This window comes from Amblyraja radiata, chromosome 6 (assembly GCF_010909765.2).
Source record: "Amblyraja radiata isolate CabotCenter1 chromosome 6, sAmbRad1.1.pri, whole genome shotgun sequence".
In the NCBI taxonomy this organism is placed as follows: Eukaryota; Metazoa; Chordata; class Chondrichthyes; order Rajiformes; family Rajidae; genus Amblyraja; species Amblyraja radiata.
Window position 1 is genome coordinate 18955872 of NC_045961.1, and position 245081 is coordinate 19200952.

General features: G+C 44.0%; 1 protein-coding gene across 3 annotated transcripts; it reads left to right on the forward strand.

Annotated features, from left to right (window-relative positions):
• The first annotated feature begins 61390 nt into the window (after positions 1-61390).
• On the forward strand, positions 61391-226523 carry atp11a (ATPase phospholipid transporting 11A). Of its 3 annotated transcripts, none has more exons than XM_033022290.1 (30): positions 61391-61601; positions 85919-86041; positions 87361-87450; positions 94585-94665; positions 95603-95710; positions 96550-96675; positions 99713-99816; positions 101547-101597; positions 102690-102754; positions 105757-105838; positions 108897-109047; positions 110879-111076; positions 121057-121230; positions 125771-125934; positions 136859-136930; positions 140504-140577; positions 140799-140902; positions 142825-143006; positions 146508-146759; positions 148845-149022; positions 155084-155186; positions 156929-157074; positions 161007-161066; positions 165730-165857; positions 166688-166823; positions 175193-175258; positions 187812-187915; positions 192055-192220; positions 211321-211428; positions 225641-225775. In XM_033022290.1, the coding sequence occupies exons 1-29, from the start codon at positions 61563-61565 to the stop codon at positions 211393-211395; spliced, it is 3402 nt and encodes a 1133-aa protein (XP_032878181.1). In that variant the 5' UTR covers positions 61391-61562; the 3' UTR covers positions 211396-211428; positions 225641-225775. The 3 variants fall into 3 exon arrangements, with proteins under 3 accessions (XP_032878181.1, XP_032878180.1, XP_032878178.1); XM_033022289.1 differs by lacking the exon at positions 211321-211428 and adding an exon at positions 199824-199910 and having other exon boundaries at positions 225641-225716; XM_033022287.1 differs by lacking the exon at positions 211321-211428 and having other exon boundaries at positions 61392-61601; positions 225641-226523.
• Positions 226524-245081: the final 18558 nt, after the last annotated feature.

The window sequence follows — 245081 nt, forward strand, 5'->3', positions numbered from 1 at the left end:
CCAGAATGTCACTCCAGCACCTCTGTAAAAATAAAAGCCAAAATAAACAGCGGGGAATTTTAACTAGCGGGTGTGTGGTCGGGGTTACCTGGTTAAAAGAGGGGGAAGGGGAAGACCCATCACTACTGAGGTTCCCTGTGGGAGGAGAGGAGCACCAGGCCCCAGCAGAGTCAGATCACGTGCTGTCTGCATCATGGAGGTTGTGGGCTTGGTGCTCAGCCTGGAACTCTGGTGAGGTGACGGCTCTGGCCCACTGATGGCCGGTGGAGAGGCGAGGGTCGGCAGAGTCACTGGTGGAGGCTCGTGGGGGGGCTGGAGTAGAGAAATGGGTCAGCGGCAGCAGCATCGGTGGCCCCGGGAAGACAGTAAAGGTCAGCGACAGCGGCCTGTGAGTGGGTGAGTGAGAGTGAGAGTGAGGGGGTGAGTGGGTGAGTGGGTGAGTGAGTGAGTGAGAGTGAGGGGGTGAGTGGGTGGGTGAGTGGGTCAGTGAGTGGGAGAGTGGGCGAGTGGGTGAGTGAGTGAGTGAGTGAGTGAGTGAGTGAGTGAGTGAGTGAGTGAGTGAGTGAGTGAGTGAGTGAGTGAGTGAGTGAGTGAGTGAGAGTGAGGGGGTGAGTGGGTGGGTGAGTGGGTCAGTGAGTGGGTGGGTGAGTGGGTGGGTGAGTGGGTCAGTGAGTGAGTGAGTGAGTGAGTGAGTGAGTGAGTGAGTGAGTGAGTGAGTGAGTGAGTGAGTGAGTGAGTGAGTGAGTGAGTGAGTGAGTGAGTGAGAGTGAGGGGGTGAGTGGGTCAGTGAGTGGGTGAGTGGGCGAGTGAGTGAGTGAGTGAGTGAGTGAGTGAGTGAGTGAGTGAGTGAGAGTGAGGGGGTGAGTGGGTGGGTGAGTGGGTCAGTGAGTGGGTGGGTGAGTGGGTGGGTGAGTGGGTCAGTGAGTGAGTGAGTGAGTGAGTGAGTGAGTGAGTGAGTGAGTGAGTGAGTGAGAGTGAGGGGGTGAGTGGGTCAGTGAGTGGGTGAGTGGGCGAGTGAGTGAGTGAGTGAGTGAGTGAGTGAGTGAGTGAGTGAGTGAGTGAGTGAGTGAGTGAGTGAGTGAGAGTGAGGGGGTGAGTGGGTGGGTGAGTGGGTCAGTGAGTGGGTGGGTGAGTGGGTCAGTGAGTGGGTGGGTGAGTGGGTCAGTGAGTGAGTGAGTGATTGAGTGAGTGAGTGAGTGAGTGAGTGAGTGAGTGAGTGAGTGAGTGAGTGAGTGAGTGAGTGAGTGAGTGAGTGAGTGAGTGAGTGAGTGAGTGAGTGAGTGAGTGAGTGGGTGAGTGGGTGGGTGAGTGAGTCAGTGAGTGGGTGAATGAGTGTACTTGTGTGTGCGCGTACGTGTGCCCAGAGCTGCGGGAGAGTCAGGGCGAGTTGGTGCCGGGCCGCCACCTCGATAAAAATACATGATTTGAAATTCTTCATTTTACTTAAGTTCTTTTTTGAGTTCATTAAATTTATAAAACTGACAACTCCGCCTAATGGCGGACCTGGCGGTCTCCAACCTGCGACCGACCTCGAGGCTCCGGAGGCAGAGCCAGCCAGGACTTACCAACGCGAGGCTGGCCGTCTTCGGGGCCGAGGCAGCGGTGGCCCGACTCGCTGATGTAGCGTTCCAGCTTTCGGCAGTGGCCCGGAGTTGAGACTGCAGGACTCGGAGCTGATGCAGTGGGACTCGGAGCTGAGGCTGCGGGACTCGGAGCTGTTGCAGCGGGACTCGGAGCTGATGCAGCGGCCCGGGGCTGGGGCTGCGGGACTCGGAGCTGTTGCAGCGGGACTCGGAGCTGGGGCTGCGGGACTCGGAGCTGAGGCTGCGGGACTCGGAGCTGAGGCTGCTGGACTCGGAGCTGAGGCTGCGGGACTCGGAGCTGATGCAGCGGGACTCGGAGCTGTTGCAGCGGGACTCGGATCTGAGGCAGCGGGACTCGGAGCTGTGGCTGCTGGACTCGGAGCTGATGCAGCGGGACTCGGAGCTGTGGCTGCTGGACTCGGAGCTGAGGCAGCTGGACTCGGAGCTGAGGCTGCAGGACTCGGAGCTGAGGCAGCAGGACTCGGAGCTGAGGCTGCAGGACTCGGAGCTGTGGCTGCTGGACTCGGAGCTGAGGCAGCTGGACTCGGAGCTGAGGCTGCAGGACTCGGAGCTGAGGCAGCAGGACTCGGAACTGAGGCTGCAGGACTCGGAGCTGTGGCTGCTGGACTCGGAGCTGAGGCAGCTGGACTCGGAGCTGAGGCTGCTGGACTCGGAGCTGAGGCTGCGGGACTCGGAGCTGAGGCTGCGGGACTCGGAGCTGATGCAGTGGGACTCGGAGCTGAGGCTGTGGCGGGCCGACTCGGAGCGGAGCGGAGACGGCGTTCCGGCTTTCGTCAGCGGCGACATCACCACGGAGGTCCGCTGGACTGGAGGGCGGCATCTTCGGCCTGGATCGATCGCCTCAGCGTAGATGGAGAACAAGGAGGGAAGAGACAGAGACTAAGACTTTTGCCTCCATCACAGTGAGGAGGTGCTTGGTGAACTCACTGTGGTGGATGTTAATTTGTGTTTATTGTATGTTTTGTTATTTATTGTTACTGTGTATGACTGCAGGCAACGTAATTTCGTTCAGACTGAAAGGTCTGAATGACAATAAAGGAATCAAATCAAATCAAATCAAATTTATTTATTTTTTCCTACGGCCTGCAAAAATGTGCCAAATATATAATGTGGCCCTCATGCTGAAAAGTTTGGAGGCCCCTGCCCTAGGATGAAGAACTGATGTTGGTGCAACAGTGGAGTAAACCAAGCCTGGCGGTCAGGCTGCCCTCTGGGCAAGCAACAAACGAATGAGAATTAGATGTCCTACAACATCTTCCCAAGATAGCTGAATCCACCAGAAGAGATGGCTGTGGCATTAAGCAGGCCATGTTCACATATACTAAGATTTTAATAGATTTACTTGAGGTATTGAACGTGAAGAGATGTTGAGAGAGGCTACACAGGAAGAATCAATTTCAGATGGATTCATAACCGATGACCTTGTACGCCCGGTAATTGGCAAAAAGGATTAGAGATTAACCGAGAACAATAGTAGTCTGGAACTCACTTCTTGAATGGGTGAAGCAGGCAGGAACCATCACCACATTAATCAGGTATCTGAATTAATATTGTCACGTCCAACACCACTGACCAAGAGCTGCTGTCAAGCTCGAAAGGGTGCAGAGAAGATTTATGAGGATGTTGCCAGGATTCGAGGACCTGAGCTATAGGGAGAGGTTGAGTGCAGAAGGATGAGGGGTGATCTTAGAGAGGTGTACAAAATCATGAGAAGAATAGATCGGGTAAACGCTCAGCCTTTTGCCCAGAGTAGGGGAATCGAGAACCAGAGGACATAGGTTCAAGGTGAGGGGGGGAAAGATTTAATAGGAAACTGAGGGGAACTTATTTACACAGAGAATGGTGGGTGTATGGAACAAGCTACTGAAGGAGGTGGTTGAGGCAGGTACTGTTGCAATGTTTAAGGTAATATTTAGATAGGTACATGGATAGGATAGGTGTAGAGGTATATGGGGCAAATGCAGGCAGGTAGAACGTGTAGATAGGGCATATTGATCGGCGTGGGCAAGTTGGGCTAAAGGACCTGTTTCTACACTGCATGACTCTAGGTGCTGACAAGTTTCTTCAACCTGAATGGCTCCTCTTTAACTGTCAGGGCCAAACATTGTTTGGATCGTGAAAGAACCCTGCTTCCTGCAAGGACTCTTTTCCATCCTCCCATTTCCTCTATCTTTGCTGCATCTGTTCTAATAATGAGAGTTTCCCACAGATATATTTTACCATCTCTTCCCCTCTACTACATTTGACATAGCCCTCAACCACGTCTGCCCTCTAGAGGACATCCTGCATTTCTCCTGGACCTCAGCTCTCAGCTCCTGTCCTCCCAGTCAGAGCAAAGATATGTCTGTTTTATCCTCACCATCCTCACGGGCCTGTCCCATTTAGGCGATATTTCAGCGAACTGCCGGCGACTGTCATTTCGCCGGCCATCGCCTGAAAAACCGGGAACTGGAACAGCGACTGTCAGAGTGGAAAACACACACGAACAAACACAAACAGATTGCAAAGGCGGGGGCCAGGGCAAGCGGGGGGAGCGCTGTCTGAAATTCGCACAGTGTAAAACCAAGGTGATACAGACACACACCGCGATGAACAGGAAAGTTAAGACGGCTAGCACAGTGTACGGGAAGTCCTTTAAAAGAGGGGGAGGGGAGGGAGGTAAGGGGGAGAAGGGGGAGAAGGGGGGGAGAAGGAGTGGAGACACTTTTAAGAAGCCAGACAACTGTTAATGCCAGAGATACACAGCTGGATTGGCGCGGCCTTTCCTGCCGGAGATCGACGATAGCTTCAGCAGCGGCGCAGCACTGGATTCACCTCAGAGCGGGCGATGCCTTACCTGGATCGCCATTTGAAGCTCCGGAGTGCTGGGGCTGCTGCTTCAACATCGTGGAGCTGTGGTTTGCGGAGCTTCCAGCCGCGGGCGGCGCTGACTTCAACATCGCGGAGTCCTGGGATCCCTTTGCCGAGGGCCGCCAGTGTGAATCTCCGCCCAGCTCGGCCCGTGGACTTTGGGAGCCGTAGTCTCCGGTAAGAAGTGGCCGATTTGGAAGACCAAGCCGCTAAGGGTGTTCTTCCGTTCCGATATCGGAGTTCCATCATCCCGGCGAGTATGCCTGAACATAGCAGCGACTGTGGGGGTCTCTGGAGGCCTCAACCACGGGTGAACATCAAAGAACATCAAAGAGGAGGATGACAACTTTGGTCCTTCCCTCAGAGTGGGACTGCTGTGTGGGGATGTTTATGTTAAAGACTATCCTGTTCTGAGTTATTTTTTATTCGTATGGCTGTATGGTGACCCCAAATTTCACTGTACCAATTGGTACAGGTGACAATAAATGTCTCTTGAAATGTCTTGAAATATTGTTTGAAAGAAGTCCAATAAAAACTTTTGGTCAGGCCCTCAGTGGCCGTCTCATTATGTTGCAGCCTGAATTAAACACATTCACAACATGCTTGGTCAGAGTACACCAGAATAGGCCAGTTCAGCAGACAGGTTTGCCACCTTGATATGTTTTTCCCTCACTCCACAATAACTTTCTGGTCTTTTCAAGGCCCTCTCCTCTACTCCCTCTTCACCCATGACTGCATCCCTAAGTATGGCTCCAACGCCATCATAAAATTTGCCGATGACACCACGGTGGTAGGACTGATCAGGAACAACAACGATTCAGCCTATAGGGAGGAGGTCCAGAACCTGGCAGCCTGGTGTACCAATAATAACCTCGTCCTCAACTCTAAGAAGACGAAGGAAATCATCGTTGACTTCAGGAAGACCAGAGGTGGCAGACATACCCCCATCCACATAAACGGTACTGAGGTGGCGCGCGTCTCCAACTACAAATTCCTTGGGGTACACATCTCAGAGGATCTGTCCTGGTCCCTCAATACCACCAAACTGATCAAAAAGGCACAGCAGCGCCTTTACTTTCTGAGGAGGCTTAAGAAAGCTCACCTGTCCCCCCAGATCCTGTCCAACATCTACCGCTGTACCATCGAAAGCATCCTGACCACCTGCTTCACGGTATGGTACAGCAGCTGCACCACAGCTGACAGGAAGGCACTGCAACGGGTGGTGAAAACCGCTCAGCACATCATCGGTGCCCCGCTCCCTGCCATGGATGCCCTCCACCGCAAACGGTGTCTGAGACAGGCCGGGAAAATCATCAAGGACCCCTCTCACCCTAACCATGGACTGTTTGCCCTCCTCCCATCAGGGAGGCGGTACAGGAGCCTCAGGTCTCGCACAAGCAGGCTGAGGAACAGCTTTTTCAATAACACCATTACACTGCTGAACTCACAGTCCCGTCGCTAGCCATCCTTAGACTCTCCCACTTGTATACATTTATTTGCCTATGTACCAGTTTAATTCATCCACAGTCCACACATTGTTAACCAGTATTTTTATTTCTACTATCTTGCACTACGACCAGACGCTAAACTGCATTTCGTTGTACCTGTACTCGTATTTGTGCAATGACAATAAAGTTGAATTGAATTGAATTGAATTGAATTACAAATTTCAGCATTAGCACTGGCCTGCTTTACAGTTTTATGGAGTCTTCCCTCTTTTCCACACTGTTTACTTGAAGCATTCATCAACAACCCCAGCAGCCGAGCATCACCCGCTTTAAGAGGTTCATCCACACAAACTCACTTACTGGGATCCTTCCAAACTGATTCCTGGTTAATGAATGCATACAAGGAAGAAGTTGCAAATCATGCAACTCAGACTCATGGAGGCTTCAATGTCGTCAGTCAATGACAATCATTCACAACAGGGACAGGTTCCCTGTGCAATGATATATTATTACATGTTTTTACCTCTGCATATATGTTTCCACTCTATCTTTCCCAACCCCCCCCCCCAACTCACACCCCCCCCCCCCCCCCCCCCCTACACACACACCTCCCCCTCCCCCCCTCCGCAACCTTTCTCTGGCACAGAATAATCTTCAGGGCCAGCTACTTTATTGCAATTGTTTTTACATATTTTTATTTTATTTTTTTTATTTTTTAAATATTTTTATTAGAAGTGATGTACAATAATATAAGACATAAATAACATATTACATTTCATGTATAACTTCTTATTATTAATTTAATAGTAGAAAAGAAAAGAGTAAGAAAAGCAAGAAATATAGAGATAGAGAATATTATATAGCTCGAAAAAGGAAAGAAGAAGGTGATGTGAAATAAGCAGAAAGAAAAAGAATAGAGGAAAGGGAAAGAGAAAGAGAAAAGGGAAAAAAAGAGAGAAATTGAAAGAGATATGCCTCCTTCGTATCTTTACCCACCCTTCAGCCGGTTATGACACAATTCATTTCTAAGGTTGTGTTGCACCATATGCTTGTAATGTCGATAAATGGAGACCAAATCTTTAAGAATTGGTCTGATTTGCCTGATAGGAGGAATCTCATATCTTCAAGGTGTAACATTTCCGACATGTTTGAAGTCCACATTTTGAGCGTCGGTTTGGGTGCATTTTTCCAGAATTTAAGTATGTTTTTTTACCGTTATTAAGCCATTTTTTGAAATAAAGTCAGCTTACATCCGTCTTCCATTGATCCGAAGATACTCAGTTCTGGATTGGGATTCAATTTTATTTTAAATAATTTTGTAAAAATTCCAAAAATTTAATTCCAGAATTTTTGAAGTTTTATGCAAGATTGTTTTTCCAAATTATTTTATTTAAAAAAAAAGTTTTTACAAATTTAAAAACATATTTTGCCATTACTTTCAGATTCTGTTCTCTCCATGTTATTACAGAAAACCTGTTGAAATAATCCAGTCCAGAATTTTGCAAATGCTTTTAAGGGTAGACTAAAATAGCAAACAGAAGCACTTAAAACTGCTTCTGTCTGGGGATCTTGAGGCAATCTGGAATGAGTCAGTTTATCGAAAAACATTTGCATCAGGGCAGAGCAATGGCTGGAATACAAAGCTTGAAAATCATCCTTCATCTGTGCTTGAAACAAAAGCATTCTATGTAAGGATGGGTGGAGGCAGATATAATAACCCTGGTAATATTTTACACATTTTCTGACTAATATCTGTCCCTCAATTACTGACAACCTGTTCATGGTTTTATTGCAAGTCTGATTCGGCATTAGGTATGCATACTGCCTCTATGTCCCACTTTACAGAGTAGAGTGATCTATTGGACCTCATTGTTTCTGATGTGAGTGGGGCTGACGTGAAGTAATTACAAATACAATAGAAATTTTAAGACGTTAAATACATTGGTCACCATGGCTGATTGGGTTATATTTTAATTCTAGATTCTATTCCTCTGTTGTCCTGAGGGATTTGATTTATCTTGTTGCATCAATCATGGCGCAGGCTGGGGGTTCAGCTTTGGAGTCAACCAATGGTAGCAATGAGGAGTGGCCAGCCAGTGGAATCAAAGTCAAAGACTCACATAAAGGAATCAGCCTCCGAGGCTTTGGCTGACAATGACGGCACTAAAAAGCACCTGATCTGGTGGAATAAGCAGTTCCCTGTTCCACTTCACTGCCTGGTTTTCCCCAGAGGGGAAACACACGACAAAGATTTTCTCACTGTAGTACACTTCAATAGCTAAAAATAAATGGACAACCAGTTGGATTCAAAATGTTCCATTATACCATGCAGTTCTTTTTCCTTGAGAGAACACAGAAATACAGTAAACGGCCATTTTTACAGACCTATTTATAATGATTTTGGTTATAGCGGACTGGCCGACCGACCTTCACTGCCAGGCTGTGCTGTTGCTGCCACCCCAGCCCATGCTGCCGCTCCAGCCACCACTGCCGATGGCGTAGCAGCTGCCACCACGACCGCCCCAACCGCAGCAGTCGCCAACACTACCGCCGCTGCTTCCACCTCTGTCACCATCACCACAGTCGTTGCTGCCACCAACGCAGTCACTGCCAGCTCTGCCGCCACCACCGCAGTCACTGCCGTCGCTGCCGCCACCACCACCGCAGTCACTGCCGTCGCTGCTGCCACCACCACTGCAGTCGCCACCACTCTCACTGTCACCGCCTCCTCCGTCGCCGACCCTTAGCTGAACTCCGGCCGCCTGATGGCCGTCTAAATGATCGCGGGATCAATAGACAATAGACAATAGACAATAGGTGCAGGAGTAGGCCATTCGGACCTTCGAGCCAGCACTGCCATTCAATGTGATCATGGCTGATCATCCCCAATCAGTACCCCGTTCCTGCCTTCTCCCCATATCCCCTGACTCCGCTATTTTTAAGAGCCCTATCTAGCTCTCTCTTGAAAGCATCCAGAGAACCCGCCTCCACCACCCTCTGAGGCAGAGAATTCTACAGACTCACCACTCTCTGTGAGAAAAGGTGTTTCCTCATCTCCGTTCTAAATGGCTTACTCCTTATTCTTAAACTGTGGCCCCTGGTTCTGGGCTCCCCCAACATCGGGAACATGTTTCCTGCCTCTAGCATGTCCAAGCCCTGAACAATCTTATATGCTTCAATGAGATGCCCTCTCATCCTTCTAAACTCCAGAGTGTACAAGCCCAGCCGCTCCATTCTCTCAGCATATGACAGTCCCGCCATCCCTACGCTGCACTCCCTCAATATCAATATTGACGGGGATCCTCGCCCCTCCTCGGCAATCAACTCACCTGGATTTCAGGTCCAGTTCCAGACCAAGAGTCTGAAGAAGGGTCAGGACTCGATACGTCAGCTATCCATGTTCCCTAGAGATGCCGCCTGACCTGCTGAGTTATTCTAGCGTTTTGTGTCCTTTTGTGTGTTCATCAGCAACTGTAGTTTGTTTCTACTATTTACATAATGATAATCTCTTACTCAGTGATAGCAGACAATCGGCAATAACGGACACCACCTCCCTCCTTATGGTCCATTATAACGAGAGTTCACTGTATACAAATTACTGTAAACTCATTTCTAAAAGTATGATTGACCAAAGCTGCAAAAAATAGTTTCACGCATACAATGACATTCCCCTACTCGCAATTCCTTCGTCTACACCGCATCTGCACCCAGGATGAGGTGTTCCAAACCAGGGCATGGGAGATGTCCTCATTCTTTAGGGAACCGGGGTTCCCCTTATCGACTATAGATGAGGCTCTCACCAGGGTCTCCTCTATGTCCTGTAGCTTCGCTCTCACTCCCCATCTCCCCAATCGTAACAAGGACAGAGTCCCCCTTATCCTCACTGTCTACCCTACCATCCGTCGCATACAACATATAATCCTCCTACATTTTCGCTACCTCCAACGGGATCCCACCACTGACCACATCTTCCCATCTCCTCCCCTGTCGGCTTTCTGCAGAGACCGTTCCCTCCGTAACTCCCTGGCCAATTCGTCCCTTCCCACCCAAACCATCCCCCTCCCCTGGTACTTTCTCTTGCAACCGCAGGAAATGCTACACTTGTCGCTTTACGTCCCCCCTCACCTCCATCCAAGGACCCAAGCAGTCTTTCCAGGTGAGGCAGAGGTTCACTTGCACCTCCTCCAACCTCATCTATTGCATCCGCTGCTCCATGTATCAACTGCTCTACATCGATGAGACCAAGCGCAGGCTTGGCGATCGCTTCGCCCAACACCACCGCTCAGTTCGCAATAACCGACCTGATCTCCCGGTGGCTCAGCACTTCAACTCCCCCTCCCATTCCAAACCCAACCTTTCGGTCCTGGGCCTCCTCCATGGCCAGAGTGAGACCCACCGCAAATTGGAGGAGCAGCACCTCATATTTCGCTTGGGTAGTTTACACCCCAGCGGTATGAACATTGACCTCCAATTTCAGGTAGTCCTTGCTTTCTCCCTCCTTCCCCTCCCCTTCCCAGCTCTCCCACAGCCTTCTGTCTCCGCCTCTTCCTTTCTTTTTCCCGCCCCCCCCACATCAGTCTGAAGAAGGGTCTCGACCCGAAACGACGCCTATTCCTTCGCTCCATAGATGCTGCCTCACCTGCTGAGTTTCTCCAGCATTTTTGTCAACCTTCGATTTTTCCAGCATCTGCAGTTCTTTCTTAAACATGATGACATGTGCAGTCATTTTGAAGATCGTGGATGGTGAGCATTAATCACACGTAACCAAAGGACAAGACTAAAAATAGGGCAAATCATATTCATGCTGGAGGATTGTGAATATATATAAAAATGACTTAAACATAAATGTAGATAGACTGGACAGTAAATTTGCGGATGACACCAAGAATGCTGGGGTCACAGGCTATGAGAAAGGCTGTCACGGTAAACAGTGGGATATAGATCAGCGACAGAAGTAGGCGGAGAAATGACAGATGGAATTTAACCCGAGCAAGTGTGATGTCTGACACTTTGGGAGGTCAACTATAAAGGGAAATTATACAAATAAAGGTATGACCCTCAACAGCATTAGTGCACAGAGGGGTCTTTGGGTCAAAGCCCATAATTTCCTGAATGTGGCCACACATGTAGATAAGAGTGATAAAGAAGGCATATGGTATACTTGCCTTCTTAGACTGGGACGTCAGGATGTCATGATGCAGTTTTATTGGGCTCTGGTTAGGCCAGATATGGAATATTGCGTGCAGTTCTGGTCGCCTCATTATGGGAAGGATGCCATAGAGTCAGTCTTGCAGGGAGGAAACAGGGCTTTAAGCCCAACTCGCCCACGCCGACCAACATGCCCCAACTACACTAGATCCACCTTCCTGCCTTTGGTCAATATCCCTCTCAACCTATCCTATCCATATACCTGGCTCAACTACCTTCTCCAACAGCTTGTTCCACACATCCACCACAGTTTGTGTAACAAAGATAACCCTCATATTACTATTACATTTGTTCCCCCTCACCTTAAACCTATGTTAGGTATGTTACAAAACTTACCTTCAGTGGCGCTGCAGTTCTGCCACTGGCCGTGTGCGCGACTTTGGCGCCTTTGAGAGGGCGATGGGATTAAAATGCCATTTTCTCCTGCCTGTCGGAGTCGATCTTTCTCAGCCTGTTCAGCTGCTGAAGAAAAATCGATCCGACATCCGTTCTCTGAAGTTTTTTTAAAACATCGCTGGACAATCTAATGGCTGGAGTAAAATAAAAATCGACTTCTAACGCCGTCAACGCCGACAACGGGACGGATCTCCCATACGGGACAAATAAAGGTAAGCCGTTTATTTTACATATAAACTTGCTTCTTAGGATTACTTTAATCCAAATTTTACGTTGCGAAAAGGTGATTTAGGCCCCATACGACCCAGCAGTGTGTTTCCTGCTGATATGGGGTTTAAATTCACCGCAAACCGCAACGTTCCAAACGATCGCGTTCCACAAAATCCTACTCGCAAGATGATTTAAATGGCCATTAATTTACGGGAATTAAACACTAAATTCCTTCCATTTGGCCTATAAATTCATGACAATGAGATTTAAAAATCATGTTAGATTGTGAATTCTTGTGTGAATGTTATTTGGACACTTAGGCTATTTAAAAATGTTAACCTTTTCTTAAGAAATGGATAGATGTTTAGATCTAGTAATTGAATTTTGGAATTAGCTACAATTAGGTAACTAACTAATTATATGCTTTAATTTCAGGTAATCCAAGTAAGATTGTTTCATATTTGTTTCAGAATGCTTCAATCAATAATAACTGAAAATTTCATTCAGTTCTCTTAATTTTTAAGAAAGGTATGGGCTTTTGACTGTCCTCGATCACAGCTTTTGAGTTAAGTCAATGGAAAAGCAATAGGGAACAAGATGCTAATTTCCGAGTATGAAATTGGCCATAACCTTTTTAATACTGAAGATATGTAAGTGAATTAGGTGTCAAATTAAACTTCTTGTTATGCTTTATCTGATGGGATAAATTGCAGACTTGATTTTTAAAATCTCAAAATGTTGTAACATTGCTACCTATGTCCTCTGGTTCTTGATTCCCCTACTCTGGGTAAGAGACTCAGTACGTTTACCCAATCTATTCCTCTCTTGATATGTACACCTCTATTAGTTAGATCACCCCTCATCCTCCTGCACTCCAAGGAATTAAGTCCTAACCTGCTCAACCTTTCCCTGCAGGTCAGGCCCTCGAATTCTGGCAATATTCTCACAAATCTTCATTGCACCATTTCCAGCTTGACAACATCTTTCCTATAACAGGGTGACCAAAATTAAACACAACTCTCCAAATGTGGCCTCACCAATGTATTACATAACCTCCAAACCTCTATACTCAATACACTGACAGGTGAAGGCCAATGTGTTGAAAGCCATTTGACCACCCTATTTACCTGTGAACTTTCAAGGAACTATGTACCTGCACTGCTAGATCCCTCTGTTCAACAACACTACCCAGAGCTCGACCATTCATTGTGTAGGTCCTGCTCTTCTTAGACTTCACAAAATGCAACACCTCACATTTCTCTGTATTAAATTCCAACAACTACTCTACAACCCACCAGGCACAACTGATCAAGATCCTGTTACAACGTTTTGACAACCATCTTCACTATCTACAATACCACCCACTTTAGTGCCATCTGCAAATTTGCTCATCATGCCTTGAGTGTTCTCATCGAAATCATTAATATAGATGACAAACAGCAATTGGCCCAGCACTGAAACTTGAAGCACACCACTAGTCACAAACCTCTAGTCAGAAGAACAACCATCCACCATCACCCTCTGCTTCCTTCCGTTAAACAAATTTTCTATCCATTTAGCTATCTCTCTTTGTATCCCATTTGATCTAACCTTTCAAAGCAGCCTCCCATGTGGAACTTTGTTAAATGCCTAGCTGAAATCCATATATACATCTTCAGCTCTGCCCCCATCAATCTTTTTGGTCACATCTTCAAAAAACTCTTATCAAATTCATGAGATATGGCCTCTCACATACAACACTGTGCTGACTATCCCTAATCATCCCTTGCCCATCAAAATGCATGTATATCTTATTCCTCAGAATATTCTGTAGTAGTAATAACGTTCTGACCACAGATGTTAGGCTCACTGGCTTGCTGTTCCCAGGCTCTTTCCTGTAGTCCTTCCTGAATAGAGACACAACTTTTTCCTCCCACCAGTCTTCTATTACCTCACCCGTATTTAATGACGACTCAGCTAGGGTACCTGCAATTTCCTCCCTGGCTTCCCACAGTGTCCTTGGATATATCTGATCAGGCCCGGGAGATTTGCCTACCTTCATATGTACCTGGCACAGTGACCTCCTTTGGTCATCATCAGTGTCATCTCCTTCCTCCTCCACCCTGCCCCTCCCACATCTCCTTTTCCAGCGCCTCATGAGTGTAGAGGTTGGGTGGTTATGTTACAGTTGTACAAGACTGGGGCAGCACAGTGACGCAGCAAAAGAGACTGGGTTTGATCCTGACTACTGGTGCTGTCTATGTACAGTTTGTCCATTCTCCCTGTCACTATGTGGGTTTCCACCGGGTGCATCGATTTCATATCACATGACAAAAATGTACAGGTTTGTAGGTTAATTGGCTTCTGTAAATTGTAAATTGTCACTAGTATGTAGGATAGTGCTAATGTACGGGGTAATCGCCGGTTGGCGTGGACGCGCCGAGCCACTGGAAGAGATGAAAGACATCAAGTGACTATTTTATTATTTGGAGAGTGGCGATGAGTGAGTAGAAGCTAGACAGGAGAGGGAGTGGTGTGGGTGAGAGAAATGATTTGGAATGCAACGCACTCATCCATTTTAGATTGCATAGCACACAAAAGGAACCTGTCTGAGATCCAAACTCTTGGCTGTTCTGGGAAAATTCCTGCTCTCAGCTGTTGCTTGCGTTAGATGCTGGAAGGCAGCTGAACACCAAGGATATCCTCCATATCCAGGTGTGCACCACTGCCTTCAGTATATAGGGAAAAAAGGTGGAATGTGAGTCAGACACTTACAAAAGAGATTGTTACCTGATTATGTGCAGTTTTTCCAGCTTAAACCCTTTCTTGCCGTGTATAATATAAGTAGCTTTGCCACAAGGAACACATCCATTTTTAGCTGAAACATTCCAGAATCTGATACACATATGCTGTTAATAATTTATTACTTTTCTCCTCACTCTACCTTTTCGTACTACCATTGTTTTCTTCTCCTGCCCATGTGATGTGATCTCATTCTCTTAAGTTATTACAGATAGCTTTGAAAACCAAGCATCTTGAAATTGGAGCCAACATTGAAAAACACCAAAGGAATGGTGACTTCATTTTAGGTAACGTGGTTACCTAACTGCGGTTGTTTAAAGTGCTTTATAAATAAAGTTATTATTATTATAATGTTGAATTGAAAGAAACAGCATGGAAACAGGCCCTTCAGCCCACCGAGTCCACACCGACTAATGATCACCCATTCACACTAGTTCCATGTTATCATACTTTCTCATCAATTCCCTTTATATTAAGGGCATTTTAGACAGGCCAATTAACCTACAAATTCACAACTTTTTGGGATTTGGCAGGAAATTGGAGCGCCCAGAGGAAACCCATGCCGTCACAGGGAGAATGTGCAAACTTTAGACAGCACCAAGGTCAAGATTGAACACAGGTCCGTGGCACTGTGAGGTACCAGCTCTACTAGCTGTGCCACTGTGCTGCTATTCTTCTTGAACTTAAGTAATTGGTCACCATGGTAACCTCTCATCGTCACTGTGAAGGCAATCAAAATGCTAGATAGTCAAGAGTATTTAATTGTCATATATACCAACAACATATATACCAACAACAAAACAATACAATTATTTCTTACAGCAGCATTCCTGCCTGTAAACATAATACATATAAATTATATATAATAAACAACAAATCACTAAATAATCCCAATACTAGTGCAAAAGAGCCCAAAGTCCTGATTTGTGCTGTGTTCGGCTCAAGAGACAGATGGGACAGATGGCTGTTGGGAAGAAGCTACTCTTGAACTTGGTGATCACAGTTTTCAGACTCCTATACCTTTTTCCCGATGGCAGGAGTGAAATTAGAGCATGGCCAGGATGGTGCAGGTCTTTGATGATGTTGGCTGCCTATGAGGCAGCATCTCCTATAGATCCCTACTATGGTTAAGAGTTCAGTACCTGTGATGGACCAGGCAGTTTCTATCACTCTCTGTAATCTCATTAGTTAATGGATGATCAATTACATACATTCAAGAGTGTGCTGCCTGGATTGGAGGGTATCAGATACAAGGAGACATTTGACAAACTTGGATTGATTTCTCTGGAACGTCGCTGGTCGCTGAGAGACCTGATAGAGTATTAAAAAAATCCACGATGCAAAGATAGGGTGAACAGTCAGCTCCTTATTCCCAGGATGGAAACGTCAAATACTAGAGGGCATAGCTTTAAGGTAGGAGGGGTTAAGTTTAGAGGAGATGTGAGGGCAAGATTATTATTTACACAAGAGGGTGGTGGATGCCCGTGGTGAAGGCAGTCACGATAATTACATTTAAGAGGCTTTTTGATAAACACATGGATCATCAGAGAATGAACGGATATGGATCACGTGCAGGCTGGTGAGATTAGTTTATCTTGGTGTCATGTTCGGCACAGGCATTGTGGGCTGAAGGTCTATTCTCATGCTGTGCTATCCTATTATTTTTCTCTGTGCCCCCCAGTTTCTGAACATCCAAGCTAAGCGAAATCTCACTTCTACATCTACTTCATTAAATACTCCCAGGACATTACATGTTTCAATTAGATTTCTCCTCTCATTTTCCTACTCGAGACAATATAGATGCAGTTTGTTTAATCTTTATGTGGAAAAATCCCTCATTTTTGGGAATCAATCTGATAAATCTTTATTCCACTCTTTTAAACGCATCAAATTAGGTAGGGAGACCACAAATGTAAACAATATTCCAGATGCTGTCTGACCAGGGGCCCTACGCAATTTCAGGAAAACATTTTTACTCTTGTATTCAAATCCACTTGTAATGAAAGCTGACACCACTTCAAATCCACTTGTAATGAAGGCAGAGATAGACAGACTCTTGATTAGTACCGGTGTCAGAGGTTATGGGGTGATGGTAGGAGAATGGGGTTAGGAGGGAGAGATGGATCAGCCATGATTGAATGGTGGAGTAGTCTTGATGGCCTAATTCTACTCCTATTCCTTATGATCTTATGCCCTTATAACATACAGTTTGTTTTCCATATAGCTTGCAGTATCTGTACATTAATTGTACACGGTCCTAAACATTAGCAGCTTTCAATCTCTTGCCACTTAAAAAATAATGCCACTTGCTATTTGTTCCATCGAAGTGGATGACCTTGCATTCTTTCACGTTATATTCTAACTGTCAAACACCCATTCAATCAGCTTGTCCATATTCCCTTGAAGCCTCTTTGCATCCTCTTCACAAACTACAATGTAATCTTGCTTTGTACCATCAGGAAACTTTGGTACATTATACTTGTCCCGCGTTCAAATCATTGATCCAGATTGTGAACAGCTGTGGTTCTAGCACCATCCTACAATCTGAAAATTGTGTGTTAACTTCTACTCTCCTGTCTGCCCCTTAACCAATCCTCAATCTTTCCAGTATATTGCTGTCCATTCCAAATGCTCCATGGAATGACCGGAGAAAATAAGCACCAATTTCACCACTCTTTTAAAACAAATTCTTATTTCCTTCATTGTGGCTATTATTCTCCTCCATTTCAAGGAGGTTTTACCTCAAAGACAAAGGCAAAATATGTGTTTAAACTTCTCTGCCATTCTCTTCTTATTCTTCGTGCGTATGGTGTGCACAGCCTAAAGTTGTGGGACAACTTGTTCTATTTGATCTTATTTGATTGTGCACGCCAGGTTAATTGCATTCATCGAAACAGGGCGGACCACGTGAAGGTTGCAATCTCCCACCCCTGCCATTCTCTCATTTCCTAGTATAATTTCTCCTGTCCTACATCAACTTGACCTCATCTTTTATTTGCATATCCTGCTTGGTTTGTTTTTATGTTCCACGCTAGGTTAACCTCATATTTATTTCTCATATTTAGTTTCGACATTGCGTCAGAGAATGTCATCACTCCCTCTCATGTCATCACTTATAGTGCCTGCTGTCCAGTCATATCACACTATACATAAGCACGCCATCCTCTTCTGGAACAGCATGCAGAGAGTCGCCATGTTCCGGCGCCATCTTGTAACTTCCAAGTCCCTGAAAAGTCTGATCTTGCCCAAGAAAAGATGCAATTTCTTATTTTCTCACTTTGAGGCCCAGTGTCCTGGCGACACTGGATGTAAGAGTTGGCCTGCTCTGGGCGATGCTGTCGGCTCCGTCCTCTGCCGCTCCGTGCAGTTCCACAGGCTGCGTTCGATCCGCTCGCTCATCCGGCTGCTGTAGGGTCTCCCGCAGCCACCAACACCATGACCAGCAACAGCCGCAAACGCACCATGTATATTTTCCAGAGGCCGCGCCGTGTTCCACTTCTTGAATTGATCACTGGGTTTTCAGGCCCTTTCCAAGGGCACAGGAAGTGGGTTGACGGACCATTCACAACCGCTGCCTTTCCCCTTCACCTGCCACCGATGCCATCTTAGATCACAAGGAGAATGTGCAAATTTCACACTGACAATATTGGATCCTGGTTACTGGACCCGCCAGTCAACACCACTTGCTCTGCCATTGTGATGCCCAAAAGCCCTATCCTACTTTCCATTTTCTTATCAATTCTTTGCTACTCTCTTGATAATTAGGCTATTTTCCCAATCCCAATGTTCCAGCGACAGCTCATTATGGCAACATTATAGGACCTTCCCTTTTGATTTAACACAATCTTGATTTTCTATTGCTAACCAATGTCTGAACTGTGTTTCTGATTGCAAAATTCAAAGTGCTGGAGGAACCCAGCAGATTTGACAGCATCTGTGGAAGGGATTTTAATGTTTTAGCTCAGGACCCTTCCTCAGATTCCACCATTTATAGTATCTTGCGTCTCCATGCTTCTTGTTGGATTTTTGACAGTTAAAAGGAGTATATCTTTGCTGTAAACTACTTAAAGAAATATTAATAGCATAATGGTCTCTGTTGTCATTCTTTTACTAGCTTCCCAATCTACCATTTCCTACTTATGCCTTTGTATTTCACTGGTTTCAGAATAGTTAATCCTTCAAAATGTAATATCAAATTCTACCATACTGTGGCCATTCAAAATTTTCCAACATCTCCTTGATAATCAGAACATTAATCCTTTCTCGTTGCACAACACTAGATCTACAAGAGTACATTACCTCGTTGGCTGCTCAACCCACTGATTGAAACAAAACACAATTTCCCTTCCACACTATTATTGAAGTCCCCATATTATTGATCATTCTTTTATATGCACCTGTCATTTTTTTAAATTTATTCTATGGTTTATAACACCATTAATGTTTCAGATCTATACAAAACTCCAACCTCTCATGTTGTTGGTTTCAACCAAACTGATTCCCCGTTTTGATTTTCTGAGCTATGATCCTATCTCTTTATTGCATTCACCACAATAGTTATTATGACCATTACTCCTTCTTTATTTTGCCAACATGTACCAAAAGTTAAGTATCCTGGAATATTTAATTCCTAACATTGATCACTTTGCAAATCAAATTCCTGTGATGGCTGTGTTGTACTAATTTATTTATTGTGCAATTGCTTTACATTTCTTATGTTTTGACATCTGATAGTTGGATGTAAACAAATCTTACAATTCACTTTTTATTCACAATTAAGTAAAAATAAAACAAAAGTTTTCAACCCTTCAAATCACTATTTGGAGTTTCACAAAAGGGCTGTGCTATGTGTTAATGTTCTAAGTTCTTTATAGGGCCTGTTCCACTTGGGCATCATTTGCGCCTCATGCAGATGGCGCACGAAGATTTTGTACCTACCAAAATCCTGGGGCGCCATGTGCGACTGTGCATCACTGCCTAGGTCACCACGCACCATGCGCGCGTAATGCGCACCATGCGTGCTTTACTTGTGCGGTACAACGCGCGTGTCGTGCGTCGTGACGCGTAAATGATGACGCGTAAATTACACGCTAATGACGCCCAAGTGGGACAGGCCCTTAACTTCCTATCCTAATTAAGGGTCTTGTCGTGTATGCTATTTCAGCATTGTCGTACAGGACAGAAACAGGTGCCTTCAGCCCAGCCAATGCCAACCACAATGCCCCATCTACTGACATGTAGCTGACATTTGGCCCAAATACCTCTAAACCTTCCTATCCATGTATCTGTCCAAATGTATTTTAAATGTTACCTGCCTCAATAAGCTTTTCGGGTAACTCGTTCCATGTACACACCACCTTCTGCCCAACCTCTCCCTACAGCTCAGGCCCTCAAGCCCTGGTAATATCCTCGTAAATCTTTTCTGCCCACTTTCCCGCTAAACAACATCCTTCCAAAAACAGGGCGTTCTAAAATTGAACACAATACTTCAAATGTGGCCTCATATAAATTGTATACTAAATATCCTGACTGATGCTGGCCAACGTACTGAAAGCCTTCTTGACTATGTACCTGCAGTCCTAGATCCCTCTGCTCTACAACACTCCCCAAAGTCATAGAAACATAGAAACATAGAAAATAGGTGCAGGAGTAGGTCATTCGTCCCTTCGAGCCTGCACCGCCATTCAATATGATCATGGCTGATCATCCAACTCAGTATCCTGTACCTGCCTTCTCTCCATACCCCCTGATCCCTTTAGCCACAAGGGCCACATCTAAGTCCCTCTTAAATATAGCCAATGAACTGGCCTCAACTACCTTCTGTGGCAGAGAATTCCAGAGAGAGAGTCCCGCCATTAACTGTGAAAGCCCTGCCCAGGTTTGACTTTTCAAAATGCAACACCTCGCACTTTTATGCATTAAACTCCATTAACCATTCCTCGTCCACTTGCCCAACTGATCAAGATCCTACTGTAATTTTTGATAACCATATTCACTATTTCTGATACCACCCACTATAGAGTCATCTGCAAACTTAAGGACCTGTCCCACTATACGAGTTTAACCCAAAAAAATCAAACTCGTGGTAAGTACGTAGAATGTACGTAGCGGGTACGTCGGAGCGCGGGACATCTCTTAGCGACTCGTAACGCTAACGGCAGGTATTTGGGAAATGCGGTGAGCTCATGAAGTTTTTTCAACATGTTGAAAAATGTCCACGAGAGCCCCGAGTACCTTACGCTATTACCGTAATTCTCCGAGTTTGAATCAGGGGAAACTCAGGAGAACTCTTGAATTACCTCGTACAGTGGGACAGGCCGTTTACTAGTCGTTCCTTCTACATTCTATTCCAAACAGCTGATGTAAAGCACAAAACGCTATGGGCCCAGCACAGATCCCTGAAGCACACCACTAGTCACAGGCCTCCAGTTCGAATCATAATATAATTTAGGATAAGGAAGATTTAAAACACAACACCTGTGAGCTCAAACCTCCAGTAAGGTTGGATCTCGTTATTTCTCACTTTCACCTTCATGTCTTGCAGTAATGAACTTGGCATAGGCAGACGGCATTACAATATTTAAGACTAGAATCTGGACGATATGCAATGCTAAATATAGATTACTCAGAATTGTTCCAGCTAATTTTTAGTTGTATATCATGGAAACATTGTTAATCGGATAATAATTTGGTTCTTTCAGTACTCGGCTCTCAGCCTCTAATCAGCCTCTAATTGACCATTTCCTTTTTACAAGCATGGCAATGGCCCAAAACCTGGATAGTATATTTGTAACTGACTGTAATTTCATTCCATTCCCATTCTTCAAGTAAAGCATTAAATATTTATAGCTATTGTGTTATGTGGAGATATTATTCCTCTTTGTCTACTCTACAAATTGAATTCCTCATCTAAATGCTGACTTTCCAAACAGCAAATAACAACAGAACTTTTGGAAGGAACACTTGATCAACAGGAAGGTGCCTGGATGTAAGAGGCATTTAATATGACGGAACAAATTGGCAATAATGTACGGTAAGGCAAAAATGGTGAGAGTCTGAGCTTTCGCTTTGGGATACAAGAGCTGGTACAAGAACATTGTACAATGCAAGAACTGGACCTTCGGCCCACCATTTCTGCACCAACAATGATGCTAGCCTAACTAATCCAATCTGCCTGCACATGGTCAGTATCTCTATATTCCCTGTTTATTCATGTGTCCAAGCATGTATTAAATGTTGCTGTTGTATCTTGTTTCACCTCCTCCGGCAGTGTGCTCCAAGCACCTATCACTCTTTCATGCATTGAAGAGATGTGAGCATCGCAGACTGAGCCAGCATTTGATTGTCGATCCCTAATGGGCCTTGAGAAGGTGACGGTGAGCTGCTTTCTTGACCCACTTGAGTCCATGCGATGTTGATATACGTACAGTGGTTAATAGGTCATGGTAAATTGTCCATAGTGTGTATGCAAGCAGTAGAATGTGGGGGAATTGACAGGAATAAAATGTGATTAGTATGGGATAATATTGTAAGTGGTTGCTTGATGGTCAGCATGGACTCAGTAGGATGAAGGACCTATTGCCTTGCTGTATGATTATAAGGTCTAATGAGTCTTCATAGGCATCTGGATTCACTTTGTACAAGGACAGAATCAGTGAAAATTTATCTTTAAGTCAAGACAGTGGCTGAATTTAACAGGATACTTTGAAAATCCGCAGCAAATGAGAGAAAGAAGGCTCAGCAAGAAGGATGCTGTGTCCATCCCAAGAAAGCGCTGTCCCCAGGGGCTACAATGTGAGCCGCAACAATAGCCATGTCACTGGAACTTGCAGTTGGTGAAGAAGAGCTCGCTGGCGCACCTTGCGAGTTGGGAGTGGGTTCGGAAACTGGGGCTCTAAACGGCCGGGGAGATGATGGGAGCCGGGGATGGGCCGGCATGTCATTCAATTCCCATTGAGTTTACATTTTGTATTTGTTTTATTTAAGTTTCTGACACTCCATGATGCTTTAGAGACTCGGGAGTGGTGTTTTTAGCTGGCCAGGGGTGTATTGTCATTTCGTTATCACGCAACCTCTGTTGGTCCAGAAAAACAGATAATCCAGAAAGGCTCTGCAACCGAGGGTGCTGGAAAATCAGTGTTCAACCTGTAGTAAAAACTTCTTCATGAATATAAAAAGGAAAGAACAGGTAAAGTAAATGCTGCTCACTTAGGGGATGGGACTTGGAATTTAATAATGGGAGATGGAGAAATGGCAACAATTGTAAATAATTATTTTGGATTGGTCTTACTAAAGAATGCAGATGTCTAAAAAATATATCAATAATAATAATGTGATAATGAATAATAAATGGATAATGAAAGAGGAACAAAACAAGCTCTATAGATAAGGTACTGAGCAAACTAATTGGTTTTAAGCCTACATGGCAGCATTCTGGAGCCCAAAGAAAGGCGAGAAACATAGTGAATGTGTTGCATGTAATCTACCAAATCCCTAGATTCTGGAGAGATGTCAGAAGATTGTAAGAAAGGAGAGAGTCAAAAATCAAATGTCAGTCTAACATCGATTGTTGGCAAAATCGTGGAATCCATTATTTAAGTGGTATGCTGGGACATTTAAAAATCATAAGACAATCAAGCTGAGTCAACATGGCTTTCTGGATGGAAAAACATATTGACTAACTTGATGAAGTCCTTTGAGGATATAACAGGAAGGATAAAGGGGAAATCAGTAGATGCAGTTTATTTGTATTTTGAGAAAGTATTCAATAAGGTGCTATTTAAGAGGTTATTACATAAGAGCAGAAAGGGTAAGGGTGATATATTGGCATGGACAGGATAAATAGACAGCTTTCTGAAATTAGCAGTGTCAGAGGATCAGTGCAGGGATCTCAATTATATATAATTCATAATAATGACTTGGATGAAGGAATTGAGTGTAATGTATCCATATTTGTTGATACAATGAGAGGTAGGTTAGCAAGTTGTAAGGAGCCTGCAAAGAAATATAGTTTAGTTAAGTGAGTTGACGAATTAGAAAATTCGAGGTTATCCAGTTTGGAATAAAGAATAATAAAAAAGTTAATTTCAATTGTCTGTCCAAAATTCCAGTTGATCTATATTGCGATGGAACCTTAGTCAACCTTCCTTCTTATTTACTTCAACAATTTTGTATAATCTGCAAGTTTACTTATTCATACATTCCTAGTCATTAATGTACATATTCATTGAAGTAGAGATGTAATCAGAGGTGATCTTATTTAGGCATTTAACATTCAGAAGGGGATTGACAGGGTAGATGCTAACAGGTTGTTTCCCCTAGTGGAAGCATTTCGAGCCATGCATTGTCCATTTAAGATGGAAGAAGATAAGCCAGAATTTATTTTCTCATAAGGGTTCTGACACCAGAATTCTCTATCATTGAGATCAGTGGAAGTCATTGAATTAATTATTTTGTGGGGCAAACACAACCATTGGAGAATCAGTTGATGAGCATGTCAAGCCTCAGCCAGGTCTCCTATTAAATGAGTGAATAACTTTTCAATGAACCTCATTGTTCAGCTTGAGGCTATGAAAGCCAGACCTTCGTCCAGGGCCTGTCCCACTTTCACGACCTAATTCACGAACTTTTTTACTCGTGGACATTTTTCATCATGCTAGAAAAAAACGCCCCGACCTACTTGATGCCACGGGTACCTACGACTAGCATCACTGCCTGTTACGACTTACCTACGGCCTCCTACAACCTCCTATGACCTCGTGACGACCATGGTGCGAGTATGAGTCAAGGGCAAACTCGGCAGAGGTTGTGAAAGTGGGACAGGCCCTTAAGAGAACCACCAGTTGAAAGAGAGTCATATTCTACCAAGAATCTGCATAGTCCACAACAAGAGAAACAATTGAACAAATTCGACATGCTATTAGCGTGTTATTACATGGCCCAGTAACAAAGTTCAAAGCACCATCTGGCTCAAAAGAGGCTAATCTAGCAACAAATGTATGTATTCTACAAAGAACCACCTTTCTATCCAATCTAACTTGCCCCTGGTGTATTGAAGGTCTTTAAAAATAGACCAGGTATTTCCTACAGATTACTTCCAGTAAGATTCATAATTCTCTCAAGCATCAGCATCAAAGCAAAGCAGAATAAAAATGCACTCAAACAAGCTAAAAAATAATAGATAAATAGAAATAATGAAAGAGCTTGAAATGTCAATAATGGATGGGAATATGAAGATTTACTCATCAAGTATAATTGTATACAGTATCCAAACACAAGTAATGAGTTTTAGAGGTGTAAGGTAATGACTTTGAGCGACTGGTGTCAAAGAGTGACGTGGCTTACCTGGGAATGCAAAACAGAAAGGGACCTGTAACTTTCCTTCAAATCCTGCTGCAAGGAAGCACACTCTGCATGAAGAAAATTTAAAAAGAGGCTGAAATAGATAACCCACGATTTCACATACTTGTAAGTACAAAATATGTTTTAACTTAGTAATATAATTAATAATATAGAATATTGAGGTACATGGGGATCAATGGGCTTAAACACATCTGAAATTAAGATGTTTCACAAAGAATGTTAATTTCTTTAGAATTTGCTGCTCAAATAAAGGACGCCAACCAGGATTACTTAATGCAAGTAAATAGATATTTAAAAATAGACGATCAAATAAGTAGCATAAAGAAATTAAACATTTAAAACTGATGTCATAAAGAATTTACTTTAATGATGAATAATTTATCAGGCAATGTCATTGAGCTTCTAATAGCTGAGGCCAATTTGGGGGTTAAGAGGAATGGAACACAACGCCAGAATATGAAGGATGTAGAAAATAGATGAGAAGAGTTGGATACCCAATAATAAATGGTGTTTTCTTATCCTTGATCTTATCTAATGCATGGCTTACAACCCAGTGGTATGAATATTGATTTCTTTAACTTCAAGTAATCCTTGCAACCCCTCTCCCTCTGTCCCTCCTCCTCCTTGATCGTCATACCAGTTTTACTGTTATCCTGTTGAGTTCCTCTGTCTGTATATTCGTTGTCACCTATCCCACGACCAACAATGATCTATCAAGTGCCCCACATTTTCTTGATTATCGTTGCTTTTTGCATATCTTCCATTCATTTCTCCAAAGTAGTGTTTATATCTCTTGTTCCCCTTTCCCCTGACTCTCAGTCTGAAGAAGGGCCTCGACCTGAAACGTCACCTGTTCTTTTTCTGACCTGTTGAGTCACTCCAGCTTTTTGTGTCCATCCCATTTTATATCAGGTTTCTGTCCAGATATAGATGAAATAAGATGAATTCAACTTACCTGCCTCACAGCCCAAAGGCACGGCCCAAGCATCTCTGGTCTGTATATTTCTTATTTTGTCATGAAGCCATCTGAATTCTGATAATCAACACATGGTGTCTCAGAGACATTTAGATATTCCCAACTGAAAGGAGCACAAAAATAGAAAACAATCCAATTTCTGAAAAGACATCTATTTACTTCCTAGAACCCAATCTGATCTTCCAATAATTTAGCTTTTAATGCTGCCATCCATATCTTAGGGCATCAATGTTTCAGATATCAAGCATCAGACTAAATTCAGTTATGCTGTTTGCACACATTTAGATCTCTGCTTTAATCCTTCTTAACAGCCATATGTGAAAACGGAGACGCGGTTTCCACACAACTTAGTCTGTATCACAAACCTTTTAACCCGGGGAAGGGATCCCAGAGTAAAACCCCTGCAGAAAGGAGGACCAAGGATCCAGATTAATTTTGCTTTGTGCAAAATAACATGGGAGATTTCAGCAGGATTCACTTTAGATCCAGCCACGAGATCACTACTACTTCTTCTGTGCAGACAAACGCTGTTATAATGAAATGCAAAATCATCTGAATTAAAATTGGGATTAAGTAATGTTGTTGATCAGATGAGATGGATTATTAATGCTATCATGACAGACACAAATGGCTGGAGTAAATCAGCGGGTCAGGCAGCATCTCTGGGAGCATCTCACAGAGATGCCGTCTGACCCGCTGACTTACTCCTGCCTTTTGTGTCTGTCTTTGGTTTAAACCAGCATCTGCAGCTTCTCCCTACACGCTACATATCTGGGAGCATCAGATGCTAACACAGTGTCTAAGAATCCATTCTTCAGCCAATATCTGGCACCTCACAGATAGGGTATGATTACATAGAGAACTCCATGGTCATAGAGTCTTACAGCATGGAAGCAGGTCCTTCAGCCCAACTAATCCATGCTGACCAAGATGCCCCATCTCAGCTAGTCTGGCCCATATCACTCAAAATCTTTCCTTTGCATGTACCTGTCGAAATGACTTTTAAATGCAGTTATTGTAACTTTCTCAACTACCTCCTCTGGCAGCTCGTTCCATATATCCACCACCTACTGTGTAAAAAAAGTTTCCCCTCAAGTTTCTATTAAATCTTTCCCCTCTCATGTTAAAACGTTGTCCCCTGGTTCTTGCTTCCACTACCCTGGATTAAATACAATGTGCATGCAGCCTATCAATTTCCCTCATGATTTTATACACCTCTATAAGATCAGCCTCCTGCACTCTAAGGAATAAAGTTCTAGCCCTTCCAATCTCTTCCTATAGTTCAGTCTCTCGAGTCCTGGCAAAGTCCTTGTAAATCTTCTCTACATTCTTTCTAGATTGATGGCATATTTCTTAAAGCAAGGTGATTAAAACGTAACAGTACACCACGTGCGACCTCACAATCATCAGGTTATATGTTTTGAAGTGGTGGTGTTTATTTTGTACCATCTCTGAGGCTGAAAAGGAAATAGATTAAACAGCTCACATTACCATTAAGGCCTCACAATCCATTCCTTTAACACCACCCTTTTGCTCACTGGATCAATCCCTACTACTCAGGCAAAATCTCACCAGCTGGCAAACTATTGCAAAAAGAAACACAGGTTGGCACCAACATTTGCTGACACAAAAAGCAACAGATAGCCACTGGCATATAATGCAGCCGTTACAAGAGAGCAATTACCCATTCTCAATATTTGACTGACAGATTGATTGAAACAGACAGCATTGAAATAGGGCCATCGTCCCACTGAGTTGACATGACCATTATCATTGATTCTCACTAGTCGCATGTTATCCCACCTTGTGTCCACACCCTGCACACCTGTGGCAAGTTTAGGATGTGTGAGGAAACCGCAGCAACCAGAGGAGACCTATGGGAACACAGGGAGAACGTGCAAACTCCACAGAAAACCCCACAAGGATTGAACCTGGGTGCTGTGAGGCCCATCTACCAGCTGCATGATAGGGGATTTGAATGGACCTTACAATTGATTGGCATGTGTAAAAACTAAAAAGCTGCCTCACTGACTTGGAATAATTGAACCACTGTCATTACTCCACGCGCTAATAAGCAGGTATCCATGTTACTTGCTATTTCAATACTTGCAATAACCAAGACAGCAAAGACACATGAATTGAGGTACAGAAAGTCATGCAGTACTGGTCTGAGGAAACAGATGAAGATGCCACTGTTGTAACAGACTTAATCAGCAAATGTATAGAGGACTGAACCCTCAGAAAATGCCTGGACCTGATGGTATACCCGGTCGAGTTTTCAAAACATGTGCAGATCAACTGGCTGGGGTATTTGCGTACATTTTCAACCTCTCACTTCTGAGGTCTGAGGTTCCCACCTGCTTTAAGAGGGCATCAATAATACCTGTGCCCAAGAAGAGTAAGGTGATGTGCCTCAACGACTATCGACCAGTGGCACTAACGCCTGTGGTGATGAAGTGCTTTGAGCGGCTGGTTATGGTGGATATCAACTCCTACCTCAAGAAGAACCTCGACCCACCACAGTTTGTCATCCGTCACAACAGGTCAACGGATGATGCGATCTCACTGGCTCTCCACTCCGCACTGGACCGCTTGGACAATAAAAACACATACATCAGGCTGTTGTTTATAGACTACAGCTCGGCGTTCAATATTGTTGTGAGGCAAATGAAACTTTTACACTACTCGTAATTTACTTAACTTTACTTAAGCTTTAAGCAACTCATTTCTGTAATACATAAACTCAGAAACATCTGGCAAACATGGCTGATTCCGCAGGCCTTTCCCGCCCGAAAAACCCCGCACATGCGCACACTCTGGAAAACCCCGCACATGCGCACATTTCATTCTCCCCTCCTATTTATAAGTTGAGACGGTCAGAAGGTTTCGTACGTCTTGATGACCGTCGCAGCACTGGAGCTTCAGGAGATAATGATGTTTCAATAACTGGTGGTACATATATTGCTTGGTCATCAACTTCACATATTGTTATTTAGATTTACAATTTTTGAATTTCTTATAGAAGTTTCCATATGGGATGCACATGCACTATGGAAACTTCTATAAGAAATTCAAAAATTGTAAATCTAAATAACAATATGAGTGAAGTTGATGACCAAGCAATGTATGTAGCACCAGCAACAGAAACACCATTATCTCCTGAAGCTCCAGTGCTGCGATGGTCATCTAGACGTACAAAACAAGAAAGGCCCCTTGGAGAGACTGAGGATGACGTGTGCTTCATGTAGAATCTGTGCTGAATTAAAACCAAGGTTCTTCCGTCCTGAAGAAGGAAGATTGATCAAAGCTACTCAACCTATGGAACGTTTGAGTATTGACTTCAAAGGGCCTTTACCATCCTCACCTCGAAATGTTTATACACTTACCATAGTTGATGAATATTCGAAGTTTCATTTGCCTCACAACAATTTAAGCAACTCATTTTCAGAAGTTAAGCAGTGTGACATCGGGATGGAGAAACTATTGAAACTACAACGCTTGGATCTGGATCCCAACTCACCTGCTGCTGCAAAGGAATGGAAGCACTGGCTTTGTACACTAAATAACTTATTTGATGAGTGTGGCAATGATGCACCGGACAGATTCAGGACATTAATAAGCTTTGTCTCTTCTGATGTATATGATTACATAGAGGAATGTACAACTTATGATTCTGCTATTGAAGTACGAAGCAGACTCTTCGTTAAGACACCCAATGTGATATTCGCTTGACACCTCCTTGCTACTCAGAAACAAAAACCTGGTGAGTCACTTGATGAATTTTTACAAGAACTTCAAAGACTTAGTAAAGACTGTGCCTTCAAAGCAGTTACGGCTGATCAATATCGACAGGAACTTATTCGAGACTCTTTTATCAATGGTTTGGCATCGCCTTTAATACACCAGAGACTATTAGAAAACATAACCTTGGATTTCCAGTCACCTTACAATCAAGCTTACTCATTAGACTTGGCTCGGAAAAATTCAGATGCTTACGACTCATCTAATGTGTATTCTGCTGCAACTACTACAAAATAATCACACCCAAGTACTAATTTGGAGCAAACGGAAACAATTACTACTGATAAATGTGCCCTTGCTGCAGCACATAATTATTCATAAAGGAAGTGTTACTTTTGCGGGGGGGTAATATTCAAAAGAGAGAGAGACATGTCCTGCTCAAGAGGCAACTTGTAATAGTTGTGGCAAGAAGGGACATTATTCTAGAGTATGCAAGTCCAAAGCAACTACTAAGAGTGTGACTGCTCCCATGCATGAAGCCAATTGCCTTCTTTATGTGCAATTACAGCTGCATTTCCTCAGAGCTTGTCTCATGCAGCTACAACAATGTCCATCAATGGCCATACACTTAATATACTACTTGATTCTGGCAGTTCAGAAAGTTTTATAAGTGAACAAGTTGCCTCGACTAAATCTAACTATAATTCCTTCAAATAGAGAAATCTCGATGGCTCTGACAACTCTCAATACTCAAATTATTAGATCTTGTATTGTAGACTTTATTCTGAACAAAACTAGCTATAAATCTGTATGTCGGTATTTTGAAAATTTTGTGCAGCGATATAATTCTAGGTCAGGATTTTCAGAAACTGCACAGATCACTTCAAATAATGTATGAAGGAACTATGCCTGATCTTGTATTGTCAAAGCCACCAGTATTGTGTGGTCTTTCTGCTGCATCTGTTGAATGTCCTTCATTATTCACTTATTTATCCTCTAAGTGCAAGCCAATTGCTACAAACTCAAGACATTTTCGCAAAGATGATAGGAACTTTATCAACACAGAAGTAACTAATCTTTTACGAGGAGGTATCATGGAACCCAGCTTTTCCCCTTGGTGGGCACGTTGTCGTGGTTAAGGACCCCTTGGAGAGACATAGAAAGAGACTCTGCATTGATTACTCTCAAACTATAAACCAGTTCACGGAGCTTGATGCATATCCATTACCTCATATAGAAGAGATTATCAATACATTAGCTACGTATAAGATATTCTCTGCTTTTGACCTAAAAAGTGCTTACTATCAAATTCCTTTGAAAGAATCAGAGAAGAAATACACTGCGTTTGAAGCAAATGGGAAATTATATCACTACTGCAGAGTTCCTTTTGGTGTAACTAATGGCGTGGCTGTTTTTCAGAGAGAGATGGACAGACTTGTTGAACAGGAACACCTTAAAGATACTTTCCCTTATCTTGATAATATAACTATTGCAGGAAAAGACCAAGCTGAACATGATGAAGATGTACAACAGTTTTTAGATGTTGTACATTCTAAAAATCTAACATTAAATGAGGCTAAGTCAATAACATCAGTGTCATCAATTAATATTCTTGGTTATTGGGTTGGAAATGATATAATCAAGCCTGATCCAGAAAGACTCCGCCCACTCCAAGAGATACCTGTTCCAGCTACATTAAACTCACTACGAAGAGTTCTTGGGATGTTTGCATATGTATACCACATTTTTCTGACAAAATTTAACCTTTGATTAGAGCAAAATCTTTCCCCCTTGACTCTACAGCAATTGGTGCCTTTACTTCTTTAAAGAAACAATTATAATCTCGTACTCATGTCTCGTACTCTCCAAGGTAGTGAATTGCACTACCCACCCGTCGAACAGGAAGCTACAGCAATTATTGAAGCAGTGAGGAAATGGAGTCATTTCCTTGCTCGCCAGCACTTCACTTTGATAACAGATCAGCGTTCAGTAGCTTTTATGCTGGGTAATCGGAAACGAACGAAGATTAAAAACAGTAAAATTCATGAATGGAGGATTGAATTATCTGCATATAGTTATTCAATTGAGTACCGCCCTGGTAAGGATAATGTTGCTCCGGATACATTAACTCGACCATTTTGTGCCTCTGTTCATTCTTCTGCACTCACTGATCTTCACAATGGGCTGTGTCATCCTGGAGTCACTCATTTGTTACACTATGTTCGTTCCAAAAACGTACCTTTCTCTACAGAAGATGTGAACATGATGTGTGCTTCATGTACTCTTTAGATTCTGGAGTAGTTCCTGAGGATTGGCGGGTAGCAAACGTAACCCCACTTTTTAAGAAGGGAGGGAGAGAGAAAACGGGGAATTACAGACCAGTTAGTCTAACATCGGTAGTGGGGAAACTGCTAGAGTCAGTTATTAAAGATGGGATAGCAGCACATTTGGAAAGTGGTGAAATCATTGGACAAAGTCAGCATGGATTTATGAAAGGTAAATCATGTCTGACGAATCTTATAGAATTTTTCGAGGATGTAACTAGTAGCGTGGATAGGGGAGAACCAGTGGATGTGGTGTATCTGGGCTTCCAGAAGGCTTTCGACAAGGTCCCACATAAGAGATTAGTACACAACCTTAAAGCACACGGCATTGGGGGTTCAGTATTGATGTGGATAGAGAACTGGCTGGCAAACAGGAAGCAAAGAGTAGGAGTAAACGGGTCCTTTTCACAATGGCAGGCAGTGACTAGTGGGGTACCGCAAGGCTCAGTGCTGGGACCCCAGCTATTTACAATATATATTAATGATCTGGATGAGGGAATTGAAGGCAATATCTCCAAGTTTGCGGATGACACTAAGCTGGGGGGCAGTGTTAGCTGTGAGGAGGATGCTAGGAGACTGCAAGGTGACTTGGATAGGCTGGGTGAGTGGGCAAATGTTTGGCAGATGCAGTATAATGTGGATAAATGTGAGGTTATCCATTTTGGTGGCAAAAACAGGAAAGCAGACTATTATCTAAATGGTGGCCGACTAGGAAAAGAGGAGATGCAGCGAGACCTGGGTGTCATGGTACACCAGTCATTGAAAGTAGGCATGCAGGTGCAGCAGGCAGTGAAGAAAGCGAATGGTATGTTAGCTTTCATAGCAAAAGGATTTGAGTATAGGAGCAGGGAGGTTCTACTGCAGTTGTACAGGGTCTTGGTGAGACCACACCTGGAGTATTGTGTACAGTTTTGGTCTCCAAATCTGAGGAAGGACATTATTGCCATAGAGGGAGTGCAGAGAAGGTTCACCAGACTGATTCCTGGGATGTCAGGACTGTCTTATGAAGAAAGACTGGATAGACTTGGTTTAGAATTTAGGAGATTGAGAGGGGATCTTATAGAAACTTATAAAATTCTTAAGGGGTTGGATAGGCTAGATGCAGGAAGATTGCTCCCGATGTTGGGGAAGTCCAGGACAAGGGGTCACAGCTTAAGGATAAGGGGGAAATCCTTTAAAATCGAGATGAGAATAACTTTTTTTCACACAGAGAGTGGTGAATCTCTGGAACTCTCTGCCACAGAGGGTAGTCGAGGCCAGTTCATTGGCTATATTTAAGAGGGAGTTAGATGTGGCCCTTGTGGCTAAGGGGATCAGAGGGTATGGAGAGAAGGCAGGTACGGGATACTGAGTTGGATGATCAGCCATGATCATATTGAATGGCGGTGCAGGCTCGAAGGGCCGAATGGCCTACTCCTGCACCTAATTTCTATGTTTCTATGTAGAATCTGTGCTGAATTAAAACCAAGGTTCTTCCATCCTGAAGAAGGAAGATTGATCAAAGCAACTCAACCTATGGAACGTTTGGGTCTTTACCATCCACCTCTCAAAATGTTTATATACTTACCATAGGTGATGAATATTCGAAGTTTCATTTGCCTCACAACAAATACCATCATCTCCTCCAAGCTGTTTACCAGCTACGCCCTGTCCACAGGCACCCTGGGGGATTTCCGGGACCGCTGGGCACCGAGGGGGGTTGAATGTATCCTGGACAAGGGTTGCAATATAGTTGTTCAGTAGTTTACTCAGTATATTTGTTTGTCTTATATTATGGTGGTGGGTTCTGTTTTTTTTAAATTGTGTTGTAAATATTATATTAATATTTGAATAAATATTTTTGATTAAAACATTTTTTCTTTTTAAAAGCTGGTTACCAGCCGGCGAACTGGCAAGAGCAGGGGATGAAAGTCATCGCCCGGCTGGGGCACGGGTCGGGTCTCCTCAGAGTGCTTTCCTACTGGGGCAGGGTGTTGGTCATTAACTAACTCGTGGCCTCCATGCTCTGGTACAGATTAGAAACATAGAAATTAGGTGCAGGAGTAGGCCATTCGGCCCTTCGAGCCTGCACTGCCATTCAATATGATCATGGCTGATCATCCAACTCAGTATCCTGTACCTGCCTTCTCTCCATACCCCCTGATCCCTTTAGCCACAAGGGCCACATCTAACTCCCTCTTAAATATAGCCAATGAACTGGCCTCAACTACCTTCTGTGGCAGAGAATTCCACAGATTCACCACTATCTGTATAAATAATGATTTTCTCATCTCGGTCCTAAAAGACTTCCCTCTTATCCTTAAACTGTGACCCCTAGTTCTGGACTTCCCCAACATCGGGAATAATCTTCCTGCATCTAGCCTGTCCAACCCCTTAAGAATTTTGTAAGTTTCTATAAGATCCCCCCTCAATCTTCTAAATTCTAGCGTGTACAAGCCGAGTCTATCCAGTCTTTCTTCATATGAAAGTCCTGCCATCCCAGGAATCAGTCTGGTGAACCTTCTCTGCACTCCCTCTATGGCAAGAATGTCTTTCCTCAGATTAGGAGACCATAAATGTACGCAATACTCCAGGTGTGGTCTCACCAAGATCCTGTACAACTGCAGTAGAACCTCCCTGCTCTTATACTCAAATCCTTTTGCTATGAATGCTAACATACCATTTGCTTTCTTCACTGCCTGCTGCACCTGCATGCCTACTTTCAATGACTGGTGTACCATGACACCCAGGTCTCGTTGCATCTCCCCTTTTCCTAATCGGCCACATTGACCACATTGGCCCCATCAGCCACCTTTGCTGGGATCAACTAGAAGAAGATGGTAGACATCTGGGGTAACGGAAAGCATTGAGTCTCTGCAGCGGTCCTGAGTCTCCCGATCGAGGAGGGTGGTCGGTCACTGGTGTGCATTCAGACCAAGTTGGCAGCGTCAGCCTCAGGACCCTACAGAGATACCTGTATTCAGGGTGGCCTTCCTGGAGGCACGCGCTGGCAACGCACTTTTTCCAATGGAGCCGCTACAGCCTTCAAGGAGGAACGCGGATCCCGATGGTGGGCGTTAGCCGTGCGGTCCTGTTGGGGATGCCTGGCTTCTACAGGGACTCGTTGAGAGTCTGGAACCTGGTTGCCGTTGACCAGGCCCCACCTCCACCGGCGGAGGGTGACAGCCCGGGCATGAGAGCAGCCGGCCCTTGTCCCGCCCCACTGGGTGTCAGGCGGGGCTCAAACGCGTGGAGTACTTGCGGTTGAGAAAACCCCTGCTCAGCCAGGAGTATTCGTCTGACCCAGTTGCCGTAATCCTTCCCGGGAGCCGGTCCCACACAATTTGAGCTGCCTTTCCTCGACACCCTTCATCTCTCTCCGAGACACAGGGAAACATCTCCTGTACGGGCTCCTCCACCACACTCTGCATTTCCTCGCCCTGGTCTAGCGTCCAGACACTAAGTGGCAGCCAGTCTTGCCTTCTGGTCGTGAGGGGGCCTCCCGGGGGGGGGGGGTCCCTCAATGCAGGGAATCTCCCCCTCTACATCACGGACCTGGGGTGGAGGGTATTGCATTGAAGTCCCTTACAACGTGTTTCTCTCGCAGTTCATACTCGCCAGCCATCTTCCACTTTGGCGGGCTGGAAGAGTCTGAGTTCCACGTGTATATGGAGTGTGTGAGGTTGCAGCCCCAGTTCCCTTATCTAAAGGGACTGCTCCTTGCCTTCTGGTTGTACTTCTCACTCACCATCCTCATCTTCCGACACCCTGTGTGTAGGTGAGAGGCTAAGGCCAAGGATGTCCTGGTTGGGTTACTCCTGGGCCTGGCCATCCGCGAGTCACGGCACCAGGCGGAGGAGGGCTCTGTCCCAGCCGGCTGCCTGCCCCTTATCTGGGGATACATCCGTGCCCGGGTAGTGTTAGAGAGGGACTACACGCTGTTCACAGGCGCCATAGGGGATTTCCGGGACTGCTGGGCACCGCGGGAATTGAATGCATCCTTGACCAGGATTGAAAGATAGTTGTATAATAGTTTATCATTTGTCGTGCATTACACTGTGGGTTCTGTTTTGTTTTATACTATACTGTATATCTATATACTTAAAAGTCTGATCTTGGATGTGTGTTTGTGTAGTGTTTGTTTGTTTGTGTCTAATCACATCTTCTCAAAAAAACAACCCGCTAACAATAAAGTTTTTACATATTCCGGTAGAGATTTTTCTAGTGGAGTCCGAAATAGCCTTATCTGAAAATTTCATGCTTTATTTCTCGAGTTATTACTGAAAATGTTCAAAAATCTGACAAAACGTTGAATTTATAAACGACTGTCTTTCGCTGATGACGTCACAATGGATCTGCGTGCAGTCCTACTCGCGCTGCGAGTGACGTCACCCCCCACCCCTCCCTCTTCCCCCCCCACCCCTCCCTCCTCCCCTCCATTATTCAAAAGACTCAGAAAGAATGAGCAAGTCAGGCCTTGGACTGAAGACGCCAAACTCACTCCCCCATCCTCGTTCTCCTCTGTTCCAGGATTGATGCCAGCTGTCTGAGAACTTGGTTATGCCACCAAGCGTAACGCCCTTGGGCGAGGCTCGTAGTGCATCCTGTTAAAATATGCCTTAGTGATGCAGGTGCTTGGCAAAGGGAGTAAGCGGGGTCTTCACCGAACCACTGCTTCAGGTTCTGGTGTGAGGGTAGAACGTCATAAGTGGCTCTGATGTCAAAACTTAGCTGAGATCCCTCCATTTGGCAGATGTCACGCCAGCTGAGTTTCCTCTTTTCCAGGCTCTCCCAGTTAGTCCATCGGCACTGCTTGGCCATTGAGACGGCCTTGGCGTGTCACTCTGCCTCCTCCTGTCTTCTCACCTCCTCCACTACAAGCCGTCTCTTCTGCACTGATGTTGCCTTGTGCCGTTGAGGAGCTTTTGGGACGAGCCCGAGCCTGGCTCTCCCGTGTTGGACTTGGCCAACCACATCCGTGAAATGAAGAGCAGACTTAGCACTCTGAACAGCTTCAGATGGGGCCCACTTCCTCCCCGTTGCCACATGGGGAGGGGGGGCACTGTTCAAATAAAAGTATCTTCAGATTCCGTGAAATGACCAAGTGACCAACTTTGATTTAGTGCATTTGAACTCTTCCACAAGACCTGCAATGGGTAATTCCAATTTGCCACTCCCATACAGGACTTAAGCATCGTGGAAGTCCAAGCCATTGTTTCACATGTGAGCTGATCATTCTTTCCAGCTTTTCCACTTTGTTGATGGGGATTTCACATACAGTTAAAGGCCAGATGAATCTTGGTAGTATGCCAAACTGGAAGCACCACAGCTTGAGTTTTCCTGGTAGTAAGGTCTTGTTGATGCGAGCTATGTGCGTGATGGTATCCTTTTTGAGTTGTTCAAACTGCTCGGTGTCCTTGAGCTTTGCATCATACCATCGGCCCAAACTCTCCACTGGCATTTCTGAAACAATTAGAACAGGTATTCTGTCTACATGAAATCTTTGATCCTTGACTTGACCTTTGAAAATGGAGATGCTTCTGCACTTGCTGGGCTTATTCTCCATCCTTGCCCATGTGATGAAGTTTTTCCAGAAGTCTCTTGGTGCAGGGTACAGTTGTCGTTAGTGTTGTTATATCATCCATCTAGGCTCGTATTGGTGGTAACCACTGACCACACTGCAGCCGTTTTCTTCTCACAACCCATTTTGATGCTCTGATAACGAGTTGCATTGCCATAGTGAAGGCCAATGGGGAGATGGTACACCCCGCCATGATGCCTACTTCCAGTGGTTGCCAAGTGCTTCTCCACTTGCTGCTTTTAATCTTCATCCTTGCCCACGTGATGTTTGCCTACTTTCAGTGGTTGCCACGCTGTGGTAAAGTCTGATGTTGTGAGACAAAATTGCAGATCCTGGAAGTAGTTTTTTACCAGATTTGTTATTGTTCCAGGCACCTGAAATAATTCAAAAGCAGTCCACAGTAGCGAATGAGGAACTGACCCATAGGCGTTGGCCAGGTCGAGGAACAAGACATGCAGATTTGTTTTTTCCTAGCAGTCTGGTTTTGATGTCATATGACGCTGGTATGTTCAAGGCATCCCGAGAAACCTGCTATGCCAGCCTTTTGGATTGACGTATCAATGAAATGGTTTTGTTTCAGATACTTTTTGTAAGTCTTTTCACCAACACACTGAAAAATATATTGTCTTCTTTGTTAAGAAGGTTTATTTGCCGAAACTGTTCGATGGTGGACAATTTTTATTATTTTGGGACCAGCACTTCCCCCGCTCTTCGCCAGGCTTTGGGGATAACTTGCTTTTCCCATGCAACACTCATGTTCCTCCAGAGGAGTTTTGGAACATCCGGGGCATTCTTGTAGACACAATGCGGAACACCATTAGGGTCTGGTGCAGAGGCCGTCTTGCCTTCTTCACTAACTCTTTCACCTCAGCTTGGGAGGGCTGATGTCAAATTGATGTTGGGATGAGATTGGTGGGATGTCAGCGGGGACAAGTATCGGTTCATCTTTTAACTCATCAGTGTGGATGGTTCTGATGTGTCCTTCAACCTCCTTTTTTGAGGCTTTCAGGGGTCTGCTTTTTTCTTATGTGAAAATTCCTTTCACAAACTTAAAGGGATCTTTGTAGAAGTCTGTTCCTACTTTTTCCTTCTTTTTGTGTAGTTTCCTTAAATTCTCCGCTCTGCGCAGCTTCGAGACCCTTTGTTTTAGGTCCTCTTGAGGGAGGTTGATGCCCTCCCTTTCTTCTGCTGTTGCTTTTTTCCACAACTTCCTCAGGCCTCTTCTTCCTTTCACGAGTCGTTGGATTTCCTGGAGATGACGGGACTTGGGGGGAGGAGGCCTATCTTTTCTGCTGAGTTGTTCCTTCTCACAAAATTGCTCCTTTCCATAGCTGTAGACCAGATCGCCCATCTTCTCCAACTTATTTTCTGCTGATCCCTTGATTCCACTTAAGATTAAGCTCACATCTGCATTGATGGTTTCCCACTCCTTGCTGTTAGACTTTGGCCATTTCACCAACGACTTACGTCCTTGCATGTTCTCCACTTTACGAAGTGCCTGGTTGTGTCTTGGACAGTTGCCTGAAACTTCTGCCACATCCCGTAGGGTGCTGATGCTCTGTGGACTGTGGATTTCTTCCTGCCTCTGAGTTTCATCCGACTGATTCATCCTGGGTTGGAGATTTTCAAACATTTCTTCCGTACCTGATGAATTTTAAGACCACGAGTTGATGTTACTTTAGTCCAGCCATACCTACAGATCTGAAGAACGTGTCCAGCTGCTCGTTTTTCAAGAGTTTTGCCACTTACTTGATTCAATGTCGTGTCCATTCCAAGGTTTGTTACCGGGTGGTCAGTCGATGAGTCATCTTGCACCCCCGCTCTCGCAGACTCTGGGGGGATTCTTCTCTTTGAACTTTTTGTAGCCAAGTGAGGGTGGCGCAGGAGGGACACAAAATGCCCCGTTGCCCATAACAGCCCCGTTGGTGTCTATTTCCTCCTGTCAGCTGTCTCTCCAAGCTATTCACATGGTCTTTCCCTTGTCATCAGCTGCATTTTCACAGCAGTCAGTGGTTTTTCTCCCAAAAGATCAGCGGAGCTAATAGGACAATGTTTCAATCCCTGTAGTAAGTCGGCACTCTCGATATTGGCAGTGGGATTGGAGTGGTGAAAGGTAGGGTAGGTACGTCACTGGGGTCATCAGGTGGCCACCCTCCTTCTTTGACGTTTCATTGATAAGCCCACAACATCTCCAGAGGGCTCAACTGTGATATCTGGCATCCCAGGTACTCCCCCCTCAGTTCCATACCCTCCTGTCTACATCTTGCAGCCCAATTGTTGTCTTTCCTTTTAATCCAAAGCCAATTGCTGCTTTTTTCTGCTGAATTTGACAATGGCTTGATTGTTTGTTGGACCCCTCACCCCCATTTTCTGCAATAGACAGGTCGTAGATGTAGCAAAGAATCCCCATGCATCCCACTTCTACAGGGAACATTTTGATCTTCCAGCCATCCTGGGCAGCTTCAGTTGCCAGTTCAGAGTACTTGGTCTTTTACCTCTCATAGGCTTCTTCTCCTTAGTGGCGGCGCTGTGTTACAGCTGCGGCTCGCCTGCAGTCCGTCTGTCTTTTTTCCCCTTCTTTGTCTTATTGTTAATGTTCGATGTATGTTATAGTCTATTTTTAGTTGTGTATTATGTGGGGGGTGGGGGAAACTTTTAAAATCTCTTTCTTCATCGGAGATGCGACCTTTTTCCATGTCGTAACTCCGTTCATGCTGCGGCCTAACAACGAGGATCTGACGGCCTCCAACTGGAATCGACCTTGAGTGCTCCGGTCGCAGAGCCTGTGGACTTACCATCGCGGAGCTGGCTGACCGGAGGTTGTGGTGGCGCAGCGGCTGCGACCTGACTTCAGAGGCTTCGGCCGCGGACCCTGTGGACTGTGACATTGGGAGCTCGCAGGTCCCTGGTTGGCGACCGGTTTTCGGGAGCTCCAGCAACAGCAGCTTCGTCTGCCCGAAACGTGAGGCTTGGATCGGCCCGTTCGCAGGGCCTTTCATCGCTCGGTGCAGCTTAAAATCAGCCGCGGGATCTTCCATCGCCCAGCGAAGGTTTCAACGTCGGGAGCCTCGATTGCCTCGACACAGCAGTTTGACTGCCTGACCGCAGGAGAAGAAGCAAGGAAGAGATAAGACTTTTTTTACCTTCCATCACAGTGAGGAGGTGTGTGGAGGAGAGTCACTGTGATGGATGTTTGTGTTAAATTGTGTTTCATTGTGTGTTTTGTTGCTTTTCTACTGTTATGACTGCATGGCAACAAAATTTCGTTCAAACTTGTTTTTGAATGACAAATAAAGAAATTCAATTCAATTCAACATCATCTTCCCATGGTACAGTCAATTCCACAACGTATGCCAACTTGGCTGTTGTGGACCACAGGACCATGTCTGGCCGGAGTGTTGTAGTCACAATGTCTGGAGGAAACACGCTTTTTTTCAAGTCCACGCCCATTTTCCAATTCCAAGCAGGCGGCAGAATGCTTTAATCCTTTGATGTTATCTGGTGCTCTGGAGGTTGGCCTGCTGGTACAAATGTTGTGAAGGGGACATTTCCTGCCGATGTTTATGGGGAAGCATTTGTGGTCGTTCACCTCTGTTCCAGGATTGATGCCAAGTGTAATGCCCTTGGGCGAGGCTCGCAGTGCATCCTGTTAAAATGTGCCTGAGGTGCTTGGCAAAGGGAGCAAACGGGGTCTTCTCCGAACCACTGCTCCAGATTCTGGAATGAAGGTAGAACATTATTAGTGGCTCTGAATCCCTCAATTTGTCAGATGTCACGCCAGCTGAGTTTCCTCTTTTCTAGGCTCTCCCAGTTAGTCCATTGGCCCTGCTTGGCCATTGAGATGGCGTTGGCGTGTCGCTCTGCCTCCTCTTGTCTTCTCACCTCCTCCACCACGAGCCGTCTCTTCTGCACTGATGTTGCCTTGTGCTATTGAGGAGCTTTTGGGACGAGCCCGAACCCAGCTCTCCCGTGTTGGCATTGGCCAACCACATCTGTGAAATGAAGAGCAGACTTAGCACTCTGAACAGCTTCAGATGGGGTCCACCTTCTCCCCATTGCCACATGGGGGGCCGGTGTTCGAATAACAATATCTTCAGATTCAATGGGGGTCATGACCAACCTTGCTTTAGTGCATTTGAACTCTTCCACGAGACCTGCAATGGGTAACTCCAATTTGCCACTCACGTACGGTCCGACATCACTTAAGCATCGTGGAAGTCCAAGCCACTGTTTCACATGTGAGCTGATCATTCTTTCCAGCTTTTCCACTTTGTTGATTGGGATTTCACATACAGTTAAAGGCCACATGAATCTTGGTAGTATGTCAAACTGGAAGCACCACAGCTTGAGTTTTCCTGGTAGTAAGGTCTTGTTGATGCGAGCTATGTGTGTGATGGTATCCTTTTTGAGTTGTTCAAACTGCTCGGTGTCCTTGAGCTTTGCATCGTCCCATCGGCCCAAACTCTTCACTGGCATTTCTGAAACAGTTGGAACAGGTATTCTGTCTATATGAAATCTTTGATCCTTGACTTGACCTTTGACAACGGAGATGCTTCTGCATTTGTTGGGTTTATTCTTCATCCCTGCCCTTGTGATGACATTTTTCCAGAAGTCTCTTGGTGCACGGGACAGTTATCGTTAGTGTTGTTATATTTTCCATTTAGGCTCATATTGGTAGTAACTGCTGACCACACTGCAGCCGTTTTCCTCCCACAACCTGTTTTGATGCTCTGATAATGAGCTGCATTGCCATAGTGAAGGCCAATGGGGAGATGGTACACCCCGCCACGATGCCTACTTGCAGTGGTTGCCATGCTGTGGTAAAGCCTGATGTTGTGAGATACAATTGCAGATCCTGTAGTAGGGAGATAAAGAACAATGAATGAAAGATATACAAAAAAGTTACGATGATAAAGGGAACAGGCATTGTTATCAGTTGAGTGAAAACGAGAACCTGGTGCCACTTGGTTGGGGGAGGAATAGAGAGAGAGGGAATGCTGGGGTAACTTGAAGTTGGAGAAATCAATATACCACTGGGCTGTAAGCTGCCCAAGCGATATATTAGGTGCTGATCCTCCAATTTGAGTTTAGCCTCACTCAGACAATGGAGGAGACCTAGGACAGAAAGGTCAGTGTGGAAATGGGAAGGAGAATTAAAGTGTTTAGCAACCATGAGATCAGGTAGGTTTATGCGGACTGAGCGAAGATGTTGCCGGAGTCTTTCACTGTGAAGACAGATACAAAAAAGTTATTCAATTCCTCTGCCATTTCTTTATTCCCCATTATGACTTCTCCAGCATCATTTTCCAGCAGTCCAATGTCCACTCTTGCCTCTTTCGTACTCTTTATATATCTGAAGAAACTTTTGCTATCTTTTACTTACTGGTCGTAACATCCATCTTCCCATCAGTCCTTCTATTGTAATTTCGCACCCCAATGCCATTCTAGTTTAGACCCTCCCAAGTAGTGCTTGTGAACCTCCCTGCAAGGATGCAGGTCCCCCTTCCATTTCAGGTGCAACTGTACCTCATGTACAGGTCATCTGTGTCCCAGAATAGATCCTAATTGTCTAAATTTCAAATCTCTCCCTCCTGCACCAACATTCATCTGTCCTAAAGTGTTTAAGATGGAACTGCAGATGCTGGAAAATCGAAGGTAGACAAAAATGCTGGAGAAACTCAGCGGGTGCAGCAGCATCTATGGAGCGAAGGAAATAGGCAACATTTTTCTAAAATTACCTATTTCCTTCGCTCCGTAGATGCTGCTGCACCCGCTGAGTTTCTCCAGCACTTTTGTCTACATTCATCTGTCCTATCCGATTCCGACCCTCACTAGCACGTGGCACCAGGAGTAATCCAGGTCTTCGAGGACCTGCTTTTTAAACTTTTGCCTAATGCCCCTGTCCCACTTAGGAAACCTGAACGGAAACCTCTGGAGATTTTGGTTTCCTAAGTGGGACAGGGGCATAACTCCCTATATTCACTCTGCAGGACATCTCCCTGTTCTATCTCTGTCATTATTACCAAGGCGCACAACAACTTCCGGCTGCTCACACTCCCTCTTGAGAATGCTTTGCAGACACTCTGAGAAATCCCGTACCCTGGCACCAGAAGTCGTATTCACAGACACAGAATCTCCTTTCTGTCTCCTTTACTAAAGAATCTTCCATCAGCAACGTTCTGTTTGCCCTCACCTTTTCCTGTCATACCTCAGCCAAGCCCGGTGTCACAGACCTGACTAAGATTGGCTAATCCTATTCCCAAGCCTACCTCAACTGCAAAGTGCTGGAGTAACTCAGTACTTTGTTTTTTGTACTATCATGTATCACTTGGTATGGACTTGGTGGGCTGAAGGGATTGTTTCCACACTGTATCTTTAAACCAATCTCTAAACTCAAACCGTCAGTCTGAAGAAGGGTCTCAACCCGTAATATCACTTTTTCCTTTTCTCCAGAGATGCTGCCTGACTCACTGAGCTACTCCAACATTGTGTGTCTATCGCTAAACCAATGTCTGGTTTACTTTGAATAATTGATCATTTATTGCATATTTATTGTGTTGTTGCATCTCATCTGCCTGTAAAGCTACAGCAAGTGAGAATTTCATTGTTCCAGTTCATATCTGGTGTACAGTATATGACAATTAAACACTCTTGCTTCTTGATTTAATGCATCATCTTCAACAACATGCCATATTACCTCCTCCAAAAATTCAATTAAGTTATCAGTCAAATATTTCCCAAAATAAATCAATGCTGATATGATTAACGTGTTTCTCTTAATCCGGATTCCTCCTACTTCTCATTGTTTTCAATAATTTGCATGCTACCATTGTCAGCTGTGGTTACAGTCCATCATTTCTCCCTTTTTAAACCTGTATCATATCTCCTTGTTCCATAATTCCTCGCCTGTTACCAAAGAGCATTGGAAAATTACAGTAATAGCATATGCTACTTTGTCAGTTGTTTATTTTTACAACCTGGGATACATATTGTATTGGTCTGCTGAATTATTCATTGTTAAAGATGCGAAATCCTTTAATATGTCCTCTATTTATCTACTGTATTTCCTTGATAATCTACCCCTTTAATGCCAAAGCCTAAAATCGTATGGTTTTCCATAATGACGTGCAAATATTTATTGAAACTTTTTTGAATGTTTTTTCTTATTTTGATATCTCGTTGCATCACTCTATTCTTTGTGATTCATTTTCCCATCACAAACACTTGAGAGATTTCTTTGATTTTACCTCCCAAATATTGTGATGCACCCGCTCACCTGCATAATGTTAACTTCACCCCTGTTTCTTTTCATCATCGTCGATCACTTTAAATCAAGTATGATTGTCTTCCTGCGGGTCCTTTGCATGAGCTGGCAGAAGAGGCCAATCCTGAATCCATAGACTTCATTACAGTGTGGGCATGGATGGGAACTATTGGCAATGAGATGTGATTGCGCCTTCTTGGTGGAGAGTCCCTCGTTTCATTGTTGCCGCGTGTTTTGCAGCTTGTCGGGGGTGATTTTCATGGAGTACGGCACCATTTTGAACAACGATTCTCCATGTTATTGTCCTATGGTAGGTCGTAAAATTCTGTCCTATGGTAGGACACAAAAAGCTGGAGTAACTCAATGGGACAGGCAGCATCTCTGGAGAGAAGGATTGGGTGACGTTTCGGGTCGAGACCCTTCTTCAGACTGTGCTTAGTCCTTCCAGTTAATGGGGCTGATGTGAGACTTTTTTAGGTTGATTCTGATATTATCCTTCTAGTGCTTCTTCTGATTTCCATGGGGTTTCAGGCTAACCAGTTTGCTACATATAGCAAACCCAAGCCGACCACAGAGGTTGCACTGTCAAGAAGTATTCAAACATTCAAGGCTCCAAAGATCATATTTCAATTTTTCTGACCGCATTGAGGAGATCCCAGTGATCCTGTAATCCAACGATAGATGCAAAATTCTGCAGTAACTCAGAAGATCAGGCAGCATCTCTTGAGAAAATGGCACGGTGACATTTCGGGTTGGGACCCTTCTTCAGACTGATTGGAGGTGGGTGGGCGGGGTTTTCACGAGTTTTCCCGAGCTTACCTGCCATTAGCGAGTCTTCCCGAGTACCTGCCGTTAGCGTTACAAGCTGCTAAGAGACGTCCCTGAGCTCCGACGTACCCGCTACGTTCATTCTCCGTGCTTACCACGAGTTTGATTTTTTTAAAACTCAGTAGAGCTCTTGGAATGAACTTGTACCGTGGGACAGGGCCTTTAGACTGAAATCCAGTCAGGTATATTGTGAGGCAGGCTATGTTTAGGGCAGTTTTTCCAGCCCCATCCCCTTTTGGGGTGATCAAGGCTGCTCAGTCGTGCAACTGCTGAAGTGCTCTTTCCGTCTCAGTCCAAAAGATCAGTTACTATATCTAACACCCACCACCTGTGTACCAGTTCTTCCCGAGGAAACAAACACTATCCTGCTCCCATCAGCATTTGCTGGTTGATACAGGTCGTTATCAGGGATCTACGGGTAGTATATCCCTCCTAGTGGACACCTTGTGCATGGCATCTTTCAACACTGGTAGACTGGGTGCACAACATGCATGACATAACCACCACATGAAACAGACCTGGGTCGAATGGCAGGGAATCTACAATGGTTGGGAGCCTTGCATGAAACACAAATTGTTGGAATAACAAAGCTAAATAACAGGCAGCACCTCTGAAGGAGTGGATAGTGATGTTTTGGGTTGGGACCCATCTTCACACTGATTGTAGTGGGAGGGAGACAAGTGATAGTGGATGCAGGGTGAGGAAATTTTGATTTGCAAATGGGTGGAGAATGGGTAGAGATGAAAAGGAGACAAGAGACTCACAAAAGTAGACATAAGGAGACAAAAGGGTGTCAGATACGGAGAGAAGAGGAGTGAATTGTAAAGCCAAAGGGAGGGACGTAGGTGGAGGTGGGTTAGAAAAAGGGGCAGGATACTGGGAGAAATGGGTGTGCACCACTGGGGGGGAGGGGGGGCATGGGAAAGAGAGGTAAGATAAAAAAGGTAATACTTAAAATTGGAGAATTCAATGTTCATACCTTTGGGTATAAAATTACCCAAGCGGAATTTGAGGTGCTGTTCCTCCAGTTTGCATGTGGTCTCACTCTGACAATGGAGGAGGTCAGGACAGAAAGGTCAGGAAATGAAAGGGAAGGGGAGTTAAAATGATTAGCAACCATTAAATCCAGCAGCCCTAGACAGGCCATGGCAAACTAAGCGCATGTTTGGCGAAACGGTCGCATGGTCTATATTTGGCTCTTAGAATAAAGGGGAGGCCATTTAAGACTGAGGTGAGAAAAAACATTTTCACCCAGAGAGTTGTGAATTTATGGAATTCCCTGCCACAGAGGGCAGTGGAGGCCAAGTCACTGGATGGATTTAAGAGAGAGTTAGATAGAGCTCTAGGGGCTAATGGAGACAAGGGATATGGGGAGAAGGCAGGCACAGGTTATTGATAGGGAATGATCAGCCATGATCACAATGAATGGCGGTGCTGGCTTGAAGGGCCTAATGGCCTCCTCCTGCACCTATTTTCCATGTTTCTATGGTCTCGCTGATGGAAAGGAGGCCATATCAGGAGCACCAAATGCAGCAGATGAGGTTGGAGGAAGTGTATGTGAACCTCTGGAATAGATGCCGGGGTCCCTGGATACAGATAAGGGAGGAGATGTAGGGAGAAGTGTCACATGTCTTGCGGGAGAAAGTACTTGGGGAGGTGTTGGTTCCTCTGTTGTTGCCTTCTTCTGCCTTCTCAGCATTGTGTGCTCCTATTGTATGGAGTCAGTTGCCAAACCATTCCACTCCACTTTGACTGGTCTTGGGCCAGGGATACGCAGTGGGAATATTGAATTTTGTTTAAGGATGTTTTAAAACAATCGTCCTCTTCTCATTCAGCCACCCCTTCCACTCCTGGACAATTGCTGATGGAGCTTGAATTGACAGTTTTTTCATGAAAGAACACAAAGTGCTAGAGTTCTGTCCCACTTAGGAAACCTGAACGGAAACCTCTGGAGACTTTGCGCCCCACCCAAGGTTTCCGTGCGGTTCCCGGAGGTTTTTGTCAGTCTCCCTAATGGTCGAAAGTGGCTTCCGCTTCTTCTATGTTCCGGCGATTATTTCAAAAAATTAAAAACCGGCCGCGACTAAAAATAGGTTGCCGTTTTAAAAATCGGTAATTTTGTAGTCGAAGCCGGTTGCGATGCTAGTTGAAGGTGGTTGCTGGAGGTTGCAGGTGGTGGAAGGTAAGACCTGATTGATTGTAAGGTAGGAGAAGAAAGCTCGAAGAGGGGAGAGGTAGGACAGAGCGTGGCATGTAATAGGTCGACATAGATGAAGGTTTTTTTTAATCGGCAGATGGTTGGAACAAAGCCCAAAGATAAGAACAGAAAGTGAAACAGTTTTGAAGAATTGCAGATTCTGAAGCCAGAGGGAGGAATGTAGCAGGGGGTGAGGGTGGAGGGGAGAAATAGGTGGGAGTCCAGGTGGGCACGGGGGAGGAAGAGTTGGGGGAGGGGTGTGTGGGGGGAGAAAATGGAGGGATCTGGGTAGGGTTAGTTAGAGATTGCTTAAAATTAAAGAATACAGCGTTCATACCAAAATGCTGGAGTAACTCAGCGGGACAGGCAGCATCTCTGGAGAGAAGGGATGGGTGACGTTTCGGGTCGAGACACTTCAGACGTCTTGACCAGAAACAGCACCCATTCCTTCTCTCCAGAGATGCTGCCTGTCCCGCTGAGTTACTCCAGCATTTTGTGTCTACCTTCGATTTAAACCAGCATCTGCAGTTCTTTCCTGCACTCAATGTTCATACCGTTTGGTTGTAAACTACACAAATGAGGTGCTGTTCCTCCAGTTTGCATGTCCTCACCCTGGCAACGTAGGATGCCCATGACAGAAAGATCAGCGTGGGAATGGAAAGGGGAATAAAAATGGTTCGCAACTGGGTGACCCAGAAGGCTTTGTTGGACCGAGCCCAAGGTTTTACCTGTAAATGATGTGTCCAGTGCAGCAGAACCAGCTTTTTGCAATTGCATCTGCAATGTTGGAAATATTGGCTTGGGAGAGGATACTGCTGTTGGTTCACTTATCCTGCCAATGGATTTAAAGGATTTTGTGGAGACTGCATTGGTGATATCTTTCTGTTAGACCGGGGAATTTGGGGTAGGCAATAGAAATGCCTTGAGGGCAGTCAGTATCACAGTCGAGGAGGTGCTCAAGGTTCTAACGCCTATAAAGGTGTGCCTCAGGGTTCAGTGCTGGACCTGTTACTGTTTTTCATCGACATCCATGATTTGGCTGAGAACATACAGGGCAAGATTAGCAAGTTTGCTGATGATACAAAAGTGTGTGGTTTTGCAGACAGTGAAGATGGTTGTGAAAGATTGCAGCAGGATCTGCATCGATTGGCCAGGTCGGCGGAGGAATGGTTGATGGAATTTAATACAGAGAAGTGCGAGGTGCTGCATTTTGGGATGTCAAACAAGGGCAGGACCTACACTGTAAATTGTAGACCTCCAGTGAGTGTTGAAGAGCAGAGGGATCTAGGAGTGGTGCAGGTGCATGGTTCCTTGAAGGTCGAGTCGCAGGCAGATAAGGTGGTCAAAAAGGCTTTTGGTGCATTGGCTTTCATCAGTCAGAGTATTGAGTATAGACGTTGGGAGGTTATGTTGCAGTTGTATAAGACGTTGGTGAGACCGCATTTAGAATATCGTGTTTTGTACATGGGAGATCATGTCTCACAAATCTTATTGAGTTTTTTGAAGATTTGAACAATAAGGTTCTTGAAGGTAGAGCTGTATATGTTGTAAATATGAATTTCAGCAAGGCATTTGACAAGGTAAGCTGGTAGGCTGTGCTGGAAGGTTAGATCACATGGGATCGAAATTGGCCATGGAAGGAAGCAGAGTTGATGGTAGAAAGTTGATTTTCGGACTGGAGGCCTGTGACTCATGGTGTGCCTCAGGGTTCAGTCCTGGGCCCAATGCTGTTTGTCATTTACAGTACGTTTGCAGATGACACTAAAATGGATGGTATTGTAGTTAGTGAAGATAGTTGATAAAAATTGCAGCTGGATCTTGATCTGTTGAACAGGTGGACTGAGGAATGGTTAATGGAGTGTAATATAAGGTGCTGCATTTTGGGAAGTCAAACCAGGGCATGACCTACATAGTGAATGGTGGGGCTCTGGGGTGTGTCAAAGAGCAGAGGGATCTAGGAGTGCAGGTACATAGTTTCATGAAAGTGGTGTCACAGGTAGATAATAGGGTGGTCAAGAAGACTTTCGGCACATTGGCCTTCTTCAGTCAGAATATTGAATATAGAAGTTGGGAGGTCATGTTGCAGTTGTACAAGACATTGGTGAGGCCCACAGAGTATTGTGTTCGGTTTTGGTCACCCTGCTGTAGGAAAATGTCATTAAACTGGAAAGAGTGCAGAAAGGTTTTATGAGGATATTGCCAGGACTTGAGTGCCTGGGCTGCAGGGAAGTTAGGCCTTAATTCCTTGAAGCTCTGGAGGATGATGGGTGATCTTATAGATGTGTAAAAGGACTGGACAAGCTAGATGCAGGAAAAATGTTCCCTATGTTGGGTGAGTCCAGAACCAAAGGCCACAGTCTTAGAATAAAGGGGAGGTGAGAAAAAACTTTTTCACCCAGAGAGTTGTGGATTTGTGGAATTCCCTGCCACAGAGGACAGTGGAGGCCAAATCACTGGATGGATTTAAGAGAGCGTTAGATAGAGCTCTAGGGGCTGGTGGAATCAAGGGATATGGGTAGAAGGCAGGCACGGGTTATTGATTGGGGACGATCAGCCATGATCACAATGAATGGCGGTACTGGCTCGAAGGGCCGAATGGCCTCCTCCCACACCTATTTTCTATGTTTCTACAAGTTCATGGGGGGAATAGATAGGGTGAATGCAGACTCTTTTGCCATAGAGGAGGTTAAATCCACATTGTATGGCTCAATGACTCTTGCTTTGCAGTGCCCACGTTTAGTTTCAGTCAGTCTCAGTCAGTCACTTTAGTTCATTGAGGTACAGTGAAAAGCTTTTGATGCGTGCTATCCAGTCAGCAGAAAGACAATACATGATTACAATCAAGCCATTTACTTTGATTGGGTACATGATAAGGGAATAACGCTTATTGCAAGGTAAAGCCAGCAAAGTTTGATTAAGGATAGCCCGAGGGTCACCAATGAGGTAGAGAGTAGATCAGGATTGCTCTCTGGTTGTGGTAGGCTGATTCACTTGCCTGATAACAGCCGTGAAGAAACAATCCCTGAATCTGGAGGTGCGCGTTTTAACACTTCTATGCCTTTTGCCTAATGGGACAGGGGAGAAGAGGGAATGGCCAGAGTGCGACTCGTCCTTGATTATGCTACGGGCCTTGCCGAGGCAGCATGAGGTATAAATAGAGTCAATGGATGGGAAGTTGGTTTGTGTGAAGGTCTGGGCTGTGTCCACAATTCACTACAATTTCTTGTGGTCTTGGATGGAGCTGTTCCCAAACTAAGCTGTGATGCATCCTGATAAAATACTTTCTATGGTGCATCTGTAGAAGTTGGTGAGAGTTGTAGGGGACATGCCAATCTTCTAAGAGTAGAGGCGTTGGTGTGCTCTCTTGGTCGTTCCATCAATATGGGTGGTCCAGGAGAAGTTGTTGGTGATATTGAATCCTCGGAATTTTAAGTTTTCGAACAACTCTACTTCTGCACCATCAATGCAAACTGGGGTGTGTGTGCCCTTTCACTGAAGTCAATCACTATCTCCTTTGTCTTGCTGACCTTGAGAAAAAGGTTGTTGTCTCGACACTACGACACGAGGTTCTCAATCTCCTTCCTGTACTCCATCTCATAGAAACATAGAAAATAGGTGCAGGAGTAGGCCATTCGGCCCTTTGAGCCTGCACCGCCATTCAATATGATCATGGCTGATCATCCAACTCAGTATCCTGTACCTGCCTTCTCTCCATACCCCCTGATCCCTTTAGCCACAAGGGCCACATCTAACTCCCTCTTAAATATAGCCAATGAACTGGCCTCAACTACCTTCTGCGGCTGAGAATTCCCGAGATTCACCACTCTCTGTGTGAAAAAGGTTTTCCTCATCTCGGTCCTAAAAGATTTCCCCCTTATCCTTAAACTGTGACCCCTTGTTCTGGACTTCCCCAACATCGGGAACAATCTTCCTGCATCTAGCCTGTCCAACCCCTTAGAATTTTGTAAGTTTCTATAAGATCCCCCCTCAATCTTCTAAATTCTAACGAGTACAAACCGAGTCGATCCAGTCTTTCTTCATATGAAAGTCCTGACATCCCAGGAATCAGTCTGGTGAACATTCTCTGTACTCCCTCTATGGCAAGAATGTCTTTCCTCAGATTAGGAGACCAAAACTGTACGCAATACTCCAGGTGTGGTCTCACCAAGACCCTGTACAACTGCAGTAGAACCTCCCTGCTCCTATACTCAAATCCTTTTGCTATGAATGCTAACATACCATTCACCTTCTTCACTGCCTGCTGCACCTGCATGCCTACTTTTAATGACTGGTGTACCATGACACCCAGGTCTCATTGCATCTCCCCCTTTCCTAATCGGCCACCATTCAGATAATAATCTACTTTCCTGTTTTTTACACCAAAGTGGATAACCTCACAATTATCCACATTATACTGCAGTTGCCATGCATTTGCCCACTCACCCAGCCTATCCAAGTCACCTTGCAGCCTCCTAGCATCCTCCTCACAGCTAACACTGCCCCCCAGCTTCATGTCATCCGCAAACTCCCTCGTCCAAATCATTGATATATATCGTAAATAGCTGAGGTCCCAGCACTGAGCCTTGCGGTACCCCACTAGTCACTGCCTGCCATTGTGAAAAGGACCCGTTTACTCCAACTCTTTGCTTCCTGTCTGCCAGCCAGTTCTCTATCCACATCAATACTGAACCCCCAATACCGTGTGCTTTAAGTTTGTATACTAATCTCTTATGTGGGACCTTGTCGAAAGCCTTCTGAAAGTCCAGATATAACACATCCACTGGTTCTCCCTTATCCACTCTACTAGTTACATCCTCGAAAAATTCTATAAGATTCGTCAGACATGATTTACCCTTCATAAATCCATGCTGACTTTGTCCAATGATTTCACCACTTTCCAAATGTGCTGCTATCCCATCTTTAATAACTGATTCTAGCAGTTTCCCCACTACCGACGTTAGACTAACTGGTCTGTAATTCCCCGTTTTCTCTCTCCCTCCCTTTTTAAAAAGTGGTGTTACATTAACTACCCTCCAATCCTCAGGAACTACTCCAGAATCTAAAGAGTTTTGAAAAATTATCACTAATGCATCCACTATTTCTGGGGCTACTTCCTTAAGTACTCTGGGATGCAGCCTATCTGGCCCTGGGGATTTATCGGCCTTTAATCCATTCAATTTACCTAACACCACTTCCCGGCTAACCTGGATTTCACTCAGTTCCTCCATCTCATTTGACCCCCGGTCCCCTGCTATTTCCGGCAGATTATTTATGTCTTCCTTAGTGAAGACAGAACCAAAGTAGTTATTCAATTGGTCTGCCATGTCCTTGTTCCCCATGATCAATTCACCTGTTTCTGACTGCAAGGGACCTACATTTGTTTTAACTAATCTTTTTCTCTTCACATATCTATAAAAGCTTTTGCAGTCAGTTTTTATGTTCCCTGCCAGTTTTCTTTCATAATCTATTTTCCCTTTCCTAATTAAGCCCTTTGTCCTCCTCTGCTGGTCTCTGAATTTCTCCCAGTCCTCTGGTAGGCTGCTTTTTCTGGCTAATTTGTACGCTTCATCTTTTGTTTTGATACTATTCCTGATTTCCCTTGTTATCCACGGATGCACTACCTTCCCTGATTTTTTTTTTGCCAAACTGGGATGAACAATTGTTGTAGTTCATCCATGCAGTCTTTAAATGGCTTCCATTGCATATCCACCGTCAACCCATTAAGAATCAATCGCCCGTCTATCTTGGCCAATTCACGTCTCATACCCTCAAAGTTACCTTTCTTTAAGTTCAGGACCCTTGTTTCTGAATTAACGATGTCACTCTCCATCCCAATGAAGAACTCAACCATAGAAACATAGAAACATAGAAATTAGGTGCAGGAGTAGGCCATTCGGCCCTTCGAGCCTGCACCGCCATTCAATATGATCATGGCTGATCATCCAACTCAGTATCCTGTACCTGCCTTCTCTCCATACCCTCTGATCCCCTTAGCCACAAGGGCCACATCTAACTCCCTCTTAAATATAGCCAATGAACTGGCCTCGATTACCCTCTGTGGCAGAGAGTTCCAGAGATTCACCACTCTCTGTGTGAAAAAAGTTCTTCTTATCTCGGTTTTAAAGGATTTCCCCCTTATCCTTAAGCTGTGACCCCTTGTCCTGGACTTCCCCAACATCGGGAGCAATCTTCCTGCATCTAGCCTGTCCAACCCCTTAAGAATTTTGTAAGTTTCTATAAGATCCCCTCTCAATCTCCTAAATTCTAGAGAGTATAAACCAAGTCTATCCAATCTTTCTTCATAAGACAGTCCTGACATCCCAGGAATCAGTCTGGTGAACCTTCTCTGCACTCCCTCTATGGCAAGAATGTCCTTCCTCAGATTTGGAGACCAAAACTGTACGCAATACTCCAGGTGTGGTCTCACCAAGACCCTGTACAACTGCAGTAGAACCTCCCTGCTCCTATACTCAAATCCTTTTGCTATGAAAGCTAACATACCATTCGCTTTCTTCACTGCCTGCTGCACCTGCATGCCCACTTTCAATGACTGGTGTACCATGACACCCAGGTCTCGCTGCATCTCCCCTTTTCCTAGTCGGCCACCATTTAGATAATAGTCTGCTTTCCTGTTTTTGCCACCAAAATGGATAACCTCACATTTATCCACATTATACTGCATCTGCCAAACATTTGCCCACTCACCCAGCCTATCCAAGTCACCTTGCAGTCTCCTAGCATCCTCCTCACAGCTAACACTGCCCCCCAGCTTAGTGTCATCCGCAAACTTGGAGATATTGCCTTCAATTCCCTCATCCAGATCATTAATATATATTGTAAATAGCTGGGGTCCCAGCACTGAGCCTTGCGGTACCCCACTAGTCACTGCCTGCCATTGTGAAAAGGACCCGTTTACTCCTACTCTTTGCTTCCTGTTTGCCAGCCATTCTCTATCCACATCAATACTGAACCCCCAATGCCGTGTGCTTTAAGTTTGTATACTAATCTCTTAAGTGGGACCTTGTCGAAAGCCTTCTGGAAGTCCAGATACACCACATCCACTGGTTCTCCCCTATCCACGCTACTAGTTACATCCTCGAAAAATTCTATAAGATTCGTCAGACATGATTTACCTTTTGTAAATCCATGCTGACTTTGCCCAATGATTTCACCACTTTCCAAATGTGCTGCTATCCCATCTTTAATAACTGACTCTAGCAGTTTCCCCACTACCGATGTTAGACTAACTGGTCTGTAATTCCCCGTTTTCTCTCTCCCTCCCTTCTTAAAAAGTGCGGTTACGTTTGCTACCCGCCAATCCTCAGGAACTACTCCAGAATCTAAAGAGTTTTGAAAGATTATTACTAATGCATCCACTATTTCTGGAGTTACTTCCTTAAGTACTCTGGGATGCAGCCTATCTGGCCCTGGGGATTTATCGGCCTTTAATCCATTCAATTTACCCAACACCACTTCCCGGCTAACCTGGATTTCACTCAATTCCTCCAACTCCTTTGACCCGCGGTCCCCTGCTATTTCCGGCAGATTATTTATGTCTTCCTTAGTGAAGACGGAACCAAAGTAGTTATTCAATTGGTCCGCCATATCCTTGTTCCCCATGATCAACTCACCTGTTTCTGACTGCAAGGGACCTACATTTGTTTTAACTAATCTCTTTCTTTTCACATATCTATAAAAACTTTTGCAGTCAGTTTTTATGTTCCATGCCAGTTTTCTTTCATAATCTATTTTTCCTTTCCTAATTAAGCCCTTTGTCCTCCTCTGCTGGTCTCTGAATTTCTCCCAGTCCTCCGGTATGCTGCTTTTTCTGGCTAATTTGTACGCATCATCCTTCGCTTTGATACTATCCCTGATTTCCCTTGTTATCCACGGATGCACTACCTTCCCTGATTTATTCTTTTGCCAAACTGGGATGAACAATTTTTGTAGTTCATCCATGCAGTCTTTAAATGTCTTCCATTGCATATCCACCGTCAACCCTTTTAGAATTAATTGCCAGTCAATCTTGGCCAATTCACGTCTCATACCCTCAAAGTTACCTTTCTTTAAGTTCAGAACCATTGTTTCTGAATTAACAATGTCACTCTCCATCCTAATGAAGAACTCAACCATATTATGGTCACTCTTGCCCAAGGGGGCACGTACAACAAGACTGCTAACTAACCCTTCCTCATTACTCAATACCCAGTCTAAAATAGCCTGCTCTCTCGTTGGTTCCTCTACATGTTGATTTAGATAACTATCCCGCATACATTCCAAGAAATCTTCTTCCTCAGCACCCCTGCCAATTTGATTCACCCAATCTATATGTAGATTGAAGTCACCCATTATAACGGTTTTGCCTTTGTCGCACGCATTTCTAATTTCCTGTTTGATACCATCTCCAACTTCACTACTACTGTTAGGTGGCCTGTACACAACACCCACCAGCGTTTTCTGCCCCTTAGTGTTTCGCAGCTCTACCCATACCGATTCCACATCCTCCAAACTAATGTCCTTCCTTTCCATTGCGTTAATCTCCTCTCTAACCAGCAACGCTACCACACCTCCTTTTCCTTGTGGCAAGGCATCCAGGCCATCACGGACTACAGACCCTCCAACACCACCCCCACATCCAGCGACGCCTCCTTCCTTGAGGAGCTTAACCACTTCTATGGCCGCTTCGACAGGGACAATCTAGAGACAGCCATCAAGGCTGTGCTACCTGCCGATCACCAACCCCTCACACTCACCCCCTACGACGTATTCGTGGCACTGAGTAGGACTAATGCACGTAAAGCTGCTGGCCCTGACGGCATCCCCGGGCGCGTGCTCAGGGCCTGTGCTGCGCAGCTGACAGACGTCTGGACTGACATCTTCAACCTGTCACTTGCCCAAGCAGTTGTCCCCATGTGCCTTAAAACCACCTCCATCGTGCCAGTGCCAAAACACTCCACTGCGGCAAGCCTCAATGACTTCCGCCCAGTTGCACTTACCCCCATCATCACCAAGTGCTTCGATAGGCTGGTCCTGGCACACCTCAAAAGCTGCCTACCCCCCACACTGGATCCCTATCAGTTTGCCTACCGCAAGAACAGGAGTACGGAGGATGCCATCTCAACGGCACTTCACTCCGCCCTCTCCCACCTCGACAACAGAGACACACGTAAGAATGCTGTTCATCGATTACAGCTCAGCATTCAACACCATTATACCATCAAAACTGATCACCAAACTCGGTAACCTGGGCATCGACCCCTCCCTCTGCAACTGGATACTGGACTTTCTAACCAACAGACCCCAGTCTGTTAGGTTAGACAAGCACACCTCTTCAACCCTCACCCTGAACACCGGCGTTCCACAGGGCTGTGTGCTGAGCCCCCTCCTCTACTCCCTCTTCACCTATGACTGCACACCTGTACATGGTACTAACACCATCATCAAGTATGCAGATGATACAACGGTGATTGGCCTCATCAGCAACAACGATGAGTCGGCCTACAGGGAGGAGGTCCAGCACTTAGCAGCATGGTGCGCTGACAACAACCTGGCCCTTAACTCCAAGAAAACCAAGGAGCTCATTGTAGACTTCAGGAAGTCCAGGGGCGGCACGCACACCCCCATCCACATTAACGGGACGGAGGTGGAACGTGTTTCTAGCTTCAGGTTCCTGGGAGTCAACATCTCCGATGACCTCTCTTGGACCCATCATACCTCAACTCTGATCAAGAAGGCTCACCAGCGTCTCTTCTTCCTGAGGAGACTGAAGAAGGTCCATCTGTCTCCTCAGATCCTGGTTAACTTCTACCGCTGCACCATCGAGAGCATCCTTACCAACTGCATCACAGTATGGTATGGCAACTGCTCTGTCTCCGACCGGAAGGCATTGCAGAGGGTGGTGAAAATTGCCCAACGCAGCACCGGTTTTTCGCTCCCCTCCATTGAGTCTGTCCAAAGCAAGCGTTGTCTGCGGAGGGCGCTCAGCATCGCCAAGGACTGCTCTCACCCCAACCATGGACTGTTTACCCTCCTACCATCCGGGAGGCGCTACAGGTCTCTCCGTTGCCGAACCAGCAGGTCCAGGAACAGCTTCTTCCCGGCGGCTGTCACTCTACTCAACAACGTACCTCGGTGACTGCCAATCACCCCCCACCCCACTTTTACACTTATTATCACTTATTATTATTTATTCAAATCATTTGCTATGTCGCTCTTCCAGGGAGATGCTAAATGCATTTTGTTGTCTCTGTACTGTACACTGACAATGACAATTAAAATTGAATCTGAATCTGAATCTTTCTCTCTATCCCTCCTGAATATTGAATATCCCTGGATGTTCAGCTCCCAGCCTTGGTCACCCTGGAGCCATGTCTCCGTGATCCCAACTATAATCATAGTCATTAATAGCTATCTGCACATTCAACTCATCCACCTTATTACGAATGCTCCTTGCATTGAGACACAAAGCCTTCAGGCTTGTTTTTACAACACTCTTACCCCTTATACTATTATGCTGAAAAGTGGCCCTTTTTGATTTTATGCCCTGGATTTGCCGGCCTGCCACTTTTACTTTTCACCTTGCTACCTATTGCTTCTACCCTCATTTTACACCCCTCTGTCTCTACGCTCACACATTTAAGAAACCCTTTCCCTTTAACTCCATCCTCCACTATCCCATTCGACACCCCACCCCCCTTATTCAGTTTAAAACCACCCGTGTAGCAGTGGCAAACCTGCCTGCCAGAATGCTGGTCCCACACCTGTTAAGATGCAATCCGTCCCTTTTGTACAGTTCCCCCTTACCCCAAAACAGATCCCAGTGATCTAAGAATCTAAATCCCTGCCCCGTGCACCAGTTCCTCAGCCACACGTTCAGGTCCCGTATCTCCCTGTTCCTGCTCTCGCCAGCACGAGGAACTGGAAGCTCATCATTATTTGATATCCGGCCCACAATGGTGGTGTCGTCTTCAAATTTGAAAATTGAATGAGATTTGTCCCCTATTTGCACTGATTGGGGTCTGTTGGTCAGGAAGTGGAGAATCCAATTGCAGAGATGAGTGCTGACTCCAAGTCCTGTGAGTTTGGTGATAAGCTTGGATGGTATAATGATGTTAAAAAGAGCTGTAGTCTATGAATCGGTGTCTGACGTAGGTGTCTCTCTTATCAATGTGTTCCAGGGATGTATAAGACTAGGGCAATGGCATCGTCCGTGGACCTTGTGTGGCAGTAGGCCAACTGTAGTGGGTCAAGGCCACTGGGTAGACTGGATTTAATGCGTTCCATATCTAGCCTCTCAAAACAATTCATGATGGTGGCTACTGGATGGTAGACATTCAGGCATGAGGTCTTGCTTTTCTTCTTCACCGGGATGATGATAATCTTTTTGAAGCAGGTGGGTACTTCAGAACGGAGTAGGGAGAGGTTGAAGATGTCCGCACAGCTACTAAGGACATGGCCAGGAACTCCGTCTGGGCCAGTTGCTTTTCGTGGGTCTGCCCTCAGGAAGGCCGACTTACCCTCTGCGGCAGTTACTCTGGGGAGAGGCACATTTGAATCTGAAGGGCCAGGTATCACCGCCCTGTTGGCCTTCTGTTCGAAGCGAGCATAGAAAGGATTCAGTTCATCAGGCAGGGTCGTAATAACACCAATGATGTTGCTTGACGTTGCCTTGCAGCCAGTTATCTTATTCAGACCTTGCCACATTCTCTGTGTCCGAGTGATTATACTGGGATTCAAGTTTGACCCAGTATTGTCTCATGGTTTCCTTGAAAGCTTTGCGGAAATCATAGTGGGTTTTCTTGTACCTCTAGGGATCGTTTGACTTGTGTGCAGCAGACCTGGCCTTAACCTGTGAATGTACATTGTGGTTCATCCATGGTTTCCGGTTGGGGAACACTTGGATTGACTTCAACACCACACAGTCTTCCACTTGAAGTCAGTCAAGGCAGTGGTGTACTCATTCAGGTTAGCTGTGGAATCCCGGAATATGAACCGGTCAAAGCTTACTCAAAGCTGTCATCTGTGTCCGTTGACCAGCATTTCACAACTCTCTGTACCGGATGCTCCTGCTTCAGTTTTGTTTGCAGGCAGGGAGCAGAAGCACAGATAGGTGATCAGATATGTGCAGCAGTGATCAAGGGTGTTCTGGCCCCTGGTGGGACTGGACATGCTGGTAGCACTTTGGTAGTATGCCCCTGAAGTTAGCTTAGTTGATGTCTCCAGGTACAATGCCCAGGGCTTCGAGGTGCTTTGTCTCAAGGCTGTTGATAGTACAGCACAGTTAATTCAGAGCAAACTTGACGTCTGTGTGGGGTGAAGGGGGTGAGGGGGGGGGGGGGGGGGTACTGATAACAGCCCACAGTAAATAAGCAAATCTCAGAAACATATGAGAGGGCAGGGATCAATGTTGCCAGAAGACCATGAGATTTGTGGTCGGAGACCATGAGACTGAGGTCTTTAATGGGATCATTAATTTCATGATTAATGTCTGCCTTTTCTGAAAGGTTGCTTCTGAAGTATGAGAAGCAGTCCATGTTTCCTAAGGTTGTGTTGTGGACCGTAACTGTTGGTGGACGAATTGTACTTCTGCTGTTTCCCACTCAGCACTCATTGCTGGATAGCTCTTTCAGAAAGCTGACACAAGCACGGGGGACGAAGGGGCAATGAACCGAGTAAGATCGCACAAATTCCTCAAAGTATGGAAATAATTATTAATCTGTCAAGATATATTTAATTATGGCACTTGGACATTGACCTCAAAGAGACGCACATGTTTAATTATCAGTGTGTTCCAGCAGTATTGGACGCTCCAATTACGGAACAGTCAATCTCACAGGTTGAAGTGAATACTGGTTTAAACTTCAACCAGCGTGTAACAATATTCGCTGTGATTAAAGTACAACTCAAGCAACGGTGTTTAAACTGCCGGTTAAATGTGGAAATAAGGGATTTGCTCCAAGTTGCTCTGCTCCTCTGAAAGATGCACTTATTTTGTGTCCCGGCTAAACATCGGAAAAAGTATGACTTTGAGTATCATTTTAATTGTTGTTGCGGATTGAAACCAATGATTCATGTTTCGCGTTAAATCCCCTTCCTTTATTTCACTGCCTGCACTCAGACCGTGACGATGACAGACTGTAACCATGGCAGAGTCTGCACTGGTTAAATCCGTCGGGAGGAACTGCAGATGCTGGTTTAAACCGAAAATAGTCACAAAAAGCTGGAGTAACTCAGCGGGACTGGCAGCGTCTCTGGAGAGAAGGAACGGGGGACGTTTCGGGTCGAGACCCTTCTTCAGAGATGCTGCCTGTCCCGCTGAGTTCCTCCAGCTTTTTGTGTCTATCTATCTTCGGGCTAAATCAGTTGCTGGCTGACTGACTGGCGAGGACCGTTTCCTTCGGCACTGACAGTAAGATCCAGTCAACGCCACAATAACAAGGGTAAAGGGAGAGCAGCATTGGCGTGGATTGGAGGACTGAATGGCCTTTATGTAGATTTGGTGTTGCAGGAAATGTCAGCCAATGTAGCCTGGTGTTTGTATTGTAGTCTTGTATTGTAGTCTTGTATTGTAGTCTGGTGCTAGCAACGTTGCCAATAAAGTATTTAAGGCAAACCAGAGGCCTCGCCCCGCCCAACTGGATTTGCGGCTTCCCAGGGTGCGAGTCGTGCCCATTAATCGTTTTGCGTTCCTTGCTTCGTCGCTGAGTTGCTCAGGAGTGGTGGCTGGGTCTTGATTTTAGTGCCGGGGGCGGGGACGAAGTATGCGCCGCGCCTCAGCGGAATAGAGTCGGGAGCAGAGAGCGGGAGGAGGGCGATGGATTGGAGCGGGATCGGGTCGGCGATCCGCCGCTGGGTGAGTGACCGCTGGCCAACGAAGGCCCGGGCAAGCCCCGGGAGCGCGGAGCGAGTTCCGCGTCCTGGTATCGGCTCGGCTCTCCTGTTTGAGCGCGATCCTGCCGGAGTCTGTCTCGGTTCTTGGCGTCGTTTGCATCCGCTCCGATGTCGAGAGTTCCGGGAAGCGAGAGGTTGTGTGTGCAGTTTAAGTTCACGCTATTGTGATTCAACCTGTGGTTTTGCACCGAGTTGGAGTGTAGGGGACCCGAGTTCCAGCCGTCCGTGTACACCACGGTCCGGGCTCAGGCTGAACAAGTCTTGAGATGACACAATGTTGAAGTTTAGATGTGGATAGAAAATTCTGCGCTCCAGTAACTTTGATTGTTAGTTCACAATGAGGATACTGCTTTTATGTTACTTAAACCTCGCACCAATTGTCTATGCATTCAGTCTTCTTCATAAAATACATTTTGATAAAACACTTCACCAATTGTATACATGGAGGGGGGAGGGGGGGTAATGATTTGATTTTAAAGTAGAATTATCACCACTGGTTAAACAACAAAAGGAAATAGGACTATTTTATTCAGGTTTGTCTAATTATTAGTAATCAAATGGATTAGGTCTCCGTTGTTAGCAGTTTTGCATTAATGAATATTTACATCACAGGAAACAGAAAATTGTAAGGAGATAGTGGAGGTGGTATAACAGATTGATAATGGTTGGGTCATTCAACTGGGCAGAAGTTACAAAGAAGGTCCATTCACTGCAGCTCAGACAGAATGAGAAATCATCTCATTGCGTTGTACACATTTCTACAAGGGATCGGAAGGTATTTGTAAAGTGACCTTCTGGGCTGGAGAATCTTGGCTGAGGAGACAGTTTCAGGATAAGAAATCTGCCTCCTAGATCAGGAGTCACTCAATTAAGTAACTTGGTTAGCATGGACGAGTTGGGTCGAAGGGCCTGTTTCCATGCTGTCTTCTTCTTCTTTCGTGTGGCGTGCACAGCCTAAAGTTGTAGGACAACTTGTTCTATTTGATCTTCTGTTTGTGCATGTCGAGTTGATTACATTAGTCGAAACAGGGCGGACCACGTGAAGGTTGCAATCTTCCACCCCTTTCCATGCTGTACAGCACCCTGACAATATTCTGTGGATGCAGCGAGGATACATTTTGTTAACATGGAATTAAAGTCACATTTTTTTATTGAAAAGCTGCCCACCAAATTGAAAGATTGTGAGATTTTGCAACACTTCTTCAAAGCCTGGTGGAAGCAGAGACTTGGAGTATAGTTAAGGCAAAAGAACATTCTTAATAAATAAGGTAGTATGATGTTACTGTAAATTGACATGATATGTTTGCAATGATAGCAGAAATTGGTCAAATAGGCCATGTTTTGGATTGGCTATCAATAAGAAGTGGAATGTCATGTGTTGGTGCTGCGTTCTCAACTATTTAGAGTTTCGAGATACAGAAAGAAAATCTGCCCTTTGACCCACCGAGTCCATGATTACTTCGATCATCTACATGCATTAAAGTTATGGAATCATACAGCTTGGAGAGAGGCCCATTGGTTCCTATTAACCCCCCCCCCCCCCCCCCTTCCTCACCTTAAACCTATATAGTTTATAGTTTAGTTCTTGATTCTTCCACTCTGGGCAAGAGATTCTATGCGTTTAACCGATCGATCTACTCCTCTCACGATTTTGTACACTTCTATCAGAACGCCCCTCATCCTCCTGCGCTCCAAGGAATAGAGTCCTAGCCTGCTTAATTGCTCTCTACAGCTCAGGCCCTGGAGTCCTGGCAACATCCCCTCTGCACCCTCTCCAGCTTGACAACATCTTTCCTCTAATATGGTGCCCAAAACTGAACACGATACTCTAAATATGGCCTCATCAATATCTTGTATAACTGCAACATGACCTGCCCAACTTCTATACTCAATACTCTGACTGATGAAGGCCAAAGTGCCAAAGGCCTTTTTGACCACCTGCTACACCACTTTCAAGGAATTATGTACCTGCACCCCTAGATCCCTCTACTCTACAACACTGCCCAGAGCCCTACCATTCACTGTGTAGGTCCTGCCCATGTTGGACTTCCCAAAACGCAATACCTCGCATATCTCTGTAATAAATTCCATCAACCATTCCTCAGTCCACCTGCCCAACCGATCAGTATCCTAGTTCTGTATTATATCACTTTCACCATGAAGGGTCCTGACTCAAAACATTACTTCCATTTTCTCTCGAGATGCTGCCTGGCCCCTTGTGGCTATCTGTGGTATAAACCAGCATCTGCAGTTCCTTATTATTATATCACCACTATTATAAGGTTATCAAATACTATTGGTGAGACCACACCTGGAGTATTGTGTACCGTTTTGGTCTCCAAATCTGAGGAAAGACATTCTTGCCATAGAGGGAATACAGAGAAGGTTCACCAGACTGATTCCTGGGATGTCAGGACTTTCATATGAAGAAAGACTGGATAGACTCGACTTGTACTCGCTAGAATTTAGAAGATTGAGGGGGGATCTTATAGAAACTTACAAAATTCTTAAGGGGTTGGACAGGCTGGATGCAGGAAGATTTTTCCCGATGTTGGGGAAGTCCAGGACAAGGGATCACAGTTTAAGGATAAAGGGGAAATCCTTTAGGACCGAGATGAGAAAAACATTTTTCACACAGAGAGTGGTAAATCTCTGGAACTCTCTGCCACAGAAGGTAGTTGAGGCCAGTTCATTGGCTATATTTAAGAGGGAGTTAGATGTGGCCCTTGTGGCTAAAGGGATCAGGGGGTATGGAGAGAAGGCAGGTACAGGATACTGAGTTGGATGATCAGCCATGATCATATTGAATGGCGGTGCAGGCTCGAAGGGCCGAATGGCCTACTCCTGCACCTATTTTCTATGCTTCTATGTTTAAAGGGCAGAAAAGGTTTGCCATCTATGTTAATGACTTGGATGAAGGGACAGGGCGTTGTCGCCATATTTGCTGATCATATAAAAAGGGATGAACAATTTGTGATTGCGTATCGAAAAGTTAGCGAATAGGCAAGTTGTTGGCAGATGGAGCTCAATGGAAGAGCATAGGACAGTGCGGCACAGGAATGGGCCCTTTGGCCCACAATGTTTGTGCCAAACATGATGTCAAGTTAAACTGATCTCATCTCCCTGTACTCGATCCAGATCACTCTATACCTATATATAACTAAAGCTCAGGTTTTATTATCTTCCTGTTGCGCGGACATTCTATTTGCGAAAAAACTTTACGAGATAGCGCTACGAGATTTCGCCAGCTAACTCACCATTCTCCTGTGCTGCGATTGCACAGATTTGTTCCGATCGGTGGTCTAATGTAAACGTTAGCGAGGTTTCAAAATCTTCAAAACCGCGCATGCGCAGATCGATCCCCTCTCCTGCCATTCAGCGCCGCGTGGATTGGTATTTTCTCCTGTCACTCCGCGGGACGGTCCGCCCCTTCCGGCGCCATCACCTCTTTACTGGAGCTGAGGATGGCCGGCGGCAGTTTCCAACTTTCCGACACTATTCCCGGAGGGACTGGAAGCGGCCCGGCCCGGCACGGGAAATGTCGTCAAATGGAAAGCGGAGAATCTGATCCCGGCGGACGAGAATGACCAGCGGTCCAGCGACCCCAGCGGTCCAGTGACCAGCGACTGCTGTGAGTCCGCTCCAGCGCCTTCCCCTCTGGTCCCCCTCGCTGGCTCCTGCCCCCCTCCCCCGTGATTCCCACCCACAACCCCCGTTTTTTCTTTGAGCTCTCTCTCACCCTCTTCCCCCACATCCACCCCTTCCCCCACACCGCCCCCTTCCCTGACACCGCCCCCTTCCCCCACACACACCCCTTCCCCCACACACACCCCTTCCACATACACCCCCCCCCCTTCCTCCACACACAAAGGGTTGAGGGGGGATGGAGTGAGTGGGGGGGGGGGAAGGGGATGGGCAAGAGGCGTGGGGAGGGGTTGAGGGGAGGAGGGGGGATCAGGGGCGTCACAACGGAACCCCTCAGCTGCGCCTGTGCAGTTAGGGGCTATGGGTGAGTGGTGGAATATTGCATTAGGGGAACGGGTGAGTGGTGGTATATTGCGTTGAGGAATGGGTTGCGTTGGGGGTCCAGGCCTCCCATGTGACTGGGACCCAACGGGTCCCACTTGGTCTAGTGCCTATCTAAAAGCCTCCTACAGTATCTACCTTCAACACCACCCCCACCCCTGGCAATGTGCTCCAGGTCTCCACCATGCTATGTGCGGGGAAATTAGGTTCTAACCATCTAAAATGTGAAGTTCTTCACTTTAGAAGGAAGAATGTAAACGTAATTGTATTTTAAACAGTAATACTATGAAATGTTGAGATACAAAGGGATATGTGGGACTTGGTACTTGAGGCACAAAAACGTTAACTGGCAGGTACAAGAAATAATTGGAAGACCAATGGAATATTACCATTTATTGCAAGAGGTATGGAATAAAGCAACACATGTACACAGTGGGAAAGAAAGCATATGGTGTGTTTCATTGGTCAGACATTGCGTATATAAGAGTCAGGAAGTCATGATACTGCTTTATGGGACTTTGGCTAGGCCACATTTGGAGTGTTGCATGCAGTTCTGATCGCTCCAATCCAGGAAGAATTTGGAGGCTTTTGAAAGGGTGCAGAGGAGGTTAACCACACTGATGCCGGGTATAGAGGATATAGGTGAGAGGTTCAACAGACTTGGATTGTTTTCTTTGAATGCTGGTGATTGAGGGGGACTGGATAGAAGTATATAAAATTATGAGAAGCGTAGACAGTAAGAACATTTTGCCCAGGATGGAGATATCAAATACAGAAGGGCATAGTTTTAAGATGGAAAGGGGAAAGTTTAAAAGAGAAGTGCAGGGCAATTTTTTTTTTACACCCAGCCAGTGAGTGCCGGGAACACACTACCAGGGGTGGGGTTGGAGGCAGATATGATAGAGGCATTTAATAGACTTGAATGTTGAATGATGCCACAGCTTAGGCATTATCTTCAGAAAGAGAAACAGACTTTATGTATCAAGTCATAGACTTTTGTTAAAACTATGAAGGTGTGCAAGCAAGTTAAGGGCCTGTCCCACCAGCATGCGATTGCATGCGTCTAGCGCGACCAAACATGGTGGCTTGAGGCGTACGGCCACGCGGGGCCAGTCCCACTTCCGACCGCGGAGGCGTATGGAGTTGTGCGGGGCTGGTCCCGACGTCATACTCACCAATCAGTTGGGCAGGAGGCGGGCCGACTGAATTTGGACGTCGCACGGCGTTGGGCGGTTATGTCATCACGCAACGGCACGGCGGGCGGTGACATCATCGCGCAACGCCACGCGCTAGGCGTACGGCGTCAAGGCGCTGCATATGGCGTCGAGACGCTGCGCACGGCCTCAATGTGGCTGCGGGCCGGCAGGCTGTTGCCGCGCGGAATTTTTGGACAGTGTCAGTTTTTCGGAGCCCCGCGCGATGTCGGGACCAGCCCCGCACAACTCCATACGGCTCCGGCGATCGAAGTGGGACCGGCCCCGCAAGGCCCTACGGCTCAAGCGACCACGTTAGGTCGTGCTCGCCGCATGCAGTCGCATGCTCGTGGGACAGGCCCTATAGTATCAAGCTGCAGAGGAGAATCTTTTGAGCAAAAAGGATTATCTGGAAGAATGAGACTTGGGTTGCCCCTGGGATGAGCTGTAAACAAGATCATCTGGTTAATTGGGGTGGGGGGGGGGGGGGGGGGTGAGGTAAGTGGGATATGAAATTATAACATTGATAAGCAAAGGAATATGTTGCAAAGTGTAGTGCTAGGTCAGGGTGAATTAACAGAGAGATCAAAACTGAGCCAGAGTTGCTGCGATGAGATGGGGAAAGTCAGATACTGAGAATTTGATTGAGTTCAGAAGGCTGCAAAGCTGCCAGACGTAGATTTCACCTATATCCCCAGTCTCAGTATCCCAACTCCAGGCTCCCCTCATACCATATAGCTTATCTCCCATATGTGCCCATCTTCCCTCGCTCTACCTAAGTGAACCTATCGCCTTCCTGTTCCTGTCTCTCCCCTTCATGCTGCCTATCCTCCCTCTATGCTACTTGTTCTGTTTCAGGGTCACAAACCTGAAATTTCGGCTATCCCTCTGTCTCCACAGGTGCCGCCTGACCTGCTGATTTCCTCCAGCAGTTTTATTTTTAATCTAAATCTTCAGTGCCTGCTCAATTCTAAATGATTATTTAAGTGGTGTGTGCAAAATGAAGCATAAGATTTAAGTACAGAATTGGATTATAGATTGTAAAATCAGTAATCAATTGCTCGAAAAGTAATTTTGAGCATCTCAAAGTGGGTGAAATAATACTGAGTGGACAAAAATGTGAAATTGAGGCTGCAATCGGATCGACCATGATCTTATTAAACGAGGGCCAGGCTACGTCTGCTCCTAGTTTGTAAATTTGCATGCAGGCACTATTTTCATGTACAAAGTAAATGTCACGCTTGCCTGAAGGGAGGTGGAGGAAAATGACTTTGTGGATTTGAATAATTATTAGTCACAATACTGCTCGCATGCTTACCTTGACTTGTGTTGCAGGATATTTCTCATCCAGTTGAGAGGGGAGGTGGTTTTAAGTCTTAATAACTTTGTGACAGTGTAACATTGTAACATAATTGTAAATGGGTGAGTTTGGTCTTCTGTTCAACACTGTAATAACGCATGAACCCACAAATGTTGAGATCAAGTGCTTGCAATTCAATGAGGCGAACTTGCACCGATATAACAGATAATATTTGTGGATAAGGATATCCAATAATATTGGTCCTTGATTTGTGGAAAGGTATTGCCTTGACATGAGAGAGTGTAGAACATTTGTGATGTGTGCAGCTGTAGATTAAAAGCACTATATTTAAGTGTGGGATATTCTGTGCTGACTGCTGATAGGAACTGCTGCCAATCTGGCATTAATGCAGACATTTGTAAATTGTTACGGCTGGATTAGCAGAGATTAAATGAGAGGCTGACCTGGTCTCATTTCAGTCTGGGCATAAGAGTTGGCAGTTCTTGGTTCATTCGCCTCTCACGTTTTCTTTCCTTAAGTGAATAATGCTGGTCTGAAATGTCTTGCACTCTTTTTTTTTGTTTGGTCTCATTTGTGAAAATGTATCTTGTATTTTCATCAATGCAAAGTTAATGGTCTTAAAATAGATTAATGCTGTCCGAACTAAAGCTTCTTAGCTTTGTTCTCGCTGGCTAAGTCTTTTCCGACATAATTGTGTGAATTTCCACTTGTTTGTTCATATCTTTGCAGATGTTTGGAACTAGCAAAACCAGAACAACAACTTGAACATAAATCTTTAATTTTTGTTCGGCAAAGATTTGTAGCAAAATTGAGGAAGGTGTTGGCTCCATTTCTGTTGTGCTGGCTTCAACATCGACAGGGCTTTTGATGTCATGAAGCTGAGCATGACGGAGTTCTCACAATGTTTTTTTGTTGTTGAATTTCTTGGTTGCAACACATTTTAAAAACAATAAACACTCCCAAAGACCCTCACGACCCCTTAAAACTTCCTCATGTTAAAAAATGGCTCGGGATAGAGCAGGCGTATGCGGTTTGACCTCTTGTTCCAGCTCCAAGTCAGGAAGGATATGGCTGATCTTGTACCACTTCTTCATTTTCATGGAACGTGGAATAATACAACACAAAAACAGGTCCTTCAGCCCACAATGTCTGTGCCGCAAAAATAGTTACCCCGCACACCTGTTTTAAACTTTGTCCCTCTCACTTTAAAGCTATGTCCTCCAGTGTGTGAATTGTTTGACTCTGGAGGGGAAAAGGTCTATGCCTCTCATATACTTTATACTTCTATCAGGTCTCCCTGCAACCTCTGGCATCCAAAGAAAACAATCCAACTGTGTTATTAAAAAACAAGCTAATACCCCCTAATCCAGGCAACATTCTGGCACAACTTCTCTGCACCCTTTCCAAAGCCTCCACATCCTTCCTATATTAGGGTGACCAGATTGCATCCAATATTCCTAAAGTGGCCGAACTAAAGTCCTATAAAGCTGCATCATGACGTCCTAACTTGTATACTCAACGCCCCGACCTGTGAAGGCAAACATACCAAATGTCACCTTTACCGTTCTATGTACTTGATGCCACTTTCAGAGAGCTATGGACTTGGACCCCAAGATCCCTCATTGCATCAATGCAGTTGAGGGTCATGCCATTAATTGTATATTTTATGGATTAAACTCCATATGTCATTTCTCCACCCATTTCTGTATCTGATCTTTATCTTGTTCAATACCTTGACAATCTTCCTCGTATCTTGCCACTCCAGTAATCTTGGTGAATCTGCAAACTTGCTAGCCAACCCCTCTACGCTTCCATTATAATAAATAATATATTTATTATAATAATATATATAATATATATATCCCAGCACAGATCCCTGTGGAACTCTGCTAATCACTCCAACTTGAAGAGCTCCAACCTGAATATTTTCCTATATTAATAATCAAATATCCATTAGTTTGTTAATATGTATGCTGATTGAGTCTCCACAGGCCTCTTTGGTTGAGAACTCTTGGGTATGTCATAGGGTCATACAGCATGGAAACAGGCTCAGTCTCAATTGGCCCACACTGACCAAGATGCCACATTAAGTCCCACCGGCCTGCGTTTGGCCCATATCCTTCTAAACTTCTCCCATCCATGTACCTGTCTAAATGCCTTTTAAATGTTATAGCACCTGTCTGAGCTACCTCCTCTGGCAGCTCGTTCCATATACCTACCACCCTTTGTGTGAAAAAATTGCCTCTTGAATTTCTATTACATGTCCCCCCCCCCCTCACTAATGTCTTATGCAACTGTAACATGACCTCCCAACTTCTGTACTCAATTGTCTGAATGATCAACCTTTAAAAAAAAATTTAATCAAAAAATTTATTCAATTATTAAAAATAATATTTACATTACAATAAAACAAGCCAGAACCCACCACCATAATACAATACAAACATGTATCCATAATAAACTACTATACAACTATGATACAATCCTTATTGAGGATACATTCAACACCCTGCGGAGCCCAGCGGTCCCAGAACTCCCTCAGGGTGCCCGCAGACAGGGCGTATTCCCTTTCTAATCCCACCCGGGCACGGACGTAACCCCGGAAAAGGGGCAAGCAGCCGGCTCGGGTAGAGCCCTCCACCGTCTGGCGCCTTGATTCGCGGATGGCCAGCTTGGCCAGGCCCAGGAACAACCCAACCAGGACATCTTCAGCCCTAACCTCTCCCCTACGCACAGGGTGTCCAAAGATGAGGATGGTGGGTAAAAAATGCAGCCAGAAGGCAAGGAGCAGCCCCTTTAGATATTCAAACAGTGGCTGCAGCCTCACGCACTCCATGTACACGTGGTACACAGACTCTTCCAGCCCGCAAAAGTGGCAGGCGGCTGGCGAGTCTGCGAACCGCGAGAGAAACAGTTTGCAGGGAACACCTCGGTGCAATACCCTCCACCCCGGGTCCCCAATGTAGAGGGGGAGAATCCCTGCGTAGAGGGACCCCCACCGGGGGCCCCCCTCGCGACCAGAAAGGCAACACTGACCGCCACTTGGTGTCCGGACGGTGGACCAGGGCGAGGAAGTGCAGGGTGTGGAGGAGGAGCCTGTACAGGACACGCCTCCCTGCGTCTCGGAGTGAGACGAAGGGTGTCGAGGAAAGGCGGCTCAAATTGTGTGGGACCGGCTCCTGGGATGGATTACGGCACCTGGGTCCGATGAGTACTTCCGGCTGAGCGGGGGCTTGCTCAACCACAAGTACTCCACACGTTTGAGCCCCCCGGTCACCCGATGGGGCGGGACAAGGACCGGCTGCTCTCATGCCCGGGCTGCCACCCTCCGCTGGCGGAGGTGGGGCCCGGTCAATGGCAACCAGGTTCCAGACTCTCAACAAGTCCCTGTAGTGAATGATCAACTTGTCTGTTTTGAACTCAATCAACCATCCCTCCGTCCACCACCCAAGATCCTGCTGCAATTTTTGAGAACCATTTTTGTTATCTTCAATACCACCCACTTTCATGTAATTGCAAATTTACTAATCATGCCTTGTATATTCTCATCCAAATCATTGATGTAGATGTCAAACAGCAGAGCCCCAGGCACATCATCAGTCACAGGCCTCCAGTTTGGAAAAACAACCTTCACACACTGCTTCCTTATGTAAAGCCATTTATATATATCTATTCAGCTATCTCTCCTTGGATTCCATGTGATCTAATCTTCCAGAGCAGCCTACCACACAGAATTGTATCAAATGCATGGCTGAAGTTCATATAGACAACCTCTGTGGCTTTGCCTTCATCAAACTTTTTAGTTACTTCTTTAAAAAAATTCCATCACATTCATGAGACATGATCTCCCATAAACAAAACCATGCTGACTATTCCTAATCAACCCCTGTCTATCCAAATGCATTTATACCTTATCCCTCAGAATACTCTCTGGTAATTTTCCACCACAGATGTTGAGCTCACTGGCCTATAGTTCTCAGGCTTTTCCTTGCACCACATCTGAAATAGAGGCGCATCATTCGCCATCCTCCAGTCTTCCAGCACCTCACCCATATCTAATTTTGATTTGTATATCTCAGTTTGGGCATCTGTAAATTCTGGCTGCTCAGTGTCCTTGGAAATATCTGATCAGGTCAGGGAGATTTATCTATCTTCATATGCTTTAAGACGTTCAGCACCTCTACGATTGTAATCTTGTCTGTCCTCAAGACACTTCCATTAACAGTCTCATGTTCCCCTGTCTTCACATCTTTCTCCATGGTAACCACAGAAGAGAAATACTAATTAAGGACCTTGCCCACCTCCTGTGGCTCAACACAAAGTTGACTACTTTGGTTTCAAAGGGATCTTATTTTCTCTCTAGTCACCCTCATTCCCTTAAAGTACATACAATCTCTTTGGATTTCCATTAACATTAACTTTCAAGAGAGAGTTAGATAGGGCTCTTAAAAATAGCGGAGTCAGGGGATATGGGGAGAAGGCAGGAACAGGGTACTGATTGGGGATGATCAGCCATGATCACATTGAATGGCGATGCTGGCTCGAAGGGCTGAATGGCCTACTCCTGCACCTATTGTCTATTGTCTATTATCAGCCAGAGCTATCTCCTGACAACTTTTTGCCCTTCTTAAGTATGCTTGTCAGTTCCTGAAAATTCTCCAGGGATACATTTAACCCCAGTTTCCTATACCTGTCCCATGATTCCTCCTTTGTCCTGACCAGAGCCTCAATTTCTCTCATCATCCAAGTCTCCTTACTCCCACCTGCTTTGCTGTTTACTGTAACAAGAACGTACATGCCCTGAACTCTTGTCATCACACTTTTAAAAGCATTCCACTTTCCAGACATTCCTTTGCCTGCAAACAACCTACTCCAATCAACTTAATACCATCCAAATTACCCTTGCGCCAATTAATAATTTAAACTTGTGGGCGCGTCCTGTCTTTATCCATAACTATCTTAAAATGAATACAACAATGATCGCTGGTCCCAAAAGATTTGCCCATCAACACTTTAATCACTTGCCTTTCACAATTTCCTACGGGTAGATCCAATTTTGCTCACTCACATGTTGGGCCCTCTACATATTGCCCGAGGAAGCTTTCCTGAACACATATTACAAATTCCACCCTGTCCAAGCCCTCAGCACTATGACAGTCCCAGCCTATATTGGGAACGTTCAAACCCCCACTCTATGTTATTCGCCTGAAAGCTGCCTGCAAATGCTTCCTTATCCCTTTTCTTAACTGCTGATTGCTTTGGGGAAACATCATCCCTGCATCTGGCTTATCAGGTCCCATAACCAGTGCATGGTTCAATGTAAACACAATTTGTTCACCTGTGAATAGACTCTGCCCTCCAGGGGATTTGGGAAGAGACGAGAGTCATAGATTCATGCGGCGTGAAAATAGACTCATCGGCCCAACTTGCCCACAACCGACCAACGTGTCCCCACTACACTCGTCTGAGTCGGCCTATGTCCCTCTAAACCTATTCTATCCATGTACCTGTCTAAATGTTTCTCAAATGTTGCAATACCACCTTCCTCAACTACCTCCTCCGGCAGCTCATCCCATACACCCACCACCCTTGGTATAAAAAAAAGTTACCTCTGAAGTTCCTATTAAATCTTTCCTCCCCTCACCTTAAACTTATGTCCTCTGGTTCTCGATTCCCTTACACTGGGCAAGAGACTATTCCTCTCATGATTTTATACACTTCTAAAAGATCAGCCCTCATCCTCCTGCACACCAAGCAATAGTCCTATCCTGCTCAACTGCTCACTATAGCTCAGGCCCTTGAGTCCTGGCAACATCCTTGTAAATCTTCTCTGCACCCTTTCCAGCTTGACAATATCTTTCCTATAACATGGTCCCCAAAACTGAACACAATCCTCTAAATGTGGCTTCACCAATGTCTTGTATAAGTACAACTTCTATACTCAATACTCTGACTGATGAAGGCCAATGTGCCGAAAGCCTTTGTGGCCATGCTATCAACCTGCGATACCACCTTCAAAGAACTATGTTGCTGCACTCCAAGATCCTTCTGCTCTACAACACTCTCAGAGCCCTACCATTCACTATGTAGGTCTTGCCTATGTTGGACATCCCAAAATGCAACACCTCACATTTCTTCTCTATCAAATTGCATCAGCCATTCCTCAGCCCACTTGACCAACTGATCAAGATCTTGCAGCAATTTCTGACAACCACCTTCACTATCGACAATTTGTGTCATCTGTAAACTTGTTGATCATGCCAAGTATGTTCTAATCCAAATCACTGATACAGATGACAAACAGCAACGGGCCCAGCACAGAATCCTGAGGCACATCACTAGTCACAGGCCTCCAGTCTGAAAAGCAACCTTCCACCATCACCCTCTGCTTCCTTCCATGATGCCAATTCTCTATCCAAGCAGCTAGCTCTCCTAGATACCATGTGATCTAAGCTTCCAGAACAACCTACCATGCATTAGAGTTGCGGTTAACCCACTGTGGAGAAAATGATGACCTAACAGTGAGCAATAGAGGATTCATTATCCCACTGCCCACAAAATGACAACCTAATTAAGGGCTAGATCAAAGTGGCAGTGTTTAGTGAGAATCAGTCTCCAGCTGTGAGAACTGTGAGCTCTAGAGGATGATTATCACACTGCCCACAAAATGACATCCTACTAATCCCCGGCATTAGAGATTCTAAGCACCCCCTGGGTGGAAAAAAACTTCAGCTTCCCATTAAATCTCTTGCTCTTATACTTTAAACCTGTGGCCTTTGCTCAGACTCCTCTGCCGTGGACAGAGATTTCTTGGCATATACCTTATCATTTTGTACACCTTTATCAATGACCTTTCAGTCTGTTCCAGCAAACACACCCTCTTCCTATCCTGACCCTCATTGTTACTGAAAAGTTCCATCATTCCAGCCCCCATTGCAAACATGCCATTCCTATTGCGTGGAACCAGAACTACACACAATAGTATAACTGTAGTCCAATCTATGTTTTAACGTTCTTACTCTTGCATTCTAAGCCCTGGCGAATTAAGGCCATATGCCTTCTTCACCAACCTATGTACTTGTACGACCACTGTAAAGGAGTGATAGCTGACACACTGTAACCTTTACTAGGAGTTTAATATAGCACATGGCACACACGTCCCAGCACTGACTGCATCCAGCCTTCAGGCGTACTGGGACCTAGTGGGAGGAACAAAGGGAGGATACTACAGTTATACTAATATGATGGGGCGTGGTTAGTGGTGATGAGGTAGCTACATTATAGGTTGCATGCATAAACCATCTATATCCTTCCCCTTACAATTTAAACAAGTTACAGCAATGGCAGGTTGGTTATACAGTACCTGCAGAGCTAAGCAAACTCTCCGTATCGAGCCGGAGGTTTTACAATCCGACCCGAGCGAGTGCGCACAGCACCCTCACCCTCCCCACCCGAAAGAATAGGAGGAGGGACAGGAGCAGAAACAGGAGGTGGAGAGAAGGTGGGTGGAGACCCAAGCTTGGAAGGGGAACGGAGAGGCACAGGTGAGCCAGGTGAAACAGAAGGGGTAGAATGAGCAGAAGTCGGAGAGAGAGAAGACCTGACAGGGGACAACAGGGCCTGGGGAGCGAACCCAGGAAGAGCAGGGGGAGGTGCCCGAGGCAAACGGACCGACCGGGGCATGCAGGGAGCAGGGGGTACGTTAGTAGAGGAAGGCTCGACGTGCGACGGAGGGGTATACGGAATCGCAGGAGGTGGTTTGGGCTCGTTGACCGTCAACAGGTGCTGGCGGCTGCGTCGGTATACAGTCCCCTCAAAATCCACCAGGTGGGACCGTGGCGCGCTGTCGAACCCGACAACGGTGGCAAGTCGGGAATAGCCGGTAGACGTCTGCAAACGGACGACCTGTCCAGGCATCAGTGGGGATAGGGGGCGGCAGGATTTGTCGTGCGAGCGGCGCTGGATTTCGTGCTTCTGGGCAATTCGTTGCTGGACATCAGCAGGATGCAGGACTTTGGGCATCAGGGACTGCTGGGCGATCGGCATCGGAGGGCGAATAACTCGGGACATGAGTCGTTGGGCAGGGGATCGCATAGTACTGTCTCTGGAAATGTTCCGAAGGTTCAGGAGACCCTGATAGAAATCCCCGTTGGAGAGACGGGATTGTTCAAGCAAGTGCTTGGCGCTGCGGACCGCCCGTTCAGCCAGTCCATTGCTCTGCGGGTACTCCGGGCTGCTGGTGAAATGATTAAAGTTCCACTTTGCAGCAAAAGCCTGAAATTCGGCGCTAGTGAACTGGCTTTGACCGCGGCTGGGTCGTTCCGGTGCGCAATATTGATGAAGTGGGTGTAGTCCATCACAAAAGTCGACCATCGCTCCGCAATGTCAGCGTCAAAGACAAGGGGAGATGGCTTTCGGCATGAGGATGCCATATCAAGGGAAACCCAACACAGGGCACTCAGGGGACAAATAAAAGAAAACCGGTAAATGGGAGACGCAAGTTTAACTTTCTGACACCATGTAAAGGATGATAGCTGACACACTGTAACCTTTACTAGGAGTTTAATATAGCACATGGCACACACGTCCCAGCACTGACTGCATCCAGCCTTCAGGCGTACTGGGACCTAGTGGGAGGAACAAAGGGAGGATACTACAGTTATACTAATATGATGGGGCGTGGTTAGTGGTGATGAGGTAGCTACATTATAGGTTGCATGCATAAACCATCTACAACCACTTTTTAGGCTTCTTTTCACTTGCACACCAAGGTCCTTTTGTTCCTCAATACTCCCTTACGATCTTTTATTAATTGTCTATGTTCCACCATTCCCCTCACCCCTATACACTACAAATGCATCACCTCACACTTATTAGGCTTATATTTCTTCTGCCCAATTTTATATTTCCTCTGCCCAATTTTTTTATCTGATCAATATCATTCTCTAGCCCAAGATTGTCCTGATCACTAAATAATTATTTTCCAACAGATACAAATATCATGAGGTGGAAATTTCCACCGATTCCTATTGATTCAATGTTATTGATGTTCTCATGTAGTGAGATAAAATGTGTTTTCATGCTAATCCAGCAGTTCTGTGATCTTCATTCTTTTTTTAAAAAGGGTATGTTTCAGATAATTTAGCTCCTTTTATTTTCTTCATTTACTGTGTGGGATTTGAGCTCCAATCTCTGGATCCATTGTTGAAACCCCTTGGATTATTAGCCCAGGGATGTAACTATACCTACAAAAGCAAAGTACTGTAGATACTGGGGTTTGGAATTAAAAGCAGAGAATGCTGGAAATAGTCATCAGGTCAGCTACCACATCAAAGATACAGAGCAAATTAGAGGGGCAAAGCTTAGTGGAGATGTGTGGGGCAAGCTTTTTTTACACAGGGGTGTTGGTATCTCGAATGCGCTACCAGGATTGATGGTTGAGGTATATCAATCCTGGGTCAAGAACGTCAAATTCCTGGGCGTTCATATTTCCGAAGATCTTTCCTGGTCCCAGAACGCTGATGCAATTATAAAGAAAGCACATCAGCGCCTCTACTTCCTGAGAAGATTACAGAGAGTCGGTATGTCAAGGAGGACTCTCTCGAACTTCTACAGGTGCACAGTAGAGAGCATGCTGACCGGTTGCATCGTGGCTTGGTTCGGCAACCTGAGCGCCCAGCAGCAGAAAAGGCTGTAAATAGTCGAAACCACTACCCGTCCATCATCGGTTCTGATCTCCCTACCATCGAGGGGATCTATTGCAGTCGCTACCTCAAAGAGGCTGCCAGCATCATCAAGGACCTACACCATCCTGGCCTCGCACTCATCTCTCTGCTGCCATCGGGTAGAAGGTACAGGAGCCTGAAATCTGCAACATCCAGGTTCAAGAATAGCTTCTTCCCCAAAGCCATCAGACTATTAATCACAACTTCAAACAAACTGAACTATAACAACCTATTGCACTTTATCTGTTTACTGATGTGTATATATATATATATATATATATATATATATCTATTTTTGGTATTTGGACACACTGATCTGATCTGTATTTATGACCACAATATCCTGTTGTGCTGCAGCAAAGCAAGAATTTCATGGTCCTATCTGGGACACATGACAATAAACTCTCTTGTGTTTAAGAAGGAACTGCAGATGCTGGAAAATCGAAGGTACACAAAAATGCTGGAGAAACTCAGCGGGTGCAGCAGCATCAATGGAGCAAAGGAAATAGGCAACGTTTCGGGCCGAAACCCTTCTTCAGACTGATGGGGGTGGCGGGGAGAAGAAAGGAAAAAGGAGGAGGAGGAGCCCGAGGGCTGAGGAAGGGGAGGAGACAGCAAGGGCTAACAAAATTGGGAGAATTCAATGTTCATGCCCGCAGGATGCAGACTCCCCAAGCGGAATATGAGGTGCTGTTCCTCCAATTTCCGGTGTTGCTCACTCTGGCCATGGAGGAGACCCAGGACAGAGAGGTCGGACGGGGAATGGGAGGGGGAGTTGAAGTGCTGAGCCACCGGGAGGTCAGGTAGGTTCTTGCGGAACGAGCGGAGGTGTTCGGCGAAACGATCGCCCAGCCTCCGCTTAGTCTCCGCAATAAACTCTCTTGACTTGACTTGACGATAGTGGTATTTCAGAGACTTTTGTATAAGCACATAGATATGCAGGGAATTGAAGGGTATGGATTATGTGCAGGTAGATAAAAGATGGAGAAACAAAGAACTGCAGATGTTGGTTAATACACAAAAGGACACAATGTGTTGAAATAACTCGGTGGGTCAAGCAGATGATTTACTCCAGACCCACTGTTACTCCAGCACTTTGTGTCCTTTTAGATAAGAGATGGTTTGGCATCATGTTCGGTACATACATTGTGGGCCGAAGGGCCTGTTCTTGTGCTTTGCTGTTCTATGTTCTAATGTGTCAGCTTAATGTTCTTCCAATGAAGATGCTGATCACTTTAGCACTTTGTTGTCACAAATGTGACCCTTTTAAGCACTTTATAGGTGGAATAGAGTTGTGACTAGCCATTGTTTTAGCACGCAAATTTATCAGAATGCAGGTTCCAGAAAGTGGTCCAGCACACCGTGTATTTATTGAAGTTACAACTGTAATTATCTCCTGCCTAAAGGTCACTTCTATAACTCGTAGCGGAGAGACAATATTCCTTATTAGATCCATGAGTTATCCAAAGGCAATTACAGCTGCTGGTTTCAAGGGCAAAAACTGTTCTGCTGACAAAGGCATATTTTTAGGCTTTTCCATTTAGAATAATGGACAAACAGTGATTCCAGTGGCGGAACAGTGAGAATTTTATATCCACCAGCAGATGATTTGGTTCAATAAATACCTGGACAGACTAATGAAAGTGTTGTGATAATGTGCTATTCAACAGGATTTTAACAGAATAAACCATAATTGGAATCTTGAACATGCTTCACCGTGACTCATATTGTTCTTTTCAGAGTTGCCTCGCACATAGATTAATAAAACATGGAAACAGGCCCCTCGGCCCAACTTGTCCATACCAGCCAAGATCTCCCATCTAGGCTAGTCCCCCCTGCCTGTGTGTGGCCTACATCCCTCTAAATGTTTCTACTGCCAATCTACAATTTGCCTACCGCCACAATTGGTCACTGGAGGATGCGATCTCACTGGCTCTCCACTCTGCACTGCACCATTTGGACAATAAAAGCACATACGCCAGGCTGTTGTTTATAGACTACAGCTCGGCGTTCAATACCATCATCCCCTTCAAGCTGGTTACAAAGCTCACGGAACTGAATCTCTGCGCATCTCTCTGCAACTGGATCCTTGACTTCCTCGTCAACAGATCGCAGTCTGTTTGAATTGGCAAAAATACTTCTTCCTCAATAACTTGTTTAAGTAGGAACTGCAGATGCTGGAAAATCGAAGGTAGACAAAAATGCTGGAGAAACTCAGCGGGTGAGGCAGCATCTATGGAGCGAAGGAAATAGGCAACGTTTCGGGTCGAGACCCTTCTTCAGACTGATGTGAGGGTGGGGGGGGGGGGGGGCGGGAAGAAGAAAGGAAGAGGCAGAGACAGTGGGCTGAGGGAGAGCTGACAAGGGAAGGAGAAAGCAGGGACTACCTGAAATTAGAGAAGGCAATGTTCATACCGCTGGGGTGTAAACTGCCCAAGCAAAATATGAGATGCTGCTCCTCCAATTTACTGTGGCCCTCACTCTGGCCATGGAGGAGGCCCAGGACAGAAAGGTCGGATTCGGAAAGGGAGGGCGAGTTGAAGTGCTGAGCCACTGGGAGATCAGGTAGGTTAATGCGAACCGAGCGGAGGTGTTCGGCGAAACGAACGCCAAGCCTACACTTGGTCTCACCGATGTAGAGCAGCTGACACCTAGAGCAGCGGATGCAATAGATGAGGTTGGAGGAGGTGCAGGTGAACCTCTGCCGCACCTGGAAAGACTGCTTGGGTCCTTGAATGGAGTCAAGGGGGGAGGTAAAGCGACAAGTGTAGCATTTCCTGCGGTTGCAAGGGAAAGTGCCAGGAGAGCGGGTGGTTTGGGTGGGAAGGGACGAATTGACCAGGGAGTTATGGAGCGACCGGTCTCTGCGGAAAGCAGACATGGGAGGAGATGGGAAAATGTGGCCAGTGGTGGGATCCCGTTGGTGGCGAAAATGTCCGAGGATTATTTGTTGTATGTGATGCCTGGTAGGGTGGTAGGTGAGGACAAGGGGGATTCTACCCTTGTTATGAGTGGGGAGATGGGGAGTGAGAGCAGTTACGGGGTATAGAAGGGACGCTGGTGAGAGCCTCATCTATAGAGGGGAACCCCCGTTCCCTGAAGAATTAGGACATCTCCGATGCCCTGGTGTGGAACACCTCATCCTGGGTGCAGATGCGGCGTAGACGGAGGAATTGGGAGTAGGGGATGGAGTCCTTACGGGAAGCAGGTTGGGAAGAAGTTTAGTCCAGATAGCCATGGGAGTCAGTGGGTTTATAGTGGATGTCTATCACCTGCGATGGAGATAGTGTGGTCTAGAAATGGTAGGGAAATGTCGGAAATGGTCCAGGTGTATTTGAGTGCCGGATGGAAGTTAGTGGTGAAATGGATGGTCAGTGAGTTGTGCGTGGGTGCAGGAGGTGGCACCAATGCAGTCGTCGATGTAGAGAAGGTAGAGTTTGGGGATAGGGCCCTGGTACGCCTCGAACAAAGATTGTTCGACGTACCCTACAAAGTGGCAGGCATAGTTAGGGCCCATGCGCGTGCCCATAGCTACGCCTTGTATTTGGAGGAAATGGTAGGAGTCAAATGAAAAGTTGTTCAGGGTAAGGACTAGGCGGAGGAGAGTATCAGTAAATGGGGATTGGTTGGTTCTGCGGTCGAGGAAGAAACGGAGGGATTTTAAGCGCCCTCCTGGTGGGGGATGGAGGTGTAGAGTGACTGGACATCCATGGTGAAGATGAGGGAATGGAGGCCTCGAAAACGGAAGTCCTGGCGTAGACGAAGAGCGTGTGAGGTGTTTTGAAATCAGTTCGATAGGACACGAACAGGCAGAAACAATGGGTCTGTCAGGACAGTCAGGTTTGTGGATTTTGTGGAGAAGGTAAAATCTGGCCGTGTGGGGCTGGGGAACGATGAGGTTGGAGGCTTGGGAGGGTAGGGAGCTGGAAGTGATGAAGTCAGTAATAGTGCTAGATTAGTGGCCTGGTGCTTGTCTGTGGGGTCATGGTCCAAGGATAAGTAGGAGGAGGTGTCTGATAGTTGGCGCATGGCCTCAGTCCAAGGATAAGTCTTCCTCAATAGCCATCAGTACGGGAGCACCTCAAGACTGTATGCTCAACCCCCTCCCTGCTCTACTTACTCTATAGTCACGACTAGCCAGAAAAAGTATGAACTCCATCTTAAAGTTTGTCGACGACACCACCATTGTTGGACGAATTACAGATGATGATGAGTTTAGAAATGAGATCGATCGACTTACCAAATGGTGCCAGCACAACAACCTGCAGCATCAGTGAGCCACACCACCCTGGTCACACACTCATTTTACCCCTGCTATTGGGAAGAAGGTACAGGAGCCTGGAAAATGATAATGTCCAGGTTCTGGGACAGTTGCTTTCCGACAGCCTTCAGGCTATTAAACACCACAACTTCCATTACGCTCTGAACTATGTAGACTAATATTGGACTATTACTGTTTTCTGTGTGTGTGCGTGTATATGTGTGTACATTTGTGGATATATATACACACTGAACTTTTTTCTCTCATTTATTATATTGTTTACATATTCTGTTCGTAGGTACTCGGGGGCTCTTGTGGACATTTTTCATAGTGCTGAAAAAACTTCACAAGTTACCGCGTTTCCTGAGTACCTGCAGTTAGCATTACGAGCCGCTACGAGACATCCACGAAGTCCAACGTAGCCGCTACGTACATTCTATGTACTTACCACGAGTTTGATATTTTAAAAACTCAGGACAGTTCTTGAATTACCTCGCACAGTCGGACATTTCATTGTTATATCTGGAACATGTGACAATAAAACACTCTTGACTCATCCGCATATCTATCCAAGTGTTTTCTAGATGCTGTTATAGTAGCTCCCTCAACTACCACCGCTGGCAACTTATTCCTTATACTCAGCACCGTTTGAGTGGGAATTCTGCCCCTCGGGTTCATTAAATGATGCCCCACTCAACTTAAACCTCTGTCCTCTGGTTTTCAATTTCCCCTATTCATGGAAAAAGGCAATGTGCATTGACTATATCTATTCTCCTCATCATTATATATACCTCAATGAGATCACCCCTCAGCCTCCTGCACACCAAGTAGCAATGTCACTAAATTTTGAGATTTTAAAAATCAAGTCTGCAATTTATCCCATCAGATAAAGCATAAAAAGAAGTTTAATTTGACACCTAATTCACTTTCATATCTTCAGTATTAAAAAAAATGGGGAGGCTTTTATATAAGCACATAGATAATGGAGGGATTTGGGCCATGTGCGGATAGATGAAATTAGTATATAACGTGCATCATGTTCGGTATAGACATTATGAGCCGAATGGCCTGGTCCTGTGTTGTTATATTCTAAATGAGTTGGCAAAGGTGCAACAATGCATGTGGAGGAATAAAAGTCCAATAGTTCATATTGGCAGGAAAACTGAAACAAAAATGATCGAACTGGTAACTCAAAACTGTTCATCTTATTGATGAGTTTTGAGATGTAGAGAAACTAGATGTCCTGGTGCATCATTTTGAAAAGGAAGTGTGGCAAATAACGTATTCCAAACCATCAAATGCACCAACCTTGAGTTCACTATCTCCCACACTTTCTTCTTGGTGAATATAGATGAGATATTAATTTAGGATCTTGCATACATCTCCTGGTTGCACATATAGATTATGTCTTTGGTCCCTAAAGAGACCCAATAGCCCTCCCCAGCTTCCCTCTTGCTCCTATTACACTTAAAGAATGTCTTGGAAGTGCATCGAAAGTACATAAAACTGATTCCTAGCATAGTGGGACTGTCATGTGAAGAGGTGTTGGGTTGATTAGGCCTGTGTTCAAGAATTCAGAAGAGTGAGGGGTAATGGGCCTGTCCCACTTGGACGACCTAATCCACGAGTTTAGAAGACCCTAGACGAGTTGAAAAAAATGTCAAGGTCGTGTTGACTTGCCGAAGTAAAAGACCTCCTACGACCTCCTACAACTATGTCTACGACCTCCTAAGACTATGTCTACCCCCCTCGACCTGAGTCTTCCACACCTAAGACCAGCTACGACTAGCTACGAGTGGAAAATGATCACATGATAAAATGATGTCATGTTTGCTTTTATTTTTCTCGGGCCAGTTACTGACCTACGACTACGATCAACGACGCCCTTACATCCCATATCATGAAAACAATGGAGCGGCTACTCATTCGTCTCCTGAGACCACAAGTCCAGCACGCACTCGACCCACTACAGTTTGCATACCAGGAGAATATTGGGGTGGATGACGCAGTCCTCTACATGCTGCACCGGATCTACTCCTTTTTGGACAAACCCGGTGGCTATGTGAGGATTATGTTCTAATTAGGTCGTGAAAGTGGGACAGGGGCTTAAATGTACAGGTCTCAACGGGCTAGATGCAGGGAGGATGTTTTACCTGGCCAGGGCTCGGCAAGAGAAGGATCTTGAACAATTATCATGTGGTCGGACAAATGAGGAGAAATTGCTTTGATCAGTAGAGCCGTGCAACTGTGAAATTACTAGCGCATCTGCTGTGGAGGCCAATTACTGAATATATAAAAGGAGATAATTGTGTCCGAGACATACAAAGAGCATGGAGGTCGCTGATCCATGATTTTATTGAATGTTGGAACAATCTTAAAGGACTGAATGTCCCCTCATATTTTTCTGTTTCATGTCAGTTTTATTTTTTTGTGATGCATTTGGTTTCCAGTTCATCTTATCTTGCTACGTTGAACTTGAATGAGTGTTCAAATGATTCAATTAACACAAAACATCTAATTGCTAAAGATTGCCCATCAAATGATCATTTTCTGAAATTGCAGTGTGAAGATGTGTTGATCTCCATTTCCAGGGGTGCTCATTTCATGCATAACTGAAGATTGTGTTTCATTCATCCCAAGAGATTAATATTTGCAGACCTGAAAGTTGTGACAGCAATGTTTAAACCTTTTTTAAGTTGCCAAACACTTTACAATATGGCTCGGTTAGTTCAAAATATTCCTGAAAGCAAATCTGTGAAAGGTTTGTAAGCATTTTTTCACATCACCGGTAAAACTATTTTTGTGATTTGTGCTGTAAAATCTCACGTTGCTGGTCAAAGCTATCAGTACACATGGAAGCTAGAATTTGCTTTTGAAGTAACTTTTAATATAAAATACTTTGAATCTTTCAAACTTGTCCAGCTGAGAGCTTTAAGCCCCTGTCCCACAATGCGAGTTTACCCAAGAGCTCTCCCGTGTTAAAAAAAAATCAAACTCATGGACATTTTTCACACTGTTGAAAAAACTTCACGAGTTTCCGCGTTTCCCCGAGTACCTGCCGTTAGCGTTACGAGCCATTACGAGACAACCACGAGCTCCGACGTACCCGCTACGTACATTCTGCGTACTTACCAAGAGTTTTATTTTATTTTTAAACTTGGGAGAGTTCTTGGGTAAACTCGCATCGTGGGACAGGGCCTTTATAAATACATTTGTTACCAGCAGTTCCCTCAATAGCTAAAAATAATATTGCTACCCCCACAATCAAAATGTGGATTATGGAGATGTTAGAGACCTCGCATTTGGAAAAAAATAGATTTGTCTTAATTGACAAACCAGAATTATTTACTAGAATATGGTCTCCATTTATAGATTATTTGAAGGGGTAGATTGGGCCGGCATGGAAGCCGGACTGAAACTTGAATCCAGGACTAGATGAACAGTTATGTTTTCTGACCTACGGACCTAACTCCTAAGTTGTATTATTGACAGTTTATTCTATCTTTCTAATTTTCTTTTTTCTCTTTATTTTTTCTATCTATAAATATAAATAAACAATTAGAGGCAATGTTAATAAGTAACCGATACTTAGGTAGCTGGGTCCCTGGAATCCTAGAGACTGATAATATGTAATCGTTAAACAAAGTTTGTATTGGTTTGGATTACGATATGCATATGCTTCTAATAAAAAATAAAAAAAGAATAATATTGCTAAAAGTATCCAACAATAATTGCAGATTTTTTTCTATTTAGTGTGCTGGAGAAGAGAACTGGGTGGATAATCGGACGGTTTACATTGGGCACCGTGAGCCCCCTCCTGGCACTGATGCTTATATTCTACAAAAATATCCGGATAATAGGATTGTTTCTTCAAAGGTAAATTCGTGTTTTTATTTTAATTTAATTTGTCCAAAATAAATAAATCAGTCTTTGGCATTGGGATAAGCCCAGAAAGAAATCAATTATCCCATCAGCTAGACCCAAACCCAACTGTGGGAGGGCTGATCATGAGATAGAGAAGCATGTGATGATCACAAGATGAAGTTCAAAGGAAAGATTGGGAGGGAGATTTTTTTTCAGGATAGCTACTGCACAGACTTTGGCTTTAAAAAAATGTGTTTTCTGTTTTGTAAACCACCTTGTATTTCTAGCTTGAGTTGGGCTGTAAAGTGGAAACTCCCATGATTCCATGGCAATTTCAGCTCTTATGTGTACTCTGCTTTCTATCAAATAGCTTCCAAATTTCTCTTGTCCCTTCATTTAGCCATTTGACATTGTTGCTTCTATGCTTTCTGACCACTGCGACCAATATCACTTTTTTACTCAGCTGCTTTATAGTTTTTAGGCAAACAAGTCAGATTTAGGCGTGGATACATGCGCACACACTCGTCATCCATTCCTTCCATCCAAAGATACTGCCTGTCCCGCTGAGTTACTCCAGCATTTTGTGTCTATCTTTGGTTTAAACCAGCATCTGCACTTCCTTCCTGCACACCTTGGTTCCATCCCATCCCCCCTTGTCTGGTCCATTTCCACCTACATCCAAGACACCTCACATGCTCTTCAACTCTTCAATAACTTTCCATTTCTAGGTCCCCGATGCCTCATCTTCACCAATTTGGTGAGAGTGTATTTTCAGACTTGTTATCTTCTGCAATAAACATTGAATTCACACGCTCTGGTGAACTGCTCCCACCATTGTTTCCTCTTGTCATGCATGTGTCCCTTTCTCACCCGATTTTCTAAAAATGCCTGGCTAATGATTAGTAGTCGTGATCACTTGATGAGGCTGAACCGACCTCCATGCCTTTCTTTGTCTTGTACTTCATTTTTATTTGCCCTCCTCTTTCCCTCGCATCCAACTGCGGCTGGATAAATGTTTTAATTAATATTTGCCATTAGTGTGGATGCTGTTTTAATTTGATTATTGTCTTGTTTTTATTACCATCCCACCACAACTTTTGAACAGTCCTGAACTACTATCTGCCTCATAGACCCTCGGACTATTTTTGATCGGGCTTTACTGCATTAAATGTTATTCCCTTTATCATGTATCTGCACACTGTGAATGGCTCGATTGTAATCACATATTGTCTTACCGCTGACTGGTAAGCACGCAACAAAAGCTTTTCACTGTACGTTGGTACATGTGACGATAAACTAAACTAAACTACTTTCTCTTCTTACCCAAACAGTATACTTTCTGGAATTTCTTTCCCAAAAACTTGTTTGAACAATTTAGAAGAATTGCTAACTTCTATTTCCTGATCATATTTCTCGTTCAGGTATGTACAGCTCAATCATTCATTCAAAAATCAATTTATCTCTTTTTGAGAGCTTATATTATTTGACAGTGAAAGCTATATCGGAGAGGGTTTAAATTGGCTTGGCAGGGGAATGGGATGTCAATTGTCAAGGGTGTTTAATGTCGTATGTCCTGACAACAGGACTCTGAAATTCTTACTTGTAACACCATAAGGGGTTGTAAACGGATGACACGTAGATGATATATAATAACCTGCAACGATAAGGGGCATCAGTGCAGTGGTAGAGGATATGGAGAGCATTGCAAGGCCAGGCAGACCCATCCAACACTGAACCAGTGCTGCTGTCAAGCAATGGGCTGTAAGGACTAGATAATACTTTTTTTTAAACTTGAAGGGCATAATGGCCCTGTCCCACTGTACGAGTTCATTCAAGAGCTCTCCCGAGTAAAAAAAAATCGAACTCGTGGTAAGCGCGGAGAATGAACGTAGCGGGTACGTCGGAGCTCGGGGACGTCTCTTAGCGGCTCGTAACACTAACGGCAGGTACTTGGGAAGACTCGCTAATGGCAGGTAAGCTCGGGAAGACTCGTGAAGATTTTTCAACATGTTGAAAAATGTCCACGAGAGCCCCGAGTACCGACGAGTGGCCATTACCGTAAATCTCCGAGTTTGAATCCAGGCAAACTCAGGAGAACTCTTTGAATGAACTCGTACAGTGGGACAGGGCTTTAAGGTGCCATCAGAAAAGTGGTGATTCTTTATGTACTGCCTCAGTAAAGTAAACTATTCTTGAACTATAATTGTTGCACTTTTGTACCAATGTATCATTTTACGTTTAATATGATTTTACTGTGTCCAGATACATGTGACAAAAAAATTACCATTAACCCAGAAATTAAATGTTAATAACCACAATACAAGTGCAACCCCCTCCCCCCACCATCCTTAATACAACCAGACAATATATTGAAGTTCATAGCTCAGGTTCGTGTTATGCAATGTTCAAGAACCTGATAGTTGTTGAGAAGAAACTTTTCTGAATCCTGGTGGTCAGCGTTTTCAGACTCCTATACCATCTTCTCAATGGTAATCCAGCGAATCCAGGAAAGAGAAACAAAGTAAAAGAGGAAATTAGGAAGTGAAATAACGAAAAGGAGAAGCTAAGTGGCAAAGGAGGAAAATTGATACAATGACAAAATTAAACGTGCAAATATTTTGAGTTTTCAGACTATGTTTGTTAATGTCACAAATGGAAGAAAACAAGAATAATGTAATGCAAAGCACCGTGCTGCAGTTACTCAGCGGGTCTGGAGGGAATGGATGGGTGACATTTCTGGTTGGGACCCTTTTTCAGTGAATATTGTAGCTGTTGGGTAATAAAACTGGGAATAAATATTTCAGGGTATTTGACACAAAAAGAAATGGAAACGGAACTGGTGTAGCATTACATTACTGGTGTAGCAGTACTGGTGTAGCATTATTAAGAAAGGCAGAGATTTATGCAGTGCTGATCTTTGTTTGACAAAAATCCTGATGTAGAACTGGAATTTGGATTAAGCCAAGAAATGGCCAAAGCAAGGAAACATTGATGGAAGATATTTATAGGCTAACAAACAGTAGTTATAATATTGGGCGTGGCATAAATTGGGGAAATTTAGAGGTGCACGTCATGAGAGTTTTAAACTTATCAATAGACTGGGGCAAAAAAAAATGTAATAAAGTGATAGATGACTAAGGAATGAATACTGTACGAGATGCATTTTATTTGATCAATATGTTGAGGAACTAACTGGCGAAAAGGCTATTTTGGAATGTATTTTGTGCAAGAGTAAAGATTAATTGATAACCTGGCGTAGATGTTGACTGACCTAATGACTATTTTTAAAGCATCTTCTATTTTTATTTAAGAAAGAACTGCAGATGCTGGAAAAATCGAAGGCAGACAAAAATGCTGGAGAAACACAGCGGGTGACTGAAGAAGGGTCTTGACTCGAAACGTCACCTATTCCTTTGCTCCATAGATGCTGCCTCACCCGCTGAGTTTCTCCAGCATTTTTGTCTACCTTCTATTTTTATTTCATACTTCCATCATCTGCACTTTATTTCCATTTTTAATTCATCATAAAATAGACAAAACTTCTTTGTGGAAGAATGACCATATGATTGTTCCTATGATTTTTAAAGTGGTGGCATTCAATGTGAAATAGTCTTTGAATGACCTAAATCAATACAGCACAGAAACAGGCCATTCGGCCCAGAATGTTAATGGCGAAAATGATGCCGGGTAAAACTAATCTAATTTGCCTGTACATGTCTATATCCCTCTATTCCCTGTACTTCCATGTGCCCATCTAAAAGACTCTTAATCACCACTATTGTATCTGCCTCCACCAGCACCCCAGGCAATGTATACCAGGTCCCCACCATTCACTGTATTAAAATAAACTTGCCCCATTCATCTCCATTAAATTTTCCCCCTCTCACCTTGTAGCTGTGCTCACTAGTGTTGGACATTTCCATCCTGGGGAAAAAGGGTCTGACTCTATGCTCTCTACGCCTCTCATAATTTTATAAACACCTATCATCATCCCTCAACCTCTGACATTCTAGAGAAAACAATCCAAGTCTATCCAGCGTCTCCATGTAGCCGAAACCCTCTAATCCAGGCAGGATTCCGGTAAACCTCCTCTGCCTCTCCAGATCTTCCACATCTTTCCCGTAATGGTGCAACCAGAACTCTACGCAATACTCCAAATGCAGCCGAACAAAAGTATTATGGATCTGCATCATGACTTCCTGATTCTTGCACTTAGCAATGAAAACAAGCATACCATACACCATCTATACCACTCTATCTACTTGTGTTGCCACCTTTAGTGAGCTATGAAGTTATGTGGACTCCAAGATTCCTCTGCACATCATTGCTATTAAGGGTCTTGCTATTACCTGCATAGTCTCTCCTTGCATTCAACCCTCCCAAGTGCAACACCTCACACTTGCTCAGGTTAAACTCCATTTGCCATTTCACCGTCCATTTCTGCAGCTGATCTATATTTTGCTGTACCTTCTGACCGCATTTCTCGCTGTCTGCAATTCCTAAAATTTTGCTGTCATCAGCAAATGTACTCTCCAACCCGACAATTACATCTGGCTCATATTATATATATATATATATATCTCACAAACAGCAGAGGTTCCAGCACAGATCTTTGCGGAATTCCACTGGTCACAGACCTCCAGCCAAACTATTTACCTTCCACCTCAACCCTCTATCTTCTATGATTAAACCAATTTCTGATTCCATACACCAAGTCATCGTGAATCCTGTACATCATAATCTTCTGGAACGGCCTACCATGAGGGACCTTATCAAAAGCTTAACTAAAATCTATGTATGCAACATCCACTGCTCCACCTTCATCAATCTCCATTGTCACCTCAAACAAAACTCAATCAAGTTGGTAAGGCCTCACCTGCCAGTTACAAAGATGTGTTGGTTATCCCTAATTAGCCCATTCTCGTCCAGATGGGAGTAAATCCTCTTCTGAAGAATTAGCTCCAGTACTTTCCCTACCACTGACGTGAGGCTCACCGGCCTATAGTCCCATGGATTCTCTCAACTTCCTTTCTTAAACAAAGGAAACTATGAAAGAAATGTGTCTGTAGTTAAATGGGAGTTATCAGTCAACGTGTCTTTCAGTGGTGGCATTTAAAATCATGCATTTGGTGTAAAATAAATATCTTCTAATGCGCAGTGCCAAATAGAAAGAATTGATCAAAGATAAAATGGATTAATGAATGGAAAATCATGTTTGACTAATCTGCTACAGTTCCTTGAGGATGTGGAATAGATATGGGGACACACAGTGATTGTAATGCATTGGAATTTTCAGTGTTTGATAGGAAGTTGCATGTCGAGGTTAGAGCATGTGGAACTGGGTAATGTACTGACATAGATTTAGATTTGATTCAGATTGTTCACATGGCACAGATGGAGGCCATTCAACCTATCATTTCCAAGCTGATCCCTGACCAGCCCATCAATCGAAATCCGTTACTTTTTTCCAGTGACATTTTTTTTTTCATATCTGCTGATTCTCCCACCACCCATCCAATTTACAGTAATCAGGAGATAAAGTGAACGCAGATGGTGGTATCTGGGGCATAAACTTAGTCAAGCAGCATCTATGGAAGCATGTTGATGGTTGCGTTTTGGCTTGAGACCCGGCATCCGGCTCTCGCCCTGAAATGTCGACCTGAAACTTCCAACTTCTAAAGTATGCCTTTAGAATGTGAGATGAAACCAAGAGCAAATGCACACGGTCGCAGTGAGTGTAGTATTGGTTGCAAATATAGAATGGGAATAACTATTCATTCTTAGGTTGGCAGGCCGTGCAAGTGGTGGTACCACAGCGATGGGTGTTTAAGGCTCAGCATTTCATAATCTATATTAGTGATACATGGTGGCCTTGGCCAAATCATGTTTGAACATTTTCTGCTGTTGCTAAACTGAGTGGGATTGTAAGTAGGAGGAAGGTGCAAAAGAGGAGAGAGTGGCTCAACCGATCAGGGAGACGATATGTTCAGAGCTTAGAAATAAGAAAGGTGCAAGTAATAGGATTGTACAATAGGCCCCATAATAGGAAGCGTGACAGAGAGGAACAGATTACTGAAAGATGCCCAAGCCACAGGGTTGTCTTAATGGGTGACCTTAACTTCCCCAATATTGACTGGGACTTATTCAGTGCCAAAGGCTTAGATGGGGCAGAATTTGTGAGGTGTATTACTATACTTTAATTTACATTAGAGATACAGTGCAGAACCTGGCCCTTTGGCCCATTGAGACCATGGCGACTGCCGATCGTCCCATACACTAGCGCTCTCCTACACACACGGAACAATTTACAATTTTTTTTCCTGAAACCAATTTACCTACAAACCTACACTGGTTTGGAGTGTGTGAAGAAACTGGAGCATCCGGTGAAATCCCACGCGGTCACGGGGAGAACGTACAAACTCCGTACAGACAGAACCCATAGTCAGGATCGAGCCTTGGTCTCTGGCGCTGGTCTCCATTGCTGTGCCACTGTGCTGCCCTTCTGGGCCACTCTGCCACCCTAAGAGGGCTATCTGAGGGTTTCTTGAAACAGCATAAAGATAGTCCAACCCGAGAAGGGAATATACTTGACCTTGTGTTGGGAATAAACCTGGCCAGGTGACTTGCGTTTCAGTGGAAGTGCATTTTGGGGATAGTGAGATTATTACGCCATAAGTTTTATGATTGTTTAGAATTGGGAGAAGGCTGATACTTGTGGGATAGTGCTCGGGAATATACACTGGAAGCAATTGTTATCGGGTACGTACGCCAGGCCCCAGGTGGTCAAGATGGGGATACATACCTCCAACCCCCTCACCCTTAACACAGGATCCCCCCAGGGTTGCGTCATCAGCCCCCTACATGACTGTGTGGCCAGGTTCAGCTCCAACTCCATCAAGTTTGCTGATGACACTGTGGTGGTGGGCCTGATCTCCGATAACGATGAGAAGGCCTACCTGGAGGAGGTGGCTGACCTGGTACTCTGGTGTCAGAACAACAGCCTCCTCCTCTGTCTCCCTCGGATGGTCACGTCGCACAGACAATGCCTGGTTGCAGAACCATGTTCTCGGGGTATCTAAATCTAAATGTTATTAGTTATTTAAGTTATGACATCGGATGGAAGCTGCAAACCCAAATCTCGTTGCACTTATGTGCAATGACAATAAAATATTATTATTATTATTATTATTATTATTATTATTATTATTATTATTATTATTATGAATGTCACAAAAACTAATTGTGACATTCAAGAGGAGGCTGATTGTGGACTTTGTGGGCACAACAACCGAGGACGTACATGCCACTGGGGATAAATGGGACTACTGTGGATAGGGTGAGCAGCTTTAAATACCTGGGAGTCCACATCACAGAGGATCTGACATGGACAACACACACTGCCGTACTGGTGAGAAAGGCAAGGCAGCGCCTTTACCACCTCAGACAGCTGAAGAAATTCAGAGTCTATCTGAAGATCCTTCAACCCTTCTACTCTGGTGCAGTGGAAAGCATCCTGACCGTAAACATCTCTCTGGTTTGGCAACAGCTCTGCCCAGGACAGGAAGGCTCTGCAGAGAGTAGTGCGTTCGGCCGAACGCACCATGGGAACTACACTCCTCCCCCCTGCAGGACCTATACACCAGGAGGTGCAGATCCAGAGCCAGCAACATCATGAAGGACCCCTACCACCCCAGCAACGGACTGTTCCAGCTGCTACGGTCAGGCAAACGACTCCGCTGTCACGCTGTGAAAACAGAGGATGAGACGGAGTTTCTTCCCACAGGCTATCTATCAGGACTGTAAACTCTGATCTCACCAGGGACTAATTACTGTTGTGTCTTTTTTTAATGTAAATACTGCTTCCGTTCTGTTCTGTTGTTCTGTTGTTTTGCACAATCCCGCAGGCATTGCCACTTTCATTTCACTGTACATCTTGTATGTGTATGTGACAAATAAAGTTGACTTGACTTGACACATCTGACGTGAGAGCCGTTTCAAGACTAGTCCATAACTCCGAAAGTATAAACACATATTGGAACATGGAACAGTACAGGACAAAACAGGCCCTTTGGCCCACAATGTCTGTGCCAATCATAATGCCAAGACCATCTCTTATCTGCCAGTGGATAATCCATATTGTTCTATTCTCTGCATATATAAAAGATGTAAAGCGGTGTTGACAGAATATGGGCTGGCTAAATCAATGCGTGAGAACATGGCATATAATATGGGGTCATTTGCTGCATCTAACAAGGCAATTGAGCATTTATTAAATGGTGAAACATTGGGTGGTGGTAGTGCCAATATACAGGTGCAACATACAGCAAGCGACATGTTAGCCTCCATTAAGAGGTAAATTAATATAGGAGTAAGGAATAGAGATGACCTATTTCTGCATCCATTTTTTTCCTTTAAAGTTCTTTATTTTTTTTTAATGAGATTTTGAATAAATGACAATACTCAGGCAATCATCTGGCAATTTTAGATTTTCTCTAAAATTAGTAAGTAAGAAATACACCTTTTAAATTTAATTAAAACCTTGCTTTTATTTTCAGCTGATCATTGATACTCCGACCAGTCCAGTAACAAGTGGACTTCCATTATTCTTTGTCATCATAGTGACCGCAGTCAAACAGGTACGCTCTGGAAACAACATTATTTTCTTTGCAACACCCTGGCTCACCCCTACTCTTTTGCCCTTAGGCATATCAGAAGTAGAAGATAATTGATTTGAAGGATGGAATTAAAAATAACAATAGTTTAAATACGAGTAAATTGGTCGTGGCGGGTAGGGTTTTGTGTGTGTCTGTGGGGGGGGGGGGTGCCTTACCCAGAAGGCTGTCAGACTGGGCATTGATGGGGTTTTTTATACTGTGACTGACGTCAGTAGGTTAGACTGACATCAGTTAAAGTTTGTGGAATCACATCATATTGACGCAATTGAGAATCTGATTATCAAGGTCTAATTTAATAGCAGGCTGTGCTCAGTTCTGACCTGGCTCTTCCTCCTTTTGTGTAACAAACTCCTAGGTTTCAATTTCTCTTCCTGTTTCTATCTAGCAGGCAGTGAGATGAATTGACTTTTCACTAGATTGTCGAACTATAGAGAGACTTTTCTTGGTCCATTCTTTCTCTATAAATTGACAGCATCAAGCTCTTTTTAATAACATATTGCACAGAGTGCATAATTGTGTCAAGCATTGACACTTTTTTAATTTAATGTAAGTAAATGTCCCAAGGAGTTACTTCTGGTGACTAGCAGATGAATCAAAAACGTGTAAAGAAGCAGTCCCTTTGTGATTGCATTGACAATTTTGGACTTGATTGAGCCTCTTTCAGTAGGCTATTGTACAGGAGAAGGGCTCTGAGTTTTGCTGGAGATGGGGGTAGAGGGTTTCCTAAAAAAACAATCAGGACCACAGCAGCAATGGATTTATTGCCTTTTATCGCAAACATATTCTGACTTATTACTCAACTTATGGAATCTGGATTTTGCTCGGAGTAATTGGAGATTGTGAAGTTTTATTTGGGGGTATTTGCATCCAATCCAATGTATTCTTTCTCCCGTGACAGGGTTATGAAGATTGGCTTCGGCATAAAGCAGATAATGCAGTGAATAAATGCCCTGTTCACATCATCCAGGATGGCAAGTTGGTTCAAAAGCAGAGTTACAAAGTGCAAGTAAGGAAATTGCTGAAATATCTACATTGCCATGAGTGAAGAGGCTAGTTTAGAGGATGCATGGGTTGGGGTGGTGAAGTGGAAGTTATGGTTGAGTGACTGAGAGGGGACTGATGACAGCGGGATGATGGTGCTCTGGCTCTGAATGGGTCGAGATTTGGTGGGTGGTGGGCAAAGCTGAAGCACAAGACTAAAGCCCCTGTCCCACTTAGGAAACCTGAACGGAAACCTCTGGAGACTTTGCGCCCCGCCCAAGGTTTCCGTGCGGTTCCCGGAGGTTTTTGTCAGTCTCCCTAATGGTCGAAAGTGGTTTCCGCTTCTATGTTCCGGCGATTATTTCAAAAAATTAAAAACCGGCGGAGGCTAAAAATAGGTTGCCGTTTTAAAAATCGGTAATTTTTTAGTCGAAGCCGGTTGCGATGCTAGTTGAAGGTGGTTGCCGGAGGTTGCAGGTAGTGGAAGGTCTTACCTTCCACTACCTGCAACCTCCGGTAACCACCTGCAACCTCTGACAACCAACCAATTTTTGAAATAATCGCCGGAACGTAGAAGAAGCGGAAACCACTTTCGACCAATAGGGAGACTGACAAAAACCTCCGGGAACCGCACGGAATCCTTGGGCGGGGCGCAAAGTCTCCCGAGGTTTCCGTTCAGGTTTCCTAAGTGGGACAGGGGCATAAGAAGCAGCAGAGTGCCTGAGAATTGGGCTGGGGATTACAGCTGAGAACTGGGGGGAAACTGGAGCATTTGGGTTGGGATGAGGGAGAGGAGTTGAAGGTTTTTGAAAGATAGTGAGGGAGAGAAACTCACCTTTCATTAACAGGACAATCTATCTGCAGGTTGGTGACATTGTGATGACCAAAGAGAATGAAACCTTTGCTTGTGACATGGTCTTCTTATCCTCAAGTGCCAATGGAACATGTTATGTCACTACAGCAAGCCTGGATGGCGAGTCGAGCACCAAGGTATTTTCTGAGCGGACATCTAACTGTAGAACTTAGCTAGATGAATGACTTCCATTTTAATTCTATTTTTATCCATTCCAATTCCGTTTTAATTAGAAGAGGCCATACTTATAACATAATTGATTTGCCCAGCTCTGTTGTCACATTTTGTGCCAAGTAATTTAGCACATTGATATTTGCCAAATTTTCAATTTGATCTGAAGCCAATATATCGTCAGGCCATGTGACTTTCACTCCGAGGGTAGTGGGTATATGGAACAAGTTGCCAGAGGAGGTTGTTGAGGCAGGTAACATTTCAAAAGACACATGGGCAGTACACGGATAGGAAAGGTTTAAAGAGATTAAGAAGGGTTTCGGCCCGAAACGTTGCTTATTTCCTTCGCTCCATAGATGCTGCTGCATCCGCTGAGTTTCTCCAGCATTTTTGTGTACCTAAGGTTTAAAGAGATATGGGCCAAACATGGGAAATGGGGTTAGCTTAGATGGGACATCTTGGTTGGTATGGACGAGTTGGCCAAAGGGACTGTTTCCAATTTGTATGACCTGCTTCAGCAGCAATCAGGCCTGTGGCATCAAGTCTGGTTCTGAGGCACAGTGGGGAAAGGATGTCGGGCAAAGCAATGATAGGAGACACTAATTAGATGGACTAATAAGGGATTCTGTGGCGGCAATTGGGACTCCAGAATGGACTGGCGTCTCCGTGATACCAGGGTCCCTGATGTCTTGGAGTGACTGCAGAACATTCTAAGAGAGGGGGGGAGCAGCCAGAAGTTGGTACAAATGACATGGGTAGGAAAGGGGATAATGTCTTGCGGAATGAATACGGGGCATGAAACAAAAGTTTAAATTGCAGGACCTTGAGGGTAATAATTTCTGGATTGTTCCCAGTGCTATGTTGTAGTGAGTGGAAGAACACGGAGATAGGACAGGAGAATGCCTGGTTGCAGAACTAGTGTAGGGGACAGGGATTCAGATTTATGGCCCTCTGGAATCCCTTCTGGGGCAGAGATGACCTGTACAAGAGGGATGGCTTGTACCTGAACTGGAGGGGAACCAATATCCTGGTAGTCAGGTTTTCTGCTGCTACGGGATGGACTGAGAGGCTGGAAGTCGGTGTGGAAGGTGATGAAAGAAAGTTCCATGGACATGATAGGCAGGAGCACAGCAGGGAGTGAGGAAGGACTATTGGATTAAAAGCCCTGTCCCACTGTACGAGTTCATTCAAAGAGTTCTCCCGAGTTTGCCCTGATTCAAACTCGGAGATTTACGGTAATGGCCGCTCGTCGGTACTCGGGGCTCTCGTGGACATTTTTCAACATGTTGAAAAATCTTCACGTGTCTTCCCGAGCTTACCGCGTTTCCCGAGTACCTGCTGTTAGCGTTACGAGCCGCTAAGAGACGCCCCCGAGCTCTGACGTACCCGCTACGTTCATTCTATGTGCTTACCACAAGTTTGATTTTTTTTAAAACTCGGGAGAGCTCTTGAATGAACTCGTACAGTGGGACAGGGCTATTACTTGCAATTATTTCAATACAAGAAAGTACTGACTGGTAAGGTAGATGAACTCGCGTCGTGGATAGGTAGTGCTATTGGGATGTTATAGCCATTACAGAAACCTGACTAGGGAAGAGACAGAACTGGCAGCTGAAGGTTCCAGGGTACAGGTGCTGTAGGCAAGATAGAGGTGGGGTAAACGAGTAGGGGGGGGGGGGGGGTTGCCTTACCAATCAAGGAGACCAACATAGCAGTATTTGGAAATGACATTACTGATGGTTTGTCTAATGAAGTTAGTGGGTGGAACTGAAAAATAAAAAGGGGATGATCACCTAGTTGAGAGTGAACAAACATGCCAGGAGATTGCAGGCAGCTGCTAGCCTAATAGGGCTGTCATAGTTGGGTATTTTAACGTTCCCAGTATTGACTGGGACTGCCATCATGTCAAGGGTTTAGATGGGGTGGAATTTGTCAAATGTGTACAAAAAAATATATTCTTAACCAATATGTACGGGGCCCTACAAGGGGCCTACTCTTTGGAAATTGGGAAGGGCCAGCGACTACAGTTTTCTTATTGTTATTGATGAGGACAGGGCTGGTCCACAGGTTAAAGTTCTGAATTGGGGCAAGTCCATCTTTGGTGGATTAGACACAAACTTGATTGAGTAGGTTGTTTGTGGAAAAAGGACCTCTAGAAAGTGGGATGCTTTTAAGAGTATGATAGTGAGAGTTCAAAGCAGCATGTTCCTGTTAAAGTGTAGGGCAGAGCTGGTAGGAGTGTTGGAGAGCAGAGGGACCTAGGAGTACAGGTGTACAGTTCCTTGAAAGTGGCATCAAAATGCGGGCAAACTGAACCAACTTGAATGGGACATCTTGGTTGGCATCAGCGAGTTGGCCTACGAGCCTGTGTTTGTGCTGTATCACTCTATGATCTACTTAGTTCCACCAGCAGATTTTTTTTTTCACCAGATGTGTTAGCTGTTTTTGTGATCACTGAAATTGTTTGTGCTCATCTTTTTGATTTTGACCCATTCCCTGCAGTTTATGTGCTCTGGTTGCTTCATGTTCAATCTGTTTTAAGAACAGAAAACCTGGCTTTGGAATGTTTTTCTTTTTGACTTTCGTTGAGTTTTGTATGTTATTATATCAATTGTGCCATCGATAAAATGTATAGTGTCACTTAGTTTAAAAATACACCTATCAAGGTTCTCCAGAGATGATCCCTGACCTGCTGAGTGGACTCCAGACTTTGTGTCCTTTTTTTGATGTAACATCTGCATTGCTTCAACAGGTCGTATGCTGCAGTATTTTTTTAAATAAAATGACCATGCATCATTTGAAAAACAATGGTATAAAGGTTACCACTTTAAATTGTTTTCCTTTTACCATTTGCCTGCAAATATTCCCCACAAGTTATGCTACATTCAGTTGCTCTCCCCTAGTGCAACCTGCTTACACTGTGATTAAGGACATTGCTGGATTTGTACCTCAGATGTATCTAAGTGCGAACAAATATTAAAAAATGAGCATTTCTTATTTCAGACATACCATGCTGCTCAAGAAACAAAATCTTTGCAAACTGAGGAAGAATTGGACACTTTGAATGCCACAATTGAATGTGAGCAGCCCCAACCTGATTTGTACAAGTGAGTGACCGTGTGGATTGGGGTCAGCAGTGACAGTAAAGGGTGGGTGGTTCCTCACTAATCGTGTACCTCTTTTTGTAATTTACCCAGCCTAATGACACCAACTCTTTTATCCACGCAGCCTTTGATTTCCTATTTACTTTAATTCCTCATTTCCCGCACCCTTTAGTATTCCAGAATCGAATTTCAATCCTTATATCCTTTAATATTCCAATCACATATCCTGTGGTCTAAAATGTTCTAATCCTTAGGTGCATGGCCAAGGACCTAGTGAAAATAAAATAACACTGGGAAAAATTAGGCCATTCACTTTGTTTAACTTTACTTAATTTGTGAAAGATTAAAAGATATGGATAGACATTCATACAGTACAGAAACATACACAGTATGCAATGAGCATTAAGTAGCATTTTTACTAACCCTACAATTAATCCCATTTTGCCCTTCCCATATTCCCTCCTCTCCCTTGTTCTCATCCCAAATATCTGTCACTCACCTACACAGATAGGCAGCACAAGGATAAATGAGTGGACATGCTTGGAGTCAGTGGATGTAGGTGAGGTACGAAATGAGTTCTTTGCATCTGTATGCATCAATAAGATGAACATGGAGGACAGTGAGATCAGTGTGGAGAACACTAATATGCAAGGGCACTTTGAGATTAAAAAGGAGGAAGTGTTGGGGCTCTTGGAAGTGCATTAAGGTGGATAAATCCCCAGGGCCCAATGGTATCTCTCTAGATTATTGAGAGAGGCAAGAGAGATTGTGGGCGCTTTGACAAAAATCTTCCAGTGTTCCAGGCATACACTGGCCCTTTCCCCAAACTCTACCTCCTGCACCCATGCAGAACTCACTGACTTCATTAACTTTACTACTAACTACTAATTTCCATCCTGCACTCAAATTCACTTGGACCATCTCCGATATTTCCCTACCATTTCTTGATCTCGCCGTCTCCATCACAGGAGACAGACTGTCAAATAATATAGCACGTAAACCTCCGACATTTTCGCCATCTCCAACGGGATCCCACCACTAGCCACATCTGTACCCCTTTCCGCATTCCGCAGAGACCGTTCCCTCCGCAACTCCATGGTCAACTCATCCCATCCCCTCCTCAGGTACTTTCCCTTGCAACCGCAGGAGATGCAACACCTGTCTCTATACCTCCCCCCTCGACTCCGTCCAAGGACCTCGACAGTCTTTTCAGATGATGTAGAGGTTCACTTGCACCTCCTCCAAACTCATGTATTGTATCCGCTGTTCTTGGTGTGGACTCCTGTATATCGGAGCGACCAAGCGCAGGCTTGGCGATCATTTCGCTGAACACCCTCAGTCTGCCTGAACCTACCTGATCTCCCGGTTGCTGGACACTTTAACTCCCCCTCCCAGTCCCACCCTGACCATTATGTCCTGAAGAGGTAGTTGAGGCAGGTACTGCAACAACATTTAAGAGACATTTCGACAGGTACGTGGATATGTAAGGATTAGAGCGATATCGGCCAAATGTGGGCAGATGGGACAAACGTATATGGGCATCTTGGTCGGCTTGGGCAAGTTGGACTGAAGGCTGTCTTTCTGTGCTCTATAACATTATCCCCCCTGCCACAGTGCGTGATGGTGGTGGAGGAGATGTGTGGTGGATGAGATGTGTGGTCTCTGGACCTTTTCTCTAATTTCAGTAAATCTCACTAACCGTATTATTTGGGATGCTTTTTTTATACTTGCAGTTTCGTTGGCCGTATCAATATTTACCATGAGTCGGAGGGGCCAATTGCAAGGTAAGTAGAACTTATTTTATCCTGAAATATTTAATGCCTTAAAAATCAGGACTGAACATTGACGAATTATTAGTATTCAAGTTGTACAGCATGGAAACTTGCCCTTCAGCCACCAAACCCACACTGACTATCAAACACCTATTTACATTTAATCAATTTTATTCTTTCCTTATTCCCATTAATTTCACCCAGATTCTGGTACTTGCCAATACCCTGGGGGCAATTGCCCTCAGCAAGTTAATGTACGAACCCTTGAATGTTCCTTAGAAGAAAACCAGAACAGAATATATGGGGAAACCATACTGTCACAGCGAGAACATGCAACAGCGCCAGAGGTCATCATGGGAACTGAATAGCTGCAGCAATGAGGGACTAGCTCTGTGAGCTACACCACCCTCTTGCCCTGTATACCAAAAAAAATCTAGTGAGCCCGAGAACTGGCAATAGATTTCCAATGTAGACAAAAGTGCTGGAGAAACTCACAGGGTGCAGCAGCATCTATGGAGCGAAGGAAATAGGCAACGTTTCTGTCAGAGAGGAGGTTGTAAAACTGTCTTTGGAGGGAGGAGGTGAACTTCTTCAAAGTAGGCATACCTTGAGGAGATTTCGCAGTGGAGTAGACAAAGTGTTTAAGAAGGAACTGCAGATGCTGGAAAATCGAAGGTAGACAAAGTGCTGGAGAAACTCAGCGGGTGCAGCAGCATCTATGGAGCAAAGGAAATAGGCAACGTTATAGACAAATAGGCAATAGATTTCCAATGGTGGGAGCAGTTCACTCTTTTTTCTCTTTTTTGGTTCATGCATTTACCTGGTGTTAGAAAATATGCTTTATTGTATGTTCTTGCTCCATCTCGTCTATTATTTCCCCTTGATCTTCTACAACCAAATCAATCCATCATAATCCTTCAGTTACTTTGGGGCATCCTGTGCTTAACTAGTACGATTTGATCCATACTTTCCCCCTCGTTGTCTGAGTGAGAGACATCTGTAAGTGAAGCTCACCTAGGCTGAGGAACTTTGCTAGGTTCTCAATTTCTAAAACTTGTCATGTAAAAGTCTAGCTTGCCAATAACTTGTTGAAACTTTCTACAGGCCTTTGGGATCCGAAAATGTCCTGCTAAGAGGAGCAACATTAAAAAATACCAAGATTGTTTATGGTAAAACCCCTTTTCATTTTGTACCACAAATGTACATGTTGCTCCACTCATCATGATGTGTATTGACTTTTCTCTGTTCAGTCTGTGTATGTGGTTTATAATGTTTGGGTCAGCTGTAAGTGCTGTCTTGGTATGGCAATCCTGTTGACTCCTATACATGTCCCAGCATCTTGTGTTCAAGAATATGTTTGCCAAGCTGAACACAGAAGCAGCAATGATATACAAATTCATAATGTTGGATCCCCACCTTGCTATCAAAGCCAGGAAGCCTGATTTATGATTTGCAGAAGCCTGAACAAATTTTAGTACAATGACAAATTTAGTACAACACCGGAAATTGGAGGAACAGCACCTCATATTCCGCCTGGGTTGCTTGCGTCCGGATGGCATGAACGTTGAATTCTCCCAGTTTTGCTAGCTCTTGCTGTCTCCTCCCCTTCCTTAACCCTCGAGCTGTCTCCTCCCATCCCCCCGCCCTCGGGCTCCTCCTCCTCCCTTTTTCCTTCCTTCTCCCCCCCCACCCCCCATACAGTCTGAAGAAGGGTTTCGGCCCGAAACGTCGCCTATTTCCTTCGCTCCATAGATGTTGCTGCACCCGCTGAGTTTCTCCAGCATTTTTGTGTACCTTTAGTACAATGAAACTGGTTATGAATTGTTTAACTGCTTTAGTTTGAAAAAATAAAAAATATGCATTTTAAAAAGTGCTGTTCACAAGCTAAAGATGTCGTATTGCCTATGAAATACTTTTAAGCACTTAATTATTTTGAAAATGTGTCAGAATAAAGGAATGTGGAATTGGATAGGATTGTAAGTATGAGGTAGAGAATTGGTTGTAATCTTGGGTGCCAGGGTAACCCAAGCAGCTGAATATCTGTTACCTCTGCTTCTTTAGTTTTTAATAATAATAATAATAATATATTTTATTGTCATTGCATATAAGCGCAACGAGATTTGTTATGCAGCTTCCAACCGATGTCATAACATAAATAACTAATAACATTTGGATTTAGAAATGTGAGCATACTGAGTATTAATGATTTTTTTTCAAATTTTCAGTTGAATTGTCTTTCTTGCTGATTTTCATAAGATGTCTCTAACATCTTCCTTGCTCTATATACTCGGTAGATCAGGTGTCATCTTTGGTTAGGGAAATAGTTGACATCTCAGGCTGTGGGAGTTATCAAGATGCTTCAGATGAATTTAAGCTGGGATTTCTGTTGGATTTCTGGAACTGGCATCTTGAGCTTAAATATTCAATTTTAAATATGCATGTTTGGGAAACAAGATGAACAACACTTCATTAGCACCTGGCTTCTGAACAACTCTTTCTCGGTTTGCCAGCTTGAATTGAAATCCAATGAGAATCCACTTAATTTAAAACAACCGTTTACTTCAACATAGACACTAAGAGATTGCTAATGCTGGATTCTTGAGTAAAATGCAGCGTTTGATTTTGAATAACAGTAATAACACTAGAAATTAAGAAGGCAGAGGACACCGTGGTCTTTTTTGCAGGATGTTTGAGATCAGGAGAAGATGTGGAGGTCTCTAAGATCGTACCTTCAGGACCGTCTGCAATTTTGGATTCATCCTCGAGAAATAATGTACTTGCATGGATAGAATGTAATAGAAACATAGAAACATAGAAAATAGGTGCAGGATTAGGCCATTCGGCCCTTCGAGCCTGCACCGCCATTCAATATGATCATGGCTGATCATCCAACTCAGTATCCTGTACCTGCCTTCTCTCCATACCCCTTGATCCCTTTAGCCACAAGGGCCACATCTAACTCCCTCTTAAATATAGCCAATGAACTGGCCTCAACTACCTTCTGTGGCAGAGAATTCCACAGATTCACCACTCTCTGTGTGAAAAAAATGTTCTCATCTCGGTCCTAAAAGACTTCCCCCTTATCCTCACACTATGACCCCTTGTTCTGGACTTCCCCAACATTGGGAACAATCTTCCTCCATCTAGCCTGTCCAACCCCTTAAGAATTTTGTAAGTTTCTATAAGATCCCACCTCAATCTTCTAAATTCTAGCGATTACAAGCCGAGTCTATCCAGTCTTTCTTCATGTGAAAGTCCTGCCATCCCAGGAATCAGTCTGGTGAACCTTCTCTGTACTAATAAAGGTTCATCAGATTGATTTTTAGAATTACAAGACTGGATCGGTTAGCTGATTATTTTATAGTTTATTTAAAAGAGGAAACTTCATTGAAGCATTACAAACTTCTGACCGGGCTTATCAGGCTGGGTGCAGCGATGATGTTTCACCTGCATCTGAAGCTGGTGCAGACGCAGTTTGTCGGACAAGTCATTTAGGCCTGTGATCAGTGGACCCATGGATGACTGTACCACCAAAGTCAGTGACTGCCATAGATAAGCTATAGATATAGTTCTAGGCCTGAGAGGCAATAAGGGGAAAATATGGAGATGTATTGAGTTGGAGGATCAGTCCTGGTTGTATTGAATGGCAGATGAAGTTTAAATTATTATATTTGCTTATATACTCATCAGGCCGTCACTTTCTCCAGGGAATTTTGCTCTTGGTTTGAACTTTGTGTTTGAAGACAATGCTAGCCATCTATAGTGAAATAGCATGAGGCAGAGATTAAGTTTATTAAACTGCCAAAACATTGTAGTTGAATAACTTCCAGAGTTTCTATTCAAATTGTATGAATTTTCTACATCTATTTATCAGCTAGCTAGGGATATTCGTCCAGAGGTAGAATTAGCAACCGGGTTTACTCATTGTGCTTGCAGTGGGGCAATGGTTGCCTTTAGTGCTTCCTTTGGTAATACTAACATCACTGGATTTGAAACCGTACTAAGATGTGGGACTTTATTAAGTTAATTATAGGTCACTGAACTGTGCTCCTTGTTGAAGATCTAGTAGAATAATTATTGAAAATCTCTGAAAATTGTGAATGCTAATTGTGTACATCAGTGGTATTACATATCATTTGTATTTTGCTCCAATAGTTTGCTTGTATTTCAGGTGTGGCAATATACACCGGCATGGAAACCAAAATGGCATTGAATTATCAATCCAAGTCACAGAAGCGTTCTGCTGTGGAAAAGTAAGGTTCTATCTGTGCCTTGCATATCACTGAGTGGAATTCTTGACACTGGGGTCTCAAATCTATCCACTCTTACCTTAAGCTTGTGCCCTCTAGTTTTAGAATCCTATCTCAAATCTATCCACTCTTACCTTAAGCTTGTGCCCTCTAGTTTTAGAATCCTATACTCGGGGGGGGGGGGGGGGGGGGGGGGGACAATGAGCAATCACTTTATCCGTTCCACTCATTTTATATACTTTAATAAGCCTGCTGCACTCCAAAGAAAAAACGTCCCAGTCGATCCAGCCTCTCCCTGTAACTTAAACCTGTAAATTCAAGTGACAACCTTAATCATGTATAGTCTTTCCACTGACTAGTTAGCATGCAACAAAAGCTTTTCACTGTACTTCAGTACACGTGACAATAAACTAACTAACTAAACATCCTGGCGACTCTTTCTTCTGCACTTTTTCCAACTTAATGACATCCTTCCTACAGCAGGCTGACCAGAACGTGTCTCGCCAAGACTTGTACAACTGCATTCGGATATAGTAACAAGGAATTGCAGATGCTGGTTTACACTTTTGCATCATGATGTCTCAGCTTTTGTATGTAATATTCTTCCCAATGAAGGCAAGTATGCCAAATGCTTTCTTCCCTACCTTGTCCACCTTAAGCTTAGGAGCTTCAATACCACCTCCTATTTGCTCTCAAAATGCCCTTACATTTCAGTATACCGAACACTGATCTTGCTACCTTCCATACCCTTCTCCTTGACGAATACCAATACAAAGTATTTGTCTAGTGCCTCACCCATATCCTCTTGAGTCCAAGCATAAACTTTGGAAACTATGGGTTGAAAGAACTGTCAACGTTTAACTTGGAAACCCTACACCAGGATCTTGACCAGAAATGTCAACACTTTAATACCCATTACAAATGATATGCAACATAAATCAATGCTAGGGCCCTTGGTACTTACAATATATGAAATAGAGTCATACTGCATGAAACAGTCCCTTCAGCCCAACTTTCCCATGCCGTCCAAATGCCCCATCTACATTAGTCCCACATGCCTGCGTTTGGCCCATACCCCTCTAAACCTATCCATATACCTGTCTAAATGTTTTGTAAACATTGTGAAAGTACCTGCCTTGACCACTTCCTCCGGCAGTTCGTTCCATATACCTACCACCATTTGTGTTTAAAAAAAAAGAGTTGCCCCTCCAGTTCCTATTAAACCCTTTCCCCCTCACCTTAAACCTATGTCTTCTGGTTCTCGATTTCTCTACTCAGGGTAAAAGACACTGTGCATTTACCCAATCTATTCCTCTCATGATCTTGTGCACCTCTATAACATTACCTCTCATCTTACTGCACTCCAATGAATCAAGTCCTAGCCTGCTCCCCCTACTGCTCAGGCCCTCGAGTCCTGGCAACATTCTCGTAATTCTTCTCTGCATCCTGCATTCTCTACAGCTTAAAAACGTCTTTCCTAAATGTGGCCTCACCAATGTCTCGTACAACCGTAACATGACCTCCCAATTTTTAATACTGCAAACTCTGACTGATGAAGGCGTATGTGCCAAAAGCCTTCTTGACCAACCTGTCAAGTGATGCCACTTTCAAGGAAGTATGTACCTACACTCCTAGATCCCTCTGCTCTACAACATTCCCCAGAGCCCTGTGTACCCACTGTGTACCTTCCAAAATTGTAACACCTCAGACTTCTATGTATTAAATTCCATTAACATAGAGCTGGAGAGGATGTAAAGGACATTGACCAGGATGTTGTTTGGGAAGGGCAGATTTAGCTATGACGAGGGATGGGAAAGGCTATGTCTGTTCTAACTGAAATGAAGGAGGTTAAATGGGGACATGATTGAGATGTATAAAATTATGCAGGGCAAAGATATACACCAAACCCAAACCAATTAGGAGCAGACAAGGGCATTCGATCCAATTTGTGATCCCAGCTACAAAGACAGATGTATACAGCAATTCGTTCTTCCCCCGCACAATTAAAGCATGGAATAATCTCCACCCAACTATAGTTACCCAACCAGATGCAACTAAATTTAAAGTAGCTCTTTCTTCCCAATAACCCTTTCTGGCTTAAGCCCTCCCTTCACCACCTCCAGTTTAAATTCCATTTGGAATATTTTGGAGGACCAAGAAACCAAGAACCAAGATAATGTTAGAGTTTGGGATTTTTTTTTCCCTCTTAATAGAGGTGAATAAAACTAAAGGATGTAAATTTGGGTTAAGGGGTTAAAGGAGATCTGTGGCGGACTGTTTTCACTGTGTACCTGGAATACACTGCAGGAGGGAGTGGTGGAAGCAGAGCCACTCACGATATTTAAGAAAGACAAAGTACTGGAGTAACTCAGCGGGTCAGGCAGTATCTCGAGAGAAAAATGATGGGTGAAGTTTCGGGTGGGATCTTTCTTCAGATGCTCCAGTCTGAAGATGGGTCCTGACCTGAAACATCACCCATTCCTCTCCAGAGATGCTGCCTGACCCGCTGAGTTACTCCAGTATTGTGTCTCTATCCTTGGTATAAACCAACATCTGCAGTTCCTTGTTTCTACTAACGATATTTAAGAGTCTAGCCAAGCACTAGAATTGCCAAGAGCAGGAATATAGAATAATTGCAAATGGGTGCCCACTGATCATCATGACCATGGTGGGCCAACTTCATTGGAGCGAAAATTAGCAAGTAGGCTTCTTCTTCTTTTCGTGTCCATCTTGTTACAAGTGTTGACCTCGTTGTCATCGTCCGTCCTGAAAAGGACGCAAGCTTCCAGCGACAATCAGTGGAAGCCATCACTTGTCGCAATAGATGATGGTGGTAGCAGAATTAGCTCGGGATACTTCCAGTTTCCAGCCCCGCGACGTGGACGCTTCTGCTATGGGGCTGACTGGTGTGATGGCGGAATGAAGAATTCTGAAGTGACCTTGCAGTTAATTAACCAGCCATCTGCCATTTTCCCAGTTGTGACATATTATACGCAACTGGTTGGTGTGGCTCTGATCCAGAGTAACAGATGTCCTGCATAATTTCTGGTTTTCTTAACAGGTCAATGAATGCATTCCTCGTTGTGTACTTGTGTATCCTGGTCAGTAAAGCGCTGATAACCACTGTCCTGAAATATGTATGGCAGAGTGATTCCATGAGAGACGACCCTTGGTTTAACATGAAAACACAGACAGAACGTCGGAAAAATAAGGTACATGCCAATGTGGATTGTAATTTGAGCTTGAAATCCTGTTACAAATGCAACAAAAAAAATCAGGATTTTTCATATCGCTGGTATTCTTTACACTTATCTAAAGCTAACGGCGAATCAGCTGCGATATTAGCTGCTCCTTAGAATATAAAGCATTGAAGAGTTTCCGGCAGTCTTTTACTTCAGCAGTTGAAATGGAAGAAAATCAGCGTTTCCACATAGATCTGAAACATTTAAAAAATGTAATATTTTCTTAAACATTTGGAACAATGTCCCGTTCAAACATGTCTAGATTATGTGCTTTTTTACATAGAATGTAGAATCTGGTACAGCGCAGGAACTGGCTCTTTGGCCCTCAATGTCTGTGGCAAATATGATGCCAAGATAAATTCAGCTCATCAGTCTGCATGTGATCCTTATCCCTCCATTCCCTCATATCCACGTCCCTGTTTAAAAGTCTCTTAAACACCACTATCAAACCTCTCTCCACCACCAATCCTGGCAATGCATTCCAGGCACCCACCACCCTCTGCAAACAAAAAAAAACTGATCCGTAAAACTTTACCCCATTCACCTTAAAGCTGTACTCTATTCCTTGATATTTCTACCGGAGAAAGGTACTCTATTCTAATATGATTGTCATAATTTTATGTACTCTATTAGATCTTCCTGCATTTCAGAGAAAACAATCCGCCCATCTAACCTCTCTTCATAGCTAATATCCTTGAATCCAGGCATATTCCAGTAAATTTCAACTGCACTCTCCAAATCCTCCACATTATTAGTTTCGGGGCATCCACAACTGCACACAATACTCCAAGTGTGACCTAACCAAAGTCCTATAAAGCTGCATCATTGCTCTTATACTCAATGTCGCAACCAATGACAGCATGAACACCATGTGCCTACTTTATCACTTTACTAATGTTGGGAATCATTGAACCAATACAGACAGTCAAAGACAGAGGTCATAGTGGGAATGAGATGAAGAATTCAAATTGGAGATGAGGGTAAGATGGTTGGTTGGACGTTCAAGGTTACTCCATTGGACTCGACCAAGGTGCTATGCAGAGCGGTCATCTTACTTGCAATTGGTTTCTTCAGTATAGTGGGGATCATATCGTAAGTACTGAATGTAGTTCACTAAATTGGATGAATTAGAAGAGTCACTACTTCACCTAGGGTTCCTGGATGACAGTGGAGACACAATGGTGTGTAGGATCTCCTGCAGTTGCATAGAAAAGGCAGAATAGGAATAAAGATCCCATTTGTCTTTATCTTTCTGCTTTCCAGGGCCACATTTGACTGATCATCCCACATAATTTAGGGCGATGTCAGTGGTATACCAATGCTCGACACCTCTTTCCTCTTTTCACCATACGGACTGCATGCTATTCCCCAATTGACTTTGCAATTTCAACCAACCATTCCCCTCTCTTTGCTCATTCCCATGCAGGTATGGTACAATACTTGTCCATTTGTCTCATCACAGTTATACAGTGCAGAATCAGACCCGTTTGCCAACTCGCCCATGTCAACCGATGCCTTCTTGACCAAGTCCCAATTTGTTGATTATTCCTGTAAACTTCGTAATATATTAAATGCGTTCACGAATGCACCAAAGCAAACTCCTTAGATTTATTTTAATTAACTGGTTGAAGTCCTGTATTATTTTTACATGTAATGAGTTTTGTTTTTTGCGATATTGCAGTGTTTTGAATTTATAAACAGATTTCTAAAAGGTTCGTAGCACCACTCAAGTTTGAAAGTTCTTATGGAAAAAAAAGCTGTAATGCAAGTTTCTGAGTTACCTTTTCTGTTTTTTTTCTAGTTCTTGTCATCGTTTACAGATTTTCTGGCCTTCATGGTTCTGTTCAATTACATTATTCCAGTCTCCATGTATGTCACTGTGGAAATGCAGAAGTTCTTCGGCTCCTACTTCATTACTTGGGATGAGGAAATGTTTGACGAAGAACTTTATGAGGGACCAACAGTAAATACATCGGATCTTAACGAAGAATTGGGGCAGGTTGGTTGATGACAAACTTATGATATTGGAGAAACCAGGAACTGCAAATATTAGTTTACACAAAAGGATACAAAGTGCTGGTGTGGCAATGGATCAGGCAGCAGCTCTGGAGAACATGGATAGGTGGCATTTTGGGTTGGGACCCTTCTTCAGACCCGAAATGTCACCTATCCAAGTTCTCCAGAGGTGCTGCCTGACCCGCTAAGTTTGTGTCCTTGTGTGAAACTGGAGACCTTTGTTTTAGCCAGAAAGAGATGGTGAGCTAGGGTTTAGCCTGGAACTCATCCATAACGGTATGCTGCCTTCAATCGACTGCAGTGGACTCTCTACTGAAAGGATTTGGATGACTGGCTCACCAATAATTTATTGTAAACCAGGACTGAGATGGGAAAAATTGAGTAAGAGAGGGACTTGCTCCTTTTTTCGGGATAATTGACTTGGTGGTTTGGACTCAAAATTACTAGTAAGATTAAACGAGAACTTACCAGTTTGAAGTTTGATCTTTATTTTATGAGGAGTTACGATGAGGGCTTACGTGAAGACCCCACCAGCACACATGCACGACATTCTTCAAAGCAGCGGTGTGGAATCACAGAAAACACAGTAATTGAAATAAACATAATAAAGATAAGGAGAACTAAGATACCAGTTGACCTTTATAATTGAGGGTGGGAGCGGAGGGCACGTAATCCCTCATCGTAGCTCCTCATAAAATAAAGATCAAACTTCAAACTGGTAAGTTCTCGTTTAATCTTACTATTTTACTTCGGAGTCATGTGAGTGACTACGTGAAGATTTTAAAGCTCTGTGATTTCAAACCGTGTAACAGTCCATGCTTCACTCACTGCCGAAGTCATCCAAGGGAGGAAGTATGTTATCGTAATTAAACATGAATCAGTTTTTTAAAAAACAATAACAATATTTATTTAAAAAAACAAAGACAAAATAATGCTCCCCCGGGCTTAAATTATATATTTGCAGAATTTAAAATCCTCTCTGCAAATAATACAGGTTTAACAATCGGCTTATTATAGAACGTTTGGAAAGTTCTTTCCGTGGACCACCCCGCTGTTGCCAGGATATGGTCCAATGGCACGTCCATATTCTTAGCCGCCGATGTAGATGCTGCCCTGGTGGAGTGAGATGTGTAAATGTCAGTATCCACCCCAGCAGCTCCCAATACCTGTCTGAGCCATCTAGAGATGGTTTGTACCGACACCCGACCATGTGGCTTTTTGTAGCTGACCCATAGTGCCTTTTCTCTCCCTCGGGGTTCTTTGGTTGTGTTGAGGTATTGTAGCAAATGTGACTTGACATAAACGGGGGTCAGGTGGGTACGCCCGGAATTCCATAATTAGTCCTGATGTTCCCGGTCTGCTCTGTTTTACCAGCTCCCAGATAGTAAAAGTGACTTGGTCCGCTGATATGACCATGTTGTTCAGTCTGAGAAGGTGTAGGGACTGGACCCTTTGGGCTGAGACTAAAGCCATCAGCATTGCCGTTTTCAGGGTGAGCTGTTCCAGAGTGAGGGATCTGGCTGGTGACCATCCCCTTAGGTATGACAGGACGACACTGACGTCCCAGATCCGGGTGTACCTTGGTCTAGGGGGGTTGGTATTAAAGATGCCTTTCATTAATTTGGCCACCAGCGGATGTGACCCTATGGATTGTTGACCTGGTGCCTGCCACAGATAGGCTGACAGTGCACTCCTAGCACAATTGATTGTACTGTAACTCAGACCTTCATTGTAGTGAAGGCTGGACAGGAACTCCAGTACGTTTGTTATGGTTGCTGTTCTATATGTTGTCCCTGTTCTTGAACAGTATGCTTCCCACTTCCTGATGCTGGAGAGGTACTGTTTCTTGGTGGATTGTCAGTGAGATGCTGCCATCATTGAATTGAATTGAATACCTTCATTGTCATTCAGACCTTACGGTCTGAACGAAATTTCGTGCCTGCAGTCATACATACAATCATACAATAATAAACAACAATAAACACAAATTAACATCCACCACAGTGTATCCTCCAAGCACCTCCTCACTGTGGTGGAGGCAAAAATCTTAGGGTTACTGTCTCTTCCCTCCTCTTCTCCCTCTGCGCTGAGGCGATTCCCCACCGGGCGATGGCACAACAGTCCCGCGGCTCACCGAACCCCGCAAACAGGCCGGTTCAAACACCGCGGCCCGGGGGTGGTCGAAGCTGCCGCCCTCCAGTCCAGCACACGCAGCCGCTGGCCCGCGGCTGAACCCCGGACTCAGGTCACCGCCGCCAGAACGCCGTCCCAGCCACCGGAGCATCGTTCCAGCCCCGAGCCGGATCGCCCTCACGTGAGTACCGTTCTCCCTTGGGCTGGGCCACTCCGACGGGAGTGCCGTTCTCCCTCGGGCTGGGCCACTCCGACGGGAGTACCGTTCTCCCTTGGGCTGGGCCACTCCGACGGGAGTGCCGTTCTCCCTCGGGCTGGGCCACTCCGACGGGAGCGCCGTTCCTCCCTCGGGCTGGGCCACTCCGACGGGAGCGCCGTTCCTCCCTCGGGCTGGGCCACTCCGACGGGAGTGCCGTTCTCCCTCGGGCTGGGCCACTCCGACGGGAGCGCCGTTCCTCCCTCGGGCTGGGCCACTCCGACGGGAGCGCCGTTCCTCCCTCGGGCTGGGCCACTCCGACGGGAGTGCCGTTCTCCCTCGGGCTGGGCCACTCCGACGGGAGTGCCGTTCTCCCTCGGGCTGGGCCACTCCGACGGGCCACAGCCCCTCACGGGAGAGTCTCTCAGCCCCTCGCCAGGCCGCTCTCACGAGAGCGCAGTTCCAGCCTCGGGCTGGGCCACCCTCACGGGAGCGAGCTCAGAGCGAGTCCTGTCAGCTGCCTCCCGAGTCCTGAGGTCGCCAGCTCCGCCATTAGGCCTCAGCGTAGACGGAGGCAGAGAAGGGGGATACGACAAAAAGGTCGTATTCCCCCGAAGGGAGAGACAGCAAGCCCCGTTGCACCCCCCACCCCCCCCCCCCCCCCCCCCCCCCCCCCCCCACATAAACACAACCTAAAAACCAAAAACGTAACTAGACAAAACGAAAAAAAACAACACAAAAAAGTAAAAGACAAACGGACTGCAGGCGAGCCGCAGCCGTTCCCAGCGCCGCCACTTCCGGATACTGTCCACGGTCCTGTTTGACAGTCCCAGGTCCAATAATGGTCTTTTTAAATTCTGCAACCCAACAGATTTATTTTGTCACGGCACGGGTGACTCTCGCCTGTGACAGGGTGGACCAACAGATCTGGTCTCCTGGGAATGGTCATGGGTGGTTCAGTGACCATGTCAAGGACCACAGGGAACCATTACTGTGTAGGCCAGTCGGGTACTACCAAAATACCTGAAGCAGAGTCCATCTATATTTTGCGTAGTACCCGACTGATGAGGCAGAAGGGGGAAAAGGCATAGAAAAATAGTTTTCCCCAGTTCAGTGAGAATGCGTCCATCGCTGCTGCCTCAGGGTCTGGTTCCCAAGCGACATATGTTGATACCTGGTGATTCAGTCGGGATGCAAAGAGGTCGATATCTGGTGTTCCATATTGCTTTGTAATTTCAGCAAATACTTTGGGGTTTAACATCCATTCGGTGTTATCATTGAATTTGCGTGACTTGGTGTCTGCCACTGTATTAAGCTTACCTGGTAGGTAAGTTGCTGATAGCCAAATATGTCTGTTGACACACCATTGCCAGATTGTGTTGACCAGATTATCACATGATATCGATTTTATCCCGCCCATATGATTAATATAGGCCACCACTGTGGTATTGTCAATTTGTAAGCGGACATGCAAATGGTGCATAGTTGAACAGTAAGCTTTTAGCCCATAAAACGCACCCAACATTTCCAAATAGTTTATACCCAGTGTCTGTAGTAGTGATGATTCTTGAATATTCCATCTACCATCCGTACTAGATATATTGTTAGTTGCACGCCAGCCTTGAGCACTAGCATCCGTTTGTATCGTGTATGTTGGATTATTGATAACGATGGGGCTGGAACTATTCCAAATGTTCACTTTCCACCATTGTAATTCTGATATTGCTTCAGCTGATAATTTCATGGTTCGGTCAAAATGACCTGCATGTTGTTTTAGCGCTTGCACCTTTGCTCTTTGTTAGTTTTGGTAATGCAAAGATCCAAGCTGGGTAGCTGGAAATGCTGCTACTAATTTCCCAATTACTCTTGCCACTTGTCGAATGGTTGGTTGATTGGTAATCATTAATTTGTTGTAGGCTTGTGCCAATTCTGCTGCTTTTTCCTTTGGCAACGTTACAGACATGTGGACTGAGTAAATTGTGAATCCCAGATAGTCCATAGTTGTGGATGGCGTCAACTTAGATTTATCTGGATGTATGACAAATCCCAGAGTTTCAAATAAATGTTTCGTAGCTAATTCTGCTGATTTAGCTAATTCCAGGGTTTTGCCTACTATCAAAATATCATCAAGATATGCCATGACAATATGTTTTTGTTTTCTTAGTATTGCCAGGGCCGGTTTTAATATCTTGGTAAATAGTCTTGGGGCTGATGTTAGGCCATTAAGCAACACTTTGTACTGCCATGGTTGCCCCATCCAGTTAAACTTTAGGTATCTATGATGATCCTTATGAATGGGTACTGAATAGTATGCATCTTTATAATCGATGCATGCCATGAAGTATCCTCTGGAAATCAGTTGTTTGGCAGTAACAAATGTTTCCATCTTGAAATGTATATACTTAACAAAAGTATTCAATGTCGTTAAGTCAATGATGATGCGACATCCACCATCTCTTTTGGTTTTAGTAAAGATATTTGATACAAATTCCAAAGGGTCATGTTCCGATTCCTCTATGATTCCGTTTGTATGTAGTCTCACCAGTTCTGCCTGTCCCTCGCATATTTCTTTTTGTGAGAGGGTAAACTCCCTGTGGGGTGCATGCTGAACTGGCGGCATATATTTTTGAATGAATTCAATTTTGTATCCCTGAATACTTTGTAGTATATAATTGTCGAGAGTGATAGCCCTCCATGCTTCCAAAAACAGGAGTAACCCTCCCCCTGTTAGTAAAGGCCCTGCACCTTTTATGTTCTGGAAGGAACCAGACCCACCTACCTCCATTGTTACCAGTAGAATATTCATTTCTTGGGCTTCCGGCTTATCATCTGTCGAGGTGTTGCTGTGTGGGGGTGTGCGCATCTTCCATGGGATTCGCTCTGGGCCCTTTCCTAAAAAAGACTTCCGGGGATGATATGCAGGCCCCATGCTTTCACCAGTACCATGTTGTAGACGCCTACTGGTGGATGCGTAGGGGTGCTGCCATCTGGGTTGCGTGGCCTTGCTCGTTCCGGGGCCTGCCCTCACGAGTCCAAGTGCTTTAGACTCCTCGTCCAGATCTTTTACCTGCTTTGGCAGGTCTTTGCCAAATAGCAGGATTTGTGGTTGTGAGGTCGGCGTTTTGCACAGCCCTGCAAATTTGGGTTTGAGGGCAGGTCTTATGGCTTCTTTCCGGAGGTTATTGATTTCATACTGTGTGTTACACAGCAGAGCCAGGGTGTCTTGTTGGTTATTGGTCATTTCGACACCGTCCACGGAACGAGCGTATGAGGTTATGGCTGACGTCAGGAGCTTCAGAATTTTTTGCAGTTTTAGTTCTTGGGTCCAGATACCCAGCCCAATGTACCCCCAGATTTGGCTATTAACGGCCGGTACATTGAGCGATATACAATTTTCTGGAGGCGTGTATAGTTCCATCGCCTCATTGACTACCTGTTCTTGGAGTGGGTTAAAGGACAGGCAGTCAATGCCAGCCGCCAGTTTAGGCTGCAACGGCTGTCCCGCTCGCGGTGTTACAGTGTAGCGGTTTACCACTCCCAGCAGCTCTTCCTGTTCCTGCACCCCCAGCATACTGCTGCTGTCTTCAGCCAATGACCCCTGTTCTTGACCAGCCCAGCCCTGGTCGCCAACGCTCCCCTCTGCTGAGGGAGATGCGATAGCCAGTGCTGGGTATTGCACTAATCAGCTTGCGACGTTGGGCTCGGCTGTACAGAAATTTCGTCCGTGACTGTGGACCACAGCGAGTGCGGTCCAGGTGCTGCCGGTCGCCCCCCACTGCTGGAACCCTCCTGGGCCATCACAGTCGGACGGGGTGCGACCTTCTTCATTTGTCTTCCCTTGTTCATGTTCTCTATGAAGATAAATCACAACAAGGGTTTTTCAAATACGACCTCAGAATAAGTTTTACTTACCTGGAGGTCCCGTTTTAAACTCTTTTGCGGGAGAGCTCGTTCTCCCGCCCGTCGCTGTTGCACTGCGTGAGACGCTATGTCACGCATGCATGCTGGCGGGATCTTCACGTAGTCACTGCCGTGACTCAGAATTAAAATTACTGATACAAGACACAGGGTTGTGCTGGAAGCACAATATGCAGGCTGGTGGTCTGTGACCAGTGGAATTCTGCAGGGATCTGTGCTACAACCTCTGCTGTTTGTGATATAAATGTATTGGATGTAAACGTAGACAGATTGGTTCGTAAGTTTGCAGATGACACCAAAGGGGTCACAGACTCTGAAGAAGGCTGTCAAAATATATAGCGGGACTTTGATTAACCATATAACCATATAACAATTACAGCACGGAAACAGGCCATCTCGGCCCTACAAGTCCGTGCCGAACAACTTTTTTCCCTTAGTCCCACCTGCCTGCACTCATACCATAACCCTCCATTCCCTTCTCATCCATATGCCTATCCAATTTATTTTTAAATGATACCAATGAACCTGCCTCCACCACTTCCACTGGAAGCTCATTCCACACCGCTACCACTCTCTGAGTAAAGAAGTTCCCCCTCATGTTACCCCTAAACTTCTGTCCCTTAATTCTGAAGTCATGTCCTCTTGTTTGAATCTTCCCTATTCTCAAAGGGAAAAGCTTGTCCACATCAACTCTGTCTATCCCTCTCATCATTTTAAAGACCTCTATCAAGTCCCCCCCTTAACCTTCTGCGCTCCAGAGAATAAAGACCTAACTTATTCAACCTTTCTCTGTAACTTAGTTGTTGAAACCCAGGCAACATTCTAGTAAATCTCCTCTGTACTCTCTCAATTTTGTTGACATCCTTCCTATAATTGGGCGACCAAAATTGTACACCATACTCCAGATTTGGTCTCACCAATGCCTTGTACAATTTTAACATTACATCCCAGCTTCTATACTCAATGCTCTGATTTATAAAGGCTAGCATACCAAAAGCTTTCTTTACCACCCTATCTATATGAGATTCCACCTTCAAGGAACTATGCACGGTTATTCTGTTCAATCCCTCTGTTCAACTGTATTCTTCAATTCCCTACCATTTACCATGTACGTCCTATTTTGATTTGTCCTGCCAAGGTGTAGCACCTCACATTTATCAGCATTAAACTCCATCTGCCATCTTTCAGCCCATTCTTCCAAATGGCCTAAATCAATCTGTAGACTTTGGAAATCCTCTTCATTATCCACAACACCCCCTATCTTGGTATCATCTGCATACCTACTATTCCAATTTACCACACCTTCATCCAGATCATTGATGTACATGACAAACAACAAAGGACCCAACAGAGATCCCTAAGGCACCCCACTAGTCACCTGCCTCCAACCCGACAAACAGCCATCCACCATTACCCTCTGGCTTCTCCCAACTACAGAAATAAGTGAAGAAATATAATGCCCTCCATAATGTTTGGTACAAATACCCATCATTTATTTATTTGCCTCTGTACTCCATAATTTGAGATTTGTAATAGAAAAAAATCTCATGTGCTTAAAGTACACATTGTCAGATTTTATTAAAGGCCATTGTTATACATTTGGTTTCACCTATGCTGTTCTATGTTCTAGAAGGTGAATCAGAAGTGGGGAGGGATAGGGTTTCAAAGAGGAGGGAAATTAATTTGGGATGAATGGATTGAAGAGAAGATTGAGAGGAACAGTTGTATTGAGGAATTTAAAAAATATTGTTGCTGGGATTACTCAGTGGAATGAAGATGAAATACATGCAAAACTGACAGACAAATTATTTGAAACCGAAGACACACAGCATCATTGCAGGGAGAACCAGGCTAATAATCTGAATCATTTTTGAGGGCCACTCATTTGAAACCTGTTTTATTTTGCCATATGTCTAATTATCACTTTGTCTTTAGTTTAAATGTACACACCAGAGTTAGTTAATAATCTAGTTTCTGTTGGATTTAAAAAAAATAATAAATGAGAAAGCTGGCTCGATACTGGCCAGGCTCTGATTATCTTTATCTCCTGGCATGATCATAAACGCTCTAAAAGATGGTCTCCATGTGATCACTGTCTTTTGCTCAGCCAGGCTGACATAACTGACATCTTATTTGAGATAGAAATGTATTCCACCTTTGTACAAAGGAAAAGTAAGCTTGAAAAATAAAATACCACAGTTTCACCTGTGAATTATATCATAGCATCTCATCTCTATTTATCTAATTAATATCCCTGACTATCAGATATTTTGCTGCCCCTTCTCTTCAACAGCCCATTTGTTTCTATAGCTCTCATCTTGTTTTTATTAGCTCCAGACGTGGCTATTCCAAGGTACATTTCTAATCATATGCTCTAACATCTGCTACTCTTGAGAACAAGTTGGGCCATCACAGTATAGCTGTACAAGATGTTGATGAACCTGCACCTAAAATATTACGTGCAATTCTGATCTCCATACTAATCATACTATTGGAAGGTTATGTCTTAATCATATCCTTCTCATAATATGCAGATCAGAATTGCATGTAATGTGAATAAGCTTGAGAGAGTGCAGGAAGGATTCACAAAGATGTTGCTGGGACTGGAATGTTAGAGCTGTGGGACTGGTTCCCTCATTCAATGGAGACTGAGCGGTGATGGGCAGATACCGTTGGGGCAGTATACCTATTTTTAGATAGGTATATGTATGTATGTACAGGAAATGTAGTGATATGGATCATGTGCAGGTGGAGGAGATTAGCTTAGCTTGGCATTGTGTTTGGCACAGACATTGTGGGCCGCAAGGCCATGCTGTCGTGTTCTATGTAAAGTGCATCAGGAAATTATATTAACCACTGATCGTAATTAATTAATTACAGACATAAGAAATCGAGGCAGGATTAGGCCATGTGCCCTTCATTGGATGATCCCTAATTTGAAACTATTCTGCTTAAAGTAGGTCCCCACCAAAAGAAACATCTCTCAAAATCTACCCTACGACATGTCAGCCAGATGAGGTTAGAGGTATTTTCCTTGAAGAGATTAAATGTTGCATTTGTAATGAAAAGTATTGCAAGTGTAATCCTGAAATGGATCAAGCAGAAATTCCATGGGCCATATCTTTGTCCATGGAACTGATGCGCTTCAATGCTGGGAACTAAATTAGGCACTTTGCATTTTATCCTTTGCTCCATTTATTGTACTTTAGCTTGACTTCATTGTGTTTATGTATAGTGTTATCTAATTTGTTTTGATAGTGTGCAATTTAAAGCCCTGTCCCACGGTACGAGTTCATTCCAAGAGCTCTCCCGAGTTTAAAAAAAATCAAACTCGTGGTAAGCACGGAGAATGAACGTAGCGGGTACGTCGGAGCTCTGGCACGTCTCTTAACGGCTCGTAACGCTAACGGCAGGTACTCGGGAAGACTCGCTAACGGCAGGTAAGCACGGGAAGACTCATGAAGATTTTTCAACGTTGAAAAATGTCCACGAGAGCCCCGAGTACCGACGAGTGGCCATTACCGTAAATCAGGGCAAACTCGGGAGAACTCTTGGAATTAACTCCTACCGTGGGACAGGGGTATTACAGTTTGTAACTCTACCTCGTTGTAATTAATAACCTCAACTAAGCGCTGCTATTCTAACTGGTGGCTTGGAAATGATCCACGGCTGAATCTAATCTTGATTTTGATCGTTTTTCCTTCTTTCCATCACAGGTTGAATATGTTTTCACAGATAAGACGGGAACGTTGACAGAGAATAACATGGAGTTTATTGAGTGCTGTATTGATGGCCGTGTACATGTATCGCAATCTATCTCCAATGGACAAAGCTTTTACAGCCACATAGCAATTGATTTCATTGATGCACCTGTGGCAGTGGTGGACCGGGTAAGAAAGCGATTCATCATCAGCTGGGGGAAAGGATTGAACTTGCACTTTCTTTGGAATATCATTGGACAGCAAAGCAAAAGACTATGACTCAAATGTTGCAAATGCTCTAGAGCCTTTGCCTCTAAATCTACTCTCATCCCTCGTGTTTATGTCAAAGTCATATGCAACTATCTCTCTTTAACTATCTTGACACTCAAATCCGCTCAATATACCTTTCCCCTTAATGCAAGCCTCTGGCATCTTTATACTGATCCCTCTGCAAAAATGTTCCACTATCTGCGATATCCATTCATCTGTATGGGGTGACGAATGTCATATATATCATGACATCCTGACTCTTGTACTCAATGCCCCAACCTATGAAGGCAAGCATATCATATGCCTTCTTTACCACTCTTAATTACTAGTGTTGCCACTTTCAGAAGTTGGGGACTTCAAGATTCTTCTGCACATCAATGCTGTTTAGGGTCATGCTATTAATTGTATATTTTTCCCTTACTTGCACCCTCCCAAATTGTAACACCTTGCATTTGCTCAGATTACATCCTATCTGCCATTTTACCACCCATTTCTGTAGATCTATGTTTATGTCAAATAATTTATATATATATTACAGACAGCAGAGGTCCAGGCACAGATCCCTGTGGATCGATCGCCACTGGTCACAGATCTCCAGCCTCAATATTGTCCTTGCACTGTAACGCTCTCTTTTATCAGTAAGCCATTTCCTAATCCATTCGACCGAGTCACTGTTAAACCTTGCATCTGAATCTTCTGAATCAGCTTACCTGTGAGTCTTTATCAAATGCCGTCCTAAAATCCATGTGGACAACATTCACCGCCTTACCCTTGTCGATCACTGACGTTCCTCCTCTTCAAAAAACTCGATCAGGTTCGTAAGAGATAACCTGCCATGTACAAAGCTATGCTGACTGTCTTTAATTAATCTATTATCTTTCAAATGGGAGTAAATCCTATCCCAAAGAATCCTTTCCAATAGCTTCTCTACCACTAACAGGAGTCTCACTGGCCTACAATTCCCTGGATTCTCTGCTTCCCTTCTGAAATAAAGGAACAACATTATCTGCTCTCCAGTCCTCTGGAACCTCGCTTGTGGCTCGAGAAGATGCAAAGATATATCAAAGCATCAGCTACCTCCTCTTTTGCCTCTCTCAATAACCTGGGATAGGTTCCATCAAGTCCGAGGGATTTAGACAATAGACAATAGGTGCAGGAGGAGGCCCTTCAGCCCTTCGAGCCAGCACCGCCATTCAATGTGATCATGGCTGATCATTCCAATGAGTACCCCATTCCTGCCTTCTCCCCATATCCCCTGATTCTGCTATTTGTCCATCTTCATGCTTTAAGAGCCCCAACACCACTTTCGAGTCATAGAGTGATACAGTGTGAAAACAGGCCCTTCAGCCCCACTCGCCCACACCGACCAACAATGTCCCAGCTACATTAGTCCCACTTGCCTGCGCTTCGATCATATCCCCCCAAACCTGTCCTATCCCATGTGCCTGTTTAACTGTTTCTTAAACGATGGGATAGTCCCAGCCTCAACTACCTCCTCTGGCAGCTTGTTCCATACACCCACCACCCTTTGTGTGGAAAAAATGACCCCTCGGATTCCTATTAAATCTTTTCCCCTTCACCTTGAACAATGTCCTCTGGTCCTCGATTACCCTTCTCTGGGCATAAGACTCTGTGCATCTCCCTGATCTATTCCTCTCATGATTTTATACACCTCTGTAAGATCCCACCTCATCCTCCTGCTCTCCATGGAATAGAGACCTAGCCAACTCAACCTCTCCCTATAACTCACACGCTCTAGTCCTGGCAACGTCCTTGTCAATCTTTTCTGAACCCTTTCAAGCTGGACAATATCTTTCCTATAACCTGGTGCCCAGAACTGATCACAATATTCTAAATCCGGTTCTCACCAACGTCTTATACAACTGCAACATGACCTCCCAACTTCTATACACTTTCTTAATCTTAAATTACTCTTGCATATTGCTCACTGTCCTCCGTCCTTTTCCTTAAACAGAAACAAAGTTATCTGTTAGTACCTTGACTAAATCCCCAGACTCCAAGCACAAATTCCCTCCCTATCCTTGAGCGAGTCTACCTTCTCTTTGATCATCCCCTTGCTTGTAAATGTAGGTAATAAAAGATTTGGGATTTTTTGAATCCGACTTGTCAAAGCCATTTTGTGGCCCCTCTTATCGCCCACGTCAGTTCTTTCCTCCTTTCCTCAAAGGCCCTGTATGATTGCACATACTTCCTCTTTTGTGTTTTTACTTTTGACCAAATTTACATCCTCTTTGGTCATCTAAAGTTCCCTTACTTTGCCATAATTATCCCTCCTCCATACTGGAACATGCTGGTTCTGAACTATGATCAACTTTGATCAAATGTTTGATTTTAGTTCACTGAATGTTTCAATGTCCAGAGGAAGGGATGCCTGTGTGGGCAGTTGGTATTTTCTATAACTTATCTTGATGAGACTTTGGAAGAAACAGTCAATTAAATTTCCTTCTCTTACGTTTCACAGGCCAGTTGATACCATTAACTTGATGCTGAATTCTTCCAATTTGTGGTGTACCGTTTAGAAAATAACAATTTTGTTTGATGCTACTTAGATACATTATAAGGATTGTAGCATCAGGGATAACGGCGGATTGACAATGACTGCACCGAGACTCGCGTTAGGGTGAACTCGCTTGATCTGGTTTATTTATAGTGAAGGACAAAAGTGACGAGAAGGTCTGGCTCCGATGAGGGGAGCGCAATCCTTTGTCGTCTGTGTGCAAATGAGTAGGCACCGGCAATCTCGGGCTTGTCCCGACAGCTCATTCTTGCCTCAAGTCAGGGTGCTGGCATTCTGTGGCTTTTCCTGTCAGCTCAGTCTTGACATCTAAGGAGGCACTGTCTGTCTAGGGTTTGTCTGGCAGCTCGGTCTTGACCATGTAGAGAAGGTCCTGGCGGTCTCGGTCTTGCCCTCATAGGAGCCTTTTGCGATCTAAGACTTGTCCTGCTTCTCAATCCTGACCTTAAGGGAGAGCTGGCTGTCTTGGCCTTGCCCAGTTGCCTTGCAGAGGAAGAGCTGGCCATCTTGGTCTTGTCCCGGCAGCTCAGTCAGAGTTGCTGGTAGTCTCAGGTTTGTCCCAGCAGTTCTGTCTTGGTCTCTGGTTTCTCTCAATAGGTCAGAAAAGGGGTGCTGGCTGTTTTGGGGTTGTCCTGGCAGCTCAGTTCATGCCTCAAAAGAGGTGCAGTAATCTCAGGCTTGTCCCTGCACTTCACTTTTGCCTCAAGAGTAGATGCTGGTAGTCTTTGGCTTGTCCTGGCAGCTCAACCATTGCCATGGAGGTGATGCTGGTGATCTTGGGTTTGAGTCGGTGGCTCACTCTTTGCCTCATGAGGGGATGCCGGCAGACTCTGGCTTGTCCCGGCTGCTCATCTTCACAATCCATGTGCGGACGCAGTCCCTTGTTACTTGTAGGCAGGTGAGGAGACACGGCCGGTCTTGGCCTTTTCCCGGCCTCTCAGTTTTGGCCTCACAGGATTTGCTGGCTGTCTCAACCTCGGAGCCCCTAAGGCAGCTCTGTCTTTCATCAAGCCTGCAAAAGAAAAACACAGCTTCCTCCCACTCTCCCTTCGCCTGGAATTGCTATGGTTTTCAAGGAGGAGGATGATGAGGCGCAGGTGCGCCAATCCAATAAGAGCTGTTGTCTCACCTCAACCCAGACCTCTGTCCAGGATGCCAGTGGTGTCTGGTGCTGAGGATTGCCTTCCCATTGCCCATGGTCTCTCTCGTGTATTATATAGTTTACAGTGTACTCTGGGCAGTGGGGGCAGGTGCTATAGACCTGCACGGGAAGGTAGACGCTCCCGCCCCCATGAGTCTCGGGCAGATGGGGCTCGTCAGCATGGGAAGGCAGTCCACCTAGGAGAGGGAAAACTCTGATTTAAATCCTCCACTGCCATATCCCGTCATGGAAAAGGCTCCAGGAGTAAACCTCAAGAAAATCCGGAGTCGGAGCCCCTAAGGCTGTTCGTCGTTGTCTACAACCTCGCTCTGGCAGCTCCTGCGACGGCGCTGGTGCCACACTGTAATGGCCCTGCTGTTCCCTTGGATCGATCAGCGATGTGGAGAGGGGGGACGTGCTGCATGGGCAACAGCCTGTCCTCCATATGACATCACCCAGGCGAGCATCCGACCACACATCACCTGCAAACTAGGATGCATCACCCATGGTCAGTCATGACCGAGAGGGGCTACTATAGTGTACTATGTTCACATTTTCTGTTGTGCTGCTGTAAGTAAGAATTTCACTGTTCTACCTGGGACATATGACAATAAAACACTCTTGACCTGTGTGCCGATAATGGAGATCTGAGCGATGCACGAGGGAAGAGGCGCTGTCGTAGGATATATAAATGCCAAGACAAAGTAGTGTACAGAATAAATAGGTGTGTGACCAATCACTGTCTACTTAGCTATTATTGATTTGGGTTATTTTACTTCCAGGGAAGAGAGGACTTGTTTTTCCGTGCATTGTGTCTTTGCCACACAGTCCAGGTGAAGAGGGAAGACCAGACAGATTGTCCAAAGCAGGACCAGGAAAATCGAAGATCTTCAGTTTATATCTCCTCCTCGCCTGATGAGATTGCTCTGGTCGAAGGTGTAAAGAGGTACTGAAACGTGATCTAATTATGCACAGTGTGGGAAGGAGGGTGGTGGGCATTTGTGTGAAAGGTGAGAATCATTATTTTTTACTTACTGATACTAATTTCTATTCAATAGTACATGCCTGTAACTCAAAAGGACACAAGGTGTTGGAGTAACTTAGGTCAGGCAGCATCTCTGGAGAACATGGAAGATGATGTTTCGGGTCGGGACAACTTCTTCTGACCTCCTTTTGGAGAAGGGTCTCGACCTGAAACATCACCTATCCGTGTTCTCCTGAGGTGCAGCCTGACACACTGAGCTACTCCAGCACTGTGTCCTTTTGTGTAAACCAGCATCTGCAGTTCCTTGTTTCTACACGATGTCTAACTTCTTGAGGATTTTTTTGTTGCATATCTGTGTTCTTTGCAACGAAAATATTGAAACTATTGCACACTATTTACTCCATTGAGTCTGTTGCAAGGACTGATGATGGAACCTTCAACTTTTGCTGGATATAACACTTCTGAACTAATGGTCCACTACTTTCAACATGCACTATTCACAGGTTGTTGCTCGCCAAGAACTACCCCATCTTGCATTCGTTTTGTCCACAAGCTTACTTGGTGACTGGCTACTACTGAGATATTAACCAACAGATTCAAGATTCAATCCTGCTATATCTGTGCCAAAAAATAAAATTGCTTTGCATGAGAAAAAAAAGCAATGTTTTTGTGGGGAAAATTCAGTTTTTACTTTCCAGATCAAATTCAACTAAAATATTTTAACACTTTGCCAACCTATGGTTCCTTCAGGTGGATAAAATGACCCAATATTTAGGGACACAATGATGGTGAGATGCCCCTTCTTCCACCTCTTCCGCTGCCCAATACAAAGTTGTATCCGTTGCATGTTCACTCAAGCCACCCTTAACCATGTCTCCCACATTCTTAAAACAATATCTTCAAACTGAGGGACTGAAGCAGTACTTTTTCAAACGTTGATCTGCTACATATGTTTACTAAAGGAAATCAAAATGTTTTAATTGTTAATATTCTATATTAAATTCTATACACTAGCCCATCAAACTTTATGTTTAATTAGATCATCGAGTACAACGCAGAAACAAACTCCTCGGCCCAACCAAGGTGCTTTCCTCAGCTGGCCCCATTTGTTTGCATTTGACCCATATCCCTCAAAAACTGTCCAAATGATGTTAAAACATAGTAATTAGCTGCAGATGAAATACCAGGAGCACATAGGAGAGCTGACTTTGTTCCTTTATTTTAGAAGGGCAGCGGGGATAACCAAGGTAACTAAACCCATTGCGTTTTACTTCTCTAGTAGAGAAATTATTGCAGAAAATTTTACGGAACAGTAATTTTAAAGAACAACAATACATTTGGAAACACAGAGACTGATTAGGTTAATCAGCATGGTTTTATGTGGGGGAAATCCTAAATCATTAAAGTTATTGTTTTTTGAGGAGGTTACAAATGAGAAAGATGAAGGCAGGTTGATAGATATTGTCTCTGTAGACTTTAGTAAGACATTGGTTAAGATTCTTCATGGTAGGCTGGGCCTAGTAGGATACTAAGAAGCGCTGGTGAACCGAGAAATCTTGGTTCCAAGTCCATAGTTCCCTGAAAGTGGCAACCACCGGGTTAACCACTGGGTGGCGCCAGCCACGGCTGCCTCGCCAACAGTCTGTCTGTCCCTTCCTCCTTTGTGTTTTAATAGTATGTGTTAAATGTATGTTTTAAGTGTCCTTTCGCTTGTTTTATGTGGGGGGAGTTGGGGGAAACTTTGTCTAATCTCTATCCTCGACGGAGAAGCGATTTTTTTCCATATCGTATCTCCGTCCGCACTGCGGCCTAACATAGAGGAGTTAGCGGCCTTTGCTGGAGACCGATTTTGAGAGCTCCACCCTGGTCGCCTACGGACTTACCATCGCGGAGCTCGCGATCCCTTTGGCAGGGATCGACCTCGGATCCAACTGTGGATGCCTGCGGACATAACATCACGGAGCACGTGGTCTCTGGTCAGAGACCGACTTCGGGAACTCCAAGCCGCAGGAGCTTCGACCGCCCCGATCGGTAGCTTCGATCGCTCTGATAGATGGTTCCCCCGACTCCCCCGACCGTGGGAAAATAAAGAAGCAGTAGATTGGACATTTGTGTCTTCCAGCACAGCGAGGAATGTGGGGAATCCACTGTGTTGGATGTTTATGTTAACTTTTATGTAATTGTGTGTCTTGTTACTTTTGTTCCCTCGTATGGCTGTATGGTAATTCACATCTCACTGTACCTTCATTGGTACATGTGACAATAAAAGACCTTTGAAACCTTTGAAATAGATAGGGTGATGATGAAGACATATTGTATGCACATGGACACCAAGGTAAACTGGCTAATTCAACACAAAACTGGCTTAGTGATAGGAAGCAGGTGGTTGATGGATGTTTTTCTGATTGGAAGTCTGAGCATTGGTCTGCTGTAGGGATTGGTGCTGGTAACTTTTGCTGTTCAGTGTGGCAGAGCGGCGCAGTGGTAGAGCTGCTACATTACAACGCCAGAGACCTGGGTTCGATTGTGCTGTATGTATACATAGAAACATACTGTAGAAACATAGAAAATAGGTGCAGGAGTAGGCCATTCTGCCCTTCGAGCCTGCACCGCCATTCAATATGATAATGTCTGATCATCCAACTCAGTATCCTATACCTGCCTTCTCTCCATACCCCCTGATCCCTTTAGCCACATGGGCCACATCTAACTCCCTCTTAACTATAGCCAATGAACTGGCCTCAACCATCCTCTGTGGTAGGGAATTCCACAGATTCACCACTCTCTGTGTGAACATTTTTTTTCTCATCTCGGTCCTAAAAGACTTCCCCCTTATCCTTAAACTGTGACCCCTTGCTCTGGAGGTCCCCAACATCGGGAACAATCTTCCTGCATCTAGCCTGTCCAAACAAAGATACAGTTTGTATCTTTTCCTTGTGACCTCGTGGATTTTCTCCATGTTCTCAGGTTTCCTCCCCACTCTCCAACCATGCACAGGGTTGTCAGATAATTGGCTTCGGTAAAAAAAATAGTAAATTGTCCCTGGTGTGCTGGTACACAATCGCTGGTCGGCACGGACTCGCCCAACCAAAGGGCCTATGTTTGCGCTGTACCTCTAAAGTCTATGGGTATATATCAGTGATTTGGTTGTGAATGTAGGGGATAGGATTAGTAAATTAGTGGATTTCTTGAAAATTGGTGGAGTTGTGAATAATGAGTAAGGTTGTCTAAGGCTGCAGCGGGATATGGATCATACGGGAAAGTTGGGTGGAACATTGGCAAACAAAATAGTAAGATTAAATGAGAACTTACCAGTTTGAAGTTTGATCTTTATTTTATGAGGAGTTACGATGAGGGATTACGTGAAGAGCCCGCCAGCCCGCATGCGCCAATCTTCAAAGCAGCAGTGTGAAATCACAGATAGCAGTTGTTGAACTGAATATAGGAAGATTCGAGAAACTAGAACTACCAGCTGACCTTTATGAGAGAGGGTTGGGAGTGGAGGGCACGTAATCCCTCTTCGTAACTCCTTATTAAATAAAGATCAAACTTCAAACTGGTAACTTCTCGTTTAATCTTACTATTTTACTTCGGAGTCACGTGAGTGACTACGTGAAATTTTCAAAGCTCTGTGATTTCATGCCATGAACACGAGTCCATGCGTCACACACTGCATCAGTTGACCAAGGATGAGTGAACATTAATAATGCATTCAGACATGACATAGATATAGACATGCTGATGCTTTTTAATGAACAAATAATAATAATAGTAACCCCTCTCATCTGGGAGGAAACTACAAAACAGAACCTAAAATTGAATTGGCAAATAGAGTTGTCAAGTACCCTCGGTCTGGCAATGGGTTTGTTATAAAATGTTTGGAAAGATCATTAGTTTGACCATCCTGCAGCCACTAGGATGTAGTCCAGCGGAACGTCCATAACCATGCTGCTGATGTTGTTGCAGCCCTGGTGGAGTGAGATTTGAAAATGTCAGTGTTCACTCCTGCATAAGCCAGAACCCATTTTTAACCACCTGGAGATGGTCTGTACTGATACCTTCTTATGAGGTCTTCTGTAACTAACAAACATTGCTAGTTCAGAGCCTCTAAGGCTCTTAGTGACCTAACATACTGTTGTAGATGTGTGACCACACACAACCGAAGGTCCATGGGATATGCCAACAAATCTAGTTTGAGACCTGATGCCCCTGGTCTACTCTGCTTGAGTAAGTCATAAACATAAAATGTTATTTTGCCTGCAGATGTAACCATCCTGTCCAATCGCAGCTTATGCAATGACTGGACCCGTTGCGCTGAAACCAGTGCCATAAGCATAACCACTTTGTAAGTGAGTTTGACCAAGGACAGGGATGTAGCTGGAGCCTACCGGCGAAGCGGCGTTAGAACAATGTTAACATCCCATATCTCTGCGTACCTGGGCCTGGGAGGTTTTGAGTTGAAGATACCCTTCATAAATCTGGATATCAGAGGGTGAGGTCCGACAGAGTGGGTCCCGCTCCCCGCAGCAAATATGATGAGAAGGCACGTTTGGCACAGTTAATGGCACTATAACTTAATTTTTGTCAAAAACCCATTCGAAAATGAACTTCAAGACGTCAGTCATCCGTGCCATATTATATGTAATATTAGCATTTAAACAAAATCTCCTGATGAGGAAATGTACTGCTTTTTTGGTGCTATTCCTTGAATCTGCAGTGAGCACGTCCATGGTTCAGTCTGACAGCCCAAGCCGCAGGAACGGTCTTCTCAGAGTCTGCGTCAATGAATTGATTTTATCATACAGAGGATGGTTTCGCGAGTCATGGGCTAAACCAGCAATTTTAGTGTCTAGAAATAACCATATAAGGTTCTGTTAGCATTCCAAACATCAGCGGGAACCATGACTGTATAGGCTTTGAAGCTGCCACCAGCTTCAGTGAACCGCTTACTGCCGATGGAGGCGTGGGGTGTGTTGTCGCCGAAACGATGAAGCTTTGCTCATCGTTGGTACCTTGATTAGTCCGACAGCTTTTGCTTCCTCATCCAGGTCTTACCTGTTGGATAGGTCTTCCCTGAAGAGAAGATTCGGTGGCTGGACATTGCTGTCCTTACATGAGCCTGTAAATTTGGAATTTAAGGCAGGTCTGATGGCGTTCTTTTGAAAGCAGTTCATTTTGAAGTGTGCATTGCACATTAACACCAGGCCAGTAATTTTTAAAATTTGTTGGAGTTTCATCTCCTAGATTTTCATGCCCCCTCCAATGTCACCCCAGATAGCGTTGTTCACTGCCGGACTTTCAGGAACAATTTACAGGTGCATGGTATTTTACAGCCGTCACCTGTTCCTGTAATGATGTGACGTGAGGTAGCTGAAGCTTGCAAAGCTTGTAACGTGAAGGGAACCTCTGGGCCCCTCCGGGTTTTCTGCTAATGGCTGGAAGCCAACTCATGACAGACATTTCTTGAACCTCACACATGTACTCCAGTATGTTCCACGGACATACTTCCGAGTTTGGAGTCAGTTACACACTGGCCCCTCGCACTCCCTTCCACAGAGAGTAGCAATGTTACAAAATTTTGAGATTTTAAAAATCAAGTCTGTAACTTATCCCATCAGATAAAGCATAAAAATAAGTTTAATTTGACACCTAATTCACTTTCATATCTCAAGTATTTAAAAAGTTATGGCCATTTTCATACTGGGAAATGAGCATCTTGTTCCCTATTGATTTTTAAATAGCCTAAATGTCAAAATAATATTCACAAATAATTCACAATAAAACATGATTTTAAAATCTCATTTACATTAATTTATAGGCCAAATGGAAGGAATTTAGTGTTTAATTGCTGTAAATAAATGCCCATTTAAATCAGCTTTCCAGTGGGTCCCTGTGGAACGCGCTGGTTTAGAACGTCTAAGGATGGCAGGTTTAGGCCAAATTTAGGCCAAAAACTTCAATTTTGGTCTCATCTGACCAGAGCACCTTCCTCCAGATGTTTGCTGTGTCCCCCACATGGCTTGTGGCAAACTGCAAACGGGACTTCTTATGGCTTTTTTTTCAACAATGGCTTTCTTCTTGCCACTCTTCCATAAAGGCCCGATTTGTGGAGTGCACGACTAATAGTTGTCCTGTGGACAGATTCTCCCACCTGAGCTGTGGATCGCTGCAGCTCCTCCAGTGTTACCATGGGCCTCTTGGCTGCTTCTCTGATCAATGCTTTCCTTGCCCGGCCTGTCAGTTTAGGTGGACGGCCATGGTAGGTAGGTTTGCAGTTGTGCCATACTCTTTCCATTTTCGGATGATGGATTGAACAATGCTCCGTGAGATGTTCAAAGCTTGGGATATTTTTTTATAACCTAACCCTGCTTTAAACTTCTCCACAACTTTATCCCTGACCTGTCTGGTGTGTTCCTTGGGCTTCATGATGCTGTTTGTTCACTAATGTTCTCTAACAAACCTCTGAGGCCTTCACAGAACAGCTGTATTTATACTGAGATTAGATTACACACAAGTGGACTCTATTTACTAATTAGGTGACTTCTGAAGGCAATTGGTTGCACTGGATTTTATTTAGGGGTATCAGAGTAAAGGGGGCTGAATACTTTTGCACGCCACACTTTTCAGTTTTTTATTTGTAAAAAAATATGAAAACCATGTATCATTTTCCTTCCACTTCACAATTATGCGCCACTTTGTGTTGGTCTATCACATAAAATCCCAATAAAATACATTTACGTTTGTGGTTGTAACGTGACAAAATGTGGAAAAGTTCAAGGGTATGAATACTTTGCAAGCCACTGTAGAAACATAGAAAATAGGTGCAGGAGTAGGCCATTCTGCCCTTCGAGCCTGCACCGCCATTCAATACGATAATGTCTGATCATCCAACTCAGTATCCTATACCTGCCTTCTCTCCATACCCCCTGATCCCTTTAGCCACATGGGCCACATCTAACTCCCTCTTAACTATAGCCAATGAACTGGCCTCAACCATCCTCTGTGGTAGGGAATTCCACAGATTCACCACTCTCTGTGTGAACATTTTTTTTCTCATCTCGGTCCTAAAAGACTTCCCCTTATCCTTAAACTGTGACCCCTTGCTCTGGAGGTCCCCAACATCGGGAACAATCTTCCTGCATCTAGCCTGTCCAAACAAAGATACAGTTTGTATCTTTTCCTTGTGACCTCGTGGATTTTCTCCATGTTCTCAGGTTTCCTCCCCACTCTCCAACCATGCACAGGGTTGTCAGATAATTGGCTTCGGTAAAAAAAATAGTAAATTGTCCCTGGTGTGCTGGTACACAATCGCTGGTCGGCACGGACTCACCCAACCAAAGGGCCTATGTTTGCGCTGTACCTCCAAAGTCTATGGGTATATATCAGTGATTTGGTTGTGAATGTAGGGGATAGGATAGTAAATTAGTGGATTTCTTGAAAATTGGTGGAGTTGTGAATAATGAGTAAGGTTGTCTAAGGCTGCAGCGGGATATGGATCATACGGGAAAGTTGGGTGGAACATTGGCAAACAAAATAGTAAGATTAAATGAGAACTTACCAGTTTGAAGTTTGATCTTTATTTTATAAGGAGTTATGATGAGGGATTACGTGAAGAGCCCGCCAGCCCGCATGCGCTCAATCTTCAAAGCAGCGGTGTGAAATCACAGATAGCAGTTGTTGAACTGAATATAGGAAGATTCGAGAAACTAGAACTACCAGCTGACCTTTATGAGAGAGGGTTGGGAGTGGAGGGCACGTAATCCCTCTTCGTAACTCCTTATTAAATAAAGATCAAACTTCAAACTGGTAAGTTCTCGTTTAATCTTACTATTTTACTTCTGAGTCACGTGAGTGACTACGTGAAATTTTCAAAGCTCTGTGATTTCATGCCATGAACACGAGTCCATGCGTCACACACTGCATCAGTTGACCAAGGATGAGTGAACATTAATAATGCATTCAGACATGACATAGATATAGACATGCTGATGCTTTTTAATGAACAAATAATAATAATAGTAACCCCTCTCATCTGGGAGGAAACTACACAAAACAGAACCTAAAATTGAATTGGCAAATAGAGTTGTCAAGTACCCCCGGTCTGGCAATGGGTTTGTTATAAAATGTTTGGAAAGATCATTAGTTTGACCATCCTGCAGCCACTAGGATGTAGTCCAGCGGAACGTCCATAACCATGCTGCTGATGTTGTTGCAGCCCTGGTGGAGTGAAAATGTCAGTGTTCACTCCTGCACAAGCCAGAACCCGTTTTAACCACCTGTAGATGGTCTGTACTGATACCTTCTTATGAGGTTTTATGTAACTAACTAATAGCTAGTTTAGAGCCTCTAAGGCTCTTAGTGACCTAACATACTGTTGTAGATGTGTGACCACACACAACCGAAGGTCCATGGGATATGCCAACAAATCTAGTTTGAGACCTGATGCCCCTGGTCTACTCTGCTTGAGTAAGTCATAAACATAAAATGTTATTTTGCCGGCAGATGTAACCATCCTGTCCAGTCGTAGCTTATGCAATGACTGGACCCGTTGCGCTGAAACCAGCGCCATGAGCATAACCACTTTGTAACACCATCTACAGGGATGTAGCAGAGCCTACAGGTGAAGTGGTGTTAGCACAATGTTAACATCCCATATCTCTGCGTACCTGGGCCTGGGAGGTATTGAGTTGAAGATACCCTTCATAAATTTGGATATCAGAGAGTGAGATCCGGCAGAGTGGGTCCCGCTCCCCGCAGCAAATATGATGAGATGCACGTTTGGCACAGTTAATGGCACTATAACTTAATCATTGTCAAAAACCCATTCGAAAAATGAACTTCAAGATGTCAGTCATCCGTGCCGTATTATATGTAATATTAGCATTTAAACAAAATCTCCTGATGAATATGCTTTTGCGACGGGGTCTTCCAGCGATTTTTCGTTAATAATTAACTAGGCTGAACATTTTCGATTGGAACAGCTTAGAGAAAATCGCGTTTTAAACCCGCCCCCTCTAAACGGCGCCAAAATCGCGCACACCCTCAGCAGCAGATCTTCAACGACGCTTCAGGTAGGCTTTGCAACATACCTACAGAGAGGGAGATTTGTATGCAGCCCTGAAACAGGTGCTGCCGCAGGCCCCCGAGGAGACCTGCGCTGATATGGCCCTGTTCCTCGGACCAGATCAGGATGGAGCATCACATTTGTGGGATAAACGCCCAAGGATGCTATCCATGCTCCATCTGGGATAAATGTCCGAGTCAACAGGCCTATCTGTCTTACTCTTGGCCTCGCCCCCCTTTTGGGGAACCACAGCGGTTTCAAGAGGCACTCGGAAGTCGCTGACCGCACTGTCAGCGACTCGGTCTCCGTAGCCGGTTTCCCGTGGTCCGTAGCCGGTTTTCCCCCGCGGTCCGTGACCGGGATTCCCCGCGGTCCATAACCGGTTTCCCCGCGGCCGTCCGGACTTTGACCCATATATTATATCCAGCAGGAAACTCTGTAAAAGAGATTCCTGCAAGCATAAAACAGAACCTGGAAATAAGTTTGAAAATTACCTGCAGGGTTTGAAACTTACCGCTGGAGGAGCGACGAGCCTGCCAACCAGTCGTTGCGCCATGCGTTAGACGATAATGGCGTGCATGCGGGCTGGCGGGCACTTCACGTAGTCACTCACGTGACTCCGAAGCAAAATTGAATGCTGATCTGCATGATTCAGGAAGCATCTGGAGAAGTCGAATATATGTAGAACATTATCAGTGAATAGCAGGATATAACTTTGTTGATGAACTCTTATCCTGCTATTCAAATCTTTAGTTCCCTGAATAGGTCAGGACATAGAATAATAGAGTTGGCACAACACAGGTGAGGCCATGCTGCATTGTGAGCAGTTCTGATTGCCGCACTAGATGTACTGTGGAGAGTGCAGAGGAGATTCAGCATGATGTTGCTTGAATCGGAAGACTTTAGTTATGGGGAAGAGAATGGACAGGCTGAGCTTACCACAAACAAAGGAATTTGAGGGGTGACTTGATCGATGTATATAACAATATGAGAGGCCTAGATAGAGTATGCAGCCAAACCATTTTCCACAGCATGGCTATAAAAAAAAACCATGATAGTTTTAAGATGAGAGGTAGGAGTTTTAAAGTGGTTTTAAGGGGCGTTTTTATACACGGAGCAGTAATATCTAAAACATATTGCCAGATGAAGTGGTGAACAGATACAATTAATATGCAGGCCTTTAGATATGCACTTAAATAGGCAAGGCACAGAATACAGTGGGCTGTTCCACTGCGGCGACCTCATCTGCGAGTTTAGAAGAGTTTGCCATCGACTCAAACTCTCAGCATGGTCGACACGTGGTCCTAGGAGGTCACTGGAACTCTCCATCATGCTCGAGGGAAGTTCCCGCATACTCGCGCCCTCAGCTAGGTCACTGAAAACATTTCAGCATGTCCCCCCCCCCTTCTACCCTCCTCCTCCTCCCCTCCTCCTCCCCTCCTCCTCCCCTCCTCCTCCCCTCCTCCTCCCCTCCAGCCCCTTTATGTGGACAATTGTGATTTGTGTAGATGGTGGATATGACCAGCTGAATGGCCATTTTTGTGCACAAGATTCTGACTTGAATCACACAAGGGTGGTAAGGATGAGCAAGAGGTAAGGATGGCAGGTCCTTGGCAGAATTAACTGTCTGCATTTTTATAATAATCCTTCATCTTCATGGTAATAATATACTCATGGATTAATTGAACTTGATTTTCAACTCGCTCTTTCCTTGTCCCGAAGCAGAACCATTGTTTTTGTAAACCATTGTGATTCTATCAATGACGGTCACATTTCTTTGTGTTGAGTACCTTTAATTTGATTTTTATTTTAAATTTGTAGGTATGGGTACAGTTTCCTGCAGCTGAGGGACAATTATATGGAGCTTGAGAATACAGAGGCTGAAGTTGAAAGGTATGAGATTCATAACTTGAAATGGAATAAAAGATTGAGAAAACAAATTAGTCATACAGCGTGGAAACAGGCCATTCAGCCCAACGCCTACACTGATCAACATGTCCCATCTACACTAGTCCCACCTGCCTGCATTTGGCCCACTAAACCTGTCCTATCCTTGTACCTTTCTAATTATTTCTTAAACATTGCAATGGTCCCTGCCTCACCTACCTCCTCTGGCAGCTTGTTCCATACACCCACTACCCTTTGTGTGAAAAAGTTAGCCCTTGGATTCCTGTTAAATCTTTCCCCATTCACCGTAACCCAATGTGCTCTTGTTCTCGATGAGAGACAGCACTGGTTTTGTCATTATAATTGTAATTAGTTTATTAGCCAAGTATATGAAAACATACAAAGAATTTGATTTGCTATACAGTCATACCAAAAAAGCAACAAGACACACAACTACATAAAAATTACCATAAACATCTACCACAGTGCACTGTGATGGAAGACAATAGCGTATTAGTTTCTTCCCTCCTTCCCTCGCTGGGTAATGAGAGACAGCACTGTTTACACTCGGCCATTTTCCATAACATTTTCAAATTATTTCCATCGCGGTCTGGCCAGAAAATATAAAATATTGGTATATTTATGCAGCATGGAAATGGACCCTTCTGCCCAACTTGTCCTTAGCGACCACGATGGCCCATCTACACTAGTCCCACCTGCTGACTTTTGACCTCTATCCCTCTGTCCAAATGTATTTGTAAATGTTGTTACAGAGCTTGCCTCAACTACCTTTCCTGGCTGCTTGTTCCATGTACCCTATGTGGGGAAACAAAATGCCAATCTTTCCCCTCTCACCTTAAACCTATATCCACTGGTTCATGATTTCCCCAACTCTGGGTAAAAGACTGTGTGCATCTACCCTGTCTATTCCCCTCATGATCTTATACCCTCTATGAGATCACCCCTCAGCCTCCTGTGCTCCAAGGGTTCTAGTCTGCCCAACCTCAACCAGGTTCCCCAAGTCCTGGAAACATTCTTGTGAATCATCTCTGCATTCTTTCCAGCTTAACATCTTTTCTTCAGCAGGGTGTTCAAAATTGTACCCAATACTCCAAATGTGCCCCACCAGTGTTTTGTACAACTAACATAACAACCTAAAGGGCCTGTCCCACATTCACAACCTAATTCACGACCTCTGCTGGGTTTGCCCTTGACTCCTACTCACAGCATGGTCGTCACGAGGTCGTAGGAGGTCGTAGGTAGGTCGTAGCAGGCCGTGATGCTAGTCGTAGGTACTCGTGGCATCAAGTAGGTCGGGGCGTTTTTCTAGCCTGATGAAAAATGTCCACGAGTAAAAAAGATCGTGAATTAGGTCGTGAAAGTGGGACGAGCCTTTAACTTCTATACTCAATATCCTGATGTGCTGAAACCCTTCTTGACCTTGAATGAATGGATAATTTATTAGCACACGTGACAAATCACCGTGATATTCTTTGTTTTGCATATCCAAGGATTGCTGTGTCCTCCTTTGTTCTTCCTCCAACCCCCCCCCCCCCCCACCCCCCTCCATGGCGGCAGTTCCCCCACACCGGGTCCTCCTTTGTTCTCAGCAGCGCGTCCACGTACATCAAGCTTTGCACTCTCCCTTGTAGGGCCCTCCGCATATTGCTTGAACATTCCTGCGCATATTTGACAAATTCCATTCCATCTAAACCCCCTGCCGTGTGACAGCCCTGTCCACATTGGGAAAGTTAAATTCTCCAAAATCCCCAATGACAACCCTATTAATTTTGCAGGCGCCTGCAATGTCCTGGCATATTTATTCATTTAATTCTCATTGATTATTTGGGGGCATACAATATACTCCCAACAAGGTGATCATCTCCTTCTTATTTCTCAGCTCCACCCACATAACTTCACTGGATGAACCGTCAGTAACGTCATTTTGGACTACTGCCTTAACTTTCTCCTCAATAAATAAAGCAACACCCCCTCCTCTTTCCCCCCCACCTCACCCACCTGCCCTGGAACATTAAGCTGTCAGTCATGTCCCTCTCTCAGGCATGTTTCCGTAATGGCTACAATGTCCCAGTTGTACATACCTGTCCGCACCCTGAGTTCAACCGCCTTAGGGATTTCAAGTGTGAGGTGTTACATTTTGGGAAAATAAATCAGGGCTGTCTTGCACAGTTAGTAAATGGCAGAACACTGGAGAATCTTGTGGAAAAGAGAGACCAAGAAGTACAGGTACATTGTTCCTTGAAAGTGGGGACCCAGCTAGACTGGGCGGTGAAGAACAGCTGCATTGAGTGCGGGAATTAGGAGGTCTTCTGCAACTGCACAAGTTGTTGGTGAGTCCACACATGGAGTATTATAAGGAGCGGCTCTTGTCAACTGGAATTTTCTTCCCTGGAGCATGGAGCATAAGACTGAGGGGTGATCTTAAAAAGGTTTATAAACTAATGAGTCGTGTAGATAAAGTGGATGGTCGCAGTATTTTCCCCAGTGTGGAGGAGTCTAAAGGGGCTGTCCCACTGTATGAGGTAATTCAAGAGTTCTTCCGAGTTTCCCCTGATTCGAACTCGGAACATTACGGTAATAGCCGTTCATAGGTACTCGGGGCTCTCGTGGACATTTTTTACAGTGCTGAAAAAACTTCACGAGTTACTGCGTTTCCCGAGTACCTGCCGTTAGCATTACGAGACGCTATGAGGCATCCACGAGCTCCGACGTAGCCGCTACGTACATTCTACGTAGCACGTGTTTGATTTTTTTTAAACCCGGGAGAGCTCTTGAATTACCTCGTACTGTGGGACAGGCCCTTAAACCTAGAAGAGATGGATTTAAATTGAGAGGAGAAGGTATAAAAAGGGGACCTGAAGAGCAACATTTTCGCACAGGGCGATGGATAGTAGAAACAAGGAACTGCAGATGCTGGTTTAAACCAAAGATAATACAAAGTGCTGGAGTAACTCAATAGGTCAGGCAGCATCACTGTAGAAAATGTTGACGTGACGATTTGAGTTGGGATCCTTCTTCAGACTGATGGGGATGGGTATTTGGAATGAGCTGTCAGAGAAAGTGGTTGAAGCAGGTACAATAACAATATTAAAAAGAGATTTGCTCGAGTACATGGATAGAAAATGGTTGCAGGGGTATACGCCAAATGCAGGATGAGCTTAGATAGACATCCTGGATCAGAGGGGCCGAAGGGACTGTTTCCTTCAGTATGAGGCTTTGACTCTCAACGAAGCCTACCCATGGGTCCTCTGGTCTTAAGCAAAAGCTGCTTCACCCAGAGTTCATGCATGGGATGTACACTGAACTGGAAACATAAATATAATCTAGTTTCGCGCAGTGTCCTCAGATATATCTGATCAGGCCTGGGAGATTTAGTTATCTTCATACGCCTTAGGATCGCCTTGATATGGGCGGTAGGTGGGACTAGCATAGATGGGCCATAGTGGTTAGCATGGACAAGTTGGGCCGAAGGGCTTATTTTTATACTGTATGAATCCATGACTGTAGAGCTCCGGAATCTCATTATCCTAAAATGGTTAAATTTCTCTTCTTCCTAAGGTATGAATTACTCGAGATATTGAATTTTGACTCCGTGAGGCGTCGGATGAGCGTCATCGTTCGATCAGAATCGGGTGAGTGGAAGGATGGAATGTAGATGTGCCTGATTGGATCAGAAAGCCTAGATTATAAGGTTTGTGTTAATCTGGAACATGATCAGTGTTTTACAAGCTGGGTTCCTGGTGCGTTGAGGACTGTCCAGAGGCCATGAAATATCTATTGTTGATGGATTGTTAAATCATACAAACTGTCTGCAGATACTTAAGTAATGTTTGCCTTATTGCCTGTTAACTAGGTGAAATAATAATGTTCTGTAAAGGGGCTGACTCATCGATTTTTCCCCGAGTGACGGAAGGGAAGTTGGACCTTGTACAACAACGAGTGCAGCACAACGCAGTGGTACGTGAAGACAGCAGTGCCCACACCATTGGGCTTTGTCATGTGACTTCTCATATGGGCATGCTTTGTACAGCTTAACCTTCCAGCTTATTGCATAAGATTAAATCATGAACATTGAAGGAAAGATTCAGCTTTGTTTTCCTGGGGTTTGTAGATTATTGGTGCTATATGGCCCACAGACGTTCCTTAATCAAACCTGTCTTCAGAATCCATTGAAATTGAAGGGAAAGGGGTGGAGGGGCAAATTATGCCTGTTGTCATTGTGGGTGACCAAAGAATATACCTGGAGAACAGTCATTCCATCTTCAGCTTCCTTCCAGGCCAACAATCTTTGATTGAAAGATTCAATACATATGTACAATTTTGTTATCAAATGCATCCTACTCACTCTAACACGATATTGAGATTTTTGTAGTATAGTTCATTACAAATTTCCACTTTGGACAAAGTTTTGCTACGTTTTGTAGAGCTCCCTAGCTCTATTTTGTTAGTTACATCTGTGTGCATACGGTCACGGTGGCGCAGCGGTAGAGTTGCTGCCTTACAGCGAATGCAGCGCCGGAGACCCGGGTTCGATCCCGATTACCGGTGCTGTCTGTACGGAGTTTGTACGTTCTCCCCGTGACCTGCGTGGGTTTTCTCCGAGATCTTCGGTTTCCTCCCACATTCCAAAGACATTCAGGTTTGGAGGTTAATTGGCTTGGTAAATGTAAAAATTGTTCCTAGTGTGTGTAGGATAGTGTTAATGTGCGGGGATCGCTGGTCGGCGCAGACCCGGTAGTCCGAAGGGCCTGTTTCCGCGCTGTATCTCTAAACTAAACTAAACTAAGTGCATATGTTTCAAAAGTGCAGTTTTCACCATCTCCATCCTATCAATTTGTCCCCAAACAGATGCTTCCATCAGGTAAATAACTTTGACTGATTCCCATTAGCAAGGAGGCCAGGTGTGGAGACACGGACTCCAGAAATGATCTTTTCTCAGTTGTAATGACCCGCCTATATCACAGGAAAATAGAGTTATGGTGTCATACTGCACGGCAACAGCCCAACACGTACATGCTGACCAAGATCTGCATCTAAAGGGCCTGTCCCACTTACGTGACCTTTACAGGCGACTGCCGGCACCCATGATAGGTTGCCGAAATTTTGAACATGTTGAAAATTCAGCGGCGACCAGAAAGACGCTAAGACTCTTTGGAGACCTCTCACCACCATAGGAGACCTCACTCAACCATACAGACTGTATGGTCATGAGAGGTCTCCTATGGTCTTGAGAGGTCACCCGCGACATGTCGCCAGAGGTCACTTGTATGGTCGTGAGAGGTCTCCAAAAGTCGTGAGAGGTCTCCAAAGAGTCGTGGCGTCGTTCTGGTCGCCGCTGAATTTTCAACATGTTCAAAATTTCGACGACCTATCACGGGTGCCAGCAGTTGCCTGTAAAGGTCGCGTAAGTGGGACAGGCCCTTACGTTAATCCCATTTGCCTGTATTTGACCACATCTCTTGAGACCTAGCTGGAGAAAAGACAGCAACAAGTTCACTCTGAATGAAGGCAGGATTTTATCACTTGTGAAGGTCTTGTGAGTGCAGAGAAACTCCTTGCTCTCTGCAAGTTTGATCTTCACTCCCTGAGACTGATCACTTATGTATTTTGTGACCTCTGAAACCTTGCGTTTCTTATTTACATTTTGGTTTCAATATCCAAACTGTTGCAAGATTTCAAGATGTGGATTTCATGTTACAATTAAAATGAACAAAATTGATCAAAAATGTTAATAAGCTTGAAAGTTGTTTCTGGACGTTGAAGTTGTTTGAATATTTGCAGATGCCAAATATGTTTTAATTCTGTAATATATGCAGGATCTATTTACTCTGGTTGCATCAGAACTGTTGCAGTATTGAGTGGAATTTTACTAATTTTAGGAAGGACTGCGAACATTATGTGTCGGCTACAAAGTTCTGACCTGTGAAAAGTATGAAGAAATTCACACACTCCTTCAGAATGCAAAACTCTCTCTCCATGACCGGGATAGGAAGCTTGCAGAAGCTTATGATGTGGTTGAAATGGACCTGGATTTGCTGGGAGCAACCGCTGTAGAGGACAGGTTAGTCATAGAGATAGGGTTATATAGAACGGAAACGGGCCCTTCGGCCCAGCTTGTCCATGCCAAAGAAGGTGCCTTCTTAAACTTGTCCCATGAACCTGCATTTGGTCCATATACCTAGAAACCAGTACAAATGTCCTTTAAATGTTGTAAATGTACCACCACTACTATATCCACAGTTAACTCATTCCATGATTTCCATCGCCTTCTCGTGAAAATCATGCCCCGTGGATCTCTTTAATTCTTTCTCCTCTCACCTCAAACCTATGCCCTCTAGTTTTAGACTCCCTTACCTCTATACCTCTATAAGGTATATAAATCTCTATAAGGTCTCCCCTTTCCTTCTTCGCTCGAGGGAAAATAATCCCACCCTACCTAGTTTCTCCTGATAACTCAACCCTGCTTGTTGTGATGACATCCTTGTGCATCTTTTCTGTACCCTCTCTAGCTAAATCATGTCCATTATATTGTTTGGTGAACAGTACTGCAGCCAATATTCAAAATGCTGCCTCACCAACGTATACCGCAGCTGTAACCTGACAAACCAACTCTTGTACTCAGGACCCTGGCTGATGAAGGCACGCATGCTGTCCAGCTCTTTCACCATTTCCATGCCTACCGCCACTTTAATTACTAGGATTCATTCAATGGTTTCTTACTGTCACGTGTACCAAGATACAGTGAAAAACGTGTGTGCTATCCATCGAGTGTAAGACAGGACCAATTGGGCAGTTAGAACATTACAGCACAAGAACAGGCCCTTCGGCCCACAATGTCTGTGTTGAACTTGATATCAAGACCAACTTTTATCTGCTTGTACATAATCCATATCCCTCCATTCCCTGCATATCCATAGGCCTATCTAAAAGTCTCTTCAACATCACTGATGTATCTGCCTCCACCATCACCCCTGGAGCCACATTCCATGGACTCATCACTCTCTGTGTAAATAGAAAGTCGCCCTGTACCTCTCCTGTAATCTTTGCTCCTCACGCACTGGATCTATGACCTGTAGATATTTCCATTGTAGTAAAAAACTACTGACTGCCTGCCCTATCTATGCCTCTTATAATGTTATTTACATCTACCTGGTCTCCCCTCAACCGACGCTCCAGAGTAAACAATCCAAGTCTATGTAGCTAAGGCCTCCCAGGATATAATTAATTCTCCGACCTATGCAAGCAAGCATACCATATGCCTTCTTTACCACTCTGGTCACCCATTCCAGGAAAGATGTGTAGGCTTGGAGAGAGTGTGGAGGAGGTTTACCAGAATGCTGCCTGATTTAGCAGGTTTCAGCCTCGGGGAAAGGTTGGAAACTGCTTTGCAAATCTGGTCTTTCTGGGTCATTGCTGTAATATTCAAAATGTAATTCTTCTTCCTGGTAAAGATAGAATATAGAACAAGAATAGGCCCTTCAGCCCACAATGCTGGTGCTGAACATGATACATAGAAAATAGATGCAGGAGTAGGCCATTCGGCCCTTTGAGCCTGCACCGCCATTCAATATGATCATGGCTGATAATCCAACTCGGTATCCTGTACCTGCCTTCTCTCCATACCCCCTGATCCCTTTAGCCACAAGGGCCACATCTAACTCCCTCTTAAATATAACCAATGAACTGGCCTCAACTACCTTCTGTGGCAGAGAATTCCAGAGATTCACCACTCTCTGTGTGAAAAATGTTTTTCTCATCTCGGTCCTAAAAGATTTCCCCCTTATCCTTAAACTGTGACCCCTTGTTCTGGACTTCCCCAACATCGGGAACAATCTTCCTGCATCTAGCCTGTCCAACCCCTTAAGAATTTTGTAAGTTTCTATAAGAACCCCCCTCAATCTTCTAAATACCAAATTAAATTGATCGCATCTGCCTGTACATGATCCACAGCCCTCTATTACCTGCATTTCCATGCGCCTATCCATAAGCCTTTTAAATGCCACCATCATATCTGGCTCCATCGTCACTCTTGGAAGCTCGATCCAGGCCCTCACCATCCTCTGTGTATATAAAAAAAAAAATTAAAAATGTAAAAAGTTGCCCCGCGTACATCTCAATTAAACTTTCCACCTTATAACTATGCCCTCTGCTGTTGGACATTTATATCCTGGGTTAAAGGTTCTGACTATCTACCCTGTCTATGTCTCTCAGAATTTTATAGCTTCTATAAAGTCTCACCTCGATATCCGACATTCCAGAGAAAACAATCCATCTGTTCAACCTCTCCCTGTAGCTGAAACCCTCTAATCCAGGTAACATTCTGGTAAACCTCCTCTGCACCCTGTCCAAAGCTTCCACATCTTTCCAGTAATGGGGAAACAAGAACTGCAAATAGATTCCAAAGCAAAGTCCTATAGAGCTGCAACATGACTTTGATAATTTCCTTCCCACCTCCAATGTTCATTGCAAATGTACTTTCCCAGATGTCATCTGTCATGACCATCCTCATTCCTTCCCTGTCAACACCTAGCTATTGATTTTTGTCTCTGACTCCCCTCCTTGGCCATGCACTGCAGTCCTCTGCACCAATCACTCTTCCATTTTCCTCTTTTACTTTTCCTCGCACCACCCCCTCCTCTTCATTCTCGACACTGCAGCTGTGTTTCCACTTTGAATGAAATGACCAGAAATTCGGGAAATTCTGGTTGTCTTCGGGTAATTTTAGGGAAATTAAATAATTTCGGTAAAATTTCCACATCCGGCCCGCGAAGGGGTCCAATCCGACCCGCGGGATGATTTGGGGGAAACAAGTATATTTACGACAATCCTTGCCTGCGCAGTTGGGGGAGGCCCGTCAGCCGCGTCGCAATTGAAAATGGCGGTAGGGACGCAAAATGACGCCGTCTCCTTGCGCGTGCGCAGTGGACCCAGTACCCTCGCGTGCGCAGTTGGGGCGTCAGTCGCACATGCGCAGTTGAGGAATTTCAGGAAATACCATCAAATTCCAGGAAATTTGGGATTCTATTTAAGGAAAAAAATGTTTTGAGGTGTGGAAGCTGCAGTCCTCTATTTAACCTGTGATTTCCACTCCCTTAATAACAGGAGATCAGGAAAAGAATCCTACAGCACAGGTTGTTTTGAGCTTTGTGCATTAAGATATGTTCAACTCTGGCTATGAGGTGCTAGAACAAGCCAAGGGTTAACCATGAGTCATGGTTTAACTTACCTGATATCAAATAAATGACAATGCCTGTTGTTTAAATTTGTAATGCAAGCAGGGAACAAGAAATATAACCAAAGTATCAGGGTTATTCCCTTTATCTTCATCACATCCACATCTATATGTTTCCCACCTGCCCATATCCCAACACACATACATGCATTGACAAATTAAGGAAATCTACTGAGAAATCTCCCTGCCTAGACATCGGTTATCAAACCACTTGTGTGCATTTTTTAATCTTTGGCTATATTTTGGTTCTGTTATAACAAATCTGCTGATGTTAAAACTGCTCCGATATTTTTCAGCAGTCAGAGTTTGTTTAATGTTATTTGTTTTCAGGCTACAAGACAAGACTGCAGAGACTGTAGAAGCTTTGCAACAAGCTGGAATCAAAGTCTGGGTTCTCACAGGAGACAAAATGGAAACCGCTGCAGCCACATGTTACGCATGCAAGCTTTTCAGAAGAACTACACAACTCTTTGAGCTGACAACTAAACGAATAGAGGAGCAAAATTTACATGATGTGCTTTTTGACCTGAGTCGAACAATTCTCAGGCAAAGCGATAACTTGCGGAGAGACAGTTATTCAGGGTGGGCATCTCTGTGAATAAATGGACTGTCAGAAAATGTTAAGCTTTTCAATTGTAAGGGAAGCTAAAGATTTATTGGCTGAAATTTGTTTTTCATTAAAATGTTGTTTCATTTGATTCTAAGAGAATATATATTAGTTGGTGAGGAAGCTTCCAGACAACACAGATATTGGTGGGGTTGTGGAGAGTGCCAAAGGCTGTCATAGGATATAGCAGGATCGAGAACAGGTATGGGTGATATGGGTGGAGAAGTGGCAGATAGAGTTTGCTTCAGGAAAACGCAGCAAGGAAACGAGCCGTTAGCCCAAGTTGTCCTTGCCAACCAAGATACCTCATCTACACATTCCTATGCTGTGCTTGTCCAAATGTGTTTTAGATGTTGTTATAGTATTTCCCTTAGCTCCCTGGCAGATCATTCCCTATGCCCACAATCCTCTGTCCGATAAAGTTGCTCCTCAGGTTCTTATTAAATCTTTCCCCTCTCACCTTAGACCCATGTCCTCTTGTTCTTGATTTCCCCTCTTTTACAATGATACGTTAGTTGATTATCGTTGCTTATTGCATTAATTTATCCTAAGTACTGTCCATATCTCTCGTTTCCCTTTCCCCTGACTCTCAGTCTGAAAATGTTCTCCACCCAAAACGTCACCTTTTCCTTTTCTCCATAGATGCTGCCTGACCCGCTGAGTTACTCCAGGTTTTTGTGTCTGTCTTCAAGACAAAATGCAGAATTGAAATAGGAGATAATACGTTCTGTAATGACTAACAACAGTATAATCTTTGATAAAAGATTTAATTTCAATTATTAGATTGCACATTGGTGAGCAAAGTGTTACAAGTTAAAGGCCATGCAGGTTAGAGTGAGTATGTGAAGTAGAAACACTGAGCCTGTCAGTGTTATGCCTGCAGTCCTGTACATCGAACGTTCTGCAGAGGACAAGAGGCCAGAGGAAAAATCCTGATGCTGCAAGAAAGGCAAGAAAGGCCACATTGCCTGAGGTGGTTATCCAAAATAGGTGAGGTGAGAGACGCAAGGAACTGCAAATGATGAATCTTGAGCAAAGCACAGTGCTGGAGGAAACTTGCGGATCAGGCAGCATCTGTGGAGGGAATGGATAGGTGATGTTTTGGATGGGGCCCAGTTGGTAAGTGGTGGAACTAGGCGAGGTGGGGAATCAGCGACAAAGTGGTGGAGTTGGGAGACAATGGCTGGCACAAGCAGCAAGGTAGGCAAGCATCAATCTGATCTGATGCAGTCTCCATCTGAAACGTCGACCATCCCTTGGCCTCCGCAGATGCTGTCTGACTCCCTTCCCTCCTTTGAGGTCTGATAAATAACGAGGCAGAAATTGCTGCTCATGGCAAGCAGCCTTGCCTTTTTGTGGATTCACTATGTTAACTTGATGACCAAAGTGGCAACACCCTATACTATAGCTGGGTGATGTGCAACATAGTGCTGTCAGGGCAAACCTCACCTAAGCAGTAGCTGAAAAATAAACTCTGAAGCTAGCAGAGCCGTATCCTCAGTTTTGTCAGTTGTTTAGCCATGAAGAATTTTCAATTTTTATGAATTCAGCAGCATTCAAAAATATTGAAACTAATAATTTAAAAAAATATTTTAAACTCAGGTAGTTCTAAAATTAACTCTTAGAATGTTAAAGAAGTCAGCATTTAGTCGCCAATTCCTTCTCTCCATAGATGCTGCCTCACCCGCTGAGTTTCTCCGGCATTTTTTGTCTACCGTTATAGCATGGTTTCTCAAAGTGATAAGATGCTACCTCATTGAACCACGGAAAATAATTTAGATACAAATCTGGTTATCATTAGGCTACTGAGAGAGCAATTAAGAACTAACCACTCTCATGTGGACTGGCCACACAAAGGCCCAATGAGAGCTTTCTTTCTGTTCACCAGTTGTGATTTTACCTTCCTTGAGTTTGTTTCTATGTATTTGAAACTCTTCAAATGTTTGCACTGCCTTTGTCGTGTTAACCAATATGCTTAACCATATCCAAATCATAAAGTAGTTGTATAATTAGAATATAAATGTTGCATGGTTTTGCTTAGATTTTCTGCTGTGTTTTAGATTTTCTCAGCTCGATTTACATGATTATGGTCTGATCATCGATGGGGCCACACTCTCACTTGTCATGAAGCCTGGTGAAAATGGCAATTCAAGCAGTTACAAAGATCTCTTTCTGGAAATATGTCGCCAATGTAGTGGAGTTTTATGCTGCAGAATGGCACCTTTACAGAAAGCACAGGTTAGCCTTGAATGTTTCACGGTAATTATATCCGTTAAGTGCGTTCTTTACACCAAAATGCCTGATGCCAAGTTCAGTTTCTCCAGGGCCACTGTGCACCAGACATCATAGTTTTGGCCCCGACATAGTGGAAACAGCTGAATTCCAGAGATACGGTGAAAGTGACTGCCATTGATCTCAAGACAACATTTGGCATTAGAGTCCATTATAAAAGATGAGGTTTCTGAGTGCGTAGAAGCACATGATAAAATAGGCCAAAGTCAACATGGTTTTGTGAAAGGGAGATCTTGCCTGATGAACCTGTTGGAATTCTTTGAAGAAGTAAATAGCAGGATCGTCAAAAGAGAGTCAGTGGATGTGGTTTACCTGAGTTTCAGAAGGCCTTTGATAAGGTGCTGCATGTGAGACTGCTAAAGAAGATGAGAGACCATGGTATCAGAGGGTAGATGCTAGCATGGATAGCAGGTTGGCTGGATGGCTGAAGGCAAAGAGTGGCAAGAAGGGGGCCTTTTTCTGGTTGACTGCTGCCAGTTTTCTGGTTGACTGCCAGTGTTTACTGCCAGTTCCGCAGGTGTCGGTGCTGGGGCCGCTACTCTTCACGGTGTATATCAATTATTTGGATGAGGGAATTGAAGGCTTTGTGGCCAAGTTGACAGATGATACGAAGATAGGTGGAGGGTCAGGTAGTGTAGAAAAAGCAGGCACTCTGCAGAAGGCTGTGGACAGGTTGGGAGAGTGGGCTGAGAAGTGGCAGATGGAATAAAGCATAGCAAAGTGTAGTCATGCATTTTTGGTAGTAGGAATGAAGGCGTAGAATATTTTCTAAATGGGAAGAGAATTCGGAAAATCAGAGGTGCAAAGGGACTAGGGAGCTGTTTTCCACTATGTCGGGACCAAGACAGGATTCACAAAACGTTAATTTGCTGGTTGAATCGATAGTAATTGATAGTGAATGCAATGCTAGCATTTATTTCAAGAGGGCTAGAATACAAAAACAGGGATGTAATGCTGAGTCTTTGTATGGTATTGGTCAGATCACATTTCAAAGGTCAAGAGTGTTTTATTGTCATATGTCCCAGATAGAACAATAAAATTCTTGCTTGCTCCAGCACAACAGAATATGTAATCATAATAAATAATATGACAAAAACAAAAACTCAGGAAAAAAAGAACAAACAATAACAGTGCAATAATAATAATAATAATAATAATAATAATCTATTGTAGTTCAGAGCTTATGAGGATGTTGTGTTTAATAGCCTGATGGCTGTAGGGAAGAAGCTGTTCCTGAACCTGGACGTTACAGTTTTCAGGCTCCTGTACCTTCTTCCCGATGGCAATGGTGAGATGAGAGTGTTGCCAGGATGGTATGGGTCTTCGATGATGTTGGCTGCCTTTTTGAGGCAGCGCTACGATAGATCCCTTCGATGGTGGGGAGGTCAGAGTCGGTGATAGACTGGGCAGTGTTTACAACTTTTTGCAGTCTTTTCCGCTCCTGGACGTATTGTGAGCAGTTTTGCGTCCCATATCTGAGGAAGGATGTGGTGGTGTTGGAGGGAGTCCAGAGGAGGTTTATTACAATGATCCCAGGTATGATTGGATTAACATATGATGAGCGTTTGAAGGCACTGGGCTTGTGCACGCTGGAGTTTAGGTTCAATGTACCTCATTGGAACTTACCAAATAGTGAAAGGCCTGGATAGGGTGAATGTGGAGAGGATGTTTCCACAAGTGGGAGAGTCTAGGACTAGACGTCATAGCCTCAGAATGAAAGGACATATATTTAGAAAGGAAATTAGGAGGAATTTCTTTAGTTAGAGGGTGGTGAATCTGTGAAATTCATTGCCACAGACGGCTGTGGAGGCCAAGTTAATGGATATTTTTAAGGCAGACATTGACAGATTCTTGATTAGGAAGAGTGTTGGGTGATGGGACAAAGGCAGGAGAATAGGGTTGAGAAGGAAAGATAGATCAGCCATGATTGAATGACAGAGTAGACACGATGGGCCGAATGTCCTAATTCTGCATCGAGAACGTGTGAACCTATGACTTAAAGAGGCATCTCACACTCTGGTAAATTCTGATCAAGGGAATCAAAAACAACACACTGAAGTGTTTGGAGCTACACCACAAGAGAAAGATTGTTCTGGTTGTCATAGATCAGTCATCTTAGCCCCAGAACAGCCCAGCAGAGGTTCCACAGGGCAGTGTCATTGGACCAAACCATCTTCAGCTGCTTCATAAACAACTTTCTTCCATCATAAAGTCAGGTGAGGTTATGCGCTGCTGATTGCACAATGCTTAATTCCATTTGCAACTTCTCAGCAAATAAAGCAGCCCATGTCTGCATACTGGAGAAACTAAACAACATTCAGGCATAGGCTGTTGGGTGGCAAGGAGCATTCATGCCTTAAAGGTGTCAAGCAAAACTGTCTTCAACAAGAGAAATCTTACCACGTATTCCTTGTTTTCAATGATATTACAATTGCTGAGCCACTATTGGTCAGAAACCAACTAGATCAGTCATATAAATACAGTGCCTACAACAGCAGATCAGCGGCTGTGGTGGGCGACTCATCATCTGACATCCCAAGGCCTTTCCAACTTTTACAAAGTTCAAACCAAGAATGTAATACGTTGCACGGCACCTGCCTGGATGAATAGAGCTCATCCAACTCGAGATGCTTGATGGCATCTAGGAGAGAGCAGCCCTACCTGTTTATCACCATCCGAAACATTCAGTTCCCCCACACCTGTTTTACAGTGGCTGATGCGCATGCCCAAGCTCCAAATTAATTACCTCTACCACTGAGAACAGAAGAGCAGGTGCATCAGCACTTGCCACCTGCCGATACACCTTCAAACCACTGACCATCTGATTTGGAAATATATTGTTGGTCCGAAGAAAACTGAGGCTAAGGGTCATTTTGTGCCCTGTAATTGACCAGAATTTTGCAGAGGTCCAAGAAAATTGGAAAATTACAAATGTGTTGGTACTATTTAGGAAAGTTGGGAGAGAGAAAGCATGAAACTATCGGGGAGTGAGCATTGTTTTCTCCCTTCATAGGGAGCTAATAGCAACACATTTTGAAAAACCGTGAGAGTCAAACAAAATGAACACAGTTTTATCAAAGAAAAATTACATTTGAAAATTTGCTGTAATTCTTTGAAGATGGTCACTTAAAAGTGAGGTCACAGGTAGATAGAGTGGTCAAGAACGTTTTTGGCTCATTTTCCTTCATCAGTCAGAGTATTGAGTATAAAAGTTGGGTGGTTATGTTATAGTTGGGAGATCATGTTGTAGGAAAGATATTATTAAGCTGGGAAGGGTGTGGAGAAGATTTACGAGGATGTTGCCAGGACTTGAGGGAATGAGATTTCGGGAGACGGTTGAGAAGACTAGGATTTTATTCCTTCGATGCAGGAGGATGAGGAGTGATGTTATAGAGGTGTATAAGATTATGAGAGGAATAGTTAGGATAAATGCTCAGAATCTTTTGCCCAGAGCAGGGGAATCAAGAACTAGATTGCATAGGTTTAAGGTGAGAGGGGAATGGTGTGATAGGAACCCGAGGAAAATGCTGACAGAGGAGGTAGTTGAGGCAGGTACTATCACAACATTTAAAATACATTTGGACAGGTGCATGTATAGGATATGGGTGAAATTCAGGCAGGTGGGACTTGTTTAGATGGGGCATGTTGGTCCGTGTGGGCAAGTGGGGCTGAGGGCTCTTTTCCACGCTGTATCACTATGACAATGTAAGATAGGGGGTAGGGAAGGAATATATTGGGCTGGATAAGAAAATGGCTAACTAACAGAAAAGAGCAAGACAAATAGGTCATTTTGGAGTTGTCCATCTATATTTAATGAGGTGCCACAGGTTCAGTACTGAACCCTCGTAGTCATTTGGATGAGGAAACTGATTTGTCTGATTTACTGATGTTTACGATTTACTGATGGTCATGGCAGCCACAAGCTGCAGAATTTTTATATTTTTCTTCAAGTTGCAGACATTTAAACTACAAGGGAGAGTGCAGGACTATGGTCTTGAGGTCAAGATTGCATCAGCCATGATCTTAATGGTGGAGCAGGCTCAAGGAGCTGATCACCTACTCTTAGTCCTGTTCAATGTCACCAGATCTAAATCCTGGAACCCACCGTGCCTTTGCTGTGTCGGCACCCAAATTATGGAACGATCTGCCTCTGCCACATTAAACAGGCCTCTTCTCTGTCTGTTTTTAAATCACTTCTTAAAATCCATCTCTTCTCTGTGGCCTTTGATACCCAGTAAGATGTCGACTTTATTTACTTGATTTAATTTCTTATTTTGATTGCTTTTATTGCGTAGCTATTATTTTTACTCATGTTTTATGTCTTTTAATTTATTGTTGTATTTCATATGTAATTTTTGCGCCTTATGTGAGCTGTTATGTTATGTTCTGTTATGTTGTCTGTTTATGATGTCTTGTTTGTTCTTCTGTACAGCACTTTGGTCAACATTGGTTGTTTTAAAGTGCTTAACAAATAAAGTTGGATTGGATTGGATATCTTTGTCAGAAAGACTTAAGGATTTTAAAAGTTGATTTATCACCAACTTCTAATGGATAATTCAGAGTGGGCTATAAAATACTGGCCTTGATCATGGCACTTAGACCTCAAAGGTGAAATCTGAAGGGCACTTGGACCTCAAAAATAATGATCATGGCACTTAAACCTCAAAAATAAAGATAAACCTGGCTGTTCCTTTGGAAATCAAATTATTAATTCTGTGCTTTATATAAGTAGCAAGACTCATGACTTCACTTTGGTTAAGCTGCAGGTTTTGTTGGGAGTAAGTTTGTTTGTGCCGAGAAGCATGAACATCCTTCTGATGGAAGTTATTGGAATCTAGAGGTCAGAACAGGTGATTGGAGTGACTGGATGATGCAGCGGATGCAGAATGTTAAACTCCATTGAGCTACACAGCAGAGAAACAGGCTCTTTGCCCCAACTTGTCCATGCCAACCAAAATACCCATATCTGTGTAGCACGATACAGTTCCAATGCCATCTTTAAATTCACCCACAGTACCACAGTTGTTGGATGAATAACGGGTAACAATGAGTCAGAGTAGGAGGAGGGAGATCAAACTGGTTCAGTGGTGCCAGAACAACAATCTTGCTCTTAATGTTAGCAAGACCAAGGAGCTGGTTGTTGTCTTCAGGAATGAAGGGTCCATGAACCTGTCTCTTTCGGCAAGATGACGTGGAGAGAGTCAACACTTGCAAGTTTGAGGTGATTTGGCATGTCAACAAATAGACCATTGATCTGTAGATATATATAGTGGAGAGCATACTGAATTGTTACATTATGGCCTGATTCAGTAAATCATATGCCCAAGAACAAAGAAGGCTACAGAAGTTGGTAGACATTGGCCGGTCCATCAGGGGAAATGGCCTCTTCGCCATCATGGCGAAGAGGCCATTGCCCCTGATGGACCGGCCAATGTCTACCTTGGCAATGACAAAAAGGCCATTTCCCCTGATGGACCGGCCAATGTCCACCTTGGCAATGCTCTCATCTCACTGCTACCATTGGGAAGAAGGTACAGGACAATGAGAGCTGTTACCTTCTGGTTCAAGAACAGCTTCTTCCCATTGACCAACAGGTTCTTGAACAACCCTGCACAATCCTAATAATAACCCTATCTCAGCATTGAACTGCAATGGACTTTTAAGTTGCACTTCTTGCTTCAGCTTGCTCTATTATCATCTGGTTACCCAGTATCTGATAAGTTATAGGTATTATTGTTTATGGTATATGTATTTGTAGTATTATTTTGTTAATGTGCCTGTAAAGCTACAGCAAGTAGGAATTTTATTGGTTTCGATCCCAGTACACGTGATTCGCAATGATTACCTGAATAGGTTACACTTGGCCCATATCTCTCTAAACCTTTTCTATCCATGTACCTGTCCCAATGTCTTTTAGATGTTACGCTCCTGAATGAATCTGTATTGACTTCCTTGTATAGGAATTGGCAAGTGATTCTTTACCATGTGTTCTGTTCCTCATTTGCAGATTGTTAAACTGATTAAAGTTTCAAAAGAACATCCCATAACCTTGGCAATTGGTGATGGCGCAAATGATGTCAGTATGATACTGGAAGCTCATGTTGGAATAGGTAAATGCCTTCATTTTTTGTCAAAAATAATGTTTTCATATTCTCCAGGATGATTTATTGTGACTAATACTTAGTATAGTGTCCGAGTATTTTGTGAAAATGACACCTCGTAAATCATTTGTGTATATATTGTTTCCTTTCTTCTCCCTTGACGTCTGTGGTAGAAAACTTTTGTTTGCAAGTCATGTAGCGTGGAAACAGTCCCTTCAGTCCAACTTGCCCATGTTGACCAACATGCCTAACTACACTAGTTCCACCTGCCTATGTCTGGCCCATCTCCTTCTAAATCTATCTTACCCATGTACCTGTCCAAATGTATTTTAAAACATTGTGATAGTACCTGCCTCAACTAGCTCATCTGGCAGCTCATTTCATATACCTACCACCCATTGTTTAAAAGAAAGCTGCCCCTCTGGTTGCTATTAAATATGTTCCCCTCTCACCTTAAACCTATGTCCTCTGATTCTTGATTTCCCTACTCTGGGTAGACGACGATAATCTGACTGATGAAGGCTAATATATCAAAGCCTTCTAGGCCACCCTATCTACCTGCGACATATTTTCAAGGAACTCTATACCCCCACTCCTAAATGTCTCTGCTCTACAAAATTCAACACTTCACACTTATCTGCATTAAACTCCATTAGCCATTCCTCAGCCAACTTACATACAATCTAGCCTTCCAGAGCAGCCTACCATGCAGAACATTATCAAAGGCCTTGCTGAAGTCCATGTCGACAATGTCCACAATCTTGTTCTCATCAACCTTCTTCTTTACTTCTTCAATAAAAACAATCAAATTCATAAGACACCATCTCCCATGTACAAAATCTTACTGACTATCCCTAATCAGCCCCAGTTTATCTAAATGCATATATATATTGTCCCTCGGAATCCTCTTACCTAGGTCAGTAATGTCCCTACCACACATTAGGTTCACTTGTCGATAGTTCCCAAGCTTTTCCTCACAGGCCTTTCTGAATAGGGGCACAACATTAGCTACCCTTTAGTTATTCAACACCTCATCCATTTCTAATGTTGATTCATATATCTCAGCCAGGGCTCATGCAATTTCTTAGCCAGCTTCTGCAGTGTCCTTGCATATATCCGATCCGATTCTGATCTAATATACCTTGGAAAGCTGCATGAAGACACTGGCTTTTAGAAAATAGAATTATACAGCACGGAAACTGACTCTTTGACCCACCATGTCCTTATTAACTATCAAGCACCCATCTGTACTCATCCCATTTTCCCATTCAGATGACACCCCACTCTGTTGTTTAGCTACTCGCCGAGACTAGATGGAATTCACAGTAGCAAGTTAATCGACACCTAAAAGTTCTCGGCCTTCGTGGTGTTTTGTAGAACCAGAATGGAAACTTTTGCAAGTCTCTAATGGACAACATGATGGAAAATAGATTGGTTTATTTGCTGGCCTTGTTGCTTTTCATTGCTTTAACAATAAATGATCTTAATTCCTACCAGAGTGTTTCTTACATGCCTAAATATATAAGTGAGTTGAATCCTATGAGTTCCAGCAAACTATTGTTACACAGCACTGTTTTGATCTAACTGTAATACGAATAAAGTGTGCCTTCCTAATGATAGCCACAAGAGCAAAATCAAGGGATATGTTCATTGAAGCAGAGCAAGCAAGCACATTATTTGAATACCTATTTTATTATTGTGACTGCTTTTAGCCTTTCAATGGTTGCTCAGCTGATGCTTGGTTTCCTCAGGTATTTTGGGAAAGGAAGGTCGACAAGCTGCACGGAACAGCGATTATTGCATTCCTAAATTTAAACATCTCAAGAAGTTGCTGCTTGTCCATGGCCATTATTATTACGTTCGAATTGCTGAACTCGTCCAGTATTTTTTCTACAAGGTGAATTAATTTTTATTTGTTCTTGTGAGGAAAGTGAATGACTTTAGAGATACAGCGGGGAAACAGGCTGATAGGCCCACAGAGTCTGCACCGATCAGCGATCACCCCAAACACGCTAGCACTATCCTGTACACTAGGGGCAATTTACAATTTTACCTAACCTAATTAACCTGCAAACCTGTACGTCTTTAGAGTGTGGGAGGAAACCGGAGCACCCGGAGAAATCTCACACTGTCACAGGAAGAACGTACAAACTTCATACAGACAGCATCCATAGTCAGGATTGAACCTGGGTCTCTGGCGCTGTAAGGTAGCAACTCTACTGCTACGCCACTGTGCTGCCCCTGATAATGACATGAAAGCTTTTCAGTCAGTTTTTAAAAGAAATAAAAAAGTTAATGGCACAGATGCTATTGTTTGTATGGTGTTTGAAATATTAGTAAAGAGTACACCTTCAATACATTTCCATTAATAGTCACTTTGTTCACGTATGGGCAGCGGGATAAAGCAAAGTTAGGGTTGATGGGGGAAGTGCCTGGTAGATTGCAGTCCAATCAGAAACTGATGTATGAGGAAAGTAGGAATGACTCAGATTTATGAAAAATACGGACTTGACTTTGCTCAAGTGCAAAAGGTTATTCTTACTTTCCCCAGTCTCTGAAGAGATTTTAAATGTACAGTTAGGATTAATATTTGATGTCCTTTAATGGCAATTATTTTTCTCGGTTTCCTTTAAAAATTGACTTTGGATAAAATTAATAAATGATTGAAGATTTGGAGCGATACCCAGCATAAACTTTTATGATGGTTAAAGACCGATCACTTTTGGCCCAACCATATTCATGAATGTTCTTTCCATGAGAAGGTCAAATGTTTGCTAATAACTGTAACATACTCTTTGCAACCCAAATATGAAGCAGTCTAATTCATCCTATTGCTGTTCCTTTATCATCATTAAGTCAAAATCCTGCAATTTCCCACCCAAGAGGAGTATCTTCTGCCATAGATATTTGCATTTCAAGGTAGCAGATCAACATTACCTCTAAGGACAATTCGGGATTGACAAAAAAGTTTTCTTTGCCAACTACATCCATATTCTATAAATTAACAATAAAATAATCTTTCACCTGACTCCTACATGGTAATTACACACATTCCTGCCTGTGTCTTGACTACAGTTTGCTGCATGTCTGCACTTTGCTGCTGTTCAAAGTTTGCTTTTCTGGGAATCTCTATGCTCCGTAGTGAATGAATCACTTTTGACACCTTGATGGTCTTAGTTTGATGGGTTACTAGTAAATCTCCCTTTCGCACACCATCTCACAGATTTACACTGGACACAGGATGATGAGCATATTCAGGCATTCCGTTCCTGGAATTCTTGACCCATAAGCTTGAATTCAAGCATACAATGTGACTCCTGTGGTTGTCAATTTTGTCGCAAGCACCATCTTGTCCAATGGCCGTTGCCCCTGGCCACCAATCCCTGGCCTATGCCTGTCCCAGGCTTTCCCCTATTCTCCTTTACCATCGCTCTATTCCTCCAAACATTAGTATAACAAAATTAAATGTTTTAAGCATCAACAATTTGACATCAAGATACAGCAGTTTGGCAGTATATTTGAAAGCAGAGCATCCTTTTTACACTTCTCTTGACACTAACCCCTGTTTTTAGATTGTCAAACTGCATGTCAAACATCCAGGATGAGAATATATTTCATAGAACATAGGACCTTACAGTGCAGAAACTCAGTTAAATATTGGGAAAACCTTGGACCCCCCTCACCTACTCAGTTCTCTGGTCACATTTTTCATCCTCCATGTCTGACTCAGTTGAGCCAAGTGGGTTGGATAGGCTAGGTTTGCATTCACAGATCACAGACGTTCAGATGGGTTAAAGGCCTTGTGATAGAAATATGTAAGATCTTGAGATGTCTGGACACAGTTGGGTGAGGTGAGACTACATGTTTTTGTTGGAGAATCTGGAACGGTGCCACCATTTAGAAATAACAGCATTTATGCCATTTAAAACAGAAATGAAGTAACTTCTCCCTGAGCATTGTGAGTATTTGGAGCTTCCTTCCCCAAATTACTGTAGAAACATCCAATATTGTTTTTACTGGTATATGTTGATGTATACTCTATGGAAAGGGCTGATAGATTATCATGAATAGGGTGTTGAAGTTTAGATTGCAGTCAAGTCAAGAGAGTTTATTGTCATGTGTCCCAGATAGGACAATGACATTCTTGCTTGCTGCAGCACAACAGAATATTGTAAGCAAAAATACAGAACAGTTCAGCTCAATATACACACAAATAAGCAGATAAAGTGCAATAGGCTGTTACAGTTCAGAGTCTGTTTGTTGGCCAGTTAAATAGCCCGATGGCTGTGGGGAAGAAGCTGTTCCTGAACCTGGATGTAACAGATTTCAGGCTCCTGTACCTTCTGCCTGATGGTAGCGGAGAGATGAGTGCATGGCCAGGATGTTGTGGGTCCTTGATAATGTTGGCTGCCTTTGTGAGGCAGCGACTGCGATAGATCCCTTCGATGGTGGGGAGGTCAGAGCCGATGATGGACTGGGCAGTGGTTACAACTTTTTGCATCCTTTTCCGCTCCTGGACACTCAGGTTGCCGAACCAAGCCAAGATGCAACCGGTCAGCATGCTCTCTACTGTGCACCTGTAGAAGTTGTTCTTATTAAATCAGATGTTCTTTTTAAAAGATAGAACAGATTTGAGGGGCTAGATAGCCTACTTTTACTTCATTTGTAGTTAAGTTTCTTGATCTCTACAAACACTGTTTCCCTATATGAGCACTAAGAGGCAGTTAAGTCGTGCTTACCTGGTTCTATGACTGCTTCAAATGTTGATTAAATTAAATTAAATTTCTTTATTTATATAGCACATTTTTAGTCAACTTGCATTGACCCCAAAGTGCTTCACATAATTACATCCACACACACAGGCAAAGGTGGGTGAAGTGTCTTGCCCAAGGACACACACAGGCAAAGGTGGGTGAAGTGTCTTGCCCAAGGACACAACGACAGTATGCACTCCAAGCGGGATTCGAACCAGCTACCTTCCGGTTGCCAGCCGAACACTTAGCCCATTGTGCCATCTGTCGCCATCTGTCCTCATCCGTACCTTGGGTACTTCTGGATCCGACAATTCCATTGGAATCAAGGCCTGCCTCTTGTGTAACATCATCCATAAACTCAAGGCCATGCACAACTTTACTCCCTGCCTTAGTTCTTTTGTCCAATTGATCTATGTCTCATATGCTTGATCTTTCCTGAATAGTACTCTTTGCATCTCCTTGCATCTTTCCTGAAATGTACCCTTTGAAAGCTATCTGTTTGACCAGCTTTGAATATTCCCCTCCAGAGTCCAGTGTGAAATGTTATTTGATGATTTTGCTGTGACGTATTTTAGAAAACATTTTATAAGTGTAAATTCTCGTCCTGTCACTTTTAAGTAAAATGGTAGTCCTCCTGGAATTCAAGGTAGAATCCTCACTTTCTGTCATTTGGCTTTTGTTTAAACTCTTTTGGTCTCTTTTGTAAATTGAGAATTGCTTTTAGATTTTGTATCCCTATTCATCCACAGGCAATTAACATTGATGTCATCTGCCCGGAGTTTAATCAATATGTTATTCTTCTACATTCTCTAAGAATTTGTTGACCTATTTCTTAGGCTTCCAGTAGCATGGTGTGCAGATGCTGTTATCTTTCAGTGTTTTCTTCAGGGGTTTATGTCACCATTTTCTTTACTTTTTTTTCCTCACTGTATTTATCAATTGGGAGTCTTTCAATACTTGCATAACATCACCTGCATGTGGGATTTGAATGTTGTCTTAAGTCAGTGAGTTTGAAATTCCTCTGATGTCATTGTTAGTGATGTTTTGTCTTATCATATATTCTGTTATTTTCCAGAATGTTTGCTTCATATTTCCTCAGTTTTTATACCAATTCTTTTGTGGATTTTCACAGCAGGTTAGTATTTGCTTCGTAAGTTTTTTTTTGTACACTTGTAACATTCTGTGCTCGATGTGTCCAGTGTTGCTGTGAGCATAATTGATCACATAGTTCCTTGGAATGCATAGAGTCCTTTACCCAGGGGAGATTAATCAAGAATCAGAAGACATGGGTTGAAGGAGATAGGGGCAAGATTTAAAAAGGACACAAGGGGTAACTTTTTTAGACAGAGGGTGTGAAATGAGCTGCCAGATGAGGTAATTGAGGCAGGTCATATAAAATAAACTTGGCCAGGTACATGAACAGGAGAGTTTTTGTAGGGATATGGGCCATCTTGGTCAACATGGATGAGTTGGGCTAAATGGCCTGTTTCCATGCTGAATGGCTCTACAGCATATGTTAAAGCATGGGTTGGCAACCTTTTCTGTCAAGGGGCCAGGACATACGTCTGTGAGCGGATGGCGGGCCACATCTATCACGTGTCACATGGATCCCGCCCCGGATGGCAGGCATCAAATCGCGTGTTCATATAGATCCCGCCCCTTCGAGGACGCCACCTGGGACATTGAGCTCAAATATCATACTCACTCGTCCCCGGCCTACTGGCAACCCCGATCCCAACAGCGAAGCCCAGACACAGAAGGTGCGTGGCCGTGCCGGCGGCTTTGCGCAGGATGCAGTACAGCCAAATCACCTTCCAAGTACCAGAGGTAGAAAAAAATGCTGGAGAAACTCACTGGAGAAACCAGCATTTTTTTTTCTACCATCGATTTTTCCAGCATCTGCAGTTCTTTCTTAACCTGAGGCAGGCGATTAATTTGCTTTTATTTATAACTAAAGTTTTGCATGGGTTGCCATTGCAGAGGTGCAAAAGTAGAGGAGATTGTTCCTGCCTAACGCTGTTATTAATGCCGGGGGGGGGGAACAAGACACTCCATGTTTTGAGAGGTGGGGGACGATACCCCCCCCCCATGTTTTATAATCCGGATTTTGACATTTGGTGGGAAAAAAATCTATTAAAAATCTCCGCTTTCCGCGAGACAGTGGGGGTGGGACTGATGATCGAGGGCTCCGATTGGATGAGAGAGACGTCGATCAGCAGGCAATGTGTGGGGGGGCGGGACATGATGATTCAGCACGATGATTGGAGGAGGGAGGTGTCAGTCAGAGGCGGATGTAGGGGGTGGGACTGAGGATAGAGAGCGGTGATTCGGAGCTGGTGGAGCGTGGAGCAAGAAATTGTGTCCCCCCGCATGTTTTGATAGTGATTTCTGCCCCTGGCTGTTAAGGCTTTCTTTTACCTGAGTTAGGGTACATTGGATTCCAATCTTGCTCAAGGATGCAAGTGTTCCAGCACAATTCTTAGGGGTTACACTAAGAGCATGTTTAGGTTTACATTCAGTCATTGTCACGCATACGGATGTACAGTGAAAGGTACCCGGACGTGGTGCCGACAGACACGAAGACGAAGCAAAGAAGTCGAAGCCAAAGAACCGAATAGAAATGGGGCCGAAACGCCAATAAACCGAAAGAGTCTGAAGACGAAACACCTACTAACCGAAAGGATGGGACGCCTAAATGCAAACTAACCGAAAGGGCGGGACACGTAAAAGCCAACGAACTGAAAAGCTGCGTAGCCTAAAAGCAAACTTACCGAATGGCCGCTCTGTCGAAACGCCATCTACACGCCAAAGGACCGACTGCCGTTCAACAGAAACGTCCAATAACGAACATGATGTTGCCGGGGGGCGGGACTTGTCAGCGATTGGTCCAGACCCCCGCGTCCATCACATCACTGTGATGGCATGAACATTGTCCCACCGGCTGGGTCACTGTGTGACAGCAGCCTCAATGGCCGGGCCACTATGTGACAGCAGTCTCACCGGCTGGGTCACTGTGTGACAGCAGTCTCACGTGCTGGGTCACTGTGTGACAGCAGCCTCACCGGCTGGGTCACTGTGTGACAGCAGCCTCAATGGCCGGGCCACTATGTGACAGCAGTCTCACCGGCTGGGTCACTGTGTGACAGCAGTCTCACGTGCTGGGTCACTGTGTGACAGCAGCCTCACCGGCTGGGTCACTGTGTGACAGCAGCCTCAATGGCCGGGCCACTGTGATAGCAGTCTCACCGGCTGGGTCACTGTGTGATAGCAGTCTCACGTGCTGGGTCACTGTGTGACAGCAGCCTCACCGGGCAGCATCTCTGGAGAGAAGGAATGGGTTGCGTTTTGCATCAAGACCTTTCGGACGCACTCCGAAGAATGGTCTTGGCACAAAACGTCACCCATTCCTTCTCTCCAGAGATGCTGCCTGTTTTGTGCGTGGGAGCTTGGGCGCGTTCCGCAAGCACCAAGACGGTAATAAATAAAACATGTCCCCGCGGCCGGGGTGAATCACCCGGTGTGGTTGTCAGGGTCCGATGGCGGTGCATCGCGGTCTGTGACTGAGGGATGCTCCCGTGGGCGGAGACGGAGGGGAGAGAGAAGGGGGAGAGAGAAGGGAGAGAGGGGGGGTGGAGAGGGGGGGGGGAGGAGAAGAGAGGAGGAGAAAGAGAAGAGGGGAGAGAGAGGAGGAGAGAAAAGGGGAGAGAGGTGGAGAGAGAAGGGAGAGAGAGGGGGGAGAAGCGGAGCGTGGGGTTCATTTTCCCACACAAGCCATAGGTGACTGGGCAATCTGAACTCAAGCACCAAGTTGAAAACGGCCGAAGGTGTGCAGCCACCACTCTCCCACGGTCACCCTCCGCGGGCTGTGGGTCGGGTGGAGCGGAGGTTTGGGACAATGTTCATGCCTTCACAGTGATGTGATGGACGCGGGGGTCTGGACCAATCGCTGACAAGTCCCGCCCCCGGCAACGTCATGTCCGTTATTGGACGTTTCTGTTGAGCGGCAGTCGGTTCGTTGGCCTGTAGGCGGCGCCGCCTTTCAGGTAGGTGGCGTTTCGACAGAGCGGCCATTTGGTAAGTTTGCTTTTAGGCTACGCAGCTTTTCGGTTCGTTGGCTTTCAGGCATCCCGCCCTTTCGGTTAGTTTGCATTTAGGCGTCCCATCCTTTTGGGTAGTAGGCGTTTCGTCTTTGTAATCTTTCAGTTTATTGACGTTTCGGCCTCGTTTCCATTCGGTTCTTTGACTTCGACTTCTTTGCTTCGGCCTCTCGTCCGTTGGTGCCATGTTCACACACGCAGTGAAATGCCTTGTGTTGCATGCTGTCCAATTAAATCAAAAAATACTGTACATAAATAAAATCAAGTCAAACTCAAGTATATTAGATATAGCAACAGAATATATTTCTCAGCATCCTGGCACACCAGTTCCATAGACAAAGCCTATTGTCCGCAATTAGGTAGAGATGAATGAGAGTACCCTAATTTATGGAAGGACCATTCTGAAGCATGATAAGAGGGGAAGAAGTTATTCTTGAAAGGTCTGTGTAGGAATGGGAAGGAGAAAAAGTGTCCAGCAACCGGGAGATCATGTTGGTTCACGCGGGCTGAGCGAAGGTGTTCCGCGAAACGATCGCCCAGTCTGCATTTGGTTTCGCCGATGTATAACAGTCCACATCTTGAACAACGGATACAGTAGATGAGGTTGGAGGAGGTGCAAGTGAACCTCTGCCTAACCTGAAAGGACTGTCGGGGTCCCTGGATAGAGTCGAGGGAGGAGGTACAGCGACAGGTGTTGCAACTTCTGCGGTTGCGGGGGAAGGTACCTGGGGAGGGGGTGGTTTGGGTGGGAAGGGATTAGTTAACCAGGGAGTTGAGGAGGGAACGGTCTCTGCGGAAGGCGGAAAGGGGTGGAGATGGAAAAATCTGGCTAGTGGTGGGTTCCGTTGGAAGTGGCGGATATTTCGGAGGATTATATGTTGTATGCAACGGCTGATGGGGTGGAAGGTAGGACTAGGGGAACTCTGTCTCTGTTGCGACTATGGGGAGGGCGAGCAAGGGCGGAGCTGTGGGGTACCGAGGAGAAACGAGTGAGGGCCTCATCTATAATGGGAAAGTCAACTAGTTGTTTGGAATAGTCCCAGCACTGGCTCCACCTTAGTTGCAAAATCCCAGCTGATGTGATTGTTAAGAGAGTTTCAAAGATTCATAAACCTGAGAAATAGGTTTTGCCTAACCTCTGTCTTAAATGGGCAATCACATAATTTAAAATAGTGATTCCTAGTTCTACACTTTTCCCAAAAGTGAAAGCAATCTCATGGCATTAAACCTGAAAAGACTTTTCAATCTAATTTATCTTTTAATAAAGTCCCCTCTCACTTCACTGAGCTCCAGTGAACACTAGTCGAGGCTTATTCAACTGTCCTCATAAGATAACCTGTCTGTTCCAGGTATTTATTGAGGAAACATTATATGAATTGCTTCCAATACATTTAAAACCTTTTCCTTAAGTTTGTAATTAAGTTCTGGAACCGTTGCCTGATAGAGATTAGTAATGGGAACGTGGTAAATCTCTAATTATTCCTGGTTGCATCCTATTGCTTGGAGCAGTGAGATGACGATAGAGTTAGTGGGATAATTTACTATCCGTATGGTGATATGCTCAAACTGAAGGAATGTTGGAATAACGTCTGCATCTCCAACCCGTATTTATGCACTCCCAGTCGCGTCTGAGAGGCGAGAATAAACCTTGGTATATTGGAAGCATACAAGTAATGTAATGAAACATTTCTTATTTTACAGCCCTTGTATGACACTGCATACCTTACATTGTACAACATCAGCTTCACTTCTCTTCCCATCCTGTTGTATAGCCTGATGGAACAGCATGTTAGTGTCGATGCCCTCAAAAGAGACCCGACATTGTACAGGTGAGCCAGGAGGCATATAGTGTGATATATAGGATATGAATTTTGCTGCGAAGAGGTTGTTTTGAAAATTCAAGTCTCGGTCTGAAATTAGGTTGAGCAGGGTGTAAAAGAGGAGGATAAGAAATGGGAACCAGATTTTGGTAAACATTGTGATTGTTGGTGACAGGCCTTAAGAAATGTATATAGTTTGTAAAAAATCTGCAATAGCAAAACTTTTACGATGATTAAGGGAAGTCGATACCTAATGCCCCTGTCCCACTTAGGAAACCTGAACGGAAACCTCTGGAGACTTTGGGCCCCACCCAAGGTTTCCGTGCGGTTCCCGGAGGTTTTTGTCAGTCTTCCTACCTGCTTCCACTACCTGCTACTTCCGGCAACCACCTGCAACCTCCGGGAACCGCACGGAAACCTTGGGTGGAGCGCGAAGTCTCCAGAGGTTTCCTTTCAGGTTTCCTAAGTGGGACAGGGTCTTTAACCGTTCAAAGGTAAAGCAAGAGGATTTCCTAAACTCAACGTAATTTCTAATTTCAATCATTGTATATGAAGCATAGGAGTAATGTTGAACGTTTGCTAAAACTTTGAATATTGTTGGAGTTCTCGATAACACCATGATGGACTGTGTAAAGATGGCATTGGAGGTGCACTGGGCAGGGCAAGAGAGGGAGATTAAATTTAGAAGGAAGCCTTCTAAATGTGTTTTCTTCCTTCAGAAGAACGAAAGGGCAATTTGAGCAGAAACATCATCAGTGATGAAAGATTTTTATAATGCATTATAAATCAATAACAAAGATACACAATCCAATTCCATCGTTTTTCTTCTCAACCACCAGGGACATTGCCAAAAATTCCTTGTTATGTTGGAAGTTGTTCCTTTACTGGACATTCCTGGGAGTATTTGATGCCGTGGTATTTTTCTTTGGTGCTTATCTTCTGTTTGACCATTCAGCAATGACCAGCAATGGAAAGGTGAGTACACAACCTCACTAAAGAGACCCAGCACTTAAAAACTTCCACCAATCTTCTGCATTAAGGCTTCTTTTAACACCCTATGTTTTAAATATTTCATCTAAGTCTTTTAAAGATGCATTTAATTTTGCTCTTTATTCAAGTGCTTGTCTATTGAAAGATATTTTAATAAAGTTGTTGATCATTACTTCTCCTTTTTCTTTTGCTCTGTTATTTTATCCAATAATCCTTGTTTGCTTCTGTTTCCCTGTTAATTTACTTAAATGATTCTGTGGGTTTTTGTTTTGCTCTGTTGACTTACTTTGTCTTGTGTTTTTGGCCTTTGCCATTTGCTTCTCTTTCTAATGCCAGCTAATGAAGGCCAATTTGATGGTAAGACCAATCTCTCCTTCTCCCTGTGTCTCACTGTGGGGCAATTCGCATTGAACCATTATTGACTCATACAATGACTTTTCAGAGGAGATTAAGATAGCAAATTACTGGTTAACGTGCATATTTATTTTGGCATTGTTGAATTCTCTCCTCGAAGGAAAGTTTTATCAATTAAATTACTGAACTGGGAACATAATGACGAACAACAGAGCTGCAGAGATGGTGAAGAAGCAGCATAGGTGGCCTAGTGATGTTGTTGCAGTGCCCGATTGTAATGTTATTACAATGGAAATAAGATGGGGTAGTTATTTCACCATTTTTTGTCAGATGAAATATCAAATACCAGAGGGCATAGCTTTAAGGTGATAGGGGCAAAGTTTAAAGTCATGTGCAGGGCAGGTTTTTTTAAACAGAGAGTGGTGGGTGCCTGGAACTTGCTGTCAAGGATGGTGATGGAGGCAGATATGATAGTGGCGTTTAAGAGGCTGTTACATAGGCACATGGATATGGAGGGATATGGAAGATGAGATTAGTTTACTTGGCAACATGTTTGAAATAGACAATATGGGCTGAAGGACCTGTTCCTGTTCTGTATTGTTAACAATTTTTTTTTTAAAGGTATTGAAGAAAGATTGGTTATGTTCATAGACTGCGTAAAATGTAGCTATTGAAAATTGAAGATGAAACCAAATGATAACGTGACTGGGCCTAATATTATTGGATTGTAATTCTTTCTTCAAAATTACCTGCTTTGTGCCCTCTTCAGAAATCCAATTCTTAATTATTTTTTTCTTATAAATTATCATCTCATTTCCAACCGCCTCTACAAATCCCTATTTGTGTTGTTTCCTTCTAAATATATCATCATCTTTTCCGTTCATCTCAATTTAATCTATGGTTTTTAAACAGCACTGAAGGTGCCAATGTTTTAAAAGGTGCAGATGTCTAAGACCATGTTGTACATCCTTCCTTGTCCTTTTTTTCAGAATTTGGCTTTTTTCATGGGCAGTCATACTACCATCCTCTTTCTCTCCTCATTTCACGCACAGGCCTTGCATGAATCTGTAGTCTTATCGAGAACCATATCAGCAATGGATATTCCTGCCATGTAATATGATCTCCAGGAATCTGGAGTATCTGTCGCTGACCGAAATTCTCCCTCATCCACACTGGCCCTTGACACATAATGTATATTCACAGTCAAATCCCAGATGTACACTGATAACATGCACTGCATTAGCATCCTTTGACTTCTCCACCGTTTAGAATCATGCAACAGGCCATTCAGCCAACTTGTCCATATGCACTTCCCTTATTAACCCCATCACCCAGAACTTAGTCCATAGCCCTCTCTGCCTAAGTATCGGAGGGAATTTTGTGCTATATCTGTACCCTATATCTGACTACTCAGATAAGCACAGGCACAAAATAAAATAGCTCATAGATCAGTGGTAAGTCAAACAAACAAGTCTGTTTATTAAAGGCCTTATCGATGCACATCGGAAACCCAAACTGTTTCGACAAGCCATTGTAACTGTAGCATTTTTATATCCTCATGACGCAACGGTTACTACAGTTGAAATAAACCATCATTGATTAATGTCTCTGTAACCTTCCATCTTTGTCTTTCCCCAGAGTTAACTTTAACCTTGCGTTTCTCGTAGTTTTGAAAATCTCTCTCCCAGATATCGAACAAATAGATATCATAAATGGCAATGTTCCTGTAGGGAGAATTGATGGGGTCTACTCGTTAAAAGAGGTTGTTCGTTAACCTTTGGGAAAAACAGTGACAAAGAGTAGCTGTAATCTCAAGATTGCAACAGATAAGAACCTAGGCAGAACTGCGAAGGACTATCTCTTTCCCCCCCCCCCCCACCCCCCCCTCTCCCCCAATAGATAAGAAAGCCTGCTTTCTCAGCATAATGTTTTAGCCATTTTAACTACATTCTATGTTGGCCATTTTCCAATCATGCTTTCCCAGTATGTGAGCCCTAGGGTTAATCATATTACAACCTACTCATCTTCCTTATAATTCTCAAAATTCCCGACAACACTAAGCAATTCAGAGGAACCTCTAGACACATCTTAAATGCTTTTTGTGACCTATCGTCAGGCAGTGCATTTCGGGTATTGAATGAAGTGAAGAAGGTCACCCTCATATCTCCTCGATGTCTCGACCCCTTCATCTATATTAATATCCTCTAGTTTTACAGTCATCCAGCAAGGAAATAGGCACTTTAGCCCAACACTGACGAAGATGCCGCATCTATGCTAATCCCACCTGCCTGCATAAGACCCATCCAAATGTACTTGAAATGTTGTTGAAGTACTTGCCTCAATTACTTTCTCTGACAGCTCGTTCCATACACCCACTCCCCACTGTGTGAGAATGTTACCATCTGGTTCCTATTAAATCTTTCCCCTATCACCTTAAGCCTATATCCTCTGAATATTGTTCCCCGTACTCTGGGTAAAAGACTCTGTGCATGAACCTCACCTATTCCCTCATGATTTTATACACCTTTATGAGATCACCTGTCAGCCTCCTGCGTGCCAAAGAATAAAGTCCTAACTTGCCCAACCTCTCCCTGAAGCTCAGGCCCTCAGGTCCTAGCAACATTCTCATAAACCATCTCTGCACTCTTTCTAGCTTAATGACATCCTTCCTATAAGAGGGTGATGAAAACTGAACACAATACTCCAAATGTGGCATCACCAATGTGTAGTACAATTTTGACTATAACATCCCAACTTCTATGCTCAATACTCTGACTAATGAAGGCCAAAGTACCAAATGCCCTTTTGAACAGCCTATCTACCTGTGATGCCACTTTCAGGGAACTATGTATTTGTACTCCTAGATCCTCTGCTTTGCAACACTCCACAAGGACCTGCCATTCACTGCGATGGCCGTGCCCTGGTTATATAATTAAATATCTGCACTTATCTGCATTAAACTCCAATAGCCATGCCTCAGACCACTTGTCCAGCTGATCAAGATCATGCTGTAATTTTTGGTAGCCATCTTTGCTATCAACATTGCCGCCCACTTTCGTGTCATCTGTAAACTTACTAATCATGCTTGTACATTTACATCAAAATTGTTCAAATAAAACACAAACAGCAATGGGCTCAGCACCAGTCACTGAGACACACCAGTAGTCACAGGCATCCAGTTTGGAAAAAATGCCCTTCCACCATCACCCTCTGTGTCCTTCCATGAAGTCAATTCTCTATCCAGTTGGCTAGCTATCTCTGGAGCCCATGTGGTATAACCTTCCAGAGCCATCGAATGTGCAAAACCTTTTTAAATGCCTTGCCTAAATCCATATGGAAAACATCTACAGCTTTGCCCTCCTCAACCTTTTTTGGTTACTTTTCTTTAAAAAAACTCCAAATGCATAAATATCTCATAATCTTCTGCAGTAGCCTGCCTACCACAGATGTTAGGCTCATTGGTCTATAGTTCCTTAGCTTTTCCTTCCAATTAAATAGAGGCACAATTTTAGCCATCCTCCAGTCTTCCAACACTTCACCAATGTGTAATGATAGTTCATTTTCCTCAGCTAGAGCATTTGCAATTTCTTCTCTGATCGGGCCCAAGAGATTTATCTATTTCAAGTGCCTTAGGACGTCCAGCACCACCTAATACAGACTCTTCTCAAGAAATCTCCATTAACTGTCCCAAGTTCTTCATGTCTTTCTTCATGGTAAAAACAGAGAGTATATGCTCAATGAGGGCCTTGCCCATCTCCTGTGGCTCCACACAGAGATGCCAGCTTTGGTTTCTGAAGGGTCCATTCTCTCTCTAGTTACCCTCTTTCCCTTACCATAATTGGTTTCTCATTAATATTATCTGCCTGAGCTATCTCATGCCCTGAATTCTTGTCATCACACTTTTAAAAGCATTCCACTTTCCTTTTGCCCGCAAACAACCTACTACAATCAACTTTAGCAAGTTCCTGTCTAATACCATCAAAGTTGGCCTTGCCCCAATTGAAAATTGTAAGTCTTTACCCTTAATCAACTTACAGCTAATATAACTGTGGTCAGCTAAGGCTTGCCCATTGAAACTTCAGTCACTTCAATCCCAGGCAACATCCTGGTGAATCTCCTCTGCGTTCTCTCCAGCACTTTCACATCCTTCTTATACATTGGTGACCAGATTGTATGCATTATTCCAGCTGAGGTCCAATCAAGGTTTTATTAAGTTGCAGCATTATCAAACATGCAGTACCTACCTCAACATGGAGTACCCGAATGAGTACCCGAGTATGAGTATGTGAATGTTTGAAGTTCTTTTAAATGGAGAGACACAGTAATCTCGTTGTATGTGACACATGCAATGACAATAAAGCATTCTGATTCTGATTCTGAACCAAGGAAGGTAGTAGCCGTATGCTTTCCAAACCAGTTAATGGATAAATGTACTTTGATGTCCCTCTGTTCTTCACTACTCCCTAATGTCCTGTCCTGGTGCAGGATTCCCAAAGATTAATGTATATATCCCAGCCTCAATAGTACTCTCATATGCATCATTGTACAAATGTACAATGATGTACCATTTATTTTGTCTATTTCGTCCAAAATATAATTGTCTCTCTGAAACCTGCCTATCTTCCAATTTATCAATGACTCTGCTAGGTTTTGCTCAAGTCTGTGGTAATCCCATTTACTGGCCTGCCCGCATCAATGCATTTTGTGGCCTCTTCAAAGAATTCGGTCAAGTTCTTGTACTCATCACTGGAGTATCTGAATAACAAGGACCCCTATGTCAGACTTTTATTTATTGACTATAGCTCCGCCTTCACTTCCAGAACTCATCTCCAAACTCTGGAGCTAGGAATCACCCCTCCCCCCCCCTCCCCCACCCGGCAACTGGATCTCCAACTTACTGAGACAGAGGCCACAAATCAATGGACACAGATGAGTAAACATCCTTGACATAATATTTAACACCCATGCCCTGCAATGATGCGTTCTCAGCCCTTACTATACTCCATATACATTCACAACTGTGTGGCTAAATTATGTTCTAACTCCATTTACAAGTTTGCAAATGACACCACTGCAGTGGCCAGATCTGGAACAATGATGAGAGGGAGTACAGGAACTTTCTTACTTGCACTTTCTCTGTTGCTCTAACACTGTAACACTATATTTTACACTAGTTTTTTTCTCTTATCATAAGCTGCTGTATTTGCGTATGGCCTGATTGTACTCGTGTATGTTGTGTGCTATCCAGTCGGATTATATCATGCAAAGCTTTTCACTGTATCACAGCACAGATAACATATGTGCAGTGTTCAGTTCAACAGAATATGTCCTTAACAAAACCATATTGGTTGCTTCTGATTAGCCCCTGCCTTTCTTGGGGATTATGAACCCTTTCCCTCAGAATTTTTTACCACCACTATTGTTAGGCTCACAGGTCAATAGTTACCGACCTTTTCTCTGCTGCCTTTGTTATAAAGGGGGATTACACTTGCTGCCATCTGGTACCTCACTTGAGTCTAGCAAAGATTTCACAATCTTAGCCAAAACCCCAGCAAACACTTCACTTGCTTCCCTCATAAAATATAAAGATTCACGTGTACCTCCTCAACTTCATATAGGGCATTTGGTGCTCCCAATCTGACCTTTCCTACAATAGCAAAGCAAAGTGGCGGATTTGCAGAGCACCTGCACTCTCTTCTCAATGACATTTCTACTATTACATTCTACTACCATAACCCTATTCCCAAAACAGCCTCTCCAACGGTGGCCTTCTCCAATGCCAGGGTGAGGCCTAATGCAAATTAGAGGGACACCTGGTATTCCACCTGCATAGCCTACAAACCAATGCTATGAACATTAAATCTTCCAATTTCAAGTAAACCTTACTGCTGCTGTGAACAAACCACCTCTTTGGATCTATCTGTGGTCTCCCACTTTTGTACCAGTTCCATATCCGCTTCCAACTCCCCATCACTCATTTTCAATCTCCCTCCTGGTTCCATCCATCCACACCTATACACTTTAGCTCTCCCCTTCCCAATCTGGTTCTGGTTGCGTCTGCTCTTCACCTCTTCCCAATGGTCTTCTGGCATAATAATCCCATCTATTTCCAGGAGATTTATTCACCTTTCAGGCAGCCAAGGCATAAATCATCTCCTCTTTATGGAGACGTGTACTAGACTTTCACCTTGCCCTTCACGGCTTGATGGCTTTATGGCCAAGTTTATGGATGATACGAAGATAGGTTGGGGGGCAGGTAGTGCTGACGATGCAGGGAGTCTGCAGAAGGTCTTGGACAGATTGGGAGAGAGGGCAATGAAGAAATGTAATAGAGTGTTACAAAGTGTGCAGTTATGTACTTTGCTACAAGGAATATTGGCATAGACTATTTTCTAAACGGGGAGAGGATTCAGAAATCGGAGGTACAAAGGGACTTGGGATTGCTGGTGCAGGATTCCCAAAGATTAATTTGCAGGTTGAGTCGGTAGTAAGGAAGGCAAATGCAATATTAGCATTCATTTAGAGAGGATCAAAATATAAAAGCATGGATGTAATGCTGAGGCTTCATAAACTGCTGGTTAGGCCACATTTGGAATATTGTGAGCAGTTTTGGGCTCCATGTCTGAGGAAGGATATGCTGACATTGGAGAGGGTCCAGAGCAGGTTTACGAGAATGATCCCAGGAATGATTGGGTTAATGTATGGGGAGCATTTGATGGCTCTGTATTCACTGGAATTTAGAAGGATGTGGGGAACTCATTGAAACCTACCAAAGGCCTGGATAGATGGACGTGGAGTACTGTCCAGTAGTGGGAGAGTCTAGGACCAGAGGGCACAGCCTCTGAATAAAAGGATGTACCTTGATGAATCCCCAACTGCAAAGTCGGATTCTTTTGTGAATATCGATGATATTTTGGACCTTACATATACCCTCTGGCTCCATGTGTATATTACCTGATTCCATGCTCTCCACCAAAGCCCCACAAGAAGTCTTGTCCCTTTACTGATTCCGATTCACTGAGAGATTCCTCCATCAAACTACCACCCGTGCTGAATACAAACAACTGCTGAAGGCTGGATGGCTGCTTGTAAAGTTGCCTTGCCTCCTTGCAGTTGTTTCAAGGCCAGACAGCAATGTCTGCCCGTCTCAGGTGGGTCACCACCTTAATATCGTTGTATGTTGTGTCTATTTACATGGCCACCACCATTTACCTCCACATTTGTCACATGTTTACACAACTATCTTGACGTGCCAAAGGTTAGCAGGAACAGACTCTTCAGCCCACAATGTCTGTACCAAATAAGATGCCAAGTTAATCTTATCTGCCATCACCCTCCATTCCTTACATATGCTTGTGCCCATATAAAATGTTCTTAAATGCCATATCTTACTTGCCTCCACCACCCCTGGCAGTACCTACAGGCATCCTCCACTCACCCAACACATCTCCAATAAACTTTCTCCTTGCCACCTTAAAGCTATGCCCTCTAGTCTTTGACCTTTCCCCAAGATTCTGACTGTCTATCCTATCTATGCCTCTCATAATTATATAAACTTCCACTAGGTCACTCTGATAGAAGTATATAAGATTATAAGAGGTAACAGTAGGATAGACAATCAATGTTCTGAAATGAAAATGGGACATACTTCTTGGAACGATATTATGGTATGTATCAGGTGCTGAAATACTGCAGACCGGTGGAAAATAACTAAAACTGCAGATGCCAGAATGTGAAACCAGAACAGAAAATTCTGGAGGATCTCAGCCAGTCAAACAGTATCTGTGGAAAAATAAACCAGTCAACGTTTTGGGGCAGCAGCCCCTTCCCACAGTGGCGGCCTCTTCCTGTAGCGACTGCCCATGCCCCCGGCCACCCCTTCCCCCAGCCGCCCCTTCCCCCAGTGCCAACTATTGCCTGGAAAAATACTACCAAACCGCAAATAATTTGAGATGAATTCTGAATATGTTTTTTTTTTGTGTGCAAATTTTTGTTTTTAGGTCTTTGGAAACTGGACGTTTGGCACCCTGGTTTTCACAGTGCTGGTATTTACAGTAACTCTGAAGGTATATTTCTCTCTGTGATTTTTGAAAATATATAGATGAGGATCAGAGCAATACTTTGGAGGGACGATAGTTCAGATAATCCATTCTTCATTCACATTAGTTGCGCTGAAAGCATTATCAATAGTTATTTCCGTTCATCAAGCACCTGACTTTAATTTAGTACAGAGATATAGCATGGAAACAGGCCATTCATCCCACCAATTCCATGCTGACCATTGATCACCTGTTCACATTAGTTCTATGTTATCGCATCAAATCTCCATACACACCAGGGGCAATTTTGAGGCCAATTAACCTACAAACCAGCACATCTTTAGGAAGGGGGAGGAGATCGGAGTGCAGGGAGGGAACCCACGCGGTCACAGGGAGAACGTGCAAACTCCACACAGACAGCACAGACACACAATACCGGATTTCTGGCCCTGTGAGGCAGCGGCTCTCCCAGATGCATTATTGTGCCATCCCATAATCAAATCCATCAATTTGAGAAAAGTTGGGAGAAAGATCTTGGGACTTGATATTTCCTTTTGCATGGTAGGATACACTCCAACAAAGATCAGCAAATTATTCTGCGTGTCCATAATGCAACAGTTGTGTTCAAAAGAAAGCTCATGTAATTAAAAATTGTGATATAAAAGAATTATGTAAATGGAGAAAACCGGATTCAGGGCGAGAGAGTTTCAGACTCACAATAACAACGCTATTTTTTCCCTGCAGGATTTTCAAATGTTAAAATCTTTTTAATAACCAAGCATAAAAAATCCAAGAGTTATATGTTATATTGTATAATGAAGTATAGTAATGTAAGTGGCAGTAGAAGCAATGGCTTGACAATTTCAATGTCCTCTTGTGATTAAAGTAGCAGCTGCGTTCTTAAGAAACAGTCGTGTCTGATTACTGCCGGGAGGTTACATGGAAAGAATGTTTTTTCCAAGACTGCTTTTTCTCTGCTTCCAACATAACTTTTAGTGGTTCTTTAGTTCCTGATCAAAATCATGTTGTAACCATTAGGCCTGCCTAAAGGGGCTGTCCCACTTGGGCGACCTAATTGGCAAGTTTAGAAGAGTTTGAAAAAATAACATGTTGAAGACCTCCTTCCACCTCCTTCGACTATGTTGAAGACTAGCTGCGTCAAGCTACGACTAACTTCGGGAAAATTGGACACCAAATAGTGGAGAGTGAAGACGACTTCCTTCGACCTCCCTTCGACTATGATGAAGACAATCTACAACTACCTTCGATTACCTGCGACTAACATGCCGACCTACCACGGCCTACTACGACTAAACCTACGAGTAAAAAATGTATCAATTTTTTTCCCATGGCGACCTTTTTTTACTCGCGGGTATTTTTTAACATATTGAAAAAAACGCCGTGACCTAACTGAGGCCTCGTGTACGCTGAGACCACTCTCGAGCATGAAGGAGAGTTACGAAGGCCTCCATCGACCTCGTGTCGACCATGCTGCGAGTATGAGTCGAGGGCAAACTCGCCAGACCTCGCGGATTAGGTCGCCCAAGTGGGACAGCCCCTTAATGCAAATGATGTCATAGAACATAAAACATAGATGAGCACAGCGCAAGGACATTTGGCCCACAATGTTTGCGCCGAACATGATTCCAAATTATCTGATCTCATCTGCACATGATCCATATCAGTCTATTCCTTGCACTTGTATGTGCCTATCTAAAAGCTTAAACTCCACTGTAGCATCTGCCTCCACCACCACCCCTGGCAATGGTTTCCTGCCCCCACCCTCCGTGTGGGAAAAAAAACTTGACCTGCATACCTCCATTAAACTTTTGCCTCTCACCTTAAAGCAATGCTGTTCCTCCAGTTTCACCCCGAGAAATATCCCTAAATCATCAATCCTGTTATATCCGATTCGCATAGTAGAAACATGTTATAGCTGAACTCACTGTATGGAGATATGGCATCATTTTGTAGTATGTAGACAGATTCTAAGGGGCGGTAAGATTCTAAGGGGAGCAAGAGGCAACCGCGGCTGACAAGGGAAGTTAGTGATGGAATAAAATTAAAAGAAAAGGTGTATAACATAGCAAAGAGCAGCGGGAAGCCAAAGGATTGGGGAACTTTCAAAGGACCATCAGAAGGGAACAAAAAGGGCAATACGGGGTGAAAAGATGAAGTACGAAGGCAAGCTGGCCAAGAATATAAAGAAGGATAGTAAAAGCTTCTTTAGGTATGTTGAGAGAAAACGATTAGTAAAGACAAATGTAGGTCCCTTGAAGGCAGAAACAGATGAAATTATTATGGGGAAGAAGGAAATGGCAGAAGAGTTTAACAGGTACTTTGGTTCTCTCTTCACTAAGGAAGACACAAGCAATCTCCCAGATGTACTAGAGGACAGAGGATCTAGGGAGACAGAAGAACTGAAAGAAATTTGCATTAAGCGAGAAATAGTATTGGGTAGACTGATGGGACTGAAGGCTGATAAATCCCCAGAGCCTAATGGTCTGCATCCCAGGGTACTCGAGGAGGTGGCTCTAGAAATTGTTGACGAATTGGTGATCATTTTCCAATGTTCTATAGGTTCAGGATCAGTTCCTGTGGATTGGAGGGTAGCTAATGTTATCCCACTTTTCAAGAAAGGAGCGAGAGAGAAAACGAGGACCAATTAGCCTGACATCGGTGGTGGAGAAGTTGCTGGAGTCAATTATTAAAGAAGTACTAATGGCGCATTTGGAAAGCAGTAAAAGGATTGGTCCAAGTCAACATGGATTTATGAAGGGGAAATCCTGCTTGACTAATCTTCTGGAATTTTTTGAGGATCTGACAAATAAAATGGATGAAGGAGACCCAGTGGATGTAGCGTAGCTGGACTTTCAGAAAGCCTTTGATAAGGTCCCAAACAAGAGATTAGTGGGCAAAATTAGGGTACAAGGTATTGGATGTAGGGTATTGACATGGTAGAGAATTGGTTGGCAGACAGGAAACAAAGAGTAGGAATAAACGGGTCCCTGTCAGAATGGCAGGCAGTGGCGAGTGGAGTGCCACAAGGCTCAGTGCTGGGGCTGAAACTATTTACAATATATATTAATGAATTAGATGAAGGAATTAAAAGTAACACTAGAAAATTTGCAGATGACACAAAGCTGGGTGGCAGTGTGAACAGCGAAGAGGATGCTAGGAGGTTGCAGGGTGACTTGGACAGGTTGAGTGAGTGGGCAGATGAATGGCAGATGCAGTATAATATAGATAAATGTGAGGTTATCCACTTTGGGGGTAAGAACAAGGAGGCAGATTATTATCTCAATGGTGTCAGATTAGGGAAAAAAGGAAGTGCAACAAGACCTGGGTGCCCTTGTACACCAGTCACTGAAGGAAAACATGCAGGTACAGCAGGCAGTGAAGAAAGCTAATGGCATGTTGACCTTCATAATGAGAGGATTTGAGTATCGGAGTAAAGAGGTCTTTCTGCAGTTGGACAGGGCCTTGGTGAGACCACATCTGGAGTATTGTGTGTAGTTTTGGTCTCCTAATTTGAGGAAGGACATCCTTGCTATTGAGGGCGTGCAACGTAGGTTGACGAGGTTATCCCCGGGATGGTGGGACTGTCATATGAGGAAAGATTGGAAAGACTGGGCTTGTATTCACTGGAATTTCGAAGAATGAGGGGGGAATCTTACAGAAACATATACAATTATAAATGGACTGGACAAGCTAGATGCAGGAAAAATATTCCCAATGTTGGTTAAGTCCAGAACCAGGGGCCACAGTGTAAGAATAAAGGGGAGGTCATTTAAAACTGATGAGAAAACAAAAATTCACCCAGAGAGTTGTGAATTTGTGGAATTCTCTGCCACGGAAGCCAGTGGAGGCCAATTCACTGGATGAATTTGAAAGGCGGTTAGATAGAGCTCTAGGGGCTAGCGGAATCAAGGGAGATGGGGAGAAGGCAGGCACGGGTTACTGATTATGGATGATCAGCCATGATCACAATGAATGGCGGTGCTGGCTTGAAGGGTCGAATGGCCTCCTCCTGCACCTATTTTCTATGTTTCTATATAATACTCATCAAATTAAGAAATAAGAAGTGTGCCAACTGATTTCAGGAGGAGATAAAACAGAAAATGCTGGAATAATTGAGCAGGTTAAGCAGCATCTGTGGTGAGAGAAGCAGAGTTCACGTGGACTTCTGGTCACCCAATTACAGGAATGAGGCTTTGGAGAGGATGAAGAAGAGATTTACCAGAATATTGCCTGCTTTATGGGGTGTAGGAAGGAACTGCAGAAGGTGATTTAAACTGAAGTTAGACACAAAAAGCTGGAGTAATTCAGCGGGTCAGGCAGCATCTCTGGAGAAAAGCAATAGGTGGCATTTTGAATCAAGTCCCTTCTGCAGACATGGAATCAGGGGAAAGGGAAACGAGAGATATAGGTGGTGATGTCGAGAGATATAGAACAACTGAATGAAAAATATGCAAAAAGCAACGATGATCAAGTAAAGGTGGAGAGCCATACAGCATGGAAACAGGCCCCGTGCCCCAACTTGCCCGTGCCGACCAAGATCACCCATCTAAACCAATCCCACTCCCCTGTGTTATGGCCCATATTCTTCTAAATCTTTCCTATCCGTGTCCATGTACCTGTCCAAATGTTTTTATAATGTCGTTATGGTATCTGCCTCAACTACCTCCTCTGACAGCTCGTTCCATGTACCCACCACCCTTTGTATGAAAAACTGTCCCCCAGGTTCCTATTAAATCATTCCCCCTCACCTTAAACCTATTGCCTCTGGTTCTTGATTCCCCTACAATGGATGAAAGGGTCTGTGCATTCAGCCTATCCCCCTCATGATTTTACACAACTCTGTAAGATCAGCCCTTGGCCTCCTGCGCTCCAGGTGGCTGTACAAGCAGATGAGATAGGTTTCATGAGGCAGCATGTTCGGCACAAAATTGCAGGCCAAAGGACCCATTCCTGTGCAATGCTGTTCTATGCTCTATGAATGGGAATTGCTTAGATGGGACATATTGGTCGGCCAAGAAATTGGGATGAATGGCCTGCTTCTGTGCTGCATTTTTATGCTATAACTGTGAGATTATGAAAATGAGCAAAAACAGCAGGATTGTTGTGGTGGACAACTTTAAGTTCCCAAATATAGACTGGGACTTACTCAGAGAAACAGGCTTAGATAGTGCTATATTTGTGTTGTGTATTCAAGTGAGCAAGGCTGTCCTATAGAAATGGCCAAATAAATGGCAGAAGGAGTTTAATACGAGCAAGTGTGAGACGTTGCAATTTGCTAAGTTGAATATTAGGTGAATTTATACGGTTAATGTCAAGAGCCTTAACAGCATTAATGTACAGAGGGATCTTGGGATTAAAGTCCATAGCTACCTAACAGTGACAACACCAGTAGATAGAGTAGCAAAGGTATATGGTATAGAGTGGAAACAAGGAACTTCAGATGCTGGTTTACAAAAACGAAACAAAAAGTAACTGTGGGTCAGGCAGCATCTCTGGAGAACATGGATAGGTGATGTTTCAGGTTGGGATCCTTCAGTCGAGAGGGGAAAGGAGATATGTGGGCTGAGTTTTTTTACCCAGAGGGTAGTGGCTGCCTGGAACCTGCTGCCAATGGTGATGGTGGAGGCAGATACGTGGCCTTTGGAGGTTTTAAGAGGTTTTTAGATCGACACCTGGATATTCAGGGAATGAAGGGATCCAGATCATGTGCATGCAGAGGAGGTCAAAACTGGCATCATTTTCAGCATGGACATTGTGGGCTGTTCCTGTGCTGTACTGTTCTATGCTCCATCGCTTTGTTTCAGCACTCTCATAAATCAGATTCTAATTATTGACATGTCTGTGTAGAAGACCTGGCAAGGTTAACTTGTTTAGATGGAGTTTTGTTCTGTTCAAATCCAGTGCATGGTCCATGCAGATTTGTCTTCCTTGATTATTTTTTCTCTAAACTTTCATTCAACTGAATGGTTTGGTATTGCTTTTTATTTTTTTTTTTTTTTTTTTTTTTTTTTTTTTTTTTTTTTTTTTTTTTTTTTGAAAATATTTTTTATTGGAGATAGGTACATAACCAAAATACATCATTACATGTCAATAATTATTACATTGTCTCCAATACTTTTTACCTTTTTTTTTTTTTAAACTAGATAGAACTAAAGAGATAGTTGAAGTAAAGAAAGAAAAGAAAGAGAAGAAAAACAAAAAAAAAAAACAACAAACAAAAAAAAACAAAAAAAAAAAAGGTAGTTAAAGAAGAATGGAAAAATTTGTTAAAATAAAAAAGACTTCATTCGAGATATATTCGTACATTTCAGAGTATAATATTTCATCCATTCTTTAGCCCGCGTGCTAGTCAGGTTCCTGTGCTGAACCATTCTGACCCTTTAAGTAATCAATAAAAGGAGACCATGTTCCAACGAATGATTCCTGTTTATCCAACAGGGAAAATCTGATTCTTTCCACGTTTAAGGTCTCCGTCATTTCTATAATCCACATTTTGATTGTGGGGGCCGTAGGGCCTTTCCAAAATTTTAGAATTAATTTTTTTCCTGTTATTAAACTATAATCAATAAAGTTTCTTTGTGTTGTTCTAAGTGTTTGATTTAATTCTAATATTCCGAGTATTATTAATTTTGGATCTGGGTCCAATTGTATGCTGGTTACTTTAGATATTATACTAAAAATATTTACCCAGAATTTTTTTATTTTTATACAGTTTGCAAACATATGAGATAATGTAGCTTCTAAATGTTGACATTTATCACATATAGGTGAGATATGTTGAAAAATTTTATGTAGTTTTGTTTTTGAATAATGTAACCTATGTATTACTTTAAATTGTATTAGAGAATGTCTGGCGTTTAATGAACACTGATGTATGTGTTGCAAACTTTCTTCCCAAGTATCTTTCGTTATTACTTGATTTAATTCTTTTTCCCATGTTTGTCTGTGTAAGTCCGTCGAGGGAATGTCACTGTCTAATAAAATATTGTATATATAAGATATTAATTTTTCTGTATTAGGATGTTTGTTCCAACATTCATCAAGAATTTCTGAATTTCTAATTCGAAAATTTTGGGAGTTCGATTTTACATAATCTCTAAGTTGAAGATATCTGAAATAATCATTTCCTCGAAGTCCATAAGTCTGTTGCAATTCCTGAAATGTCAGAAAAGTACCTTCCTTGTAAAGTTGTCCCATATTTTTAATTCCATAATTCTTCCATTGTGTAAAACCCCCGTCCAACCATGAAGGCTTAAACAAAGGATTATTCACAATTGGAAGAAAAAGTGATAAATTATCTAATTTTAATGTCTTTTTTAATTGTTTCCAGATTCGTATAGCACTAAATATTATAGGGTTTTCCCTATAAATTTTTTTGTTTAATTTAGACGTAGCAAATAATATCGAACCGATATCAAAAGGTAAACAATCTTCCTTTTCCATTTTTAACCAGTCTGGTTGATGATCTATTTCTTCCAACCAGAAATTCATATTTTTAATGTTAACTGCCCAGAAATAAAACAAAAAATTGGGTAAAACCAAGCCTCCATTTATTTTTGATTTACACAAGTGTCTTTTGTTTATCCTATGATTCTTATAATCCCAGATAAAATCATTAACAATAGAGTCCAATTTTTTAAAAAAGTTTTTTGCCAGATATATCGGAATTGTCTGAAAAAGATATAGTATTTGCGGTAAAAAAATCATTTTTATGGCATTGATTTTGCCTACCATTGAGATAGGAAGTGTTTTCCAGTATTGAATATTCTTATGTAGTTTGTTCAGTAATGGGGGGAAATTTGCTTTAAATAATGATGTATATATCTTAGTTACATAAATACCTAGATATTTAAATTTTTCATTTACTATTTTAAATGGAAATTGTTGTATTATCTGTTTGTTATGTTCCCTTATTGGCATAATTTCACTTTTATTCCAATTTATTCTGTATCCTGAAAGTGAACCAAATTGGGTTATTAGCTTTAATAAATTTGGAATACTAATTTCTGGTTTTGTAATGTAAATTAATACATCATCTGCGTATAGAGAAATTTTATTCACTGTGTCCTTTGTGTTATACCCATGTATTTCCGGATGCCCCCTAACTCTTTCTGCCAGTGGCTCAATAGCAAGCGCAAATAATAATGGAGATAATGGGCATCCTTGTCTACAACCTCTAGATAGGCTAAATTTAGGTGACAACCTTTGGTTTGTAAATATTCTAGCCGTGGGATTTGTATATAACAGTTTTATCCATGTACAGAATTTCTCCCCTAGCTGCATATTTTCCATCACCGAAAATAAATAAGGCCATTCGACCTGATCAAATGCTTTTTCAGCGTCAAGTGAAATTATTGCTAGATCTTCATTAATAATTCTCTTAGAATATATAATATTAAATAATCTTCTTAGATTATAATATGAGTATCGTTTCTGAATAAAGCCTGTTTGGTCAGGGTGTATTAATTTATTCATCACTGTACCTAATCTATGCGCTAGTATTTTAGTTAAAATTTTCTGATCTGTATTTAAAAGTGCAATTGCTCTGTATGATCCCGGGTCTTCCAGATCTTTATCAGCTTTAGGAATAAGTGTTATTATTGATTCATTTAACGTGTCTGGAAGTTTCTGTTGAGTATAGATATCCTCATACAGTCTTTGTAAACGTGGGCTAAGCAAATCCGGTGGCGCTATGGAGGCTTGAGTCCAGCGCCAACTAGCTCCGTGCCGAAGAAATTTAAAACGGGAGAAAATCGGGTCTTACCTGCAGCGATCGCGATCTGAACGGCTGCCTGCGTGACGTCATCAGGCGCGCGACTTTAAGATATGTCGTCGGTACAACATACCCCCCCCCGTGGGACAAAAAAAGCCGGTAAAGGGAGACCGCAGAAGGAAGAGGAAGGCCTTACAGAGGCCTCGACCTCAGTTACAACAACGGCCCAGGAAGACCCTTCGAAGAAAGCGAAACCGAAAAAGTCTGAAATGGAGGAGCTTAAAATTTTTCTCTCTGCAGAAATGAAAACTTTTGGAGAGAAGTTTGGAGAGAAGTTTAAAGAGGAACTTGACTCTTTTAAGGTAGATTTTAAAGCAGAAATGCTTTCTACCGTTAAACAAATGCTGGAAATCTGGAAGAAGACGAGGGAGGAAGAGATCAAGGATCAGATGGAAGTGCTGGAAACCAGGCTTGTTTCGGTGGAAACGAAGGTGGACCCCATTTATCACATACTTGATCAGCATAGAACAGTGATAACCGAACTTGAGAATTCGGTGACGACAAGTGTGGAAACAGTAAGTCGACTCCTTATTGAAAATCAACGCCTCTCCGATATGGTGATCAAATTAAATGATAAGTGTATTGATTTGGAGGGGCGTCAAAGACGTAAGAATCTAAGAATTGTAGGGGTGAAAGAAGGAAGTGAGAAGGAAATGGGTACGCGGGATTTTGTGGCAGACCTACTACAAAAAGCCTTAAAATTGGATCACAAACCTTCACTCGGTCGAGCTCATAGAGCGCAGGGACGTCGTATACAAGATGATGGCCGTCCAAGACAAATTATCGTAAAGGTACAATTGGATCATGAATTTGATGATTTAATGAAGAAAATTGTTCGAGGTGGACAGCTCCTTTTTGAAGGTGCGAGATTCAGTATTTATCGAGATTATCCGGCAGAAGTCTTCAAGAAAAGAGCGCTGTTCACTGAGACAAAGAGAATACTGAAGGAGGTACCTGATCTGAAATACAGTTTGTTTTACCCCGCAAGACTAAGAGTCTTCTACAAGTCCAAGGAGCACTTTTTTACAGACCATGAAAAAGCACTGGAATATGCCAAAAAAGTCAATAACACGACCACAGACGGAAGAATTTACATTACCCCTTAGGAGTCAAGCCAGATCTAAAAGGACCTTTAAAGTTCTTTTAAGAGCTTTAAGGACATTCGGAAACCGAAATGGACGGAGGACATTGGATAAAACCGTGATCTTTGTATTTTTGTTTATTAATCAATATTATTATCTGTATATTCATGCCTAACTATATATGTAACAACTAATACTTATTAAATATCTATATTACCACTAAAATTATTAACATTAACATTTCTCATAAAAATTTAATACTGTATATGATTGATAACAATGATTAATAATTAATAGTCTTTGATTAACGTAGAAATGAATTACATACTTATATTATATAGGAAGATATGCAAGAGGTAAATTAGATTACGTCATTAAAAAAGTTTAACGGTTTTTCTCTTTATTTTTCGATTTAAAATTAAAATTATAGATTTAGCGAAAAAATTAATATGATATGTGAGAATAATAACGTTGGGAATTTTTGCTATTTTTGAACTTTTCTGCAGGGTCACGTGTTTGTGTATGTATGCATATGGGTATATATGTATATATATGTATATGTATATATATATATATATGTGTGCATATTGTGTGTGTGTACGTATGGATATGTAAATAAGTTTGTAACTCCCAAAGAAGTTATTTGAATGTTAGAAATAATCTTTTTTTTCTTCGGGCACGGAGCTGGAAATTTTTTTTTTACAAAGGCTACGGAAGTCTTTAGAATTCTAGCCACGTTAGTGTGGCTATCACTAACTACACTAATTGTAGATGTAGTTCTTTCTCTTTCACCCTATACTAACCAACTCTATCACTTTTTTCACTTTAAATATTTTTATAATTTAATGTTAGAATGGAAAAATAAGACTAATACAAGGAGATGTGTTCGGAAGAGCGATGTATATGATTTCAAATTCATCTATTTGAGGTTCGGGAGCAGGGTCAGGTTCTATGTGTTGTACCTTCTGCTCGGTTATAGACCACCTTAGAAACAATATGCAAGATGTTAATATGATAAGAGGGGGTCAGGGAATAACATTTTGTAGTTGGAATGTCAAGGGAATTAATGAACCAATTAAGAGAGGTAAAGTTTTGGCGCATCTAAATTTAATCAAAACAGATATAATATTTCTACAAGAAACACACCTTAAAAAGGAATCCCAACATAGACTTAAAGCTAAGTGGATCGCTGAATCATATCATTCCTCCTTTTCCCATAAGTCCAGAGGAGTTGCAATACTAATTCGTAAAGGAATACCTTTTAAGAACTCTTCAACAATAGTGGATATTGATGGTAGATATATTATATTAGTTGGAGAGTTAAATGGAGAAAAAGTGATTCTTCTTAATGTTTATGGGCCTAATTTTGATAACCCCAAGTTTTTTAATAAAACATTTAATAAAATTCCTGAATTTACACAATATAAATTAATAATTGGAGGAGACTTCAATTGTACACTAGATCCATACTTAGACAGATCATCAAGGCAAAAAAAAGTAAAATCTCAATCAAGTGTATTTCTAAATTCATTTATTAATACCACTAATATTAAGGATATCTGGAGAATAGAAAACCCAACGGGACGGGAATATTCATTTTACTCACCAGTACACAAAACATACTCAAGAATAGATTATTTTTTAGTTGACTCTACGTTTATCCCATTTATTTATAATTCAAAATACCATAACATTATAATCTCAGATCACGCACCTGTAACATTCATGATTAAATTAAATGGAATGTCCGAGAAACAAGCATATTGGAGATTTAACCCACAAATTTTGAACGAAAGATCATGCCAGGAATATATTATTAAACAGATTCAAATATTTTTTGAGGTAAATGACAACCCTGAAACACCTACTTCTCTTATGTGGGAAACGTTTAAAGCGTATGTTCGAGGTACATTAATTTCTGCTCAAGCATTTTATAATAAAGAGAACAGGATTAAGCAACAAACATTAGAAATTGAAATCAAGCAACTAGATATAGAAAATGCGAGAATGCCATCTACTTTAAAACATAATAAAATTGCTGTATTGAAATATAAATTAAATAAAATGTATTCAGAACAAGTAATAAAACTTTATCAAAAAACCAAACAACTACATTTTGAATTTGGAGACAAACCACAAAAATTATTAGCACGTCAGTTACGAAAAATGGAAGGGGAAAAAACAATTCATAAAATTAGAACAGAGACAGGAGAATTATTAAAAATGCCCAAGGATATAAATGATAGATTTCTCCAATACTATCATAACCTTTATTCAACTAAAACCGTAGCACAATCAGAAGGAATAGCAGATTTTTTAATAAAATGTAATTTAAAAGGTTTAGATTCAAACGATAGAGAATTATTAGAAAGGGAGATTACGATAAAGGATATTGAGGAGTCTATTGGCTCTTTAAAAAATGGTAAAGCAGTAGGACCAGATGGTTTAGGTTCCGAATTTTATAAAAAATTTTATGGTATTGCTTTTTAGTCGGGGGTTAGGAATCGGCCAATATGAGGAAGGGAAATGAAAAAATGCAAACCTCGACAATTTGCCCATAGTTTCCAAGTCCATGATTGTGATTATGAACTGAATAGTAAAGATGTTGCTTTATTTTTCAGCGGTTGTGTCTCATGCTGTAGCAGAACTAATTCCATGTTGTGATCCTTGGTCACCTAACGTTATGATGTTTCTGGTTTCACAGCTTGCATTGGACACTCATCACTGGACGTGGATGAATCATTTAGTGATTTGGGGCTCACTGGTGTTTTACATAATGTTTTCGCTGCTCTGGGGAGGTGTCATCTGGTAAGTGTATTAAATGGGGACACTCACTGTGCAATATATTCCCCCTAATGCTGCTGTAGTTTCTAACAGAACAGATCAAAATATGCTTTGAAAGATTTTTATCTGGTGAGGTACATTTTGGAAGAATATAAATGGGCATTAGATGTAATTTGATGTACAGCTACTGGTGTTCATTGGGTCTTTGGAATTGTCTGTGGAATTCTCTGCCTCATAGGGCGGTGGAGGCAGGTTCTCTGGATGCTTTCAAGAGAGGTAGACAGGGCTCTTAAAAATAGCGGGGTCAAGGGATATGGGGAGAAGGCAGGAACGGGGTACTGATTGGGGATGATCAGCCATGATCACATTGAATGGTGGTGCTGGCTTGAAGGGCCAAATGGCCTACTCCTGCACCTATTGTCTATTGTCTTAGTGATTAAAGGACCACATTCATGGTGTATTGAGCAAAATAAAATACAGCGCCTGTGGATGGAAATGGATAGTCTTTATTTTTGAATGGGACCCTTCTTCAGACTGATTGAGAAGAGGGGTGATAGCTGGAAGGAAGAGGTGAGGAGAAAGAATGGGGCAAGTGCTGGCAGGTTTTAGGTGGATCCAGTTAAGGAGGGGTTGATTGGCTGATGCGTCGGTTGGGGAGAGAAGGGTGGAAATAGTAGCCAAGACTGAGGTGACAGGGTTCAAATGGTGGAATCTGACAAAAAGAATAGGTGGGGAGTGAGACAGGATCAGAGGGAGGGATGGTAAATAGAAGAGAATGGTAGGGGGAAGAAAAATGGGTCACTTGGAAGTAGGCAGTGGGCGGAGGAGGGGAAATGAACTGGGTGACAGGAGCAGAGGGAATGCAAAGAAAAGTGTGTGCAGGGGTTGAGCTAGATAGAAGTTGGTTTACCTGAAACTGGAGAAATCAGTATTCACACCATTGGGTTCAAGAGTTGTCAGGAGTGTTTAATTGTTGTGTGTACCCACAACGGAACAATGAAATTCTTACTTGCTGCAGCTTAACAGGTTCATTTAAGTGCAATAACCCACAGGCATTATATAATAGTCAGAAATACAATAAATTAAGAACCATTATACTAGTACAGGTGCACAACCTTTTATCCGAAAGCCTTGGGACCAGACACTTTTCGTAATTCAGAATTTGTCGGCCTTCGGAATGGAAAATTTTTAGTGTGGATTTTAATGGCTGGCTCAGTGGTAGAGTGCTCGGCTCATATCCGCAAGGTCGCGAGTTTGCGCCATGATCCCGGCAGTTACTCGGTCGCGGGTTTGAGTCTTCAATGTAGTTTTTTCTTGCAGAATAAATGTTTGTATGAAATGCAGTGTAGGAGAGGTGTACTGACTGTGTGGGCAGAACTTTGGAAGTGATTGCCCACCAGTCTAAAAAGCCGCTGTGTCTCCCTGTCCCTGGGATAGCAGGGGGCGATCAAACAGCACAATACCCCCCTCCCCCTCCAACTCCAGAGGAATCCGCTCCCCGATGGGCTGCTACGGTGACAAGTGGCAGTTTGTCCACAGCCCGAGCTGCGCCCCCTCATCCGCCACCCCAAGAACAAGACGTACCTTGCACATCATCAGCTTCTGCCCCTACGTGTTCCTCTGGAGTTGGAGCGGGGCTGGGCTGGAGTTGCTGCTGGCTGTGGGTCTCTGGGATCTCCGTGCTTGCAGTGGGCCTGGGGGTCGGTGTCCCGTTGGTCCTGACGTCTCAGCCACCCCCCTGGACTGGAGCTGAGACTGGGAACTGTACCGCCCTTGCCCCCTCCCTCTGCAACTGCAAACAACCCCACTCTCCTGCAAGGGCGATACAGTTCCCAGAGGATGGCAGGTGGCCGGAGACGTCAGGACCAACAGGAACCCGCTCCCCGATGGGCCCCTACGATGCCCTGAGCTGCGCCCCGTCATCCGCAACCCAGGTTCCTCTGTAGTTGGAGCGGGGCTGGGCTGGGCTGCTGTTGGCTGTGGGTATTTGGGATCTCCGTGCTTGCAGTGGGCCTGGGGGTCGGTGTCCCGATGAGGGGGTGCAGCTCGGGGAACGGCATCTGGTGGTCCTGACGTCTCCGGCCAGTTTACAGTTTTCCTCTGGAGTTGGAACGGGGCTGGGCTGCTGCTGGCTGTGGGTCTCTGGGATCTCCGTGCTTGCAGTGGGCCTGGGGGTCGGTGTCCCGTTGGTCCTGACGTCTCCGATGACTGGCACTGACCTGCTGTCATCGCCGACGTGAAATGCAAAGCCCCTGCACCGGTGCAATGAGCGGGGAGCTGGAGAGGGGAGGGAAGGGGTCACACACATGGCCGGGAAGCAGAGGGGTGTAGGTGGGGTGAAACTGAAGGAAGCGACAATCTGCTGCTGCCTGCCCGCCGAGTTAAAAAGTTCCCACGCAAGACTCACGATACACTGTGTATCGTGAGTCTACCGTGGGAACTTTTTAACTCAGCGGGCAGGCAGCAGCATATTGTCAATTATTAACCCTCCCGCGCAATATACCCTCACCTTCTCTTTTATGAATGGGGATTTAGTTCCCCTTTCTTCGAGGACTGACCGGAGGTTCCGCTGTCACCTCTGCGGGCCGCCCTCGGTGAACGTTTTCAAGGACCTTTCTTCAAGGACCGAAAAAATGTCCGCTATTCGGAGGTTTTCGTTATTTGGATCTTCGGATAAAAGGTTGTGCACCTGTAACCGTAAAAGTGCACAAAACATAATCCATCGTGCAACCAATTCATAGTAGATCACAGTTGCTGAGGTTGGTGTTGTGTCGTGTTCGAGAGCCTGCTGGTTGCTGGGAAGAAGCGATTCTCAAATCTAGTGGGCACAGTTTTCTGGCTCTTGTGCCTTCTTTCCCATGTTTTTAGCAAAATGAGTGTATAGCCAGTATCATGTGAATCTTTGATGAAATTGTCAGCCTTGTTTAAGGCAGCGCTTCCTATAGATCCCTTGGATGGTGGGATGGTCAGTGTCTGTGATGGACCAGTCATTCTCTGTAGTCTCCTTCATTCCTGGACATTTACTGTCAATTGTTAAACTAGGCCGGGATGCAGGCAGTCTGTATGCTCTCCACCATACACACCTGTGCAAGTTTGATAGAGTATTCATCGACATAGCAAATCTCCTTAGTCTTCTATGGAAGTAGAGGCGTTGATGAGTTTTCGTTGCAATTGCATCAATATGCTGCACCCATGACAGACCCTCAGAGATGTGCACACCTGAGAACTTGAAGCTCTTGACTCTCTCCTCTGCCATCTCATCGATGAAGACAGTTCAGTGGTTCCCCAGCTTTCTCCTCCTGAAGTTGACAATCAGCTCCTTGGTCTTGCTAACAATGAGAGTGAGATTTTGGTTCTGGCACCATTCAATCAGATTGTCAATTTATCAACCTGTACTCTGACTCATCATTACTTGTTATTGTCCAACAAGGACGGTATTGTTGACAAATTTAAAGATGACAGTATCTGGCTCCACAATCATGAGGATAGTGGGAGTAAAGCAGGGGACTGAGCACACAGCCTTGAGATGCCTCTGTTACGTTATCGAGGAGGAAGTGTTGCCAATTCGCACTAATTGTGGTCTACCGATGAAGTTGACGATCCAATTACATAAGGATGAGTAAAGACCCAGCTCCCTAAGTTGATAAGTTTGAAGGAGGTGATGGCGTTGAACGGCAAGCTGTGATCACTGAACAAAACTTGATGCACAAGGTCTTATTATCCAAGCTGTCCAGTGCAGAGTGGAGAGACGATAAGATTGCATTCCCTCTTGATCTGTTGTGGCAGTAAGTAAATTATAGTGGGTTCATGTCCTTTTTAAGGCAGCAGTAAATATAAACATGCATCATTACCAACCTCTCAAAGCACTTCATGACCCTGGACTGTTGTGCCAGCAGTCAATGATCATGCAGGCATGTCACCTTACTCTTCTTGGGCACCAGTATCATTGATGTCCTTTCAAAGCATGTGGGGACCTCAGACCTTCAGTAATGAGAGGTTGAAGATGCTGCAAAAACTTCAGCCAGTTGGTCCACACCGATTTTAAGAACGTGGCCATATACACCATTGGGGCTGGACACTTTCTGAGGGGTCATCCTAATATCTTTAAAGTAAAGTTTACTCTGTTGCTATTTTCTGAATGTTTTTATTTTTCTCTCTCTTAGGCCTTTCCTTAATTACCAGACAATGTACTATGTCTTCATGCAAATGCTGTCAACAGGACCAGCCTGGTTAGGGATTACGCTGCTACTGACTGTAAGCCTTCTTCCAGATGTCGTTAAAAAAGTCATCTGCAGGCAGCTTTGGCCAACAGCAGCAGACAAAGTCCAGGTAACATTGTGTATGCAGTATTGTGGATTAACAATAAATAGCAGCAGCATTTCCTGTCTGATTGTGCAATGCATCTCAATAGACGGATTCATTTAAAGCACAGTTGTGCAAGTATGATATTGCTCATTGCTCTCTAAATTGGGAGCTGTTGGTCTCCGACGGGCAAATGAAACACTGCTGGCAAATGTGGATACATGCCAGCTGCTCATAACTATCACTCCACTGCAGAAAATCCCCCTACAGAATTCATAAATCACAACCCAAAAAATTGAGAGATGGAATAATATACACTCATGCAGAACTTGTGTGAAAAAAATAATTAGATCGAGGTGAAATTCGTTTTATTCAACTTGCGTTTTTTGATACGTGCAGAACGCAGGCCATAGCTTGTGCGTATAGGAAGCAGAGGAGATCTACTGGTGCCTCCTGCCTGAATTAATTCAACATCATAAATATATCAATGCTGGTTTATATGAACCAGCCAAGGAGAGGATTTCAGGACTGATGAAAATACCTGCACAAAGAAGCAACTTTCAAATTGAAGCAGAATCCTCTCTGCTGACACCTTAAGTAGAAAATACCTCAACACCCTCCTTGGTGGTGTATCATCAAAGCTATAATATCCATCTATTTTATTTCCTGATCCCCAAATCTCAGGACATATGATGTCAGAATCGGGTCTTCAAGGCACCAGCCGGGTCAGTTCATCATTGGGATGTAATTTCTGTGATGCCACAATTCCTTCCATTCAACCTCAAGATGTCTGTATCATTGATAAGGTCTGCAATTATTCCCCATTCTTAATTGGTGGTGATGAGCTTAATCCACAGTTATTCATGTGGTGAAGGGGCTTCAACTTCAGTACTCGGCAGGCGTTTGCAGGATCTGAAGCCAATGAAAATGCAAATTTCCAGAAAAACCAGACTGATTCCTGGGATGTCAGGACTTTCATATGAAGAAAGACTGGATAGACTCGGTTTGCACTCGCTAGAATTTAGAAGATTGAGGGGTGACCTTATAGAAACTTACAAAATTCTTCAGGGGTTGGACAGGCTAGATGCAGGAAGATTGTTCCCGATGTTGGGGAAGTCCAAAACAAGGGGTCACAGTTTAAGGATAAGGGGAAATCTTTATGGACTGAGATGAGAAAAACATTTTTCACACAGAGAGTGGTGAATCTCTGGAACTCTCTGCCACAGAAGGTAGTTGAGGCCAGTTCATTGGCTATATTTAAGAGGGAGTTAGATGTGGCCCTTGTGGCTAAAGGGATCAGGAGGTATGGAGAGAAGGCACGTACAGGATACTGAGTTGGATGATCAGCCATGATCATATTGAATGGCGGTGCAGGCTCGAAGGGCCGAATGGCCTACTCTTGCACCTATTTTCTATGTTTCTATGGTGATAAATTTCCAAGTCTCTATGCAAGTTTAGTTTAGTTTATTATTGTCATGTGCACCAAGGTACAGTGAAAAGCTCTTGTTTGCATACTATCCAGTCAAAGAAAAGTCTATACATTAATGCAATCAAGCCATCCACAGTGCACAGATAAAGGGGACAACATTTAGTGCAAGATAAGTCCGATTAAGGATACTTCAAAGGTCTCCATTGAGGTAAATGGGAGGTCAGGACCGCACTCCAACTGATGAGAGGACCGTTCAGTTGCCTGCTAATAGCTGAGAAGTAACTGTTTCTGAATTTGGAAATATGCATTTTAAACTTCTGTACCTCTTGCCTGATGAGAGAGGGGAGAAAAGGGAGACTCATTCTTGATTATGCAGGTGGCCTTGCCGGGGCAGCGTGAAGTGTAGATGGAGTCAATGGAAGGGAGGTTGGTTTGTGTGATGGTCTGGCATTGTCCACAACTCTGCAATTTCTTGCTGTCTTGGATGGAGCTGTTCCCAAATCATGCTGTGCTGCATAGTGTAGAATGCTTTCTACTCTGCTTTTGTAGAAGTCGGTGACTGTTGTTTGGGACATACCAAACTTTCTAAGCCTTCGAAGCAAGTAGAGGCATATTGGGGTGCTTTCTTGGCCATAGCTTTGATGTGTCAGTCACAATCTCCTTTGTCTTGCTGATATTGGGTCTTGCCACCAGGTCACCAGCTACTTAGTCTCTGTACTTCATCTCACATTATTCAATATCTGGCACACTGGAGTGGTGTCATCTGTAAACTTGTAGATTGAGTTGGATTGCTATTTGGCAGCACATTTGTGAGTACAGGTTGAGAACACATCCTTGCAAAGCACGGCATCCATTGTAGAGGATGATTTATCACTTATCTTCGCTGATTGTGGTCTGTGGGCCAGGAAGTCGAGGCTCTATAAGTCACTGGTCATGCCAAATTTGGAATATTGTAAGCAATTTTGGGCACCGTATTTGAGGAAGGATGTGCTGGCTCTGGAGATGGCCCAGACGAGGTTGACAAGAATGAACCCAGGAATGAGTAGGATGATGAGCGTTTGTCGGCACTGAGCCTGTACTCGCTGGAGTTTAGAAGAATGAGAGGGGACCTCATTGAAATATATAGAATAGTGAATGGCTTGGATAGGGTGGATCTGAAGAGGATGTTCCCACTAGTGGGAGAGTCTAGGACCAGAGGTCATAGCCTCAGAATTAAAGGATGTTCTTTTAGGAAGGAGATGAGGAGAAATTTCTTCAGTCAGAGGGTGGTGAACCTGTGGAATTCTTTGCCACAAAAGGCTGTGGAGGCTAGATGAGTGGATATTTTTAAGGCAGAAATAGATAGATTCTTAATTTGTACAGGTGTCGGAGGTTATGGGGAAAAGGCAAGAGAATGGGGTTAGGAGTGAGAGATGGATTAGCCATGATTGAATGCAGAGTAGATATGATGGATCAAATGGCCAAATTCTACTCCTATTCGTTATGACCTAGTTGGAGGAGATGGTGGAGGTGATAATGTTTCCATGGTGCTGGCGGTTGCACTTCTGGGTTCCGTGAGTCCAGTTTGAGAGATGCTATTGATGAAGCATTGTAGTTGATTCTATTTAAGTTTCAGGTCTGAAACTTGATTTCAATTATAGGAAACCCAGCAATGATAATGTTGTTAAATATCAAGGAATAAGCTGGTTCGACCTCTTGTTGGAGAGGTCTTTGTCATGGTTTGCAAGCGTGTTATTTATCAGCCTAAGCCTGTGTTATCCAGGCATTGATGCATGTAAGAGTTGCAGATGAAACAGAACATTATGCAAACAGGTGCATTGAGGAGGACCAGGACAATTGTGAGGAGAAAAAAAACACCCAATAACAACTTCACCCTCCTTCAGATCTCCAGAATTACCTTTCAGTCTTCGCCTCCCTGTTCGTCAGTACCAAAATCAACTGGATTTAATTCTTCCTCCTCTGCTGGTCCTGCTAATCTCCACAGCTAATGCCTGAGGCCAAATTCTTGTACAAATAAGCTTCGAATGTACTTATACTGGATCTCCTGGCTCTTAGTCAATCTTAACTACCTCTCCAAATTCTCTAATCTCTACAGACTTGGTGCTAGGCGGCTAAAGGTTGGTTGTATGGTGCCATTGCTTAAAAAGAGATATTCAAATTAACCATGAATAGCCCAGCACCAGTCGCATTTTGCCATACCCACCCCTTTCAATATTTTGCAGGGACCTGTTCTCACATGTTCACTCATGCCTCCCCCATCCAACCCTCCCCCTCCCGGCACTTTACCCCACAAATGGTAGGAGGGCTTACATCTGAACCAACGCCTCTTCCCTCACCTCCATCAACAGACCTAAACTGCCCTTCCGAGTGAGATGGAGATTCACCTGCACCTCCTCCAACAACCTTGTCCATTGTAGTTGGTGCTCTCGATGTGCCCTCGACAGCTGTGAGACCAAACTCAGATGAGGCAACCACATTGCTGAACACGTGCTCTGTCCCCTGTGGGCATGTGGATCTCCAGGTTGATGGCTATTTTAATTCTCATTCCCTTTCCAAAACTGGCCTGACTGTCCCCCGCCTCCACTGCCAGGGTGAGGCCAAACGCAAACCAGAGGAACACCACCTCATATTGTGCCCAGGTGGTCTACAACCCAAATTCAATTTCATAGCATTTCTAGCAGAGTGCAGGCCACCAAATTAAATTTCAATTTCATTGCATTTCAAGCAGAGTGCAGGCCACCAAATTCAATTTCATAGCATTTCTAGCAGAGTGCAGACCACCAAATTCAATTTCAATGTCATTGCATTTCAAGCAGAGCGCAGGCCACCAAATTCAATTTCATAGCATTTCAAGCAGAGTGCAGGCCACAAAATTCTTTTTTTGTATCATTTCAAGCAGATTGCAGACCAACAAATTCAATTTCATAGCATTTCTAGCAGAGTGCAGACCACCAAATTCAATTTCAATTTCATAGCATGTCAGAGTGCAGGCCACCAAAATTCAATTTCAATTTCATAGCATTTCAAGCAGAGTGCAGGCCACCAAATTCAATTACAATTTCATTGCATTTCAAGTAGAGTGCAGGCCACCAAATTCAATTTCAATTTCATAGCATTTAAAGCAGAGTGCAGGCCACCAAATTCAATTTCAATTCATAGCATTTCAAGCAGAGTGCAGGCCACCAAATTCAATTTCAATTTTATAGCATTTCAAGCAGAGTGCAGGCCACCAAATTCAATTTCATAGCATTTCAAGCAGAGTGCAGGCCACCAAATTCAATTTCATTGCATTTCAAGCAGAGTGCAAGCCACCAAATACATTGCAGACTCACAGTTCAGTTGATTCACAACTTAGTATCACAGTTGTGGCCTTGCACCCTGCTTGAAGTGGCATGAAACTGCACTTGAGTTTGGTGGCCTTGCACCCTGCTTGAAGTGGTATGAAACTGCACTTAAATTTGGTGGCCTTGCACCCTGCTTGAAGTGGTATGAAACTGCACTTGAATTTGGTGGCCTTGCACCGTGCTTGAAGTGGTATGATACCGCACTTGAATTCGGTGGCCTTGCACCCTGCTTGAAGTGGTATGAAACTGCACTTTAATTCGGTGGCCGTGCACCCTGCTTGATGTGGTCAGAAACTGCAATTGAATTTGGTGGCCTTGCACCCTGCTTTAAGTGGTAAGAAACTGCACTTGAATTTGGTGGCCTTGCACCCTGCTTGAAATGGTAGGAAACTGCATTTGAATTTGGTGGCCTTGCACCCTGCTTGAAATGGAATATCAAGGAATAGCCGTGAGTCAACCGCCAGCCCACCAGCCGTGAGTGAGCTACCAGCACATCAGGCTTGAGTGACTGAGCTGCCACCCCAAGAATCCATTTGGCCCACAATGTCCATGCTAGCCCATGGAAACCAGTCCCTTCAGCCCACAGCACCCATACTAGCGCTCCAGAAAGCCCCCCAGCAATATTGGAATTGGTGGAGAGGTGGAATATTGCATTGGGGGACCAGCCCTCCCGTGTGAACATGGGACCCTCTTAGTCTAGTACTCATTATAAACAATAATACAAAGTTGAATATATATTTAAAAAAACAATTAGACAAATAAAGAGGCCATAGTAGGCAAAGTCAAAAATAATGTCTCCCATGTCTATAGAGTTCGGAGCCTATTTCACACATTCTCGGAGCAGAATTAGGCCATTTGGCTCATCAAGTCTACTCCACCATTCAATCATGGCTGATCTATCTTTCCCTCTCAACCCCATTCTCCTTCCTTCTCCCCATAACCCCTGACACCCTTACTAATCAAGAATCTGTCAATCTCTGCCTTATAAATATCCATTGGCCTGAACAGCTGTCTGTGGCAATGAATTCCACAGATTCACCACTCTCTGACTAAAGAAATTCCTCCTCATCTCCTTTCTAAAGGTGCATCCTTTTATTCTAAGGCAATGGCCTCTGGTCCAAGACTAGTGAGAATATCCTCTCCACATTCATTCTATCCAGGTTTTTCACTATTTGGTAAGTTTTCATGAGGTTTCCCTTCATCCTTCTAAACTCTAGTGAGTACAGGCCCAGTGTCTTCAAATCGACATCATATGTTTTCCCAATCATTCCTGGGATCATTCTCGTAAACCTCCTCTGGACCTTTTCCAAAACCAGCACATCCTTCCTCAGATACAGGGCCCACAATTGCCCACAATACTACAAATGCGGTCTGACCAGTGCCTTATAAAGCCTCCGCATTTCATCCCTGTTTTTGCATTCTAGCCCTCTTGAAACAAATGCCAGCATTGCATTTGCTTTCCTTAAGGGGCTGTCCCACTTGGGCGACCTAATCCGCGAATTCTGGCGAGTTTGCCCTCGACTCATACTCGCAGCATGGTCGACACAAGGTCCTAGGAGGTCTTTGTAACTCTCCTTCATGCTCGAGAGTAGTCCCCGTGTACTCGAGGTCTCAGCTAGGTCCCGGCGTATTTTTCAACGTAAAAAATCCCCGCGAGTAAAAAAAGGTTGCCATGGAAAAAATCGATACTTTTACTTGTAGGTTTAGTCGTAGTAGGTCAGCATGTTAGTCGCAGGTAATCGAGGGTAGTCAAAGGTAGTCGTAGATAGTCTTCATCATAGTCGAAGGGAGGTCGAAGGAGGTCATCTTCACTCTCCACTATTCGGTGTCCAATTTTCCCGAGGTTAGTCGTAGCTAGTCGAAGCTAGTCTTCAACATAGTCGAAGGAGGTCTTCAACATGATATTTTTTCAAACTCTCCTATACTCTTCTAATCTCGCCAATTAGGTCGCCCAAGTGGGACAGCCCGTTTACTACCGATTCGACTTGCAAAATTTGGGAATCCTGCACCTCCACTCACAAGTCCCTCCAATTTCAGAATTCTCTTCCCAAGGGAGGATTAATGTTTACTAGCCTGATGCTTGTAAGGAAGAAGCTGCTCATGAAACTGGACATTACAATTTTCAGGCTCCTGTACCACCTTCCTGATGGCAGGAGTGAAATGAGAGCGTGGCCAGGATGGTGTAGGTCTCTGATGATGCTGGCTGCCTTTTAAAGGCAGTGACTCCTGTAGATGATGGGAAACATGTGTTCAGTATCAACCCGGGTCACATTACTAATCAAGGACCTCCAGTCGAGAAAAACATCCTTCCACCATCACCCTCTGTTTTCTATCATCAAGCCAATTCTGGAACTGTACTAACACACATTTGCATGCTGCCATTCTCATGAAGTGATCATTTTGTTTTCTACACATAGGAATTGTTTTTTGAATGTTGGTCTCAAATGATTTTCAAAAATAATGTACATAATTAGCAAAACATTCATGTTAGGAATTATTAGCATTTTGACTAAATTTGGCACAGATTTCTGCATCGGTATTAGATGGGGTTGTGTATATCAAAGAACCTATAATTTTATAATTTCATAATTTTATTGGGAAGTAAACAACTATCTGCATGCCTTAAATGCAAGTTCTTGTAGTCGTACCGTGGATTGTGCACGTCTCCAATAATGAGTCCAGTGTTGTGCATGTGTTAAATTTCAAATGTTTTTTCCGATTTCTCTATAGTCTTTAACCAGATTTATCCCTTGTCTTTCTCTCCTTCTGTCCTTTCTCCTTTTGTGACTGTGCAACCCTTGCTGTTTGTCAATGAATATTGGGTTTCTCTATCCTACTTTCATCTGGAAAATCGCAGACAAAGCGAAAGTACCTTACTGCTGAACAGTCTACCGTCTTTATGCTTTCTCAGACTTCCAGTAGTCTAAGCTTCTAAAGGAAAAAGGTGACTCTTCTCTCTAACTTTAAGGTGTGCAAGAAATTGCTTTTTTGGTGGTAACTTCAGTCAGTGCATGTCTAAAAGAAATAATTGAGATGAGGCTTTAATAGTAAAATGGATGGAAGCAATGGTTTAATGGTTTCTTTATTGTTATACGTACCAGGTCCAGTGAAATACATTTTTTTGCACACAGCACAGCAAGACTATCTCCGTACATCAGTACAATTGCCCCGGTCAGTACAGAAGGCACAGAACAGCCCACCGAGTCCATATGCAAGTGGCACCACATTGACCCCATTTTACACTCCCATGTACAGCTGGCCACAAAGGCCATTGCTGCCGTTGTTTCCATTTCAGTCGTCCTGCGATCCTTTCTCGATGCTTGGCTCTTTTCAGCCCTTGTTCCACAGGGGGTACCTCCTGCGGCCCCTTACCCCCCCCCCCTCCCCCTCCCCCGGTTCCACTCACTGGGCCTTTACTCCAGTGTCTGCTGCTGTTGCCATCTCCTTTCCAATTCCCAATCCACATGGCGAGCAGGGGCCGGGCTCGGCGGGCTTCCATCTCTGAACGAGCTGGGCCTGCGGTTGGGACACAGCCGCGGCTTGCCAGGCCGCTGGGCTGTGGCCCGGCCTCCTGCGGCCCTCTTCCCTGTCGTGGTCCTACACTGCTTCCTGTCGCCAGTCCGCTTACCAGCCTTCAATCTGACTCCCTCCTCTCCGGTCGACAGGGCTCGGCGACAACCTCTCTGGGCTGTTTCTCGTTGCCACGGCAGCGAGCCAGGCCTGTTATCTGGCGTTGACACAGCCCGTTGGGAAGCGACCTACTGCCACATGACCGTGGGGAAGCCGTTTTACATTGTAACTACCAAATGATATTTATTCCAAAGTTGTTGATTCCGCAATATTCCCCTTTAAGCTCAAATCTGAATGAGATCTAATTGTCTGAGGCTGTGAATGTAATGTTGTTTTTCATTGTAATGCATGCTGTAGAGCCTTCATATTGAGATATGCCCAATCAAAGAAAGGAAAGTTTCTGGGTAATAATTCCTGATATTAGGTTTATGCATCATGAATATTGCAACAGCAATTTGGGAGACAGTGCATGGTAATGGAATGTGTTTTTTTAAATATGTTAGGATGGTGATTTTAATGCATTGCATTTGTATTCTTTGATGGGTGACTTGTATTGCAAACTCGTTGTCCTTTAAATGTTAGCGATACATTTATTGCCTGCTCCAAGTGCTCTAAAGAACGGTAGATAAAATCTTTGAATCATTGCCATTTTTGTGTTGACTGTTCTCACATAAGGCATGTTTTGGGACTTATAGATTATAAATGCAGCGGAACCGGAAGAGGGAATAGAAATGGTTTCTGAGAATTACTAATGATTAGTCCTATAATTATTGCATGTTCTTGAGCTGGCTTCCTTCCCAACATTTCTCAGTTAGTTTTAGCATTTTTCTGATTTATTTTCCTGCGGGTTGCAGAGTTTGGAGGAGATGACTTGTTTCAAATGTAAGCTTTTGATGGTCTCGAAGAAGAAGCAGGAATGGGGCAGGTCAATTGTCCTCTCGGGTTAATTTTCATCTTGGATGCATTCAATTGATTCCACGGCTCTCCGGGATAGCGAATTCTACATTTCAACTCCTCTGAGAGAAAAAAAATGTCCTCCTTATCTTAAATATTCTGAAGCTATGCCCCTTGGTTTGAGGCACCTCGAAAATAGAACCTTGCTGTCAAGTGCTCTGATGGAACATATAATATTCTAAGGGGCGAACAGCAGGATGGATGCTTTCATTCTTTTATGCTTGCCCCTGTTGTTTTTGCATCTTCTGCATTCCAACTTTTCTCGCACCTGTTCATAAACTCTTATTCAGATTTTGGGACCACTCATCAGATTCTCTGCTGATCTGCAAATGCCCTCCAGCCATAATTCATAATTCCCTTTGCCCTACCTGTGGCCTCTACCTGTCCCCTTCTGATTTAACCTCTCTTTTTTCAACCTGAGCTGCAGGTATCCCTCTTGCTACTTCCACAGAATGGAAACGATTGGAATCCAGTGTCTGCAATCAGGAAAGAAACATTGGCTTGCCTTCAGAATTTTGATGTGATATATTTTTACCGGAGGTTAAAACCCTGATCAACTTCAAGCAGACAGAAAATTCACCATGTTTAAATTCTAGTATATTGTCACATGCACAAGCATAGTGAGGTACAGGCACAATGAAACAAACGTGCTTCCAGTAAAATTGCAAGCACGTGGACCCTTGCCAATATTACCCCGCTGCACAAGAAGGGAGCAAAGCATAATGGGAACTAAAGGCCGGTTAGCCTGACCGGTAGTTAGTAAGATTTTAGAGTCCATTATAAAGGATGAGGTAATGGAATACTTAGAAGTTCACGATAAAATAGGCCGAAGTCAGCATAGCTTTAAGAAGGGGAGCTTCCCTGTCAAATTTGCTTGAATTCTTTGGTAAATAGCAGGACAAACAAAGGAGAGTCAGTAGATGGTGTATACCTAGATTTTCAGAAAGCCTTTGATAAGGTGCCACACGTGAGGCTGCTGAGGATGAGAGCCCATGGTATCGAAGGGCAGATGCTAGCATGGATATCAGGTTGCCTGGATGGCAGGCAAATAGTGGCAATAAAGGGGGATTTTTCTGGTTGGCTGTCAGTGATTAGTGGACTTCTGCACGGCTTGGTGCTGGGGCCACTGCTCTTCACGTTCACGAGTTATAGGAATAGAATTAGGCCATTCAATCTACTCCACTATTCAATCATGGCTGATCTCTGCCTTCTCCCCAGAACCTTTGAGACATGTTCTTATCAAGAATTTGTCCATCTCTGCCTTAAAAATATCCACTGACTTGGCCCCACAGCCCTCTGTGGCAATATGTTCCACAGATTAACTACACTCTCACTAAAAAAAGTTCCTCCTCACCTCCTTTCCAAAAGAGTGTCTTTTAATTCTGAGGCACCCAGCGAGTAAAGGCCCTGTGCTGTCAAACGCTCATCATATGCTAACGCACTCATTCCTGGGAACATTCTTGTAAGCCTCCTCTGAACCCTCTCCAGAGCCAGCACATCCTCCCTCAGATATGGGGCCCAAATTTGCTCACAGTACTCCAGATGCAGACTGACCAGTGCCTTATAGAGCCTTAGCATTACATCTCAGTTTTTGTATACCAGTCCTCTTGATAGAAATGCTAGCATTGAATTTGCCTTCCGAATTTGAATTCGACTCGCAAAATAACTATGTGGGAGTCCTGCAACAGCACTCCCAAGTCCCTTTGTACCTCCGATTTCTGGATTCTGGATTCATTTAGAAAATAATCTACGCTTTTATTATTACTAATATGCATGCCTCCGCATTCTGCTATACTGAATTTCATCAGCCACTTCTCTGCCCACTCACCTAACCTGTTTTCTGCAGAGTCCTTGCATCTTCTACACTGCTGCCCCTCCGCTTATCTTAGTATCATCTGCAAACTTGGCCACAAAGCCTTCAATCCCCTTATCCAAATCATTAATATACAATGTGAAGAGAAGCGGCCCCAACATCAAACCTTGCGGAACTCCACTAGTCACTGGCAGCCAACCTGAAAAAGCGCCTTTTATTGCCTCTTTGCCTTATCCAGCCAACCTGCTATTATTGCTGGTATCTTTCCTTTAATACCATGGGCTCTCATCTTACCTCGCAGCCTGACATGCGGCACCTTATCGAAGTCCTGAAAATCTAGGTAAACAACATCTACAGCCTCCCCTCTCTGTCCTGCTATTAACTTCCTCAAAGAACCCCAGCAGATTCGTCAGGCATGATCTTCCCTTCACAAAACCATGCTGGCTTTGGCTTATTTTATCGTGAACTTCTAAGTACTGCATAACTTCATCCTTTATAATTGACTCTAAACTCTTACCAACCACTGGTCAGGCTAACCAGCCTATAGTTTCTGCTCTTCTGCTTCGCTCCCTTCGTGGACAACGGGGTGATATTTGCAACTTTCCAATCTTCTGGAACCACTCCGAACTCTAGTGATTCTTGAAATATCACAACTAATGCCTCCACAATCTCTGAGGCCAGCTCCTTCAGAACCGTGGGGTGCAGTCCACCTTGTCCATCCTCAGACCTTTCAGTTTTCCTAGCACCTTCTCCTTAGTAATCGCCACCACTGACTTCCACCCCCTGACTCTTTAGGATTGCAGGCACGTTGCTGGTGTCTTCCACTGTGAAGACGGATGCAAAAAAGTTCTTCAATTCCTCTGCCATTTCTTGATTTCCTGTTATCACTTCTCCTGCATCATTCTCCAGCGGCCCGACGTTCACTCTTGCCTCTTTTATATATATATATCACTTGCAAACTCTTGCAATCCTATTTTATATTATTGGCTAGCTTACATTCGTACTTCATTTTTTCTCTCCGTATTGTCCTTTTAGTTATCTTTTGTTGCTCTTTAAAAACATTCCAATCCCATGGCTTCTCACTAAACCTTGCAATGTTATATGCCTTTTCTTTTGCTTTTATGTTGTCCTTGACCTCCCTTGCAATCCATGGTCCTCTTATTCTCCCCTGGAATCTTCCTCTTGGAATGAATGATCCTGCATCTTCTGAATTATCCGCTGAAATTCCTGCCCTTTCCAGTCAATCTTTCCCAGCTTTTCCCTTGTGCCCCGTTAGTCCCCTTTGCTCAGCTGTAATACTGACACGTCCGATTTCACCTTCTCCCTTTCAAATTGTAAGTTCAATCTTATCATATTGTATTTACTACCTCCCAGTGGTTCTTTTACCTCAAGTTCTATTATTAAATCTGGTTCATTGCACAACACTTAAGGGCCTGTCCCACTGCGGCAACCTAATTGGCGAGTTTAGAAGAGTTTAGGAGAGTATGAAAAAGTGACATGTTGAAGACCTCCTTCGACGTTGAATGTTGAAGATTAGCTTCGACTAGCTTCGGGAAAATTGGACACCAAATAGTCGAGAGTGAAGATGACTTCCTTCGACTATGTTGAACATCTCCTTCGACCTACCTTCGATTACCTTCGACTACCCTCGATTACCTACGAATAACATGCCGACCTACTACGACCTACTTCGACTAAACCTTTTTTCCTTGGCAACCCTTTTTTACTCGCGGACATTTTTCAGCATGTTGAAAAATACGCCGCAACCCAGCTGAGGCCTCGAGTACGCGGGGACAACTCTTGAGCATGAAGGAGAGTTACAAAGACCTCCTAGGACCTCGTGTCGACCATGCTGCGAGTATGAGTCGAGGGCAAACTTCTAAACTCGCCAATTAGGTCGCCGCAGTGGGACAGGGGCTTTAATCTCGAATTGCCTTATCCCTGGTAGGCTCTACTACAAGCTGCTCTATCTCAGAGGCACTCCACAAATCCACTCTCTTGGGGTCCAGTGCCAGCCTGATTCTCCCAGTCTACCTGCATATTGAAATCTCCCATTACGATCATAGCATTGCCTTTACTACACGCCAATTTAATTTCCTGATGCAACTTATACCCTATATCCTGGCCACTGTTTGGGGGCCTGTAAATAACTCCCATGAGTCTTTTTACCTTTGCAGTTTTTCACAGGGACCCACAGGGACTCTACATCTTCTGATCAGATGTCACCTTTGCTAAGGACTGAATTTCATTCCTTACCAGCAGTGCTACCCCACCCCCTCTGCCTACCTGTCTGTCCTTGTGATAGGATGTGTACCCTTGAATGTTTAGCTCCCAGCTCCGATCCTCTTGTAGCCACTTCTCCATCATACCTACAACATCATACCTACCAATTTCCTACTGTGCTACAAGCGCATCCATTTTGTTCCTTATGCACAATGTATTTTAATGATTTGGATGAGAGGATTAAAGGCTTTGTGGCCAAGTTTGCAGATGATATGAAAATAGGTGGAGGGGCAGGTAGTGCAGAGAAAGCAGGGACTGCAGAAGGTTGGACAGGTTGGGTGAGTGGGCAGAGAAGTGACAGATGGAATATAGTGTGGCAAAGTGTGGAGTCATGCATTTTGGTAGTAGGAATAAAAGTGTAGGCAATTTTCTAAATGGGGAGATAATCCAGAAATTGGAGGTGCAAGGGGACTTGGGAATGCTGATGCAGGATTCCAAAAAAGTTAATCTGCAAGTCGAATCAGTAGTAAAGGAAGAAAACGCAATGCTAGCATTTATTTCGAGAGGGTTTATATACAAAAACAAGAATGTAATACTGAGGCTCTATAAGGTGCTGATCAGGGCACTTTTGGAATATTGTGAACAATTTTGGGCATCATATCTGAGGAAGGATGTGCTGGCTCTGGAGAGGGTCCAGAGGAGGTTTACAAGAATGATCCTAGGAATGAGTAGGTCAACCTATGATGAACGTTTGACGGCACTAGGCCTGTACTCGCTGGAGTTTAGAAGAGTGAGGGGGACCTCATTGAAGAATAGTGAGAGGCTTGGATAGAGTGGATGTGGAGAGGATGTTTCCACTAGGGGGAGAGTCTAGGTCATAGCCTCCGAATTAAAGGACGTTCTTTTAGGAAGGAGAAGAGGAGGAATTTGTGTAGTCAGAGGGTGGTGAATCTGTGGAATTATTTTGCCACAGAAGGCTGTGGAGGCAGTCAATGGATATATTTAAGCAGAAATAGATAGATTCTTGATTAGTATAGGTGTCAGAGGTTATGGGGAGAAAACAGGAAAATGGGGTTAGGAGGGAGAGATAGATCAGCCATGATTGAATAGCGGAATAGACTTGATGGGCTGAATGGCCTAATTCTACTGCTTTCTCATATGATCTTATGACCCCACATCAAAGGTGAGTTATGCGATGTTTTGTTTTTCTGTGCAAGATAACTAATACTAGATTTTAAGAGCTCAGAGAGTAAGGAGAGCAGAAAGATCTATGTCTTTCTCTGTACATTCAAGTATTTTATATAAAGCTGGCTAAGGGCAATAACAGGAATGGGATGGACTTGTGGAATAATTGCTATCCATAACCTAACCCTTTTTTACCAACACTTTTTGGACAAATCTCCTGGGCGGAACAGATATATCCCAAAAAAGACACAAGGTTCTGGAGTAACTCAGTGGGTCAGGCAGCATCTCTGGAGAAGATGGTTAGGCTGCAGATTGGTTTGAAGAAGGGTCCTAATCCAAATCATCAGCATGTTCTCCAGAGATGCTGCTTGACCCACTGAGTTACTCCAGAACTTTGTGCCTAACATTGCAATCTTTGTGCTTTCTTACTTAGAACACTGGTTGTTTAAGGATCAGTGGAGGTGGAGCAGAGACCACCAGAGGAACAGACCCTTCGGCCCACAATGTCTGTGCTGAACATGATGTCAAGATGAACTCATCTCATCTGCCTGCACATGAGCCATATCCCCTGATTCCCTGCATATCCATGTGCCTATGTAGAAATCGCTTAAATGCCACTACCGTATACTCCTCCTCCTCCACCACCCTGCAGCACATTCCAGGCGCATTCCACCCTCTGTGCATCTCCTTTAAACTTTGCCTCTTCCCTTAATGCTATGCTCTCTGGTTGACATTTTCATGCTGGGAAAAAGACACAACCTTACTAAGGATTGAAGTCTGAAGATACGAAGTGAAGAAGGGTCTCGACCTGAAACGTCACCCATTCCTTCTCTCCCGCGATGCTGCCTGTCCCGCCGAGTTACTCCAGATTTTTGTGTCTATGTTCAGTTTAAATCAGCATCTGCAGTTTCTTCCTACGCAACCCTATTAAGGTCCAGGTGTTTGGAGATACAACGTGAAAACAAGTCCTTCAGTCCACCAAGTCCATGCCAACCATTGATCACCCGTACACTAATTCTAAGTCACCCCACTTTTACATTCTACACACTAGCGGCAATTTACAAACCATTTAACTACAAACTTACATGTCCCTGGAATGTGGGACGAAATGGGAGCTCCCGGAGAAAACCTAAGTGGTCACAGTGAGGATGCACAAACTCCACACACAGACAGCACCCGTAGTGAGGATTGAACCTTGTGGTGGGTTTTAAATTCATAGACAATAAATTATCATCATCGTCATCAACAACTCGTGTAGTTGGCAGGATATTCCATGTTTCTGGAAATTTGTCTAAAACTAAACCACCAAGCAGTCAGACAGTGCAGTCAAATGGGTTATCTTAAAATGGAAGCTTTACCACCAGGAGGAGTGTCACGTAAAATAAATGAATACCAGTGTTCTTGCAGGAAAGGTGCACGGAGAGTTGGGAAAGCATTTAACGAATTAACGTGGGGAATACGGAGGAGGTAGTCAATTAATCTTGGAACCATAGATTCATACAGCACCGAAACAGGCTCTGTGGGCCACTCTGTCCATTCATCAAGTACTTATCTGTAATTCTCATTACCAACACTTTGTCTAAAGCCTTTAAAGACAATTCAAACAGTTGTCAGATACTTTTTAAATGTGAGAGTATTTGCTTCCACCACTTTCTCAGGCAGCATATTCCAGATGGAAAAAGCCGTATGGGTGATTTTTTCCTCCCTCTGTTCCTCTCTACCTCCTCTAACCTGAACTGTAACATATACCCTCTGGTTTAGACCTCCCCATTGTGGGGCAAGAATTTGCACTATCAAACCTATCTAGGCCTCTCAGAATTTTGTATGTACATCAATCGGGTCTCCCATCACCTATCTCCAAGGATATAAACACAGCAATCCAGTCACGACCTGGACTAGAAATGTTCCATCCCAGGCAAATCTCCTCAGCACCTTCTCCAGTGCAATGTTGACATAGAAACATAGAAAATAGGTGCAGGAGTAGGCCATTCGGCCCTTCGAGCCAGCACTGCCATTCATTGTGATCATGGCTGATCATCCCCTATCGATAATCCGTGCCTGCCTTCTCCCCATATCCCTTGACTCCACTAGCCCCTAGAGCTCTATCTAACTCGCTCTTAAATCCATCCAGCGACGACCTCCACTGCCCTCTGGGGCAGGGAATTCCATAAATTCACAACTCTCTGGGTGAAAAAGTTTTTTCTCACCTCAGTCTTAAATGACCTCCCCTTTATTCTAAGACTGTGGCCCCTGGTTCTGGACTCACCCAACATTGGGAACATTTTTCCTGCATCTAGCTTGTCCAGTCCTTTTATAATTTTATACGTTTCTATAAGATAACCCCTCATCCTTCTAAACTCCAGTGAATACAAGCCTAGTCTTTTCAATCTTTCCTCATATGACAGTCCCTCCATCCCAGGGATCAATCTCGTGAACCCACGTTGCACTGCCTCAATCACAAGGATGTCCTTCCTCAAATTAGGAGACCAAAACTGTACACAATACTCCAGATGTGGCCTCACTAACCAATACTCCAGATGTGGTCTGACCTAACTATAGCATCCCAGAAGTATGCACTATACTCCAGCTGTGGCATGACCCAAGTTTTACAAAGTTGTACCATAAAAACCATGCTCTTTTATTCCATGCCCCAGCTGATGAAGGTCAGCATTCCATATGCTTCCATCATCACCGATGTAGCAGTTGATAATCCAAGATTACTAAAGCTCTTGATCAATTGGGAATGTGGATAAGGGAATGGCTTATGTAATTGAACTCGGACAAATGCAAAGTGATGCATTTTGGGAAATTAAACCAAGTCAACACAGTGAATGATAGGGCCCTGACATGTGTTGCTAAACAGTAAGACCTTGGAGTACAAATACATCGTTCTCTGAAAATGTAGATGGAGCATGTGTCACACTGGCCCTCACTGAGTGGGACACTGAGTATAGAAGTTCTGATGTCATGCTACAGTTATCCATTTTGTTGGTTAGTTCCCACTTGGAGTTTCGGTCACCACACAACGGGAAGAATGTCTTCCAGAGACGCTGCCTGACCTGCTGAGTTACTCCAACACTGTGTCCTTTTGTGTCTGTTTTACATTTTGTGTATCCAGCTTAATAATGGTGCATTTAGATAAGGAAAGAGATGATCATATTAGAGTCTTTGAGTCATACAGCATGGAAACAGACCCTTCGGCCCAACTTGTCCCACACTGGCTAACATGTCACATCCACACTAATTCCACCTGCCTGCATTTGGCCCATATCCCTCTAAAACTGTCCTATCCATGTACCCGTCTAAATGTTTCTTAAACGCTGCAATACTAACTGTCTCAATGACCTCCACCGGCAGCTACCACTCGTTGCCTGGAAAAGTTACCCGGCAGGTTCCTATAAAATCTTTCCCCTTTCACATTAAACCTATGCCCTATGGTTCTTGATTCCCCCACTCTAAGTGACTCTGCATCCACCTGATCTATCCCACTTTAAACCTATGTCTTATGGTTCTCGATTCCCCTAATCTGGGCAAGAGACTCTGTGCATCTACCTGATCTTTTCCTCTCATGCTTTTCCACACCTTTAAGATCACACCTCATCCTCCAAGGAATAGAGTCCTAACCTGCTCAATCTCTGCCTATAGCTCAGGCCCTGGAGTCCTGGCAACGTCCTTGTAAATCTTCTCTTCACCCTTTCCAGCTTGACAACATCTTCCCTATAACGTGGTGCCGAAAACTGAACACAATATTCTAAATGTGGCCTCGCCATCGTCTTATACAACTGCAACATGTCCTCACAACTTCTATACTCAATGCTCTGACTGATCAATGTGTCAAAAGCCTTCTTGACTACCCCATCTACCTGTGTTACCCCTTTAAATGAACTATGTACCAGTACTCCTAGATCCCTCTGCTCAACAACATTCCCCAGAGCCCTATCGTTCACTATGGAGGTTCTGCCCATGTTAGTGATCCCACATCTCACGTTTCTCTGTATTAAATTTCATCAGCCATTCCTCAGCCCACATGCCCAACTGATCAAGATCCTGCTGCAATTTTTGACAACCATCTTCACTACCTACAATGTCACCCACTTTTGTGTGATCTGCAAACTTGCTAACCATTGCCATGTACGTTTGCATCCAAATCATTGATATAGATGACAAACAGCCCATAATGTTGGGTTAAACTGCACAAGAATTAATTTGGATGTGATAGCATTAGTTTTTTATGCACTCCACATGACATCATTAACCACATTGTGGAGAAATAGTGGAACTGTAACAACATGCCATTCTCTGTGATTGAGTGTGGACCTCTTTGATACGCAGTGGAAGAACATTCATTTGTGGCAAGTTTCAAGCAGTAGTTTGAAGAATTTCCACACTGACTTCCATTTACCTTGGTTAACTGCACTGAACATCATATTCCATCTCTAACATTCGATTTTCATTATGGATTCATGTGTTTTATGTTTATTCACTTGCATCGGTTAACAAAAGCAATCAATTGATGGAAATTATGAATGGAATTTCACTGGAGAATATTTGCGCCTGTTTAATATGAACATCTTCTTACTTTGAAAGAAATTTCCCCTCCTCATTGCAGGAAATGCTCACAGATAAAGCTGGCAATGTTACGATAGGCTCAGAAAACAACGTGCAGACACTTCTTCAAGCTTGAACTCAACTGCTGAGGCGTAATATAATATGTTAGGTAATCGCCACACATTTTCACTTACTTCTCATTTTCCAATCTGCATATTTTCCTGTTTATTCCCTATGTAAGTAGGAACACAGCCATATTCGGTTTTGTTAAAAGATCAAAGAGCCAAAATCTCTATGGCAGAATTCATCTGTGGCAAAGAAAATATGTCTGGGGTCCAGTTACATCTGATTTGGTTGTTCCTGGTAGTGGCCTGACGTAGGACATTGGAATTTGTGGGATTAGTGGAATAGATGACATCTGCTCTTTCACAGACCATGAGACATCCATTTACTAAAACAACATGTAGTGAGATGCCTATGAACTTCACCATATAGAATGCAAGTCACAACCTTGAATGCAAATTCATAAAAAACAAAGTCAATAGAATCAGAAGCAGTCTGTGTACCTGCCCCATAGAGTCATACAGCATGGAATCGCACCCTTTGCCCCAACTTGGCTTTGCTGAAACAAGGAACTGCAGATGCTGGTTTGCAAAAAAAGACACGGTGCTGGGATAATTCAGGGGGTCCTTGCTGACCAAGACGCCACATTTAAGCTAGTCCTGTTTGGCTGCATTTGCCCCACATCCTTCTTATCATTTTCTATCCATGTACCTTTAAATCTTGTTTCAGTACCTGAAACTACGTCCTCTGGCAGCTCTTTCCATATTCCCACTGCCTTCTGAGTCAAAAGGTTGCCCCTCCAGGTTCTTATTCAATCTTGCCTCTCACACCTTAAAAAAAATCTCATCTGGTTCATGATTTTCCTAAACCTGGGTAAAAGACTGTGTAACCACCCTATCTATCCCCCTCGTGATTTTATCCACCTCTATAAGATCACCGCTCAACATTCTGCATTCCAAGCATTAACAGAATAAGATACTTGCCTAATATCTTCCTCTAGCTCAGGCCCTTGATTCCTGTAAATCTTCTCTGCACTCTTTATTCCTAATGACATTCTTCCCATAGCAGGATGGTCAAAACTGAACACATATTCCAAACGTGGCTTCACTAATGTGTTGTACAATTGTAACATTACATCCCAACTTCTACATTCAATACTCTGACTGATCAAGGCCAATGTACCAAAGCCTTCTTGACCACCCTATCTACCTATGATGCCACTTATAGGGAACTGTGCACCTGTACTCCTGGATCCCTCTGCTTTGCAACACTCCCCAGGGCATGGCATTCACTGCGGGGTGGAAGATTGCAACCTTCACTGTTTTGACGCATGCACAATCAAATAAAATCAAATAGAACAAGTTGTCCTACAACGTTAGGCTGTGCACACCATATGCAAGAAGAAGAAGAAGCATTCACTGTGAGTTCCTGCCCTGGTTTGACTTCCCACAATGCAAAACCTTACACTTCTCTGCATTGCACTCCATAAACCATTCCTCAGCCTATTTGTCCAGCTAATCAAGATCCTTTTGTAATTTTTGAGAACCATCTTCACCATCTATGATATCACCCACTTTAGTGTCATCTGCAGACAGCAATGGGCCCAGCACCGATCCCCGAGGCAAACCATTGGTCACAGGCCACCAGCTTAAAAATCAATATTTCACCATTACCCTCTGCTTCCTTCCATGAAGCCAATCTTCTAACCATTCGGCTAGCTCTCCCTGGATCCCATGCGATCTAACCATCCAGAATAGTCTACCATGCAGAACCTTATCAAAGACCTTGCCGAAGTCTAGATAGATAATGTCAATGGTTTTGAACTCGTCTTCAAAACCACTGTTACTTCAAAAAAACTCAATCAGATTCGTAAGACAAAAGATCTGCAAAACCTTGCTGACTATCCCTAATCAGTCCCTGTCTAACCATCATTGAATTAGAGCTAGGCTGATGGTTTACCTCAGTGCCACTTTCCTGCACTAACTTCCCATTGATTGCCTTATCTCTGAAATGATGTTGATCTTCGTGTTGAATATTCTCAGAGGCTGAACATCCATCATAATAATCCATGATAGAAAATTTCAAAGATTCACAAGCCAATGAATGAAAACATTTACAATATGTGCCTTGATTATCTTCTCTTAAGACTGTGACCCTTGGTTCTAGACACATGAAGAAACACCTATCCCATATATACCTTGTTCAACAGTAGAAGAATGTCAACATTTTAAAAGACAGTCTCTCATTTTTGTCAACACAAGGCGCTTTAGGGTATAATCTGCATAATCACTCCATGTTACAAACCCCGCTAATTCCAGAACTGGATGGTGAACCATCACTGTCCCTCTATTGTAAATGTTTTGTTCCTTTGATTGAGAGACCATACCATTGTATAACATTTCATATATAAATCAACCAGCCAACATATATTCTTTAAGCATCCTCAGGCCTGATCAGAAAGGTCTTAAAACCCTCCACTTCTTTCTGAAGCAAGATCCAACCAGTTCCCCTTCCCCAATAATCTCATCTCGGAGACATAACTTGTTCTCACCATGAACAACATCACCTTTGGCTCCCCCACTTCTTACAAATCAAAGATATGGCCTTGGGCACCCACATTTTGTTGATTACTATGGAACAGTCCATGTTCCAGTCCTTATTTGGATGCACTCCCCAAAATTGTCCCTGTTACATTGATGAGTGTATTGGTGTTGCTACCTGCACCATGTGAAACTTGTCAATTTTATCACCTTCCCTGCTAATTTTGACCTGGGATAATTCTTGTAAAACTCCTCAGGACCCTCTCCAAAACAAGCACCTCCTTCCTTGGATATGGGGCCAAAACTCCTCACAATATTCCAAATTTGGTCTCACCAGTGCCCGATAAAGCCTCAGCATTATATCCTTGCTTTTATTAACTTTATTTAGACTTTACTAAAGACTTTGGAAATATAGTGCAGAAACAGGCCTCTTTGCCGGCCAAGTCTGTGTCAACCATACACCAACCTCCGTACACTAACACTATCGTACACATTAGGGCCAATTTACAGAAGCCAATTAACCTACAAAACAGTATGTCTTTGGAGTGTGGGAGGAAACCAGAACACCTGGAGAAAACCCACGCGGTTACAGGGAGAAAGTAGAAACTCCATATAGACAGCATCCATAGTCAGGATCTGAACCTGTGTCCCTGGCAATGTAAGACAGCAACTTTGCTGCTGTGCCGTTATGTTGTTCCGAATTTATAATCTAGTCCCCTAGAAATGAATGCTAACATTGCATTTCCGAACCTTTCGATCGATCCAACTTGCAAATGAACTGGGAATCACATTGGGAATCATGCACCAGCACTCTCAAGTCCCTTTGCACATCCGATTTCTGAATCCTCTCCTCATTTGGAAAATAGACTATGCCTTTATTCTTCCCATCAAAGTGTGTGCCCGTACACTTTGCTGTATTCCATTCACCACTTCTTTACACACTCCCAACTTGTCCAAGTCCTTCTGCAGTCTCCCTGTTTCTTCAACACTACCTGCCCCTCCTCCTGCCTTCCGATCATCTGCAATCCTGGCCACAAGCCATAAATTCCCTCATCCATATCATTGACATAACGTGAAAAATAGCAGACCCAACACCGACACCTGCGGGACACCACTAGTTTCCAGCAGCCAACCGAAGAAGGCCCGCTTTATTCCCATTCTTTGCCTTCCTCCATTCAGCTAATATTCTATCCTTGCTGGTACCTCACCTCTAATACCATAGGCACCTATCCTCTTTACCAGCCTCACATGTAACACAATATTAAAAGCCTTCTGAGAATCAAAAACAAAATCCACTGAATCTCCTTTGTCTATCCTGCTTGTTACCACCTCAAAAAACTCTTAACAGGTTTGTCAGGCAAGATCTCCCATTAACAAAACCATGCTTATAGAAACTTATAAAATTCTTAAGGGGTTGGACAGGCTAGATGCAGGAAGATTGCTCCCGATGTTGGGGAAGTCCAGGACAAGGGGTCACAGCTTAAGGATAAGGGGGAAATCCTTTAAAACCGAGATGAGAAGAACTTTTTTCACACAGAGAGTGGTGAATCTCTGGAACTCTCTGCCACAGAGGGTAGTCAAGGCCAGTTCATTGGCTATATTTAAGAGGGAGTTAGATGTGGCCCTTGTGGCTAAGGGGATCAGAGGGTATGGAGAGAAGGCAGGTACGGGATACTGAGTTGGATGATCAGCCATGATCATATTGAATGGCGGTGCAGGCTCGAAGGGCCGAATGGCCTACTCCTGCACCTAATTTCTATGTTTCTATGTTTCTATGCTGACATTGGTCTATTTTATTGTGTGTTTCCAAAGTACCCTGAAAACTTATCCTTAATAATGGATTTTAAAACTTTACCCACCATAGAAGCCAGAATATTTGCCCTATAATTTCCTTTATTTTGCCACGCTCTCTTTTTAAACAGTGGGGTAACATTTGTGATTTTCCAGTCCTCTGGAACCATTCCTGACCAGTGATTCTGGAATGAGCATTGCCAATGCCTTCACAATCTCTACAGTCACATCATTCAGGACCCTGGGGTGTTGTCCATCAGATCTTTTGATCTTTCAGCTTCCCAAGCACTTTCTGCTCTGCAATAGTGACTGCATTCACTTCTGCCTCCTGACTCTCTTAAACTTCTGCCACTTAGCTGGTGTCTTCCACTGTGAAGACTCGCACCAAAATCGTATTCAGTTCATCATTTTCCAGCAGTCCATTCCTGCCTCTCTTTTGCCCTTATAATCTGTGAAAACATTTGCTGTCCTCTTTTATATCATGGAATAGCCTACATTCATATTTCATTTTTTCTACCCTTATTGCTTTTTTAGTTACCTTCTGTTGTTTTTTAAATCTTCACCTTCCCATTAATCTTTGCCATGTTACATACCTTCTCTTTTGCTATCATTGACTTCCTTTGTCAGCCACGGTGGTCTCATTCTCCCCTTGATATGTTTCTTTCTCTTTGGGATGAAAATATCCTGCATCTTCCGAATTATTCCCAGAAATTCCTGCCATTACTGCTCCACCATCATTCCCTGTAGGGTCCCTTTCCAATCAACTTTAACCAGCTCCTCTCTCGTGCCTCTGTAGTTACCTTCACTCAACAGTAATACTGATTTCAGCGTTTCCCTCTCTAATTGCAGGTTGAATTCTATCATATTATGATCAGTGCCTCCGAGGGGTTCCTTCACCTTCAGCTCCCTAATCAAGTCTAGTTCATTGCTCACCACCAAATCCAGAATTTGTCTCAGACAGTCTTTTCTCTAGTGGACTCGACCACAAGCTGCTCTAAGTCATCTCATACACATTCTGCAAATTCATCATCTTGAGACATAGTACCAATCTGATTTCCCCAGTCTACTTGCACATTGAAATACCCCATGATCTTTGTAACATTGTCTTTCTTAAATGGCTTTTCTATTTCCTGATGTTCCCTACATCCTGGCTGCTATTTGGAGGCCTGTATATAACTCCCATCAGGGCCTTTTTACCCTTGCAGTTTCATATTTATCCACAAGGATTCTACATCTTATGATCCTTTTTGCTCAGGATTGTGTATCCGTGGATACTGAGCTCCCAGCTGTGATCCTCTTTCGGCCACATCCATGATGCCTACAATGTTATACTTGTCAATTTCTAACAAGTTCATCCACCTTGTTTTGTATACTGTGTGCACTTAGATACATCTTCAGTCTTGTACTTACCTCCCCTCTTTGCAAAATGGTCCCCATGTTGCCTGACGTTGGACTCTTTAAATTTCCTTTTTAAACTTTGTCTCAAAAGGATATATCTTTAATAGGATACGTTATTTCAAAATATAAAAGGTAGCCATTGTTATGTTACAGACATATCTTTTAATGTCACGCCTGAATCACTCCTGACACACAATCCAATTATCTGATTAACACCATACTCTGCACTACTATTCATTCATTTGTAGCTTGGTTTGTGCATATTTGAAACACTACTTTAAGAGTGAATGAAACCACTTTAATTGTTTTCCTTTTTTTTAATATTATCATTTTTTCATAAAGACCCCATAACCATCAGAATAAATTAGCAGTTTCTCATCAGAAAATACTAGATCTAAAATACCCTCTTCACTTGCCAGTTCCTCAGTATACTGATCCAGTAAAGCACCTCCAGGACATACTCAATATTATGGTCAGACTCATACAGCGTGGAAACAGACCCTTTGGCCCAACTCGTTTATGCCAGCCAAGATGGCCCATCTAAGGGAGCCCCATTTGCTTGTAATTATTTTTACTATTATTAATAATTGTATTTGCCCTATTACATGCAGATTGAAGGAACTGTGATCATTGTAACACCTTCCCTCTACATAGCTGACATGCCATGTTCTGCATTACCTCACTATCTCCATCGCAGGTGATAGACACTGACTCCCATGGCTATTTTGACTACTCTTCTTCCCATCCTGCTTTCTGTAAGGACTCCATCCCTACTCCCAATTCCTCCGTCTACGCCGCATCTGCTCCCAGGATGAGGTGTTCCACACCAGGGCATCGGAAATGTCCTCATTCTCCGCTCCCCTACTATAGATGAGGCTCTCACCAGGGTCTCTTCCATACCCCGTAACACTGCTCTCTCTCTCCCCTTCCCCCCACTCGTAACAAGGGCATAGTCCCCCTAATCCTCACCTTTCACCCCACCAGCCGTCACATACAACAAATAATCCTCCGTCATTTTTGCCACCTCCAATGTGACCCCACCACTCGCCACATCTTCCCATCTCCCCCCCTGTCTGCTTTCCGCAAAGACCGCTTCCTCCGTGACTCCCTGGTCAATCCTTCCCTTCCCTCCCGCACCACCCCCTCCCCGGCCACTTTCTCTTGCAACGGCAAGAGGTGCTACACCTGTCGCTTTACCTCCCCCCTCAACTCCATGCAAGGACCCAAGCAGTCGTTCCAGGTGCGACAGGGGTTCACCTGCATCTCCTCCAACCTCATCTATTGTATCCGCTGCTCTAGATGTCAGCTGATCTACATCGGTGAGACCAAGCGTAGGCTTGGCGATCGTTTCGCCGAACACCTCCACTCGGTCCGCATTAACCAACCTGATCTCCCGGTGACTCAGCACTTCAACTCCCCCTCCCATTCTGAATCCGACCTCTCAGTCCTGGGCCTCCTCCATGGCCAGAGTGAGCACCACTGGAAATTGGAGGAGCAACACCATTTATTCCGCTTGGGCAGTCTGCACCCTAGTGGCATAAACATTGAATTCACCAATTTCCGGTAGCCTTTGTTGTCTCCTCCCCTTCTCAGCTCTCCCTCAGTCCTCGGGCTCCTCCTCTTCCTTTTTCCCTTTTCCTTTCTTCTCCCCATTCCCCCCTCCTCCCTCACCCTACATCAGTCTGAAGAAGGGTTTTGGCCCGAAACGTTGCCTATTTCCTTCGCTCGATAGATGCTGCTGCACCCGCTGAGTTTCTCCAGCATTTTTGTTTACCTTCGATTTTCCAGCATCTTCAGTTTCTTCTTAAACACAATGTTCTGTATTATCTTTGTTGTTTGGGGACTATGTTCAGCACCTTTTTTGTTTTTTAGCTCAATCAAAACAGATTCTTCTTCCTGAATTTCTGGGTTAAGATGGTTCATCTCTCTGACCTTTATCATACTTTCTAATGTCAGGGTTACATCACCTACTTTTCAATGTTGCCTGTTTCTTCAAAGGGTTAGGTATACTGGAATATTAATCTTTGCTCTGGCTCCTCTCCAAACCTCCCCACCTCAGTCTATACCTACTCTCACTATTTAAGGCCTTATGCAAAATTGGAATGAATCTGCTTCTCATGGTAGGTTTAGGGAATGTATTTGTCTTTTGGGAGATGCCTGGAGCCTCCCAATAGGCTGGCATTAGCTTGGCAAGTGTTCCCACACTGGCACGCACTAAAGATCAGCCTCCTGCAGTGCGGAGGCCTGTCATGTTCTCTGCATGCACATACCCCTCCATATCCCTCCATTTCCCACGTATCCATGTGCCAATCTAAAAACATCATAGACGCCACTATTATATCAGCCTCCACCAACACCCCTGGCCACACATTCCAGGCACTCACCACTCTATGTAAAATATTTCCCCTGCACGTCTCCTTTAAAGTTTCCCTCTCTGTCTTTAAAGCTATACCCTCTAGTCTTTGACATTTTAATCCTGGGGAAAAGGTTCTGACTATCTTCCGATCAAGTCTACTCTGCCATTCAATCATGGCTGATCTATCTTTCCCTCTTAACCCCATTCTCCTGCCTTCTCCCCATAACCCCTGACACCCGTACTAATCAATAATCTATCTATGCCTTAAAAAAAAAAATCTATTAACTTGGCCTCCACAGCCTTCTGTGGGAATGAATTCCACAGAATCACCACCCTCTGACTAAAATTCCTCTGCATCTCCTTCCGAAAGAAACATCCTTTATTTCTGAGGCTATGATCTTTGGTCCTAGACTTTCCCACTAGTGGAAACATCATCTCCACATACACTCTATCCAGGTCTTTCACTGTTCAGTAAGTTTCAATGAGGTCCCCCCTTATCCTTCTAAGCGAGTAGAGGCGCAGTGCCGTCAAACACTCATTATATGTTAATCCACTAATTCCTGGGATCATTCTTGTAAATCTCCTCTGGACCCTCTCCAGCGCCAGCACATCCTTCCTCGGATATGGAGCCCAAAATTGCTCACAATATTCCGAAATGTGGTCCGACCAGCACCTTATAGAGCCTCAGCACTATATCCCAGTGTTGTATTCTAGTCTTCTAGAAAAAAATACTAGCATTGCATTTGCCTTCCTTACTACCGATTCGACATGCAAATTAACTTTTTGGGAATCCTGCAACAGTACGCCCAAGTCCCTTTGTACCTCCGATTTCTGGATTCTCTCCCCATTTAGAAAATAGTCTATGCCTTTACTTCCACTACCAAATTGCATGACTCCACACTTTGTTACACTTTATTCCATCTGCCACCTCTGCCCACTCTCCCAACCTGTCCAAGTCTTTCTGCAGAGTCCCTGCTTTCTCTACACTACCTGCCACTCCACCTATCTTCGTATCATCTGCAAACCTGGCCACAAAGCCTTCATACCCCTCGTCCAAATCATTAATATACTGTACAACGTGAAGAGTAGCAACCCCAGCATTGACCCCTGAATAATTAATCTAGTCACTGGCAGTCAAACAGAAAAAGCACCTTTTATTGCCACTCCTTGCCTTTTGACTTCCAGCCAACCTGCTATCTATGCTAGTATCTTCCCTTTGATAGGTTGATGAGGGCAGGGCTGTAGATGTTGTTTATATGGACTTATGCAATGCACTTGACAGGGTTCGTCGTGGTCGGCTGCTCCAGAAAGTTAGATGCATGGGGTCCAAGGAGAGAAAGCTGAATGGAGAGAAAATTGGCTTCATGGAAGGAAGCAGAGGGTAATGCTGGAATGTTGCTTCTCGGACTGGACGTGTGTGACTAGTGGTCTGCCTCAAGGTTTGGTGCTGTGTCCATTGCTGCTTGTCATCTAATTCAATGATTTGGATGAGAACGTACAAGGCATGGTTAGCAAGTTTGAAGATGATACAAAAATGAGCAGTATTACAGATAGTGAAGATGGCTGTCAAAAATTGCAGCAGGATCTTGATCGGTTGGCCAGGTGGGCTGAGGAATGGTTGGGCTCTGGGGAATGCAGAGGAGGACAAGGGGCTTAATTAGGAAAGGGAAAATAGATTATGAAAGAAAACTGTCAGGGAACATAAAAACTGACTGCAAAAGCTTTTATAGATATGTGAAGAGAAAAAGATTAGTTAAAACAAATGTAGGTCCCTTGCAGTCAGAAATAGGTGAATTGATCATGGGGAACATAGACATGGCAGACCAATTGAATAACTACTTTGGTTCTGTCTTCACTAAGGAAGACATAAATAATCTGCCGGAAATAGCAGGGGACCGGGGGTCAAATGAGATGGAGGAACTGAGTGGAATCCAGGTTAGTCAGGAAATGGTGTTAGGTAAATTGAATGGATTAAAGGCCGATAAATCCCCAGGGCCAGATAGGCTGCATCCCAGAGTGCTTAAGGAAGTAGCCCCAGAAATAGTGGATGCATTAGTGATAATTTTTCAAAACTCTTTAGATTCTGGAGTAGTTCCTGAGGATTGGAGGGTAGCTAATGTAACCCCACTTTTTAAAAAGGGAGGGAGAGAGAAAACGGGGAATTACAGACCAGTTAGTCTAACGTCGGTAGTGGGGAAACTGCTAGAATCAGTTATTAAAGATGGGATAACAGCACATTTGGAAAGTGGTGAAATCATTGGACAAAGTCAGCATGGATTTATGAAAGGTAAATCATGTCTGACGAATCTTATAGAATTTTTCGAGGATGTAACTAGTAGAGTGGATAAGGGAGAACCAGTGGATGTGTTATATCTGGACTTTCAGAAGGCTTTCAACAAGGTCCCACATAAGAGATTAGTATGCAAACTTAAAGCACACAGTATTAGGGGTTCAGTATTGATGTGGATAGAGAACTGGCTGGCAGACAGGAAGCAAAGAGTAGGAGTAAACGGGTCCTTTTCAGGATGGCAGGCAGTGACTAGTGGGGTACCGCAAGGCTCAGTGCTGGGACCCCAGCTATTTACAATATATATTAATGATTTGGACGAGGGAATTGAATGCAACATCTCCAAGTTTACGGATGACACAAAGCTGGGGGGCAGTGTTAGCTGTGAGGAGGATGCTAGGAGGCTGCAAGGTGACTTGGATAGGTTGGGTGAGTGGGCAAATGCACGGCAGATGCAGTATAATGTGGATAAATGTGAGGTGAAGAACAGGAAAGTAGACTATTATCTGAATGGTGGCCGATTAGGAAAAGGGGAGATGCAACGAGACCTGGGTGCCATGGTACACAAGTCATTGAAAGTAGGCATGCAGGTGCAGCAGGCAGTGAAGAAAGCGAATGGTATGTTAGCATTCATAGCAAAAGGATTTGAGTATAGGAGCAGGGAGGTTCTACTGCAGTTGTACAGGGCCTAGGTGGGACCACACCTGGAGTATTACGTACAGTTTTGGTCTCCTAATCTGAGGAAAGACATTCTTGCCATAGAGGGAGTACAGAGAAGGTTCACCAGACTGATTCCTGGGATGGCAGGACTTTCATATGAAGAAAGACGGGATAGACTCAGCTAGAATTTAGAAGATTGAGGGGGGATCTTATAGAAACTTACAAAATTCTTAAGGGGTTGGACAGGCTAGATGCAGGAAGATTGTTCCCGATGTTGGGGAAGTCCAGAACAAGGGGTCACAGTTTAAGGATAAGGGGGAAGTCTTTTAGGATCGAGATGAGAAAGAAAATCTTCACACAGAGAGTGGTGAATCTGTGGAATTCTCTGCCACAGAAACTAGTTGAGGCCAGTTCATTGGCTATATTTAAGAGGCAGTTAGATGTGGCCCTTGTGGCTAAAGGGATCAGGGGATATGGAGAGAAGGCAGGTACGGGATACTGAGTTGGATGATCAGCCATGATCATATTGAATGGTGGTGCAGGCTCGAAGGGCTGAATGGCCTACTGCACCTATTTTCTATGTTTCTATGTTGTAGAGCAGAGGGATCTAAAAGTGCAGGTACATAGTGCCTTTAAAGCGGCATCACAGGTAGACAAAGTGGTCAAAAAAGCATCAGAGTATTGAGTATGGAAGTTGGATGTTTATCTTGCAGTTATACAAGATGTTGGTGAGGCTGCATTTAGAATATAGTGTTCAGTTCTGGGCACCATGTTATAGGAAAGATGCTGTCAAGTTGGAAAGGACACAGAGAAGATTTGAAGATTTACGAGGATGTTGCCAGGATTCAAAGGTCTGATCTATGGGGAGTAATTCATGCTGGGACTCTATTCCTTGGAGCGCAGAAGGATGAGGGGTGATCTTATAGAGGTGTATAAAATCATGAGAGGAATGAACACACAGTCTCTTGCCCAGAGTGGGGGAATCGAGAACCAGAGGACATAGGTTTAAGATGAAGGAGGAACGATTTAATAGGAATCTGAGGGGTAACTTTTTCACACCAAGGTTGATGGGTGTATGGAATAAGTTGCCAGAGGAGGTAATGAGGCAGGGACTGTCACAACGTTCAAGAAACAATTAGATAAGTACATGATGGGACAGTTTTGTGGGATATGTGCCAAACGCAGGCAGGTTGGACTGGTATAGATGGGACATGTTGGTCAGTATGGGCAAGTCGGGCCGAAGGGCTAGTTTCCATACTGTATGACTCCATGACTCTGACTGTAATGGGGCGACCAAAACTGAACTCAAAATAATACTTCAAATGTGGCCTAACAAATGTTTTATAAAGTTGCAGCATGACTTCCTGACTCTTACACTCAATGTGTTGAGCTATGAAGGGAAGCATACCATATGCCTTCTTTACCACTCCATCTACCTGTTTTGCCACTTGCAGAGGGCTGTGGACTTGGACCCCAAGATCTGTGTTGTTAAGAAACTTGCCAGTAACTGCATACTTTCTGCTTACATTCAACTGTCCAAAGTGTAACACCTCATAGTTGTCCAGGTTTAACTCCATAGGCATTTATCTGTCTATATCTAATTGATCAATATCCCCATGTAACAGGGGTTTGACAGTCTTCCTCACTATCCACATTTCTACCAATTCTGGTATTGCTGCTAATTTACTGACCAACCCATCTACATTCATGTCATAAACAACAGATATCCTAAGATAGATCCCCGTGGAAACTCTACTGGCCAAAGACCTCCAGACCTTCTTCTTCCGTATGGCATGCACAGCCTAAAGTTGTAGGGCAAATTGTTCTATCTTCTGTTTGTGCATGCCAGGTTGATTGCATTTGTCAGAGCAGGGCGGACCACGTGAAGGTTGCAATCTCCCACCCTAAGTAACACTCTTCCACTACTAGCCTCTGTCTTCTATGGTTAAGACAGTTCTGAATCCAAATGGCCAAGTCTAAGTGGATCCCATGCATCTTAATCTGGGTTAGACAAAATGCATTTTGATGCATGCATTATATCAGAAATTTGGAATCACCTCAGTGGAGCTAACTGTTTATTTAACATTACAAGAAATATTATCAAAATTATCGAATTGTAATTTACCTAGAAATGTTGTCACTAGTTATGGATAAAGGTAGTAATTTGGTTTACCATCAAATATAAGACCCCCTCCAAGTTGGACAGCATTTTGACTTGGAAATATATTGCCAGTCTGTGGGGAACTCTCAACAGAACATCCACTGGTTTAAGAATGAGACCTGCCACCACCTGCTTGAGGCCAATTAGTAACGGGCAGTAAATATTGCAATTGCCAACTCCGCCCAAATCCTGAAGGTGAATAGATAACTAAAAATACATTCACCACTGTGTCTCAATCCCCAGTGCCCCACAATTGTCACAGAAATCATTAAGAATCCTTCTTCCCACCCCCTCCTGACCCCTCCCCAGCTGTCCTTGCATCTCTTTTGGTCAACCAGACCGCATGAAATATTTCTGCTATTAGCCGGTTGCGTCCCTTCAGCTGCTTTTCTGGACACTTCAGATGTCAGTAGTGAGCAATGTTGAGTAGCTATGAACCATAGGGTCTGTCTTTAAATTGCAGATGGCTCTGATGTAACACGATGGTTGCGTTCCAGAGTAACCCTGTGTTATAGAAAATCATTTTATATAAACCATTCTGGCAATGGGTAAAATGGGGGTTGATCACGATAATAGCTTTAATAACTATTAGCACCTGTGCCTCGGAATATTAAGTCCCAGTTATTTCTTCCCTTCGCCAGGTTTCGCCGATAACGTCCCTATTGCACATACCTATCCATGCCCCATGTTCATCTGCCTTACCCATCAGGCCTCTCACATTGAAATTAATACAATTTAATCCACCAGTCCCTCTTCAATCCCTGCTATACTCCTGCTTACCCTGTTGACTATACTTGCTGTCAATGATTTCTGTACTGACTTCCAGCCTCACACCGATCTATGCTTTCAACTAGATTGGCTGGGGGACGAGATCCATTGCAGGAATAAAGCAGGTGAGAGGCTGGAGGTTGGCTGGGAAAAGGTTGCTAAGTCTTTCAGGGTTTGAAAGGGGATCCTTAATATCATTGGCGTTGTCGTGCAGCAAGCAACCTGGCTAAGGAAGGTAACCTTGAATGCAATGACTCACTCTTTGTTTTCTTCAGTGATTACTGTGTGAACATTTCAACTAATTTAGTTCTAATTTTATTGATGATAATGCTAACAACTAGTCTTGTTTACTGACAGGAACACCTAAGGAAATCCGAGAATCAGGTGTCAGAATTTACCCCACTTGCTCCCGCTCCGAGTTCCATCTACACAAGCAACATGCACAGGTCCCAGGAACAAAGGAAATCTCTCTCGACTCCAAATTCCAGAAAGATGACACATACATATTGGACAGAGGATGAATATTCTAACAATCTAACAGTGCTTGACTATTCTGGTAATCACTGCTCTTCCAATGCTCACTGTAAGTTTGATGGATCTGGGTTGGAAACAGCTGTGTAGCAGTGATAATTGTTGTTCAATACTGTGGTTTTGAGTTAAATAATTTTTATTTTGGGAAGACAAATACATTCAGATGCAAGATATATTTTAGATTTCATATTAAGTATACATTAATGTGACATTTTTATTCTACCTGGGTTGGTTAATCTTACAATATACACAGTCCGGCACTGTGTGGCTGGAACCGTGACATAATTTTATTGTCCAATCTTATTCCTTGTAACCTATTTTGTCAACCAGTTAGATCAAACTATATATGTAAAATGACCATTAACTTGTCAATGAGGTGGCATTCATGAAATAAAAGTATGCCATTGTTTACTGTGTTTATTAATATTTCTTTATATTCCAGCTTTAAGAAAGCTTACTTTGACATTCTTTGCAGTTTCCCAAGAAATCCAGTTATGTTCTTCACCTATTGTAACTGGTTCATGTAAACTTCAAGTGAAATAGTCAATAAATCAGGTCCCAGTTTTAGCATGTCCGGTGGTACAGGAACAAGGAGCTTTGTGACTTCAGCCACTGCTGCTGGAATTGTGCTGTTACCGTTGTAATCGTTGCACCTGTTTGCTGCTCGCTGATTGCGGAGGCAGCATTACATTAAAACTACATGTCATCACAGGCTTGATAATGGAATCATTCTTTTATCCGCTCTATGTTACTATCACTAAACTTGCCTCAGCTCCCTAAAATGGCCCTCAAAGCTGGAATTTATGTTTTTAGACCTTTTAACAGTTTAAAATAATCAGTCAATTTAAAATACTGATTTAATTTGAATCAGTCTGAAAAAGGATCCTGACCCGAAACGTCACCTATCCATATTCTCCAAGGATGCAGTCTGATATGCTGAATTACCCCAGCACTTTGGAAATCTGAATTTCCTTGTTTCTGCAATTTAAAATATCTGATTAGTTCACCACTAATTCACCTATTCTAGACTATTTGATTCGTTGTCCAAGTCAAGTGGAGTTTATTATCATGTTCACAAGTATATCTTGGTCCATGCCCAATTAAAATCTTGCTTGAAGCAGCACCACTCTGAAAACATACTTAAACATAAATAACAAAAAAAAAAAAATACTGCAAAAAAAGAAAGCATTTGCATAGAACGCAATTAGGAACAAAAATACAAGACCATGGTAGTGCAAGAGGCAGTGGATAGTGTATTGAGGTTGGAGCAGGAGTCTGCAGATTGGTTCAAGAATAATATTTTATTCAAGAATAAATTTAAAAAAAATAAAAAAAATAAAAAAATAATAGTTGAAGGAAATTAGCTGTTCCTGAACCTGGTCGTATCGCCGATTTCAGTCTTGTGTTCCGCCCGCCCAATGGTAGCAATGAGAAGAGGGTATGGCCAGGATACTGGGGATCCTTGATGATCGACTCTATCTTCGTGAGTCCACCACTCTCTGTAGCCTCGCATGTTCCTGTGCTAAACCATGATGCATCCAATCAGGATACTTAACACAGTACATCCCAACTTATATACTCAACACCCTGACTGATACCCTGGCTATATCCTCAATACCCTGACAAAAGCCTTCTTGACCACCCTATCTGCATGCGATACCACTTTCAAGGAACTTAGCATCTGCACGCCTAGATTCCTCTACACTACAGCACTCCCCAGGGCCCTACCATTCACTGTGTATCTTCCTGCAGTAGTTTGGCTTCTCAAAATGCAAAACTCATACTTATCTGCATTAAACTCCATTAACCATTCCTCAACCCACTTGCCCAACTGATCGATCCTGCTGTAAATTTTGATAACTATCTTCACTATCTACAATACCACCACTTTAGTGTCATCTGCACTTATTAATCATGCCTTGTGCACACTCTTCCAAATTGTTGATATAAACCACACACAGCAATGGGACCTGACACACACCACTAATCACAGGCCTCCAATGCAAAGAAAAACCTTCTTAATCCTTAATCCTTTCTCGCCAATGGAACACTATCAACCACCTCTTGAACTACAATGAACTTGATTTCTAATTGTGTATTTTACATTAATGCCTTGTTTTTTTGCACACAGTCTTTTCCATTCAACTGTCTTGTCTAATTTAGGTATAATTTATGTTTTGTATTTTCTCTGAGTCTATGGGCCTGTGATGCTGGTACCCATAACTGGCCGTACTTGTGCAGATGACAATAAACTGAACTTGACTGTGCAAAGATAAACTTTCCCCTCAGAACTCCTTTCAAGCTCCTTCCTCTCACCTTGAACCTCTGACCTCTTGTTCACCCTTTCCCCTGCGGTTTGATGGTACCCCAGCATTCGCAGCAGATGCTGATTCCCACCTGCCCTGTGCGCTCTCTCATTCAAACCAACAAACCACTCTCCCACACAGCACAGAGACCTTGTAGCCTGAACCCTGGAGATGGCATGGAGCGCACATACCTCCACAGTCCAGCAGCAGCAGCAGCATTATCACAGCGGATGAGAGACGTGGGATATCCATCCATGAGCCCTGGGAGCACAGGAATTGGGTCCTTTCCCAGGCTGGGAAATATCACAGCTCCTCCACGCTCCCACTGAAATGTTTCTGTTAGGTTCCACTTCTCCAGATTTTTTATACCAATTATTCAGCATAGTCGGTGAGGACTGGATCTGGTTGAGTTTGAAAACAAAATTAATTTAGTTATACAGCATGAAGCAGGCCCTTCAGCGGAACCCATCCATTCTGACCAAGGTAACTACCTGAGCTGGTCCAACCTGCCAGTGCCTGGCCCATACCTTTCTAAACCTTTCCTTTCCATGTAACTGTCCAAATTATTTAAAAATGTGGTTATACCAATTTCTGCCTCAACTACTTCACCTGCCAGCTCGTTCCATAGACTCACTACACTCTCTGCGTGACAAACTTACTCCTCAGGTTTCCCTTTAAATCTTTCCCCTCTTACCTTAAACTTATGCCCTCTAGTTTTATACTCCCCTACCCTGCGAAAAATATTATGATTATCCACCTTATGTACACCCCTCATGGTTTATAACCTTTTATAAGGTTACCCTTCAGTATTTTGTGAGGAATTAGTCTGCGGTTGTGGAATTCGTGCTACGTTTGGGCTCAAGGCCAAGCAGCGGTCCAGGTACGAACATTATCATCATCATCATCATTGTTGAAAACATCAACGGGCACGGTGCCTTACAATGCTGTGTTCGACAGTGATCGCAACTTCTACTGAAGTGTGGATGGCCGTTGGCTCGCTAGGAGCTCATCCGCCCTTTGACAGGTCTTGTTTTTTGTCCTGCTGGGGGTCTACAGCCCCCTCCTCACCTGGCAAACCAGGTGGGGGAGACGGTTTAGTCGCCGACTATCCGACCATGGAGCAGGTAGCACGGGATTACATGGTACCCATGGCGGTGAGAACTCCCCCCGAACTGGCCTGAAGGTAAGAACAGGTAAGGTGTTTTCTCTTTTCTCTTCAGACTCAATGCAGTCGGGTTACAGTCAGGGCATTGACGTGCTTTGCCTGCAGGATATGGGAAGTCACGGAGACATCCAAGGGCGATACCCTGTGGGAGGTGCAACCACCTGCAGCTCCTGACTGACCATCTGCAAGAGCTGAAACTGTCTGGTCGGCCTCAGGATCACCTGAGATGCAGAGAGCATCATGGATCAGAGTTACAGAGAGATGGTCACACCTAAGCAGCAGTGGTCAGGTCTGCGGCACCAGGCTTGACTGAGGTACTGCACAGGAACGGGCTCTTTGGCCCACAATGTTTATGCTGAACATGATGCCAAGTTAAATTGATCTCATCAACTCGTACATGATTCATATCCCTCTGCAAATTTTAAAATTGAATGCATATCCCTGCACTTTCATGTCCCTATCAAAAAGTTTAAACACCACTATTTGCCTCCACCACCAGCCCTGGCAGTGTGTTCCAGGCTGCCCCCACTCTCAGTGAGTCACAAAGTGATACAGCGTTAAAACAGGCCCTTAGTCCCAACTTGCCCACAACGACCAACATGTCCCAGCTACACGAGTCCCACCTGCCTGCGTTTGGCCCATATCCATCCATACCTGTCCTATCCCTGTATCTGTCTAACTGTTTCATAAACATTGCGATAGTCCCTGCCTCAACTACCTCCTCTGGCAGCTCATTTCATACATCCACCATCCTTTGTGTGAAAAAGTTACTCCTCAAATTACTATTAAATCTTTCCTCCACCTTAAACCCATGTCCAGGTTCTCTGGGCAAGTGACTCTGTGCGTCTACCCAATCTATTCCTCTCATGATTTTATACACTGCTATAAGATCACCCCTCATCCTCCTGCGCTCCAAGGAATAGAATCCCAGTCCCAAACTAAATCAGAAAGACAGTTCTCAAGCTAAAGCAAGCCAGCGCTCTGTCATGCACACAGCTACAGAGGACCTCTAGTGGCGGTGAAGATAAGTGAATAAGTCTGAAGAAGGATCCTGATCCAAAACATCACTTATCCAGTCTGAAGAAGGGTCTCAATCCGAAATGTCATCTATCCATGTTCTTCAGAGATGGTTCCTGACCCGCTGAGTTACTTCAGCACTTTGTGTCTTTTTTGTAAACCAGCATCTGCAGTTCTTTGTTTCTACATCCAAGATAAGTGCTTCCCTTTTATGATCCTCAACCCCACACAAACATGGTTCTGAAGTAGTGAATGCAATGGAAAATCATTTTTCATTGGCACAGGCAAACATTTGCTAGCATGTGACAAATTGCAATATGAATCAGTTTAGTTTATTGTCACATGTACCGAGGAACAATGAAAAGCTTTTCTTGCGTGGTATCCAGTCAGTGGAAAGACAATATATAATTAGAATCGAACCACTTACAGTGTATACATGATAAGGGAATAATGTTTAGTGCAAGGTAAAGCCAGTAAAATCAAAGCAAGTCCGATCAAATATAGTCAGAGGGTCACCAAAGAGGTAGATAGTAGTTCAGCACTGCTCTCTGGTTGTGGTAGGATGATTCAGTTGCCTGAACAGCTGGGAAGAAATAGTCCCTGAATCTGGAGGAATCTGGTGCGTTTTCACACTTCTATACCTTTTGCCGGATGGGTGAGGGGAGAAGAGAGAGTGGCCGAGGTGCAACTCATCCTTGATTATGCTGCTGGCCTGGCCGAGGCTGCGCGAGGAATACATGGAGTCAATGGAAGGGAAGCTGGTTTGTGTGATGGTCTGGGCTGCATCCACAATTCGCTGCAATTTCTTGCGGTCTGGGTTGGAGCTGCTCCCAAACCAAGCTGTGATGCATCCTGATAAAATGCTTTCTATGGCGCATCTATAGAAGTTGGTGAGAGTTGTAAGGGATATGCCAAACTTACTAAGCCTTCTTATGCACCTGTCCCACTTAGGCGATTTTTTCGGCGACTGCCGGTGACTGTCAGTCGTAGCAGGTCGCCGAAAAACCGGTGACTGGACCCCCCTACGACAATGTTTACGACAATGTCTATAACAACCTACCACCTAGTCGACGTCAATCTCCGGCAAGCTACCCATTAGGACGTCCACCTACGACCACGTCCACCTACGACAACCTACATCCACCCGTGACAAGGTAAGACAATTCAGTCGGCGGTACCTATTGCCGGTTGACGTAGGTAGGCGCCAATGGAATTCACCGAAGTCCACACCGGCGACAACCTACGTCATCTTGGCGACAACCTACGTCATCCTGGCGACAGCACCTACGTCAGGCTACGATCGTTGGTGTCAAGCCCACGGGCGCCGACTGTTGCCGAAAGGTTTTGAACATTTCAAAATCCAGTGGCGGCCAGATAAAAGGTACGACTCGTTGGGCGACTGAGGAGACCATTCAGGTGACACTCCGGCGACCATGTAGCGACAGCCTAGTCACCTGTAGCCGCCTAAAAAATCGCCTAAGTGGGACAGGCCATTAAGGAAATAGAGGCATTGGTGTAGGAGTTGTGAAACACTCAGATTGACTTCATCGCCACACAGTCTTCCACACACTTGCTGATGAAATCTGTCAAGGCAGTGGTGTACTCATTCACGTTGGCCATGGAATCCCAGAATGTGGACCAGTCCACTGACTCAAAGCTGTCGCGCAAGATGTCATCCTTGTCCGTTGTCAAACCAATTGCCGACCTATCAGACAACTGTAAACACTGATGACTCCATCTTAATTGGCATGACTAGTTCCTGGTACAAATTATTTTCGGTACATTTGCCCCCTCCCTCCTTGTTATTCTGCATCTCATCAACTCTGAGCCAAAGCTGCAAAAGTATTTGCCTTGAACCACACCAAGGTCTAACAACTCCAAATACAACAAGTGTAACATTTGTAGAAATCCTTGAGTTTAAAAAAAAATTTACTTTCAGGAATTGATTTTATGTTTTTATTATATCGCCTGCTCTTTACTATTTTATGGTTTAGAGATAGAATAGATCTGACCAGGAACTAACCAGAGAGCAGGCTTCTCCTACCAACAGAATGCTGAAAGCAACACTGAAACACCAAAATGTACACATATCATAAAACATTCATCAGGCAGCCACTTCACCTGCACCAACAGCATACTACCAGGCGATGGCTGTATTACATTGCTGCTGTCAGCTACTGCTCACTGAAACTCCTTGCCTTTGAGCCCTATTTTATCCACTCAAGCTGAATTGCCTGACTTCAATTGACAGATGCTAGCTGAATAAGCTGTTCCTAATTTCAATAAAGGACCACTGCCAAGATTACTTGTTTATCACCCCCATCTGAAAATTAGCATTGGTGTAGTATTTAGATGCATGGCCCCTTCTGCCCCATTATGCTGGTTCGTAAGAAGGAACTGCAGATACTGGCTTAAACCGAAGAGAGAAACAAAAAGCTGGAGTAACTCAGTGGGACAGGCAACATCTCTGGAGAGAAAGAATGGGTGACGTTTTGGGTCGAGATCCTTCTTCAGACTGGTTAGGGATAAGGGAAACGAGAGATATAGATGGTGATGTGGAAAGATAAAGAACAATGAATGAAAGATATGCAAAAACATCACCCATTCCTTCTCTCCAGAGATGCTGCCTGGCCCTCTGAGTTACTCCTGCTTTTTGTGTCCATGCTAGTTTGTAGATTGTTGTATGTCGTCAGTGATTTTACATTATCTACTAATTAGCATAAATCCTTGGTGTAACTTTGATGTTTCTGAGCTGGGAGTTTGGAGAGGAGTCATGTACTCTGCTACATGACACCCACAGTCTGACACTATTGTTATCCTGTGTGCTACGATATTTGTGAGTCGCAAGGTCTTTGCATGGACTTTAACAAAACCTTTGCAAAGGCTATATAGTAGGTTAGTCTGGAAAGTTAAATCACATGGAATCAAAGAGGAGCTAGCCAATTGGATTCAAAATTGGCTTGGAGTCAATGAGTAGAGGGGTGGCAGCGAAAACACGGGTAGGTGGGACTAGCGTAAATGGGACATGTTGCTCGGCATGGGCAAGTTGGGCCGAAAGGCCTGTTTCCAGACTGTATGACTCTCTCCTCTAATTTAACAGATCCCTCGGTGACTCCAATGAGTAGCAGGATTTTAAATTGTTCTGTTGCAAGACAACAGGCCGCCTCTCTACCTCGTAGCACTCAGTTTTTCCGGTGCAGTACTAATTAAAGTACAAGATCACTATGAAATGTCTCCATTTGTGAATATTCCATCCCGATCTTAGGTTCTTTAATTTGACCAGCTCTCATTCATCGCTCGTTCAGCAAACCACCTCTACCCGAGCAATCCTATTTTCGCTCCGTCTGCAGTTTCATCGGGGGATGAGTTACAACCATATAACCATATAACAATTACAGCACGGAAACAGGCCATCTTGACGCTTCTAGTCCGTGCCGAACACACACACGTTGATGTACCACGATGTAAATGTTGGGCAATTACGCACCGCCTTTCGGGCATTTCCGCGACTAGCCCTTGGTGTGCCGTATCCAACAGCTTCCGCTGTTTCTCTGGCGAGAGTCTACAACTGCCGAGTCCCAGCCTCTTGGCACCGCTTAAGGTTTTAATATGATTTTAAACGTTTTGTCCTATGTCATTCTGAAGTCTTGACAACAACCCTCTCATCAATTAGGTAGGGCGAGATGAAACATTTAATAGGAATCTTTTTTACTCGGATGGTGGTTGGTGAATGGAATCAGCTGCCAGAAGAAGTAGTTTAGGCAGGTATTAAACATTTAAAATATGCTTGGACAGACATATAGCTGGGAGAGGTTGAGAGGGATATGGACCAAATGCGGGTAGGTGAAGCATGTGGGGGTATTTTCATTTGCATGGATAATCAAAGGGCATGTTTCCATGCAATATCACTACACTGGAGATGCAGCCTCACCAAGGACGGGAATTTCGAAAATTATAAGGAAGATGAGGTTATAATCAGTTTATACCGAGAGATCACTTACTGGGGAAGCATGATGAGAAAATGGCCAACATAGAATGTTCAGAAAGTAATAAAAAGATGTGTCAAAGTATTTAGCTTTCACAGCACAGCGTAATTAAAATAGCTAAAACTATTACAGCTGTTGTTTGTCACTGTTTAGCAGACAAGTCTCACAAAGGTTAACAAACGACCTCTTTTAACAAGTAGACCCCATCAATTCTTCCCAACAGGAATATTGACATTCTGGGATCTATTTGTAAGATATATGGGGGAGAGATTTTAAAAACAACAAGAAACGTAAGGTTAAAGTTAACTCTGGGGAAAGACAAAGATGAAAGGTTACGGATATATTTATCAATGATGATTTATTTCAACTCCATAAGTAACCATTGTGTCATCTATCTATCTATCTTTCTATCTATCTATCTATCTATCTATCTATCTATCTATCTATCTATCTATCTATCTATCTATCTATCTATCTATCTATCTATCTATCTCTGATCTTGTGCTCTTCCGGTTTGCGCTTTTTTTCTACTTGCGCAAAAACGGTGCGCGATAATGCTTCAATTTTTCGCCAGCTTACTCACTGTTCTCCTGTGCTGCGAGTGCAACCAGTTTCGTTCCGATCGGTGGTATATTGTAAAATTTAGCAAGGTTTAAAAATCGCACGTCCGCAGATCGATCTACTCTCCTGCCAGTCAGTGCCGCTTGGATTGGTCTCTTCTCCTGTCATCCCCCGGGACGGTCCGCCCCTTCCTGCACCATCGCGTCTTTACTGGAGCTGAGGGAGGCCGGTGGAGATCTCCAACCGGACACAATTTTCGGAGGGACCGGAAGCGCGCGGCGATGTTGCCAAACGGAAAACGGTGAATCTGATCCCGACAGAGGAAATCGCAACGCCCCGCAGCTCCAGCCATTTCCCCTCTGGTCCCCCTCGCTGGCTTCTGCCCCCTCCCCCGCGATACCCCCCTCTCCCCCATGGCTCTTCCCCGCCTTTTCTCCGAGCTCTCCCCTCCCCACCCCACCACCCCGCCCACACGCTGACATGGCCGTGGCTGCTGGTGCTTCCGGGCTGATCTGAGGCCTGGCTCTGAGGGCGCCGACGGCTGATGCTCCTCCGGGGCACGCAAGAAGGGAGAGGAGCGGCAACCTCGAGATCCTGGAGAGGGAGAGTGGGGGTGGGGAGGGGATAGAGGGAGAGGAGAGGAGTAGGGAGGGGAGAGGAGTTACGGAGGGAGGGAGTGACTGAGGGTAGGGGAAAGGAGAGTGAGAGAGAGGTGAGGGAGGGATTGGGAAGGGGAGGAGGAGAGGGGAAAAAAAGAGGGAGGGTGAAGAGGAGGGGGAGAGAGTGCTAGGGATGAGGGGAAATGAGCTGCGCCTGTGCAGTTGGGGGCTATGGATGAGTGGTGAAATATTGCTTTGGTGGACCAAGCCTCCTGTGTGACAGGGTCCCAACAGGTCCCACTTCGTCTAGTAAGGATATAAAAGTCCTGTAGGCACCATGAATTGTTCAAAATTGTTTTGGTTTTCTTAAACTTTGATGATGCGCATGGTTGAGGCCTTCAATAAACCAACGTTCGATAGACTCATCACTGATTTAAGAGCTGTTTTATTTTGTGTCTGTGCCAATCTGATTAAATTCAGATGTAGGTTACAGGATGGGACAAAATGGCATAACATTTCCTCTTACAGTGTGGAATAAAATGTTAATGTTTTTAAACTTTCACGTGACATGAAAGAAATTCTGAAATTCTATTTATATTTCATTTTTCATTGCATTTAATATCTCATATTTGTGTCTTTTGTGAGAATGCAAATGTTATTTACCTAATCTACTAACTTCTTGGATAAAAATTGCAAATTGGACAGATGGGCAAAGGTCCGTTTTTATAAATCATGAAAGAAATAGCTGCAATATGAACAATGTACTGGAAAATTTATATCAGGGCACAGAAAGTAAGGTTTTAAACATTTCAGAAGTAGGCTATATGCAAAACTTGAGCCTTCTTTACTCTTCATTAAAATCAAAACTGATAAGACAAATATATCATAATGCTCAGTGTAGCTCATGTCCTAGAAATCCCCAAGGGTGCCAGAAGGCAAGGAGCAGCCCCTTTAGATATTCGAACGGAGGCTGCAACCTCACACTCCATATATACATGGAACATGGACTCATCCAGCCCACAAAAGTGACAGGCGGCTGGCGAGTCTGTGAACCGGCAGGGAAACAGGTTGCATGGGATTCCTCATTGTCATACTCTCCTCCCCAGGTCGCCGATGTAAAGGGGGAGAACCCCTGCATAGAGGGACCCCTCCTAGGAGCTCTCTCGCTACCGAATGGCAACACCGCCCGCCACTTTGTGCCTGTTAGAGGGTGAGAAAGTGTAGGGTAAGGAGGAGACGTCCATACAGGAGACGCCTGTAAGGAAGAATGGATCGATCGGGCTTAAATTCATTGGAATTTAGAAGGATGAGAGGGAATTTTACAGAAACATAAAATTCTTAAGGGATTGGACAGGCCAGGAAAAATGTTTCCCATGTTTGGGGAGTCCAGAACCAGGGGTCACAGTTTAAGAATAATGGGCAGGCCATTTAGGACTGAGATGAGGAAAAATGTTTTCACCCAGAGTTGTGAATCTGTGGAATTCTCTATCACAGAAGGCAGTGGAGGCCAATTCATTGGATGTATTCAAGAGAGAGTTAGATATAGTTCCTAGGGCTAACAGAATCAAGGGATATGGGGAAAAAGCAGGAACAAGATACTGATTCCGGATCATCAGCCATGATAATATTGAATGGCTCGAAGGGCCGAATGGTCTAATCCTGCACCTACTTTCTATGTTTCTGACTAGAAAAATTGAGGCATTGGTCAAGAATAAAAAGGATGGATGGGACAGGTGTAGGCAGCTGGGATCGAATGTATCCTTGGAGGAGTTTCGGGAACCAAGGAGCAAACTAAAAAAGGAAACCAGAAGGGAAAAAATGGACCAGGAGATAACTCTGGCAGATACCATTAATGACAATCCCAAGAGATTTTATCATAGAAACATAGAAACATAGAAATTAGGTGCAGGAGTAGGCCATTCGGCCCTTCGAGCCTGCACCGCCATTCAATATGATCATGGCTGATCATCCAACTCAGTATCCCGTACCTGCCTTCTCTCCATACCCTCTGATCCCCTTAGCCACAAGGGCCACATCTAACTCCCTCTTAAATATAGCCAATGAACTGGCCTCGACTACCCTCTGTGGCAGGGAGTTCCAGAGATTCACCACTCTCTGTGTGAAAAAAGTTCTTCTCATCTCGGTTTTAAAGGATTTCCCCCTTATCCTTAAGCTGTGACCCCTTGTCCTGGACTTCCCCAACATCGGGAGCAATCTTCCTGCATCTAGCCTGTCCAACCCCTTAAGAATTTTGTAAGTTTCTATAAGATCCCCTCTCAATCTCCTAAATTCTAGAGAGTATAAACCAAGTCTATCCAGTCTTTCTTCATAAGACAGTCCTGACATCCCAGGAATCAGTCTGGTGAACCTTCTCTGCACTCCCTCTATGGCAATAATGTCCTTCCTCAGATTTGGAGACCAAAACTGTACGCAATACTCCAGGTGTGGTCTCACCAAGACCCTGTGCAACTGCAGTAGAACCTCCCTGCTCCTATACTCAAATCCTTTTGCTATGAAAGCTAACATACCATTCGCTTTCTTCACTGCCTGCTGCACCTGCATGCCCACTTTCAATGACTGGTGTACCATGACACCCAGGTCTTGCTGCATCTCCCCTTTTCCTAGTCGGCCACCATTTAGATATATTATCAATACATAAGGGGGAAAAGGGTAACTAGAGAGAGAGTGGGATTCCTTGGGAATCAAAGCGGTCAACTCTGTGTAGAGCCAGAGAGATGGGCAAGGTCTTCAAATGAGTATTTCCCCTCTGTATTTACCGAGGAGAAAGACAGGAGAACAGTGGAACTTGGGGCAGTCAATGGAAGTGTCTTAAGAGCAGTCAGTGTTATGGTTGAGGAGGTGCTGAAGGTACTATCATGCATGAAGGTAGACAAATCTCCATATATCCGAGGACATTGTGGGAAACTAGAGAGGAAATTGTGGGAACCCTGGTTCAAATGTCCGAGTTGTCTTTAAACGCAGGAGAGGTGGGGGGTGGCAAATGTTGTGCCTCTATACAAGATGGGCTGTAGGTAAAATACTGGGAACTATAGGTCAGTGAGCTTAACATCTGCAGTTGGAAAGTCACAAGAGAGTATTCTCAGGGATATGATATACATGTGTTTAGATGGATAAGGGGTGATTAGGGATAGACGGCATGGTTTGTACATGGGAGGTCGTGTCTCACAAATCAGATTTTTTTTGAAAGCCATGACCAAAAAGGTTCATGAGTGAAGAGCTGTAGATGTTGTATATATTTATTTCAGCAAAGCATTCGACAAGGTTCTACATGGTAGGCTGCTCTGGAAGGTTAGATCGCATGTGATCCAAGGAGAGATAGCTGAATGGGCTGAAAATGGCTTCATGGAAAGAAGCAGAGGGTGATGGTGGTAGGTTGCTTTTCGGACTGAAGGCCTGTGACAAGTGGTGTGCCGAAGGATCTAGGAGTGCAGGTGCATGGTTCCTTGAAGGTGGAGTCGCAGGTAGATAGTGTGGTCAAAAAGACTTTTGGCACTTTGGCCTTCATCAGTCAGCGTATTGAGTATTCAGTCTAAAGAATGGTCTTGACCTGAAACATCAACTATTCCTTTTCTCCAGAGATGCTGTTTGACCCGCTGTGTTACTCCAGATTTTTGTGTCTATTGAGTATAGAAGTTGGTAGGTCATGTTGCAGTTTATATAAGATGTTGGTGCGGCCGCATTTAGAGTACTATGTTCAGTTCTGGGCACCATATTATAGAAATGATGTTGTCAAGCTGAAAAGGGTACAGAGAAGATTTTCGAGGATATTGCCAGGACTAGAGGGTCTGGGCTACAGGGAGAGGTTGAGTTGGCTTAGACTCTATTCCTTGGAGTGCAGGAGGATGAGGGGTGATCTTATAAGGGTGTAGAAAATCATGAGAGGAATAGATCGGGTAGATGCACACTCTTGCCCAGAGTAGGTGAATCGAAGACCAAAGGACATAGGTTTAAGATGAAGGGGAAAAGATTTAATAGGACTGAGGGGCAACTGTTTCACACAAAGGGTGGTGGGTGTATAGAACAAACTGCTAGAGGAGATAGTTGAGGCAGGGACTATTCATGTCCCAACTGTTTAAGAAACAGTTTGACAGGTACATGGATTGGACAGGTTGGGAGGGATATGCGTCAAACGCAGGCAGGTGGGACTAGTGTAGCTGGGACTTGTTGGCCGGTGTGGGCAAATTCTCTCTTGGAGCTGCCGTTGACAAAGCTGAAGCCGACAAGCTGCAAATTGCATTTAAGTTATATTCACAGAAGAGTGATCACTGCAACCAATTAATTGACCGCAGCAACGTAGGTGTCTGAATATGTTTAGTTTAGTTTAGAGAAACATCATGGAGCCAGGCCCTTCGACCCAACGAATCCACGGCCCATCGATCACCTGTTCACACGAGCTTGCATTCGTTTAGACATACAGCATTGAAGCAGGCACTTCAGCTCAATATATCCATGCCTACCATCAATTACCTGTTCACACTAGTTTGCCTTCCATCACAATCTTTGCCTTCCATCACAGTGAGAAAGAGATTCACTGTGATGGATGTTTGTGTAAATTGTGTGGTTTGTGTGTCTTGGTTCTTTTCTTGTTGTATGACTGCAGAAACCAAATTTCATTTGAACTTCTTTTGAGGATCAAATGACAATAAATTTGTAACTTTGTATTGTATTGTATTGTATTGTATTGTATAGTTTAGTTTACTTTAGTTTAGAGATGCAGGTGGAAACAGCCCACCTAGTCGTAGCCGGCCATCAATCACCCCTTCACACTAGTTTCATGTTATCCCACTTTTTCATCCACCCCCTGGACACATTTGGTGGCAATTTTGCTGAGGACAATTAGCCTATAAACCTGCACATCTTTTGAGTGAGCGAGGAACAGAGCACCTGGAGATAACCCACATGGTCACAGGGAGAATGTACAAACTCCGTACAGACAGTACCCATGGTCAGGATCGAGCCCGGGTCTCTGGCGCTGTTAGGCAACAGCTGCGAAACTGTGCCGTCACTCTTGTAAAGATTCCGTTCTCTCTCCCCGCCTCGATACAGACTGAAAGTCAGGCAGACTTTCACCAACAGCATGCGCATCACGGCCTGGTTCGGACACCCAGGAACGAAGGAGATTGCCCAGTCCATCAGGGCACTGACCTCCCCACCATCGAGGGGATCGACAAGAGGCGCTGGCAGAAAAGGTAAGCCCCTGAGAGAAAACTCCTGGGAGGACACCCCACCTTCTGAAGGAGTATCCCATCAAATAAGAGAAGGTCCCGCCTTACCTGGGATTAGTCAACCCAATGAGAAAACACCTTGCATCCTGATGGATCAGTCAGCCCAATGAACGAAGGAGGGAGATGGCAACTCCGCTCAGTCCATCTCAACGTAACTCATCTCTCTCTTGCTAAACACTTTAACTCCTCCTCCCATTCCCACACTGAATTTTCTGTCCTCGGCCTCCGCAACTGTCAGAGTGAGGACAAACACAAATTGGAGGAACAGAACCTCATATTTCGCTTGGGCAGCTTACTACCCAGTGGTATGAACATTGATTTCTCTTACTTCAAGTAACCCTTGCTTTCCCTCTCTCTCCATCCCTCCCCCATCCTAGTTCTCCGACCAGTCTTAATATCCCTGATTCAATCTTATCTTTGTATTCCTTGGTGTCACTTGCTCTCAGCCAACAATGATCTATTTTACATTTTCCTTGATGTCTCTTTTTTGTACCTTACCCTTCCTAATCTTTGACCCAATCTTCTGAAAGAATGGATCTACTGGGCTTGTATTCACTGGAATTTAGAAATATGAGAGGCAATTTTATGGAAACATATATGATTATTAAGGGATTGGACAAGCTACAGTGCCCTCCATAATGTTTGGGACAACGACCCATTATTTATTTGCCTCTGAACTCCACAATTTTAGATTTGTAATGGAAAAAAACACGTGGTTAAAGTGCACATTGTCAGATTTTATTAAAGGGTATTTTTATACATTTTGGTTTCACCATGTAGAAATTACAGCTGTGTTTGTACATAGAACCCCATTTCAGGGCACAATTATGTTTGGGATACATATCATCACAGGTGTTTGTAATTGCTCAGGTGTGTTTAATTGCCTCCTTAATGCAGGTATTAGAGAGCTCTCAGCACCTAGTCTTTCCTCCACCTTTGGAATCTTTTATTGCTGTTTATCAACATGAGGACCAAAGTTGTGCCAATGAAAGTCAAAGAGAAACAAGAATAAAACAGTTAGAGACATCAGCCAAACCTTAGGTTTACCAAAATCAACTGTTTGGAACATCATTAAGAAGAAAGAGAGCACTGGTGAGCTTACTAATCGCAAAGGGACTGGCAGGCCAAGGAAGACCTCCACAGCTGATGACAGGAGGATTCTCTCTATAATAAAGAAAAATCCCCAAACACCTGTCCGAAAGGTCAGAAACACTCTTTATGAGTCATGTGTGGATTTGTCAATGACCACTGTCTGCAGAAGACCATGAATAGAAATACAGAGGCTACATTGCAAGATGCAAACCTCTGGTTAGCTGCAAAAATAGGATGGCCAGGATACACTTTGCCAAGAAGTACTTAAAAGAGCAACCACTGTGCTGGAAAAAGGTCTTGTGGACAGATGAAACGAAGATTAATTAAAATCAGAGTGATGGCAAGAGCAAAGTATAGAGGAGAGAAGGAACTGCCCAAGATCCAAAGCATACCACCTCATCTGTGAAACACGGTGGTGGAGGTGTTATGGCCTGGGCATGTATGGCTGCTGAAAGTACTGGCTCACTTATCTACATTGATGATACCACTGCTGATGGTAGTAGCATAATGAATTCTGAAGTGTATAGACACATCCTATCTACTCAAGTTCAAACAAATGCCTCAAAACACATTGGCTTGTGGTTCATTCTACAGCAAGACAATGATCCCAAACATACTGCTAAAGCAACAAAGGAGTTTTTCAAAGCAAAAAAAAAAGGTAAATTCTTGAGTGGCCAAGTCAATCACCCAATCTGAACCCAATTCAGCATGCCTTTTATATGCTGGAGAGAAAACTGGTGACTAGCCCCCAAAACAAGCATAAGCTAAAGATGGCTGCAATACAGGCCTGGCAGAGCCTCACCAGAGACAACACCCAGCAACTGGTGATGTCCATGAATCGCAGACTTCAAGCAGTCATTAGACAATAGACAATAGGTGCAGGAGTAGGCCATTCGGCCCTTCAAGCCAGCACCGCCATTCAATGTGATCATGGCTGATCATCCACACTCAGTACCCCGTTCCTGCCTTCTCGCCGTATCCCCTGACTCCGCTATCTTTAAGAGCTAAATCTAACTCTCTCTTGAAAGCATCCAGAGAACTGGCCTCCAACACCTTCTGAGGCAGAGAATTCCACAGACTCACACCTCTTTGTGTGAAAAAGTGTTTTCTCATCTCCGTTCTAAATGGCTTGCTGCTTATTCTTAAACTGTGGCCCCTGGTTCTGGACTCCCACAACATCGGGAACATGTTTTCTGCCTCTAGCGTGTTCAAACCCTGAATACCATTTATCTGCATCTACTCTGACCAATCCTCTAAAAATGTTATAGGTTTCAATAAGATTCCCTCTCATCCTAAATTCCAGAATATACAAGCCCAGCCGCTCCATTCTATCAACATTTGACAATCCCGACATCCCGGGAATTAACCTGGTGAACTCCCTCAATAACAAGATGTCCTTCCTCAAATTTGGAGACCAAAACTGCACACAATACTCCAGGTGTGGTCTCACTAGGGCCCTGTACAACTGCGGAAGGACCTATTTGCTCCTATAATTAACTCCTCTTGTTATGAAGGCCAACATGCCATTCGCTTTCTTCACTGCCTGCTGTACCTGCATGCTTACTTTCATTGACTGATGAACATGGACCCCCAGATCCCGTTGTATTTCCCCTTTTCCCAATTTGACACCCATGTGCGAATCTGTGGAATTCTCTGCCACAGAAGGCCGAGGAGGCCAATTCACTGGATGTTTTTAAGAGATAGTTAGATTTAGCGTAGGGTTTATGGAATCAAGGGATATGGGGAGAAAGAAGGAACGGGGCACTGATTTTTGATGATCAGCCATGACCATATTGAATGGCTGTGCTGGCTCGAAGGGCCGAATGGCCAACTCCTGCACCTATTGTCTTTTGCCTCGGCACGGTTGCCAGAATAATCAAGGACCAGTCTCACCCTCTCTTCTCCCCTCTCCCATCATGCATGAGGTACAGAAGTGTGAAAAAGGCCCTTCTCTCGAGATGCTGCCCATCCCGCTGAGTTAAGGGCCTGCCCCACTTGGGCGACATTTAGGCGACTGCGGACCGTCAGTGACCGATGTCCGTGAAACCGTCAAGTTGCACAACATACACAGACGTATGCTGTCATGCGGGTGACACCCAGTTAGGGTTGAGGTTGTAAAATATTCTTCCTTCAATGCATGGATTTTAATCATGAATATATTAAATTTAATACAATAAAATCAATTGTGCAAATGAAAAGATGTCTGAGTCGTTCCGTTTTATTTATAGATGTATTGGTCCGCTTGCAGATCCAATCACCAGGGATGGATTCAGTGAGTGTAGACTGAACTCCCCTCTCCCCTCTGCCCCCCTCCTGCCCCCATCCCTTCTTCTACACTTCCTCCTACCCTTCTCCCCTCACTTCTTACCTTCCCCATCTCCACTGCCCCCCCTACCCTTCCCCCCTCTTCTTCTCTTCTCCCCGCTCCACACTTCTCCCCCTTATCCATTACCCCCTTCTCTCACATCCCCTTTTCCCCCTCTCCCTCCCTTCTCCCATTCTCCACCCCCCCCCCACTCTCCCCAACGCTCCCTCATTTGTGGACCCAGCCTGCGACCAGCGATCCCCCGCACACTATCCCACACACGCTAGGGACAATTTATACAAACCTGTGCGCCTTTGGAGTGCGGGAGGAAGTCTAACCCTAACCCCAGCCATAGCCCTAGGCCTAACCCTAACCCCAGCCCTAGCCCCAGCCCTAACCATCACCCTAACTCTAGGTTGATAGGCTTGGTATAAGTATAAATTGTGTGTGTGGGATAGTGTGCGGGGAATCGCTGTTCGGTGCGGACTCGGTGGGCCGAAGGGCACTGTATCTCTGAACTAAATGTGACACAGGGGCCCCAGGGGTTGGACTCGAACCCCCAATATTCTGCCTGCACCTCATGGGAACTAAACTGTTGGCCACGAGTTGTCCCAGAGGCAGATCTCTCTTCCAATGGTCTCTCCAAACCCTCAGAGGCAGCGGGTTTTCAACTGGGAACAGGCAATGTTGTCAATGTACCAGTGCCACCCACCTGCTCCGGCCACTGTCTAAATACCCACCACCCATTTTGAAGCAAGGCGAGGGGGCGGTGTGGGGGGGTGGGGGGGGGGGGGGGGGAAGGTGGGGTTGTTGTTCCCAAAGTCTGCATTTATCGCATAGTCAATGTTACTAAAACAGATGATGTGGCCTTTGTGCAGTACAATTAGTGTGATCTAGCTGTCACAGGCTGGGTCCACAAATGGGGGGGGGGGGGGGGGGGGCATCGGGGAAAGTGGGGGGGGGGCGGTGGAGAATGGGAGAACGGAGGGA

Coding starts and splice junctions, on each gene's coding strand:
- atp11a (XM_033022287.1), top strand. CDS start 61,563: ATGGATTGGAGCGGGATCGGGTCGGCGATCCGCCGCTGG. Junction 125,935..136,858: donor CTGGTCGAAGGTGTAAAGAG/GTACTGAAACGT, acceptor TTAAATTTGTAG/GTATGGGTACAGTTTCCTGC. Junction 157,075..161,006: donor TCCAGTATTTTTTCTACAAG/GTGAATTAATTT, acceptor GTTATTTTCCAG/AATGTTTGCTTCATATTTCC.